This window comes from Prionailurus viverrinus, chromosome C1 (assembly GCF_022837055.1).
Source record: "Prionailurus viverrinus isolate Anna chromosome C1, UM_Priviv_1.0, whole genome shotgun sequence".
Taxonomy (NCBI): Eukaryota; Metazoa; Chordata; class Mammalia; order Carnivora; family Felidae; genus Prionailurus; species Prionailurus viverrinus.
Window position 1 is genome coordinate 121,539,976 of NC_062568.1, and position 261,660 is coordinate 121,801,635.

General features: G+C 38.8%; 3 protein-coding genes and 3 pseudogenes across 6 annotated transcripts; 3 read left to right on the forward strand and 3 right to left on the reverse strand.

Moving 5' to 3' along the window:
- Nucleotides 1–4,621: 4,621 nt before the first annotated feature.
- On the reverse strand, nucleotides 4,622–5,651 carry LOC125171696 (40S ribosomal protein S21-like; annotated as a pseudogene).
- A 7,048-nt stretch (nucleotides 5,652–12,699) lies between these two features.
- HENMT1 (HEN methyltransferase 1) lies at nucleotides 12,700–22,031 on the forward strand. Its single transcript, XM_047870946.1, has 8 exons — nucleotides 12,700–12,924; nucleotides 13,844–13,945; nucleotides 15,206–15,316; nucleotides 17,623–17,738; nucleotides 18,335–18,469; nucleotides 19,478–19,657; nucleotides 20,314–20,512; nucleotides 21,384–22,031. Exons 2-8 carry the CDS (start codon nucleotides 13,922–13,924, stop codon nucleotides 21,807–21,809), a joined length of 1,191 nt encoding a protein of 396 aa, XP_047726902.1. The 5' UTR covers nucleotides 12,700–12,924; nucleotides 13,844–13,921; the 3' UTR covers nucleotides 21,810–22,031.
- Nucleotides 22,032–29,710: 7,679 nt separating this feature from the next.
- Nucleotides 29,711–124,699, reverse strand: EEIG2 (EEIG family member 2). Of its 4 annotated transcripts, XM_047870693.1 has the most exons (13): nucleotides 124,431–124,699; nucleotides 75,593–75,713; nucleotides 64,655–64,684; nucleotides 59,013–59,129; nucleotides 54,797–54,843; nucleotides 45,672–45,775; nucleotides 42,662–42,757; nucleotides 42,332–42,521; nucleotides 42,104–42,231; nucleotides 40,622–40,691; nucleotides 33,526–33,944; nucleotides 32,208–32,294; nucleotides 29,711–30,477 (listed from the first exon to the last, which is right to left on the reverse strand). In XM_047870693.1, exons 1-11 carry the CDS (start codon nucleotides 124,565–124,567, stop codon nucleotides 33,902–33,904), a joined length of 1,083 nt encoding a protein of 360 aa, XP_047726649.1. In that variant the 5' UTR covers nucleotides 124,568–124,699; the 3' UTR covers nucleotides 29,711–30,477; nucleotides 32,208–32,294; nucleotides 33,526–33,901. The 4 variants fall into 4 exon arrangements, with proteins under 4 accessions (XP_047726649.1, XP_047726648.1, XP_047726651.1 ...); XM_047870692.1 differs by having other exon boundaries at nucleotides 32,208–33,944; XM_047870695.1 differs by lacking the exon at nucleotides 124,431–124,699 and adding an exon at nucleotides 123,595–123,619 and having other exon boundaries at nucleotides 32,208–33,944.
- On the forward strand, nucleotides 66,125–67,359 carry LOC125172502 (glyceraldehyde-3-phosphate dehydrogenase-like; annotated as a pseudogene).
- A 32,692-nt stretch (nucleotides 124,700–157,391) lies between the features above and the next one.
- On the forward strand, nucleotides 157,392–204,352 carry LOC125173126 (calcium-binding mitochondrial carrier protein SCaMC-1-like). The gene is made up of 6 exons (XM_047871993.1): nucleotides 157,392–157,463; nucleotides 167,536–167,737; nucleotides 181,700–181,823; nucleotides 182,828–182,915; nucleotides 190,755–190,910; nucleotides 204,269–204,352. The coding sequence occupies exons 2-5, from the start codon at nucleotides 167,558–167,560 to the stop codon at nucleotides 190,849–190,851; spliced, it is 489 nt and encodes a 162-aa protein (XP_047727949.1). The 5' UTR covers nucleotides 157,392–157,463; nucleotides 167,536–167,557; the 3' UTR covers nucleotides 190,852–190,910; nucleotides 204,269–204,352.
- A 47,141-nt stretch (nucleotides 204,353–251,493) lies between these two features.
- On the reverse strand, nucleotides 251,494–253,758 carry LOC125172768 (iron-sulfur cluster assembly 1 homolog, mitochondrial-like; annotated as a pseudogene).
- Between the last annotated feature and the right edge of the window lie 7,902 nt (nucleotides 253,759–261,660).

The window sequence follows — 261,660 nt, forward strand, 5'->3', positions numbered from 1 at the left end:
AGGAAACAATCAACAAAGCTAAAAGGCAACCAATGGAAAGGGAGAAGATATTTGTGAAAGACATATCTGATAAAGGGTTAGTATCCAAAATCTAGAAAGAATTTATCAAGCTGAACACCCAAAAAACAAATAACCCAGTTAAGAAATGGACAGAGACATGAATAGACACTTTTCCAAAGAAGATATACAGATGGCCTACAGACACCTGAAAAGATGCTCCATATCACTCATCATCAGGGAAATACAAATCAAAACCATGATGAGATACCACCTCACACCTGTCAGAATGGCTAAAATTAACAATACAAGAAACAGTAGGTGTTGGGGCCCCTGAGTGGCTCAGTCGGTTAAGTGTTCAACTCTTGGTTTTGGCTCAGGTCATGATCTCACATTTTGCGGGTTTGAGCCCTGAATTGGTCTCCACACTACTGGTGTGGAGCTTGCTTTGGATTCTCTCTCTCTCTCTGCCCCTCCCCATGTCCTGTGCACACTCTCTTTCAAAATAAATAAATAAACTTAAAAAAATTTTTTTTCTTAAAAAAAAAATTAGGTGTTGGTGAGGATGCAGAAAAAGGAGAACCTTCTTCCAGTGTTGGTGGAAATGCAAACTGGTGCAGCCACTCTGGAGAATAGCATGGAGATTCCTCAAGAAACGAAAAATAGAACTACCCTATGATCCAGCAATTCCACTATTAGGTATTTACCCAAAGCATATAAAAATACAGATTTGAAGGGATACATGCACCCCAATGTTTATAGCAGTGTTATCAACAATTGCCAAACTATGCAGAGAGCCCAACTGACCATCGATTGATGAATGGATAAAGATATGGTCGTATATATACACAATAGAATATTACTCAGCCATTAAAAAGAGTGAAATCTTGTCATTTGCAACAATGTGGATGGAGCTAGAATGTAATATGCTAAGCGAAACATGTCAATCAGAGAAAGACAAATACCATATGATTTCATTCATATGTGGAATTTAAGAAACAATACAGATGAACATATGGAAAGGTAGGGGGAAGAGAAGAGAGGGAAACAAACCACAAGAGACTCTTTTTTTTTATTAATTAAATGTTTTTATTTATTTTTGAGAGAGAGAGAGGGACAGAGACAGAGATGGAGTATGAGCAGGGGAGGGTCAGAGAAAGAGGGAGACAGAATCCGAAACAGGCTCCAGGTTCCTGCCTCCAGGCTCCTGGCTCCAGGCTCCAAGCTATCAGCACAGGGCCTCATGTGGGGCTCAAACTCATGAACCGTGAGGTCATGACCTGAGCTGAAGTCAGATGCTTAACCGACTGGGCCACCCAGGTGCCCCAAGAGACTCTTTTTTAAAATTAAAATAAATATTTAATGTTTAGTTTTGAGAGAGAGAAAGACAGAGTGGGAGTGGGGGAGGGACAGAGAGAGAGAGGGAGACACAGAAGCTGAAGCAGGCTCCAGGCTACGAGCTGTCAGCACAGAGCCCTATGAGAGGCTTGAAGTCACATACCATAAGATCATGACTTGAGTGGAATTCGGAAGCTTAACAGACTGAGCCACCCAGGTACCCCAAGAGACTTAATGATAAAGAACAAACTGAGGATTGGTAGAGGGAGGTAGATGGGTGATGGGTCTTAAGAAGGGCATTGGTGGGAATGCTAGCTGGTGCAGCCACTCTGGAAAACAGTATGGAGGTTCCCCCAAAAAACTAAAAATAGAACTACCTTACGACCCAGCAATTGCACTACTAGGCATTTACCCAAGGGATACAGGTGTGCTGTTTCGAAGGGACACATACACCCCCATGTTTATAGCAGCACTATCAACAATAGCCAAAGTATGGAAAAAGCCCAAATGTCCATCGATGGATGAATGGATAAAGAAGACGTGTGTATACACACACACACACACACACACACACACACACACACACTCACACACACTGGAGTATTACTCACCAATCAAAAAGAATGAAATCTTGCCATTTGCAACTATGTGGATGGAACTGGAGGGTATTATGCTAAGTGAAATTAGAGAAAGACAAAAGTCATATGACTTCACTCATATGAGGACTTTAAGAGACAAAACAGATGAACATAAGGGAAGGGAAACAAAAATAATATAAAAACAGGGAGGGGGACAAAACAGAAGAGATTCATAAATATGGAGAACAAACTGAGGGTTGTTGGAGGGGTTTTGGGAGGGGGTATGGGTTAAATGAATAAGGGCAGTAAGGAATCTACTCCTGAAATCATTGTTGCACTATATGCTAACTAATTTGGATGTAAATTTAAAAAAAAAATTAAAAAAAAAAAAGAAGGGCACTGGTTGTGATGAGCGCTGATTGTTGTATATAATTGATGAATCGCTGAATTCTCCCAAAACCAATATTGCACTGCATGTTAACTAAAATTTAAATTAAAAAAAAGGCATTCTTACTCATTTCTTTGTGACTTGATTTATTTCCTTTCCTTGGAACTCCCTTTTCACCATTTCACTGTATACAGCCCAGCTGAGAAGCCACTTCTCTGTATATTTCTCTGACCCACTCCTATCAAAGGCAGAATGAATTGTCCACTCATTTATGATCCCACTAGTTTTTACCTATCTCTCTCATAGTACTTATTTCACCCACTATAATTCATATTTTTGTCTCCAGCCAGGGTCAATGGAAACACTAGGGAGAACTTGTTCAATAATACCAAGAGATATCAGGGAATGCTTCATAGAGAAAGTATCCTCTGCAAATGCATAGCTCCTGAATACTTTCATTCTATAAATATTTTTAAAGTATTTATCATGTACTCCAGGAATATGTGGTTGAAGTAAGATATTATTCCCACCCTTAAAGCACTAGGTAGTACTTTAGGTAACATCGCTAATCAACACACATTTGTTGAAAAGTCATATTCAAAACATGAAAAAAGATGAATGGCAATGAGTACCTTATTTTCTTAAGTGGTGAGTAGACTGCTGAATAATTTTAGCTTGTCCCCCCCCCCCAATTTTTAAAAGTAATTCTACACCCAATGACCCTGATTCAAGAGTCATGTGCTCTATGGAGTGAGCCAGCTAGGCGCTCTAGCTTGCCCCTGCAACACAGCTTGTATTGGCTAGGTAGATTAGATGACTGTCCTGGCACAATTCTTTCTCATGCAATGTTTTCCTTACCTTGGACAATGTAGATAGCTAAAGATTAATGGTTTCTGACAGTACTGCTTTTGCAGCACTTTACACTTCTTTTAAATCCATTAACTTTTTTTTTTTTTAATATCATGGCAAAATGTGTGACAAGTGGTGTGATTTAATCAGGAGCCATCTAATGTCTGATATGAAGAGGGGCTGACAAATAAACAAAGATCTAATGAAGACACATTTAACTCCTCTGCTATTTTTCCACAACTTTTCCTTTTTGGCGGCTTTTATTTTTATATTTTTTAAAGGTTTATTTATTTTTGAGAAAGAGAGCGCATGCATGCGAGCAGGGCAGGGGCAGAGAGATGGGGGACAGAAGATCTGAAGCATGCTCTGGGCTGACAGCTGTGAGCCTGATGTAGGACTTGAAACCAAGAACTGTGAGATCATGACCTCAGCCGAAGTCAGACACTCAACCAACTGAGCCCTTTCTGGTGGCTTGTAAATGGCTTTTGTACCCAATTGGAACAGGGGAAAAAAACAGACTTTTGGTAACTTAAGGATCTAACCAACAATCATTTTTTTTTTCCAACAATAATTTCTTGAAGGCCAACGAAGTGGCCAACACTGTTAAGTGGGGTAACATTTATCAGAGTGGGTCATTAGTCAACATTTACTGAACACAATTTTTCTATTTTTTAATTAAGTTTTTTGTTTTTGTTTTTTTGTTTTTTGAGAGAGAGAGAGGGAGAGAGAGAGAGAGTGGGGGAGGGAAAGAGAGTGAGGGAGAGAGAATCCCAGGCAGGCTCAGTGCTGTAAGTGCAGAGCCCAACATGGGGTTCGAACTCATGTACTATAAGATCATGACCTGAGCTGAAGTTGGACGATTAACCAATTGAGCCACCCAGGTGCCCCTCTCTCTTCCTTTAAAGAGTTAAAAACTTTAAGGGGTGCCTGGGTGACTCAGTTAGTTAAATGTCCTACTCTTGATTTTGGATCAGCTCATGATCTCATGGTTCATGGTTTGTGAGATCGAGTCCAACATTAGGCTATGTGCAGACAGCATGGAGCCTGCTTGGGATTCTCTCTCTCCCTTTCTGTTTGCCCCTCCTCGGCTCCTGTGTGCATGTCCTCTTTCTCTCAAAATACATAAATAAATATTTAAAACAAATCTTGCAACATGAGCAGGGGAGGGGCAGAGAGAGGGGGACGGAGAATCCCAAGCAGTCTCTGACAGTAGTGAGCATGACCTGGGGCTTGAACTCACCCCAACTGTGAGATCATGACCTGAGTTGAAGTCGGATACTCATCCAACTAAGCCACTCAGATGCCCCAATGCTTGATTTTCAATGCTCTTTTCTCCATAGGTTTTTACATCTACTAAAGTTACCTCCATGTTTTTCAATTGATCACACCAGAAACTTGGTAAATATTTGGGGGGGAGGGGTGCGCCACAACTTGTTTATGACAAATATTCCACATCCATGACCTTCCCCAGTCAGAAGTTCTCTGAGATAATGCTGTCTTGGCCAGATCCAAAATGGAATCATCTGACTGGCCTCTCCTGAGAATGGCCCTACAGATAGTATAGATTTTAAAGGGCCCATTGACCTGCCTTTCACCATTTCAGCCTCAGCCATGTTCATCTGGTTGGACACAATGATGTAGTTGCTAGCAGAGTGTTTCTGCAGCTTGTGCAGGCCCAGGAACTTGCCTGCGTCCTTCTGCACATCCAGGTCGCACCTGGGGCTACCACAGCGAGCAGAGGTGCACAAGGCTGGGAAACATCCTTGAGTTTTTCACCCCTTACGATCCACCATATCATTATGAAATTGTTAGTTTCACTGTCAAGGTAGGTTCAGACTCTGTCCACACCATTAGACTTTCCCTGCTGTTACAAAGTCCAGGCCTTTCTTGTACCTCTTCTGACTTACTGAAATGGCCTTCTAAATGGTCAGGATGCTTCCACTCCTAGGGGCCTCCAATTCATTCTCCACAAAACAGCCAGAGGGGTTGCCTCTGGTCCAGTTCCCAGAGCCAGATCCTGAGATGGGAAGATTTATATGCAATTAATCTTCCCCGGGGAGAAGGTGTGAGGGAAATGGGGGAGCAGGACTGGGAGGAAAACAGGCAATATGCAATTTTGGGTCAAGTACTGTGGATAATAGCCTGATACCTCAGGGGAACTCTGGAGTATAAATTATACCCTATAGTTCCAACTTGAGGAAAGGAGCTGATTATTTATTTATTTATTTATTTATTTATTACAGATTGACTCTTTTTTTAGGTTTATTTTTTTTTATTAATCTCTATATACTAACACGGGCATCAAACTTATAACCCCACGATTAAGAGTCATATGCTCTTCTGGCTGAGCTAGCCAGGCACCCTGAGGAAGCCAACTTTTATATATCCACACTGCTTAGTTGTTGGCAAATGCTACCTAGGGGGATGTAAATTCGCAAGATACTTCCAGCTCTGTGTGTGTGGGCAAAGCTGCTCTCAGTCCTCAGGCATTTAGCTAACATGGCTCACCTGGGTCTGGAGGATTCTCCTCTAAGATAGTTCACCCACATGGCCAGCAAGACAGGTTGATGCTGTCAGCCAAAGGGGCAGGGAGGGGGCAAGTTTTGGCTTCTCTCCCTGTGGGCCTCTCCATGGGGCTGCTTGTTCTTCCTCATAGCATGGCACCTGGATTCCAAGAGACAAGAGGTTGTGAAAGGGTGGGCCTACGCCGGCCGCCTCCATCTTGTTCTGTGTCCTTCACCTTGACCCACCTCCTCCCCTTGAGTAACCCCCCCCCCCCCACCTGCCTAACAGGACTCGGACCCTTCCCCAGCCAATCGGCTGAGGCCATAGCCATTACCTCACCAACTGCCCCTAGGCCCCAATAAAACCTTTGTCCTTTTGAAACTCGCTCTCTCTCCCTGGTGTCTCACCACTGTGTCGGTGCAGGTAGGGGATTGAGCTCGAGCTAGCTCGAATAAAGGCTCTTTTGCTTTTGCATCAGACTCGGCTCCTTAGTGGTCTTTGGGGATCACGAATTCTGGGCATAACAGTTGAAGCTACCAGTTTCTTAAAAAAAATTGTTTTTTATATTAGAGAGAGAGAGAGAGAGAGAGAGAGAGAGAGAGAGAGAGAGAGGGTGAGTCGGGGAGGGGAGCAGAGGGAGAGAGACAAAAGAATCTTAATTAAGCAGGCTCCAGACTCAGCATGGAGCCTGATGCGGGGCTCCATCCCATGACCCTGGGAACACGACAAAATCAAGAGTCAGAAGGTCAACTGACTGAGCCACCCATGCTCTCCAAAGCTTCTAGTCTCTTAATACTTGGGCCCAAAACTGGCATTCTGGTATTATATTCATTGGTAAAAATCATAAAACTTATTCAGACTCAAAAGGAGAAGAACTAGACTCCACTTATCGATAGGAGTATCAAAGAATTTGGGTATCTTTTTTTTTTTTCCTTTAAAAAATTTGTGAGGTGCGCCTGGGTGGCTCAGTAGGTTAAGCATCTGACTTTGGCTCAGGTTGTGATCTCACGATTCCTGAGTTCAAGACCCACATTGGGCTCTCTGCCTTCGGCCTGGAGCCTGCTACAGGGGCTTCTGTCCCCCTCTCTCCCTCTGCCCTTCCCCTTCTTCTCTCTCTCTTAATAAGTAAACGTTAAAAAAAATAACAAATTTGAATTTGTGCATCTTAATTCCCCACCCCCATGCAAAAAAGGTGGTTTTATTAAAACACTGGGACAGGACCTGTGGGCAGGGAGAGCTGCCCTTCCATCTTAATCTGTCATAATCTTCCTTCTGGCCACAAGCTGCTTACATTCCTTTTATGTGCAAAATGAGATAATCTTCTCTTCAGACCTCTAAATATTTCAGCCTATTTTGAGTATCAGTTTCAATCTGGCATCCAGGATAACTTTTGGTCACTTATTGCAAGGCAGACTCATAAAAGAGGACTTCAACTACCTCCATTTTGACCTGTGAGTACATTCTAACTAAATTCTTCTCTCCAGCTTATCTCTTAACTCAGGCAAAAGACCCTGTAGGCAAAGCATCCCTTGGTGGGAAGCAAAACTACCCCTCAAGGAATAAAGACTGCTGGGAGCCAGCAAGACCCTGAGTGATTGACCCTAACACAGTGCTTGACCTGACCTTTATTGCCCACCTACTTGTACCACCGAGCTTTGTCCCACATTTTCCTTGCAGTAACCTAGAAGTATTTTCAGCACTTTGGAGATGAGAAGTTAGTTAGTCCTCTGTTTTCCCAGTGTTGGCCTCATTGACATGAATTCCTTTCTCGTTTTACCAATGCTTGTCTCTCTGCCTTTGGATTTTGTCAGCAGTGAGTGGCCAAGCCTGGTCTGATTGGAACCCTTGTAGCCCGGTGCTCTTGCACACCCAGTTACACACCAGCAGTTCCTGGACTTTTGTCTTCTTCACTCAAACCAGTACTTGGTCCATAATAGGTACACTCCACATAGTTATTGAATGCGTAATCTTATTTTTCACTTATCAACTGAAAAAATTTCCAAAGGTTAGAGTAATATTAAAAAAAACGGTTCATGGGTTCGAGCCCACATGGGGCTATCTGCTGTCGGCACAGAGCCTGCTTCAGATCCTCCGTCCCCCTCTCTTTCTGCCCCTCCCTGACTTGCACTCTCTCTCAAATATAAACACTTGAAAAAGATAAAAGCACACACACACACACACACTTATGTAGAATTTATTATTGAAACCCTTGTTATAGATGTGAATGCATTCACCCAGAGACCTCCTCTTAGTTGGCCAAAGTCCAAGACTTTATTTTATAATAATAATAAGTAGCAACAGACAAAAGGCATCAAATCTAATCATTCTTTAACTTATCCAAACACTGTTTACTGAGGACCTGCTATGTGCCAGGTAGACAGTGCTCTAGACACTGCAGATACAACAGCTAACAAAACCAAGTCCCTAGTAGCTAACATTCCAGGGGGAGGAAACAGATAATAAGCAAGTGAACAAATACTGGGCTATCAAATGGCAATTAAGTGCTGAGGCAAAAAACAATGCAGGGTAAAGAGAAAGGGAAGAGGGGTGGTGGAGAGAGATCTATTTGGCCTATTTGACTTAAACTCATTCTGAAAGCACAGAGCATGGTCTGTATCTCAGTGGGACTTAGAATCTGGGGGCAGAAGTTAAGATGAGGTACAGTGAAAAAAGAAGATGACAAAGAGTAAGCCAAGGTATTGGCCACAGGAAGGAACAGATGCAACTGACAGCTTGAAGAAGTCAAGATTTGGTGATTGTCCAAATGTGGGAGGGGTGGAAATGGACAGAGCCAAGGAGGATTTTCAGACTGAGAGTAGGGGACCAGGAAAATGATGAAATAGGCAAATTTGGAGAGGGAGCTGGACATGAGAATTCAAGTTCATAAATGAGCTGGCTAGCAGGTTAAGGCAAAAACTCTAGATCCAGGAATCCTGTATAGGCCATTAACTTAAATTCTTTAAATATTTTAAAATTGTGGTAAAATATAACACGGAAAAATTTTTTCCCAGTTTATATTGATTCAACAAGTCTGTTATGCTGAAACTTACCATCTTATTTAAAAAATTTTAAACATTTATTTACTTTTGAGAGAGAGAGAGAGAGACAGAAACAGAGAGGACACACAAGTGGGGGGGGGGGGCAGAGAGGAGAGACAGAATCAGAAGCCAGCTCCTCCCTGTGAGTGCTGAGCCCAATATGATCCTCGAACTCATGAACCATGAGATCATGACTTGAGTGGAAATCAAGAGTCAGCCACCCAACTGAATGAGCCACCCAGGTGCCCTAAAACTTACCATTTTAAATATATGGTTCAGTGGCATTAAGTATATTGATATTGTTGTGCAACCATCACTTCACCACCCATCTACAGAACTTTTCCACCATCCCAAACTGAACTCTGTATCCATTAAACAACAACACTCCATTCCTTCTTCCCCCCAGCCCCTGGCAACCACCATTCTACTTTTCTGTCTTTATGAGTTTGACTCCCTTAAGTGTCTTATATAAATGGGCTCATCTTGAAGGGGAGGAAAAATAATGTTCCCTCTATCCTTCTGAGTTTTTGGCTGAGACCCCTGTAATAAAAAACATATTAAGGGGCCCCTGGCTGGCTCAGTTAGTGAAGCATGTGGCTCTTGATCTTGGGGTTAGGAGTTCGAGCCCCACATAGGGTATAGAGATTACTTAAAAAATAGATTAAGAAGAGAAAAACAGACAAGTTTATTAACATGCATACCTCGTGTATACATGGGAGATACCTGGGAAGAATGAGTAACTCCCAGAGAAAGCCCAAACCAGGCCTTTAAATCCCATCTTCAATAAAGATAAAAGAAAGATGTTGGGGTAGGGGTATTGGGGGAGGCCAGTTATGGGAGGTTACCAGGAAAAGCACAGTAAACAAGGGTGATTTTTTTTTTTTTTTGCATTTTTTTAATGTTTATTTTTTAGACAGAGAGAGGCAGAGAGAGAGGGAGACACAGAATCCGAAGCAGTCCCTAGGCTCTGAGCTGTCAGCACAGCGTCTGATGCAGGGCTCAAACTCAAGGACCCGAGCCACCCAGGTCCTCCTTAAATGTTTATTTTTGAGAGAGGGAAGGGCACAGAGAAAGGAGGACAGAGGATCCCTTTTAAGGGCTTTGCGTTGACAGTAGTGAGTCTGATGTGGGGCTCAAACTCAAGAACCATGAGATCATAACCTGAGCTAAAGTTGGATGCTCAGCCGACTGAGCCACCCAGGCGCCCCTTATTGAGCCACTCTCTTAACCCTGAGAATAAGTCAGTTAAGTTAAAAAGTTGTGCCTCATTTCATGAAGTGGTGTTGCAGGTGAGATCCCAAAGTTAGGCCATATGGAACAAGCAATCAGGATTTAATAAGAGGCATTTATTAAAAAAATTTTTTCTTAATTTTTAAAAATATTTATTTTTGAGAGAGAGAGACAGAAACAGCACATGATCGGGGGAGGAGCAGATAACGAGGGAGACAGGCTCCAGGCTCTGAGCTGTCAGCACAGATCTCAACGTGGGGCTCTAACTCATGAACCGTGGGATCATGACCGAGCAGAAGTCAGAGTGCTTAACTGACTGAGCCACCCAGGTCCCCCAGTAAAATAAAAACAGAAGTTATGGGATAGACTACAAAGTGAGTTTTTGGGTGCAAAGGGGCAGTTAATTGAGAAGATTTCTAGATGCTGGACTTGAAGCATCTTCAGTCAGACTGAGGAGAGGCAGTGGTGACCATAGATTTTCCTGGGATGCAGTGTGAATGTCTCTGGTGATGTCACCAGGTGTTCTAGTGAACTTTCTGGTTTGGCCCATATAACAAGGCACAAAGGTTGTCCATACATGAAGTGTTGTGGTGACTTCCATGGAATTCATATCAAATTAACCAGCTTTGGCTTTCAGGGCTTTTGGAAAAGGACACTTTGTGTTATTACTGATTCCAAGTCAGAAGGATGGGAGAAAACTGATAATGTTAGAGAGTCAGATATTGGAGTAAACTAGAAAAATTCAAGATCCAGTCATTTGCAGGTAGATAACAAAACCTCAAAGACAATGAACAGGACTAAAATCTGATATCCATTAAAGTGTGCTACTGAAAATTATTTTTCCTTGTTCCCTTGCCCCCTTCCAGTATTTGTCCTTTTGTGACTTGCTTATTTCACTTAGCATAATGTCTTAAAGGTTCAACCATATTGTAGTAAGTTAGAATTTCCTTCCTTTTAAAGGCTGAACAATATCTCATTCCATATATATGCGACTTTTGTTTATTGATGGGCATTAGGGTTGTTTCTACCTTTTGCTACTCTAAATACTGCTGTGAATATTGGTGTAGAAATATCTGTTCAAGCCTCTGTTTTCAATTCTTTTGCATATACACTGTTAATAGGTAAACTGAAGCATATTGACATTTTTAGGAATTTGAAAAGATTAATTCAGATCAGGTAGGTCGTAACCACCGTCAGGAACTAGAGGAAAGACCTGTATAAGGAAGATGCCAAAGCAAAGCAGGGAAATTATTTGACTGGTTACAGCTTAACCAATTACCTTATTTGGGAAAGCCTAGAGATCTGTTTGCCCTTGGACATTCTTAGGTTTCCATGTTTTAACCTTGAGACACTTAAAGGTTTAGGTTTGCTTATGTCGGGCTGCCAAGGCACTAGAGTCATCTCAGTCTAACAGCCTCCTTGTTTAATTAATTTAAAAATACCCAGAAGTGGAATTCACTCATTAACTTGTAAGGTTCTGTTTAAAAAAAATTTTTTTTAATGTTTATTTATTTTTGAGACAGAGACAGAGACAGAGTGTGAACAGGGGAGGGGCAGAGACAGAAGGAGACACAGAATTGAAGCAGACTCCAGGCTCCAAGCCATCGGCACAGAGCCCTGCGGCGGGACTGGGGGTGGGGTGGGGGGTGGGGGAGTGCGGCAGGCAGGCTCGAACTCATGAGCTGTGAGATCATGACCTGTGCAGGAGTCAGCTGCCCAACCGACTGAGCCACCAGGAGCCCCTGTACGGTTCTGTTTAAATTATACATCCTGTAATAAGGAATATGCTCCTCTAATGAAGACAGTCTGTTCACATTGCAGTTTTAACCCCAGGACAATAGGAATCTCTCAAACAGTGAAGCTTGAGTTATATGCTTTTTACTATGAGACTAGACCCCTCAAAACACCAAAAACAAAGATTGTGTAATCTAACCTTGTGATATTCCAAAACCGTTAGCACCGTCCTTTGCATATTGTAGGTGTTGTTTGAAAGTACAGTTCTAATATATAATTTATGATATATCAGGGGATTATTAATTCATTGGTAAACACCAGCTTTTGAGTCTTGTAAAATGGAGAAAAATTTTTTTTTCCCAAAGGCGGCGGCTTCGCATCTCTCCCCTCCGCCTCCTTAAACCCTTCCATCACATACAATAAAGAAATAACCGATTATAAAGTGTCAGGTTAAATGTCTGGCAGGAGAAGGAGAGGATACAGTAACTTTTCTAGGAGATCATACAGTTGCATCCCCAGCATGCGTAAATTACCAGTTGGAGGTTTGGGGGCTGAAAGAACGTTCTTCTGGGCTTAGACGTTATTGGACCAACTTTACTCAGCCCAGAGTCCTCTCCAGGGCCCTGGGGATTGTTGTGAGGATCGGAGAGGCGGCTGAATCGGACACAAGCCGCTGGCCGGCTCGCGCTCCGCCTGGCCGCTCACCTTGCTGCCTTCCGCTGCCGGGGACCGTTTTCTGTTCTTTGCTGCGAACGGGGAGAGCCAGGAACCCAACAGCCGCCGGAGCCCGCCGCCCCGCTCGCGGCCCGCAGACGCGCCTGGGGCGCCGCCGCCTCGACTCAACAGTCTCGGCTCCTGGAGGGCCGGGGCTGGTCGAGGTCGCGCGCCAGTGCGGGGCGTGGCGGTAACAGTGGTCTCTACAGAGGTTCCGAGGGAAGGCTAGAAAATGGCCTCGGGACGAGCGCTACAGCGGCCGTTTAGAGACGCAAAACCAACGCTTTGGAACCTGGAGCCCGGAGAGGAACAGGGCAGGGCGCGGGGCCCGAGAGCGCCACCTACCCTGAAGACTAGGGAGTACCGCGGCAGAGCCGGCGGCGCAGGTGTGGGCGGTGCAGGTGTGGCCCCGGCGGGCAACGCCCCGCGGCGAGGCGGCGCTAGCGGAGGCTCGGGGCGGGGCCCGAAGTTAAATAAATACAGTGGCGGCGCGGCGGACCCACTCAGTGTTTTCTGCGCTTTGCTTTTCTGCGGTCGAACTCCTTACGCGGAGGTAGGACGTAGTGGGTATCGTGCCCTATGCAGACTTTGGCATTGGGTCGCGTGGGGTTGGGGGTGGCTTGAGATAGGACTTAGTGAATAACTGAAAAGTGAGGTGATTGACATGCTTACGTTTTAGGATGAGAACCAAAATTTAGTTTCAAGTCCATCTAAATTGGATAGATGTTGAAGCGTTTAGTTTATCAATTACTTGGGACATTCCCCCCCCCCCCCCCCCCCCCCCGCGCCCCAGTTTTGACTTTGGTCATGTGTGAGCAAGTGCTTGAAAGAAATTCAGGGGAGACGGGTGCCTGGCTGGCTCAGTTGGTGGAGCATGGGACTCTTGATCTTAGGGTCCGGAGTTCAAGCCCCATGTTGGTTGTGGAACCTACCTAAAAATTTTGAAGTTGAGGGCTTTAATGAAATAGTCACAACTGATAGGATTGTTCAGTTTGTATCAACTTTAACAGGAACTGGGAAGAATGGGTGTTACTGCATTTAGCCAGATTTGTCCTAGTGAAAAGTCACTTGGGCTTTCTGTGCTTGTTTCTTACCCGAAACCATACTCAGTAAATTCTGTGGATTAAATGGTAATATGTAAAGAGAAGGGAGGAAGCATGCTTTCCTGCTTTTTTTTTAAAACTTAGATTATTTTTTTAAAAAATGTTTATTTTTGAGAGACAGGATGTGAATGGGGGAAAGGCAGAGAGAGAGGGAGACACAGAATCTGAAGCAGGCTCCAGGCTCTGAACTGTCAGCACAGAGCCCAATGCCGGTCTTGAACTCAAAAACCACAAGATCATGATCTGAGCTGAAGTCAGACACTTAACTGACTGAGCCACCCAGGCACCCCACTCCCTGTCCTTGTCGATTAATACAGTTCTTTCTTGTCCAGGCTCCTCTTTATGAGAACTAATATTTTGTGTTTACAGAAGAGTCATTGCTGATTCATAGAACTTGAAGGAGAAATCTGCTTTTTGTCTCAACGAAGCTTCAAACTTGGAAACAAAATGGAAAAAAACAGCATGGAAGAGGTAATGCTGCTTTTCTCAACCTACTTGTATGAGTTATCTCCCTGAGAGGTATTGTGAGGTAGTTAGAAGTAAAATCCATCAGATTTAGTCCCTAACATTTCCCAGGGTGTTGGTTGGGATTGAATAAGAATCTACATAGATGAAATTTCACATTGGTGTATCTGAAGTGGAATAATTTCTGGTTGTTAAGTTAAAATCTACATTAGACACATCTTTTAAAAATGTATATTTTTGAGAGCTACTGGGAGAGAGGCAGAGAGAGGGAGACAGAATCCAGAGCAGGTTCCTCTCAGCGCAGAGCCCGATGAATTGAGGCATTTTTTTTGTCTGAAGAAATTTGATTTTGGCCACGTGTAAGCAAGTGATTGAAAGCAATTTGGGGGTGCCTGGCTGACTTAGTTGGTAGAACATGCCACCCTTGATCTCAGGACTGTGAGTTCAAACCGCACATTGGGCTCTGTGCTGGGCGTGAAGCCTACTTCAAAAATGTTTGCATTTATTCTGGATTAATCCAGATATTATGATTAATCATTCCTCATGTTAAAGAAATTCTGACACTTGTAGAAGTGATTAACACAACTCAATGAAAAAGGAAGGCTTTTCAAGGACTGAAATAAACATGACAGTAGGTAGGGAAGGTGGATTTGGGTTTAACTCCTATATTCAACAGTTTGTGATTTATAGCCTATGGGATTTATAGTCTATGAAGACCACAAGGGTGTCAGAGTCTTGCTAAGATTTAACAGGAATCGGGATTAAGGCAGCCCAGGGGGATCAGATTACAAAAGTGGTAGTGAGGAATTTGATCTGATAAGAGTTTAATGAGCTATTTAGGGTAGGGAATTTTTGTCTCAATTGACTTAGTAAAAACTGGGCTAATAAGCAAAGACTAGTCAAGGCCTAGTTAGAAGAGGTTTTAAGGAGCCTGACTTCAGTTGGGTCAAGAAGTCTTTGTCAGTCTCCTGTCTCCAGTCTTGGCAGTTCACTCCACTATAGGTCCCTTGTGGCTAGGAGACTTTATTGTTATTAAATGCATTCATTAGGAATTTTGCTTTCGGCAGACTAAACTCTAGGAAAGCATAAAGCCAGATTCTCAAAAAATAGGAGAAGGCTTAGATGAACTGGAGAGGAAATGCAGTATCACATAGTGGTTGAAAGGCCAAGGTATTCTACAAAGTGACTGGGGAAATTAAGCTGGTTTTTCCTTGTGGAGTCCCTGAAGTTGGGCATGATTGAGAACACTTTTTTTTTTGTTTAAAGTTTCAGCGCAGCACTGTTCCACGCAAGAACGTGATCGAGTTCAGACCTCCGTTATACAAACAAAGATACTTCTTTGTTAAAGATATAGTCAATCAATATAAACCAAAGAAGGTAGGTATTTTTCCTTTATTTTAAAATAAAAGTTTATCTATTTTGGGGTGCCTGAGTGGCTTAGTCATTTGGGTATCTGACTCTTGATTTCAGCTTAGGTCATGATCTCATGGTTTGTGAGTTCAAGCCCCACGTCAGGTTCTGTGCTGACTTGTGGAGCCTGCTTGGAATTCTTTCTCTCCCTCTCTTTGCTCCTCCCCTGCTCGCCCTCTATCTCTCTCTCAAAATAATCATTAAAAAATCTATTTTGAAAAGAGTGCGAGTGGGGGAAGGGCAGAGAATCCCAAGCACACTTTGTGCTGGAAGATCATGACTTGAGCCACCTAGGCGCCCCAGTATTTCTCTTTTCAAACACTGAAGAGGGTCTTATGTGTAGTCAAAAAATAGGAAAAAACTTAAGGATTTAGCAAGTGTGTTTAGAATATTCAAAGATTTGTTACAAGGGAAGGAAAGGGATTAGGGCAATAGGGAGAACCCTGACTGTAAGATCAACGGGTATCCCAGTAGTTGGGAAAAAAAGGTTTTTGTATAAAAACTGGGTGTGGGGAAGTGGGATAAAAGGGTGGGTACAATTTAATTCCCCTGAGGCTATCCTGTTTTCTAGGAGGGAATCCTTGAGTAGAGGCTGCCTTCAAGTTAAGGCGTGTGTGGGAAGAAAAGCTTTAGCTAGTTGGGCTAACAAGAAATTGGGTATACTATAGAAGCACAGTTTAAAGCTGCTAAGACTGTAATTTGCTCTCTGGGATTAGGTTTTTTAAGTGCTTGCTATGTAACCCTTCTCCCCCATAGGTGTGCCTGCTTCAGAAAAGAAAATTACTGATTGTGGCCAGGGCACAACATTGTGGTTTACCTAAAACATTGAAGGAAATGATTTTGCAGTCAAACACATTTGAGGACTGAGTATAGGTTGAATATGCCTTATTTTTTAAAGTTTATATTGAGAGAGGTGCCTGGAGGCTCAATAGGATAAGCATCTGACTCTTGATTTCAGCTCAGGTCATGATCTCACAAGGTTCCTGAGTTTGAGCCCCACACCAGGCTCTGTGCTGACGGCATAGAGCCTGCTTGGGATTCTCTCTCCCTCTTTCTGCAGATCCCCTGCTCACCTGCTCTCTCACCCTCAAGCATTAGAAAAATATTTTGAGAGTGAGCAGGGGAGGGGCAGGAGAGGGGGAGAGAGCCTGAGTGGGGTAGAGGCTGAGAGAGGGAGAGAATCCCAAGCAGTCTCTCCATTGTCAGCACAGAGCCTGCCACCCAGGCTCCCCTAAATGTGCCTTTATTACTAAAGTATAGTTGTATTCCCCTTTTCCAGAGGAGAATTAGTGGCTTTTTGTTTGTTTTTTAAGTATTTTTAACTTAATTTTTGAGAGAGTCCTGGAGAGCGGGAGAGGCCCAGGAGACAGGATCCAAAGCAGGCTCTGCACAGTGAGCACAGAGCCTGATGCTGGGCTTAAGAATGGAACTGTGACTGAGCCACCCAGGCACCCCCTTAGCAGTTTTTTTGAAAGCATCCTGGTAACTTCTGTAATGGAGAGTTTATGTAATCTTCGTTTTCTAACGGGATGAATTTTGAGGTAAACTTTAGTCTGTTTTTTAAACCCTTTGGAAACCTTTTTGTGCATCTTAAGATATATGGAATCTTTTCTGTCTGAGTATCCAGAAATAGTTCAAATCCCCAGATATCCCCTTTAGACTGGATTAGAGCCAATTAGCTACACTAGAAGCTGATTTGGGGTATCTTTGGTATTGGGTACCTTTAAATATCATTAAATTTTTATCTTAATTTCCTTTTCCTAAATTGGCAATCAGAAATTTAGGTGATACAGCTGTGGTAAATGAAGACTTTAGGGCATGATTAAAAAATCCATTTAAGAGTACGTAACATTCACAATAAGGGGAATAGGTTAACAAGACTGTGGATAAATTATAAAGCACTGGTAAAGATCAGGCTCTGTCCTGATGTTTGGTAGGCACCCTTTTTTTGTGTTAATTATGAAGCTCAGAGGTATAAAGTTTGTATAGGGTACCTGCTTGCCATGTGTGGTGTCCCTGTGCCAGGCCCCTAGGATGCTCTTGGTACTCAACCTGAATTAGAATTTACTTGTAACAATCCACAAATCTGCCTCACTGCCAACCCATCTAATATCTCAGATTAATTTCCTTTTTGTGTACCTTTTTTCTACCAAAAAAGATCTTGGCATAGTGGTTTATTATATTGTAATTTATTTCTAATACCCAGTTTCCTATAAAGGCTTTGGTCATATTTGACTTCTGGCTATGTCTTCAATGTTCTATTTCATCTGTAGGTTGCAGACTTGGGGTGTGGTAACGCCACACTCTTATGCATGCTGAAATTCCATAGTTGTGTTCAAGAACTTGTTGGAGTAGATCTCCTCATGGATCGTCTATTAGATTGGAACAGGTAATTCAAGTGGCAAAATCTTAAATTTCTTTCTTTTTTTAAAAAGTTTATTTTATTTTGAGAGAGTGGGAGTTGGGGAGGGGAAGAGGGGGAGAGGGTCCCGGGCAGGCTCTGAACTGTGTGGAGTCCCACACAGAGCTTGAACTCACAAACTGAGATCATGACCTGAGCCGAAACCAAGGGTGGGACGCTTTACCCAGCCTCCCATGTGCCCCTAAATCTAATTTCTTTAATGCTGGACCCCAAGGCAACTCATTACAGAGGATTTAAGTTGCCCCAGGTCTTTTAATTTAATTCAAGGCAGAGCAGCTCTCTGGTCTCTCTCTTGTACACATTTTTTCAGGAATGTTTTTCCTCTACAGAACAAAAATTTGAAATCACTGATCCAAAGGGAGTGGGAAGACCAAAAATATTGAGCAACAGCAATATTCAAAATCTTGTTCTCATTGGCCAATTTTGAGAGGAAGTTACCCCTATGCTTAATACATCAAGTCATGGAAAACTGATATAGGGAGATAATCATCAAAAGATCAGATTTATAGCTGGTGAGATATTCTAAATTAGAGTGTTCAAATGTTCCTTCTATATTTTTGCAGTGATAAGTTGTCTCCGTCAATAGGGGATCATTTAGGTCCTAGGGACCTAGATTTGAGTATTGTCTTGTATCGTGGCTCTGCTGTAGAGAAAGACTCCCGCTTGCTTGGATTTGACTTGATAACATGTATTGAATTGTAAGTATTCTTACTGTGTTGAAGTTATTAGAAAAATGTGAATTAATCTCCGTAAATTAGTGTCCTAACTAGATTTAAGTCCTCTTAATTCAGATTTGTAAAGTATATGCTTGACAGTTTGGACTGGCTTTTTACTAGCATGTTTTGGGGCTTTAATTCAGAAATTTCAAATTTACAGGTAAGCTGCAAGCAGTGCCAGGATCACCCTTTATGCAGATTCACGTGTCAATTTTCTCCCCTACCCTTTTCTGAATTATTTAAGGGTAGGTTTTACCCATCATAGCCTTTTGCCCCAAATTCAGAATGTATTTAAAAGCAGGGGTGTTAAATGAGTCCCCCTCACCTCACTTTTAATAAGAATACTCATGTTTTGGCTCTTGGTGATTATGCCTTCCTGGAATACTGTAGAAGGGTATTTGGGTCCTTCTCCAGGCTTCCATTCAGAGGCCCAACGTCCATTTGTCTCTCCTTAGTGATGCTAATTTTGATAACTCCCCCAGTCAAGGTATATGTTCCTACTGGCTGCCTGTATTGGCAGTTGATCTTGTCCTTGGGTGTGGGTAGACAACTCTACTGAGATCTGCTGCTGAAGCCCACAACTTATTTAAGACATTCTGGTTATGGCCCTGCAGGGCTCCTGGGGAGCTTGCCAGTCTCCCCTTGCATGCTTGAATCCATTGTTCATTGTTGGTGCTGCAGACTTCACATGTAGTCTCTGGCACTTGGCTATTCATCCCGGTGTCTGGGTTTGTCTGTTTTCTCATTACACATTCACTGTCCTGGTTGGTCTACCACAGAAGTGGTTGTATTTGCATCCTGCCAGGGAGCGGGCAACATGGGTGATGGGCAGAGTGAGAATATATGAATAGTTGAGTTTTAGGTCATGTAAGTACTATTATATATTCAGAGAGGGGATAAATCAGTGTAGAGATAGAAAGTGTTTGCTAAATCAACTAGGAAAATAATTGCAAGAGAACTTCATTCTGTCCTTCCCGTTAACCATTTCAGAATAGAACATTTGGATTCAGAAGATCTGGCCAAGTTTCCCGAAGTCGTATTTGGGTACTTTTCTCCAGGCATGGTTGTCATCAGCACACCAAACTCAGATTTCAATCCCCTGTTTCCAGCATCGACCTTTAGAAATTCAGATCACAAGTTTGAGTGGAACCAAACGCAGTTTCAACACTGGTGATTTCATAAAGTGCTTCTTTGTTTTTTTGGGGGGCGGGGGACCCCACAGGAGTTTAAAGTACTATGAAGTCAATCTTGACCCCTATACATTACTGAAATTATTTTATCATAATAAAATTCCCAGGATGCAGCTTAGCAATTAATAAGATCCTAAAGGGACCAGCATATTTCGGCAAAATAAATGGGGGAGTTTATTTTCTATGTCCCACAGGCAAGCGTGGAAAAATGGGGTGCACCAGGTGCTTTTTTATATGAGAACATTAGGAGTATCTGTGGAGGAAACAGAACAGGGTGTGGGGAGGTGAAGATGTGCTTCATGGCCTCATGTGCAGGGGTGTTTCCTCCCAGGAGCTTGAAGGGTGGTCATGTTTCCGGTATAACTGCAAACCCTAACAGGTGTTGGGACTGTAGTCATCATGGTCTTGTTTACTCCTAAATTCTCCGTAACTTTCCCTTTCTGTCATTGTGATCACTTGGAAACTGACACTCATTATCCTAAAGCCCCTCAGAAGTAAGCAAAACCTGTGATTTGGCACTATCTGGTGCTGTAAGAATTTGCAACAAAAGTATTTTAGTTGTATTTACGCTCTATTCTAGTGGAGATTCTTTAACAGAACCTCTAAGTTTCAGAAGATGGTTTCTTGTGATTTCAGGGCTTCAAATGTGGCAAAACTCTATAGTTACACTGTAGAGTTTACTGGTGTGGGTGCTCCACCACCATGGGCTAAGCATGTTGGATACTGTACCCAGATAGGGATCTTCAAGAAAAAGCAACCGGATCCTGGCAGCTGGATCCTGGCAAAACCAACTGGATCCCGAGTTTCAGAGCCAGAGGAACATGCTTATCAAGTTGTGAGTATTCTTTGTGAGGTAGCTACCGGGGCAAAAAGCACATAGATTAGGATAGTTAATTATAGTGGGTACAGAGTCCCCACTGTAGAGATAAGTGTAAATGACCTTATTTTGAGATTGACCCTAGGAAGATCCTTCATGCTCACAAATGGTGTCAGAGTTGGTCTACTGCAGTCCCGGAGACCACCTGGCCTTTTGCCATATCTCAATGCGCACCACAGAGAAAGATCTGGAATCCTAGAAAGCTTCCAAGCGGTTGGGCCAGCTACCCCCCCATTGTAATCTGTCAGGATCAGCAGCAGGAAAGAGGAATGCCAGCAGACTTCCTCCACAGCGTGGCTCAGGAAATGACTGTTGGCAGCTGAGCCTCTAAGCTTAAGCTTCTTAGACCCTTTTGGTTGAGTTCAGGAGGAATGGTGAAGAATAAACAACACATTTCCCTTTTTTTTTTAAATTTTTTTTAACGTTTATTTATTTTTGAGACAGAGAAAGACAGAGCATGAACAGGGGAGGGTCAGAGAGAGGGAGACACAGAATCCGAAACAGGCTCCAGGCTCCGAGCTGTCAGCACAGAGCCCGACGCGGGGCTCGAGCTCACAGACTGTGAGATCATGACCTGAGCCGAAGTCAGCCGCTCAACCGACTGAGCCACCCAGGCGCCCCAACACATTTCCCTTTTAACAATTTTTCTTTGCTTTTTTCCCTCTAATATCAAGTACAGGAACATTGGGTTAGTGTGAATTTATGAATAGTGTGACTTGGTGGTGGCTTTTGTGACTTTGATCTTGATAATTAGAATTTTTAAAAGCAGATCAGATGTCTGTCAGTAGTTTGATTCCCATAATACTGTGGCATTTTGATTTGCCTTCAGGTTTTTACAGCCTCATTCCCGAGTTTACAGCAAAAACACTTCCTCCTGTTTGTATTGTGTACGGAGGTGTTAAAAGAAGTCGAAGCCATAAGACAGAAGTATGTCTGGATTATGAAGAGAAAGGAATCCAGTGAACCCGAGTCAGAAGAAGACACTGACAGTGGCTTGGTCAGACGGCCCGGATTATTCCTCACCGATGCCCAAGTAGCCCAAATAGAGAAGTCCCCCAAACCCTACTCTGTGGGAAAGAGGTTTTATGTACCCCTGAAAAGACTTATTGGTTATCCGAAGGTGAACCGCTTGGTTGCTGATGTGTCCACGCTGAGAACACTCCTTGCTGAAGGAATTCCAATGCGACTGAACAGAGCTCATACTTCAGTGCAGATCGACTTGGACCCTTACGATTACCCTCACGATTACCGTTAGTGAGCGGGAGCTATCTTTATGTCCTAAAATTCATGATTTTAAGGATAGTTAGGCTCATTTAGAAAATTATAGTCATAACATAGGTAGCTTAATTTTGATATTAACCTCGTTACGTGTTTTTTTAAATGCTTTTTTGGGTGGATGGTGTAAGTTCACAGTGTGCGTGCTCAGGTTTTTTTGTTAGACCCATGTTGATGTGACATTAAAATTTTTAAAAATAAATTGAGTTATCAATGTTTAAAGCTTTTCCCAGGGAATAAGAGTAACTTTAAAATCTTCTTAGGATTCCCTACCTCCTTTGGCCTAAATTCTGACCTGTAATACTTAGATAAAACACAAGACAGGGTGGGGGTGGGGAGGGGAGTGGGTGTTTGAAGGTAAGAGAAGCCTCAGAAGCCCTGTCCAGTTTTAGAGCATCATCCTCTTCGGGTAGTTTTCTGGTTAGAATTGGGGTAGTGGTCTCCATTGGGAGAGAAATAGAGTTTCACACAATGGGGAGAACTGGTCTAAATGAGACACTACCTTCTGAAGTATAGGGAGGGGTGTAGGGTGTAAGTTGCCCACACAGGGCAGCTCTACCACCAAAGGGACTTAATTCATCCACCTTCCTGTTCTGATGCCCCTTGGGGATGTTTTAGCTTCCACTTGCATATTCCAAGTCGGGAGAAAAAGGAAAAGGGGCAAAGAGCATATGCCAGCTTTTGGGTAAAGTTCTACACTGTTAGGCTCTTGTTGAGCGGATTGAAGTCCTCCTTACCACCTGGGAAAGCTGGGAGGTGTAGTCTGATATTCTGGGAGGGCGTATGCCCACGTGACACTCCTGTGAAGGGACAAGGACAGAAAGGACATTGTGGCAACTTTGCCACAACGGGCATATCTTCACCTAACCTGGGAGAGACTGGCTGTGCAGTGTTGGTGCTGGGAATGGCATGCTGGGGCAGATTTTTCAAGCATTTTTGAAGGGTTAATAAGTAGATGGAAAGTAGATTTGGTGAAGGCAGGGAGGGAAAGAAGGGATTCTAGAAGAGAATCCGATCACTGTAACCACTCCTATTTTTTTAAAATTAAAACACTTAAAAAAAAATTATTCGGAGAGAGAATCCCAAGGAGGCTCCATACCACGGGTCTTGAACTCACAATACTGTGAAATGGTGACCCGAGCTGAAATTGGGTCAGATGCGCAACTGAGCCCCGCCCCCAGGCATCTGGTGATCACCGTAACCACTGTTAACCAGTTGTTCTTAAATGTAGACTGCTCCATCAGTCCCCTACCCCCTTTTTTTCTTACTGGTTTTTCCCTCTTGAATGCATAGTACCAATAGGTTTACCTTTGCTGCCCTCCCCTACCCACACAAAAGGCCCTGTCTGTCCTCCCCTTTCTAGGCCTCTGCCTTTCACCCTAGGGTTTCCTTCTCATCTGTGTTAGAGCCAACATCTTAACCCCAAGGCCAACGCTTTATCCTGTTGTCCTCCAGGCTAATTGATCACTGTTCAAGCTTCAGCACCTGAAAATTCATGGCTGCTATAGGTGATGGAGCTACAGTCTTCCCAGGGCTCCCCCATGTCTTGGTAACAGCAGCACCTACATTCTTCATGAAATTGGTCTTTACCTTCTATTTTGATAGGGGCCTTTCTCTGCACATGGAAAGCTTCTGTTAATGCTCTAAGCCAGGGGTCAGCAGATGTTCTTGCAGGGACAGCAAATCTTTGCAACCTTGCAACTACTGAGCTCTCCGGGAGTTGAAGTGGAATAGCAGCCAGACATAATATGCAAACAAGTGCATGTGGTGTTCCACTGAAATACTTCCTAAAAAGGCAGCTGCTTGATGTTGCCAATAGTTTGCAGTTTTTTGTTTTTGTTTTTTAAAACAAAGCTATCTACTCCAACCTTCAGCACAGAAATGAGATCTTTCTAAAGGGACAAAACCAAGTAGAGACCTGCTTTCGTACTGCTGTAAAAGCAGCCAAAGTCAGGTTTGCTAAGGGAATTTTTGGCCCACTTGTGTGTATGCCGGGAGCAACGAACTGCTTCACAGAGTTCTTGTAAGCACTAAGAAGACTGCGCCTGGCCCAGAGAAATGTTCCTTTATTAACACAGGCAGCTGTGTTAATCTTAGGGATGTTAGGTAACTTCAGTATCTGTTCAGTAATAAGGCTCATTCTTGTATCTGGCTAGTCAGTTCTCACATCAATGCATGTTGCAGGTCTAGAAGGTGAACAGTCCTTCTTTAAGGTTCTTTCTGAGACAACCATCAAATACCTGACTAAAAAACAGTGGTGGGGCACCTGGGTGGCTCAGGTCAGTTGAGCATCTGACTTCGGCTCAGGCCATGAGCTCATGTCCATCCGTGGTTTGAGCCCCACGTCAGGCTCTCTGCTGTCAGTGCAGAGCCAGCTTTGGATTCTCTGTCCCCTTCTCCCTGCACCTTCCCCATTCTAGCTCACTCTCAACCATTTTTAAAAAGTGGCAACCCTATTGACTTCTATGTAGAGAATTTGCTCCGTATACAGCATGAGTTGTATATACTTCAGGCCAGATTTGAGAGGACTCACAGGTAATTGAATGTGGGGAGCTGCTCAGATGAGAAGCCTAGTCCTCTCCAACCACTACCTCTGTTACACCTGCTCTCCCTTTACTACCCCATCCTAGGGTATTCCCTCGTTCTTGTAAAACCCACCACCCCGGGGGGGCAGGGGCAGTGCTGGATGGCCACCTCCCTTCATCCCTATTCTGTATTTCTGAAAATGGTTTTCTAGGAGCTTCCCAAGAAAAGGGGGGATGAAGGCAATTTTAAAATTTTTGTCTAAAAATGTCTCTTTACATAAGAATCATGTCTTGCTATGAATGGCTTTTTTCTCATTTGGTGAGCTGTGTATTAGCTGCCACCCCCCTCCCCTTTTTTAAGTTTATTGTGGGGGAGGGGCAGAGAGAGAGAGAGAAAGACAGAGAATCCCAAGTAGGGTGTGCACCATCAGCCTGGAGCCCAACTTGGGGCTCTGATCTCATGAACCATGAGATCTTGTCAGACGCATAACCAACTGAGCCACCCAGGTGCCCCCCCCCCGTATGTAAATGGTAATAACTATTTTTTTGATGCAGCTTCCTTTATCATTAGCAATGTATTTTATAAATTCATTAAAAAGAATGAATACACATAGATGGTACAAAACATGAACAGTAATGCAAGTTCATGCTAAAAAAATCTAGATTATTAGGACAAAAAAAATGTCAACAGTTTGCATACCCCCCATTTCACTCCCTAGGGACAACTATCATAAGTTCTTAGGTTTCTTCAATTAACTGAGAATACACACAGATTCCAGTGTTGCAAGAACCAGTGACTTTTTTTGTGGGAATGGTTGTTCCTTTTTCTAGGAAAACCCTTTGAATGGACCCCAGGTTTTGTAAATATAGAGGCCTCGAAACATTTCAGATGACTTTCCTCCAAGTTATTTCACTGCACTGAATGACAATAAAAAATGTGGTTCTGCTGGAGACCATTTTATCTGCAGATCTTTTTCTTAAGAGGGAGAGTTGTCAAGACCACAGTTCACCTCCCAGAGTAGGTGTGAAATGGGTTACAAAGTATTAGAACACCCTGGCCCTTGATCTGAGTGAAAGTTTGTCTCCAATTTTTCTTTTCATGGTCTAAAAGTGTAAGTTCTCACGGCACTCTCTCTTCAAGTTCGGTTTCCATGCATTCTGTTTCCATGCAGTTGAGATATAAAAGTGCGCTGACAGCTCCTTGAGGCTCAGCTCACATGCTGCCCCCCGCTGCTCCCCACCCTCCTCTGTTCTCTCACTTCCAGTTTCAGGTACATCATATCCTGCACTTGAGCTCTCTCTGAAGTACTTCTGTCAGCCCCTTGGGCTCTCAGTTCTGTTGCTGATTGTCAAGGAATAAATTCCTAGAGTTTGTTGTTGTTGTTATTTATTTATTTATTTTTGAGAGCAGAGAGAGAGAGGGAGGGAGGGAGAGAAGTGGGCTCACCCGATGCTGGACTTGAGCTTACCCAATTTGAGACTTGAACTCATGAACTGTGAGATCATGACCTGAGCAAAGTCAGATGCCTAACCTACTGAGCCACCCAGGTACCCCTACCAAGGAATAATTCCAAATGTAATTTCCTCAGCTAGATGACAACAAAAGCACCTTGTTACATGGGTCCTGTGCATTTAGCTGCTGACAGATCAGGGAGGAGCATGGTGCAAGGTACGATGTTCAAGGATGCCAGATGTTAACTATGACTGACATCCTTTATTATCTACAGGACACATATCTTTGGGGATATCCCAAAACAGGGAACACTTATGGGTATTGTTGATCTAGCAAAACAAGCTGGTAGGAGTCAAAAGTCTAAGTCTGTATGGTAAATGTTAGTTTCACCTCTTGTGCAACTAGTTTTTGAAGACTGTATGAAGCATGCAATATACTTTTTTAAATTTTTAAAAATTTATATTTTAATTTACATCCAAGTTAGTTAGCATGTAGTGCAACAATGATTTCAGGAGTAGATTCCTTAATGCCCCTTACCCATTTAGCCCATTCCCCCTCCCACAACCCCTCCAGCAACCCTCAGTTTGTTCTCCATTTTTATGAGTCTCTTTTGTTTTGTCCCCCTCCCTGTTTTTATATTATTTTTGTTTCCCTTCCCTCATGTTCATCTGTTTTGTCTCTTAAATTCCTCATACGAGTGAAGTCATACGATTTATGTCTTTCTCTGACTGACTAATTTCGCTTAGCATAATACCCTCCAGTTCCATCCACATAGTTGCAAATGGCAAGATTTCATTCTTTTTGATTGCCGATTAATACTCCATTGTATATATCTACCACATCTTCTTCATCTATTCATCCATCGATGGACATTTGGGCTCTTTCCATACTTTGGCTATTGTTGATAGTGCTGCTATAAACACTGGGGTGCATGTGTCCCTTCGAAACAGCACACCTGTATCCTGTGGATAAATGCCTAGTACTGCAACTGCTGGGTCGTAGGGTAGTTCCATTTTTAGTTTTTTGAGGAACCTCCATACTGTTTTCCAGAGTGGCTGCACCAGCTTGCATTCCCAAGTTAACACACCTTTTATACATGTTTTGAAAGTTACCTGTCAGCGCTCTATGCCCATTTGTTGGGTTCTCCCTGTGCCTGTGAAACTGTGCATATTACTGCATCACTGCAGTTCTCTCTGCTTCTCATCCTCCTGTCAGGACCCTAGCTGGAAGTAGTCAAATTAGGGTCTGATCCTTTTATTGGCTTTTCCAGAAACACTGAATTCCTACTTCCACACCTTGGCTTCGATCCAATCAGAAATTCTGCTTTTGTTGGATAGGCTGTTATTCCACTATCTTTGTCTAGCTTCATCCCTCTGGAAGCCATTTATCATGCTATGCTGACCATCCACTCCTTTTTGGTAGGAATCCTCATGAACTGAGCTGACAGAATCTTTTAATTCCAAACTGAAGGAAAGTAATTTTACCCAATTTAAGCAAAGTCTGTAATGCTTATTTTTTTGCAAGTATATCACATTATGTAAAATTCGTACTGAAAAGGGGCAGCTGCCTGGCTCAGTTGTTTGATCTCAGGGGTTGTAAGTTTAAGCCCCACGTTGAATGGAGAGAATACTTAAAAATTAGTAGTGGGGGCGCCTGGTGGCTCAGTTGGTTAAACATTCAACTTCAGCTTGGGTCATGATCACTTGGTTCATGAATTCAAGCCCCATGTTGGGCTCTGTGCTGACAGACAGCCTGGAGCCTGCTTCGGATTCTGTGTTTCCCTCTTTCTCTCCCCTTCCCCTGCTTGCGCTCTTTCTCAAAAAATAAACAAACATTAAAAAAAAGTTAGTAGTGGGGCGCCTGGGTGGCTTGGTCGGTTAAGCGTCCAACTTTGGCTCAGGTCATGATCTCACGGTCCATGAGTTCGAGCCCCGCGTCGGGCTCTGTGCTGATAGCTCAGAGCCTGAAGCCTGCTTCAGATTCTGTGTCTCCCTCTCTCTCTGCCCCTCCCCTGTTCATGCTCTGTCTCTGTCTGTATCAAAAATAAATAAACGTTAAAAAATTTTTTTAAAAAGTTAGTACTGAAAAAATTTAGTGTAGTTTTTCTTTGTCTTAATTCCATGTTGTATTGGGAAAGAAGGGCAGACACAGGGTCACTTTGGGAGAGTTAAACTGAATCACTGAATTTAAATACCACAAGGTGGCACACTTTTCCCATTTAAAAGTAACTGCACTCAAGAACTCCCCAATATAAATAAGCTATAAAATAACTTGAAGTTTTTTGCAATGCTACTTGGAAATCACTGCTAAATGGTTTAAAGATGTAGTGGTGAAGTCAGTTTAAGAAATGGTTAAGGAGAGGGGTGCCTGGGTGGCTCCACTCTGTGCTGACAGCTCAGAGTCTAAAGCCTGCTTTGGATTCTGTGTCTCCCTCTCTCTCTGCCCCTCCCCTGCTCATGCTCTGTCTCTCTCTCTCTCTCTCTCTCTCAAAAATAAACAAATATTTTAAAAAATTTAAAAAAATGGTTAAGGAGAACTAGGAGTTAAAAGTACATAGGAATGGGGTCTAAAGTAATTCATGCAGGAAGGTCTCTAACATTTCCTTGTCTGGTGGGCCCATATGGAGATGTCATTGATTTGAGGAATGTCCATAGTTAAATCTTTTATTTTTCCTGAATTTTTGTTACATTTTGTGTAATGTGGGATGGATTAACTCCACTAATGATTTCCTATCATGCAAATGTAAAATATTTCATTTCCTTACATGTGTCCACACCAGGTATGTGAGATGTAGGTACAGGAAGGAAGGAGTAAAATGTAATGAGGCGGAATGAGGGAGATAAAAACACTGGTGTTGAGGAAACGTGGGATAAGTCATAAGCAGGCTGGGCCTGGGAACTCCATGCTTCAGGTGTGGGCAAAGTAGTATGAGGGCAGAGCAGAGGGCCCTGCCAGGTTCTGCTGTGATCTGGCACAAAGTTATCCCCATCCCACTTAGGCCAGCAAGCAGGATCTTTCTCCTTAATGCACATTACCTCCCATAACCTGCACTGTCCAGGAAAGCCATGGCTATCTGCAGAGAGAGAGAGAGAGAGAGAGAGAGAGAGAGAGAGAGAGAGCATGCACACATGCACACAGGGGAGGGGCAAAGTGAGAGGGAGGGAATCCCAAGCAGGCTCCACTCTGTCAAAGCAGAGCCCCAGGTGGGGCTCAGTCTCATGAACTGAACCGTGAGATCATGACCTGAACAGAAACCAAGAGTTGGATGCTTAACCCACTGAGCTACCCAGGCGTTCCTGAACCATTGCTCTTTATTGAAATTGCTATTGTAATTTGAATGACAGCAAAGGGAATGTCATGGCATTGTTTTTCATCTGTGAGGACCTAGTCAAAGGGAGGAACAGTCTGTACAGTGGTGACACTGAGTATCATTTAAGTGAGGGTCTTAACCTAATAGTGGCACATTTATTGACCATCTATGTGTCTCACACTAGAATTAAGCTCTGTACGTAGCTGCTGCACAAAGGCAAATTTTGGCTTGATAATAGTGCTTATTGTGACATGTTCTTCACACTTCATGGGCTCTTGCTCACAACACAGAAGAGTTAGTGGTAGTATTATCTCCATCCTAGATTAGAAAACAGGTTCAGAAGGGGGCTTGGATTCAGTCTCAGGTCTGTCTTACTCTAGAGCCCATGTTCACACCACTGCAGGGTGAACCTCAGAGTTCAAAGAACGGTCTTTCACCAGAAGATTCAAGTCTGTGCTATACCATCTGCTAATAAATGAGGGGAATCTCTCAGGAAAAAGTTACACTGTTTTACTTCTGTTTTCTTACCTTGGCAAGGATCTGATGGATTTCTGGCAGAATCTTAACTGACATTTTAAAGTATAAACACTGTAAAGTTTAAGATGATTTTTATTGAAGATTCACCTTAACATTATTACAAATACAATAAAAGGGTTTTTTTTTTTTTTTTGGTAAAAAAATTTCCTGGAATTATAGTTGTACAGTAAAACAAAGAAATACATAAATATGAAGGTCATTTTCCAAGTATTAGAACAATACTAATGGAATCACTTCCATAACAATTTTTTTTTCGGTAAATATTTACATGATCACCCACAAGTATACCAACTTCCAGAATAAGACATATTTCCAAAAAACAATCAAACAATATATCCTAAGTCTTTCTCTGCATGGGATTTGGTCAATGAATATCAGCAAGAGAATTTTGTTATATATATATATATATATATATATATATATATATATATATATATAAGATGAACATAAACATTTGTAAATGCAGACTATGCTGTCTGTGTAAATAAAAAATTTTGCCAGCTTTGTCATATAGGGAGTAGCTAGAGACCACTCACATGATGAAAATATACTGTGTATATATTATCTTACGAAAAATCACATATAAGGTAATAATAAGGCCTTTGTTTCCAGAGTAGTCTTAAAATAAGGTTAACAGGCTTAATTTCATCCTTTATATTTTTAGAGTTCATATTCTTAAACATCTTGGCTATTAAAATTATGCATAGTACCTAAGCCAACACAGAAAGTGGCATAACAATTTCAGTTACAGTACTTGACTATATTCACATGACGTACCATCTAAGAATTGACCAAGTAAATTTCTGAACTGTCCCAGTTTGACCTGTTAAAACAAAATGCAACCCCATCATATGAGCCCAGTTTCTTTCAAGCATATTATAAAAGTCTTAGGAAGCCTAACAGTTCAGAGTACTTAAATGAAGTATTTTTTTAATTTTTAATTTTTTTAAATGAAGTATTTAATACTGTCAGCTTGAGCTTGCAAAGTGGTCTAGTTGGCATGGAAATCTCAGTCTAAAATTACTTCTGGATGTTTTATGTTTTGGTTGGTGGTTCGTTGAGAATTTGTTTTCTTTCTAGAAACAAATGGGCTAAGGTGGTGGATCTTGATGGCTCACAGTTTTCATGAAAAGCAAAACAAAACAGAAGAATCTAGTTTGGATAACATTACTCTCATGGTATTTCCTGGAATGGGATGATGGACTTCAGGATTTTTGGTCAAGACTTTCTCAGATTTTAAGTACTAATCCATATCGGTTGCTTGTATATGGAAGCCTTCAACACCACAAAGGGAGTCAACCATCAGAATGCAAACTGATGGCCCAGGGCTGCTCTGCCTGACCCCTTCACATCTGCTCTGGTCTCAGTTATCAGCTCAAGTCATGGGAAGTGGGCTCCTGACCAGCTTCCGTACTTCCCCCAAACAAGGTATTTAAGATTTCTGTATCTAACCACAAATATATAGCTTTAATATGCCATTATGTTTCTCCAAGATAGGATTAGAAAGACAAGGTTATATATCTGCAAATTCTCTAAGACTGGGTGATTTGAAATTTGATTTTAATATTAAAAATCAATTTATTAAAATCTATTTTTTCAAATCCAATTTTCTAAACTTCAAATGGAACCAAAAGTGCACTTGGTATTTAAAAGGCAATTTTTTTTCAGTAGTTACATGGTTACATGTTCTAAGAAAAACCAGAAAAGTAAGGCAGACACTTAAGTGAACTTTAACAAATATTTTCAGAGGACTGTAATGAAATGTGATTGCAAAGTATCCCAATGCAACACAAAATAATATGAATCCAGACTTGCACTGATTTTTCACTAATCAATTTTTCTATTTATTAAAATGATTTCTGGGGTGCCTGGGTGGCTCATTCAGTTAAGTGTCGGACTCTTGATTTCGGCTCAGGTCATCGTCTCACAGTTTGTGAGTTCGAGCCCCTATGAGTTTGAGCCCCTGCATCTGGCTGTGTGCTGACAGTGCAGAGCCTGCTTGGGATTCTCTTTCTCTCCCTTTCTTTCTGCCCCTCCCCTACTTGCGCAGTACATGTGTGTGCGCGAGTGCACACACTCTCTCTCAAAAATAAACATTAAAAAATAAAATGATTTTCTACTACATAAATCAAGATGTATCTGGTGGCTGCTAAAATTATAAAGCCATGATATTTATGCATTTCAAGATTTCCACATTTTGTTTTTAAAAAATAATTCTGTATCATTTTAAATACTGGGAGTCAGTCTTGTATAAAGGTATCAGGCTGAGCGCAGGCAAGATGGACAATGCCTGGATTACAGCATGTTTTACATATCTGAAGAATGTCTTCCCTGAACCTTGCTTACAATCTATAGTTATTTTCAAAACTGCAAAATTATTTGCATTAGTGCCAATGAAAAATATAGTCTAGAAATAATATTTTGAAAATAGAAAAATATGTTTTTAATACATCATAAATATCTCCAACACTACCTTCTTATCTCTGTTAAATACTTTGACACCCCCCCACCCCCGCAACACCCCCATAATATATAATGGACGGATCAACTCACTTGTTAATCACAGAGAGCAAGCAAGTCTTTACCACTTCAGCTAACATTTTCCTTGGTTAGACTAAAATGTTCAGGTCACATTTTTTCCTTTCAAAACAAAACAACAAAAGTATTAGTAACAACTCAGAAAACCTTATCTCTCAACATTCAAAATATTCTAAAATGGAATTTAACCTTTTAAAAAATATCTAGGTGCAACAGTACTGGATCAATTTGGAATACCTAATCCTTGAATTGTTAAAAAACCGAAAACTGTAACATGAACTACTCAAATTTTTCTAAACCTTTAAATTTGGGTATTGAAATATTTTAATATATTTTCCCTTTACTTTGCCAAAACAAAAATACCTAGACCAAAATTATTCAAACATACCACATTTTTTTTGACATGGTTTTGAAAGTAAGGACTGGGAATTACTGGTTCTAAAGAATCTACATTTTTCTGCAGTGACTGAATGATTCCAAGAAAATTAAAACTCGTCATGTAAGACCAGAAAAACTCTTCCCACCTGATAAAAAGATGATCTATCTTTTGAGCATGTTAAACTGGATCCAGATCAGATAATACTTGAAAAGCTGCATTGGATTATGTTATATTTTATTGTCTCAAAACAACAACTGTTATAGTAAAGGAAAAAACATACTATCCCATCGTGGGGAGTTAAAATAGAAAATCACGAGTCTATGTCAGTAATGTCAAGCAGCTGTCCCCTGTCTTATCTGCCACCTCCTTGGAACAATTTTCAGTTTCAGATAAGTCTGAACTTACACAAGAAAGGCTGCTTGGCTTTGATGCTAAGGTTTTTCTCCTGTTCTGAATTTTGACTCCTGAAACCAGCAGATATTATTCAGTGAATAATAGAACAGCTCTTAAGGTGCCTCATGGGAGCCTACCATATTGAATATTAAGCTTAGCTTGAATCTCATATATAGTGCTAGCGGGAGTTGTGCAGCTCATCTAACATTAACAAGTAACAATGCATGCTGCATAATAATGGCGTTACACTCATTCACACATCTCAGACTTAAACACGCTTATTCCACTTGTGACGGATACGTTTAGAATTAAGCATTCTCCACGCTTTGACTGTAGTATAGCATTTCCCCGAAGGATGAACACCCAAACTTTCTATCAATTATTTAACTAAGAAGAGTTAATAAACCTAGTACAATACCATAGGTAGTATATAATATTATGGAAGATACCCTTAAGAGATTGTAACTATCTTGACAGAATTTATAGGGTTCAAGACATTCACTTACTATCTCCCAAACATTAAAATTAAATAATTAGAGCCCAAACCTGTTGAGCACCTACCTCTACTACAGGTTTTACACTTCAGGACTGAGCTATACTCAGACGTATAATGTTGTTTTCCCCACCTGGCTGTTTCAAAAGAAAGAGCAGGCTTTCATTATCATGTGCAGTGACCACAGAAGCTGTGTGCCTCTAAACACACGTGGCACAGCACCTGGATACTACTGTTCTGATGTTCCCTTTTGGTGGGTGGGACAGGATGTGGCACACACTTTCACAGAAGGAATCAGTGTTGGCTTTCCTCTTGATAGAGGAACGCGCTTCATGTTTCAAATATGTTCATTTTCTCATAAATGCTTGAATGAAGTGCCTTGACAGCTTGATTGCCCATGTCTCAAACCCCCAGGGAAGAAGCTTCAGTTCACCAGCTTGACTTCTAGCGTTTGATCACAACTTGTTCATAAGCTCCAGACCCCACCCTACAACCAGAGGAAGAAAAAAAAAACCCTTCAAAATCTTGAACTGTAATGTTTGAAATTGTTCTAATTAACCTTGCACTCAAAGAGTTAGGTGCATTAGGCATTTTCTACTAGATTTGATTTCCACAAGGTTTAAAGATATCACAGATAGAAAACACTCAAAATATTAAATGTTTAGGATTAGTACACTGGATTAGTCTAGACACACTTATTCCTACAATAATCTAGTACTGTTCCTAAATCTTGACCTGTGGCAAGAAAACTTTTCTTTAAACATGTTTATACATAAATCCTAAAATCAGTCTTATCCTAGGGCATATACTGACTGGCAATTTACCCAGGCCTTGCAGAGTTATGGGTGATAGTTTTTAGTTGCAATTATAGTGTGATGTCTTTTTTGTTTGTTTTATTTATTTATTTTGTGAGAGACAGCACAAGTTTGGGAGGGGCAGAGAGAGAGAGAGAGAGGGAGAGGGAGAGAGAGAATCCCAAGCAGGCTCTACACTATCAGTGCAGAGCCCCATGTGGGGCTTGAACCCACGAACTGTGAGATCATGACCTGAGCTGACGCTTGGATGCGCAACTGAGCCACTCAGGCACCCCTACAGTGTGAGGTCTTAATGCATCTTCCTAGAAAGTGTGAGAATTTTTTTAGTCAACATGCCAATGTTTTTTTTTTTTTTTTTAATTTTTTTTTTCAACGTTTATTTATTTTTGGGACAGAGAGAGACAGAGCATGAACGGGGGAGGGGCAGAGAGAGAGGGAGACACAGAATCGGAAACAGGCTCCAGGCTCTGAGCCATCAGCCCAGAGCCCGACGCAGGGCTCGAACTCACGGACCGCGAGATCGTGACCTGGCTGAAGTCGGACGCTTAACTGACTGCGCCACCCAGGTGCCCCCAGCGTGCCAATGTTTTTATATGTAGTCAGTAATGTAAATTATACCCGTGTAATACAGATTTGAAGTGAAGTGATCTTGAAGAGAGGTTTATTTCTTCACTAGCTTGGTTTGGCAGGCTGCTGGTTGTCCCTCTGACTCTATCATCTCCTTCTTCACAGTTTCAGCTGGCAACAGGCTGTCCAGGCTGCTCAGCTAGAGGCCACATTTCCTAAATGCCTTGTTGATAGGTGTTGCCATGTGACTGTTTCATGCCATGGAACATGAATGGGGATGTGTCAACTTTGTCTCACTTGCTTAAAGAGCAATTGCTTGCCTTGGACTGGTAGCAATCCAAGTTTGACAACAGGTAGGGAGGATGGTGAAGGGCAAAATGGAGGGCACTTGCATCCATGAATCACCTTTTACGGCAAAACTCTCTGTCCTAACAGCCTGGCCACTGTATTTTCGTTATACGTATCTGTGATAGCAGCTTTGCCGCAAAGCTGCTCTGCCTTGATATTCCAGGTGCTAACTGACCTCTATCAATAAAATATGGAGAATACTAAAAATTTAAAATTAGCAAACTCTGTGAATAAAACAGGTGTTTAAATGAAGTAATGGCCTCATCAACAGAAGGTTTGTTACTGCTGATGTACTCAGAACCTTGGCCCTATGTTATAATGGAACACACATGTTCCCTCTATTGTTTCTTCATCTGGGAGGATACAGGTTTTCTACAAGTCTGTAAAAGCACAGTGTCTTTTTGATGGTAGCTGGATTTATTTTTAGATGAGGATTTTTGACCCCTCGAGCAATCAGGTGGGGAGCTGAGTGGTGGTGTCGCATGGAGGGGAGAGTATTACTGCTTTCAGTTTTCACCAGTACCTATCTCCTCATGTGTCAGGATGCCAGGGGCCACACAACCTGACATTTCACTCTGAGAATTCCAGAGACCAGTAAGACGAAAAGCAAACAACATGGTTGGTCTCTTCCCATAATGAAATTTTAAGAGGAAATCCTAAAAAAGTGGGAGTAATGCAGTGGTTACCAGGCCACTGTGTACTGACTTGGAATTCTCAGTTGACTGCTTAGAGGCTCCTGTTCTTACAGATTCATTCTGCAGAAGAAACAGGAACATCCTTAACGGAACACCAGTGAACACCCATTCACAATTACAGATATTGGAATTTGAAGGAGTCTTGGTGAGCCCCACTGCACCCTGGCTGTTAGATGCCCTAAAACTGTTCTACTCTGACAATAATGTAGTAATAGGAACCAGACTTTCCCTCCTGTTGTAAATAGCTATAATATTTTATAGAACGTATAAAACAACAGTTCATATCCTGGACAACAAGCAGCACAGGACTGGTCCTGAGAGAAGGGAAATCAACGAAGAAAAGTCTAAGACAGTTTCCTTCAGGGTCCTCCCAGCCTTCACTGCAGGAAGACAGAACCCAAACATAGCCAGGTGGTCTTTATTTATTTATTTATTTATTACTTTCTAAGCAGGCTCCATGCTCAGTGTAGAGCCCAATGTGGAGCTTGAACTCACAACCCTGAGTCAAGATCTGAGCTGAGATCGACAGTCGGACGCTTAACCAACTAAGCCATCCGGGTGCCCCAGCCAGGTGGTCTTTCTGAGTGTGGGAGTCACAGGTCAGAGCACAGGGAGGCTGCGGGCTGGAATTTGTGGGTTAGGATAACAGAAGGAGGGGTAGGGGAAAATAATGGCTGGAGAATTTCCAAATTTGATGACAACTGTAAACCCACAGACCCAAGAAGCTCAATGAACCCCAAGCGGAATAAACACAAAGAAAAACCCAGGCACACCATAACCAAATTGCTAAGAACCAGTGATAAAATCTTTAAAAAGTAGCCAGAGATGAAAAAAAAATCACATAGAAGAATAAAAACCGAAATGAAAGCAGACTTTTTTGTCAGAAACTATTGTCTCAAAGGCAAGCAAGGAGCAGCCTGTGCAAGCACTCCCAGGCCGGTTGGGCTGTGTCCACTAGACTTTAAGTGTATGACTGGGGATACTGCTCTTCCAAGTCTCTATTACTCTGCTCTGTTCTCTTCATTTTCATGGGTTCACTTTCTTAACCACATTTGGTTCTTGTGCCTCTTCAGTGCCTGAGTAAATGACTCTAGTTTCATCTTGTGCTGCCAGTTTCTCTCTCAGAATAGATCTAATGCTAACACATTAGTTTCTCTGAGACACACCAGCTAGTTATGGAGAGTGTATGTGCACAGGTATTGTGCTGGACACTGCAAATAGCTCGATCTCAATAATCCTGTGAGAGAGACCTTTAATTAGTGTATATGGAGTACTGCATGCCAGATTATGTTTTAGTCACTTACATGTCTTACCTCACTTAATTTAGGCCTTGTAACTCTTACGAGGTGGGTTCTGTTATTGTCACTATTTCGTAGGTGAGGAGACAGGCAGAGAAGTGAAGTAACTTATCAAAGATGCATGGCTGATACGCAGGAGGGCTTGGGACTGAACCCATGTAGCCCAACTCCAGAGCCTGTGTTGTTAACCCCACTGATAATGGTTGTCTTTTTGGTGGTAAGTAAGAGATGTAACTTGTCAGGATCATAGCTAAACTAAGCTAAGCTGGGTCATGATGGTTAAGCCAGGAATGAAATCCATGTCAGACTGCATGGCCCATTCTCTTCACCACGATACACTGTCTCTTAACATTCCTCAGGCTTTCAGTGGCATGTAACATTAATCATCTACTTCAACCCCTAATTATCATTTTAGGCTTTCATGCATTAGGTGATGATTATTCTTTTTTTTTAAATGTAGATTAAAAAAAATTTTTTTTTTTAATTTACACCCAAATTAGTTAGCATATAGGGCAACAGTGATTTCAGGAGTAGATTCCTTAATGCCCCTTACCCACTTAGCCCATCCCCCCTCCCACAACCTCTCTAGCAACCTTCTGTTTCTTCTCCATGTTTCAGAGTCTCTTATGTTTTGTTCCCCTCCCTGTTTTTATATTGTTTTTGTTTCCCTTCCCTTATGTTAGGTGATGATTATTCTAACATTCATTTGGAAAAGGAGTGGGAGCCAGAATTCTAAATGCCTTCAGAGCCTAGGTTCTAGATTATTTCTCAAATAGAAAATTAACCTTCTTTCCTCTTAATAACAACAATATAAACAGCTAGCAAATACTGAGAGCCTTCTGTGTATTAAGCACTACGCTAAGTATTTTACATAAGTTATCTAATTTAATCAGTAAAATCCTATCAACTAGGCATTATTGGTCACTCCCATTTTTCAGGTGAGGAGAGTAAGGCTGACAGAGGTTAACAGTATCAGTGAAGTCAATAGGGGAGGGACTCTGACTTGGACCCTGAGCAGTCTGAAATGAGAGTACAGATAGCTGTTGCTTTTGAACATTCACTATTTTGGTTCCTTTTGTTGGAACTTCTATTGTTTGCTGTTCCTGTACCTAAATTAATAAACACTAGAGCTTACTGAGTATATTAGGTCATTTGCTCTTTACAACAATCCCATGATTATCCCTGCTTTTCAATGGATAACAGAAGGAGGGGTAACTAAAGTTCCATTGAAGTTAAATGATTTACTGAGGCCCCAAGTAGTCTGGCTCAGATATGAACTCAAGTCTCTTTAACTCAAAACACATGGTCTCTCTACCATATAATATGTATTACTGTCTTCATAAATGTCATTTTCTACCTGTTCCTTGCTACTAGTCTCTCCTTGTTCCAACCTCCCCACCCCCATCAAATTATGGCCACTTAGTTTTCTAACATGCCAGTATCATAGATCATTTTCCTGCCAAAGAATGACCAAACTGTGCACATGACAGAAAAGGATACATTCTTTGTTATGGCAACAGAGGCTGTTTATAACCTGGCTTTGAGATTCCTACCAACTTCATGTCCCACAGGCAGCCTTCACATGCCCCCCTCCTCAGAGTACCTGTTCACTGGCAACTCCCAAAGTAGGTTATATTATTCATAAGCCAGTAAGGTATGGCGGTTAGGTACAACGAATGTGCTCTGGGCTCAAAGAAACAGGAGTCTGAATCTTGGTTTTATCAGTTATTAGTTTTAAGGCCTTGGGCAAATTATTTAACCTCTTTGTTTTGTCTTTTTAAAGACTAATAATAGTACATCATGAGTACTGAAAGAGATAATGTAAGAACTGAATGAAGCATATATATGTGCCTAGCACATATGAGTAAATGCTCAGTGTTATTAATAATTATTATATATTTACTATTATGTAATTAGATATTATAACCGTTATGCCTATACATTCATTCTCTTTGAATCTACTACCAGGAATATCTGTCTTCCTCACATCCACCTGTTAACCCCCCACACTTACTTTTAATTCTTCCCAACTCTCTCTTCAGGTGTCAAATTTCTAGTAAGTTTTCTCTGAGTGAGGTCCCATCTCTGTTCTCTCAGAATCTCCTCTACTTCTCTATATTATAGTACTTATTACACTACTATAAATTTTAGTTTGTCTATCTCACCTGCTAGAAAGAGTCAGATAATAAATATTTTAGGCTTGGTGAGCCATTATGGTCTCTATTATACTATTCAATTCTGCTGCTGTAGCATCAAGGCAGCCATAGATAATACATAAACAAGAGTTGCTGTATTCTAAAAAAAAATATGTTTTACAAAAACAGGTAGTGGGCCAATTTGGCTCACAGGCTGTAATTTCCCAACCCCATATGCTAGACACATAGGCTAGCTGAGGGTGAACTGGGTCTTTCTATCTTGCATCCTTACCCACGACTTGGCCCAACAAATAGCTACTGAATTTAATGAGTGGATAACTCAGTGAGAGTTAATGAAAACTATAAATTGCATTTACATCCTCTATAAACCCTAGTTCAAATTAACTACTTCCTCATGGCCTCTTTATATGTCTCTCTCTTACCTACCTATCACAACTGATTGCAGTTAGTTGCTGATGTAGGTTCTCTGCTATATCCTTTGTAACTTTTGGACTCTGCAACATGCTGGACATGGAGGAGGAACTCAATAAAAGCAGTATTGGTGGAACAAATGAATTAGAAATTCCTTCAGGTTTTGAGCATTAGAGAACAAAATAACTGTCTTGGACACAGGGGCTCCCCAGTACAACTGTGACTTATTCTGGAACTCTAAATAAATATTACATGGAAATACTGAGTATAAGGGATGCACATAAGGTCAGGGGTCAGAATTCCTTAACTGTCCCAAGCCATCTGTGCTCAGTACTATTTGCTGCAGTACTGGAAATCAGAAGTAAGTCTGGCAGGTGCCTTTTCTTCATCTGAATCTGAATAACTACCAGAATGATGCTTGGTATTCTGAACTTTTCTTAGTATGTATGTTAGACTCTTGTAGGGTGGAGAAAGGGGAGTACAAATAAGGTTAGTACCAAGTGTATGCTGGTGAGTGGTCATGTAACTGCTCATAACAGACAAGATCGCTGACTGAAATGTAATTTTGCTTTGCTCTTTTTAAAATATCAGACTAAGAACTCTTTTCTAAACATCCTTTTTCATTGCATCTTGCCCAATGCTCTTCTGGTCCTCTACTAATATGTTCTAAAAACACATTTAAGAAAACCAACAGATAAAACTTACTAAATATAATTTCAAACATACTCAAGATAAGGAAAGCTAAGAGCTGTAATTCTTCTCATGGATGCATTATATGTATTTTCTAGCCTCAGTCTAATACAAACTTTGTAACTTTCACCTTCTACTCAAGAACATATTCTTTATTTAATACAATGCTATCTGGACCACGTACCTATTTGGAAGATGATGGCTGCCGAAGGTCGTACTTCCCCCAGGACCCACAAATAACCTCAGTCCTTCTTCTGCAATTCACATTAAAATATTTGTTATAGGCACACGTATTACATTATTGTCAAATGATATTCCTATATTAAATTCATAATTTACATTTAAGTTTTATTAAATACATTTTTATTTTTTATTTTTAGATTTTATTTTTAAGTAATTTCTACACCCAACATGGGGTTTGAGCTCACAACTCAGAGAGCAAGAATTGCACACTGTACTGACTGAACCAGCCCCAAGAAATAAACTTTTAGAAAGCTACACATATATTTTAAAAACAGGCAATTTGGGGGCGCCTGGGTGGCGCAGTCGGTTAAGCGTCCGACTTCAGCCAGGTCACGATCTCGCGGTCCGTGAGTTCGAGCCCCGCGTCGGGCTCTGGGCTGATGGCTCAGAGCCTGGAGCCTGTTTCCAATTCTGTGTCTCCCTCTCTCTCTGCCCCTCCCCCGTTCATGCTCTGTCTCTCTCTGTCCCAAAAAAATAAATAAACGTTGAAAAAAAAATTAAAAAAAAAAAAAATAAATAAAAACAGGCAATTTAAAAGATATGCTTTTTTTTTTTTTTTTTTTTTTTAAGTAGGCTCCATGTCCAATGTGGGGCTTAAACTCACAACCCTGAGATCAAGAGTCACATGCTGTACTGAGTCAGCCAGGCGCCCCTAAAAGATATCCTAATAGTTATTTCTCATTAACTTCCCTAAAGTTGTTTTTCTTTAAAACTGAGTAAAAAAGATTTCTCTTCCTACAAATTTCCATAAGTAAGGTTTAATTACTTCTCTTTACAACCAGTTACACAATGAAACTAAGTCCATTGCTAACTGCTCTCTATTCATGCCGGCGTGAATAATTACACCTTTCAAATTGGTGGCATGTAAATTTTGCCTCAGTGAAAATGCTGAGGAGGGAATAAAGGATTCTGTGATTCACTATCATCTCAAGATCACTATCCAACCCTGCAAATTACACAGTTGTTGTGTCCAGTTATGATAAAGCAGATAGACATCTGCTGTAAGGTACATAAACACGGTAGACGTTGATGCATACACAATAAAAGGCTTCTTTAAAATTGGATGTTTTTAGGGGCATCTGAGGGGGGCGTTAAGTCAGTTCAGCATCTTTTTTTTTTTTTAATTTTTTTTAATGTATATTTATTTTTGAGAGAGAGACAGAATGCGAGTGGGTTAGGGGCAGAGAGAGAGGGAGACACAGAAGCAGAAGCAGGCTCCAGGCTCTGAGCTGTCAGCACAGAGCCTGACGTGGGGCTCGAACTCACGAGCTGTGAGATCATGACCTGAGCCGAAGTCGGACGCTCAACCGACTGAGCCACCCAGGCGCCCCAGCATCTGACTACTGATCTCAGTTCAGGTCTTGATCTCAGGGTGATGAGTTCAAGCCCCACGCTGGGCGTGCAGCCTACTTAATCCACACACCTTCTGCACTGGAATCTAGGCTGAAGTCTTGACTCTGCAGTATTTTCTCTACAATATCATCTGCATCCACTCTGGTGTCATCAACTCGCTTCAGCTGAGATTCTACAGAATCTTGCTTCACTGGGCATCTTTGAAAATAATTAAAAAAATTTTTTCCCTTGTTTTTATTATGTTATGAGAACAAAGTTGTTTTTTTCCTCTCCATTTAAACAGAGACTGGAAAAATACCTGTTGAATGGTTCTGAAGCGGTATCTTCTTTGCCAGATGTATCAAGATTTGGTTCAACTATTTTTTGCTCAATTTCATCACAGGGCTCTAGAATACTTTCAATTCCTGTTGATGTGCTTCCCACTGAGGTATTTCTCCTGTGGCAGAGGTCAGAGAAGCTAGATGACCGGGAGTGGCACGAGCTATACCCTGTTAGAGAAAAATTGCTTTGGGTAAAATACTAACAGCAAACACACTGCACGTAAACGTTCTCCCACACCCTGGAAGTTACAAGTAATACTTTAGAACAATAAATATCTAAGGAATTCAACTTCACTGTTAGCCTCTACCTGATACTTTTGACTGCTGGCTTGCATAGCTTGATGTTCTAGAATGTCCACAGGCACCAAGTTCATCTGGAACAGAGGCACTCTTTGCTGAAAGATCTGCAATAAGTCATAACATGATGTTACCATTACTGCCAAGAAGTCAATGGTCAATTTGTATTCTTGTCTGCAGATTTTATTAACTGCTAAGTTGATTATCAAGAAAAATTAGTTGCAAAGTGAAAAGAGACCCTTTTAAATTGGTACAAGGTAAACAATTGCATTGTAGTGAAATCTAAAAAACTTAAATACCATGGTTTATTGAAGAAATATAGTTTTGGGTGCCTGGGAGGCTCAGATAGTTAAGTATCTGACTCTGGACTTTGGCTCAGGTCATGATGTCATGGTTCATAGGACTGAGCCCTGTATTGGGCTCTGTGCTGACAGTGCAGAGCCTGCTTGGGATTCTCGCTCTCACTGCTCCGTCTCAATATAAATAAACTTAAAAAAATATTTTTTTCGTAAGATTTAACAGCACTCTTAAATAAAACCATTTCAGGGTGCCTGGGTGGCTGAGTTGGTTGAGTGTCCGACTGCGGACTTCGGCCCAGGTCATGATCTCACAGTGCGTTTGAGCCCCACCTTGGGCTTTGTGCTGACACGTCAGAGCCTGCTTGGGATTCTCTCTCTGTCTCTCTGTCTCTCTGTCTCTCTCTCTGTCTCTCTCTCTCTCTAAACAAATAAATAAATAAATAAATGTAAAAACAAAAAGCATTTCAGTTTTTATGTTCAGTATTTCTCTAATAAAAATGAGTCAGATGTATTCTTATAAATACTCACAAAATTGTGTGCTTTTTGAGAAAATCCTGCTCTCAAAAATCCATCACAGCAGTAAACTAAAGAGCACGTTGTTACTTTAATATTAGTGTTGCTAGTGTTAGGCTATAATTTGGGCAAATGTCTGTGGTTTAAATCAACACAGCATGCAATGTAGCAGTGAGAATGAAAGTTCTTAAGAATTGATTATAGTATTCAGTTTCCAAGTAAATGTACAAAAAAACAGTGTCAAAGCCATTTCTAGCAGTTCCCTGATAATGTGCATATTCCGGATGCCAATTATGTATTTCCAGAACCAGGTTTCACAGAATGCAAAACTGTGGCCATTTTCATTAGCATGAACTATTTGAAAACTAGAACTGCTTTTCACTTAGAGGCAAAAGGAAACCAACTGAGTAACACAGCAATTACAGCAGCAGTTCTATAAATGATACTGGATGTTGCTGGACCAAGCAATGCTGCCAAATGAGTAAGCTACTGGAGCAAAGGTTTCTCACTTCTGGGCAGGCTATAAGATACAAACTCCAAACCAGCATCCCTAGTCCATTTTATAGTGGTCCCAAATGCACAGCTGATCTATACGAAGATCTAAATCCAAAGAGGTGGTTCATATTATATAGGACCAGGGTGCTTGGATGGCTCAGTTGGTTGAGGTCTGACTTCAGCTTAGGTCATCATCCCACTGTTCTGTGCTGACACCTCAGAGCCTGGAGCCTGCTTTGGATTCTGTCTCCCTCTTTGTCTGTCCCTCCCCCACTTGTACTCTGTCTCAAAAATAAACAAACATTACAAACATAAAAAAATAAAATCTTAAAAAAATGATATAGGACTTTTTTTTCTTATTAAAATATTTTTTTAATGTTTATTTTTGAGAGAAAAAGAGAGACAGCATGCACAGGGGAAGGGCAGAGAGAGAGGGAGACACGGAATCCAAAGCAGGCTCCAGGCTCTGAGCCGTCAGCACAGAGCCCAACGTGAGGCTGGAATGCACGAACTGTGAGATCATGACCTGAGCCAAGGTTGGATGTTTAACCGACTGAGGCACCCAGGCGCCCCCTAGGACTAATTTGTTAATCGCATCACTACACCTTTCTTTTCATTCTTTCAAATAATAACCCTGCTCACAACACATGCGAGAAGAAAGAAAGCTCCTAACTCCTTTTTCTTCAGGCAACTGAACATTTTAGGCTTTTAACTATTGGAGCAGATCTGAGTGTGGCTGGGAATTTGCCTGGGGAGGTGGCTCTCAAGGTGTGGCCCGGGGCCCGGCAGCATCAGTGTCACCTTGGAACCCAGGAATGCAATTTTCAGGGCTCCAACCCCGATCTACCCAATCAAAAACCTCTGGCTGCAGTGTCAGCAACCTATGGTTTAACAAGCCCACCAGGGGACTCCGATGGACACTCATGTTTGGGACCACCAACAGAGGAGAGTGTTTGGTGGGGGAGAAGCAACACCTGACAGGTGGCTGGCAGAAGTTGCTAGCACACTCCTGTAGTGTCCTGTTCCATCTGTGGGGAGAAGTACACCAAGGGGGTGTGTGTCAATACAACATTGAGTTGTTAATCTACCAGAGCCTGACAGTTCAGACAAAACAAAGCATTGGCTCACCCCAAAATTGCATAATTAAAACTCTGCTGATAAATTCTTGGCCCATTTCAAGCCATGTACCCACAGAATTTTTTATTTTTCTTTCCAAGATCTTATTTAAAAATTTTTTTTAATGTTTATTTATTTTTGAGACAGAGAGAGACAGAGCATGAATGGGGGAGGGTCAGAGAGAGGGAGACACAGAATCTGAAACAGGCTCCAGGCTCTGAGCTGTCAGCACAGAGCCTGACGCGGGGCTCGAACTCACGGACCGCGAGATCATGACATGAGCCGAAGTAGGCCGCTTAACCAATTGAGCCACCCAGGCACCCCCCAAGATCTTATTTAAATTCCAGTTAGTTAACATACAGTATAGTATTGGTTTCAGGAGTAGAATTTAGTGATTCATCACTTACATATAACACCCAGTGCTCATCACAAGTGCCCTACTTAGTGCCCACCATGCTTCAGCCCATCCCTCTACTCACCTACCCACCTCCTTTACCCACAGAATTTGAAATCTGGGTGGGACTTTGGGAATCTTACATGATGTCAAGTGGTGCCATTTCTCACAGATTAAAAAAAACAGTAAGCTACACACCCATACCTGCTATTCCAAGATGGATTTTGAGAGTCTCTCCACCTTTTCTATCTTCTTCCAGAGATTCAGATTCACCAGCAATTGGTAGAGACATTGATGTAGAAGGAGGCCTGTAAATAAATATTTCAAAGGATCAGAACTTGATTAATGATGGGTGAATCAGAAAGCTTGAGATAGTGTTAAAGAATGGTTGTGGAGTCAGTGCACCACTTTAGTAAGGTGCCTGCTTAACGGTACCTCTTTGAGGGTGAATGTCATAAAAATCAACACATACTGTATGAGCTGCCTCAAAACTGGAATACACTTCATGGGGAAAACAAAAGATTTTTACTCAACAAAAAATGTTGAGACCAGAAAGGGGATTGCCTCCACAGAGTCTGGAAAAGAGGGGCTCTGGTTGTGTGTCCCCGGCACCATCTATGGAGGATGCTTCAACTGTCAACTCTCAGACAAGGCAGGGAGGTTACCTGAGGCAGAGAAGGTGGTATCAAGACCCTTTGTATCTGAGGTTGGAGGGGAATACGTCATGCCTTCCACTCCAGGGCCTGAGCTCTCTTGTTGGCCTACTAACTTCTTAAATGGTACCCACGTTTTTAACTTTTACCTTGTTCTCTGTCAACGGCTTACTTACCCTAGGGGGAATCTGTAAAGAGCCCCAGTTGTTTAGATTGTTTTTTGGGCTGGATTCTCTAGGGGTAGGTGATGGATAGCTTTTCATTGGCTAATTCAAGGCTCCTATCTCCATGTGGAAGATGTGTAGCAGGTTGGGGCAAATCTGAGTTCTAACAAGATTTTTTTTTTTTTTTAAATAAAACATCCCTAACTTCTGAGGTTGACAGTCTAGAGGAAAACCACATCTTCCTAGAGACTATCCCTTGGTGACCTGAGGTAAAATAGGGAGGTGGCTGAAGGGATAGTGGGTGAAGCTGACCCACTACGTGGCAATTCCTTTTTTGTTTTTGTCATTTTGTATTTACTGAAATTCAAAACATACTAGCAAAGTACCTCTAAAATAAAGATTGCTAAAATAAACTAGAAAAGTATTTCCAAGATACAGATGACCAAAAATTAGTTAGCCTGAGTATATTAGTTATGTTGTTGCTGGAACACATTACCACAAACTTAGAGACTTAACATAAATTCATTATCTTACAGTTTCTGTTAGAGGTCTGACATAGGTTCCACTGGACCAAAATCAAGGTGTTGGCAGGACCACATTCCTTCCTGGAGGCTTTAGGGGAGAACCTGTTTTCTTGCCTTTTCCAGCCTCCAGAGACTGCCAGCACTCCTTGGCTCAGGCTCCTTCCTCCATCTTCAAAGCCAGAAAGGCTGCATCTCTCTCTGACTGTTCTGTATTTCGCATTTCCCTCTAACCCTGACATGCTGCCAATTACCTTTTCTCTTGGATTATACCTCTTCCCTTTAAGGACCCTTGGGATTATAGTGGGTCCACGTGGAGAACCCAGAATAATTTCCCTATTTTGAAGTTAGATTACTACTTTAATTCCACCTGCCACCTCATTCTCCTTGGCCATTTAACTCAACATATTCACATGTTCTAAGGATTAGGTGTAGACATCTTTGGTGGTGCTGGGGACATTAGTCTACACTCATTAATATACTACAGTTTAATATTTTCATGACAGTTCAGTAATTGTCATTTAGTTGCCCTAATACAGAATTTATCTTTTTTATCTATGTAAAACATTAAACTGGCCAAATGCAATAGTAACAAAAAAAATGTAATGCAATATAAAACCCATTGTACAACAGTATAAGTAGTGGTTATTTGTATACATACGTTCATATATGTATATATAAAACTATACATGTGTACACATGTGTATGTGTATATATTGTGTGTGTACATATATTGTGTGGTAATTCTTAAATTCTTAATATTATGTCAGTAGAATCCTCTGGCTATTTAGGTCCTTGAAGATACAGACATTTAAGACTGTCATTAAACCTATTTCGAGATTCTTTCTTTCTTTTTTCTTTTTGTGTTTATTTTGAGAGAGAGAGAGAGAGAGAGAGAGAGAGAGAGAGAGAATGAATGAATGAATGAATGTGGGGAGGGGCAGAGAAGGAATCCCAAGCAGGGACATAAGACTTGATCTCACAAACCATGAGATCACAACCTGAGCCAAAATCAGGAGTCGGATGCTCAACTGACTCAGCCACCCTGGTGCCCTGAAACCTATTTATAAATTATTTTTATCATAAGGTCTCCTAAATTCCAAAATTGCATATCCTGCTGGGATATTTTCAAGTATTTGTCTTGCAAGTATATTGAAGTCAATATATGCCCAGCTAAGGCCATCTTCTCTTCCTAAATCTGCTTTCTTCTTGTATTCTCCAACTCTGTGAATGTCATCGTAGTCCACAAAGTCACTGAAACTACAGTCCTAGATACTGCCTCTGGGTCCTTCCTACTCACATTTCTCCATACCCAAACAGTTTCCAAATCCCACAGATTCTCCCATGTTCTTCCTATTTGTCATCTTTTCTCTGCCTCCAGTAATTACTTTAGTTTGGTCTTTGTACCTTAAGACCACAAGAGTCTCCTAGCTAGGAGCTTGTTATGAACATGTTATTCTCTGATTAAAAGCATGTCAATAGCTCCTTTCAGATAAAGCACAAACTCTTTATAAGGCCCTTTGTAGTCTGGCCTAGACCTACTTCTTCAGTTACCAAAGGCTGTGTTTTTAAATAGTGTGAAATAATAGTGGCCTAAAAAGCCCTGCATTCAATATTCCATAAGAAAAAGTAACATGCAAAACAAATACACTTACAAAGAATGGAGTCTACAGTCCCAGTCATTAATCACTGATGGTGACTCATGCCTGCCTGTCCTATTTTTTTAATGCCAAGTCCTTTGTTCTTCCTTTCACAGGTGGCCTGATTCCAGTGTCTCCATCCCTCTACCTCTTAGACCTGTTTTCCAACTTTCAGTGCTCCCAGCCTGTGGCCTCTTCCCTTTCTCCCTGTCTCCCTCTGGCTCCACTCTTTCCTGTTCAGCCTGACTTCAGGGCCACAATACTTTTAGCAATACCTTCAGTTTGGCATCCCTTGTTCTGAGGTCTCAAAACACTTGAAGAACCCCAACCCTTGATAATTTGAGCCTTCTTCACTAACTTAGTTAACTGGGGTAACTAAGCATTACAGAGAAAATTCAATAGTTTTGAATTATTGAATCAGTCCATGGGGACTGATATTAATTATGGTCTAAAATTTATAGTGGGGACTTGGCAGCTCTCCTAAGTCTCCCTACACAACTCAGTCATGTTGAATAATCACTGTGCTTAACGTGTGTCAGTTTTTATTCTATTACCCCTTTTTGTTCTGAAAATGTTTTTGTATCCCTTATAAGAACTTGTTTAATATAGCTCAATTACAGAACGAAGAGATGAGATTTTATTTTAATGTCATAGCAACGTTAAGAGTATGTGAAAAATGACCTGAAGTGACAATATTACGTACTTGATATTCATGCCCTGTAACAATGGCATAAACTCATGCAAGACGTTTTCTATTCCTGGAATGTCCTACCCACCTCCTCTGCTTGATAATTTCCTATTCATCCTCTAAAAATTAGCTCAGTATCACCCCCTCAGTGAACCCTTTCCTGCATTTCAAGAAAAAGTAGTTAGGGACTCTACCATCCATGCCTCAGTAGCATCATATGTTCCGTGTCTGTCTCCCACAGAAGGAGTAAATTTTTCAGAACAGGGGCTGGCCTTACTTAAGTTTGGTAAATGTTATTAGCACATGGCAGACAATCAATGCACACGTACAGAATAAATGAGTGAATCCTGGGACCCTGGACAAATTAGTTCCTTAACCTCGGAGCCTCAGGGTCCTCACTTAAAAAATATAGATACTGTATCAGAGTTGTTTCAACATTTAAATTGGAAGACAGTAACATTTACTAAATCATTTTGACAAATAGTACTCTCCTTCCTTCTAGAATATGAATGCTCCAGAACCCTAGCTATTCAAGAGGATTATCATCCCTAGATCTACTTTACCACCATATTGTCAGATGTCAGTGTAGCATGTATTTTTTCTCTCAAAATATCCTTTTTCTCTTAAAATTCTTAAAAAAAATTTTTTTTAATCTTTATTTTTGAGAGATAGAGAGAGACAGAGTGCGAGCGGGGGAGGAACAGAGAGAGAGGGAGACCAGAATCTGAAGCTGGTTCCAGGCTCTGAGCTGTCAGAAGAGAGACCAACATAGGGCTTGAACTCACATTCATGAGATCATGACCTAAGCTGAAGTCGGATGCCCAACCGGCTGAGCCACCCAGGAGCCCCTCTCTTAAAATTCTTAAAAAGATTTTTATTTTTGTAAGTAATCTCACCCAGTGTGGGGCTCGAACTCACAATCCTGAGATCAAGAGCTGCATGTTCCACCAATTGAGCCAGCCAGGGGCCCCTATCCTTTTTCTTTATTAGCACTAGTGGTTGGCTTTTTTTTTTTTTTTAGCCAGTTTCATTCTTTTACAAGAGTCGGATATTTGATGATTTGCAGAGAACTACAAAACAGAGTCCAGGGCAGGTAGGTAGAGGGTGACTTACCAGCTGTCTTATTCATAAATACAGGCCTTATGGTATGAAATTTATCTTTCAGAAAGTGATACAAATTATGGTACAGATCCTATGCTCATAAAATGTCAAAACTAGGGGCGCCTGGGTGGCTCAGTTGGTTAAGCGGCCGACTTCGGCTTAGGTCATGATCTCGCGGTCCGTGAGCCCCGCGTCGGGCTCTGTGCTGACAGCTCAGAGCCTGGAGCCTGTTTCAGATTCTGTGTCTCCCTCTCTCTGACCCTCCCCCGTTCATGCTTTGTCTCTGTCTCAAAAATAAATAAACATTAAAAAAAAAAGTCAAAACTAGAATTTAAAGCTGAGAATGCTGAAGGTCTGCTGTATTCTTGTTAGTTTCTCTAGGTTAAAAAAATTTTTTTTAAAATGTTTATTTATTTTTGAGACAGAGAGAGACAGAGCATGAATGGGGGAGGGTCAGAGAGAGGGAGACACAGAATCTGAAACAGGCTCCAGGCTCTGAGCTGTCAGCACAGAGCCCAATGCGGGGCTCGAACTCACGGACCGTGAGATCATGACCTGAGCCAAAGTCGGCCACTTAACCAACTGAGCCACCCAGGCGCCCCGAGGTTTTTAAAAACTTTATATCTTGAAAAATTCAAAGACAGACAAAAGCAGAAAGAATAGTAGGATGAACCTCTCCAGCAGTTACTTACATCTATGTCTTAGAAATATTCAGTCATGTGACTCAGTTGTTTTTGCCTTAGTTTCCCCATCTGTAAAATGAGAACTTGGATTTTATAATACTTTTAAACTGGCTTGATGAAGCTCCTCCCTTGGAGACTTTAGGGGTAGTAAGGTACTATATCTTTTTTCAACAGAAAAAACTTATATATTGAGATTTATAATACCTTTGAACACAAAGATTTTGTGGCTAAATATCTGGAAAAAAAATCACTGGACTGGACAAATTCCAACACTCTTTTCAGCTCTAAAGTATTGTGATTTTACATATTTGAGATATACTGAAATACAATATAATAAAAACAATTTACTTTTTATCTTAAAAAAAGTTTTTTTTAATGTTTATTTATTTTTGGGAGACAGAGAAACAAAGCAGGGGAGGGGCAGAGAGAGAGGGAGATACAGAATAGGAAGCAGGCTCTAGGTTCTGAGCTGTCAGTACAGAGCCTGATGTGGGGCTGGAACCCACGAAGTACGGGAACATGACCTGGGCCGAAGTCAGATGCTCAACCAACTGAGCCACCCAGGTCCCCCCAACCCCCCGCTTTTTTCTGTTTTAGAGAAAAAGTGCGAGCAGGGGAGAGGGGCAGAGGGAGAGACAGAATCTTATTTATTTTAGAGACAGAGAGCATGCATGCAAGCGAGTGGGGGAGAGGGGCAGCAGGAGAGAGAATCCTAATCCATGCTGAGCGTGGAGCCCAATGTGGGGCTCGATTCCATGACCCTGGGATCATGACTTGAGTTGAAATCAAGAGTTGGATGCTCAACTGACTGAGCCACTCAGGTGCCCTCCAAATAATTTACTTTTTACATCAGTAGTTTAAACACTTTTCTGTTTTTTTAAAGTTTATTTATTTTGAGAGAGAGGGAGAGAGCATGTGTGCACACATGTGCATAGGGGAGGGGCAGAGACAGAGAGGGAAGAGAGAATCCCAAGCAGAGCCCAACTCTGGGCTCGATATTATGAACTGTGAGATCAGCACCTGAGCTGAAAAACCAAGAGTCGGATGCTCAACCAACTGAGATACCCAGGCGCCCCTTACCATTTTTCTATTCAGTCCATACTCAGTATGCATAAGTGCATGGATGGGTCAGAGTTGCTCCTTTTCCACGGACAGTTGTACAATTTCAGATATTCAGAGAAAAGAGAAAGTAACTATTGGGAGTTTGGTTCTCCTGAGAAATATTTTTATGTATCTTGGGATTAGGTGAAGTCTGTTTATTCTAATGAGTTATAAACATCTTTCCTATAAATATAAATTCTAGACTCTCAGAATTACATTCCCAGAGATAATACAGAACATAAGGTGATATTTTTGAGCTCTTCAGTATTTGAGTTGCACAAGTGGAGAGAGAAAATGGTAGAGAAAGGGCCAGAAAGGGAATATTCTTAAGTTCACGAGAAGGAATGATGAATTCCTTTCCTTCCACTTTGTTTTGCTGCTCATTTTCTCATTTTGCCTTAAACTGATTCCACTAGAAAAACACTGTTACCTAAGAAGCCAAATGTAGCATAGCAAAAATTGTTTAGTCTCAACAGAGCAGGATATAAAGAAAGAAGCCAGGAAATTACGGTTCAAGAGATGACAACACAGGAAAGGTAAGTTATAGTAAAATGCATAGTTTAATCAATTGATTTTTTATTAAATATGTATTTTCAACTTTACAAAACACTGTAAATAGGGAACTATATGGATGTTACTATTAAAAACATGGAAGTTGGTGCACGGGGAAAAATTAAGATTTTCTTTCCTTTACTAAATATATTTTTTCTCAGATATTCAAGTGATATATAATTTTCTTTTGTAATTGAGTGTCTTCAGTATTGCTAACAAGCAAGCCTCTCCCCATTCAGCTCACTCTCCCACACTCTGACAGGACTCTTCCACATCTTTCCTCTTTCCTCAAACCCATCGCCATCTTTCCCGTCCGCACTCTTCAATGATCATCTCATTTCCTATTTCACTAGGAAATAAAGAGAAAATTGAAAATAACTTCTATATGCTTCCATTTCTCATATAACTGCATCTAAAGCTATATTCTCTGCATTCATTGCTCTTGACAATCGAAGGACACCGTCTAGCAACTGTCCTTTTTCTCTTCTGTGTCCCCTCTCTCCCTACCGAACCATTCAGATCTGTACACAAATACTATCTTCCATCTTAAAAAACAAACAAACAAACAAGTAAACCCAAAGACCTGCTCTTGACCCTGTATCCTCTTTTTATTTGTAACTTGATTTTCTGTTCCTTTTTTTGCAGCAAAATTGTTTATGCTGTCTCCAATTTTTCTCTTCTCAAGCCCTCTTTAACCCACTCCAGAAAGGTTACAGGCTCCCAGCAATCTATCAAAATGCTTGTCAAAGGCACTGGTGGTTTCTGGACAGCAAATCCAAAGGTCAGTTTCCAGTCCTCATCTTCCGTGATCTACTTCCACAGTGTGGGACACAGCCAATTACCCTTTCCTTTTCGAACTTGGTTTTTCAGGACAGTCTTCCCCTTTGGTTCATTCCTTTTCTTTTACAGGTTGTTCCTTTGCTGATTCTTCCCCATCTCCCCAACCTCCAACACTGGAGTGTCCCACCCTTCAGTCTGTGGTTCTTTTCTTTATTTATAGTCACTCCCTTTAGGTCATTTAACCAAATTGCATGGCTTTAACTGGTCTGTATGTGCTGATGACGTCATGATTTCCAAAATTATGTCTTCAGCTCGGGCCTCCCCACTGAACTCTTAGTGTTATGTCCAACTGCCCACATGATGTACCTGGCTGGATGTTAAATAGGGATCTCAAATCCTATTTGACATGCCTAACATCCAAGCTCCCAACCCCCAACCTGTTTTTCTTAGAGGCTCTGCTATTTCAGTAAGTGGAAAAACCATTTCTCTAGTTACTCAGGCCCTAAACCTTGGACTACTGAAACGGCTTCCTAACCCTTTACCTATTTCTGCCATTCCTCCTGTCGTTGCTCCCCCAAATTGTCTACTCTCTACCTAGCAGCCATAAGTCCGATGATTTTATTCCCTTGCTCTAAACCCTCCAGGAGCTTATTGTCTCACTCAGGTTATAAGTGGCTGACGAGACTCTTCATCACCTGATCCTATCTCCAATCCCCCTACTCCTCATTCTCTCTGTTCTAGACATACTGGTCTCCTGGCAGTTCCTGGGACATGACAAACACACTCCTCCCTCAAGACCTTTGTCCCTGTTCCTCTAACTCAAATGCTCTTTCCCCAAATGTCTGCATGGCGTGCTTTCCACCTCCTTTAGGTCTCTGCTCAAATATCAGCTTTGCCAGGGAGGACTTTCTTGACTATACTCTAAAACAGCAACGTTTCTCCCCACCATGCCTTCCTACCCTGCATTATTTTTCTCCAAAACCCTCATTGCTCTTTTTAAATTATACATGTATTTATTAGCTCGTTATTTGTTTTCCTCTTAGAATACATGCTCCAAGAGGTCGGGGACTTGGTCAATTTTTTTTCACTGTTGTTTCTCTAGTGTCTAGAATAGGGCCTAGCACATGGTAAGGCAGTTAAGAGGTATCTGTTGAAGAAATGAGTAAGTCTGCGGGGGTCAAATTAAAACATTTAATTTGTATAGTTTCACCCAAAACTTGAAGATGATAAAAGACCTATAGCTTAAATAATTTTAGACTGTGGGGAGCTTGTTTGGTAAAAGGTAATAGTAACTTCTATGTGGGTCAGGTCAGTCTCCTAGAAAAAGAACAGTCCCTTCACTAGTAAATATTATGAAATATGAATGCAAAAATTTAAACAGACAAACAAAAAGAAACCACTTTTATACTTTCAGATAAATAATTCATTTACGAAGCTTCAACTTACGTTTTAAAACATGGGTCTCCAGACATCAGCTGCATACTGATCAAAACCTGAATATTAGGAAAAGAAATGTGATTATAAAAGTTTCCTTGAGAAGAGAAGCCACATTCCGCTAATCTATGCATCCACCACAGAATCTAGGCCAATATTTTCTGTTTAGAAAGTATTAAATAAAATGATAGCTTAATTGGGTTACATCCAGTATTAAATTGCTGCTTTATACAGAGACAGATTTAAAACCACTTTTCAACATTCAAAACTCTGTAACTGCAAAAATCAGAGTGGAAAAGATGGAAACAAAAAGCAAGTGCTACCCTAATAACAGTTCTGTGGGTGTGTGCTGTGCTGGTCTAGTTTATCTGTCTTTCCTCCCCAATTCCTGTGGTGCCCAAGTGTCTGGAATGTTTCCCTCCAACTTGCCATGTTGTTGCCTCATGGGCTGCCTGAAGTGGCTTGCAAGAGCACAATGCTTCTGGCCCGTGTTCCAGCTTTAGATCAGAATTTAAACCTTTGCTAATGCTTTCTGAAATGCTGCTGTTCTCTAGTTGTGACTGTCTTTTAAGACTCAACCACAGTGGGCAGGGGGGGAGGAGGCGCCTGGGTGGCTCAGTTGGTTAAGTGTTGGACTCTTAATTTCAGCTCAGGTCATGATCTTGTGGTTGTGGTGAGATGGAGCCCCGAGTCAGTCTCTGTGCAGAGTGTGGAGCCTGATTGGGATTCATTCATTCTCTCTCTCTCCCCCTCTGCTCCTCCCCCGGACTCACTGGAGCTCTTTTTCAAGATAAATAAATAAACATTAAAAAAAACCCAAAAGACTCAGCCATAGGACCTTGTTTCCTTCTTCTGGGAGTAATAATGATAACGGTAGTAATAACAACAACATTAACAGCAATCATGATTTGAGAATTAATTATGTGCCATGCATAAGCTGTGTTTTATAATGCAAGATTTCACTGGATCTTCAACACTCCTATGAGAGATGGATATTTTCATTTTAAGCTCAGGAGATATATTAGTATTTTCAAGATCAGGTAGCTAATAAAGGGCAGAGCTGAGATCTGAAGCTAGGACTGCACAATACTAAAACCCACGGTCTTTACGAAGAGAAGATATAGTGGCTGACATGTATGCTAATATAACCAACCTCATTTCTCTCTTATTTCTTCACCCCAGTGCCTCCACTGCTGTTCTTTTCCCCTTTGAGCACTACACTTACTAAATGTGTGCGTCTGGGCCTGCTGCGCTGGTAGCGTTATCCCCTCCACCACAGTCTGGTTTCTAACTCCATCAAAACAGCACTCTTGAGTATCTTTAATGTCTGAGGAGGGAGGGAGATGGCACATGCAGCTCTTAAGAAATTGTGTGGGGAAGCAGAACAGAGAGAGTAGGATAATGGTTGGAGGAGGTGAGAAGCGGTTTTTGTTTTAAACACAGCAGATACTAGAGCTGTTTCTCCATATGTTAATGAGGATGATTCACTAGAGATAGAGAATATCAGGAGAAGGGATAGTCCAAATGGCACCGCTCTGGATTAGGCAAGCTCTGGATTCTTCAACCCAAGGGAAGCGATTGACTTCTGACAGGGAGAGGGGCATTTCCTTCATTGTAACCAGGGCAAAAAGGATAACAGGGCTGGACAGACAGGAAGAATCATAAATTCGGCAATGGGAATATGAGGGAATTTGATTTAATGGCTTCTGTTTTCTCAATAAAGGATAAAGAAAGACCATCAGTTGAGAGTAAGAGTGGTGCATAGAGATCCAAGAAGAAAGAAGGTATACAATAGAGTCTCTAGAAAAATGGGAAAGGATGCTTTCAAAGGAAGTACAGTTGCTTGATGGCAGGGAGCAAGACTGAAGGAATGGCCGCTGGATGGTTGTATGATGTTCTCCAGCAACATTCAGCAACTAGGATGCAAGTCCAGAGAGGACAGTTGAGTCTGACTGGGGTCGGGGATTACTCAGGGGAGAGCAATGAGGGAGACAGGGGCAAAGGAGCGAGGAATATTTTTGAGCATAGGATAATCATGGATCCCAGAATCAAAGCTGGATAAAGAGGGAAGTGGAAACAAGTGGAGGCTGGTAAACAATGAGAGCAGTCAGGTTAAGGATAGCCAAGTGAACAGGAGACCAAGAGGACTGGAAACATAATAGATGGGGGCAGGGGATACTTGGAACTAAAATTCTGGAGGTGGTGGAATTTCTAGAGGTAAGTCTAGACTGTGACCATGGGGTGTGGAATGGAGGTGAAGAAAAGGAAAAGGTTCCTGGAGAAGGGTAGTTTGAGGAAAGGAGAGGTCCCAGGTACATGAAAGATTAGCTAGAGGGAGAGAATGCACAGAAAAGACAGTCTGCAGGGACAGATCACCCACCAGATGGTGGAGCCATCAAAAAATGATGACAGAAGGGATGGAAAAAAAAACTGTGAGCCAGGAGCTAAGTCATCGTAAGTAGGAGAGAGAAGGTAACTAGGTGACCAGGAGATGACAGCTCAGGCAGGGAGACAGTGTGTGTGATACAGAGTGGTATGATCTATAAAAGACTAATTTCTTTGTAGGGCCAAGTGGGAGAAATGGTGTGAAAGGATCAATGGAGAGCCAAAAGGAAACTACTCCAGGAGCTGGCCCTAAGGAATAGCAGGGGATGGAATTTAAAATTAGAAGGTTATTTCAATTCCCAGAACACGTGGGTGGCTCAATCGGTTAAGTGTGGGACTCGATTTTGGCTCAGGTCATGATCTCACGGTTCAGTTCGTGAGATCAAACCCCATGTTGGGCTCCACACTGGGTGTGGAGCCTGCTTAAGATTCTCTCTCTTGGGGTGCCTGGGTGGCTCAGTAGGTTAAGAGCCTGACTCTTGATTTTGGCTTAGGTCATGATCTCATGATTTGTGAGATCAAGTCTTGCTTCAGGCTCTGTGCTGAACGTGTGGAGTCTGCTTGGGATTCTCTCTCTCCCTCTCTCTGCCCTTCCCCTGCTCATGCTCTCTCTCTCTCTCTCTCTATAGATAAATAAACATTAAAAAAAAAAAAAGATTCTCTCTTTTCCTCTGCTCCTCCCCTGCTTGAGTGCATGTGTGTACACATGCCTTCTATCTCTTTCTTAAAAAAAAAAAAGAAAGAAAGAAAAAAAAGAAAGTCATTTCAATTCCTAATGAAAACACTATTCAGAGAAGGATTATCTTTCTTCTTACACTGCAAATATGAAGAAACTTAGCGGCTTGTTCAGCTTGTTTGGGATCAGTCTAAGAAGGAATAGGGCAGCCTGTTTCTTCGGAGTCTGATGCTTAGACGGCATGGCAACATGAAAAGACCACTGACTACATAATGGTAGAGATGCATTCTGGTCTCTGCTCTGCTACTGATGACTGATGACTTTAGTGAGACACTTAACCTTCTGAGTCTCAGCTTCTTCATCTATAAAATGGAGAGAATCTATCCCCATCTGAAGAACACTGTTTACCCTACATGGGTATATGCAAGTACTTTGAAATTTTTTTCAGTTATATTTATTGAAAACAAAGTTTGAAAAGTGTAGGTATAGGGTAATTCTTTGCTCCACTAACTTCCGACCATACAGTTTTTACTAGGAATTATTTTCCTTTCTTATCATTAGATAACTTACCATCAAGGGGTAAACTAACTAAAATACAGCAAAAGGTCTGTCCGGTGAGGCTTAGTAGGTACAAGACACTTTACAAACATATTCTGAACTGGTCTCATTTAATACTCCCACCAACCGTATGTGTTCTCTGTGGCCACCACACTATGGGGCTGCTGATGCTACTTGGAAACAACATCGCAGATGCCCAAAGTGAGTTCCACCTGTCACTTAACTAGTTACCAGAGAACCCAGTGACTTCTATGTGCCCACCATAGCTGCTTGGGAAGTCACTTTTCGTGAGTGATACCTGTTTTAAGGTATTCATTCATCATGCTCCTTACTGTCAATGAGCCTGATGCTTTAGCAGTTGTATGTACTATTCCCTGAATGTTCACAGCCTCAGAAACACCTTAGGATCATGAAGGTGAACATTTGTTACTTTTTGCTGCTTCTGTGATATGGGTTGCCTTTTTCCCTTGAAGGTGAGTATTTCAGTGTGGTGTGGTCAGCTTATGATCTCAGTACTGATTCCCATCTTGCCCTTGACTGTGTATACCTATGCTTATTCAAAGGCAGAGATTCTCATTTGTTGACATGTAAATCTCAAAACATGCTTACTTTAAGAATGGAATTATCCTGTCTTGTATTTTTGGTATCATAGCCTTCCAGTAAACAGCGACGAGTGGTATTTCCTGATCCAGCAAACTCTGCCAGGTTTAGATCTGCAAAGCCCAGCTATGAAAAGAAAGGGAATTATATTAATAGAATATCTACTAGGCTTCTATCATATTCTCCTTAAAATAAACATTCAACCCATGCTCTAGACAAGTTTTCTCAAACAACGGTCATTTGCAAGTGTGGCCATCTTAACAATATCTGCCCCATTATTTGCTTAATGTGTATCTTAAGATTGGCTCACCTTTTTGTTAAAATATATCACCTTTTCAATTCTTAAGCAATATGATCTCTGAAATCACAGACTTGATGCACTAAATATGTATTTTTTCCTGTACACATTGAAATATATAACTGTTGAAGTAAAAATAATGTTTATAAAACAATTAAAATCATTCCAAGTAGCAGCAGTACTCATCCAACACTGTGGGAAACGGCAGCAGACCAGTCATGCATGATCATCTGCATATTCATATAGAAAACTGATCAGACTTTCTTCTCCCCATTCTGGTTCTGGCTCCTTTCCCAGTTAATCACTGGTGACTGCAGATAGTGGCAGGTTATTAAATTCTTACTTTAAGTGCAAGAAGTAGAATGATTTAAATGTATCAGACATTTTCTTTGGTATAAGCCCCTTCTCCTTCACCACCTTTCACATTTGCCTTGCTGATCTCTCTTTACCTTTCTTTTCCCCTTCCCCAAAGCTGCACCCCACAACAACGCTCTATGCTGCTATCCAGAAGTTCAGCTGAAAGCTGTTCCTCCCTCTCATTATGACCCAGGTTCTTCTCCATTTTCTGAAGTTACCAATGATTGTCCTGCACTCTTCCCTCTGATGTTGTTCAACTTCTATTTCCCATTTCCAAGCAGTAAAGAAATATGCCCCCCCCCTTTTTTTTTTATAAACTAAGTCTGTTCTACATGACTAAATGTATATGGAATCTTTTATTAAAAACAACAAAAAATGTTTTGAATTTGTAATTAAGCACATCTCCCTGAATACCTAATGAAGAGTATTAGCCATTTCAAGCACTGCTATGATTTTAAGCTGCCTGTTTTAAGATTTAAAAACACATACTGGACACATATGAATGGCATTCAAGATGAAGATTTTAACTACAGGCTGGAGCATTAATTTAGTAGCTTTTACTAATTTTTTTTAAATGTTTATTTATTTTTGAGAGTGAGACAAAGAGACAGAGCATGAGCTGAGAAGGGGCAGAGAGAGAGGAAGACCCAGATTTCGAAGCAGGCTACAGGTTCTGAGCTGTCAGCACAGAGCCCAATAAGGGGCTCAAACCCATGAACCGTGAAATCATGACCTGAGCCAGAGTCGGACGCTTAGGCGACTGAGCCACCCAGGTGCCCCTAGTAGCTTTTAACTGGTACAGAAAGAATGAAGAATAAGAACTTTGAGACTAATTAAAGGGCCACAATTTCCCAATGCAGTAAGTCAGAACACATCAGGCCACAGGTGACATCTACTTAATTTTCACATGGCTACTCCGGCCTTAGGGGAGTACCTTTTAGGGGTTCAGAAGAATAGCCTGGATGCATCCAGGGCAAAGCCACATCCAAATAAGCATGTGAAGATTCACGTGGCTATTTGATTGCACATCATCCAAAGGCTCTATTTCATACATTATCCTTTTTCTTTAAACCTCCAGCACCTCCTTTCCATCCAAACTCTGCTGATGCCTTACTTTTTAATTCACTCAGAAGATAAAAGCAATCAAAAAAGTGCTTAACTTCCACAAGCTCTTACTGCCAGCCACATCTACTCACCTGCCTGCAGCTAGGCCTGCTTATTTTAAGTGAACTGGCTGTGCTCCGATCTGAGGCCACCCACTGTCCTCCGGCCTACTCAAGTTCACTGCTTCAGGAATTCCTCCCTCTCTTCTGCATTCTCAAGTTTTCCTTCTCTACTGAACCATTCCCATTCCACCACGTGGACCCGCTGGAGTTTTTGCCATCTGAATGAACAAAAGAAAACCTCATCTCACATCTCTGTCTAGTCTGTTGGACTATTTTTCTGCTCCCTTTTATAGCAAAGCTCCTTGAAAGAGTCGTCTATGTTGACTGTCTCTGGTCCCTTCATCCTTGGCCACTACCTTGTCAGCTTCACTTCCCTGCTTTCTTATTTATTTATATTTATCTTATTTATTTCTTATTTCTTCTGGACACAATGTCCTTTTACTTGCAAATGCCAAGTCCACCTCAAGGCCTTTAACACTAACTGTTCTTTTGTCTGAAACATTCTTAGATCTTGTAGCTTTCTTCCTCACTCCATTCAGGTCTACGTTCAAATGTCATCTAAGGGGCTTTCCATGACCATTCTAAATGCCTTGCCTCCTTCCTCCCTCTCTAACCCTGTAGTTGTCTCTCTTTACCCCTTACCTGCCTTGTTCTTCACTTTAGTAGTTGTTACCATATCACATACATACATATTTCATATTTATTTTGTTTACTGTCCATCCCCTCCAACCTTCCATGAGAATATAAGCTCCATAAAGGCAGGAATTTGGGTCTGTTTTGTTTACTGCTATATCCACAGTACTCAGAATAGTGTCAAGAAAAACGCCTGCCATACGGTAGGAGTTAATACATATCTGTTGAACAAATACCAGCCCACTGGCCCACTATCCACTATTAGAATGCTGGTATTATAGTGTCATTATGCATAATTCAAGTTAAAAAAAAAGGTATCTGGTCTGTCATCACTAAGAAAGCATATTAAAAGGTGGGGTATGTCAACGTGATATTTTAGGCTGCAGGTCAACACTTACTGAGCATCTTTTATGTGCTAGGCCCTGTTGGGGACCCCACAAAACAGTGATGAACAGGACAGATAAGGACTGTCTTGAAAGAGCTTACATTCTAGTGAGGCACAAGATAGTCCACATTTCCTTAGGATTGTCTCTGGCTTCACTGAGATAACTGTCTCATTAAAATGGCAAGTGTACATAGACACTAGCTACATCTGTGGTAGATATTACTTCATTTGGCAAACAATTTTGAGCATCTACATTTCAGGTAACACCAGGCATCAGGAATGTAAATCACTCCTATCCTCAAGGAGCTCATGGTTTAGTGAGGGAAAAAAGAAAGAAAACAAATTCTTATAAAAAGCTTAAGTGCTGTGACAGAGGAAGACACAATTACAAGACAGAAAGGAAAAGAGAATTTCTCAGGGGAAAGGACAACGAAACTGAGTGTTTAATGTTCTAAGTGGTGACAGGACAAGGGAAAGGGGAAGCACATACATGGCAGGGAAAACATCAAGTCACAGGGCAAAGAGGCTAAAAGAGCATGGCACACTCCAGGAATTTTCTGAGCGCAGTATGTCTGAAGCATAAGAATAAGTAAGTGAGTGGGGCACCTTAGTGGCTCAGTTGGATAAGCGTCCGACTCTTGATCTTGGCTCAGGTCATGATCCCAGGTTCATGGGATTGAACCCAGTGTCAGGCTCTGTGCTGATGGCATGGAGCTTGCTTGGGATTCTTTCTTTCTCTCTGCCCCTCCCCCTTCCCTGCTCACACCCACATACCCTCTCTCTCTCTCTCTCTCTCTCAAAATAAATAAACTTAAAAAAAAGAAACTCTGGAAAATAATTTTTAAAAAAAGGAGTATATGCATGTACAGACAGATGATTTGTAAACCAAGATGGATCTAAATGTTGGGTTGAAGACTTTTCATTTCGTTTTCCCTTCCAGGCAATAGATAGCTGTTGAAGAATTAAAAGGGCGAGAATGATTGTGTTTGAATTTCAGAATGATCACTCTGGCAGTAATGTAGAGGATGGATAGAGGGAAACATCAGAGGCAGAGAACAAAAGATAGGAGGCCAGTGCAGGTTTTAAATGAGAAATAATGAAGGTATAACCTAAGGCACTGGCCTTCGGAGTGGAAAAAGGGATGGTTTTTAAATTAGAAGGGGGAAGTCACAGGATTTGTCAATCACAGCAGATCCTTTTTTTTTTGCTTACCCACCATTATTCAATGTTCTGATATTCCTTGTTAGCAGAACCCTGATTTTATTTAGTGTCCACTCTTAGCTCATCTATGTGGAAAAGAAAAGTAACCCAATCCCTAGCTCATTGTTAAACTGTGAGACTAATCACAAGCTAGCCATGGCAATCCATTCCTATTGTCCATGACTGGTTTAGGAGTGGGGATATCATCTAGTTGTGGCTAATGAAAGCTATGGGGGAAATTCTCTGAGGTCCAACTAGGAAAAGTTTTCTCACTCAAAGCCATACATAGAGAAACAGCTGGATTTTGTCATATGTGAACGTGTGGACTAAAACTCGAGCTACCTGGTGACCATGAGAACAGCTAGCCAAGGACAAAGTCATCACACAGAGAATGGAAGAATGAAAAGAGAAAAGTAACATGGGTTCTTGATGATGTTCTTCACTTAGTGTACTAACTAATCCTGAAGTAGCTCTATCTCCTATCTCAACTCTATTTCATACCTACTTGTTTTGTGACATTCAAATCTCTAGGTGAGAAGGGTATTCTGTTGCTTATAGCAAAGAGCATCCTAACTGACACTGCAACCAAGGAGTTTTAAGGAGTTAGGCAGATTTGATGGCTGAAGCTAGTGCCCCATCCTTGGCTCTGATGACTGAACTGATGGAGATACCATCAGAGACTGAAAATAAAAGAGGAGTATGTGGGTTTCTGGTAGTATTACTAACTCCTTCTCTTCAGCAAAGAGGTGAGCACACTCATTAGTAATTCCACTTACGTAGTGAAAGTATAAAGGAGATTAGTGAACATGTATATAGAGTGCTAAGAGAGCACAGAGGAGAGGTCCTAAAACCCTGGAGGTGGGATTGGGAATACTTTCCAGGACAGACTGAATTAATAGATCCTATTGCTTAATGGAAACCAGAGATCATCTTCTAGTAGGGAAGCTGAAATGTAAGAATAACATCCCATAATCAGCATTTAGAAAGAGTATATCTATAATTTATTGTTGGGTCCAGTTGTTCAATCTCCAAGTTCCTTTATTTTATCTATCTATCTATCTATCTATCTATCTATCTATCTATCTATCTAAGAGATCATGAGCTGGGGAGAGGGGCAGATGGAGAGTGAATCCCAAGCAGGCTCCACACTAAGCGTGGGTCTCAGTCCCACAAACCTGGGATCATGACCTGAACCGAAATCAAGAGTCAGATGTTCAACCAACTGAGCAATCCAGGTGTGCCTCCAATTTTTATTTCAATTTGAAATCTATATTTAAAAACAGCCAACTTGAACAGCAATAAGAAGAGAAAACCATTTGAGGGGCACCTGGGTGACTCAGTCGGTTAAATGTCCAACTCTTGGTAGTGGCTCAGGTTATGATCTTGCAGTTGTGATCTCATGGTCATGAGATTGGGCCCCATGTTGGGCTGTGTGTTGAGTGTGGAGCCTGCTTGGGATTCTCTCTTTCCCTCTCTCCCTGCGCCTACTCTGCTCGTGTGTGCATGCTCTGTGAAAATAAACATTAAAAAAAGAAGAGCAAACCATTTGATTTTTCAGCTTATAAACAGCAAGAGTCATAAGTTCTAAAAGAGTTAAAAAACATCCACTTACCTTTGCATAAGCTTTTCCACCTTTTAATTCCTGTCAAAGATAAAAAACACTATAAGGATATCATATGATTGAAGATAGAAAATTAAATATATGTCAAATAATCCTGAAGTAGATATTTACATATTTACATGCTGGAAAATATTGATAGTAAATTTCTGACCTTGAATTCAACTATTTGGATGACCATCCCACCCCACCCCCCAAATTACCAGAATTTTATTTTAGAATTTAACTTAAATCTGAAAGAGACAAATGGTAAGAAGACAAACTAATATTTAATCTACCCTGAAGAAAAAATCACTGAAGTGTCATAGACACACTGTAAGAAATTGAATCACCAAAGAAAAGTGAAATTAGTTATCAAAAAAATTACTTGGTAAGCACATTAGTAACACTGTAGATTTTCATAAGAGTTGAAGCCCCCACCCCAGAGATAACCATTATTACCAATTTTTAGGAACAGTCCAAAAGATGTTATGTATTCCCCTTTTATTCAAATATACCATACTACACACACTGTTCTAGACCTTACACACACACACACACACACACACACAACCCCATAACATAAATATTGTTCCATGTTCGTATAGAAGCCCTCTTAACTAATGTGACCAAGACTGGCAAAAGTGGAAAGTAACAAAAACCCAATATATAGATACCTTAACATTTTAATTTCAATTTGAAATCTATAACTACACTAATTCGCCAAATCTCTGGATTTAGGACACCACGCATATGTGTGAATTAAATGTAAAACACTTAGAACAAAGCCCTTATACTCTGTATCGTGTTTGCCATTACATGAGGGTGAACCCTCGATATACGAGAGTCAAACTCTCCTCTCCCGACCTACTTTTAAAAATGTGTTTGTTGAATGGAGTTATCTCATCTTTCTTGCATAAATGAGATATAATGAATTATATACCATTTCTATCTTTTTATTATTGAAGTATAGTTGACATACATTATATTAGTTTTAGGCACACAACACAGTGACTTGACAATTCTAAACATCACACAATGCTCACAATGGTAAGTGTCATCACCATCTGTCACCATACAGCACTATTATAATATTAGTAACTATATTCCCTTATGCTGTACTTTTCATGTCTGTGACTTATTTTATAATTGGAAGTTTGTACTTCTTAACCACTGATATCTGCCATCCCTTCATACCCCTCCCTCTGGCAAGCAGGAGTTTGTTCTCTGTACTTATGAGTCTGTTTCTGGGTTTTGATCATTTGTTTTGTGTTTTAGATTCCACCTATAAATGAAATCATATGGTATTTGTCTTTCTCTGACATTTCACTTAGCATAACAATACCCTTTAGGTCCACCCACGTTGTTCTGAATAGCAAGATTTCATTCTTTTTTATACCATTTCCATCCTTGAGGTGGTAAATTTAGGTTCTCTGCTCCTCCCCTTTCAATGGACAGCTGCGTCTTTTGGTGCAGTACCAGCCGCGTCCCTGAGACACGATGGTGAAGGTCAGAGGAAACAGATTTAGCCATACTGGGCACCTGGATATCAGGGCTGCCTTTAACTCCAGCAAAGTGGATATTGTCACCATCAATGATCCCTTCACTGACCTCAATTACATGATCTACATGTTCCATTATGAGTCCACCCATGGCACATTCAATGGCACGGTCAAATCTGAGAACAGGAAACTTTTCATCAACGGAAAGCCCATCTCCATCTTCCAGGAGTGAGATCCCACCACCAACAAATGGGTTGATGCTGGTGGTGGGTATGTTGTGGAGTCTTCTGGGGTCTTAATCACCATGGAGAAGGCTGGGGCTCACTTGAAGGGTGGGGCCAAAAGGGTCATCATCTCTGCCCCTTTTGCAGATGCCCATATGTTTGTGATGGGCATGAACCGTGAGAAGTATGACAACTCCCTCAGGATTGTCAGCAGTGAGTCCTGGACCACTAACTGCTTGGCCTCTCTGGCTAAGGTCATCCCTGACAACTTTGGCATCACGGATGGCCACTCATGATTCTGTGCCATCACTGCCACCCAGAAGACCATGGACAGTCCCCCTTAAAAGCTGTGGTGTGGTGGCCAAAAGGCTGCCCATAACATCATCTGTTCTTCTACTAGCACTGCCAAAGCTGTAGGAAAGGTCACCTCTGAACTGAGTGGGAAGCTCACTTGCATGGCCTTCTGTATCCCCACTCCTAACATGTCAGCTGTGGATCTGACCTGCCATCTGGAGAAAGCTACCAAATATGATGAATCAAGAAGGTGATGAAGCAGGCATCAGAGGGCCCCCTCAAGGGCATCTTGGGCTACACTGAGGACCAGGTTGTCTCCTGTGACTTTAACAGTGACACCCCACTCTTCCACCTTTAATGCTGGGGCTGGATTTGCTCTCAATGACCAGTCTTTCAAGCTCATTTCCTGGTATGGCAAATGAATTTGGCTACAGCAACTGGGTGGTGGACCTTATGGCCTTCAAGGAGTTAAGAGCCCCCTGAACCAGCAGCCCCAGAAAGAGAAAGAGAGAGGTCTTCAGCTGCTGGGGAGTCCTTGCCCCAACTCACTCCCTCACCTGACACTGAGAATTTCCCAACCTCTGCAGTTTCCACCCTAGACCTCCTGAAGAAGGGGGAACTTGTGGAGCCCTACCTTGTCATGTACCACCAATAAAGTATACCATAGGGCTCCTGGGTGGCTCAGTTGGTTAAGCATCTGACTTTGGCTCAGGTCAGGATCTCACAGTTTGTGAGACTGAGCCTCGCCTTGGGCTCTGTGCTGACAGCTGAGAGCCTTGGAGCCTGCTTCGGATTCTGTGTCTTCCTCTCTCTCTGCCCCTCCATTGCTCATGCTCTGTCTCTCAAAAAATGAATAAATTAAAAAAAAAATTAAAAAAAAAAGTATACCATATTCAGCCCCCACCCCCCCGCAAAAAGTGGTGAATTTAAATAATATGAGAAGCAATCTATGGTAAACTCTATTATCATGAATATTTGCTGCCCTTCCCCTTTCCTGTCCCATTGATGTCAGGCATGGCCATTCCCCTAGATCTACCCATTATGAATTATCAAATTATTCTTTTTTCTTAGGTTTTGTGATATCCCTTAATAGCACCTTGCACTAAATAAAACTTTACCTAGATGATCCCTGTCTCTTCTAGCTAATTCTTTGCTCCCCTCTACAGCCAAACTCCTCAAAAGACTTCTCAATTTGCTGTATCCCACTTAAATTCAGTCTATTTCAAATATGTTTTTGTCCTCATCTTCCTTCTGCAATTGCTCTTAATGTTATCAATGATACTCGTTTTTGTAAAAGCAAAGGCTCTGTCTTCATCTTACTTAACCCCTCATCTGACAAGATTGGCCTCTCCACTTCCTTTCCTAGAATGTCATTTTTTTCTCTAACCTTCTGCGGTGCTGCAATGGCCTGGTTTTACTCCTACCTCAATGGCTGCTTCTTCTCACTCTCCTTTGCTGGACGTACTCCTGTTTTAACCTCTGTAGAAAAAATGCTAGTTGTACTCCAATTATCCATTTCCCTGCTCTCCAAAGTAATAGAAACCTGCATTTTTAGATGGGTGTCTGGTTACCCAAAATAAAGTAATGACAACATTTTCTACCTTCCTTTTGTGCTGTGGCAGTATGATTAAGATCTGGCCAAAAGGATGTAATATGTGATATATAGGAATTCTTGCTCCTCTTCTGCTAACAGTAATTTATACTTCCTCTGAGTGTTAGACTGATCTAGGATTTGGTTCAGGGTCTCTTGTCTTCTGTCTATATTATCCCCCTGGGTGAGCCCATTCAGGTCTGTTGCTTTAAATAAAAACCATATGCTGGTAACTCTCATGTCTCTGTCTTTATTCTGACTTCTCCTGAGTACCAGATCAGTATCTTCAATTTTTTATTTTTTAAAGTTTATTTATTTTGAGAGAGAGAGTAAGTAAGCATGCATGAACTAGGAAGGGGCAGAGAGGGGGGGTGGAGAGAATACCAAGCAGGTTCCATGCTGTCAGCACAGAGCCTGATGCAGGGCTCAATCCCATGAATGATGAGATCATGACCTGAGCTGAAATCAAGAGTTGGACACTCAACCGACTGAGCCACCTAGGTACCCAGACCAGTATCTTTAAATGAGTACTGGACATCCTTGCTTGGAATCTCATAGACACCTCCAATTTAACACGGCCAAAACAGGCCTGCTGATCTCTGCTTATTGGTCCCCCAAATTATTTCACTGTGAGCCTTTACAGTTTTAATACATAGCACAATTACCTATCTATATGCTCAGGCAAAGGTCTAAGTTATCCTCAATTCTTTCCCCCTCATTTACCACACCCAATCCATTAGTGGAGGGGTCTACCTTGCAGAATCCATCCTGAATCATACCATCTCTGTATGGTATGCCATACCAATAATGCCATACCAATGCAAGCATTGCTCACCTGAACCATCCCCACTACCTGTGTGGTCTATCTGCAATGCATCCTTCACACAACAGAAAAGTCATCTTAGAAGATCATATATCTCTCCTTACTAAAATCCTCAAATGGATTCCAGTTATAATTAGAATAAAATCCAAACTCATTACCTAATCTACTGCCTCCAACCTCACTGACAAGAGCTTTCCCTCTCCGTGTTACCATCTTCCAGCCTGGCTGGTCTTCTGACATTTAAACATGCCCAGATTTGTTGTTTATCCTAAATGGGGTTCACAGTACTTTTGAATCTGTGGCCTAATATTTTTCAACAGTTTTAGAAGATTCTCCACCACAACTTCTTTCCTCTCTTTCTAGGGCTCCAATTATATATATATTAGACATTTATACTGTTTCCCATGTCTCATATTCTTTTCTGTATTTTCTACTCTTTTTTTGCTCTGTGATTTTGTCTATATATCTTCTTTTGTCTTATTTTCCAGTTTTACCAAACCTCTTTTCACTTCTGATAAACCTACTGTTAAATCCATCTGTTGAGATTTATTTTCATCTATTTAGCTTTAAATTTTAGTTATTTTTCAGTTCTAGAATTCAATTTGATTCTTTATGGTTTCTAGTTCTCTAATAAAATTCCCCATATCATTCACTCATCATAGTTACTGTAAAAGTTTGTCTCTGATCCTCCCAAGACCTGTATCTTCCATGGATCTGTTTATTTAAATTTTATTTTTATCTGTTTTTATTATCTATTTTCCTTTTGATTTTGGTCATGCAATCACATCTCTTGGTATGCTTGATAAGTCTTGTGCATGATCACTTGAAGAAGTAATGTGAGGTTTGGAGTAATGTTATTTTCCTTCAGAGAAGATACACATTTGCTTCTGGCAAGTTCTTATAAGGCAGATCACCTTCATCCAAGCAGGGATTAAGATGATTAGAAGCTGAGTTTCATTCTTTTTACAGGCTGATCTATATCCACTACACACCTTCTAGGTTGAAACTCATAGAGAATCCCAATGAAAAGCTCAGGGTATTTACCAAGGCCCTTCATGATAATGGGTCCTGGACTCCAGTTTTTGTCCCTTTAGTCCTGTAAAATTGCTGTGATCTCAGCTAGCTTCTTAGCCTCTAGATCGCTGCTTTCAGCTCAGCTTATTAACCACTGCTTACAACCTAAATGCTCTGAGGGAAAAAGCAATGCCAAATGTCAGGCTCATCTCTGTATGCTTCCCTTGTCTATGATTCTAAGCTTCTTTTTTTTTTAAATTTTTTTTTTTTTCAACGTTTATTTATTTTTGGGACAGAGAGAGACAGAGCATGAACGGGGCAGGGGCAGAGAGAGAGGGAGACACAGAATCGGAAACAGGCTCCAGGCTCTGAGCCATCAGCCCAGAGCCCGACGCGGGGCTCGAACTCACGGGCCGCGAGATCGTGACCTGGCTGAAGTCGGACGCTTAACCGACTGCGCCACCCAGGCGCCCCTGATTCTAAGCTTCTTAAGGCATTACTGCCATGGCAGCTTCTGATACCTTCAAGAAGCTGTTTTTTACATTCTGCCTCGTTTTTCTGGTTGTTCTCAGAGGGACAGGAGGGCTTTAATAAGCTGGTCCATTAATTTCAGAAGCGTAAGTCTCCAGTCTTATTATAATCTTAGGGCCTGTTACAGATCACATTGTGCGTTTCTCCCCCACACCCCCAAAAAATATTTTGAAGTTCTAACCCTCAATACCTTGGAATGTGATATTATTTGGAAATACACAGTATTCTGTGTAATCTAGTTAAAATGAGGTCCTAATCCAGTAAGACTGGTGCCCTTATAAAAAAAAAAGAGAGAGAGAGATTTGAATGTAGATATAGATACAGAGTAAAGATGATGTGGAGACACAAAGGGAGAAAGCAGCCACGTAACTGGAGTGATGCATCTACAAGCCAAGGAATGCCTGAGGCTACCAAAAGGTAGGAGAAAGACATGGAACAGTTTCTTTCCTGGAGGCTTTAGAGCAAGGCCCTACCGATTTTCACTTCTGACCTCCAGAACTATGAGAAGGTACACCTGTGTTGTTTTAAGGTACCCAATTTGTGGTATTTTGATATAGCAGCTCTAGGAAACTAACACAGGGCCTCTTTACTTGAAGGTATGGGATGGTTACTTTCATGTGACAACTTGCTGGGTCATGGGGTGCCCAGATATATGGTTAAACACTATTTCTGGCTATGTCTATGAGTGTTTCTGGATGAGATTAACATTTTAATCAGCCAACTGAAGAAAGCAATCTGCTTTCCTTAGTGTGGGTGGGCACCATCCAATCTGTTGAGGGCTTGAATAGAAGAAACAGGAAGAGGAAGGTTATAGTCTTTCTCTCTCTCTCTCTACCTGTCTGAATTGGGACACTGGTCTTCTCCTGCCCTCAGACTAGGACTTAACACCATTAGCACTCCTGGTTCTCAGGCTTTGACTTGAACTCACACCACTGGTTCCATGGTTCTGAGGGCTTTGGACTCAGACTGGAACTATGCCACCAACATTCTAGGGTCTCCAGCTTGCAGATGGCATATTGTGGGAGTTCTCAGCCTCCATAACTGTGTAAGCCAATTCCTTATAATAAATCTTTATCTATATACCTATATCTTGACTCTATTGATTCTGTTTCTCTGGAGAACCTTGACTAATACAAGGCTCTACTCCTCTATTTTTTAAAAAACGTTTTTTTGAGAGAGAGAGAGAGAGAGCGCGCATTAGCAAGGGATGGGCAGAGAGAGACAGAGAGAGAGAGACAGAGAGAGAGAGAGAGAGAATCCAAAGCAGACTCCATGCTGTCAGCACAGAGCCCAACGCTGGGTTTGATCCCATGAACCATGGGCTCGTGACCTGAGCTGAAATTAAGAGTTGGATGCTTAACCGACTGAGCTACCCAGTGCCCCCCAGGTCCTACTCCTTTAGACTGGTCTTTCCCTAAATCTTTACAAAGTTACCTCCTCTTCAAATGTTACCTTTCAGAGAAGTCTGCTGACCCTTCGCCTAATTTTCTAAAATGATCTTCTCTGAGTTATTCTCTATTATCTTATTGTATTTTATATACAACACTTATCACCATCTCAAACAATCTTATTTGGTTACATGTTTACTCTGTCTTTCCTACCACTCTTCCCCCCAGCTCCAACCAGAAAGTAGAGTCCTTGAGGGCAGGAACTCATTCCAGTTCACTACGGTCCTTTAAGTGCCTAGAATAGTACCTGACACTTTGTAGGAACTCACATATTTGTTGACAGGTGATGGACGGCTTCCCTGTGTCCTAGGCAGCAGAGAGCATTATCAACCTTTTGGGTTGTTGTTAAATTTATAGGTAAAAAAGGATGCTTTATTTGTAGCTTTACTATATGAGTGAGATTGAGTGATTTTTTATATGTTTGAAAGCTATTTATATTTTCCTTTTTTTTGTGAAATATATTTTCCTTCTCTTGCCTGTTTTTTCTAAAGGATTATTGATCTTTTCTTTTTGATTTATTTGAAGGAACTCTTTCCATACCAAGGAAATTAGTCCTCTGACATGGTTTGGATGTTTTCCCCTAATTTATGACTTTGCTTAAGGTATTTTTAAAATGTTTACTTATTTGAGAGAGAGAGAGGGAAAGAGAGCACATGAGCAGGGGAGGGGCAGAGAGAGAGGGAGAGAGAGAATCCCAGGCAGGCCTTGCATTGCCAGCATGGAGCCTGGCTAGGGGCTTGATCCCACGAACTGTGAGATCATGACCTGAGCCAAAACTAAAAGTTGGACACTTAACTGACTGAACCATCCAGGCGCCCCCTACTTAAGTATGTATTTTTTTTTTTAATGTTTATTTTTGAAGGAGAGAGACAGAGTGTGAGTGGGGGTGGGTCAGAGAGAGAAGGAGACACAGAATATTTAAAAAAGTTTTTTTTAATGTTTATTTCTGAGACAGAGAGAGGCACAGCATGAGTGGGAGAGGGGCAGAGAGAGAGAGGGAGACACAGAATCAGAAGCAGGCTCCAGGCTCTGAGCTGTCAGCACAGAGCTCAATGCAGGGCTCGAACTCACAAACCGTGAGATCATGACCTGAGCCACAGTAGCTCAACCGACTGAGCCACCCAGGCGCCCCAGGAGACACAGAATCGGAAGCAGGCTCCAGGCTCTGAGCTGTCAGCACAGCGCCCAACATGGGGCTCTAACCCACAAACAGCAGGATCATGACCTGAGCCAAAGTCGGATACTCAACTGACTGAGCCACCCAGACGCCCCTAAGTTTTTTTTTCCCCCCCTTAAGGTATTTTTTTGCAATGCAGAAAATGTTCATATAGATGAGTTTACTAATTTTTCTTTATGGGTTCTTACTTTAATTCTCATGTGGCTTCTTCTCTTTTTTTCACTGGATGAAAGACGAGACTGGAGTGATTCCCTTGGATCTAAAAATGGGCACCATGTGGTGAAGATGGCAGAGCTACTCTAGTAGTCCTGGACCCCTTGGCTATTACCCAAGACAGACATACATCTCTGTCTTGTCTAAGTTATTGTGTAGTTGGCTTTCTGCTTCAGCAGCTTAACATACGTACCGTGACACACTAAACATCATTAAAAAAATATTTGAGAGAGAGCAAGTGCATGCCAGTGGAAGAGGGGCAGAGAAAGAGGAAGAGACAGAACCCCAAGCAGGCTTCATGCTCAGCGCAGAGCCCAACACCCTGCTCGAACCCATGAGTGGTGAGATCACGACCTGAGCCAAAATCAAGAGTCAGACACTTAACCGACTGAGCCACTCAGGCACCCCTACACCAAACCATCATAATCTGAGGAACTGATTTCAGATGAACAAGTCTTACCTCAAATTACCCCCCCCCCCCAAAAAAAAGTGTTTTGGTAATAGACTTTAAGTGTTTTTAACTAGCAGTTATGCTTTACTCTAAACTGGTTATATGTTTTCTTTTTATTAAAATTGAAAGATTAACTAGTCACCTTTCAAAAATCATGACTACAACCCATTTAGTAAAGGTTTCAATATAAGAGCCACAGCAATAATTAAAGTAGAAAGAGAAGATGGTAGGATGCTTAATTACACCTTGGTTAACCCCTGTAACTTCTAGACAAAGAAATTATCATACCCTTAATTTGCATGAGGAAAATGATTTTTAGTAAGTCAGGAAAACTGCCTAAGGTCTCACAGTGAGTAAGTGGCATATCTGGGATTCAAACCCAGATCACTATGATGACACACATCCTGTCACTGAACTATACTTCCTTTAGGGAAGCCTCTGTGCAATTATTGTGCTCCAAGTCAGACTGTTTAGAGATCTGTTTTCAGTAAAGGCTTAAAATCTACAAATGTATACATGTATTTTTGTTATATCATAAATGAGTAGATTAAGCAATATAAGAATTTAAAACATAGCCACACAAAACATAGTGCTATCAGTTCATTCAAAAAGCAGAATAAGGTTAAAAGTACAACTTTTTATTTGATAAAGGAGGACACAAGACTGGGGTGGAAAAGAACAAGGCAAGGGACTCTTGCTTTTCATTACAAGGCCTTCTCTAATTTTTGAACATGTATATGTATTATTTTGGTAATTTAAACAATTTATATAAAGTGGAACATAAAGGTTATTATTATTTTTTAATGTTTACTTATTTTTGAAAAAGAGAGAGCGCTCGCGTGCGAACAGGGGAGGGGCAGAGAAAAAGAGGAAGACACAGAATCTGAAGCAGGTTCCAGGCTCTGAGCTGTCAGCACAGAGCCTGACGCGGGGCTCAAACTCACAGACTGTGAGGTCATGACCTGAGCCGAAGTCGGACGCTTAACTGACTGAGCCACCCAGGTGCCCCATAAAGGTTATGTTTTAAAGCCAGCAGTTTAATTCACCCGTAGTGGTGACAAATGGATTCCCTCTTTCCACCACAAAAAAGTAGGATCACATGTTTTTATATATATTAGGTTGAACCATTTGAGATTATCATCTTTGTAGATTATTTGTAACATGTCTGAACCTAATATGTGGAAAGGAAATGATGTAAAAAATAAAACATGGCCTTGGAATTAGAAAGATGTGTGTTTGAGTCCTCAGTTTGCCATTTACTAGCTGTGTGAATTTGGGCAATTGACAGCCTTTCTGAACCTGTTTTCCTGAAAGTGGGAAAAAATGACACCCATTTTCAGGGTTATTCTTAGACATAATATATGTAAAGTCCCTAAAAACAATGCCTAACAAAGAGAAATACAATGAATGGGAATATAAATATATATATAGCCACCCCCTGCAAATATTCAAATAGGGTTAACACTTAAATGTATAATGATGGTGAGATAAGGTTCCTGTATAATAATTTATAACTTCAGATTTTAAAAATCGTATTTGTCACACTAATTTAAATTACTGCTGCAAGTGTGAAGTGAAATTACATAGAGCAGTTCCAACAATAAAGTAGAGCTGAATAAAGTAGAGCTGACTATGGAACTAATTATGGTTTCTGAAAGGGGAGACGTAATAGGCTATTTTTATACCTTCCTCACAGATACTCTGTAGATACAAGGATCCAGGATGCCTGTGGTGGCACTTGCACTCATTTTGCACATAAATGAGAACTTCTTTCTCCAGTGAACACAGTTTGCCTGCACCACTTCCCTGAGGGAACAAAAAAAAAAAAACAACACACAAGAAATTACTATTGATGACAGATTAAAAAAAGCGCACACACTCTTTCACTCAGGTCTGTAATGCAGAACTGGTAAAGTAAAAGACCGTATTTGGAAACATGAAGAAAACAAATCTTAACAATGTGATCTGAAAATCTCTAGTTTTAATTATCCACAGAAACTTAAAAGTGAAATTACTTATCAATTTAATCAATATAAATTGAAACTTCACTCTTCATTCATTCAGCACATAATAGAGCCTATTTTAGGTGTGCTGGCCATGTGCTAGGTGTTTGAAATATGAAGATGAGAATGACCACATTCCTAACCTTGGAGGGCTTATAGTTGACAGTACAAGAGACAGAAATATAAACAAATAGTTATTCTGAAATAAACTGCTGTTACAGTTTTACTCCTGTAAAGGAATATGTTGTGCTTCAAGGAACTTGGTTGTTTCTGTCACTGAGATCATTAACATATCAGGAATCAGAGGCAATATTAAAAAAAAAAAATCCCTGTATTTTACTTAAAAAAAAATTACATAAAAACTTTTACAGATTTCAAGTTGAGGGCATGTATTAACCTCTGTTCCCTCTCCAAAACATTCTATGTTAATTTTTAAGGCATCATTTAGCAAGGACAAAGAGAATCAGAAAGGAGACAAAAATAAACGACCAGGGATGAGGAAGTGATAGTGATTTAGCAAATCCAAGAAAGCTGAACATTAAGCTAGTTACTAGTGAAGCCAAGAGCAGGTATCTTAGGCTTGTGATGAAGTAGAATGAAGGAGAGACAAATGGCAGAAGAACTGACTGAAAGGTGTTTTAGAAAGAGACCCTCAGATCTTCCTGACTCCTACAGAAGACAGATTTATTTTCCTGATGAGGTAAAACAGGGAGATCTCTGTACTACCTGACTTGAGGGCAGGTATTAAAAATGGCACCACAACATGATCATATTGAGTGGGGGGTTGGTGGGGGGGTACACAGGATGGAAGATAACTTACTGAATGCTGAGACTTCCAACCTTTGTCCCCTAACCTGGCTCCTCAGCATATATTCTTTAACAAGATATAGGAAGAACAATCTCTGGGGAATTACAACCAGCCCCAAAGAAAAGCTCTAATGAGATGTATGTTGACGGTGACAAAATTGCTCTGCCTGCTCAATCTACAGTAAATACCTGAGTCAATGAACACTCTCCACATATACAAAGCTGCTGAGCAACTTTTGCTGCCTCATAGTTAAATATGAGCAAGCACTTGAGGAAAGACTCTTAATATGAACAGAGACCAAAATGAATAGCAAAAAGGCAACCAAATCTATGCTGGAAGAAAAAAGAGTCTCAGAGAGACAGAAACTGCATCTACCATAAAAGAATAGGATGCTATAAAGCAGGGTATATAGAGAGCTAAAAAGTACTCATGGAAATCAAAACTATTGTGCTTAATATTCTATTTGTCATTCCATATCCACTCTACTCTTCTCTGTGGCCCAGGAGCCTAGTCTTTAGGGACTACATCAACCAGGCTCACTTGCACTCTGTCACTGAATGTAGTGAAGGGACAAACACCAGGATAGAGGGTAGGAGAGAGAAGGTGGCATGTTTATTCCACTGGCTCTTTCCCTGTCAGACCATGTGGGAAATGGGTAAATGATTAGGGATTGCAGTTTTCCACAGTATGTCCACAGAAGTTAGACTCTAAACTATATGCATTTATAACTTTGTTAAAATAAAAACCAAATCAACAAATTAAGAAACACTGTCAATCGAGTGCCTGGGTGGTTCAGTTGTTTAAGTGTCTGACTCTTGATTTTGTCTCTGGCCATGATCTCACAGTTCATGAGTTGGAGCCCCACATCAGGCTTCACGTTGACAGTACGGAGCCTGCTTGGGATTCTCTCTCTCTATCTCTCTCTGCCTCTCTCTCTGTCCCTCCCCCACTTGTGCACAAGCGCACTCTCTCTCTCAAAATAAACAAACTTAAAAAAACCCACAGTGTCAAGTACTGGAAAATCTGAAAATGCGAACAAGAGTATGTAACACTGCAAGCTATTTTTCCCCTAACTGCCTAAAAAAACCAAAACTGAAGGTATCTTAAGGTGTTATTCAGACAGTTATTCTAGAAATTATGTCATATGTACAAAAAGTCCATTAATACTAACTGCAAAACTCTAAAACTTTGTTTATGTTCTACTTTTCATTTGTTTATGAAGTAATAATAATTCCTCAACAATACTAATTACAGAAACACATCTTTAGATTTTTATCTAGTTTAAAACACCTTATAAGGCAGCAGACTTTATATACCAAATAGTATATGCTACCAGTTACACAAATGGGCAGTTTTAGCCTGAGTAATAAAAATAAAGGAAGTCAGGGCACCTGGGTGGCTCAGTCAGTTAAGTGTCTGACTCTTGGTGTTGGCTCAGGTCATGATCTCATGGTTTGTGAGTTCGATCCCCACATTGGACTCTGTGCTGGCAGTATGGTGTCTGCTTGAGAGGGAGTCTCTCTCCTCTCTCTCTGCCCCTCCTACACACACTTGCTCACTCTCTCTCTCAAAAATAAATAAATAAATAATAAATAAAAGAAGTCAAGTGAACTCTGTGAGTGTTTGTCTTAAAAAACAAACAAGCAGGAAGGGAATATTTACAAGAAATACAGATCTAGTTTATCTAGAGATTAGAGGAAGGCCACATGAAGTCTTGTGGGTCTGGGGAGAGATTTAAAAATAGCAGAGCATCATAAATTTGGGCAGATAACTGAAGTTATGGTGTAGAACAGAGATGGAGAATATGTTTTCATAAAATATGTGACATTGAATCTTAAAGGAAAAAATACACCTCCATAACCCTCTGTTCCCACCTACTTACTACCACTCTTTCCCTTCAGGTCCAAGCTCCTTGAAGATGATACTAATGACGATGATGACAACAATGACAACATTTATGAGTGCTTGTTACACACCAGGCATTGTTGCAAATACCTCACATGTATTAAGTCATTTAATCCTCAAAACAACTTATGAGGAAGGTACCGTAAGGTCCATTTTACAGATAAAAGAATGAGGATAAGGGGTAATTAAATGATTGTCCAAGGTCACTCAGCTAAAAAGGGTTGGAACTAGAATTTGAAGAACTGCCTATAGTGTAGACATTTTCCATTTCGTCATTTCTCAGTTACTTTTCAATCTCCCTTAAGAAGGCCTCTATCCTCCAGAACTCTACTGAAACTGCTTACTAGTGAGCAGCTAGTTGCTAAATCTAATTGGCTCTTGTTTTTAGCATAGTAGTTGACTCCTCTTATACATTCTTGAAATACTATAGTCCCTTTCTATTTCTGTGACTATTTCTTTTCATTTTCTACTTCTGCCTCCTTAAAATATTGATGTTCACTAAGGTTCTACATTCTTAGCTTTCTTTTCTTTTCACTCTTATGGCCTTAATTACTATGTGTATACTAAGAACATACAAACCTAAAGTCTTTGCCTTTAGTCCTTGGATTCATATATCTACCTACTCACTGGCAATTTCCACCTAGTACTTCTAATCTCTAGGTAAAGCTTTAGGCCTTTGACCTTTGTCCAACAGGATGGTTGTCCATCAGTATGACTAGTTAAACTAGTAAAATGGTTTGCCCAGGTACATATGTGACAGGGACTGCCAGTTGCTTATTCAATATGCAGTCTCTTCTCTTCCTTAAAAACAGAAACTTGATTTTATTTAGAATGGCAATGTGTCCATTTAAAAGACTGCACCTTCCCATTTGTCTTACAGCTAGAGATGTGCTTATTACAAGCCAATAAGATATAATTGAAGGTTATCTGATATGACTTCTGTAAAGGCACAGGAAAGGTAATTGCTTTGTGTCTTTTTACGCCTCTTTCCTTCCTCTGCCTGGAAAATGTCATGATGATGGTAAGAATGTCAATAGCCATATTGGGCCACAAGGCTACCTGAAGGAAAAGCCATGTGACAGTGGTACACAGAGACAAAGGAAAATGGGTCCAAATAATCATGTACCCTGGATGGTCTCCCTTCAAGGTTCTTAAGTTTTATTATTTAAAGTGCTTACTTTGGACTTTGTTATATACGGCTAACTAAATCCTAACTAATAGAGCCTACGACCAACCATGTCCAAAGAACAGAATCTGCAGAGTTCAAATGTCACACATTGTGGTAGGTGCTCAGGAATCCCAGAGTCCTGTTCTCTTCATTTAATGTTTACTTATTTATTTAGAGAGAACAAGTAGGGGAGGGGCAGAGAGAGAGGGAGGGAGAGAGAATCCCAAGCAGGATCCAGCTATCAACACAGAGCTTGAGGTGGGCTTGATTCCATGAACTATAATCAGAGATCAAGAGCTAGACACTTAACTGACTGAGCCACCCAGACACCCTTGCCCCTCATTTAAAATTACTCTGGGGGCACCTGGGTGGCTCAGTCGGTTAAGCATCTGACTCTTGCTTTTGGCTCAGGTCATGATCTTGTGGCTTTGTGGGTTTGAGCCCCACAGTGGGCTCTGCATTGGCAGCACAGAGCCTGCTTGAGATTTTTTCTCTTTCCCTCTCTCCCTGCCCCTCCTGCACTTGCACTGTTTGTCTCTCTCAAAGTAAACTTAAAAAAAAAAAAAACTCTTAAAAAAATAAAATTATTCTGTAGAGTGAGACAGTGGAAAATGAGGTACCCAGACTATATCCTCTCAAAAACAATGGAAACTAATATAATTGGTTTCATTTCTCCAAAGGAAACTAATTAATAAAGCTCCAGTAACCAAATCTGAAGAAATGGAGACCCACAGACTGCTTGACAAAGAATTCAAAATAATCATCTTAAAGCAGTTCAATGAGCTGCAAGACAACACTGACAGACAATGAAAACAAAATCAGGAAAGTAATACATGAACAAAAGGAGAAGTTCAATGAAGAGAAACTATAAAAAAGAAAAAGTCTAGAGCTGAAGCACATAAGGTCTGAACTGAAAAATTCAACAGTGAGCTTCAATAGTATATTTGATCAAGCAAAAGAAAGAATCACTGAGCTTGAAAACAGGTCCGTTGAAATTACCTATTTGGAGGAACAAAAAGAAAAGAACAAGAAAGTGAAGAGAACCTCTGAGACTTACAGGAAAGCATCAAAAGAACCAACATAAGCATTAAGGGAGTTCTAGAAGGAGAAGAGAAAGACAAAGGGGCAGAAAACTTATTTAAAGAAATAATGAGCGGGGCGCCTGGGTGGCGCAGTCGGTTAAGCGTCCGACTTCAGCCAGGTCACGATCTCGCGGTCCGTGAGTTCGAGCCCCGCGTCGGGCTCTGGGCTGATGGCTCAGAGCCTGGAGCCTGTTTCCGATTCTGTGTCTCCCTCTCTCTCTGCCCCTCCCCCGTTCATGCTCTGTCTCTCTCTGTCCCAAAAATAAAAATAAACGTTGAAAAAAAAAAAAAAAGAAATAATGAGGGCGCCTGGGTGGCTCAGTCGGTTGGGCATCCGACTTCAGCTCAGGTCATGCTCTCACAGTCTGTGAGTTCAAGCCCTGCGTCGGGCTCTGTGCTGACAGCTCAGAGCCTGGAGCCTGCTTTGGATTCTGTGTCTCCCTCTCTCTCTGCCCCTCCTCCATTCACACTCTGTCTCTCTCTCTCTCTCTCAAACATAAACATTAAAAAGAATTTTAAAAAATAAATAATGGCTGAAAATTCCCTAAATCTGGGTAAATAAATATCCAGATTCATGAAGCCTAAAAGACCTCAAATAGGTTGAACATGAAGAGTTCTACAGCAAGACACATGACAATTAAATTATCAAAAGTTAAAGACAGAGAGAATTTTGGAGGCAGCAAGAAAAAAGCAACTTGTTATATACAAGGGAATCCCCATAAAACTAAGGAGGATTTCTCAACAGAAACTTTGCAGGTCAGGAAAGAGTGAGATGATATAGTCAAAGGACTGAAATACAAAACTGCCGACCAAGAATACTATACCTGGAAAAACTGTCCTTTAAAAATGAAAGAGAAATAAAGACCTTCTTATATAAAACTGAGTAAGTTTGTCACCATTAGACTTGCCTTACAATAAGCGCAAAACAGTTTTTCAAATTGAAATGAAATGACACTAAACAACAACAAGAAACTATATGGAAGTATAAATCTCACTGGTAAAGGTAAATATCAACAAATTCAGAATAATATAATATTGTAATAATGGTGCATAAGTCACTTTTAATACCAGTATAAAAATTAAATGATGAAAAATATTAACAATAACTACAACAACAAAAATTTGTTAATAGATACATACGGTAAAAAAAAGTAAATTCTGACATCAATAACAAAATCTGTTGGGGGGGACATAGAAGTGTCAAGTTTTGGTAGGCAATTGAACTTAAAGAACAGACTGTTATGAGAAGTTTTATGCAAGCCTCATGGTAACCACAAAGAAAAAAATCTACAGCAAATACAAAAAAGATAAAGAATCAAAGTATATCACTACCAAAAAATCAGCAAGTCATATAGGAAGACAGCAAGAGAGAAGAGAACCATAAAAACAGAAAACAATGAACAAAATGGCCATATTAAGTCTTTACTTATTAATAATTACTTTAAATGTAAGTGAACTAAACTCCCCAAAAGGTACAGAATGGCTGCATAGGTAATACAAAAACAAAACCCCAAACAAGACCCAACTGTATACTGGCTATAAGAGACTCACTTTAGATTTAAGTACACACATGGACTGAAAGTGAAAAGGTAGAGAAAGATATCCTATGCAAATGGTAGCCAAAAGACAGCAGAGGTGGCTATATTTATATCAGACAAAATAGACTTTAAGTCAAAAACAAAGATGAGGTCATTATTTAATGATAACAGAGTCAATTCAGCAGGAAGATATAACAATTATAAATGTAAATGCATCCAACATCAAAGCACCTCAATATATAAAGTAAATATTGACATATCTGAAGGGAAAAATAGACAACAATATAATAATAGTAGATTTCAATACTCCACTCTATATGGGGACCTATAATAAATAGATCATCCAGACAGAAAATCAGTAAGGAAACAGCAGAACTGAACAATACCATAGACCAAATGGACCTTAAAGACATATACAGAACTTTTTACCCATCAGCAGAAGAATATATTTTTTTTCCTCAAGTGTACATGGAACATTCTTTAGAGAGGATTACGTTAGGTCACAAAATAAGTAACCAAATTTTAAGAAGATCTAAATCATTACAAATATCTTTTCCAGGGGCGCCTAGGTGTCTCGGTCAGTTAAGCATCCAACTTCAGTTCAGGACATGATCTTGCAGTCTGTGCGTTTGAGCCCCACATCGACCTCTGTGCTGACAGCTCAGAGCCTGGAGCCTGCTTCGGATTCTGTGTCTCCCTCTCTCTCTGCCCCTCCCTCACTTGCACTCTGTCTCTCAAAAATAAATAACCATTAAAAAAAATCTTTTCCAACCATAAGGAATGAAACTAGAAATCCGTAACAATAAGATGGGAAAATTCATTAATACATGAAAATTAAACATAGACACTTTTCCAAAGAAAACATGCAGATGGCTAACACACACATGAAAAGATGCTCAACATCACTCATCATCAGAGAAATACAAATCAAAACCACAATGAGATACTACCTCACACCTGTCAGAATGGCTAAAATTAAAATTCAGGAGACAACAGATGTTGGCAAGGATGAGAAAGGGGAACGCTTTTGCACTGTTGGTGTGAATGCACACTTGCGCAGTCACTCTGGAAAATAGTATGGAGGTTCTTCAAAAGATTAAAAATAGAATTACCCTACTACCCAGCAATTGCAATACTAGGTATTTATTCAAAGGATGCAAAAATGCTGACTCAAAGGGACACATGCACCCCAATGTTTATAGCAGTGCTAGCAACAATAGCCAAATTATGGAAAGAGCCCAAATGTCCATTAACAGATGAATTGATAAAGAAGATGTGGTATATGTATACACAATGGAATACTACGTGGTGATCAAAAAGAATGAAATTTTGCCATGTATAACAACGTGTGTGAAACTAGAGTGTGTTATGCTAAGTAAAATAAGTCAGTCAGAGAAAGACATAATATTATTTCACTCATATGTGGAATTTAACAAACAAAACAGATGAAGGACACTTGGGTGGCTCAGTTAAGCGTCCAACTCTTGATTTCTGCTCAGGTCATGATCTCACAATCATGGAATCAAGCCCCACACTGGGTTCTGTGCTGGGTGTGGGGCTTGCTTGGGATTCTCTCTCTCTCTCTCTCTCTCTCTGCCCCTCCCCTAATCACACTCTCTCTCTCAAAATTAACAAACAAACAAAAACAAAAACAAAACAAAACAAAACAGATGAACACATGGGGAAGGGAAGGAAAAATAAAAACAGAGAGGGAGGCAAACCATAAAAGACTCTTAAAAAATTTTTTTTAATGTTTATTTACTTTTGAGACACACACACAACACATGAGCAGGGGAGAGGCAGAGAGAGAGAGGGAGACACAGAATGTGAGGCAGGTTCCAGGCTCTGAGTTGTTAGCACAGAGCCTGATATGGGGCTTGAACTCATGAACTGTGAGATCATGACCTGAGATGAAGTCAGACACTTAACCAACTGAGCCACCCAGGCGCCCCAAACCATAAAATATTCTTAAATACAGAGAACAAACTGAGGGTTGCTGGAGAGAAGGTGGGTGGGGGAATGGGCTAAATGGGTGACGGGCATTAAGGAGGGCACTTGTTGGGATGAGCACTGGGTGTTATATGTAAATGATGAATCACTGGGTTCTACTTGTGAAACCAATACTATACTATATGTTAACCAACTTGAATTTAAATAAATAAACTAAAAGAAAAAAAAAAGGTGGGAAAATTAATTCATACATGAAAACTAAACAATGACCGTGAGTCAAAGAGGAAATTGAAAGAGAATTTAAAAACAATCTCAAGACAAATGTAAACTGAAACACAACATATCATAACTTATGGATTGTAGCAATCCATGCAGTACTAATAGGAAGGTTTATAGCAATAAATACTTTAAGAAAGATCTTAAGCAACCTAACTTTACACCTCCAAACTAGAAAAAAGAACAAGCTAAGCCCAAAGTTAGTAGAAAGGAGAAAATAATAACGATAAATATAACATAAATCAAACATAAATCAAATAAAGAACAGAAAAAAAAATCAACAAAAGTAAGAGGTGACTTTTTGAAAAAAGTAAACAAAATCAAAGAACCCATAGCTAGACTAAGAAAAAAAAAAAGAAAAGTCAAATAAAATCAGAAACGAAAAAGGAGACATTACAACAGATATTTCAGAAATAAAAAGAAACAAGGGACTATAATGAACAATTATATGCTAACAAGCTGGGTAACCTAGAAATCAATAAAGTCCTGAAAGCATACAATTTACTAACCCTGAATCAAGAAGAAACAGAAAACTTGAACAGACCAATAATAAATAAGGAGATTGAATCATGAATCAAAAGCTTTTGAACACAACAACAAAAAGACCAGGACCAGACAGCTTCTTGGGTGAATTCTACCAAACTTTCAAAGGAGAATTAATACAATCCTTCTTAAACTCTTCCAAAAAAATAGAAGAGAGATCACTTTGAAATTCATTTTGAAGCCAGCATCACTCTGATACCAAAGCCAAAGACACCACAAAAAGAGAAAGCTAAAGGCCAATATCCCTGATGAATACAGATGCAAAAATTCCCAATAAAATACTAGCAAACTGAATTAACAACACATTACAAGGATCAATCTATGCAAATCACTGTGATAAACAACAGTAAAAGAGTGAAAGATGAAAAAACCACATGATCATCTGAGTAGATGCAGAGAAACCATCACAAAATTCAACATCCACTCATGATAAAGACTTTCAACAAAATTAGTAGAGTAGGAACTTACCTCAATAAAGACCATATAAAGGGATGACTGGGAGGTTCAGTCATTTAAGTGTCTGACTTTGGCTCAGGTCATGATCTCATGATTCGAGGGTTTGAGCCCCAAGCTCATAGCCTGGAGCCTGCTTCAGATCTGTGTCTTCCTCTCTCTCTGCCCTCCCCCACTCAGGCTCTGTCTCCCACTCTTTCTCTCTCTCCAAAATAAACATTAAGAAAAAAAAAAGAGGGGCGCCTGGGTGGCGCAGTCGGTTAAGCGTCCGACTTCAGCCAGGTCTTGCGGTCCGTGGGTTCGAGCCCCGCGTCAGGCTCTGGGCTGATGGCTCGGAGCCTGGAGCCTGTTTCTGATTCTGTGTCTTCCTCTCTCTCTGCCCCTCCCCCGTTCATGCTCTGTCTCTCTCTGTCCCAAAAATAAATAAACGTTGAAAAAAAAATTAAAAAAAAAAAAAAGAAAAAAAAAGACCATATATGAAAAGCCCACAGCTAACATCGTAATCAATGAGGAAAAACTGAAAGCTCTTACTCTCAGATCTAGTAGGATACAAGGATGCCCTCTCTCACCACTTCTATTCAATGTAGTACTGGAAATCCTAGCCAGAGCAACTAGTGAAGAAAAGAAATAAAAGGCATCCAAATCAGAAAGAAAGAAGTAACATCAGCTCTATTTGCAGATGGCATGATCATGTATAGAGAATACCCTAAAGACTCAAGAAAAAAACTGTTAGAAGAAATAAACAGATTTAGTAAATTTGCAGGATACAAAATCTAAATAAGAAAAAAAAAATCTGTGGTGTTTCTATACACAAACAGCAAACTACTTGAAAAGGAAATTAAGGAAATAATCCTATTCACAATAGCAACAAAAAGAATAAAATATCCAGAAATAAATTTAACCAAAGTGGTAAAAGACTTGTACACTGAAAATTATAAAACACTGATGAAGAAAATTAATGAAGACACAAATAAATAGAAAGACATCCTGTGTTCCTAGATGAGAAGAATTAATATTGTTAAAAGGTCCATTCTACCCAAAGTGATTTACAGATTCAACGTATCCTATTCAAGAATCTCAATGGGATTCCTTACTGAAGTAGAAAAAAACAACCCTAAAATTCCTATGTAACCATAAGAGACCCCCAAATAGCCAAAGCAATCTTGAAGAAGAACAAGGCTGGAGGTATCAAACTTCCTGATTTCAAAATGTATTATAAAGCCACAGCAATCAACAGTATGGTATTATGAAAATAAAACAAAACTAGAAATATAGACCAGTGGAACAAAATAGACATCCCAGGAATAAATCCACCCACTAACACTCAACTGATCTTTGACAAGGGTGTCAAGGAAACACAATGGAAAAAGGCCAGTAATATTGGGAAAACTGATTATTCACATTAGAAGAATGAAATTGGAACGTTATCTCACACCATATACAAAAATCAACTGAAAATGGATTCTTAGGTCTTTAACATAAGACACGAAATAGTAAAACTATCAGAATAAAAAGCAGAGAAAAAGCCTTAGATCTTTTTTTTTAAATGTTTATTTTTGACAGAGACAGAGCGCACACGCGCACACACACCCATGGGGGAGGGGAAGAAAGAGGGAGATACAGAATCTGAAGCAGGCTCCAGGCTCCAAGCTGTCAGCACAGAGCCAGATGCAGGGCTTGAACCCATGGAGCACGAGATCATGACCTGAGCCGAAGTCAGATGGCCAAATGAGCCACCTAAGCGCCCCCAAGCCTTTTTCCTTTTTTTTTAATTAAAAAAAATTTTTTAAGTATTTATTTAAAAAATTTTTTTAATGTTTATTTATTTTTGAGAGTGAGAGACAGAGACAGAGCACGAGTGGAGGAAGGGCAGAGAGAGAGACACACACACACAGAATCCTAAGCAGGCTCCAAGCTGTCAGCACAGAGCTCGATGTGGGGCCCGAACTCACGAACTGTAAGATCATGACCTGAGCCGAAGTTGGCCGTTTAACCGACTGAGCCACCCAGGTGCCCCAAAAATATTTATTTATTTTTGAGAGAGAGAGAGAGACAGAGCACAAGAGGGGTAGGGGCATAGAGAGAAGGAGACAGAATCTGAAGCAGGCTCCAGGCTCTGAGCTGTCAGCACAGAAACTGAGGCTGGGCTCGAACCCACGAACCATGAGATCATGACCTGAGCCGAACTTGGATGCTCAAAACTGACTGAACCACCCAGGTGCCCCCCAAGCTTTTTTTTTTTTTTAAATGTTTATTTACTTTTGAGAGAGAGAGAGAGGGAGAGCGAGTGGGGAAGGGGCAGAGAGAGAGGGATACAGAATCTGAAGCAGGCTGGGAGCTGTCAGTGCACACAGCCCAACATGGGGCTTGAACCCATGAACTGTGCCACCCAGGCACCCCGAGAAAAAGCATTTTGACATTGGTCTGGGCAATGAGTTTTGGGGTATGACACCAAAAGCACAGGCAACAAAAGCAAAAATAGACAAGTGTGATTGCATCAAGCTAAAAAGTATCTGCAGAGCAAAGGAAATATCAATAGAATGAAAAGGAAACTTAGGGAATGGAGAAAATATTTTCCAACCATGTATCTGATAAGAGGTTAATATCTAAAATATATCAGAAACTCCAACTCAGTGGCAAAAATAAACACACACCCATACAGCACAATTAATAAATGAGCAAAAGATGTGAATAGACATTTCTTTTTTTTAAATGTTTATTTATTTTTGAGAGAGAGAGTCAGAGTATGAGCAGGGGAAGGGCAGAGAGAGAGGGAGACATAGAATCTAAAGCAGGCTAGGAGCCTTAAGGTTTTTTTTTTAATGTTTATTTATTTTTGACAGGGGTTGGGGGGTGAGGGGGAGGGACAAAGAGAGAGGGAGACACAGAATCTGCAGCAGGCACCAGGCTCCAAGCTGTCAGCACAGAGCCTGATGCGGGGCTTGAACTCATGAACTGTGGGATCACGACCTGAGCCAAAGCCAGATGCTTAACCAACTCAGCCACCCAGGCGCCCCCTGAATAGACATTTCTTAAGTGAAGATATGATATATGAGAAGGTGCTTGTAATCACTAATCATCAGGGAAATGCAAATCAAAACCACAATTAGATATCACCTCATGTCTGTTAGAGTGGCTATTATCTAAAAGACAAAAAATAAGTGTTGGTGAGAATGTGGAGAAAAAAGACTCCTCCTACATGGTTGATGGGAATATAAGTTGGTATAGCAATTATGAAAAATGGTATGGAGTTTCCTTAAAAATTAAATATAGAATTACCATCAGATCCAGCAATCCCACTTCTGGGTATATATATCCAAAGGAAATGAAATTGGCATCTTGAGATATCTGTGCTTCCATGTTCATTGCAGCACTGTTCACAATAGCTTAGGCATGGAAACAACCGAAGTGTCTGTTGAGGTATGAATAAATATAACACACACACACACACACACACACACACACACACACACACCTACACACCCATGCACAAATATTCAGCCGTAAAAAAGAAGTAAATGTAGTCACATAGGGGAGGGTAGAGGACATGTTGCTAAATGAAATAAGTCAGACATAGACAAATACTACCTGACCTCACTTATATATGTAATCTAAAATAGTGGAACTCATAGGAACTCAGAATAGGATGGTGGTATCCAGGAGTTGGAAAGTGGGGAAATGGGGACGATGTTGGTCAAAGCGTACAAAATTCAGTTAGGCAAGATGAATAAGTTCTGGAGATCTAATGTACAGCATGGTGACCACAGTTAACAATGCTGTACTGCATACTTCAAATTTGCTAAACGAGTACATCTTAAATGTTCTCACCAGAAAAAAACAGGCACTTATGTGAGGTGATGGATATGCTAATTAGCTTGTTTGTGGTGGTCATTTTATAATGTATACATAAATCAAAACATCAAGTTGTACCTCTTAAGCATATGTAATTAATTTGTCAATTACACTTCAATAAAGATAAAAATTAAAATTATGGATGAAATGCTTTTATATTTTTACACATATTGTACATATTTTTCATTACCTGTGTAGCCCTACCCAATGAAGCCACAAACAAGCTCAGATCCACAATTCACTTGCTGGGAATTAAGGCACTATCCAGACATGTGAATACTGTCTCCCAAGTAGTAGACTGATATATATGTTAGGACTCTGGAATAGGTTCTTATGTGAAAGTAAGAAAGTTTAGTGAGCTAAGAGATCAGGTTTGCACGAATGAGGGCTATGAAAAGTGTGCCTGATCATTAATTAACTCATAATGTCACACAATAAAGAATCCTTATTGGAGGAGAAATCCAGAAAGCTGAAGACAGAAAATAAGAGCCCAGCCTAACTATACTCTTGACAATACACTGCCAACCACAGTAAACGCTCGATAAATATTGACTAAATGAGTAAATGTCATGAATCAGTCACAAATAAACACACAATTACTTCACAGTTATTCTTAAACCAACCCCTTTCCTGAATCTAGCACAACTACCCTAATTCAGTCCCTCAACAGCTCTTTCTTGAAATATGGCAACAGCCTCCTACATGGTCCTTACTCAAATCTACCTTCCTCATTGCTACCAGAGAGCTCCTTCTAAAACACAAATTTGATAATGTCATTCCTGTTTAAAATCCTTCACCGCTTTGCCGTATCTTAGAGGATCAGCTCCAATCTCCTTAACATGGCCATGAGGAGGTCCTTGCTTATCTTTAGTCTCTTGACCCTTTCTGTCTCCTACTACTTATTGTTCCCCATTTGCTTCACACTATTTCTCATTTGTATGCCTTGTTCATGTTTCCTTTCCTTTGTATGCCATCCACTCTCCCTTTCAACTCTGACATTTACCAGTTTAATTCTTACTCACGCAGTCATTACCTGCTCTAGGAATCCTTCCCCAACTCAGCCTTCAGGTGAAAGCTCAGTGTCATGTATGGCGTGGTTCGCCCTAGTTCCCTGTATACCTCAGGGAACCATTGGGTGTCCTAGAGGACTGCCACCCAGGGGAGGAGTGGGCAAGAACTGGCAGAGTTGGCTTTCTCCATCATTCCATTCAGTCCTCATCTCCCAGGACATGGTCCTTTCCTTTCCTTTTTTCTCTGCCTTGTTTCTGGCAGATGCTCCCATGATTACATACATTTCAAATGAACCAATATTTTAAATTAATTTTAAAAATTTGTAAGCTTAAAAAATAGCTGTCTTTGCCCTTTCTTAATAGGAATTCAAGTAGAAATAGATATGACAACTTAATCTTTTTTGATTTTATAACATCAGAGTAATAGCCCTGGAGTATTAAACAATTTCTCTAAATTAAAAAAAAATTGTGTGCCCAAGAAAATTATTCAGAATTTTTTGTGATAATCTTCAGTGTGTATACACACATACGAATATACATGCACATACACACAGCTGCCAGAAAGCTGTCCAAACTATACAAACAAAAAATAAGTGGCAAAGCTAGTTCGTGACAGTTTGTTATACTGATGGGTTACCATGGAAACAAACTCAGACTACTTGGCAACTGAGACAAAAGTCACATTAGTAATGTTTTCCGTTATGTGAGTCATTAACTTCCTATGAGTTTTATATGGTTGCTTACCCACTTTCAAGAAACAAAGAAAGAGAATAGGATTTGTGTTGAAACTGTGGAGAGTCAAGTATTTCCAAGATAAATGATAAAGTTGCTGATTGTGAAATACACAAGGACTTAAAAGAAGATAAATGTTGCTATGGACATTGTTTATGCTTCAATAGTCAAAAAAATCTAAAAATTCTTTTAAAAATTAACATAAAATAAAGTGAACATTATGGATCCTTGTGACTTTGTTACTATACCAGCAAACTGCATTACTTAATATTCTAAGAATAACTTGCATATGTATACTCTACACTTATATTTAAAATTATGCCATGTCCTGATAATTCGAAGTATTTTTAACTTTTTAGAAGCAGTGATAAAAAAAAAAACTGCTATGAGGAATGCAAGCTGTTTTTCCAGACAACGTTATTGCCGGGAGGTTAAGAGCTTGTATCCAGAGCCAATCTGCTTGGGTTCAAATCCTGCCTCTGCTACTTGCCAGGTGTCACACTGGACATTAACCTCTCGGCATTTTCCTTAACCTCTCTGCATTTTCCATTTTCTCCTCCATGAAACAGGGGTGGTAACAATTCCCACACCTCAAGGGAATTTTTGGAAACTCAGTGAATGTGAATTATTACACACAGTGTTTGAACAATGCCTGGCTTATAGTGGATCTCAATAATAAATATTAGAAGTTGTTATTATTAAGGATTTAAGTAGTACGTTCGTTCATTCATTCATTCATTCATTCATTCATTCATTCATTCTGATGGTAGTGTTAGAAAATGATGATCCAGTTTGGACATTTTGAGGTTGAGGAGCCTGAGAGTCCCTCATTTGGAAATGTTCAGTAGGTGGGTAGATATAGAGACCTAGAACTCCAAAAAGAGGACAGAGCTGAAAACACAAATGTTAAGTCGTCAGCATGTGAATGGTCACTGAAATCATGGGAATGGATAAGGTCATTGAAGGAGAGTGGGTAGAGTAGGAAAGGAAGAGAACGGAGGCTGGAACTCTAGGGAACACAGATACATAAGGTATAGGAGTAGAAGGGGGCAGGTAAAGGAAACCATAGGGTAAATGGAGAAGCAAAGGAAATCATGTCACTGAAACCAAGAGAAAAATTTTTAATAAGGAACTGCTCAAGAATATCCAATGTGGCAGACAGTTCAGGTAACAGTATGATGAAAAAGAAGCAACAATGAAGTCACTGATAACACTGGAGAGTGTGGTTTCAGTGCAAAGGTGAGGGTGAAAGGCAGAAAACCATAGGAAGTAGAGACCGTAGTAATAAAGTAGAGAAATGAGGGTGGGGGTAGAAAGAAGATTTCAGTTAACATGTAAGAGACTTAGGCAAACATGTTTTAGTACTGATAGGAAAGAACTAGTAAAGAGAAAAGGTCAAAGATTTGAGGGTGTATGAATGACAGCACCAGGGAGGAACCATCCCTGAAAATGTCACAGGGGATGGGAACCAGGCAATAACTGGAGGAACTGGCCCTTGACGAAAGAAGGGGCTCCTCTTTCATCATGAGGAGGGAAAAAGAAAAGAACAAGCTCTAATGCAGGCAGGTTTGTCAGCAGATCACTGTTCACTTCCCAGAACTGTTCTGATGAGAAATTTCATATAAACACGCACACTACTACTTGGCATATAGTAGGTCACCAGATAAATGTTTGTTGAATACTTGTTTATTAATAATCTGCTGAATACATGAAAACAAATCTTTGTAGCCTCATACAAGAAAGACTGTGACTTAGCAGTGACTTAGCAGATATCCTAACGAGCAATGTCATTAAAAAAAAAAAAAAGTATGCAGGGGCACCTTGGTGGCTCAGTTGGTTGAGTGTCTGACTTTGGCTCAGGTCACGATCTCATGGTTCATGAGTTTGAGCCCTGCATCGGGCTTGTTGCTGTCAGTGCAGAGCCCACTTAGGATCCTCTGTTCTCTCCTTCTCTCTGCCCCTGCCCAGCTCATGCTCTCACTCTCAAAAATAAATAAACATGAAAAAAACAAGTATGCAGTGGGGCACCTGAGGGGCTCAGTCAGTTAAGTGTCTGACTTCGACTCAGGTCATGATCTCATGGTTCATGGGCTCGAGCCCCACTTTGGGCTCTGTGCTGACAGCCCAGAGCCTGGAGCTGCTTTGGATTCTGTGTCTCCCTCCCTCTCTGCCCACCCCCCCTCAAAAAATAAACATATAAAAATATTTTAAAAAGTATGGAAAATTATGTCAATTTTATACTATAATAATTGGGTAGTTGTTTTTATGAGTAGAATACAAATTTTATGTTCACTTAAAGAGACATATTTTTTAAGTTCCCTCATATCTAGTTACAGATTCTTTCTACATACTTTTGATCACATTTAATAGAAACAATCAGAGTAATATAAAAAAGGAGGACCAGCACCCAGTTCACCTGCCAGTGAACATATAGTTTTTCTATTCACAACTTTTCAGCTTAACAGCCAAAGAAAAGTAGGATAATGGAAAGAGCAAAGGACAGAGAACAAACATGTTTTCTTTTCTTTTTTTTTTTTTTTTAACAAAGATGTTTTCTATTATAAACTAGGTAAGTGACTAGTCATTTAACCTGATGGGGCCTCAACTTCTTCATTTAGAAACAAGTGTTAAACTAGAAGCTAAAATTTCATGATTCCATGTATCAAAATAAATATTTTTGACAAGAATATTTTATCATCCAAGAAAATTAATAATATATTTTGCTGTAAATATAGACATTCTAAATAGCATTGCTTCCCTACTTTCTAGAAAGGACAGTACAGATGAAAACACAATAAAAAATGAAATAAGAGAAAAAACCCATGCCAATCTAAGGAAAGACTTTATACTACAAATTTAAGAATACACAGGATAATCTAGGAAAATTTAATGAAAACTACACAAAACTTCCCAATTTTAATAAGGTAAAATCCTTCATGAATATATGTACTTAAAATCACGTTATGTGAGGGGTGCCTGGGTGGCTCAGTCGGTTAAGTGTCCAACTTTTGGTTTCAACTCAGGTCATGATCTCACGGTTTCTTGAGTTCAAGCCCGGCATCGGGCTCTGTGCTGACAGCTCAGAGCCTGCTTGGGATTCTCTCTCTCCCCCTCTCTCTGACCCTCCCCCACTCATGCTGTCTCTTTCTCTTTCTCAAAATAACTAAATAAACTTAAAAAATTTTTACATATCAGGTTATGTGCATAGGAATGAAAGTATGTTCTCCACAACTCTTAAAAGCAAAGGGACAAGGGATTGATTTCTCAGAACTCATAAGCAGATGTGAATTGTGGAATCTATACCTAGCCCAAACTATGCATTGTGTACGAAGGAAGAAGAAGGATACTCTGTCAGACATGCAAGGATTAAAAAACCCCAAAACAATAACAAAGCAAAGCAAAAAAGCTATCACCCAGGTACCCTTTCTAAATACAACACTTGAAGAGTTGTGTAAGAATAAGAAAAATGAATTAAAAGTTAGATTATAAGAATCAAAAAAAGGCAAGAAACCAAGTCAGTAAGTTACCTGTTCTTTCAAAAGTACCTTACTTTTGAACAAAAGGACTTTTTGTTCTTTCTGAGTAGTCTAAAAACATGTTTAACAGCTGTAAACAGCTTCTTCCATCACGTAGTCAATTAGCCAGTTTCTAGATCAAGAAATGTATGGCTCCATTTTGTCTATAAACACCAAACTCTTCAACTACATATTCATCCCTCCATGGCTGCCCTTAAACTCTCAAATATGATCCCCTATGGTTTACCTTCACTGACTCTTCACTAAACTGAATATCCGTTATTCTCTAGGCGGGCTCCTTGTCTCTGCCTTCATGCTGCTCTTTCCCTTGGGGTGCCTCCCCAATGCACACTGTTCTTTGCCTACCATCCAACCTCAGGCACACAGTCTAATGGAAAGGGAGCAAAGTTCAGACTCAGAAGATCTGGGCTCAAGTCTAATTTGAACATTGAAAGATGTGGAACAATTTACTTTCCTCTATATCCCAAGTTTCCCCCTTTTATGAAATGTTTTGTAATTAGCTACAAATTGGTAAACATATGTTGCCTAAATCTATAAAATGGTATAAAAACTTACTTCACAGGGTAGTTTGAAAAATTATACACACACACACACACACACACCACTGTGTAAATAACAAAATGTTATGAATCCAGAATTCACTCAAAAGCTTTTTCTTTTTCTTTTAGAGAAAGAGAGAGCACATGCAACGGAGGAGAGGGGCAGAAGGAGAATCTCAAGCAGGCTCCACGCTCAGCACGGAGCACAGTGCAGAACTTGATCCCACAGCCCTGGGATGACCTGAGGCAAAATCAAGAGTCGGACGCTCAGGCGCCCCAAAAGCTTTTTCTATAATACACTTCCCGAGTCCCTGAGTAAAATTATTCTCTTGTTTTGATAAATTCCTGGGACAGTTTATTTTTAAAATTTATTTCATTTTATTTTTAAAATATTTTTGAGAGAGAGAGAGACAGAGAGAACATGTTGGCATGCATACAAATGGGGGAGGGGCAGAGAAAAGGAGAGAGCGAATCCCAAGCAGGCTTTATGCTGCCAGCACAGAGCTGGACATGGGGCTCGAACTCACAAACTGCAGGATCATGACCTGAGCCAAAATCAAGAGTCAGATGCTTAACCAACTGAGCCACCAACACGCCCATCCTGGGACATTGTACAAGTGTGTCTGGAGCTGCCTTGCAAATGAAAGATACTGAGAACAAGGAAAATGGGACTTCAGTGAAGTTTTGCTGCATGTTATGAGAGTACTCCCCCTTTGGTATTTTCACAAGCACAATTATTGAAAGGGAACTCTATAGTATGAGAGGAGGTTTTCTGAAACAGTGATATTAAGTAGTGAATTCAAAAGAACATGCACAGGCCATGAGGACTGATTTGGAGATACAGATAAGAAAAAGAAGAATGCAGAATGCTTACATTCTTGAGATCGGGAGTGAAATGAGCCAGTGACACAGTTGGAATGTGACAAAATAGCAGGAAAACTATAAAGGCTCTACTCTGGCTGTCTTGGTAATTCTTAAAATAATGATAATGATACAATAGTGAGGAAAAACTCATGCAAAATAAGTAAATTAAAATCAAAGTCACAGCAGGACAGTCTAGTGAGTGGTTTCTGTTTTTGTTTTTGTTTTTATTGGAGTGCTACTTTGAAGGGAGGTCTGGGTACTAGACAGAAGAGGGAAGAGATCTGGGCAGTGCTGAAAAGATAAGGTTACAGGGGTTGTACAGAAAAGGCCTATCCTGGGTATGTGGGTTGGGATATTTCTTTTTTTTTTTAAATTTTTTTAATGTTTATTTATTTTTTAGAGAGAGAAAGAGTGTGAGCAGGGGAGGGGCGCAGAGAGAGGGAAACACACAATCCGAAGCAAGCTTCGGGCCCAGAGTGCCCAATGTGGGGCTGGAATTCACGAATTGTGAGATCATGACCTCAGCTGAAGTTGGATGCTTAACCGACTGAACCACCCAGGCACCCCAAGGGTTGGGATATTTCTTAAGTGGCAGAGACCCACTGTGGTATCTCCTGCTGACTGTGAGAACAGTCAGTGTAAGCTTTGTGCTTAGGCATCACACTGCATTGCCTGACACATCTGATACCATTCCTCACATAGAAGGAAACTCCAGGGGGAGCAGAGCAGGTGAGTTAAGAAAACTGCAATGAATACTTAAAATAGCTTCTCAACTTTTTGTGTGTGTGTGTGTGTGTGTTGGTTTTATATAGATGACCTTAGTAAAAATAACTGTCAGATTCATTTTGGCTTACTATCACAGTTGGCACTAACATACAGTCTCTCAAATGAGGAAACGGCAAGTGTTGATATGGCAGTTACTACCTAATTCCTGGTAGCTTCAGGAAGGCTTATACTTTATTAGTATAATGAAAGAGTTTACAGTTCTCAGTTGTATATAATTACAAATGTTTATCATCTGTATTACTAATTTAATGACTGAATTAACTTTTCCATGAATAGAAATGCATTAATAGATATTATAAAGGTAATTTATGGCTGCTTATAAAATGTTCTTTATTAATTTAGACTACAAGCAAAAGTTTGGAACCAATTATTTTCTTTTGCAGGAACTATAAACAATCTTTCGAACTATGTTCCTGGGGTTATTTCTGTAGCTGTCTCTGCCTCGGAAACAGAGAAAATAGTGATGTCTACAGAACACTCCAAGGAAGATATTCATTTGAGCTTTCTGAAGTCATTCCTTAAAGAAATGACCAAAATGTGGAGACCTTCAAGATGGTACACAGAGGTGATACTTAAACAAAACAAAACAAAAAGCTTTACGGGACCCTGAAATGGCCTCAAAATGTTAACAACTTAATGTTTAGACACCAGCACTAGAGAATTCTCAGGAATTGCTATTGAAATGTGGTTGCAGTCTGTGAACAAGGAAATAAATAAAATTTTAACTAGAGAGAAAATGTCACCAAATGAGTTTATTCCAATGCTATGCTAATGATGACTCACTAAAATGAAATGAAGCAAACATGTAACATCCAAAATCAATACTCTGGGTACTTCCTCATTTCATTAAGATAAAATAAGACTTGGGTGTAAGCTAGTATCTAAGTCACAATGTTTGAAAATAGCATTTGACTAGGAAAAGCCTGAGAATTTCTTCTGAAACCAATGTCAGGGCAGGAAATTCTTTTTTCTTTGAGATTATGGAAAGGTGTTCAATCATGGGTTTGTTTAAAATATCTGTATGCCTATTTCCTCTTACATTGTTTCTTCAGGTGTCTATCTTAAACATAAATACGTAAAACTGTTGTTTTTTTCCTGTGTTTCCCTCCTTTACCAAATTCCACTTTTCTCCTTCTCTTCATTAACAAACTTCCCCAAAGAACAATTACACTCAATGCTTCTGCTGCTTTACCACCTGTTCACTCCTTAACCCCTTGAAACCTGGTTTCTGCTCCTATGATTCTAATGAAACTACTCTCTGAAGTTCACCAGTGGGCAACAACATGCAAAAGAATGAAACTAGACCACTATCTAACACCATACACAAAAATTAACTCAAATTGGATTAAAGACTTGAACATAAGACCTGAAAACATAAACCTCCCAGAAGAAAACATAAGTGGTAAGCTCCTTGACATAGGTTTTGACAACGATTTTTGGGGCTTGACACCAAAAGCAAAAACAACAAAAGCAAAAATAAGCAAGTGGGACTACATCAAACCAAGAAACTTCTGCATAGCAAAGGAAACCATCAACCTACTGAAAAGGAGAAATATTTGCAACTTATATATCTAATAAGGGGTCGATATCCAAAATATATAAAGAACCCATACAACTCAATAGCAAAAAAATCTGATTAAAAAAAATGAGCAGAGGAAATGAGTAGAGATTTTTCCAAAGAAGACATACAGATTGCTAACAGGTATAGGAAAACGTATTCAACATCAGTAATCATCAGGACAATGCAAATCAAAGCCACAATATCACTTCACATCTGTAAGAAAGGATAGAATCAAAAAGACAAGAAATAACAAGTATTGGTAAGGATGTGGAAAAAAGGGGGAACCCTCATACACTGTTGGGAATGTAAACTGGTGTAGCCACTATGGAAAACAGTATGGAGGACCCTCAAAAAATTAAAAATAAAACTACCATACGATCCAGCAATTTCATTGTTGGGTATTTATCAAAAACACAACAAAAGACAACAAAATAAAACCAAATGAAAACACTAACTTCACTATTAATGTACTGCTCCTTAAAATGGTTTTTAATTATAAACACAATTCAAAAAGTTATTAGAATCAAAATGTCTGACATTCTACCATCCCATTTACCCCTACTGGATAAATCCTACTAATCTTTCAAAGTGTAGCTCACATACCACCTTTTCTAAGGAGTCTTTCCTATTTTCTCAGTCAGGATTAACAGCTCTGTTCCCCCTCTGAACTGCGAATTTGTACATATACTGTAGACTTGGTCACTCTGCCCTATATTGCATTTAACAATATATGTGTCAGTATCTCTCATGAAACTGCAGGTTTCTTGATGATGAAAATTGTTTTATACCTATGTTTACAGTAATTATTACTATATTATGCTATTATATATTATATTAATATATATTATTTTAATATATTTATAATATTGTTATTATGAAGGATATACCATTTGAGGTGATGAAAAAGACTCATGCAAAAGACAAAAATAAATGTCATATACAGTAATTTCACGTAACAAATTTATTAAGATAATACATTTAATAAAAGATAAACCTGAAATATTATCAATAAATGCTATTTGTTGGTGAATGACAAATATCTTAAGACTTATGGCACAAGCAAAAACAGCTTATATACCCCGCTTTGTGCTCACTCTCTCTCTCTCAAATAAATAAACACTAAAAAAAAAATCAGTGACTGATACTGTTAAAAAAAAATAGCTTACATAAGCACAAATACAAGTAGGAAAAAGAGGGACCTGCCTAAAATTGTTATACAAAAATTACTACATAAACTGATACATCTTAGTTTTATTAAATCATATTGTTTGTAGAATGACTGAATGGACTCATCAATGCTATTTCAGAAAATTCATGGCAAAATATTCCTTTTTTATGAAGTTTTAAAAGGAGAAAACTTTCTTCTTGATACTAATCAACTTTACTTACATATACTAATATGTAAACAATTGGCTTGACCTAATAAAAATTGGGGGAGGAGGAATGAAAACTGTGGTAAAATACACATAGCAGAAAACTTACTATCTTAACCATTTTTAACTGTACAGTTCAGGAGTCTTAAATACATTCATATTGTACCAAATCTTTAAGAAGTCTTTCCATCTTGTAAAAGTGAAACTTTGTACCCATTAAATAACTTCCCATTCCTCTTTCTCCCCAGGTCCTGGCAACAACCATTCTCCTTCCTGTCTCTATGAATTTGACTACCCTAGGTAACTCACATAAGTGGAATTTACACACACACACACACACACACACACACACGCACAGTGAATGGTAGGTGAACATATTATTTGTGGTAATTCAGACTATAGAATACAGCTATCAAGCTGTGAAGACATGGAAGAAACTTAAATGCGTTATTACTGAGTGAAAGAAGCCAATCTGAATAAGGTTAGCTACTGTATAATTCCAACTATATGACATTCTGGAAAAGGCAATCTATGGAGCCTGGGATTAGGGAAAAGAAGGGATAAATAGGTAATACAGAAGATTCTTAGGGCACTGAAACTATTCTGTATGATACTATGAAGATGGATACGTGTCAGAACACATCTGTCACAAAAAGCCCATGGGACACCAAGAGTGAACCTGAATGACAACCATGGACTTTGGGTGATAATGATGTGTGAATGTAGGTTCATCAGTTGTAACAAATGTACCCTCTGGTGGGTGATGCTGATAGTCCAGGAAGCTGTGCATGTGTGGGGCAAGGGGTACATGGGAACTCTCAATTTTTCCCGGAACATAATAATGCTCTAAAAGTTAAGTCTGTAAACAAACAAACAAACAAACCAAAAACAAAGAAGGTGAGCAGAAGTGACCTCAGAAGAATCAGAAGTGGGAGGTTAAAGTGGAGAATAAAATTCATGAAAGCCAAGATAGTCAAGTTTCAAGAAAGAGGTAAATTTACCAGATAATTTTGAATAGAGCACAAATGAAGGAATAAGAAAATATTGACTAGATGTGGTAGAGATGGCTGATGATGTAAGGACAGTCTCCACTGAGTGGTGGGGTGGAAATCAGAGTATAGGGCTGAGCAGGGAGGAGGAACACCTAAGAGGCAGCAAATGTGGATTATTGTTTCATGAAGTTTGGATCAGAATTGTGCAGAGGGAGAGGGAAGTTAGATGCAGGTGGCGTCAAAGATACTCAAAAAAATGAGCACTTAACAGAAGGAAGAACATTTATCCTCTGAAACAGGGTGACAAGGTTAGTAGGGTGAAGATCACGTCTGTAGGTAGGGGACTGAGAGACACAGACAATCAAGGAGAAGGCCTCCTAGGAAGTGGAAGGAAAGATGCGCGTGACCTTGTTTTTGTACTCCAAGAAGTGTAGTAGTAGAGACAGCTGGAGCAAATGTCTTGTATTACCTGGGCCTTAGAACGCTAAATTATTTCATGTCCATATTGGAAGTCTTCAGGCCATTCATTTCTCTATATACCTCTCGTCCCTGTAATTCACAGGAAAAGACTATGACGCAGATCCTAGTCGCCCAGCCTGCCTGAATCCCCAGCTGGCTCTTTCCCACTGTTCTATCCCTCCTAGCTCTGATTCATTCTCCTGTTGCTGCTCTCCTTCTCAACTCATTTGACCATGTTGCCTGAAACCCTGGTTCCGGAGGGGTAAGTAAACTGATACAGCCTGAACCTCTTCATATAAGAACACTCTGCTCACTGCCTGACTGAAACCAACTATCTCAGGGGGACACTACTTGTACTGAAGCCCTGTGGAATAGGTGTTTATTCTCCACCCCCATCTTCCACAGAAGGCGGCACTAGAATTTCCCTAACTCCTCAATGTCATTTGTAGGCTGTAGTTCTACTTCTAAGTTTGAGGTACACAATGTCAGGCTATAGTATCAGCCTACACTCTTCTTCTCCTAGTTAATGTCACACTGAAGCACGTCTTTTTTGATCTTTCCCTCTTCACCCCCACACCTGCAATCATTGTCACTATTTAACACCATGCACATGACCTAACACCCTAGACCCAGAGTTCTTTGCCCTATGCCTATCCTTACATCACTTTAGTAACACCTGCACCCTGGACCTTGCCAACCCTCCTGACTGCTCTAGAAGGAAGGAACCTCAAGCTTCCGTACCCCACTCTCTGAGCACATCTCTTATTCCACCAAATCTGTCACAGCCTCATTTCTTCCATTCATACAATCATCCAGGCCTGCATCTTCTAACCATTTAATGTTTTCCTGATTTATCTTTCTGGCCTGGTTTCTCTCCTTATGAAGTGCAGATCCCATGAGTGACTGCTTAAATTCCTTTCTCACCAACACTCTTAATTCCCTTGCCTCCTTGGTCTTTCCACATACCTAACAAACATCTAAACCTGAATCAAACCTTCTAAACATTTCTTCCTATCTCACTATCTCAAACCTATGAGCACTGCTGAAGAAAAATGCATTAACATGTACATTGCCATCACTAAAATTCATGTTTTAAATTCCACTTGGGCCTTTTGGATTTGTCTTTGGTCAGCTTCCTCTCCCATCACTTACAAAAGCTTTTCTGATCTTTTACATTATCCTCATGTTCCTTATTCATCCTTTCTCAGTTGCTACTGAGAAAGCTAAGGTCGTCAGATGAGAATTCTCTTAAATGCCAGCCTTAAGCCAACCTACTAACTTGGCATAAATCACACACTCCTCTGCTTTTGGCTCCATAGACCCTACAGTATCAAAGTTAAGTCCAAAATCCTTATAGAGACCACTCTCTCTCCCTTTCTTTATGTGTCAGCAGTAATACACAATTATAGTAGTGCCCCCATGACCGGTGGGGGGGGGGGTATGTTCCAAGACTCCCAGTGGATGCCTGAAACCATGGATGGTATTGAACTCTATGCGAACGTTTTTTCCTATCTATACATACGTACCTGTGATAAAGTCTAATTTATAAATTAAGCACTGTAAGATTACAGATTAGCAACAATAAGTATAACGATAAAACAGAACAGCTACAATATACAGTAACAAAAGTTATGTGAATGTGGTCTCTCCCTCAAAATATCTTACTGTACTGTACTTACCCTTCCTCTTATGAGGATATGAGATGATAAAAGGTCTGTGATGAGTGAGGTGAATAATGTAGGCGCTGTGACACAGCCTTAGGCTACTGCTGACCTTCTGACCATTCATTAGGAGCATCATCTGCTTCCTGACCACAGTTGACCTCTGGTAACTGAAGTCTCAGAAACCGAAACCACAAATAAGGGAGGGGAATACCACACACAGGTATCCCTCACTTTCTGAAAGTTTGTGTCACTCCACTTCACGTTTAGGAAAGACCTACATTAGCGCCCAGTTTTGCTAACTGAAAGAAATCTGAAGAGGATTTCTGCTTTTATGAGAAAAGTTGTTACCACACGAAAGGAGATCTTTCCTAAATGTGAAGTGGTGTAATGTGAACGTTTGGAAAGGGGCGGGGGTTACTCTCTCCTTCAAAGAGTTCACAATCTCTTGGATAGTGTGATAAACCCGTCTTCACAGTGTTCCCTGCACATACCATGCTGCTGTTCCTTGCCATTGTGTATATACACTGCTCCTTCAGCTAGACTTTTTTCAAAATCTTGCTAAGGAATTCTCTTCCATGACACTTTCCCTGTTCTACTCTCCTCCCCCAAACAGTTAAACACTTCTTTCTACTTTTTCCTTTATTTATTATTACTACTGTAAATTTTATACTATGTGGAAATTTTTCTTTTTTTTTTTTTTTTTTTTTTTTTTTTTTTTCAACGTTTATTTATTTTTGGGACAGAGAGAGACAGAGCATGAACGGTGGAGGGGCAGAGAGAGAGGGAGACACAGAGTTGGAAACAGGCTCCAGGCTCTGAGCCATCAGCCCAGAGCCCGACGCGGGGCTCGAACTCACGGACCGCGAGATCGTGACCTGGCTGAAGTCGGACGCTTAACCGACTGCGCCACCCAGGCGCCCCTGGAAATTTTTCATAAAGGCAATTAAAAGAACAAGTTTGGGGTAGAAACAAGAACTATAGGAAGTGAGTGTGAGGTAAAACTGGAGTGGGACAGTGAGGTAAGATTTCATTCATTCAACAGACAACCACCATTAATTAAGGACACAGTATGTGTAGTAAACATTACAGGAAAGCAGTGGGTGGACTGTAGGTTGGGACAGGTATGGGCATAAAGGTGATGAGACATTTGACTTAGCTCTTGAAGAATGGTTGGAATGTGAATCAACTGAAAGAATGGTGAAGAGGTGGGCAAAGGAGAGAGTACCAAGGAGACAGAAACCCACACACATTTGGCTAATATAAGCTGAACAGTCTTGGCTAAAATGGGAGACTTGTGAAGAGCAGTATCAGGAAATACTGATAAAAAACCAGAAATCAGAAAGCCCTGTCACACAATCCTGGAGTTAGAAAGGGCTGTGAGAACCGTCTAGGTCACCAATCCTTCTAATGAAGGACAATATCCCTGACAAATGGACCAGAGACTGAGGTAGCCTATTTACTACTATATTCTTCTAAATGTTAGAGATTACTTTTCTAATATCATACTGGATAGAGACATGCCTTCTTTAACACGTCTCCATTGGTCCTATGTTCTGTCCTCTGATGCACCCAGCATAAGTCTATTCCCTCTTTATGAGATAGTCTTTCAAATGTCTCTCATTTAAGTGATTTGTGACCTTGAACAAATTATGTTGCTTTTTCTGAGGATCAACTTTCTCATTTCTAAAAAAGTGGTGTGACAGAGGCTAGCTGTACCCTGATATCTGTCCTCCCTTTTCTTTACCATAATTGAATCTTTTTCTGAGTACACGGACACCCAAGAAAGACTATATTTCTCAACCTTTCTTGGGGCTAGGTGTGGCTTTCTGCTTAAGTTCTGGTCAATGGGCTATTTGCAACAGGGACCTCCTCTTCCCCTTTCCTTTTTCCTAGTGGCTAGAATTCGGATGTGGGGTGAACCAACTTAGACCCTGTGGATGAGAACAATACCCTGGGTATGACAGAGCAACAAGATAAAGTCAGGGCCCCTGACAACTTGACAGAGCAGAGCCACCACATCAGCTTGGAATTTATATGAGAGAAAAACAAACGTCTATATGTTTTAAACCACTTATTATTTTTCAATATACATGTTATAGCATCTAATGTATATCCAAACCCAATAGGAGGCAGCATCTCTATAAAAGGGATTTTATCAGAATTAAATAAAATTAAGAATGTAAAATACACACACACATACACACACTCACATACACACTTTTTTTGTTTTAGTATTTGAAGACTATCATTTTCTCTCGAGTCTCACCCTAGTCCCCCATTGTTAACATAATTCAAGATTCCTCAGAATCTTAACAAATTTCTTTGGATCTCACATAGTATCCCTCAAAGGCTGACACCCCAAACTGAACACTAGTTTTTTATAAGCCATGTACATAGGACAGCATATACTTCCCTAAATGACTTCCCTATATATTTAATTTGGGGGTCTCTGTGTATTTGTCATCCTTAGCAAAGATATGACAGATGCTTTCTCTAAATATATGCATTCTCTTGATAAATATTTATGAACTGTTTACTGTGCAAGACTTAGAGATGCAACAGTGAATATCAACTTACTGGTTAAAATGATATTAATAATGTTGTTATAAGGCACAACTATCCAGTAATGAGACTGAATTTTGAGGACTTCGTACTAGAAAACCACACCTTGAAAAAAGAAACACATGTATTAGTACTATGTTTCTTACATCTGATATACAATAATCTTAGGGCAAATTTAGAGGGGCCAGGTCCAGTGACCTGTTTAGTGGTGTCACATATTGGAACCAGTTTTCTGAGACTAGCATTCAGAAAAAGTCATACTATATATATTTACCTACAATTTTGTTAGAATATAAAAATGAGAAAACATAAAACTTGAAAGGCAGCAAAATTTAGTGATCAAGAGTGTACCCTAGAACCAAACTGCCTCCTAGCTCTATTGCTTATTAACTATAACTTCCAGTGCCTCTTTGCAGTTCTGTTTTCTCAGGTATAAGCAAAAGTAACAACAGTAATAATGTAATAATAGTACCTTCCTACTAGGGGTATTTTGAGGATATAAAGGCTTAGAAAAGTTTCTGGCACATGGGAAAAGCACTAAAAAATGTTAGCTATCATTATTACAATATAGCATTGTAATAATGTGAGATATTCTAATAATGTGAATAGATGACCCCATTTCTGGTCAGGGTATAAAGAATTTTGTGACACATACTCAATGGTGAAAAGTGGAAAGCTTTCCTAAGATCAGCAACAAGACAAGGATGTCCACTTTCACCACTTTTATTCAACATAGTACTGAAAGTCCTAGCCATAGCAGTGCGGCAAGAAAAAGAAATAAAAGGCATCTAAATTGGTAACGAAGAAGTAAAATGTCACCATTTGCAGATGACATGATACTTTACATAGAAAATCCTAAAGATTCCACCAAAAACTACTAGAACTGATAAATGAATTCACTAAAGTTGCAGGATATAAAATCAATACACAGAAATCTGTTGCATTTTTATACACTGATAATGAACCAGAAAAGAAATTAAGAAAACAATCACATTTACAATTGTACCCAACAAAATAAAGTACCTAGTAATAAACTTAACTAAGGACTTGTACTTTAAAAGACTTGTACTTTAAAAATTATAAAACACAGATGGAAGAAATTGAAAATGACACAAATGGAAAGATATTCCATGCTCATTGATCAGGAGAAAAAACATTGTTAAAATGTCCCAGCTATACAAAGCAATCTACAGATTTAATGCAATCCCTACCAAAATACCAACAACATTTTTCACAGAACTAGAAAAAATAATCCTAAAATTTGTATGGAACCACAAAATACTGTGAGTAGCCAAAGTAATCTGGAAAGGAAGAACAAAACTGGAGGAATCACAATCCCAGATATCAAGATATACTATAAAGCAGTAGTAATCAAAACAGTATGGTATTGGCACAAAAACAGACAAATCAATGGAACAGAATAGAGGACCCAAAAGTAAACCCATGATTAATTAATTAATGTCAATTAATCTTTGACAGAGACAAGAACATGCAATGGGAAAAACACTCTTCAACTAATGGTGTTGGGAAACCTGGACAGCTACATGCAAAAGAATGAAATTGAACTACTTCCTTACATCATACACAAAAATAAACTCAAAATGGATTAAAAACCCAAATGTGAGACCTGAAACCATAAAACTCCTAGAAGAGAGCACAGGCAGTAATTTTCCTGACATTGATTGTAGCAACATTTTTCTAGACATGTCTCCTAAGGCAAAGGAAACAAAACCAAAAATAAACTATTGGCATTATATCAAAATAAAACTTCTTCACAGCAAAGGAAAAAAATCAACCAAACAAAAGACAGTGTACTGAATGGAAGAAGATATTTGCAAATGATGTATCTGATAAGGGGCTAGTATCCAGAATGTATAAATAACTTATACAACTCAATACCCCTTCCCCAAATAATCCAATAAAAATAGGCAGAAGACATGAAAAGACATTTTTCCAAAGAAGACACACAGATGGCCAAGAGACGCATGAAAAGATGCTCAGTATCACTTATCAGGGAAATGCAAATCAAAATCACAATGAGAGATCACCTCACACCTGTCAGAATGGCTAAAATAAAAAAACACAAGAAATAAATATTGGTAAGGATATGGATAAAAAGGAACCCTAGTGTTTGCATTGCTGGTGAGAATGCAAACTGATACAGCCACTACCGAAAACAACATAGAGGTTCCTCAAAAAATTAAAAATAGAACTATGTCCAGTTATTGCTCTACTGGGTATCTACCCAAAGAATATGAGAACACTAATTCAAAAAGATACGTGCACCATTAGGTTTACTGCAGCATTATTTACAATAGCCAAATTACAGAAGCAGCTCAAGGGTCCACTGATTGACAAAAGAAGACGTGGGGGATAAAGATGTGATGAAATGCATAAAGAAGATGGAATATTATTCAGCTATAAAAAAGAATGAAATCATGGATGGTTCTAGAGAGTATAATGTGAAATAAGGGAAATAAGTCAGTGAATGACTGGAGGAATACTGTATGATTTAACTATGTGGAATTTAAGAAACAAAACGAAGAAAAAAAGACAAAAAAAACAGTCTTAACTATAGAGAACATACTGGTGGTTACGAGAGGGGAGGTGGGTGGGGGGCACAAGTGAAACAGGTGAAGGGGATGAAGAGTACACTTATAATGAGCACTGAGCTGCGTATAGAATGGATGAATCACTATATTGTACACATAAAACTAACACTGTATGTTAATTATACTGGAATTAAAAAATAAATTAAAAAAAAAACCCTCTGTGATGGGGGGGGGTTGTCCAAGATGTCAGCATAGGAAGATCCCAAACTCACCTCTTCCCACAGAAACATCACATCTATAGCTACATATGGATCATTTCTGATAAAGATCTGAAAACAAGATGAAGTACTCTCCACAACAAAGGAAAAGAGGACCACATCAAGATGGGTAGGGGAGGCAGAGACACAGTCTCACAAAAAAACCCACCCCTGGTGTGGTGACACATAAGAGAGAGGGATCTCACCAGATAGGCACTCTTCTGGAGGTGTCAGGGGTTGGTACTCCACAATGGGCTCTGCAGCCCCTGGAATATGAACCATGAAGACAAGACCCAAAATGTCTGGCTTGTAAAACCAACAGGACTGATGTCTGGGGGTCCCAAAGTGCTGTAGGATACTATGACTCCCCTCTTGGAGAGCTCATGTACATCCTTACTCACCCTGAGACGCAGTGAAAAACAGCAGTTTGAAAAGACATGAGGTTTTGTGTGAAGGAGATTCATTTGCTGACCTGGGGGCACTGGGTGGAGGAACGGAGGCTAGTTTAGATGCTTCCTAGATATGAAGGCACTGGCAGAAACCACTGTGGCACTCTTCACATAGACTACTAGCACAGGTGGGTGACCTTAGATATAGAACTGCTTTGCTAGGATGGGTTGGGTAAGCAGTCATGCTTACCTCTCACCTGCTTAGACCAGAGAGCACATACAGTTGTGGAGTTCTTTCACTCCCTAGCTACAGTATGCCAGCACCGGCTGTTCCAACCCCCCGCCTCCCAGCTGGGGCTGGAAAGTGTGAGTAGCTGGGGCATCCTCCTACTCCCAAGCCTAAAGCCTGTGTATGTGCATGGACCAGGCACTCACTCACTTGCTACACTGCTGAATCATATGAATACATGAGGTTAAGACATTTTCCTGTTGCTTTTCTAACACTGGGGAGCATGTCCTACCCCCTAGATTTTCCAGCTCCTTTACTAAAGCCAGGGGGCACGTGCAATCCATATAGGGGATGTCTGTTGATTATCTGACCCTGCTGGTCAAGAGGACTGGTGTTCCAGAGCTCCATGGGGCTGTAACAGTCCAAAAGACAGCTCTTGGCAGGCCATCATGACCTGGGGACTACAAAGACAGCAGACTGAAACACAACTCTAGTCTTCCTGTGAAAAAGGCCTATTTACTTAGCCTGGAGCTTCAGCTCAAGGCATAGGCTTCAGGTTTCCCATACATCTAGAGGCTAACGAGGCCTATCAGGGAATGTAAGCAGGGAAATACCATCCTTGTGCATGCCACTCACCTTGCTACGGCTCAACGAGCCTTCCCAGGTTTTTGCAACTGTTGCCCAGGGAATACCTCAAGATCTCCTGGTCTGGAGGCTAATATAGATTATGACTGTGGCTCCATAAGATTGTATATATTTGCAAACTTTAAAAGCTTCTGCCTGAGGGTCTGGCTTCCAGTCTGAAACTAGATGCTAAATGAGATTCCTCCCCTTGGATCACTAACAGGTATTGGCACAACCTCAACATGGGAATATCAAGAATAATAAACCAGGTGGCTTAGACAATCACAAAGGTTTGAGAGATAGTCAAGAGTTAGGGCAAAGCTGAATGACAAGGATTATCACCTACACAAGGCCATTCCTTCAAGACAGAGAGGGAGCTGTGTCACCTAATACACATAAACAAACACAGAGTCAAGTAAAATAAGGAGTCAAAGAAACACGTTCCAAATACAAAAACAAGGCAAAACCTCAGAAAAAGGCTAAATGATACAGGGATAAGTAATGTACCTGATAAAAAAATTCAGAGTAACCGTCATAAAGACACTCACCAAACTCAGAAGAATGAACACAGTGAGAACTTCAACAAAGAAATAGAAAATATATTTAAAAAGTACCAAACAGAAGTCACAGAGGTGGAGAATACAACAGCTGAACTGAAAAATATACAAGAGGAATTCAACAGTAGACTTGGTGAAGTAGAACTATTGATCAGTGAGGAGGAAGATAAAGCAATGAAACTCACCAAAACAGAAGAGCAAACAGAAAAAAGAATTTAAAAAATAAAGATAATTTAAGGAACATCTAGGACAACATCAAGTGGAATAACATTTGCATTTCTGGGGTCTTATAGAGAGAAGAAAGAGAGTAAGGGGCAGAAAACTTACCTGAAGAAATATGGCTGAAAAATTCCCTAACCTAGGAAAGGAAACCGATGTCCAGGTCCAGGATGCCCAGACAGTTCCAAATAAAATGAACCCAAAGATGCTACCAAGACACATTATGATTAAAATGTCAAAAGTTAAAGAGAGAATCTTAAAAGCAGGAAGAGAAAAACAAATTGTTATGTACAAAGGAAACCCCATGAGGCTATCAGCAGAAACTCTGCAGGTCAAAAGGGAGTAGCATAAAGTATCAAAGTGCTGAAAGGGAAAAACTTCAAACCAAGAATACTCTACCCAGCAAGGTTATCATTTAGATTTGAAGGAGAGAGAAAGAGTTTTCCAGACAAGCAAAAGCTATAGAAGTCCATCTCTATTAAAATGGCCTTATAAGAAATATTAAAGAGACTTCTTTAAGCTGAAAAGAAATGGCATTAATTAATAACAATAAAACATATGAAAGTAAAAATCTCACTGGAAAAGGTAAATATATAGTAAAGGTAGTGGACTAATAACTTATAAGGCTACTAAAAGGCTAAAAGACAAAAGTAGTAAAATTAAAAGCTATAATAATTAGCTAAGGGATACATAAAACAAAAAGATGTAAAAAATGACACCAAAAGCATAAAATGTGTCAGGGGAGAATAAAAAATGTAGAGTTTTGGAATGTGTTCACATTTAAGTTGCTTTCAACTTAAAGTAGACTGCTATATACATAGGATGATATATGTGAGCCTCATGGTAACCACAAAGCAAGAACTTACAGCAAATACACAAAAGAAAAGGAGGAAGGAATCTAAACACAACACTTGAAAGTCATCAAGCCACAAGGGAAAAGAGAAAGAACAAGAAAGGAAGAGAGGAACTACAAAAACAACCAGAAAACACTTAACAAAATTGCAACAAGTACATATCTACCAATAATTGCTTTAAATGTAAATTGGACTAAGTTGTCCAATCAAGAGATGTAGATTAGATGAATGGATTAAGAAACAAGACACATCTATATACCACCTACAAGAGACTCACTTTAGAAGGGCACACACAGACTGAAAGCAAAGGGATGAAAAAAGATGTTCCATGCAAATGAAAACAAAAAGAAAGCTGTTGTAGTTATACTCATATTGGACAAAATAGACTTCAGAATAGTCTGTTTAAAGCAAAAATGATTAAGATCACAAACCAGCAAAAAGATAACAACATTTATAAATATAAATACACCCAACATAAAAGCACCAAAATATCTAAAGCAAATATTAAAAGACCTAAAGGGCCAATTGATAGCAACATAATAATAATATGGAATTTTAACACCCCAATTACATCAATGGATAGATTACCTATGTAGAAAACCATAAGGAAATATTAGCTTTAAATGACATGTTAGACCAGATGGACTTAATAGATATATATAGAATATTCCATCCAAAAGCATCTGAATACACATTCTTCTCAAGTACCTAGGAAACATTCTCCGGGATCAAATCACATTCTAGGCCACATAACAAATCTCAATAAAGTCAAGAGGACTGAAATAATATCACTCATCTTTCCTGACCACAATGGTATAAAACTAGAAATCACAAGAAGAAAACTGGAACAACTACAGGTACATGGAGATTAAACAACATATTACTGAACAACTACTAAGTCACTGAGGAAATCAAAGGAGAAATAACAAAATATCTAAAGACTAATGAGAGCAGAAATATAACATACCAAAATCTGTGTGATACAGTAAAAGAGGTTCTAAGAGACAAATTTCATAGCAATACCTCAAGAAATAAGAGAAATATCAAATAAACACTTTAACTTTACACCTAAAGAAACAAGACAAAGAAGAACACATGAAGCCCAAAGTTAGGAGAAAGAAGGAAATAATAAAGATCAGACTGGATAAATAAAACAGAGACTTAAAAAGACAAATGGTCAATGAAACTAAGAGCTGGTTCTTTGAAAAGGTAAATAAAATTGACAAACCTTTAGCTAGATTCCCCAAGAGAAAAAAGAAAGATGGCTCAAATAAATTCAGAAATTAAAAGGGAGAAGTTACAACTTCTCAGAAATATGAAGGATCACAAGAGGATACTAAGAACAATTATATGACAAACTGGACAGCGCAGAAGAAATGGATAAATTCCTAGAAGTTTACAATCTTCCAAGACTGAATCATGAAGAAATAGAAACTCTGAACATACTGATTACTACTAAAGAGATCAAATCAATAATCAAAAATCTCTCAACAAACAGAAGTCCAGGACCAGATGGTTTCACTGGTGAATTCTACCAAAAATTCAAAGATTGAATACCTATCTTTCCCAGACTCTTTAAACACTATTTTTTAAAAGTTTATTTATTTTTGGAGAAGGGCGGGGGGAGAGCACGCAAGCAGGGGAAGGGCAGAGAGAGGGAGAGAGAGAATCCCAAGCAGGCTTCTCGCTATCAGCAAGGAACCCAATGCGGGGCTTGATCCCATGAACCATGAGATCATGACCTGAGCTGAAATCAAGAGTGGGATGCTTAACCAACTGAGCCACTCAGGTGCCCCCTTCCCAAACTCTTAAAAACAAAACAAACAAAAAACACTGAAGAGGGAAAGCTCCTAAACTCATTTTATGAGGCCAGCACTACCCTGATATCAAAGTGACATAATGATACTGCACACAAAAATAGAATTACAGGCCAATATTCCTGATGATCATAGCTGCAGTATACTCACAAAATACTAGCAAACTGAATTCAACAATACATTAAACGGATCATATACCAAGATCAAATAAATGGGATTTATTTCAGGGATGCATGGATGGTTAAATACCTGTAAATCAGTCAACATTATGTACCACATTAACAAAATAAAAGATAAAAAGCATACAATCATCTCAATAAATGCAGAGAAAGCATTTGACAAAATGCAACATTCACTCAAGATAAAAACTCTCAACAAATTGGGTATAAAGGGAATGTACCTCAACATAATAAAGACCATAACTGACAAAATCACAGCTAATGTCATACTAAACAGTGAAAATCTAAAAGCTTTTCCTTTAGGATCAGGAACAAGACAAGGATGCCCACTATCCCTACTTTTATTCAACACAGCATTGGAAGGCTTAGCCACAAAAATTATGCAAGAAAATGAAATAAAAGGCATATAATTTGGAAATGAAGTGAAATTGTCACATTTGCAGATGACACTATTTGCGGATGACATGATACTACATATAGAAAGCATTAAAGATTGTACCAAAAGACAGTACTAATAAATGAATTCAGTAAAGCTGCAGGATGCAAAATTAATACACAAAAATCTGTTGCATTTCCATACACCAACAACAAAGTAGCAGAAAGAGAAATCAAGAGAATAATCCCATTTACAATTCTATAAAAAAGAATAAAATAGGGGCGCCTAGCTAGCTCAGTTAGTTGAGTGTACAACTCTTGATTTCAGCTCAGGTCATGATCCCAGGGTTGTGGGATGGAGCCCCACGCTGGACTCCATGCTGAGCGTGGGGCTTTCTTGGGATTCTCCTTCTCTCTCCCTCTCTGCTGCCCCCATCCCCCTTTATGCACGCTCTCTCTCTCTCTCTCTCTCTCTAAAAAAAATAAATTTTAGGAAAAAGAGTAAGTTACCTAGAAATAAGCAAGAGACCTAAAAACTGAAAAGTATAAGACATTGATGAAAGAAACTGAAGATGACATAAAAAAGTGTAAAGATATTCTAGGCTCATGGACTAGATTAATATTGTTTAAATTAAAAAAAAATTTTTTTTACATTTATTTTATTATTTTTGAGAGAGTGAGACAGAGTGCAAGTGGGGAGGAACAGAGAGAGTAGGAGACACAGAATCTGAAGCAGCCTCCAGGCTCGGAGCAAGCAGTCAGCACAGAGCCTGATGCGGGGCTCAAATCCACGAACTGTGAGATCATGACCTGAGCTGAAGTTGGATGCTTAACTGAGCCACCCAGGCACCTCTGGATTAATACTGTTTAAATGTCCATACTACTCAAAGCAATCTACAGATTCAATGTAATCCCTATTAAATTCCAAATACATTTTTCACAGAACTGAAACCAATAATTCTAAAATTTGTATGGAACCACAAAAGATCCTGAATAGCAAAAATAACATTGACAAAGAAGAACAAAGCCAAAGGTATCACACTACTTGATTTCAAACTATACTACAAAGCTATGGTAATCAGAACACTATGACACTGATATAAAACTGACACACAGATGAGTGAAAAAGAATAGAGAGCCCAGAAATAAACCCATGCATATATATTCAATTAATTTAGAACAAAGGAGGACTACCTGGATGGTTCAGTCAGTTAAGCGTCTTGATTTTGGCTCAGGTCATGATCTCCCGGTTTGTGAGTTCAAGCCCCATATTGGGCTCTGCGCTGACAGTGCAGAGCCTGCTTGGGATTCTCTCTCCCTCTCTCTCTGTCCCTCCCCCAAATGCATTCTCTAAATAAATAAATAAAAAATATTAGGACAAAGGAGGCAAGAATATACAATGGGGAAAGGACAGTCACTTCAATAAATGGTGTTTGGAAAACTGGACAGCCACCTGCAAAAAAATGAACTGAACCACTATCTTATACCATACATAAAAATCAACTCAAAATGGACTAAAGACTTGAATGTTAAACCTAAAATCATAAAACTCCTAGAAGAAAACATAAGTGGTAAACTTCTTTACATTGGTCCAAGTGATGTTTTTTGATCTGACTCCAAAAGCAAAAGAAACAAAGCAAAAATAAACAAATGGGACAATCTTAACTAAAAAGCTTCTGCACAGCAAAGGAAACCAACAAAATGAAAATGCAACCTACTGAATGGGAAAAGATATTTGCAAGTCATATATCCAATAAGGAGATTAATATCCCATATATAAAGGATTCATACAACTCAATAATAAATAGACAAACAATCAAATTAAAAATAGACAGAGAGGGGTGCCTGGGTGGCTCAGTTGATTAAGTGTTTGACTTTGGCTCAGGTTCATGATTTCAAGCCCCATATCAGGCTCTCTGCTGTTAGCACAGAGCTGGCTTAGATCCTCTGTCCCCCTCTCTCTCTCTCTCTGCCCCTCCCTGTGCTCTCTCTCTCTCAAAAATAAACATTAAAATTTTTTTAAAGATTAAAAAAATAGGCACATATTTTATTTTATTCATGGCTGAGTAATATTCCTGTGTGTGTGTGTGTGTGTGTGTGTGTGTGTAGACACACATCTTTTTTTATCCATTCATCAGTCAATGGACACTTGGGCTGTTTCCATAATTTGGCTATTATAGACAATGCTGCTATAAACATCAGGGTGCATGTACCCCTTTGAATTGGTATTTTTGTATTCCTTGGGTAAATACCTGATAGTTCAACTGCTGGATCGTAGGGTAGTTCTGTTTTTAATTTTTTGAGGAACCTCCATACTGTTTCCACAATGGCCATACCTGTTTGCATTCCCACCAACAGTGCAAGAAGGTTCCCCATTCACCACATCCTCACCACCGCCTGTTGTTTCTTGTGTTGTTGATTTAAGCCATTCTTATAGGTGTGTGGTGATATCTTATTGTAGTTTTGATTTGTATATCCCTGATGATTAGTGATGTTGAGCATCTTTTCATGTGTCTGTTAGCCATCTGCATGTCTTCTTTGGAGAAATGTCTGTTCATGTCTTCTGCCCATTTTTTAATTGGATTATTTGTCTTTCGGGGGTTGAGTTTCGTAAGTTCTTTATATATTCTGGACACTAGCCCTTCATCAGATATGTCATTTGCATATATCTTCTCCCATTCTGTAGGCTGCCTTTTAGTCTTGCTGATTGTTTCCTTCGCTGTGCAGAAGCTTTTTATCTTGATGACGTCCCAATAGTTTATTTTTGCTTTTGTTTCCTTTGCTTCAAGAGACATATCTACAATGAAATCTTGTCATTTGTGAGGACATGGATGGAGCTAGAGAGTATTGTGCTAAGCAAAGTAAGTCAGAGAAAGACAAATTACCATATGATTTCACTCATATGTGTAATTTAAGAAACAAAATAAATGAGCAAAGAGAAAAAGAAAAGAGAGGCAAACCAAGAACAGACTCTTAATACAGAGAACCAACTGATGGTTACCAGAGGGAAGGTGGGTGGGGGGATGTGTTTAATAGGTGATGGGGATTAAGAAGCACACTTGTTTTGATAAGCACCAAGTGTTGTATGGAAGTGCAGAATCACTTTGTTGTATACCTGAAACCAATAATACACTATATGTTATCTAACTGGAATTCAAATAAAAACTAAAAAAAAATAGGCAGAGGATTTAAATAGATGTTTTTCTAAAGAAGACATACAGATAGCTAACAGGCACATGAAAAGATGCTCAACATCACGAATCATCAAGGAAATGCAAATCAAAACCACAATGAAATACGTTACACCTTTAAGAATAACTATTATCACAAAGACAAGAAATAACAAGTATTAGGGAGGATGTGAAGAAAAGGGAACCCTACTGGTGGGAACGTAAATTGGTGCGGCCACTATGGAAATCAGTATGGAGATTCCTCAAAAAATTAAAAATAGAGCTACCATACGATCCAGCAATTTCACTACTGGCTATCTATCTGAAGAAAAAAATATTAATTCAAAAAGATATACTCACCCTATGTTCACTACAGCATTATTTACTATAGCCAAGATAATAGAAACATGTGTCTATTGATGTGTCCATTGATGGATGAATGGATAGAGATATGGTATATGTATATAATGGAATATTATTCAGTCATAAAGAAGAACGATTTCTTGCCATTTGTGGCAATGGCACAATGGATGGATCTTGTATTATAATAAAAGAAATAAATCTGACAAAGAAAGACAAATACTGTATGATTTAACTTACATATTGAAACTAAAAAACAAAACAAGGGGCACCTGGGTGGCTTAGTTGGTTGCGCATCCAACTTCAGCTCAGGTCATGATCTCATGGTTCGTGGGGTCCAGCCTTGTGTCGGGCTCTATGCTGACAGCTCAGAGCCTGGAACCTGCTTCGGATTCTATGTATCCCTCTCTCTCTCTGCCCCTCCCCTGCTCACACTCTGTCTCTGTCTCTCAAAAATAAATGAAAATGGTAAAAAAAATTTTTTTTAAATAAAACCCAGACTCATAGATATAGGGAACAGACTGGTGGTTGTTAGAGAGAAAGGGTTGGGAGGATGCGAAATGAGTGAAGGGTATTCAGAAGTACAAACTTCCAGTTATAAAATAAATAAATCATGGGGATGTAGTATACAGCATGGGAAATATAGTCAATAATAGAGTATTAACTTTGTAAGGTGACAAATGGTAATTAGACTTATTGTCGTGACCACTTTGCAATGTATACAAATGTCAAATCCCTATGTGGTACACCTGAAACTAATATGATATATATATGAATTATATATGAAAAAATAGAATTCTGTGCCATATGGCCAAACAGCATTTCTAATACTGGTTATTTTTCATATTTGCTAATCATTAGTATTTTTTACCTTAAAAAGTCAACTTAATGTACTGAAGGGCAAGTTGATAATTCATCAAGGGCATTAGAAATCTGCATTTCCTTTGATTCAGTAATTCCATTTCTAAGTATTAGTCCTAAAAAATAATGATGAATGTGCACAAAAATTCGTTTTAATGATGCTCACTGTAGTGTGTTCACAAAAGTATTAATTAAAAAGATAGCAGAGAGGGGCACCTGGGTGGCTCAGTCGGTTAAGCATCTGACTCTTGGTTTCAGCTCAGGTAATGATCTCACGGTTTGTGGTTCTGAGCCCCATAAGGGGCTCTGTGCTAATGGTGCAGAGCCTGCCTGGGATTTTCTCTCTGCGCCCCTCACCCCCCCAAGCCCCGCCCCACTCCTGGGCACTCTCTCAAGATAAATAAATAAACTTAAAAAAAAAAAGGTAGCATAGAATAAAGACTACTTCAAAAGAGGCATGGTTCAATTAACCATGGAGATCCATACAATGGAATGAATGATATACAACCTATTAAAAAATATTTTGTAATTGAATATGTAATGATATGGGAAGATACATTAAGGGAAAAACATATTAAGTACATTATGATACTATTTTGGATTTTAAAAAAGTATGTGATGTGATGTGATCTGTGGGTGTGTATCAATAAAGACTCCCATGTTATATACCAAAATATAATAGCGATACTTTCTAGTTGGTCCTTTATATGCAACTTCTGTTCTTTCTTTTTGCTTTTCTATTTCCTAAATTTTTTAAAACAATTTTTAATTGTTTGTTTATTTTTTTAGAGGGAGATAGAATCCAAAGCAGGTTCTGCACTGTCGTTGCAAAACCCCATGTGGGGCTTGAATCCACAAACCCAACCGTGAGATCACGACCTGAGCTGAAGTCGGACATTCAACCTACTGAGCCACCCAGGCACCCGTCTATTTTCTAAATTTTTCATAAGAATCTCTCACTTTTGCAATACGGAAAAAAATTACTAAAAATAAGTACACAATGCACAGTGAACTAAAATCTTGAAAACATGAAGACATACTCTGGCCAAAGAGAAGAAATCCCTTCAGCTTGTTTACAGAGTAAAAGATCCAACACACAGATGTGCTCATTAGCTTCCCAGACACTCCCTGAATTCACATGGTTTTTGCCACAGGCTCATGTGAAACTTAGAGAAGTATTTAGCGATGAGCACAGAAAAAGCTGAACAAAATATGGCAAACTTGGGAATCCTAAAAATGCAGGAAAATTTTCTTCTTATTCCTTTATTAAAGCAGACCAGAAATGAAACTTGTTCTCACAGTCTTAAGAAACCTCAAGAGATTTAAATGCTTTTACAAAGGAAGCATGCTCTTAAAAGATTTAAATAATGTAATTTTCTGTCTTTTTGAAAGGTTCAAAAATATTTTATTAGGCAATAATTGGGTTTCAGTTTATTAGATTACTGTAATCATACAAAGTGTTATCTGAATGTTTTATTTATTATGATATGTAAAATCTGACAATTTTAATAACATTTATCACAAATAAACACATTCTGGTCTTTATATTATTTTTTTTTTTTTTAATTTTTTTTTTTTCAACTTTTATTTATTTTTGGGACAGAGAGAGACAGAGCATGAACGGGGGAGGGGCAGAGAGAGAGGGAGACACAGAATCGGAAACAGGCTCCAGGCTCTGAGCCATCAGCCCAGAGCCCGACGCGGGGCTCGAACTCCCGGACCACGAGATCGTGACCTGGCTGAAGTCGGACGCTTAACCGACTGCGCCACCCAGGCGCCCCTCTTTATATTATTTCTAACCCCTTCACTAAGCACACTTTCCCAGGAGAAACTGGATCCTTCTAAAATTAATTTTCACTACTAATCTTTAAAAAGGCAAACAGTGTAAGGAAATTCTAGATGAAAAGTTTAGTAAGCAGCCTTATTTGCAATAGAACAGAACCTAAGAAATCTACAATAAATTTCTCTAAGTGCTTATCAGGCTCACTGTCACCTCAATGTTGTGTGTTAAACATAAAACCTACCTCTTCATATCCTCCCCCCACAGTATTCTATCAACAAATACACCTCAAATACACCACGATATACCTCAACAAAACAAAATGAAACAAAGATTCTTCTGGACTTCTTTGTCATGTCGTAAGGGCATTTGTCATAAGGGCATTATCATTTTATCAGTTACTTATATAGAACAACCTCCAAGTTCAGGTTCTTATTAGCTCCTTCCTGGGTTATTTTAACAGACTCCTACTTTGTCTTCCCACTACTAGTCTATCCCCACTTGAATCTGACAAACATCAGCCCGCTAGCCATCTTCAATACCATTTTAATCACATTACACCTTAGTGCAAGAATCTCAAATTGACTTTTATCCAATGAGCAGTGGAAAGCAAACTCTTTGTAATGGTTTCAAAGTCTTTATCTTTGCTTCTGTTTGGTGTGAACTCTCTCTGCAATCAAGCTGATCTGTCACCAGCTCCTACTGATAACCTGCTCAAGCTGCCCTCTCACCCTCACTTCCTTGTCAATGCAAATTCATCCTCCTGGCATGCTCAGCTGAAAAGCCAATATGGTTTTCAGGAACCATTTCAGCTGCAAATAAATCCTCTACCTACAGAATTTCAACAACACTCATATACTGTCTCACCCATTGATTAGCCACTAAATTATACTGTCTCCTACTGGTGAGAAATTATACATCTATGATCTAATTTCATTAAGTAGAGCTAATTCATTTATGGGCATTTTTATTTGTTGTCCTTCTCAGAGCCCCTGATACACAGTTAGAAACCTGGTAAATGCTCAATTAATATTTGGTGAGCAATGAATGATCTGCATCTTTAATTTCTGTATAAAGCTAAATATATTTATAATTTGATATGTACCTCTAAGGCTTTTCTCTAAAAAAATGAATTATTATTTTATGTACATTCATGCATCAGGGGTCTCCAAGAATATCCCCAGGTTGAGTGATCCACTGGGAAGACTCATAAGACTCAGCATATAGTCATGCTCATTTCTAAGATTTATTATAGTGAAAGGACACAAAGCAGAATCAGTAAAGGGAAAAGGTTCATGGACCAAAGTCCTTGGAAACCATGGGCAAGTTTCTAAGTCTTCCCAGTAGAGTCACCCAGAACACAGTTTCTCTGGCATCAAACTGTGCCAACACCTGTCATCTACCAAGGAAGCTCATTTGGTGACTGGTCATATAGCCACCCTTCCCCTGGCACAGACCAAAATTCCAGACTCCTAGAAAGTATTCAGCATAAATCACATTGTTTGTAGTCTAGGCACAGTGAGACACTCTAAAGTTTTACATCAGTGTAGGGAACTGATGACCATTCAAGTTCCCTGATGCCAGCAAAAACATTGTAAGCAGGTCTTTTTAAGAAATTAGTCTTGGGCCTGCTATGTTAACCCTTTTCTATGAAGTTAATTTCATATATTTTTAAAAAATGTTTATTTCTGAGAGAGTGAGACAGAGCGTGAACAGGGGAGGGCCAGAGAGAGGGAGACACAGAATTGGAAGCAGACTCCAGGCTCCGAGCTGTCAGCACAGAGCCCAATCAGGGCTCGAACTCAGGAACTATGAATCATGACCTGAGCTGAAGTTGGATGCCCAACCGACTGAGCCACCCAGGTCCCCCAATTTCATATTTTTTATGCGAGAAATGTTATAGTGTTAGCCATATTTGATTTATAGGAGGCACATAAAGTTATTTAAAAAAAATTAAATTCTAGCATTTAATTACAGATGCAATGCCTAGCCTGGTACCCAATAATTAAAAATTAGGTAATTTAAAAATAATTCACATCCTTTAGATATTTCAGGTTTTTTTCTCCCCTTGTAGAATAAGGTAAATTTTTCAATTTTTTTAAATGTTTATTTATTTTTGAGAGAGACAGAGCGTGAGTGGGGGAAGGGCAGAGAGATAGAGGGAGACACAGAATCTGAAGCAGGCTCCAGGCTCTGAGCTGTCAGCACAGAGCCTGATGCAGGGCTTGAACTCACAGACCGCGAAATCATGACCTGAGCCGAAGTCCGACACTTAACTATTTGAGCCACCCAGGCGCCCCTAAGGTATCGTTTTCAAACCAACACTTTTGTAATTGTCAGGATAAAGGAGTTAAGTATCAACATCTAAAGGAAGCAAACCCTCTCAGACAAGCTCCTCGTCTTCTCTTTAAATGTCAATTGGGTGCTAGAGCACTGTGATATCTGTTTTTGGTACATCAACTTACAAAATCCTCACAACCCCACATGCCAGTGATGGTTTCTATTTTGTAGATGCAATCTTTGAGAGGCTGAGTAACCTACCCAGGTTTACCACGGTGGAGCCAGGATTTAGGCTCAGATCTGCCTTATCCTAAATCCTTGCTCTTAGCTTTACACAAACTACCTCCCCTAACAAGGCACAGGCTCCTTATGAATCATTTCCCTCCAAACTACAGGGGCTTTTATTTGGCCACATAGAGCACTATTCTCAACCCTACTGATTTTCATTAAGGTCACATTTTTGTTGGAAGAGAAGGGGGAAATTTAACCCAGGATACTCTGCTTTTTTCTTTCCAACTCTTGCAAATTAGAAATCAAATTATACCCCTTGCTTGTTAAAACCATTAGGAAGCTCCCTACTCAGCACAGCACACTTTTCTCCTTCATCTGGCATCAATCTGAAATCAGACAGACCCATATCAAGATCTTGGCATTTCACTTACCACATGTGGATGCCTTGGGAAAGTTAACCTGAGTCTCGGTTTATTCATTCATAAAATGTGAATCCCTACCTCACAGGTTTTCTGTGAGAATGAAATAAGGTAATAAGCTTAAAGGACCCAATTTACATGTATTCGATGAATAAATGATTACCTGCAACACTGAAATAACGGATTTGTCAGTAGCAAGCCAAATCAATAATCTGAGGGAGGAAAGAGTTAAGAGAGAAGTAGTACCCTGACCACCAGGTGTCATCACTGGCCCAGAAGAGCTGGTCTAACAGCCATTAGTGGGGCATGTGACCCTGCAGCAAACAGGGTAAGATCCAGGATAAGACAGTCATTTGTACCTACAGGACATTCAAGAATTGGCTTTGGTTTTTCAACACTTTAGGAGCTGGTACAATAGTTGGTGCACCATTTTAAGTTACACTGTTCTTCTACCAGTGTGTTAAAATGATTGCAGTGTAATTAATTAGCTGAATAGCCACAAAAGATTTGTCATCACAGTTTAATTTTTAAAAGTATCCTTGGCTAACTGTTTTTTTAATTCTGAGAGTCAATAATGTTTTATAAATCCTTGGCTTTGGCCAACTAGCCATTACATTTTCTGGCTTCTACAGGCTTCAGTGTTGCCACTGTAGACAATCTTCTGGCCCCAATTTCACAACCTATTTATCTTATTCTCTTTACATTAATAGGGATGACAGATCAAAAGAAAGCAGAATATTTTTTAAGGTAAAAATAAAGTTCATGAACAGTAAATTTAGGCAAAATAAGTATTGTTAATCTCTTTTCTTGATCTCAGGAACTTAAAAGTTCATTTTTAAAAATTATGTAAATTTCCTATTTTCTTAAAGAACACTTACCTTAGGGTAAATCTGTCAACCTACCCAATAGACCTTAAATTACTTAAGGAACACTATCACCCTTGACTTCAGTCCGCAATCTGCCAACGACTCTCCCTGAGAGTGCCTTGGGGTTCGTTTCAAAATGAACGCAGGTCTGGGCTCTCCTTCTGGTTCCAAGTCCTTTACACTGAGAGCCACTAGTGGCCACCTCAAGGTTGGTAATTCAGTGAGTGTTGAGCGCGTAACTAGAGACGGAGCTCTCCGATGAGGCACAGACTGTTGTCTCATCTGCCAGGGAACACTTGACTGAAGTCAAGACAAGCCTGATCAGGCCTACCCTGGCCACATCCTGGGCTTCTGAGTACCCCCCCCCCCCCCCCCCCCCACTAAGAAACAAAAGAAAAGGAGTTAATGCTAAGCACAGGTTTCTGTTCAGAGCGAGGGCTCTTGGAACGCAAGCGGTTTGGGTTATTTTTGTTTCTGTTTCAATAACAGTTCAATTTCCACTTTGCATTTCACAAATACGTAAATGTCTTAAGAGAAACCAGAAGCATTCTCTCCCTTCTGGCCACTGCACCCATTCCTAGAGAATTTAGGAGGGAAGAGTAGATACCAGGAACCATCTGGAATCAGGAGAGCAGGAGCCAAGCCCAGCTGGGATGGACCCATTTGCGAAGCACTTTGTGCAGATCAATAAACTCCTGACTGATTTCAGACTGGGTCCCTAGAGGACGAGGAGCTCACGAGGCTGGCTTTCCCCTTGAAGTAAACGGGCCAAGGAAAGACAAGCTGCCCATGAAACAAACCCCTTCGGGGCAGGCGGAACGGCTCGGGAGGCGCCGAGGGCGAGTTACCTGGGGGACTCCGCGGTGAAGCTGCCGCCGTCCAGCAGCCGCATCTTGCAGAAGAGGACCCCATTGACGAAGGGCACCGAGGAGAGCTCCTCGAGCTCAAAGTCCACCTTAAACTTAAACTTCTTCTTCTTCATCATCGTGAGAGCCAGACGCCGGCGAGCGGGATGCGGGGGCGGCCCCAAGGGGCGCGCGGGCCGGCGCCGCCGCCTCAGCTCGCCGGAGACCCGGGTCCGCGCAGCCCCAGGGCCAGGGCCAGGGCCGCGAGCTGCGCGCGGGGGCGCGGCCGGGGGGCGCCGCGGGCCGGCTGGAGCCGGGGCAGGGGCCGCCGCCGCCTCCGCCGCCGCCTCTCGCGGCAGCCCGGGCCGGAGCGCGGCGGCGCGGACCCCGCCCGCCCGCGAGGAGTGGTCGTGCTGCAGCTCGCCTGGGCGGTGGGCGCCTTTTCGGTGTGCAGCTCGCCGCCGCCGCCGCGCGTCTGAGAGCCCAGAGAGGCGAAGACTTGAAGACTGCCGTTGCCGCCGCCGCCTCAGCGCCAACCGGGCCAGAGGCGCCCCCAGCGGCGGCGGCCAGCAGCGCACCGCGGGCGGAAGCGGGAGGGCGGGCGAGGAAATTCTGGGCGGGCGGGCGCTTCGCCGGGAAATTGACCCACGACGGCAGTTAGAGCGTCACGCCTCTCTGGGGTTAAAAAAAGACAAAACCCAACCAAAATGGAGCTTCCTTCTACAGCTTCCCCCCAGCCTTCTTTCAGTTTTTGCTTCGCCTCCTTTCTCCCTTCCCCCTCCAGTGATTTTTTTCCACCCCTCTTGAGTTTGAGAGTCATGGGTTAATAGGGTTAATCAGAATCTCCACGACGTTACTTTCGTCAAATTGAAATCCTATAACTAAGATTTCCTTTACGTATTCTGAAGTCAGGAGGCTTCTAATATTAGGACGAGGTAGGAAAAAGGAAAGGGATTAAAATGTGTGGAGGGCCTACCAAGTGCCCAGGCACTCAACTGCTGTGGACTCATTTTCTCCTTTATGTGTATGTATGTATGTATGTGAAGTTATTTATTTATTTTTGAGAGAGAGACAGAGAACACAAGGGGGGTGGGGGGCGGGGGGGGGGGGGACGGGTGGAGGAAGAGGGAGAGACACAGAATCAGAAGCAGGCTCCAGGCTCCAAGCTGTCAGCACAGCCAGACATGGGGCTGGAACTCAGGAACTGTTAGATCATGACGTTAGGGGAAGTCAGACAGACGTTCAACCAACTGAGCCACCCAGGTGCCCTGTCTTATTTATACTTTAATTCCTATCCCTAGAATAAAAGACTATAGGAAGGGTTAAAAGAATACCTTCCCTTTTAAATTGTGGCTGTTGATAACAAAGAACTGAAAAGCCTGAAAATAAAGCCTCCTTAGATGCATAGCAATTACCTTCTTTCCATAGGCATGCATATGTTATTACAATATATTTGCCTGCTTGGATACATAAAGTTAGTGTTTTCAAACTGAATTGTCCTTTCAACTCAAATATTCCCTCCCACTAATCTCTGAAAGCTGTAATTGAAGAGCTTCTCATTCTCAGTTCACTCTTTTATTCATGCATTCATTTATGTAAAATAGTTTTTAATTTCCTAAAATGTCAGTCATTGGCTAGACCCAGTGATCAAAAAACCAAAAACCTGCCCTCAAGAATTTTACAACTTAGTGAGAGACATATATAAAGCAGTCATTAAAAACTAAATCTAGCATCAAGTTGTGTTTGTTCAGAATGAAGAAGCAATTTGTCTAGAACTCAGAAGAGGAAACAATTAAGTGAAGTTGACACTTTCTGGATAAGGATGAATAGGATTTTCCCGTGTTCAGGGTGGAAGAAATAGAAGACCCAGAGGCAGAGTACAGGAGTTTGGGGCTGGGGGTTTGGTAGTGGATAAAGTTGGCTGCCCAACAGGACAGGGAGGAAAGGCAGTGGGAAGAGTTAAGGGGACTTTGGGGTATGTAATTTGGACAATTAGATGCATGTTAATTCCATTGGTTGAGTTTTGGAAGCAGGAGGAGGGCAGGCTGGGAATGGAAGAGATAATGAGTCTTTATTTGAATTGCCTGTGAGATATACAGGGTGAGGAGGGCGGCCTTAGCTCAGGTGAAAGGTTAAGATTGAAAACATGTGGAATTTAGAGTATTTTTTCTGATGGCTGAAGCCCCAGAGGTGGATAAAAATGAGTTACTTTGAACAACATTTCATGGGTAGATGGGAGAAGAGGAGCCTATGAAGGTGCCTGAGACAGTCAAAGAAAGAGGAGATCAAGAGAGATGACCTGAAAACCAAGAGTTTTAATCATTTGAAATTTATAGTTATTAAGACCTACTGTGTGCCAGGCACTATGCTCAGTACTAGAGATAGGAATGAACAAGACAAACAGGGGCTTATAAATGAATGGAGGATAGCATAGATACGCAAACAGAACATTGAGAGAGAGAGAGAGAGAGTGCGAGCCGGTGCGTGCACGCGCGCCATGGTCCCTGGAGAACAGAGGAGGGAGTTTCCAGAAAGCCTGCAGAGCATTCCTGGAGGATTTAGACTAAAAAGAATCTATATGAAGATCTAGGAGGTCATTGGTACCATTGGCAAGAGAAGTCCCCTTAAAAGGTGGTGGCCAATTAAGATTCAAATGGTCCGGGAAGTAAATTAAAGGTAGTAATGAGAACTGGGTGACTAAAATTTTTTTAGGATTTTTGTCAGTGAATGAGAAGAGATAGGACAGTAGGTAGAGGAGGAGGCTTCAGGCTTTTTCAATAACATTTGGGTACTATCTAAGATTTGTTGAGAGCCTGTTATATACCAAGCACCTTAATAGGCCCTAGAGATCTGAGTTGCTGTCCCAGTTTTATATGCTACAGTCTACCAGAGGACACAGGTAAGTCCCCAGGCAGTTGCAGTACGTTGTAACTTTGAGTTCTATCTATATGTGCTGGTAAATAGAGGTTTCCTTGGGAACACATAATAACCTCTAACTCTTATGGAAGAGTTTCTGGGGTAAGTGACATTTACGCTGATGTCTGAATGATGAGAGTGGGGGGTAGGGAGCAGTTTCCAGGAAGAAGGTACTGCATGTGCAAAGGCTCAGAGGAAGAGAGACCATGTTGCAAGAGGAACTGAAAGTAGTTTAGTCTGGCCACAACTTAGAGTGGGGTGTGGTGACAAGGATATAATAGCCAGCCTTAGACATTTTAACACAGAGGAATGATATATTTTGATTTGCATTTTATAAAGACCTTCAGCTGGAGGAGGGAGAGAATTAGTAGCACTCTCTTTTTGATCCATGGTGTGATTATTAAACACCTTTTATGAATCAAAGTCCAGGCAAGAAACAGATATCACACTCAAAATTTTTACATGAGGAAAGTTTAATAAAAGAACTCTTTACTGAGGGCAGGGTAAGAGACCCACAGTTTGGTGGGGAGTTGAAATGAGGGGGGTAAATATCCTGACCTCTCTCACTTCCTGCCTCTGAGCTCCTGCTGGTACCTCCCATGATCCAAAGGCAGAGGGCAAAGGAACCTGGAAGATGCAGTTCATAGAGGATGGCCTTCTGGAACCCAGAGTAAGGCACAGAGGGGTAGAGAGAAGTTAAAGGTAAGGAGACAGAAAGCTACCAGCCCATACCCGATTCAGTCAGGTTCACCATCAGGACCTGAAACCACTCTACATATTTCAAAAAACAAAACTGTATCAGGCAATTCAGTGCTTCAAACCCTTGAGAGGGCTGGAGGAATGGAAGTCAACAGACTATTGAATTCAAGGTCACATCATTTATAGTAAACATTACTAGTGTTCATTAATATTTGATTCTCCTTTGTTGCCTGGGCCTATGGAAGATTACCTTTCCTGATCCTCTTGCAGTTAGGTGGGGCCACGTGACTAGCTCTAGCCAATCAAACGTGAGAAGTAATGTGTCAGTTCAAGAATGAGGCAGTGAAAAGCCTTTGAAAAGTTTTCTAGACGTTCTCTTCCTTGCCACAATAGTCATAGAGGAAATATTGGGTTAAAATGTAGTAGCCACAAGATCGAAGCAGCCCAGACCACTGAGTCAGCACATGAAGAACAACTAACCACACCCATAGTAAAGTTCTGACCCCCCAGTTTTGTTGAGATATAATTGACATATAACATTAGATTAGTCCAAGATGTACAATATAATGATGTGATATAGGTATATATTATGAAGTGATTACTTTAAGTTTAGTTAATATCAATCACCTCACATAGTTACAAATTTGTTTTCTTGTGATGAGAACTTCAAGATCTACTCTCTTAGCAACTTTCAAATACACAGTACAGTATTAACTACAGTCACTATGGTATATATTACATCTCAGAACTTATTTATCTTATAACTTTGACCCCCTACACCTGTTTTGCCTTCCCTTCTCCCCACACTTCTGGCAGTCTGTTCTCTGTGTCTATGAATTTGGTTTTGCTGTTGTTGTTGTTTGTTTTTTAGATTCCATATATAAGTGAGATCATGCAGCATTTGTCTTCCTGTGTCTGACTTATTTCACTTAGCATAGTGTCCTCAAGGTCCATCCATATTGTTCCAAGTGGCAGGGTGTCTTTCTTTTTTATGGCTAAATAAGACGTCATTGTATAAACATACCACATTTTTTTTTATATTTTCAGCTATTGATGGACACTTAAATTTATTTCCATGAGTTGGTTATTATAAATAATTATTATGAACATGGGAGGGCAGATATATATTTTAATGTTTATCTATTGAGAGAGATTGAGAGAGAGAGAGAGAGAGAGAGAGAAGGAGAGACAGAGCACACGCCAGCAGGGGTGGGACAAAGAGGTAGTGAGAGAGAATCCCAAGCAGGCTCTACCCTGTCAGCATGCAGCCTGACATGAGGCTCCATCTCATGAAATGTGAGATTTTGACCTGAACCAAAATCAAGAGATGCTTAACTGACTGAGCCACCCAGGCACCCCAGGAGTGTAGATATTTTGGGGGGACTGTGATTTTTGTTTCCTTCAGATATATACCCAGAAATGGAATTTCTGGATCATATAGTAGCTCAACATTTAATTTTTTGAGGAACCTCCATACTGTTTTCCATAGTGGCAGCACCAATTTTCATTTCACCAACAAGTGAACAGGTGTTTCCTCTTCTTCACATCCTTCCAAGCACTTGTTATTTCCGATGTTTTTGATAATAGCCATTCTAACAGGTGTGAGGTGATATCTCATTGTGGTTTGGTTTGTATTTCCCTGATCATTAGTAACGTTGAGCATTTATGTACTCATTGGTCATCTGTATGTCTTCTCTGGAAAAAATGTCTATTCATTTCCTCTGCCCATTTTTTAATTGGATTTTTTGGGGGTTCTTTTGCTATGAGTTGTATGATTCTTTTTTTTTTATTTTTTATTTATTTTATTTTATTTTATTTTTTTTAACGTTTATTTATTTTTGAGACAGAGAGAGACAAAGCATGAACGGGGGAGGGTCAGAGAGAGGGAGACACAGAATCTGAAACAGGCTCCAGGCTCTGAGCTGTCAGTGCAGAGCCAGACGCGGGGCTCGAACTCATGGACCGCGAGATCATGACCTGAGACCAAGTCGGCCGCTTAACCGACTGAGCCACCCAGGCGCCCCTGTATGATTCTTTATATGTTGCTTTTTTCATTTTGTCGATGGTCTCCTTTGCTGTGCATGCAGTAAACTTTTTTTTTTTTTTTTGTCACTGAGAAAGAAAATTTGTGGCATTAAGCCACTGTGATTTTGGGGATTGCTTGTTACTACAGCATGTTACTAGCCTATTCTGACTATAGGCTATATCTCGTACACTATACAATGTAGCTGGGCTGGGAAGCTGACAATGGGACCCTGTTTCTGCTGCCACCACCACCATGAAGCCCATGTGAAGAGGCTGGATGCTGTAAACACATTGTCACGCCTTGCTTGTATATGGCTACTGCAGCAGGAACATTTCACTTCATTTTACTTGCACCTGTTATTTTTTTTCCCCCATAAGTGCATCTATTTGGCAGACCTTATTTGTACCTAGAATTTGGGTAGCAAGGGAGTCTGAGAAATATAATTTTTAGCTTTCCAAGTTCTTCAAATAGAGTGATCGACTGGAAGTTGAGGCAGCAGATCTAAGTATTTACCCTACAGCCTATAATAAAGTTCCCAAAGGCAGGGATGGTTTGTAATCACCTTTGTATCTCTTGTATCTCACCCAGTATCTGACATTAGTGGTATTCAATAGTGTTTCTTGAAATGATCTGAATTTATGGGCCAATCCTAAGTGTTTTACCTCTCAGGTGAAACAATAAAGATGCTCTCGACATGAGCTGAGACTACTTGTGTCAGAGATTTGGTAGTTCTTATGGTCCCCTCTACCATGAGAAGAAAGTATTAAAGGTCTTCAACCAAAAGGAGTGGGCAAAAGAAAAAGTAACCATAGCAAACAATTAGAGAATAACTATATAAGTTAAAGTCAGAGTAAGCCACAACTTAAAACAAAAAACAAAAAACTCAAAACAACAGTGGCTTAAATATGACAGAAGTTTATTTCTCTCTTAATTAAGGTCAGGAGGTAAAGAGTCCAAAACTTGAATGAGAGCTCTATGATTACCAGGGACCCAAACTCTGTTTCTCCATCATCCTTAACATGTGCTTTTCATCCTGTGGTCTAAGATGGTTGCTTAAGCTTTAGCGCCATTTGTCCATTCCAGCCAGCAAGAAGCTTGAAGGAACAAAGATATGTTCCTTCCTTCAAGAATACTTCCTGAAAGATGCACACTCTACTTTTGCTTCAATTCTAACGTCCAGTGCAATGTGAACAGAAATAATGGCACCAATTCCAGGCCTGGCTCACAGAAACCTCCTACACATAATCCTCCCTCTCTTCTGGCATCTGCTGGTTGGAATTTGGTGTAAAGGGAAAAATTTGAAGTTACTTGCTGAAGATGATAGAGCCTCCATACGCCCGGGGCCCTAGGTGACTGTGTGGCAAAGGGTTATTCTTTTGTTCCTCCAACCCTGACCAGGAACACTTATACTGAACTGTTATGGGAGCAAGAAACAGATTTTACTGTGACTTTTTGAGGTATGTTTTCCTCAACAGCTAACATTACCTTAATACAGAAATTGTTACAGAAGTAGAGTGCAAATCTAAGATTAGGCAGGCAGTAGACAACAAGAAAACTATTATTAGGAGCTTGAAAATGGAAACCCATGGCAAGACATTGGGTAAAAAAAGTTCCGTGCAGTATTTGAGAAGGCTAATAAGGTGACTACAAAGTCCATAGCTCTAGAAGAGGTTGGAAAATGAAATGTTAGTAGGTTAAGTTTAATGCTGCATTTAGCAAGATATTAGAAAAATGAAGGGTGCCTGGGTTGCTCAATCGGTTGAGCGTCCAACTCTTAATTTCAGTTTGCGTCATAATCCCAGGGTTGTAGGATTGAGGCCTGTGTTGGGTTCCGTGCTGAGTGTGGAGCCTGCTTGAGATTCTCTCACTCTTTCCCTCTGCCCCTCTCCCCTGCTCACACACTCTCTCTCTCTTTCTCTAGAATAAAAAAGATAGAAAAAATAGAAAAATGAGATGAGCTCATGCAATAATAAGCAGGTTTGCAAGCATAAATGAAAAGGAATATAGAAAGTACAGAAATTTGGAGCCTCAAGGGATTGGAAAAACTGCTCTGTACTTCAAAGAATAGGAAATAGGATTGAAAAAGCTTTTGAGCAACAAAGGTCCATTAAAATTCAGCCCTGCAGCAAAGATTAGATTTAGGGTGTGGCCTTCATATTTAAATCTGATAGCCCTTTGGGAAGAAGAGAAGCATAGGGGTGAAAAAGCAAAGAAATAAATTAGGTTGAGAATTATTTCTAGGAAAGAACTTTAGTGTTACTGGCAAATGGAAATGACTGGATGCAAATAGATCAGAAGTCTTTCAGTTTTTGAGGGAATATATTGCTAAAGAAACCATTTGCCTATATTAAAAGCTGTACTTTTTACAAGGAATTCACATTTCTCCACACCTCTTTCACATGTGGGCTTAGAGGAAAAGCTTTCAGAGGGTAGAGCCGTGACCACAGAGAACAATAAACAACAGGGGTCATTGCAGAATGTAGAAGCAAGGAACCTCTCTCACTTCAGGGTCATCATGATGCCTCCATACAGAATTTCATCTTTGCAGTGGGTCAGTCTTTCCCTTTCTCCTCTTTCCCACCTGGAAGTATTTGCTGCAATACATTTGCTTCATAATTATATATTGGATGTGATTGGGGAAGATACCTTATTAGATTATATAGGTCACAACGAGCTTCTCACCCTTGGCACTATTTACACATTGAACCAGACAGTTCTGTGTTGTGTGGGGCTGTTCTGTGCATTATACAATGTTTGGCAGCATCCCTGGCCTCTACTCCCTAGATGACCCTGCTTCCTAGTTGTGACAGTAAAAAATGTCTCCACACCTCCCGCATGCGATTCTTTTACTCTTTCCCCATCTAATGTCTGCATGTTGATGCCAAGCTGGCCTTGGAAGCCAGGTGCTAAAGATGAGAAAGCCTCCATCAGCCTAGGTCTTTCTCATTTTTAAATTTTTTTAAGATTTTATATTTTTAAGTAATGTCTACACCCAATGTGGGGCTCAAACTCACAACCCCAAGATCAAGAGTCAAACACTCTACTGACTGAGCCAGCCAGGCTCCCCAGCCTGGGTCTTTCTATCAGCAACTTATAGCAGAGCCCCTCACTCACTCTCCCAAACCCTTGACCAGAATACTGGTTTGTGAGGTGACTGAGAAATTAGCATTTAATTTTGTGTGTGATTTTTATTTTTTTATGAAATTATTTTTAAGTTTATTTATTTATTTTGAGAGAGAGAGACAGAGAGAGAAAGGGAGAGAATCCCAAGCAGGCTCCACACTGTTAATGCAGAACCCAGTGCAAGGCTTGATCTCACAAACCACTGTGAGATTGTGACCTGAGCCAAAGCAAGAGTCAGACGCTCGACTGAGCCACGCAGGTGCCCCCCGATTTTATGTTGAATGTAATTTAGGAAACCTTATAATTACAATAATTTAAATTAACATTGTGAGTCCATAACATATTTTTCCCCTGTACATTGTTCATTTCATGGGAAATACTGCTATATTGAGTTTGGAAAAAGCATATATTCTAAAAGTGTTAATTCAAATACTTGACTTAATTTTCCATTGCCTGAAACCAAACTAGAGTTATTCAGGAATGATTGTAGGAGAATGAAATAGAAGTTTGAATAAAACATTCCTAGCCAAGCAAAAGCTTTTTAATTTCACATCAAAGGAAACATGGCAGTAAAAATACTCCTTCTTTCTTGGGTCCTGTGGTTAAATAGGGATATTACTGATACCTAAATACTGATATTTAGGTGTCTTAAATATCAGTTTGCCTGATAGAAGAGTAAAAGCTTTCAAAGAAAGAACTAGGTTACTTTCTGAGGTGTCTCCAGTAATTTGAAAACTTGATTTCTTTCATCACTAATTCTTTTTAACTTTTTTCAAATTTCTGTGGAAAGATGGCAAATTGCCTTTGCAGCTCTTAAAAAAACAAACACTGGATTGTACACTTTTCTATCAGAAACCACCATGTTTAGTTAACAACTCTTTCCAGTCAGGGAATAATTACAGTGGATTACAGTGGGTTCTTTAGCTGTTCAAGTGTGATAACCTAAGAAACCCTAGGCTGAAACCTTTTCTGGGATCCTTAAACCCTGATTTGGTCCTTTCTTCTCTTGCCTCCTTCATGGTCTAATATTAAGGTAGCTATGGGAATGATCACTTCTTCATTTCTTTATAATTATTCATATCAGGCAGAACTAGATTTCTCTTTCTAGAGAATAGTAAATAATAAATTCATAAGCAAATACATTATGGAAATCATAGAAAATATGGCTATTTCTCTAAAAGTATTTTAGAAATTACAGATGCTCTCAAAAAAAAAAAAAACTGAAAAAATCTTTTAAGAATTCACACCAGGGGTGCCTGGGTGGCTCAGTTAGGTGAGTGTTTGAGTTCGGCTCAGGTCATGATCTCAGTGTTTGTGAGTTGGAGCCCCACGTCAGGCTCTGTGCTGACAGCTCGGAGCCTGGAGCCTGCTTCACATTCTGTGTCTCTCTCTCTCTCTCTCTGCTCCTCCCCTGTTCACGTGCTGTCTCTCTCTCAAAAATAAATAAAGATTAAAAAAATTAAAAAAAAAAAGAATTCACACCAAATCAATCTTGAGTCCCAAATCTGAATAAACCTGATTAAGTTGTTGACTTTGATCCAAATATTCTTTTTTCAATTAGTAAACCAAAGAGGAATCTTTAAAGAAACCAAACTAAAAAAGCAACCATTAAACCAGAACCTATTCTATGCATTTTCTAATTAAATTGGCAGAAGGCCAGAATAGTATTTTGTTTAGCTAGGCAGCTGGAAGGCATTTTTAAAAATAGCATTATTTTCTACTTTTACACCAGAAGTACAGAACTTCTAGGTACATTTTTTATCTGTCATATATTTCCTGTTTCTAAAATATGTACATTGATCAATTACAATACAAAAATAAAATATCCTCTATGGCAATCCTAAGACAAATACCATGCCTCTCATAATATCACCAGCTCTAAGTTATGGCTACATACAATTGGAGCTCTGAAATGAGTTATGTTAAATTGGTTATGATTTAACAATGACGGACATTGATTTAGAAGTTCCAAGTTTTAATCCTAGTTCTGCTTTTGAGGTTTGATTTGGAGCAAGCAACACTCTCCTTGAGCTCATTTTGTTCTGCACAATGAGGGAAATAGTCTAGACCAGCACTGTCCAATAGAACTTTCTACACTGATGGAAATAGTCTCTACTCTGTTCAGTATGGTAGATGTTAGCCGCATGTGGTTGTCAAACACATCAGATGTGGCTGGTGTGACTAAAGAATTAAATTTTAAATTATATTTAATTCTAATTAACTTAAATAGGCACATGTGGTTAATGGCTACCATGTTGCACAGCAGTGTTCTAGTCTCACTCTCACTCAGAAAACATTTGAATGCCTTTACTTTGCCAAGCATCAGGCTTCCCTGGGGGTCATCATAGTATCTTTGCATTCAAGGAGTTAACATGGGGAAAAGTGAAATAAATACTTGCTAATACTTGTGCCTCAGTAAACATATGCAAAAAACATAGAAGAGAAAGCAATTACCAGAAGGCAAATCATCTCTAACATCCTCTCCAGTTCTAAAATTATATAAACGAAACTCAAGAAATATTTACTGAGCACCTATTTTCTGTCCAGCTCATTCTTGGCTTGATTTCTGAGTACAGCATTATCACTCACAGATAGTAGTTAATGAATATTATCAAAACTCTTATTTTGTAGATTAATTCACTCAATATTTAGTATTTCTTTATGTACCAAGCACTTTGCTAGACATCTGTGAAAAAAATGAATTCGATGATGTTTTAAAGGTGATCTCAAATCACCTCTCAGATCATAGTTTGAATTGATAGTGTTTCACTTGATCTTAGCCAAAAGGCCAAGAAGCAATGAATTGATAGTGTTTCAAATGTTATTTCAACTACTTAGAGATAGGTCAGCAGCATTGACTAGTGTTAATAACAAAAAAGGTGGAAATGAAAGGATTAGGCATGTTTGTCTATTAAAAAGTACTCATACGTTTTGCAGTAGAATATAGCAAAATAAATAATTTGAGGACATATTCCTTAGAAGAGAGTATTTTACTTTGTTATATAAATATAAGTACTCATTCCTTATCGTAATGTTCTTTCTTCTTTTTTACTGCTGTCTAGCTATATTATCAAGTCCAGTATTTTTATTTTTATTTTTTTAAGTTTTATTTAATTTTGAGAGAGAGAGAGAAATCATGAGTGGGGTAGGAGCAGAGAGAGAGGGGGACAGAGGATCTGAAGTGGGCTCTTTTGATGACAACAGAGAGCCTAATGCAGGGCTCGAACTCATGAACAATGAGGTCATGATCTGAGCCGAAGTTGGATGCCTAACTGACTGGGCCACCCAGGTGCCCTAAGTCCAATATTTTTTTATGCATTAGATTATGTCTTCTTTGATATAAAATATTTACTTGCCTTAAATCCCTATTATTTTGTATTCAATTAAAGAATACAAAAGCATATAAGAGTTGAAACTTCTAGAAAAGTTGAGGATGGGGGAAAAAACAGAAGAAAGTTGAGAAAGACGTATTTACATAACTACCAGAATACTTCAGGGGAGGAAGCAATTACTTCCAGATGAGACATTAAGAGAAGGTTTTGTGGAGGATGTGGCATTGAGCTAGACCTTGAGCCTTGAAGGAAGCATAGGTTCTGCCAATGTAGAGAAGGAAGGAAAGGTCACTTCCGTCTTGAGCCAGGGCAGAGAGGCAGGAAAGCATGAAGTTAGGGAGGAAAAGAGTCTGAGTTGAAACAAAGGAAAAAATAGCTATGAAAAGAAGTAGAGGAAAACCAGGTTTGGAAACATAGATTGTGGCCAGAACCTGGTTTTAAATGTTAGGCTGGGTAGTCTCGACCTTATTTTGTAGATTGTGAGGCATTTGAGCAAGGGAATGAAAAATCAGAGATGTTCATTAGGAACATTGCTCTGACAGTATTTAAGATAAGTTAGTCTAGGGAGAGGCTAATGCAGGGGCCAGTCAGAAGGCTAGTTATTACAAGAGTGCAGAAATAGGCTCTGAATTGGGATACTAGCAGGAGAATTAGAGACAGAGGACGCATGAGAGGTTACTGTAAAAGTAGCATCCATAGGTCCTGGCAACCTATTGCATATAGTGATGGAATAAGGGGAACAAGTAAAAAAAAAAAAAAAATGACTTCAATATTATGAGTCTCCATGACGAAAAGGGTGGTGGTACTTCAAGCTAATTTAAGGAATGCAGGAGGAGAAATGGATTAAGGTTGATATGCAAAATACGCTCTTGTAAGGAAGAAATATGTTCATATTCTATGCTGGAAATATATATATTCAATTGAAGATTGAACTGATATCAGTGATAAAAGTATGAAATGCATTGGGGGACATCTTAAATTTTGCACTGTGATAATGAGTGTCCACGTTACTTGTACTCAGTGTTGTCCCCTTCATTACTTAAGTATATTTATGTTCTCAGACTGATAAATTGGAGAACCGCCTCTTGTAACCTTAGCCTGACCTTCTTGGTTAGCCAAGTGTCTGAGGTATATAGATTTTTTTTTAACTGCATTCAAAATCTTTAACCAAGGAGATTCTTAAAATAGCACAGATCTTTATCTTTAACAACAGCAACAACAACAGAAGTGCCCATCCATGGATGGACTTGATTTAAGCTTTTAGCTTACATGGTCTTTGAACACTTAAACTCGGGCTTTCTAGATTAAATCTGGTGTGGTTAATGTAGTTCAAATAAACAGCCTAGAGACAGGTTACTGTCGTTATCATGACCAACGCAATCAAATATAATTTCCCAGTTGGAAAGCATAATTTTCATTTGTATGATCTGAGAGAGAATATTCAGGTTTCTGTAGAATTGGTCAAGATAAAAAAATATTTTTTAAGGGTTTAGTGATTATTTTACTAGAGTACTTTCTAACTAGGTAGATAGGGATGAATCTGTTAAAGTGAGCCCATTTATAACACAAAACGTTCTGAGTAGGACCTTACTTAGAAAATCTGTGGTTTTTAATTTTCAATATGAAAAGAATTACAGTAGGAATGTACAATAAAGCTACTATTTATTCTGATACCTTTAATGCCATATTTAACTTTACTCATTTTAAGTTCTCCTTTGACTCTTAAGACCTATCTTTATAAAATGCTATTGTTGTTGTTGTTGTTGTTTGAGGGAGAGGAGGGCCAAGACTTAAGGTATGTTGAGATACCCTGTATCATTTCCTCTCTTTGGCATGCTTCAGAATCCCAGCTAAGAAAAGATGGGTGGTTGCTTTGTGGGAATAAGAAGATTGCCACATGCTTGGCAGGTCAGTTTGGCTAAGGGAGGCTGTAGCCTAATCTCATCCTGATGGTTTTACTATGAAGCAAGAAAAAAAAACAAAATAATAATGTGGATGATAAAAAACACTAAAAGAAAAAAATTTTTTCCAGTGACATGTAGGAAAGAAAACTGAGATAAATTCATAAACTAATTTAAAAGCAAGTTTTATTGAAATTATCCAGTGGTTTGTCAATTTTTGGCTTTATTTTCAGTGTAGGCTTGATTGCTTAGCACGTATTTTAGTTAATCAAATATATTCATTTATGGAAATCTTTTCTGGGGCCTTGAACTAGTGTGATAAACCTGAGCTAGAACAAGGGTGATGTTGCTGTCTCCCAGATAGAAGTTGTTAGTAAAAGGAGGATACAGTGGTTATGTGGTACAAAAGGGATAATAGCACAAGGAAAGGGTTCCCATCTGTCTTTGTTGATTAGAGTGACATTTGGTATTGAAGGATACAGATGTGCTTTGACTTAACACTGTAGACGTGTTCCTGAAAAGTTGTGTCTAAACTGATTCTTTTGTTGTTGTTAATCAAATCTGAACGTCTATGCCTTATTTCCGGAATTCCTTTATTTTCATTTCTGATTGATCTTTAATTGGCAGAGGTTTCTAAGACTTTAATTCTAAATTTCTCTGCTATTTCTTACCTCTCATTTAGTTAAGCCCTGCTTTGTCAATCTGAACACATGTTTATTGGTTATTACTTTTATTTTTATTTTTTATTTTTCAAAGTTTATTTATTTGTTTTGAGAGAAAGAGAGAGAGAGAGCAAGTGAGAAAGGGGTAGAGAGAGGGAAAGATGGAATCTCAAGCAGTCTCCACACTGTCAGTGCAGAGCCGAATGTGGGGCTCGAACTCACGAACCCTGAGATCACGACCTGAGCCGAGATCAAGAGTCCGAAGCTTAGGCTGAGCCACCCAGGTGCCCCTATTGGTTATGATTTTTAAATTCCTTTGTAAGTGAAAAATGTCTGTTTCTTCTACCATATTAATTTAAACTTTGCAAATCTGTATTTCTGTTATTCCATATATTTGCTGGTATTATTATTCCATAATAACAGGAATAATATCAGCGTTCATTGAGCACTTACTGTGTTGTAGGCATTGTTTTAGTCAAAGCACCTTCATGTATTCATTTGTTCAAATCTCACCATTCAGTGAGGTAAATATTATTCTTTCCTTTTACAGGTAAAGGAACTGAAGCATATAGAGATTAAGTCACTCTCTCAAGGTTACAGAATCAGTGTAGAACCCCCCTATATCTGGGTTTCCTAAATGAGGTCCACAACTGTAATTGAGTCAAATTTAGAAGGCTTTATATCTGGGAGTGGTCTTTTTCTGCCTCTATTCCAGTAGCTAGAACTTAGTTATATGGCTGCACTAACTGCAAGGGCGGCTGGGAAATGTAGTCCAATTGTGTACCTAGGAGGAAAATGGAAATGCTTTGGTAAATAGTTAAGCAGTTTCTGCCATATGACTACAAACTAGTAAACATAAGATTACATAACTTGTGATAAATTCTATAAAATAAAATAGCATGTATGAGTGAGAATAATGGAGTGGAGGTGGGGAGATATTTTAGGAAATTTCTTTGTAATAATAAGATAATATTTAAATTGAGACCTGAGAAATGAGAAGAAAAAGAGCGGTACAAGAAAGAACATTCTAGGCATGTATGAAGGCTCTGAGGTCAGAAGGAGCTTAGATACCTAAGGAGTTGCAAGACCAGCACGGCTGAGCCCAGGAAAGAGTCGCACGAGACAAAGCTGGAGATGTAGGCAAGGGCCACATCATTCAGCACTCCATAGAACATATTAAAGAGTTCCCATTTGGGGCGCCTGTGTGGCCTGTTGGGTTGAGCATCCAACCTTGTCTCAGTTTGTGATCTTACAGTTCATGGGTTTGAGCCCTGTGTTGGGCTCTGTGCTGGTGATGCAGAGCCTGCTTAGGATTCTCTCTCTCTCTCCCTCTCTCTCTCTCTCTCTCTCTGTCTCTCCCCTACTTGCTTTCTTTCTCTCTCAGAATAAATAAATAAACTTTAAAAAAATAAAGAGTTTGCATTAAATCCTAATAGCAGTGGAAAGACATCATATTTTAGTATTTCTAACAGGATGTTAAAATGGGATTCTTTCTGACTCACTGACTCAGCTGACTCTTTCAATTACCCCCACGTTCCCAAGTGAAGTGTTAGAGTCAGATCATTAATGGCAGAATTACAGAGAAGGTGCTAAAAGCCAGTTCTGTGGATCCTTACTCCCCTGTCTATCTTAAGGCTATAAAAGGGCTAAAACTGAAGGAGCTGAGAAACTAGTCAAGATTTAGAAGCTTCCCTTGGAAAAAATTTTCAGTGCGTTGTGAGTCTTCCCTATACCCATGGGGACTGGTGGTACGGGTGTTTTTACTTCACCTCAGGCCTGGTGAGGAAGGTTTAAGGTGACAAGGTGGAGAGTTTGACTTGCATCCCCTGGATTCCATGGAACACAGAAATACGTGGAAAATAGTTTACTGGCATGAGACCAAAGAAATGCCTTTGGGAAGTAACTATGATCCCTCCATTAGCATCTTAAAGGTATGAAATCTTTGGTAGGACTATGTACCTGGGTTACTGAAAATGGGATCATGCCAAGAGGTCTTCTGCCTAAACCAGACAACCTTATCAGAAAGAGGCTGCAGATGCACCATCAGAGGCTGAAGGTGAGGCTGGGGCTTGGGTTCCTGCATGAGTGTTTGGTTCAGGTAGAGATTTTGCCTACTTCAAGGAAGCTCTAGACAAGGGAACTCACAGCAGAATATCCAAGGTGCTCATAAAACCAACCCTGAGAACAGGAGTCAATTTTAAATACCTGCCACGGCCAGAGTATACCAGTGCTAGATTACATTTGTGCCTGTCAAACAAGACCCAGCCCTTACTGCTCTTCCTGCTCTGGCCCCTCCACCCTTGATTGGCCAAAGGCCAGCTGAGAGAATGAAAATTTGTTGATCCTCACTGCAAAGGCTCTAGCATTAACTAGCAGTAGGAAGCATTAACTGCAATAAAGTTCAGAATTTTGACCAACACGCTGTATTGGGCATTTTTATTATTGAACTGGAACTACTTTGTGATTAACGGGAAAAATTTTGATTAACTGAGAGTACCAAAAAAGTCAAGGGACTTTTTGGCATTAGGAAAGAGCCTTTCTGCAGAGCTGATTTTATCAGGCTTTGGGGGAAAAAAGAATAAATCTGTTTTATGTTCTCACCTTAAGAGAGTTTCTGGGTCTGGGTAAAGGATACTTGCTTTAAAGAATCACACTGGCTGCTGAGTGGATATCAGATCAGAGGATGATGGGTGTGAATGCAGAGGAGCGTAAGGAGGTGATTGCTGGCTTCTCCACCTCCTTAGTTGTGTGACTTTGAACAAGTCACCGAACTCCTCTGTGCATCAGTTTCCTTGTCTTAGTGCAGAAATGTACTAAAAAACCTTAACAGGGTTGTTGAGAGGAATAAATGAGCTAGCATGTAAAGTACTTAAAGCAGTGCCTGACCCAAAGTAAATATTATGAAGTATTTGTTGCTGTTTTTACTTTAAACATTATTATTGTAGCAGCCCAAATGAAAGACAGTGGTGACTTGGAATATCTGTAACTAGAGAGCATGAAAAAGTTCATGCTGTATTTTAAAATTATAGACAATAGGAGTTTGTAGGGGATGATCAGATATGAGGAGAACAAGGTAGAGGGAGAGGGCAAGAATGGCTCCCAGATTTCTAGCTTGGACATCTGGGTGGAATTGAGATTATTGAGATTTAGGAAGGCAGGGATTGTGTTCAGGCTTAATAAAGATTCATGGGTGCTGATGCTTTTAAAGTATTCATTTTAATAGCATTGAAAGATTTGGGCACCACAGGAGTAGTTTTTCTGAAATTGAAAGTGCTCTAAAACAAAATCACCTTCTGACCCTTTGCCCTCATCATTTTAAAAAATGAGGGCATGGTGAGTAGGTGATTGTGTGATAACACAGTTTTTCTTTCAAGAACCAAGAATGACCTCAACGGGTAATCAATCTTTGTAAAATAAACGTCAGAAAAAAATGGCATAATATTAACAATTCTAAAACTAACATTGTTATCTTTGATTGGTGTCCTCCAAAATTTAGTTGTCCTTTGTTTAATACACTCAATAAACTACAAAATAAACTTATCCAGTGGGGGCTTCAATATAGCATTCAGATCTTTTTTTTTTTTTCAAAAGCACACACACATAAATGCACAGATAAAATTTTAGCACTTATTAGTTTAAATGCCTTTAATGGTGTGTCACCTTATCTTTGCTTTAGTTAAGTTGATCTTTGTAAATAAAGTAATGGCTTTCCCATACTATAGATATGCTGTGGAGATAAAGGAAACTTTTGTTCTTTGGTATTAACTGGTACTGTGTTCTTCTCCACCCTTTGGTGGTGCAGTCAGTGTTGAGAACCAGAATTTTTCTTCTGCTTGAAGTCTTGCTGATAGCTGTCTTTATCAACCCCTTCAGACTTGCTAGGGATTAGAAGAACATTGGTATAAAATGCTAGGGCTGACCAATGAATAAGTGGTTAAGGGCTTTTAGTCTGAGCCCTCGCATTTTGTAGAACCCTGTGTAGATATGCATAGCCTCTCATTATCAGAACTTTCCTCCCAGTTCTTAACAGTATTGCAGAAGAAGATGCTCTGTCCTTCAGGACTCTGTAAGAGTCAGAAGAAGCAGGTTGTTCCCTAAGCCTTTGGTGTCTAAGGTTATACTATCTGCCAGGGCTGGGGCCTCATCTTGGTTTAATGATTATGGTATTCCTGTTATAACAAACATTCCTATGGGTAAAAGTACTAAATCTCCTGTTTAGTGACAGATGTTTAGTTTGGCATTTTACTTTTGCTTTTGGCAAATTCATAAAGAGGTAAAGCTGACTCACATGATCTAGAAAGGAGAAAATAAAGTCAAATGTTAAAATACTAGACTAATTCTCTAGCAGGTGGATATGAGGGGAGTCCTTTGCTTTCAAATAGAGACTATTTTAGATAATAAAGGAACATTTTGAAATCCATACCAGGAATATACCAGGAAGTTAAAGTAAAACCAAATGTTAATGTTATTTCATCTCATTTTATTTTTTATAGTCATGGTGATCAACTGGAAACACCTGCTCTGAAAATTCCCAAGGTTGGCATGATATTGGTCTTAATGATATGGTGCTTTGGGAACCTATGGGATATTTGTTTCTGTGCTAGAGTAAAACTAGATCTGTTTATGCTTTTTATTCTTTCAAATTTATTTTCCTTCGGGGAGCCTGGGTGGCTCAGTCGGTTAAGCTTCTGATTTCAGCTCAAGTCATGATCTCACAGTTACTGAGTTTGAGCCCCGCATCGGGCTCTGTGCTGACAGCTCAGAGCCCAGAGCCTGTTTCAGATTCTGTGTCTCCCTCTCTCTCTGCCCCTCCCCTGCTCACGCTCTGTCTCTCTCTCAAAAATAAACATTAATTTTTTTTTCAAAATTTGTTTCCCTTCTTCAATTTTTGTCAAAGTAATACAGGCACATGGCAAAAATAAAACAGAACTGGGGAATTTATACTGAAAAACAACATCTCTCTCAGTACCATTACCATCTACTACTCAGTACCACTTTCCGCAGGCAAACAACCTTCCTTTATTTGGTATAAAGATTAAAATTATTTTTAATAATTACTGATTTTTACTCTTTTATTCCTGTAAACTATCTAAGAAGTTACAACTGGCAGTAATCTGGTCTGTATCCTTCAAGTCTTTGTTTCTATGCTTATAACAAACATATACACACATAGTAGTAGCAGTTAATTTTAATAACTTTTTATTTTTAGTAGTCCATTAATTACCTCTCAACTTTCTTTTCTTTTTCAACTTTCAATTATGTGATGTTGGTGCCATTTCTTGACTTTTCAATTTAAAAGACATTATTCACTGCCTATAAGAAAAATAAGGATTTAGCTATACTTTCTTGAATTTTGATAGATATTATAGATATTATAGTTTTATTATCAGTTGCTTTTATGTTTCTAAATAATATGCTTCAGCCTCTAGGTTTTGTCCCAACAGCCTTATATAATATTTCTTGATTCTTAAGCTATATTTATTCATTTAACAATTATTTATTATGTACTATGATGATAGACACTATTCTACATGTTCAGTCATTAACAGAAAGATCCTAGCCTCACTGGCCTATACATTCTAGTTGGGGAGGGGGTGTTGAGACACATAAATTATATAGTAGACATTGACAAGTTTAATGGGGAAAAAAAAGGAGAATAAGGTAAGAGGAATCAGGAGGTAGGGAGGTGGGAGTAACAATTTTAGGCTGGATGGTCAGATTTGGCCTCAATGAGAAGTGATGTTTGAGCAAAGACTTAAAGGCAGGCAGGGAGTTATCCATGTGAATATCTTAGGGAAGAGAGTGCAGGCAGAGGAAACCAGCAAAGGCCTCAAAGCAGGAGTGTGCTTGGCACGTTCAAGGATTGGCAAGGAGGCTAGTATGGCTGGAATGGAGTGAGCAAAGAGCCCTGTGGTGGACGCTGAGGTGAGAGAGATAACAGAAGGTGACATGACATTGTGCCATATGGACCAACAGAAGGACTTTTCACTTTTACTCTGGGTGCACTGGAAAGCCATTGGAAGGTTTTGAGCAGAGAAGTGACATAGTCTGACTTGTATTTAGAAGGATTTGTATAGCTTCCATGTTGAGAATAAGTATAGGAAGGTGTTGGTGGAAACGGGTTAGTTGGGAGGCTACTGCAGTAATCCAGATAGAGATAAAGGTGGTTCTGAGTAGGGAGTGCTTGTGGAGTTGGTGAGAAGTAGTCACATTCTGGATATACTTTGATGAGACTATCAGCTCTTTTCCCCTTTCTTCCATTTTATATACTCTTCTATCTACCATATTCTGTCAATCATACTTTTGTTTTTACATTTTCAAGGTTAATGCCAAGTTCATTCGTTATTGTAATCTTTCATGTGTTGTTTATAGGTTGATCCTGAAAGTTAACAATCAATCCTTTCCTATTTAATTATTGTTTATTGCATAGCCAAATAATATGGAAAAATTACATTTAAACACAAATACATCCTTGGGGCGCCTGGGTGGCGCAGTCGGTTAAGCGTCCGACTTCAGCCAGGTCACGATCTCGCGGTCCGTGAGTTCGAGCCCCGCGTCAGGCTCTGGGCTGATGGCTCAGAGCCTGGAGCCTGTTTCCGATTCTGTGTCTCCCTCTCTCTCTGCCCCTCCCCCGTTCATGCTCTGTCTCTCTTTGTCCCAAAAATAAATAAACGTTGGAAAAAAACACGTTGAATTAAAAAACAAAACAACAACAACAACAACAAAAAAACATAAATGCATCCAAGATCATGGCTGGCCTCTGGGCTCCTTGAAGAAGAATGTTCCAGTGTCCAAATTAAATAAATTTTCTTTTATAATTTCAAAAGTTGCTTAAAATTATCCTACATTTTAGCTGCCTTCCTTTTTTTTTTAAATCATGAATCATTTAAAAATGTAATTCTTATTGTCTCCCCCTAGAATTTCCAATTGTCTTTTTTGTATCTTATTGAGAAAAAAAATATGTTTTATTTACCATATAGCTGATACCATCCATTTCTATAGTCATTATATCTTCTGCATAGACTACATTTCTTTTTTCTTCTTGAAGACATTCTAGTCGCGGCCCACTGACTTCCTCTTCTGATTTAGATTGTAAACCCTGTGCACAGCTTCACTCTGGAATTGTTTTTCATTAGACTCTTGGGTTAGTTTCACCTTTTTTATATTCCATATCTTCCTTTTCGTTGGTTTCTACCTCATTTGTCTGGAATATATTAAACAAATTTTCATCAGAAAACACAAATAGATGACATTTCTGAGTACCTGTAAATCTGAACATGTTTTTAGTATGCTCTTCCATTGATTTATAGTTTGGCAAAGCACAGAATTCTGTATTCAAACATTTTATTCCTCTCAGAACTGTGAAGGTTTTGTTCTACTATCTTCTAGCATGAGAATTGCTGATGAGAAGTTTGATGTTAGTTTATTATTGTTCCTTGGTAAGTGACCTTTTTTGCTCTTCTTATCTAAAGGCTTTAAAAGATTTTCTCTTCTCATTTTCATTGCAGCATTATTCACAATAGCCAAGATGTGGAAACAACCTAAATGTCCACTAATGAATGGATGAATGGATTCAAAAACCCTAAAAAAACCAAAAGACATACAATGGAACATTATTCAGCCATTAAAAAAAAAAAAACGGAAATCCTGACATATGTGACAAGATGGATGAATACTGAGGATATTATGTTAAGGGAAGTAAGTCAGTCATAGAAGGACAGATACTGCATGATTTTACTTCTATTAGGTATCTAAAATAGTCAAATTCATAGAAGCAGAGAGAATGGTGGTTACCAGAGGCTGGAAGGAGAGAAAAATTGGGAGTTGATTTCCAACAAATATAAGGTTTCAATTATGCAAGATGAACAAACTCTAGAGATCTGTTTTAAAACATTGTGCCTAGGGGCGCCTGGGTGGCGCAGTTGGTTAAGCGTCCGACTTCAGCCAGGTCACGATCTCGTGGTCCGTGAGTTCGAGCCCTGCGTCAGGCTCTGGGCTGATGGCTTGGAGCCTGTTTCCGATTCTGTGTCTCCCTCTCTCTCTGCCCCTCCCCCGTTCATGCTCTGTCTCTCTCTGTCCCAAAAATAAATAAAAAACATTAAAAAAAATTAAAAAAAAATAAAATAAAACATTGTGCCTATAGTTAACAATATTCCATTGTACATTAAAATTTTTGCTAAGAGATCTCATGTTATATGTTCTTACCATGATAAAAAAGTTAATTTAAAAAATCTCTTGGGATGCTTGTGTGGCTCAGTTGGTTGAATGTCTAGCTCTTGATTTTGACTCAGGGCATGATCTCAGGGTCATGAGATGAAGGCCCTTGACAGGCTCTGCACTGGGCAGTGTGGCCAGCTTAAGATTCTCTCTCCTTTTCTCTCTGCCCTTCCCCTGTGCATCTTCTCTTTCTCTTTCTTTTTAAAAAAAAATTTTTTTTTTCAACGTTTATTTATTTTTGGGACAGAGAGAGACAGAGCATGAACGGGGGAGGGGCAGAGAGAGAGGGAGACACAGAATCAGAAACAGGCTCCAGGCTCTGAGCCATCAGCCCAGAGCCCGACGCGGGGCTCGAGCTCACGGACCGCGAGATCATGACCTGGCTGAAGTCGGACGCTTAACCGACTGCGCCACCCAGGCACCCCTTTTTCTTTTTTAATTTTTAAAAATGTTTATTTATTTTTGAGAGAGAGTGATAGAGCATGAGCAGGGGAGGGGCAGAGAGAGAGGGAGACACAGAATCTGAAGCAGGCTCCAGTTCTGAGCTGTCAGCACAGAGCCCGAGGCGGGGCTTGAACTCATGAGCCATGAGATCATGACCTGAGCCAAAGTTGGAAGCTTAACCAACTCAACCATGCAGGCGCCCCCCTCCCTTTCAAATAAAAAAGAAAGAAAGAAAAGAAAATTTCTTAATATGCGGTATTTAAAATTTTTCTGAAGTTATGTCTAGATGATCTTTTTCCATTCATTTTGCTTGGCACTCCTTTTATCTCCTTTATTGGGAATACTTATGTCTTTCCTCAAGGGATATATGTGTGTGTGTGTGTGTGTGTGTGTGTGTGTGTGTGTGTGTGTGTGTATATAAAACTCAAGGTCAGGATGTGAGAAAGGAGCATCTAGTTTGAACTGTGTGGAAGTAATATGTTTTTATATTTCTTTGAAAATGCTAATTTAAAAATTTTAAAGCTTATTTTTCTCTTCCAATAATCTTTCCCTAGGATCAGTACATGTACTATTTATCTCAGTCTTTCTCTTTTATTGTTTTATTGTTTTCTCTCTTGGCATCTTGAGTTGCCCATCAGGTTTAAGAATGGGACTGTTCTAGATAGCTTTTAGGAGTTTACTGCTGTAGTATATATAGGTCTGTCTTCCTGTGGGATGGCTCTGTGTACATGGGAGGGATCATTGATTATGGGAATTCCAGTCACCCAGGTAAACCTCCAAATTACAATGGCTTTACACGATAGGTTTGTTTCTCATCTGTGTCACAGTACAAAGCAAATGTCTCTGACTGGTAGGTGGCTATCTTGCATGTGATAATTCCGAGGCCCCGAATCTTTCCACTAGCATCTCCTTGAGCCTTGGTGCCTTTTGTTCCAGCTGTCAGAGGGGTTAATAAGAAAGCAAAAAGTATCATACATCCCTTCTACTTACATTTTACTAGTTAGAGAACTACACCTGGGTATAAGAAAACTGAAAAATGAAGTCCCTGGCTGGGTACCTATTTCCCAGAAGAAGTATGTCACATTAAGAAATGAGGAGCACAAATTTTTGGTGCAGAGTCAGCCATTGCTTCTATAAATAGACTTAACCACTGGTTGTCTTCATTTTAGGGTAAGAGTTCTGGAGTCTTTTTGTTTTAGGGGGGATATTTGGCACTCCAAAATGCAAGACTAGAGAGAGCTTTACCTGGCACACTGGCATCCAGCTTTAGCATTCCTGTTTCTCCTCAGTTTATTCAGCTTTTTAATGGCAACTTTTGGCAGGGGCGATGGGTAGGAGTAGATGCTAGTTAGTATTCCGTGTATTTAGAAATGGGAAAGGAGGGTGGGGAATGTTAGTTGGTGTCTGATGCAGTCATGTATTAGACACAATTTCAAATAATCACTCTGTTTTAGCCTCCCCTGTGCCTCCTGCCCTCTGAGGCACCTGCCAACTCTGTCTGAAGCTTCTGTGGGTTTCTGCCATGGAGATTCATCCTCTCCTACTCTGAATGTCCTTCCTACATATTCTGGACTGCCTGTTCTCTCTTATCTAACCACAGGTTTTTAGTCTTTTTCCATTTTCCACATATTGGCTTTAGTCTCTCACACACTGACAACTCTCCTTGTGTTCTCTTTACTGTTCTGCATTTGTTCCTGTGTTATCATTAGGTCTCAGAAGGTAGGAAGGTAGGGAAGATAGACCTTTTTTTTTCTTGAAATATAGTGTATTGAACTGAGGCCCCAGAACTGTTTCTTGAGGAAAGTCCTGAGTTTTCTTGCAGGAACCATTTGAGTATTTGTCCACAGTTCTATTTAGATTCTTTAACTTTCTTAAGAATATAACTTTACTATCTGCTTACTTGTTTTTTTTTTAAATTCCAGGATAGTTAACATACAATATTGTATTAGTTTCAATATAATGATTCAATGTACAATATAGTGATTCAACAATTTCATACATCATCCAGTGCTTATCACAATAAGTGTACTCTTTAATCCCTTTCACCTATTTCCCCCATTCTCCCACCCACCTTCCCTCTGGTAACCATCAGTTTGTTCTCTACAGTTAAGAGTCTGTTTTTTGGTTTGTCTCTTTTTTTTCCTTTGTTTGTTTGGTTTCTTAGATTCCACTTATGAGTTAAATCATATGGTGTTTGTCTTTCTCTGATTTATTTCACTTAGCATTATACCCTCTAGATCAATCCATATTATTGCAAAATGGCAAGATTTCATTCTTTTTTTATGGCTGAGTAACATTCATATACACCACTTCTTTATCCATTAATCTGTCTTTGGATACTTGGGTTGCTTCCATAATTTGGCTATTGTAATGCTGCAAACACATAGGAGTGCATATATCTTTTCAAATTAGTGTTTTTGTATTCTTTAGGTAAATACCCAGTAGTGGAATTACCGTGTCATATAGTAGTTCTTTTTTTAATTTTTTTGAGGAGACTCCATACTCCATACTTACACAGTGGCTATACAAGTTTTGCATTCTTGCCAATAGCACATGAGGGTTTTTTTTCTCCATATCCTCATCAACACTTGTTTCTTGTGTTTTTGATTTTAGCCATTCTGACAGATGTAGTTTAAAAAAAATATTTATTTAAATATTCTCTACCCCCAATGTGGGGCTTGAACTCATGACCACAAGATCAGGAGTTGCATATTTTTCTGACTGAGCCAACCAGGCACACTTTCATTGTAGTTTTGATTTGCATTTCCTTGATGATGAGTGATTTGAGCATCTTTTCATGTGTCTGTTGGCCATCTGTATGTCTTCTTTGGAGGAATGCGTGTTCATGTCTTCTGCCCAGTTTTTAATTGGATTTTTTTGTGTTGTGTTGTGTTGATTTGTATATGTTCTTTATATATTTTGACTACTAACCTTTAATTGGATATATCATGTGCAAATATCTTCTCCCATTCAGTAGGCTGTCTTTTCATTTTGTTGATTGTTTCCTTTGCTGTGCAGAAGATTTTTTTTAATTTTTAATTTTTTTTTTTTTAGAGAGACAGAGTGAGCTGGGGAGAAGGGCAGAGGGAGAGAGGGAGAGAATCCCAATCAGTCGACATGCTCAGTGTGGAGTTCAATTTGGAACTTGATCCCACAACCCTGGGATCATGACCTGGCCAAAATCAAGAGTTGAAACTCAACCGACTGAGTCACCCAGGCACCCCATGCAGAAGATTTTTATTTTTATTTAGTCCCAATAGTTTATATTTGCTTTTGTTTCTCTTGCTTCAGGAGACCTATCTAGAAAAATGTTGTTGCAGTTGATGTCAGAGAAATTACTGTCTATGCTTTCTTGTAGGATTTTTATGGTTCAGGTCTCACATTCAGATCTTTAATCCATTTTGAGTTTATTTTTTGAATGGTGTAAGAAAGTGATCCAGTTTCATTCTTTCTGTGTAGCTCTCCAATTTTCCCAACACCATTTGTTGAAGAGACTGTCTTTTTCTCTTTGCATATTCTTGCCTCCTTTGTTGAAGATTAATTGACCATATAATTGTGGGTTTATTTCTGGGCTCTGTATTCTATTCTATTGATCTATGTGTCTATTTTTGTGCTAGTATCATACTATTCTGATTATTATTGCTTTGTAGTATATCTTGATATCTGGGACTATAACACCTCTAGTTTTGTTCTTCCTTTCAAGATTACTTTGTCTAGTTACAGTGTTCTGTGGTTCCATACAAATTTTAGGATTATTTGTTCTAGGTCTATGAAAAATGCTGTTGGTATTTTGACAGGGATTGTATTAAATCTGTTAACTGCTTTGGGTGGCGTGGGCATTTTAATAATATTTTTTTCTCCAATCCATGAGCGCAGAATATCTTTCCATTTGTTTGTATCATTTTCAATTTCTTTCATCAATGTTTTATAGTTTTCAGAGTACAGCTCTTTCTTTTTTTTTTTTTTTTCAACATTTATTTATTTTTGGGACAGAGAGAGACAGAGCATGAACGCGGGAGGGGCAGAGAGAGAGGGAGACACAGAATCGGAAGCAGGCTCCAGGCTCCGAGCCATCAGCCCAGAGCCTGACGCAGGGCTCGAACTCACGGACCGCGAGATCGTGACCTGGCTGAAGTCGGACGCTTAACCGACTGCGCCACCCAGGCGCCCCATTTTTTTTTTTTTTTTTAAATTTTTTTTCAACGTTTATTTATTTTGGGGACAGAGAGAGACAGAGCATGAGCAGGGGAGGGGCAGAGAGAGAGGGAGACACAGAATCGGAAACAGGCTCCAGGCTCTGAGCCATCAGCCCAGAGCCTGACGCGGGGCTCGAACTCACAGACCCCGAGATGGTGACCTGGCTGAAGTCGGACGCTTAACCGACTGCGCCACCCAGGCGCCCCGCTCTTTCTTTTTTTAAAAAAATGTTTATTTACTTATTTTGAGAGAGTGCAAGCAAGTGGGGGAGGGGCAGAGAGAAAGAGGGATAGAGAGAATCTCAAGCAGGCTCCGTAACGTCAGCACAGAGCTAGATGCAGGGCTCAGTCCCATGAACCGTGAGATCATGATCTGAGCTGAAATCAAGTCAAGCACTTAAATGGCTGAGCCACCCAGGGGCCCCAGAGTACAGGTCTTTCCTCTTCTTGGTTAAGTTTATTCCTAGGTATTTTATTATTCTTGGTGCAATTGTAAATGGGATTGTTTTCTTAATTCCTCTTTCTGCTGCTTCATTATTAGTGTGTAGAAAAGCAACAGATTTCTGTATATTGATTTTGTATCTTGAGATGTTACTGAATTCATTTATCAGTTCTAGCAGTTTTTTGGTGGCATTTTTATGGTTTCTACACATGGTACCTTCTCATCTGCAAATAGTGTCAGTTTTACTCTTCCTTAACAATTTTGATGCCTTTTATTTCTTTTTCTTATTTGATTGCTGTGGCTAGGACTTCCAAGACTATGTTGAGTAAAAGTGGTGAGAGTGGGCATCCTTGTGTTGTTCCTGACCTTAGAAGAAAAGCCCTCAGTTTTTCACCATTGAGTATAATTTTAGTGTAATTTTCACATATGGCCTTTATTATTTTGAGGTATATTCCCTCTAAACCTACTTTGTTGAGAGCTTTTATCATGAATGGATGTTGTACTTTGTAGAATACTTCTGCGTCTATTGAAATGATCATACGGTTTTTATCCTTTCCCTTGTTGATGTGATGTCACATTGATTTATGAATATTGAATCATGTTTACATCCCAGGAATAAATCCCACTTGATCATCGTGAATGATTTTTTTTATGTATTGTTGGATTCAGGTTGCTAATATTTAGTTGAGGAATTTGCGTCTATGTTCATTAGAGATATTGGCCTATAGTTCTCTTTTATAGTATTTTTGTCTGGTTTTGGTAACATGGTAATGTAGGCCCACATAATTAATTTTGAAGTTTTCTTTAATATTATTTGGAATAGTTTGAGAAGAATAGATAGTAATTCTTTAAATGTTTGGTAGAATTCATGTGTGAAGCCCTCTGGTCCTGGACTTCTGTTAGTTAGGACTTTTTGGATTACTGATTCAATTTCCTTGCTGATAATTAGTCTGTTCAATTTTCTATTTTCTGCTGATTCAGTTTTGGGAGGTTATATGTTTCTAGGAATTTATACATTTCTTCTAGTTGTCTAATTTTTTGGCATATATTTTTTATAATATTCTCTTATAATCCTTTGTATTTCTGTGGTGTTGGTTGTTATTTCTTTTTCATTTCTGATTTATTTTAACAATTATTCATTTTTGAGAGACAGAGACAGAGTTCATGTGTGGGGAGGGGCAGAGAAAGAGGGAGACACAGAATCTGAAGCAGGCACCAGGCTCTGAGCTATCAACACAGAGCCCAATGTGGGGCTTGAACCCACGAACTGTGAGATCATGACCTGAGCTGAAGTCGAATGCTCAACCGACTGAGCCACCCAGGTGCCCCCTGATTTTTTTATTTGAGCTCTCCTTCCATTTTTTTTTCTGAATCTGGGTAAAGGTTTCATCAATTCTGCTCATTTTTTCAAAGGACCAGCTCCTGGTTTCATTGATTTGTTCCATTATTTCTTTAGTTTCTATTTTGTTTATTTCTGTTCTAATCTGTATTATTTCCTTCTTTCTACAGGTTTTGGGTTTTATTTGTTGTTCTTTTTCTAGCTCCCATAGGTATAAGTTTAGGTTGTTTATTTGAAATTTTTCTTGCCTCTTGAAGTAGGCCTGTATATTTATAAAATTCCCTCTTAGAACAGCTTTTGCTGCATCCCAAAGATTTTGGATGTTGTGTTTTCATTTTCATTTGTCTCCATGTATTTTTTGATTTTCTCTAGATTTCTTGGTTGACCCACTCATTGTTTAGTACCATGTTATTTAACCTCCATATATTTGCGTTCTGTCCAGATTTTTTTCTTGTGATTGATTTCTAGTTTCATAGTGTTGTGGTTAAAAAAATATGTATGGTATGTCTTCGATCATTTTGAATTTGTTGAGCCTTGTTTGGGGCTTAATCTGTTTTGGAGAATGTTTTTATGTGCACTTGAAAAGAATGTGTATTCTGCTGTTTTAGAATGGAATGTTCTGAATATATCTGTTAGATCCATCTGGTCCAATGTGTTGTTCAAAGCCACTATTTCCTTGTTGATTTTCTGTTCAGATGATCTATCCATTGATGTAAGTGGGTGCTAAAGTCCCCTGTATTATTGTATTACTATTTATTACTTCATTTATGTTTGTTATTAGCTGCTTTATGTATTTGGGTTCTCCCATGTTGGGTACATAAACAGGTACAATTTTGCACGTATTTGGATGTTTCCAAACATCTTGTTGGATTTTCCCCTTATTATTATATAGTGTCCTTTTTTAAAATGTTTATTTTTGAGAGAGAGAGAGAGACAGAGACAGAGACAGAGCAGGAGCGGGGAGGGGAAGAGAGAGACAGAGACAGAATCTGAGGCTCCGGGCTCTGAGCTGTCAGCACAGAGCCCAGTGCGGGGCTTGAACTCGAGAGCTGTGAGATCATGACCTGAGCTGAAGTTGGACACTTAACTGATTGAGCCACAGAGGTGCCTCTATAGTATGCTTCTTTGTCCCTTGTTATAGTCTTTGTTTTAATGTCTATTTTGTCCAATATAAGTATTGCTACCCTGGCTTTCTTTTACTTCCATTTGCATGGTAAATGTTTTCTCATCCCTTTACTTTCAATCTGCATGTGTCTTTAGGTCTAAAATGAGTCTCTTGTAAGCAGCATATAGATGAGTCTTCCTTTTTAAAAAATCTATTCCATCATCCTATGTCTTTTAATTAGAGTGTTTAGTCCATTTACATTCGAATTAATTATTGATAGGAAAGAATTTATTGTCATTTTGTTACCTGTTCTATGCTTGTTTTTGCAGTTCTTCTCTGTTCCTTCTTGTGGTCTCTTCTCTCATAGTTTTGTTTGGTTTCTTTAGTGATATACTTAGATTCCTTTCTTTTTATTTGTTGCATATCTATTACTGGCTTTTGATTTGTGGTTACCATTAGGTCTGTATGTAACATCTTCTGCATATGGTAGTCTATACTAAATTGATGGTTGCTTAAGTTTGAATTCATTCTTTACTCTTCTCCCTGCATGTTTTAGATACATGGTGTCATAGTTTACATCCTCTTATTCTTATTACATCCTCTTATGTGAATCCCTTGACTGGTTTTTATAGCTATACTTAATTTTACTGCTTCTGTGCTTCCTATTTTTCTTACTCCTACTTATGGTCTTTCCTTTCCACTCAAAGAGTCCACTTTAACATTTCTTGTAAGGCTGCATTAGTGGTGATAAATTCCTTAACTTTTGTTTGTCTGGGAAACTATCTCTCCTCCTATTTTGCACCTTGCTGGAGAGAGCATTCTTATTTGCAGGTTTTTTCTTTCAGCACTTTGAATGTATCATGCCACTCCCTTCTGCCTGCAGAATCAGTTTCTGATTTCTGAAAAATCAGGGGATAGAGTTATGGGGTTTATTTTGTATGTAACTATTTTCTATTCTCTTGTTACTCAATTTTTTTTTAATGTTTATTTGAAAGAAAGACAGAGACAGAGTGTGAGCAGGGGAGGGGCAGAGAGAGAGAGAGAGAGAGAGAGAGAGAGAATCTGAAGCAGGTTCCAGGCTCTGAGCTGTCATCACAGAGTCTGATGTGGGGCCCAAACCCACAAACCACAAGATCATGACCAGAGCTGAAGTCGGACGCTAACTGACTGAGTCACCCAGATGCCCCTCTCTTGTTGCTTTTAAAATCCCTTATCACTACTTTTGGCTGTTTTAATTACTGTGTGTCTTTATGTGGACCTCCTTGGATGATTTTTTGAGGGGCTCCTGCCTCCTGGTTCTGGATTTCTGTTTCCTTCCCCAGATTCAGGAAGTTTTCAGCTATTAGTTCTTCAAGTAAATTTTCTGCCCCCTTTTCTCTCTCTTCTGTGTATCCCTATAATGTGAATGTTATTATGCTTGATAGTGTTGCTAAGTTCTCTTAGTCTGTTTTTGTTTTTTGTTATTATTCTCTCTCCTGTCCAGCATGATTGCTTTCTATTACTTTGTCCTTCAGGTTGCTGATCTGTTCTTCTGCTTCCTCTAGTCTACTGTTTATTCTATCCAGTATAGTTTTAACTGATTTCTTGATCTCTGATTGGTTCTTTTTTGTTTTCTATCTCTTTGTTGTGTTTTCTATCTCTTTGTCAATGGTCTCACTGATGTCCTCCACTCTTTTCTCCAGTTCATGGAGTATCTCTATGAACATTACTTTACATTCTCTATCGGGCATATTACTTTTCTCTGTTTCATTTAGCTCTTTTGCTATGATTTTTTTCCATTTTTTCATTTGCAACATGTTTCTCTGTTTCCTCATTTTGTCTACCTCTGTGTTTGTATGTGTTAGGAATGTTAGCTACATTGGGAGCACCTGGGTGGTGGAATCAGTTAAGCATCTGACTCTTGATTTTGGCTCAAGTCAGGATCTCATTGTTCATGGGATTGAGTCCCACATCAGGCTCTGTGCTGACAGTACAGAGCCTACTTGGGAGTCTCTATCTCCCTCTTTCTCTCTGTCCCTCCCGTGCCTGTGTTCTCTCTTTCTCTCCCCAAAACAAATAAACATTAAAAAAAGAGGAGTGTCAGCTACATCTCCTGCTCTTGAAAATAGTGGCCTTATGAAGAAAAGGAGCTATAGTGCCCTGCAGTGCAATGTCTCCTGTTTGTCAGAGCCTGGTGCTCCAGGTGTATCTTCCATATGTGTTGTGTGTGACTTGCTATTGTGGCTGAGCCACCTTTCCTTTCAGTCCAGTCATCTGTAATAGTTCACTTTGCCTCTTGTGGTTAGGGTTTGGTCTTTGTGTTGTTAGTGGGCCAGTCTGGTGCCACCTTGTACTTGAGTTGAGTCATACCTGGTATTTGCCAGAGATGTAGTAGCACTGAATTCCAGGGTGCTTTCCCTGTATTTTCCCCTGAAAAGCTTTTGTTTGTGGGCAGGGCCTGTAGTCAGACCAGATGCCTGCCCCCAGCTCACTGGTGGGGCCATAGTTGAACTAGTATGTATGGTTACTTTCCCCTATCCCTGGGACAGTAGTCATTGTGAAGTAGTGCTGGACCCTGTCAGGACTGCTTTCACACGGCCAGGCTTGTGGCATCACTTTGGATGGGCTCAGACCAAGAAAATATTGGTGGGGCAGGTCTGTAGAGAGGTCTGTGGGGGGTGGGGCACAAGGTGCTAAGGTCTGCACTGGTCCACTGCAGAAAGTGACATGCAGCTGCCTGGGAAAATCCCTGCTCAGGCATGGATGGAGGGGACAGATCACTGAAGCTCGTGGGGGCAGGGCTCATTGTTATTTAGCAAGCTAGGTGGAGAGTGTTGGTGCTACACTGGTTCCTGCACATGTCCATGTATCTATGCTGGGAGGCAGAGGAGGGGAGTGGTGCCTGTCAGCTTTTATTCTTGGAGAAGTCTCCCAAAGATCTCTGTCCCTCCAGCACATGCTCTGAGATTAGTAAGTAAGTCTTCTATGTATCTCACGCTTTTTTCAAACTGCTGCTTCTATGCTGTATCTCAGAAGGGCTGTTTATTATGCTGTCTCTTTATGGGTGGGAACTTTACCCTCTTGGCTCTCCAAGAAATTTCCAGGTATTAAGCTGCACTGATTGTTAGGCCCCTCTGTTTTTCAGAGCCAGATGTTACAGGGTTTTTTCTTCCCTCTGCAGATACCCTGTACCTGGGATGCCTTTTTTGGGGTCTGGTCCTCTCCCTTTTCTGTGCCTGCCATGTCCCTCTCCCCCATGGGCAGTCCCACATGTTTGTTTGACTCCCAAACATGTCTCTGCCCTTCCTACCCTGTTCACTGTGGCTTCTTGTCTATATTTAGCTGTGGAAAGCCTGTTCTGCCAGTGTTTGGGTCATTTTCTGGGTTATTTATGTGGATGTGGTGTTATCTAGTTGTATCTGTGGCAGTAGGTGAGCTTAGAATTCTCCAACTCTGCCATCTTTCCCGGAAGTTCTCTGCTTACTTGTTTTTAAAGAATGTCTAGATCTAGCATCTCAGAATATTAGCTTTCTGGATTCTCATCAGTGAGCACAAGGTGGCAGAGTCTTCCACTCAACACCTCCCCAAGGCCAGGTTGGAGAGTAATATTTGGGGAGGTGTGTTTGAAGGATATTTGTTTCAGTTACTCTTCCAGTTACTTTAATTTTTTAAAAATGTTTATTTATTTTTGAGAGAGAGAGAGAGAGACAGAGAATGAGTGGGGAGGGGCAGAGAGAGAAGGGGGAGACACAGAATCCAAGCAGGCTCCAGGCTCTGAGCTGTCAGTACAGAGCCTGATGCGGGGCTTGAACTCATGAACGTGAGATTATGACCTGATCAGAAGCTCGACCAACTGAGCCACCCAGGCACCTCATTCTTCCAGTTACTTTAATTTCTGTCCTTGGAATAAGCTGACAAAATTACTGGAATTGTGTTATCTTAGCCATTCTCAAAACTGCCTTTGCTAAGTGTGTTTTAGCATTATGGCTTCCACTTTAGCAAACTGCTGATGAGAATCAGCATCTCTTATTGCAATTACTTTAGGAATTTCTAAAGGACCTTATCTTTTCCTTTCATCACTCAGTGAGACATTTTTTGAACAACGCATTGCTACATAAAACTTTAGTTCCATGTCTCTCCCATGGAGCTGATGTGTTCTTTCCTGTCTGATAATGAGAATTGTGGAACAGGTTGTGTTTCCCCTTATCTGTGTTTTTATCATTCTCTGGTCTTGACTTTCCACTGTATCTTAAAATTGTGATAATGTCTTTGACAAAATGTGAATTCAGATAGAACTCAATTGGCAAGTGGCTCCCATCCTTCACCTGGCCACAATTTTTAACCAGGAACCAGTTAATGGTATTATCTCCTGCAGGGTAAAGTGTCAGAAAATGACTTTGTGATTATTTGGGGCCTTCTCAATTCAGTGTATGATGCACATTTTGTAATAATTGGTCTGTTTCTTACACATCTCATAAATGAAAACAAATAAATTAAACACATGGTAATTGGAAGATTAATTGAAAAGGGTTGTTTCCTTTTACATTGCAATAATGTGACTATGAATTTTATGTGATGGAATTTTAGGGATTGCATTTATAGAGAGGATTTTTATCTTCCTTTATTACTAAATCTCTAATTCTATTGGGTCTCAACAAAAAGTATATACTATTTATTAGTGAGCTACACACATTTTATATTGTGCACTGTACTAAGTGTTTTTATTATAAGATACCTCAAAGCTATTATAGAACAAGGCAAGTTATATACACATGAATGTGAAAATAAAGTAAAATAAAAAGACTTATTTGAATGGGATTTGTCTATTCTGAATATAATATATTCAGTTTCCATGTTATTTCCATAAAGGAGAACCATCTTATTTTTTCTCTTTTAAGATTTCTTTGAAGATATATGAAATAGCATTACTACATGTACTGGGTAGTACTCTGAAATTTATGGCTACCTAGAACCTCAGAAGATGGTCTTATTTGGAAGTAGGGTCTTTACACATGTAATTAGTTAAGATGAGGGCATACTAGGGCCCATACTAGTTGGCCAATAACTGGTATCTTTTTAAGAAAGCCAATAGGGGTTCCTGGGTGGCTCCATTGGATGAGTGTCTGACGCTTGATTTTGGTGCAGGTCATGATCCCAGGGTTGTGGGACCAGGCCTTGTGTAGGGCTCCATGCAGAGCGTGGAATCTGTTTAGGATACTCTGTCTCTGTTTCTGTCTCTGTTTCTCTCCCCCACTGCCCATGTCCCCTGCTTGCTCTCTCTCTCTAAAAATAAAATAAATCTTAAAAAAAAAACCTGTAAAGACACAGACAGACACATAGAAAGCCATGTGATGATGGAGGCAGAGATCGAAATGGTGCAGCTAGAAGCCAAGGATTGCTAGATACTACTAGAAACTGAGAAAGAGACAAGGAAAAGATTCCCTTTCAGAACCTCCAGAAGAAGCTGACCCTCTTTACATCTTGACTTCAGACTCTGTCTTGAATTGTGTAAATTCACAGTATTTTTAAATGATTTTAAAAAGTGATACTGAAAATAAGTATGTACAAATGATATGTAAATAAACATATCATTTGTACAATCACAGGATGTGTAAATCCTGTGAATTTCTGTTGTATTAAGCCACCCAGATTTTGGTAATTTGTTAATTATTGAAAACATAAATTGAGCATCTAGTTGGTACTCCATAAATAACTGCCAGTTGATATCCTTCATAAGGGAAAATTAATTAAGACTATAATAACTGAACAAGAGAGGCACTTGTACAAAATTTTAAACAAAACACTTTATGATGCAGAAAAGCCTCTTTTTCTCTTTCTTTCTTTCAAAAACACTATAGTTTAATATAAAATGCCTACTACAATTTCATTTTGAAAAATTTGATCTCATTAATATTATATAATATGAATTATAGTCAAAGAAACAGACATAAAGGAAGGGGATCAAATTTCATGCTTCAGAATGATGTTACCCACAGATAACATAAAGATTTTATCATTTACCTTCTGTTACCAGCCACAGGTGGCTCAGTTCACCCATCACATTGGGTTTCATTAATTTGACCACTCTTGGAAAGATATTGATAAGACAAACTATATTTGCAACACTTATGAGAAAAAAAATGATGTGATATATTTCCTTGATTGATGAACTTTTTATTGTAGGACATAGAGAAAAAATGTAAAAAGGAATGATAAATAAAAGAGGAATGGTGAAAATTGTTTGTTTTTCTCACCCAAGTGTTTCCAGGTGATGAATGCATTTTATCCAGAATGGATTTATATACTTTGTATATTCACAGTTAAATATGTCACTGAGTCTGGGGGAAAATATTAATTGAATGAACTATAGAAAAATGCTTACAACATGGTTCATAAAGGCATTCTTAAGCTATCATTCTGATGTTCTATCACCCTCTACTGATCAGTGAGCCAAATTACATTCAGCTGTTTTCCTTGGCCAAAGAGGATTCTTGTTTGAAGACCAAAAAACGTATTTTTGTTTATTTGCTAAATCTACAAAATCTGATGATGAATTTTAAAAAATCATACTGAAAATAAGTATGTGCAAATGATATGTTTATGTTTCTCTCTACTATTAGTCAGCAAGCTCCTCAGTAAAAGTTAGACACTTATATTTGTTTCTCTAGCAGCCAGCCTACTGCTTAGCACAGTAGGATAAATAAAATGTTGAGGCAATTTTTGCAATTATAGTAGTCTTTATTTTTCATTACTTTATAAAGTTCTTTGTCTCTTAAATATAATTACTATGTGGATTTATGTAACAGTGAAACATATTTTGAATATATTGGTTTCATATAAAATGCTGAAGCTACTTTAACTTCTGTATGTTTTTAACAGTTTCAATCCCATGTTCATAGTCATCTTGATTGTTATTTAATCTGGGCATTTTTCTGGTTACATGTTATTCTGATTATCTCTACATTATTAATTGAGGATTTTTATTGTTTATATTTAGGATCAGCTGGAGGGTGAGAGATGCAGGAGACCAGAAATAATTGTCACTTATGGTCTGTGTTTATTTCTGTTTCATATAAGCATGGTCCAGAGGCTGACATGGTGGCTCTGTAGTCATCAGGATCCTGGTTCTTTCTGTCTTACTGCTCCATTATGCATGTGCTGCATGTGCTGAGTGGAATAAATAGATGCAGAGCCTTTGAGAGAGTAGACCAGAATAAAATCCATGTCACAGCACAGTGGAAGTTGGTGAATTGGTAGTTCTCACCAAAGGTGCTGATGTAACGGGCTTGGTCCATTACAACTATACGAGATTGGTGTGCTCAATTCTGGGTTACGTGATGTACAGTAAGTTTCACAAATTGACATTCTATAAATTCATGACCACAAATTGGTACTCATGGTGCTCAAAAATCTTACCCAGTTTCTTTTATAGCATAGCCTTCTCACTCTCCACAGTAACTATGCTATACCTTCTACTATTTCTTCAAATTTTTGGCTTTCACATCCTCTTTTTTCGACTTTCTCTCCTTCATATTTAACATCCCATTTCCATTAGTTCTTCATTTATTATTGAAGAAATGGAAGCCATTGCATGGGCCCCCTTCATTTTTCCACCACTGTACTTAGAAACTCTCAACAGACTTTGCATCTATTTTTTTCGCTGCATTGGAGAAAGGGCATCCATAGCTGTAGTCAGCCAGTGCAGTGAGATCCATTAGGAAATTCTTAGAGTGGAAAGCCTGAACTAGACTGGTGGCAGTGGAGGAGAAGAGAAGCAGACAGGTCATGATATATTTTATAGATAGAACTGAAAGAATGTTATGAAGGATTGGATAAGGGATATGAGGGAGACGGAGAAGTGAAGTTGCAGAGAATGTGGAGAGTTGGATTTACTCAAGGTTATGGTTTTGCAAAATGAATAAGGCAAAGAAAGCAGGAGCAAATGTGTAAAGGAGTATGGAAGGTAGTGATTAAGATGATGGATTATGGAATCTAAGTGGAAGGAAAGAGAAAAATGAGGGCACAATGAAATAAGAACAGTGACAATGCAGAAACATTATTAGATTAAAGGTCCTGGTAAGATCTCTGCTCACATTATTTGCCTGTTTCTTAGGTCAATTGTCTTTCTCTTATTGATTTAGGATTCCTAATATATTCTGAATACTATTTTATGGAAGCCGTAATGTTGGATTTTCTATCTGTGACTCTTTTTCACCTTTTAAATGATGTATCTTCATGCACAGATATTTTCAATGTTATCAAACTTGTATTCTATGGTTTATGCTTTCTAATGTCTTATTTTGGAATTCCTATGCACTGAGATCACAAAGATATTCTCTTACATTTTATTAATAATATTTTAAGGTTTCACATTTTACTTTTAGGTCTTTACTTCACTTAGAATTTATCTTTATGCATGGTATGAGGTATGATCTACTCAGTATTTAACTCTCTCCAATCTGGTTTCTGTTCCACCAATTCACCAAAATTCCTATGCATTTCTTGCCAAATCCAAAAGACCCTTTTTGGCCCTAGGTTTTAATTTTACTCAGCATTTGACACTTTTAGTAGCACTGGACTCTCTTTTTCTAAAAATAGCCTCTTCTCATGCTTTCTTTAATAATACATTTTCCTGTTTCCTCCTACTTCTGTGAAGGCTCTTTCTCAGTCTCCTTTTTTTTTTTTAATGTTTACTTTTATTTTTGAGAAAGAGAGAGAGAGAGAGCATGTGAGTAGGGGAGGGGCAGAGAGAGGGACAGAGGATCCAAAATGGGCTCTGAGCCACCCAGATGCCCTTCTCAGTTCTCCTTTAATAAAAATGACATTAACAATAATTACCATTTATGAAATGCTTTCTATGTGCCAGGGCTTGTGTTAAGTATTTTTTTCTATTTAATGCTCACAACAGAATGTTGAGACAGAATTGGTACTGATGAGGAAGCTGAGGTTCAGAGAAAATACGTAATGTGCCCAAGATTATTTGGTTGCAGGCAGTTTGCATTTGATGGCTCTGTTGCCTGCATCTGAGATGTACATTGTAGGGTTTTTCAGAACTTGGTCTAGGGCCCTCTTCCTACTCCATACTTTTTAAGTGATATTCTTCTCTCCTACAGTGTTAAAAGCTTTCTGTATGCCAATAAGTTACAAATTTATATTTCCATCTTGGACCTCTTTCCTGAGATAGGCATGCAATTTTGCCACTTGTATGACTCACTGGCATCTTAAACTTAATACATCTAAATTTGAACTCTTGATCTTAATCCCAATTGATCTCCTGCACCTCAGAGATTGACATCTTCATCTACATGGTGTCTCATTCTAGAAACCTAAAAGTTATTTTTGATACTGCCTTAGTCCCTTCATGCTGCTCTAACAGAATACCATAGACTGGGTGGCTTATAAACCACAGAAATTTATTTTTCTCAGTTCTAAAGGCTGGAAGTCCATGAAAAAGGAACCAACAGATTCAGTGTCTGGTGAGGGTCTGCTTCCTCGTGCATAGATGCCTTCTTGCTGTGCCCTCACATGGTGGAAGGGGCAAGAGAACTCTTTGGGGTGTCTTTTATCAGGGCTCTTAATCTCAGTCAGGAGGCATAATCACCTCCCCAAAGCTTCACCTTCTAATACCTTCACCTTGGGGGTTAGGATTTCAACATAGGTAATTTTGGGAGGACATAAACATTTAGTCTATAGCAGGTATCATTTTCTTCCTCATATCTTTCATCTAATCCTTCATAAAATTCTTTCAATTCTATCTCTAAAATATATCATGATCTGTCTGATTCTCTTCCCCTCCACTGCTACCACTCTAGTTCAAGCTGACTACTCTGAGAATCTCCTAACCGATCTCACTGCACTGGCTCCTGCCTTTTCCCCCCATTCTCCACACAATAGCTAGCAGGATCTTTACACTGTGCATTAAGCCATGTTATTCTGCTGCTAAAAATGCATAAATGCCTCCTGGTGTAGGCTGTAATATTTTTCATCAAAGGAGGTGAAGGAGGAATTGAAGTCAGGAGAGCATGTCACTTGTTTTGGCCAATAAAATATAAAAAGAAATGAAATATGTCACCTACAGGCAGAGTTTTTAAGATCCACAGCCTGCTTTTCCATGCTCTTTTTTTCCCTTTGCCATGGCTACCAATGATGTTCCAGGAAGTGGCTGCCTCAGTCCCAGGGTAGGGACAATGACATCCCAGGAGCAGAACCTATTGCTGACCTATAATGGGTATATGTACAAATGAGATATTCCCCCTGTAGGTCACCAAGATTCTGGAGTTGTTTCTTATCACAGCATAACCTGGTTTGTCCTGGCTGATATAACTCTATATTGTTCTTGGGATAAAAGCCAGTATCTTTAATTGAGCCTGTGTTTTTAATCTCAGTTTGGGCCATTCTTTCTGTTGTTCATTATTGTCCAGTGACAGTGACCTTCTTTTAGTTCCTTGAACTTCCCAAGTTCTTTTCTTCTCAGGAATGTTAAAGATACAAAAAATGCTATTTTCGTTACTCTTCACAGGCCAACCCCTACTTATCTTTCAAGCCTTAGCTTAAATATCACCTAAACTTCAGGAAGCCTTCCTTCATTACCCAATATATCATGGCCCCTGTTACATCTTCCTAGAATAATTACAAACTGAGGTGAGCGTAATGAAGGAAAATTGGATTCATCTCAGTTTGTAATTATTTTGTGAGTTATGATTTTCTATGAGCTATGCTTTCAGCTGTGACAGAATACCCAGAAGAAAGTGCCTTAAATAACAGAGGTTGAATTTGTTGCCTGTCCAAACAGGTCCAGTGGAAACTGGTTTCCAGAGTTGGTTCACTGGCTCAGTGATGCAATCAAGAACTTGGGCCCTTTCCATCCTTCTGCTCTGCCATCCTTAGGTTTTGACTTTCACCTTGTCTTGTTGACCCAACATCAATAGAGATTATAAGGAAACAATCAGCAGTATCAGTTCACACAGAGAGGACTTAAAAGCATGGATCCAAAATAATATTAATGAGTTAAAGTGTCCCTAAATTTCAGCTCATACTAAAATTCAGGTATGTGCATAATATGAACTTTGCCTAACCTGGTTTTGCCGGTCTTTATCCTGAGTCCCACCTGCTGCATAATAATAATAATAATAATGATAATAATAATAATAATAAAATTAAGCAAATATCTAATTTGTTTTAATGCTTAGTTTGTCTGGTAACTGATTAAACCCTTTTATATAGCATTTACTTTCTTTTAGATAAAATGTGTTTGTTCACTAATTTTCTCCCTAGGAGAGAATCTGGATGTCTGAAATCATAATGTGGTTTACTTGTGACTTCTGTGACATTGGGGCTAAGGGTCAAACTTCCTGTGCAGCTCCTTAGAGCATGCTGGTTGGTATTAGCTGGCCCTTCATCTATGTATTCAGTGCTGGTCTCTATTGCTCCACTGCTGTGGCTGGTCTGTTCGCTTGACTTGAGCAGTGCTTCTGATGGCTCTCAGTGGCAGGTGCTGATTGCAGACTCCTGAATTTCTTTCTTTTTTTCTTTTTAAAGTTTATTTATTTATTTTGAGAGAGAGAGTAAGTGGGGGAGAGTCAGAGAGAGGGGAAAAGAGAGAGAATCTCAAGAAGGCTCTGCACTGTTAACACAGAGCCCAATGTGGGGCTCTAAACTCATGCATGAACTGTGAGATCATGACCTGAGCCCAAATCAAGAGTCAGATGTTTAGCCAACTGAGACACCTGGGTACCCCCAGACTCCTGAATTTCTTATCAAATTGACCACTGACCAGGTGATCACTCCCATTACACAAGAGCAATGGGCTCCAAATTTGTTTATCCACCCATTATTTGTGTACATTTATTTAAATATTACATATGTGCAGTTGTCAGTTCATGCTAAATATTAGAAAGCCTATTTTCCTCTTTAACTTTTATAAATATAAAAAGAAGTCTTAACATTTACTCCCTTGGTTACTAAGGTTTGGATTTCAACTAGCCTATGGGAATGACAGATGAAGTCTTGGTCTAATAAAAGGGAGAGAGAATTGGCCCAGGATGGCCCCATGGAGGCTGATCTATATCAATCTTGGCTCTGAGCACAAAACTGAAAAAGAAACAAACAAACAAAAAACCAAAAACACCACCAACAAAAAAACCTCCTCTGAAAACTCATAACCATGGGACTACCCTCACTCAGTTTGGAGTTTGAATTGAGAATATGCTGTCTGGGGGGACACCTGGGTGGCTCAGTACTGTTAAGCAACCCACTTCAGTTCAGGTTATGATCTCATGGCTCCTGGCTTAGAGACCCACATTGGGCTCCCTGCGGTCAGCGCAGAGCCCCCTTTCCATCCTCTCTCTCTCTCTCTTTCTCTCTCTCTCTCTCTCTGCCCCTCCCCTGCTCGGGCTCTCTCTTGGTCTCTCTCAAAAACAAATAAAACATAAAACAAAAATACTGTCTGGGAATCCCTGGCCAAACATTAATCTAGGGGGGAAAAGGGGGGGGGCGGAAAAGGGGGGGGAAGGGGGGCTGCTTTCCCCCAGCCAAGACTGGCAAAATCAGATCCAGAACCAGGGCTGTTGCCGGACAGGCGGGAACCGTCCTGGCCCACTTGCTCCAAACCCAGAGACTTTGGGAGTCCACGCGTTCCAGGGTCCGTTGCTGCGCGCTGCCTCTGAGGCTCCCTGACGCCAGTACCGGTGGCAGCTCAGCCTGAGGGTGGGGCTTTCCTACTTTTCAGGGTACCCTTAGCGCTGTTCAGCATGCTGCGCCGAGTACGGGGCTTCCTGTTGCCCACCGTGGCTGGCCAGGAGGAGGAACCCGACCGCCTTTTTGAAGAGCTCTTCCACAAACTGAACCATCACGGGGACGGGATGGTGGACACCACAGAACTGCAAAAAGAACTGGAAGCTATCGGCATCCCTGTGGGCCAGGACGAGGAGGTGGGCCATGATGCGTTCAGGCCACATATTGTACAGGGCTGCAGGTCCTCTGGAGCCATTAGGAGGTGTCGGTGGGGCTGGGACTGGGGGTGGGGACGGAGAAGACCCCCTCACCCCTTCCCGAACTCCTCTCTGGGCTCAGAAATTCTTTCCGTGTGAGCTGCTTTGCTTAAAACTGCCCAGCTGTTGGAACACTTGTCACAAGTTTGTCCTAATAATGACCTGCCATGGTAAAACATATTGAAGACTTTACCATCTTGCCTAAGTGGGGGCCAAGCCATCAAAACTCTTAAAAGGCCTGCTTGCATCATCACAACATTAACCAAAAACCCTCATTGAGCCAAATGCCGATGGTGTGTGTTCAAATCTGGTTAGCTTTTGGGAACTCTAAGGATCTGCCTTGATGGCCTGTGATGGCTCATCCTACAAGGGCACCCCATAGGTTGGGCTATGCAGCCTGCAGGGCAGTTTGCTCCAGAATGCCCCTGCCTCAGGGCTGCATCATGCCCTTCTGGGACATTCCTGGGTGTGCACTGGCTCCCCTGCAGGCTGTAGCTGGAGATGTTCTGATACTAACACATGAATTACAACCATGTATTTTCAGTTTACTCTAGCACTACCAAAGAATCTATACCGAAGAATCTACAACAATATACCATTCACTAGAGTGTGGACTTATCATTAAGCTTAACAAATGACAGCATCCATACTGATTGCTGTGTTTTCAAAGAAGCCTCACTTCCACAGCTGTACATTTAACCAGTTGACCAACTAGAGTTAAAAAAAAAAAGCTGCTTTAATTTAAGCTTCCCTAAGACACAATGAGGCCCAGCAGCAGCATAAGAATATGTGTGCACATGCATTTGAAAAGGGGAAGGGGACACGGTTTTGTCCTTTTTTTGTCCTTTTTGTCTTTTTCTTGTGAGGAGGCTTAATTAAATTCAGTAAGAGGAAATGACAATATTTAATAAGTTTCCATCTGGTAGGCTTGAATTGAATAATGGATGTGAGGTCACACAACATGGAGTCCAGAAAAACATACAATCAGGACGGTAACATTTATTCTTAAGTCCATAATCCTCGGGGTTTATAAAATGCATGCCAGAGAAATGAGGGGATAACTACATACCCTTGATTATGGTATGTCACATTTTGTCATAGAAATTGATGATTTGTTCCCTGGGGCTTACCCAACCACAGATGATGGTTTTGATTATATATACCTATTGTATTGATTTCACTGCGTTCTCTGTGTCCAAGGCTTTTTGCTGCATTCACTTTGCATTATCCAGAAAAGAAACTCATGACATTATGCTTTTCTTCTAATATAGACCCAGAATCTTAATATTCTATTTCCCTTCTCAATGAAGATCTGGGTCCTCTGTTTTGTCAGACTGACCAGTGTCAGCTCTATCTTCATTCAATTTATCCCAGTGGTTGTCAACTAGAAGTGATTTTGCCCCTCAAGGACATCTGGCAATTTTTACTTTTCTGATGGTCATGGCAGTGGGGGATGTGTGTGTGTGTGTGTGTGTGTGTGTGTGTGTGTGTGAGATACTAGCATCTAGTGAATGAAGTCCAGGGATGTTGCTAAATATCCTATAATGCACAGGACAACAAAAGATGATCTGGTCCCGAATATCAATAGTGTCGAGTTTGAGAAACCCTGACTTACCCCAGCCACAGCCCCTGTCATTCCTTGCTCCCATCTTCCAGTAGCTGTACATGCCTTGTATGTCAATGAGTAAATAGAAGTTCCTTCGGGTTTCTGGCTCTCCTGTAAAATTACCTCAGCTGTAAAATGAGGATAATAATAGTACCTAGCTCATAGGGTTGTTATGATGATTAATGAGCAAACAGATGAAAAATGCTTAAACTTCTTTCCTGAGCTTAAAGCTGCTAGTAAGCCTCTATAAATCTGATACACAGACTATAATCTTACCTTTATTTACATTCCTGATCACTTCATTTCCATAGTCCCAAGGAATGAGGTATTTCTTCTTTTCAAAGTTGGTTCTTCCAGTACATTGTCGACTTCATGTCCTCTCCATCTCCTTTCAAATAGGAAAAGTACAGCTTCTGTAATTCCTTTTCTTTGTCCCGTATTTTCAAACTCTTCCTCTCTAATAACAATGATCCTCCCATGGCCCTGCCCCCCTACCCAGACATTGTCCTATCATTCTCCTCTGTGTGTAGTCTGGCTCTTTGACAAAGCTATGTCTATGCTTTCTGCCTTCTCTTGTCTGTGGTGAGGTTTCTGCTTCCATTCTTTCCCTCTGTGAAAGGTCACTAAGGACTTCTGCATTACGCACCCATGGGATCTTTCTAGTTATTTGTTTGGCCTTTCTTCAGCATGGAACACTGGTGATGGCTCCTATATTTCCTCCTTTGGCACTATGTCTCAGCTCTCAGGCTGTTGCTTTTCAGATCCCTTTATAGACTCTTTTTTGACTCAACCCTCAAATGTGGGTGAGCTTCAAGATTACTTTTCAAGGCTCCAACTATCATCCTAGTGTGGGTGACTCAGAAATGGATAGCTATCCCCAGCTTCTGAGTCTCTCCATTTCCCTCTATGATCATAGCTTTGGTTAAGTGTTCCACCACCAAATCATTCTATATTCCTTTTTCTTTATTCCAACATGCAGTTAATCATAGCGTCCTATGTAATTCCTTAGTATATCTCATAACAAGTTCTTTTCTTCTCCATACCTATTGCTCCTGGTAAGCCCAGGCTCCCACCATCTCTCACCTAAGTTGCTGTAACCAGTTTTATAATCAGTCTTCTTGCCCTTTCCTCTCACCATTTCTTCCTCCACATTGCCACCCTGTGACCCTTCTAAAAGGTACATCTGATTGTTTGGGGGCTTACAATGTCAGTGGGAAAGTCCAAGCCTCTTAGCATGGTATGTAAGACGATTTCTTCCTTCCTTCCCTCCCTTCCTTCCTTCCTTCCTTCCTTCCTTCCTTCCTTCCTTTTTTTAAAAGTAGGTTCCATACCCAGTATGGGGCTTGAACTAATGACCCTGAGATTGAGAGTTGCATGGTCTACCGACTGAGCCAGCCAAGCACCCCTATAAGATGATTTCTTGGTAGGTGTTGAGGTTCATGGTGCAGTTCTCCAGTTTTCCACCTTGCAGTTATTCAAAGATCTGGATTCCTTTCTTCTTGTGGCATATATATATATATATATATATATATATATATATATGCACACACACACATATATACACACATATATATACATATATACACACAGACTATAATCTTAGCTTTTTTATTATATATCTATATCTATATCTATATCTATCTATATCTATATCTATATCTATCTAGATCTATATATATCTATATGAGGATTTTGTTAGCTAGGCCTAGAAGTGGTACACATTACTTTCACTCTTATTGTATTGGTGAAATCTTGCTCATATGACCATGTTTAACTTCAAGGGAGACTAAGAAATGTAATCTAGCTGTGTGCCCAAATAGGCAAGAAAGAATTCTGGTGGAATTCTAGTGGTCTCTGCTACATCCCTCGCACTTTTGTATCTTTGTTCACCTTTTGCTAGACATTTTTAAAATATTCAAGTGGAGTCACTTCTATGAAGATTTCTCTCATATCTTTATTCTCCACTGAACCTTGAACATTCTTTTTCTTTTGATATATTTTATGATGTAATTAGTATTTCTGTTCTTTAATAAAACATTTATTGTAATAAGAATTTTAGGGGGCACCTGGGTGACTCAGTCAGTTAAGTGACCGACTTCGGCTCAGGTCATGATCTCGCAGTTTGTGAGTTCGAGCTCTGCATCAGGCTCTGAGCAGTCAGCACAGATCTGAAGCCTTCAGATTCTGTGTCTCCCCCTCTCTCTACCCCTCCCCTTCTCATGCTCTGTCTCTCTGTCTCTCAATAATAAATAAATGTTAAAGAAAAAAAATTAAAAAAAAAAGAATTTTAGTGGTGCCTGGGTGGCTTAGTAGGTTAAGTGACTTCAGCTCAGGTCATGATCTTGTGGTTTGTGGGTTCAAGCCCTGCATCAGGCTCTATGCTGACAGCTCAGATTCTGTGTCTCCCCATTTCTCTGCCCCTCCCCTATTCACATTCTGTATCTTTCTCTCTCAAAAATAAACATAAAAAAAGAATTTTATAAAATATGTAGACATATTTCCTAAGAGTTCTAGTTTTTTTAAAAAAATGTTTATTCATTTTTGAGAGAGAGAAAGCATGATTGGGAGAAGGACAGAGAGAGAAGGGGGGAGAGAGGTTCCAAAGCAGGCTCTGCTCTGACAGTAGTGAGCCCCATGTGGGGCTCGAACTCACAAACCGTGAAATCATCACCTGAGCTAAAGTTGGATGCTCAATTGACTGAGTCACTCAGGTGCCCCGACATAAAATTAATTTTATTTTATTTTTATTTTTAAACTTTATTTTTTAACATTTACATCCAAATTAGTTAGTATATAGTGAAGCAATGATTTCAGTAGGTTCCTTAATGCCCCTTACCCATTTAGCCCATCCCCCCTCCCACACCCCCTCCAGCAACCCTCTGTTCTCCATATTTATGAGTCTCTTTTGTTTTTTCCCCCTCCCTGTTTTTATATGATTTTTGTTTCCCTTCCTTTATGTTCATCTGTTTTGTCTCTTAAAGTCCTCATATGAGTGAAGTCATATGATTTTTGTCTTTCTCTGACTGACTAATTTCACTTAGCATAATACCCTCTAGTTCCATCCACGTAGTTGCAAATGGCAAGATTTCATTCTTTTTGATTGCCGAGCAATATTCCATTGTATATACATACCACAGCTTCCTTATCCATTCGTCCATTGATGGACATTGGGGCTTTTTCCATACTTTGGCTATTGTTGATAGTGCTGCTATAAACATGGGGGTGCATGTGTCCCTTTGAAACAGCACACCTGTATTCCTTGGGTAAATGCCTAGTAGTGCAATGGCTGGGTCATAGGGTAGTTCTATTTTTAGTTTTTTGAGAAACCTCCATACTGTTTTCCAGAGTGGCTGCACCAGCTTGCATTCCCACCAACAATGCAAAAGAGATCCTCTCTCTCTGCATCCTCACCAACATCTGTTGTTGCCTGAGTTGTTAATGTTAGCCATTCTGACAGGTGTAAGGTGGTATCTCCATGTGGTTTTGATTTGTATTTCCCTGATAATGAGTGATGTAAGCATTTTTTCATGTGTCGGTTGTCCATCTGGATGTCTTCTTTGGAAAAGTGTCTATTCATGTCTTTTGCCCATTTATTCACTGGATTATTTGTTTTTTGGGTGTTGAGTTTCATATGTTCTTTGTAGATTTTGGATACTAACCCTTTATCTGATATGTCATTTGCAAATATCTTCTCCTATTCTGTCAGTTGCCTTTTAGTTTTGCTGATTGTTTCCTTCACTGTGCAGAAGCTTTTTATTTTGATGAGGTCCCAGTAGTTCATTTTTGCTTTTGTTTCCCTTGCCTCCAGAAATGTGTTGAGTAAGAAATTGCTGCAGGCAAGGTCAAAGAGGTTTTTGCCTGCTTTCTCCTTGAGGATTTTGATGACTTCCTGTCTTACATTGAGGTCTTTCATCCATTTTGAGTTTATTTTTGTGTATGGTGTCAGAAAGTGGTCCAGGTTCATTCTTCTGCATGTCGCTGTCCAGTTTTCCCAGCCCCATTTGCTGAAGAGACTGTCTTTATTCCATTGGATATTCTTTCCTGCTTTGTCAAAGATTAGTTGCCCATATGTTTGTGGGTCCATTTCTGGGTTCTCTATCCTATTCCATTGATCTGAGTGTCTGTTCTTGTGCCAGTTCCATACTGTCTTGATGATTATAGCTTTGTAGTATAGCTTGAAGTCTGTAGTTTTTTTTTAATATACAACATTGTATTAGTTACAAGTGTATAATATAGCGCTTTGACAATTCTATAATTACCCAGTGCTCATCAAGATAACTCTTAATTCCCTTCAGCTATTTCACCCATTCCCCACCCACCTCCCCTCCATTCTCTATAATTAAGAGTCTGTTTTTTTTATTTGTCTCCTTTTTTTGTTTGTTTCCTAAATTTTACATATGAGTGAAATCCTATAGTACTTGTCTTTCTCCAACTGACTTATTTCACTTAGCATAATACTCCCTGGATCCACCCATGTTGTTGCAAATGGCAAGATTTCATTCTTTTTTATGGCCAAGTAATATTTAGATAGATAGATAGATAGATAGATAGATAGATAGATAGATAGATTAGTATACCACTTCTTCTTTATTCATCTATCGATGGAAACTTGGGTTGCTTCTATAATTGGGCTATTGACCCTTGAACATTTTCTATCATAGTGGCTTTGGTGTCTTCCCTGTTAGCCTATAAACTTTTTGAGGGCAGAGGCTATTTTATTAACTGCTAAATGAATATTTAGCAACATTCTGTGAGGATTCAAAGATAATTTTTTTTTCAGGAAGACAGTTTAGTGATTTATTACTTACATTTAACACCCAGTGCTCATCCTATCCAGTGTCCTTCTTAATGCTCCTCACCCCTTCAGCCTTTTGAAACTCCACCCAACACCCTGCCAGCAACCCTCAGTTTGTTCTCTGTGTTTAAGAGTCTCTTATGATTTATCTCCCTCTCTGTTTTTATATTATTTTTGCTTCCCTTCCCTTATATTCAACTGTTTTGTATGTTAAATTCCATATATGAGTGAAATCATACGATATTTGTCTTTCTCTGACTTAGTTCACATAGCATAATGCACTCTAGTTCTATGCATGTTGTTGCAAAGGGCAAGATTTCATTCCTTTTTATTGCCGAGTAATATTCCATTGAGTGTGTGTGTGTGTGTGTGTGTGTGTGTGTGTGTGTGTGTATACACCACATCATCTTTATCCATTCATCATCGATGGACATTTGGACATTTGGGCTCTTTCCATACTTCAGCTATTGTTAATAGTGCTGCTATAAACATTGGGGTGCATGTGCCCCTTTGAATCAGCATTTTTATATCCTTTGGATAAATACCTAGTAGTGCAATTGCTGAGCCATAGGGTAATTCTATTTTTAATTTTTTGAGGATACTCCATCCTGTTTTCCAGAGTGGCTGCACCAGTTTGCATTTCCACCAGCAGTGCAAAAGGGTTCCCCTTTCTACACATCCTTGCCAACATCTGTTGTTGCCTGAGTTGTTAATTTCAGCCATTTTGACAGGTGTGAGTTGGTATCTCATTGTGGTTTTGACTTATATTTTCTTTTTTTTCTTTTTTTCTTTTTTTATTTAAAAAAAATTTTTTTTTCAACGTTTATTTATTTTTGGGACAGAGAGAGACAGAGCATGAACGGGCGAGGGGCAGAGAGAGAGGGAGACACAGAATCGGAAACAGGCTCCAGGCTCTGAGCCATCAGCCCAGAGCCCGACGCGGGGCTCGAACTCCCGGACCGCGAGATCGTGACCTGGCTGAAGTCGGACGCTTAACCGACTGCGCCACCCAGGCGCCCCATGACTTGTATTTTCTGATGATGAGTGATGTTAAGCATTTTTTCATGTGTCGGTTAGCCATCTGGATATCTTCTTTGGAAAAGTGTCTATTCATGTCTTTTGCCCATTTCTTCACTGGATTATTTGTTTTTTGGGTGTTGAGTTTGATAAGTTCTTTATAGATTTTGGATACTAACCCTTTATCAGATATGTCTTTCACAAATATCTTCTCCCATTCTGTTGGTTACCTTTTAGTTTTGCTGATTGTTTCTTTTGCTGTGCAGAAGCTTTTTATTTTGATGAGGTCCCAGTAGTTCATTTTTGCTTTTGTTTCCCTTGCCTCTGGAGACATGTTGAGTAAGAAGTTGCTGCAGCCAACGTGAAAGAGGTTTTTGCCTGTTTTGTCCTCTAGGACTTTGATGGCTTCCTGTCTTATGTTTAGGTCTTTCATCCATTTTGAGGTTGCTTTTGTGTGTGGTATAATAAAGTGGTCCAGGTTCATTTTTCTGCATGTCGCTATCCAGTTTTCCAACACCATTTGCTGAAGAGACTGTCTTTATTCCATTGGATATTCTTTCCAACTTTGTCAAAGATTAGTTGCCCATATGTTTGTGGGTCCATTTATGAGTTTTCTATTCTGTTCCATTGATCTGAGTGTCTGTTTTGGTGCCAGTACCATACTGTCTTGATGATTACAGCTTTGTAATACAGCTTGAAGTTTGGGATTGTGATGTCTCCAGCCTCAGTTTTCTTTTTCAGGATTGCTTTTGTTATTTGGGGGTCTTTTTTGGTTCCATACAAATTTTAGGATTGTTTGTTCTAGCTCTGTGAAGAATGGTTGTGTTATTTTGATAGGGATTGCATTAAATATGTAGATTGCTTCGGGAAGTATCGACATTTTAACAATATTTGTTCTTCCAATCCATTAGCATGGACTGTTTTTCCACTATTTTGTGTCTTCTTCAGTTTCTTTCATAGGCTCTCTACAGCTTTTAATGTATAGACTTTTCACCTCTTGGGTTAGGTTTATTCCTAGGTATTTTATGGGTTTTTGTGCAATTGTGAATGGGATTGATTCCTTGATTTCTCTTTCTGCTGCTTCATTATCAGTGTATAGAAATGCAACTGATTTCTGCACATTGATTTTATATCCTGCAACTTTGCTGTATTCATCTATCAGTTCTAGCAGTTTTTTTGGTGGAGTCTTTTGGGTTTTCCACATAGAGTATCATGTCATCTGCGAAGAGTGAAAGTTTGACTTCTCCTTGCCAATTTGGATGCCTTTTATTTCTTTGTGTTGTCTGATTGCTGAGGCTAGGACTTCCAACACTATGCTGAATAACAGTGGTGAGAGTGGACATCCTTGTTGTGTTCCTGACCTTAGAGGGAAAGCTCTCAATTTTTCCACATTGAGGATGATATTAGCATTGGGTCTTTCGTATATGGCTTTTATGATCTTGAGGTATGATCCTTCTATCCCTACTTTCTTGAGTGTATTTTATCAAGAATGGATGATGGGGGCGCCTGGGTGGCGCAGTCGGTTAAGCGTCCGACTTCAGCCAGGTCACGATCTCGCGGTCCGGGAGTTCGAGCCCCGCGTCGGGCTCTGGGCTGATGGCTCAGAGCCTGGAGCCTGTTTCCGATTCTGTGTCTCCCTCTCTCTCTGCCCCTCGCCCGTTCATGCTCTGTCTCTCTCTGTCCCAAAAAAAAAAAAAAAAAAAAAAAAAAGAATGGATGATGTATTTTGTCAAAACCTTTTTCAGCATCTATTGGGAGGATCATGTGGGCCTTGCCCTTTCTTCTATTGATGTGAGGTATCACACTGATTGACTTGCAGATATTGAACCAGCCCTGTATCCCAGGAATACATCTCACTTGATCGTGATGAATGATTCTTTTAATGTATTTTTTGATCAGGTTGGCTAGTGTGTTATTGAGAATTTTTGCATCCATGTTCATCAGGAAAATGGGTCTGTAGTTCTTTTAAGTGGGGTGTTTGTCTGGTTTTGTAATCAAGGTGATGGTGGCCTCATAGGATGAGTTTGGAAGTTTTCTTTCCCTTTGTATTTTTTGAAACAGCTTCAAAATAATAGGTGTTAAGTCTTCTTTAAATGTTTGGTAGAATTGCCCTGGAAAGCCAACTGGCCCTGGATTCTTGTTTGTTGGAAGATTTTTGGTTACTGATTCAATTTCTTTACTAGTTACAGGTTTGTTCATATTTTCTATTTTGTCCTGTTTCAGTTTTGGTAGTTTATATGTTTCTAGGAATTTGTCCATTTCTTCCAGATTGCCCAATTTGTTGGCATGTAATTGCTCATAGCATTCTTTTATTACTGTTTGTATTTCTGCAGTGTTGATTGTGATCTCTCTTCTTTAATTTTTTTGATTTTATTTATTTGGGTCCTTTCCTTTTTCTTTTTGATCAGTCTGGCTAGGGGTTTATAATTCTTTCATAGAAACAGCTCCTGATTTCATTGATCTGTTCTACTGTTTTAATAGATTTTGAATTCATTGGTTTCTGCTCTAATTCTTATTATTTCCCTTCTTCTGCTTGTCTTGGGCTTTATTTGCTGTTTTTTTCCAGCTCTTTGAAGTGTATGGTTAGGTTGTGTATTTGAGACTTTTATTCCTTCTTTAGGAAGGCCTAGATTGCTGTATACTTCCCTTTTATGACTGCCTTTGCTGCATCAGAGAAGTTTTTGGGTTGCTATGATTTTATTTTCATTGGTTTCCATGTACTTTGAAATTTCCTCTTTAATGTTTTTATTAACCCATTCATTCTTCAGTAGGATGTTCTTTAATCTCCAAGTATTCATGGTCTTTCCAAATTTTTTCTTATGGTTGATTTTGAGTTTCATAGTGTGTTCCAAAAATATGAATTTTTTTTTTGTATTTATTGATGGCTGATTTGTGACCCAGTATGTGATCTATTCTGAAGAATGTTCCATGTGCACTCAAGAAGAATGTGTATTCTGCTGCTTTAGGATGAAATGTTCTGAATATATCTGTTAAGTCCATTTGGTCCAGTGGGTCCTTCAAAGCCATTGTTTACTTGTTGCTTTTCTGCTTATACAATCTGTCCATTGCTGTGAGTGGGGGTGTTGAAGTTCTCTACTATTATGGTATTATTAGCAATGAGATTCTTTATGTGTGTGATTAGTTGATTTATATATTTCGGTTCTTCCATGTTGGTGGCATTAATATTTATAATTGTTAGATCTTCTTGTTGGATAGACCCCTTAATGATGATATAATGCCCTTATTCATCTCTTGTTATAGTCTTTAGTTTAAAATATAGTCTGTCTGATGTAAGTATGGGTACACAGCTTTCTTTTGATGACCATTACTATGATAGATTGTTCTCCATTCCATTACTTTCAATCTACAGGTGTCTTTAGATCTAACATGAATCTCTTGTAAGTAGCATATAGATGGGTCTTGTTTTCCTATCCATTCTGATACCCTATGTCTTTTGATTGGAGCATTAAGTCCATTGACATTTAGAGTGAGTACTGAAAGATGAATTTAGTGCCATCGTGTTGCCTGTAGATTGGTGTGTCTGATGGTGCTCTCTGGTCCTTCCTAGTCTTTGTTGCTTTTGGTCTTTTTTGTTTTGTTTTGACTTTTCTCCACTCAAAGAGTTCCCCTTAAAATTTCTTCCAGGGCTGGTTTAGTGGTCACAAATTCCTTTAATTTTTCTTTGTCTGGGAAATTCTTTATCTCTTCTTCTATTTTGAATCACACCCTTGCTGGATAAAGAATTCTTGGCTGCATATTTTTCTGATTCAGCACTGAATGATTGAATATATCCTGCTACTCCTTTCTGGCCTGCTAAGTTTCTGTGGATAGGTCTGCCGCAAATCTGTTTTGTCTTTCCCTACAGGTTAAGGACTTTTTTCCCCTTTTCTGCTTTCATAATTCTTTCCTTGTCTGTTTATTTTGTGAAGGTGTCTATGATATGCCTTGGTGATAGTCGATTTTTGTTTAATCTAATGGGAGTTCTCTGTGCTTCTTGGATTTTAGTATCTGTATTCTTCCCCAGATTAGAAACATTTTCCACTATAATTTGCTCACATAAACCTTCTGCCTCTTTTTCTCTCTTCCTTCTCTGGGACTCCTATGATTCAGATGTTATTGCTTTTTAATAAGTCACTGAGTTCTCTAAGTATTGTATCATGCTTTTTTGCCTTTCTTCCCCCCCCCCCTTTTTTTTCCAGCTTCATTATTCTCCATAATTTTGTCTTCTAAATTGCTGACTCATTGCTCTTCTTCATCCATCCTTGCTGTCACGGCATTCATTTGAGATTGCATCTCAGTTATAGCATTTTTAATTTTGTCCTCACTAGATATTATTTCTCTTATCTCCACAGAAAGGGATTCTATGCTTTTTCAACCCCAGTTAGTATTCTTATTATCATGGTTCTAAACTATAGTTCAGACATCTTATATCTGTGTTGATTAAGTCCATGGTTGTCATTACTTCCTTTTCTTTCTTTTGGGGTGAATTCCTTCATTTTGTCATTTTGGAGGAAGAAAAAAATTGATAAAGTAAAAAATTAAAAATTAAAAATAAGATGAAAGATCAAATAAAGGAAGCTAGATCCTGGGTGTGTTTTGGTCTGCTTGTTGAAAGAAGCTTGATAGAATAGAGAAAAAAGGGAAAGAAAAAAAAGAAAGAAAAAAAAGAAGGTAAGAAAAAAACTTTTTAATTAAAAAAATTATATAATAGAAAAGAATAAAATGAAATAGAGTAAAAAAGTGTAAAAAATAAAAAATAAAGTAAAAAAATAAAATTTTCTTCTTCTGTATCAAAGAATGAAGAAGAAAAGAAAAAAAGAAAACAATTTAAGCAAAAACGGAAGCAAATAAAATGAATAAATAAATGAACAAGTGAACAGAATGAAACCTGAATGAAGTTACATCCAGTTTCCCCTAGAACTGAAACTATGAAGCCTTCTATAGTCCATATACTAAGCAGGTGGAGTGACTTGTGTTGGTTTTGTATGGGATGTGTTTGGAGGGTGCAGTTGGGTGGGACTTGGAGTAATGGCTCTGTTCTTCACTAGGTGGCACTGTTTAGTTTACTGGGGTGGACCAATAAGGAGGGGTCTGTGTGCCACATGGGGAGAAGTGGTTCCCCTGCTTGGAGTGCAGGTGTGTGCATATGCACACATGGTTGTGGTGAGAATGGCTTTACCTAGCTCCCTAGTCTGTGACACAGGAATTTTGTACTCACACTGACCTGCCATCAAGCACTCCCCCTTTGTCTTCGTTCTCCATATGCTCCTCACCTCTACTCTGTCTATGTCCAAGCTGTTTGCCTACCAGGCAGCACCTCCCTCCAGAGTCTTATCTGAAATGGGGTTGTGTTTCAAAACCCCACATTTTATAGACCCTTGTGGCTAGGACCCATGCCAACTTTCTGGGGAAGGGTCTCATTGAGCAATGGCTGGTGCTGGCTTCCCCCAGAAGATGTTTGTGGGATTGTGCAGTGGCAGAGGTTCATAGATTATAGCCAATGACAACACACAGCCAGTGCCAGATTTCACTGCACTCTAGTGTCTTTGTCTCAATACCAGCAAATGTGGCTGCTTTCCAGGGTCTGCTGGGACCTTTGCCTATGGGGAGGCTGTATGGCCTCCACTAAATGCACTCCAAGCAGGGGAACTGCTTCTCCTGTGTGGCATATGGACCCCTTAGACACTGCTGCCTGCTCCTGGAGATTTGTCCTACCTCCTCACCAGACCACCACCAGGCACTGAGCTCTGAAACTTCAGGCTCTGTATGCCACTGTTTATAGAATCCTGGTGGTACTGAAACCCTCTTCTTTCTTCCTATCAATGGTTTTGGGGAACAGATTTCTTGTTCAGTCCCCTGCGAGTGTTTTCACTCTTTCTTTCTTTCCAGCTACTTTTGGGAGAGTGGTTTTCTTGCACTCTCATGGTGCACTGCACTCTCCCCCTTTCCCTTTCTTTGTCCTCTCTCTACAAAAACAGCTCCCTACCCTCCGTGGCTTTTCTCTCCCCCACTTCACCTCTCTGCACCACATACCTGACAAGTTTTGTGGCTCAAGTTATGCATATTGTTGTGTTAATCCTCAGATCAATTTCCTAGGTGTTCAAAATGGTTCTGTGCTGATCTGGTTGCATTTCAGGGATGAGACAAGCTCAGGGTCTCCATGCTGCTCTTGGAAACATCTTGGAAACTCCCAGAAGCTATATCTGATTCATTTCTTTTTCTTAAGCATTTACTGAGTAAATGAATACATATAGGACTGTTGAGTAGAAGAGTAGACTAGTCAGTTGCTAAACCACTTTAAATTTCCAATACCAAAAGATTCTATGTTTTCAGTGTTAGAAATTTTATTCTAAAACTTATGTACCAATAATCTATGGTAGAATTCTAATTTACCTAAGATAAATGTACAAATGTTTAAGCACTACAATTTGTAATGTAACTTGTCTGAATCCATGTCTCTAAGAACATTTATTTTCTCTTACAGATATTAAAATCTGTTGATATTAACACATGCAATCTGCTGAACCTTGGCACATTTATGCAGTACCTTAAAGATAATGAGAAGACAATGAAGATGAACTTTAAGAATTTAGATGAAAATAATGATGGTTTGTTCTTATACAGTGAGCAAACGTGTAGCCAAGAATTAACTACAGTTTAGTAAAGGTTTATTCCTTGATATTTGGATTCTGTGAAAGGTTATTAAAAAGTCATTTATTTAATTCATCATTTGTTTGACTGTTATTACTTCTAAGGAATATTTTTAAATGATATAATTTTTATTTGCATACTATCTTTCAAAAATAACAACCACCAACAAAAAAGCTTACCCTTTGAACAATATGCTTTTTACCTTTGAACAATATAAATATATAAGAGATATTTATAACATTTTGATAATTTTTACACAAAGGTCAATGTAGCAATGGTAGTTAAGCTGAATCTGGAAAGATGAGCAAAAATTAGCTTAGTGAAGAGTGGGGAAGTGTTCCAGGCAGAGGAAATGGCTTCCTGGGAGACTGGTCACACAGGAGAGCAGGTCATGTCCTAGCAACTGGAGGAAGACCATCGAGGCTGAAGCTGAGAGCAAGGGGAAATGTCAGAGATAAGGCTGAGAGGCAGTTCACAGGTCCGGATCATGGAGGTGTTTGAGACCTGTGAAGCTTTCTGGACTTGATCCCCAGGGGGAATGAAGTGGGAAGGCACTTAAGAGTTTTTAGTAGGAGGAGTAGCACCACCATATTTGTGTGGAGCATGGATTGGCATCTGAGCTAAGATGATATTGTGGTGATGAGAATAAATAATTTGGCAGATGTTTAGTCATAGAACAGATCATATTTGGTGACTGAAATTGCAGGATGAAGGTAAGGAAAGAGGCAAGAACAATTGGTTTGAGCAACATTGGAGGCTGTTAATATTATTATTGGTATAGGAAATATCATATGGACTCTCCAGTCTCTTCTTTTTAGCTTGGCAGGTAAAAGAAATAATTGGAATATTAATGTCTTAATGAAATGTTGCAACAATGTAGTGAATATTGCTTAACTCTTTGCCTTTGTATCTTGTCATGTCTTCCAATTAATCTTTCTTTATTTTCTTTGTTCCTTTAAAGGAGTGATTGATACTTCGGAAATCATCAATACTCTCAACTTAATCAGTACACGTATTTTGGAAAAAGAGGCAGTGAAGATTCTTGAAAGGTCAGCCCTTACATGTGTGCATAGATTTTAAAATTATTTTTTATTTGCTTTAAAACCCTTTTCATTACAAAAGTGACAACTATGGAAACTTAGGGAAGCATGAGTAAGAGGGAGAGAGTATAGTACTCTGAGTCCTGGTATTCTTTAATGTTAAGAGGCCAGGGGTTGAGGGGAAACCAGTAAAGGGGAGTAAAAAGGAGAAACTAGAGAAAAAGGACAAGAACCAGGAGAACTCTGTTTTGGAAGCCAAATGGAGAAAATTTTTAAAGAAGGAGGCACTGTCTTTGTCAAATGATGCTGATAGGCTAAATAAAATGAGGACAGAGACCAGACTACTGATTTTACACTGCTGAAGCCATTGGTGGGGTAATTGTGGTGAGAGCCTGATGGGACTGGGTTCAAGAGAGAATAAGAAGAAATTGGAGACAGAAGATAGACAATTCTTTAAGGAGGGTTACTGCAAAGGCAAAGAGAGATAAAGGTGATAGTGGGGGAAAATAAAGTCAACATATTTTTTTTTAAGATGAGAATGCATGAGGGGCACCTGGGTGGCTCAGCTTGTTAGTGTCCAACTCTTGATTTTGGCTTATGTTGTGATCCCAGGTTGTGGGGAACCCCTGCATCGGGTTCCATGCTGAGCATGGAGCCTGCTTAGGATTCTCTCTCCTTCTCTCTCTCTCTCTCTCTCTCTCTCTCTCTCTCTCTCTCCCTCTGCCCCTCTCCCCTGCTTGAACTCTCTCTCTCTAAAATAAAATAAAATAAAATAAAATAAAATAAAATAAAATAAAATAATGAGAATGCTTGAACACTCATGTTTTGGGGAGAAATAGGGGATTACAATGGCCTGAGTGTAAGTGTCTGTAATTGATTTGGTGGCTTAAGGAGATGTATGAAGTTTAGCAGTAGAGGAAGACGAAAAAGGGAGCAAACTGAGACAAGAAGTTTAGCAATATATTTCACTATATTTCTTCAAATTCTTAATTTCATTCAAGGATTTGAGAAATTCTCTGATGGGAACTCTTTAAAATTCTTTTTTTTTTAATTTTTTTTTTTTTAACGTTTATTTATTTTTGAGACAGAGAGAGACAGAGCATGAATAGGGGAGGGGCAGAGAGAGAGGGAGACACAGAATCTGAAACAGGCTCCAGGCTCTGAGCTGTCAGCACAGAGCCCGACGCGGGGCTCAAACTCACCGACTGTGAGATCATGACCTGAGCTGAGTCGAACGCTTAACCGACTGAGCCACCCAGGCGCCCCTCTTTAAAATTCTTAAAATTGTCCCAAATATATTAATGGTATTAATGGAAGTTATATTTCCATGGGTATTTGGGTTTCTTATTATATATATATATATATATATATATATATATATATATACACACACACACACACACACACATATATATAATGTATATAATGTAATATAATATATATGTATATATATGTATAATTTGGATTCCTTATTTTATATATAATATATAAATTATATATATTACATATATGTTATATATATATGTATATATAACATATATATATATATTTTAAGAGTCATATTCTAAGAAGGTAATTTTCAGCCATCATTCTGTTGCTAGAGAAGTTACAAGATGAGGTTACCAGACGGAAAGAAAGGGACATGTTTAAGAAATGTGAGAAGATTGGGATGCAGGAACACTGGCTTACAGTTCTGTAGTTCTTTATAGTTTATAAGGCCATAGTATATATAATTCCATTTAATACTCTAGTAGCTCTATATTGTAGGACTTATTCCCATAGAAGCTGAAGTTTAGAGATGTAAGATGCACTCTCTACATCATGAAAGTAACAATGGACAGACCTCAACTATAACCCAAATATTCTGACTTTAAGAAATAAGATGTTATTTTGATAATGCTTTTTGAAATTTATGTTTCATAATTTATATTTGAGCATATTCTTTTAAAAAATATACCCATCAGATGGATACCGATGGGTCAATGACAGTGGACTGGGATGAATGGAGGAAGTATTTTTTATTTAAACCTGCAAGAAATGTTGAGGAAATTGCCCATCACTGGAACCATTTTATCGTAAGTGGTCTCTTCTTTAGTATATGTATATTTTATACCACAAGTCATGGGCATAAAATGTAATGCATCATAAACTGTTAGAAAATTAGGGGGCCAGAATATTAGCAAGTAAGGTTTCGTTTTTTTAACAAAGAATGATATAGAATGTTGTTTTCTCACAAGTTGTATAGTGCCAAATATCTGAAGTGACATATAATGTCACCTTCAATCAAAGTTTTGACTTGCAAAAAGCACCCATTTGTTGGGAATAATTAACAACTTAACAGTTGATTACTCCTACACAGCACCACTATTCTGTATTATGGTTGCTTATTTTCTTGTCTGAAAGTAGGGACTGTGAATTGCTGATTGCTGTGTCATACAGTACATTCCCAATAAATATTTGTTGGATAAATGAATAAATTATAACTGGAATTCTTTTGAAAGAGCACTAAGGTTCTAGTTTTTTCATATTAATATTTATCTCATAGTCTGCATGGCTCTTGTTTCCCTGAGCACTCAGAGATCTGTGCTTCATAATTTCTTAAAATTCTCAAAAATTAAAAAAAATTTTGCCTAGTAAATCCAAATTAAAATATGTACTGTTTTTCTATAACTCTTTGAGGTAGAGATTATTATTCTTGTGTTAGGATAAGGAAATCAAGGCAGAAGGAGGTTAAGTAACTGGCTTTCTTGTAGGTAAGGAGTTTAGTATAACATTAAAAATCATGAACTCCAGAATCGTATTGCCCAAGTGTGCTTCCTAAGTGCCCCTAACTTATTAGGCCTGTGAGTTAAGGGACATCATTTAACCTTGCTAGGCTGAACTTTTTCAGTTATAAAGTCAAGACGGTAATATTACCTATCACATAGGGTTGATATGAGGATTAATGAGACGATCCATGTAAAATATTTAGTGCAATGCTTAGTAAACAGAAGTCACCAATAAATGGTGTAGATGGTCAAGGACAAGGACTCTGGAGCTACTTGACTTGGCTTCAGGTGCTGGCTCCACTTTTATAAGCAAGGTGACCTCTCTCTAAGTCAAGTTTTCCAATGTTTGTAAAATGAGGTTAAGAATAGTACCCACCTGGGGCACCCCAGTGGCTCAGTCAGTTAAGCATCAGACTTTGGCTCAGGTCATGACCTCAGTTTGTGGGGTCGAGCGTCACGATGGGCTCTGTGCTGAGAGCTTAGAGCCTGGAGCCTGCTTCGGATTCTGTGTCTCCCTCTTCCCCTGTTCCTCCCCCACTCAAGCTCTGTTTCTCTGTCTCTCAAAAATAAAAATAAACATTTAAAAAATAAAAAAAAAAGAATTGTACCCACTTATTAGGTTGTTGTGAGGCTTAAACTAGTTAATTTACACACAGCACTTAGAACAACATCAGACACTTGTTAAGCACCATATGCATCAACTGTTACCATTTTTATTGGTAGAAAATAAAGGACTTTGAACTTGTATTTCAAAACTTGTGACTTGCATTGTTTCTTTATGAAACCTATATTTTTTCTTTCATTTTTCTTTAACATTTGGACTTTCTTCTAATAGTCTGTGTATTTAAGGAGAAGTTACAGTAAATAGCAATCTGCCCCATCCTGTCTCCCACAACTCCCTCAATCTTAAGATGCCAAAATTAAATATACAAAAGTTAATTCTAACCTAACTGCTTTTAATTGTCTTCTGGAGAAGGAGAAGTGAAAAGGAGTTTTGTATGATACATTACAGCTTTTCCTATATCTAGAAAAGATTCCTCTGAGAAAGGGAGATGACCAGCAGGATCCATTACTACTGACATTCCACTATCACCTTAGCTGTAATGGTGTTCCTTCCTTACTTTTACCATGCTGTTTATATGAAATGCTTTAGTTACCAACATTCTCTTAACAAATATGTAATCATTAAGAGAATATTTTATTTTTTTGTTGTTGTTTACTTTTGCCTTTTTAAAAAATTAATTAATTAACTAATTATTAAATTTACATCCAAGTTAGTTAGCATATAGTGCAATAATGATTTCAGGAATATATTCCTTAATTCCCCTCCCATTTAGCACATCCCCCCTCCCACAACCCCTCCAGCAACCCTCTGTTTGTTCTCTATATTTAAGAGTCCCTTATGTTTTGTCCCCCTCCCTGTTTTTATATTATTTTTGCTTCCCTTCCTTTATGTTCATCTGCTTTGTATCTTAAATTCCTCATATGAGTGAAGTCATATGATATTTGTCTTTCTCTGATTGACTAATTTCACTTAGCATAATACCCACTGGTTCCATCCATGTAGTTGCAAGTGGCAAGATTTTATTCTTTTTGATTGCTGAGTAATACTCCATTGTGTGTGTGTGTGTGTGTGTGTGTGTGTGTGTGTGTATAAATATATATATACCATTGTGTAATACTCCATTGTGTGTATATATATATACCACATCTTTATCCATTCATCAGTCGATGGACATTTGGGCTCCTTCCATACTTTGGCTATTGTCGATAGCACTGCTATAAGCATTGGGGGTGCATGTACCCCTTTGAAACAGCACACCTGTATTCCTTGGGTAAATGCCTAGTAGTGCAATGGCTGGGTCATAGGGTAGTTCTGTTTTTAACTTTTTGAGGAACCTCCATAGTGTTTTGCAGAGTGGCTGCCCCAGTTTGCATTTCCACCAACACTGCAAAAGAGATCCTCTTTCTCTGCATCCTCGCCAACATCTGTTGTTGCCTGAGTTGTTAATGTTAGCCATTCTGACAGGTGTAAGGTGGTATCTCATTGTGGTTTTGATTTGTATTTCCCTGATGATGAGTGATGTGGAGCATTTTTTCATGTGTTGGTTGGCCATCTGAAGATCTTCTTTGGAAAAGTGTGTATTCATGTCTTTTGCCCATTTCTTCACTGGATTATTTGTTTTTTGGGTGTTGAGTTTCATAAGTTCTTTATAGAGTTTGGATACTAACCCTTTATTTGATATGTCATTTGCAAATATCTTCTCCTATTCTGTCAGTTGCCTTTTAGTTTTGCTGATTGTTTCCTTCACTGTGCAGAAGCTTTTTATTTTGATGAGGTCCCAGTAGTTCATTTTTGCTTTTGTTTCTCTTGCCTCCACAGATGTGTTGTGTAAGAAGTTGCTGCAGATGAGATCAAAGAGGTTTTTGCTGGCTTTGTCCTCTAGGATTTTGATGGCTTCCTGTCTTATGTTTAGGCCTTTCATCCATTTTGAGGTTGCTTTTGTGTATGGTGTAATAAAGTGGTCCAGGTTCATTTTTCTGCATGCCACTGTCCAGTTTTCTCAGCACCATTTACTGAAGAGACTGTCTTTATTCCATTATATATTCTTTCCTGCTTTGTCAAGGATTAGTTGGCCCTATGTTTGTGGGTTCTCTATTCTGTTCCATTGGTCTGTCTGTTTTTGTGCCAGTTCCATACTGTCTTCATGATTATAGCTTTGTAATACAGCTTGAAGTCTGGAATTGTGATGCTTCCAGCTTTGGTTTTCTTTTTCAAGATTGCTTTGGCTATTCAAGGTCTTTTCTGGTTCCATAAAAATTTTAGGATTGATTCTTCTAGCTCTGTGAAGAATGCTGGTGTTATTTTGACAGGGATTGCTTAACCCTTCCTTTTAGAGATGATTAAAGGAAATTCAAGTCAACGAAAAATACATTTACTGTATGCCTATTGTAAGATAAGTTTTCTGGTTCATAATAAAGATAAAGAGAAAACAGGCATGGAAAAATAGCTCTTTTGAAACTTGAATGACAGTGTCTGTGATAACCTAATAAAATAATATAAATTGAACTTAACTTTTTGGATATAGTGCTAACAAAGACTGCTTCATTTGTTCCAGAGGCAAGTCTACTGTTTGGCTTATAGTAATTTCATAAGAAACAAATATACGTGGCACTGTAACTGTACACCACATAGGTAGAAAGTAGCCAGGTTTTCAGGGTGGAACACAGAGAGCAGGTTCTAGATTCAGGCTGCATTGGTTCAAATCCTAGCTCTGCCACTTATTATCTGGGTGAGTTTGGGTAAATTATTTTGTCTCTCTGAGTCTCAGTTTTCTTTAAAAAATTTTTTTAAAATGTTTATTTACTTTTGAGAGAGAGAGAGAGAGGCAGGCAGAGAAAGAGGGAGACACAGAATCCAAAGCAGGCTCCAGGCTTTGAGCTGTCAGCACAGAGCCCTACACGGGGCCCGAACAGTGAGATCATGACCTGAGCCGAAGTGAGACACTCAACTGACTGAGCCACCCAGGTGCCCCTAGGCCTAGTTTCTTAACTGTAAAAGTGGGATAATAATACCTACTTCTATTAGGGTTATTATGAAAATTAAAGATGACACACATAACTGTTCAATACCTTTCTGGCTTTGCTCTGTAAATGTTAGTTTTTATTTATTAAACAGGTATTGAGCTATTTCCTAGTCACATTATTGCTAGTGACTATGACAGCCAAGCACTTGGAGGCCTAAATTTCTATTAAACAGCCTTAGTTTTATGATTAATAATATCAGTAACTAATATTTACTGACTGTTTTTTAGTATCAAGCATTGTGCCAAGTGCTTTATATATTTTAAGGTATTTAATCTTAATTGTCTCCATTTTATTTATTTGTTTGTTTGTTTTAACGTTTATTTATTTATTTTTGAGAAAGAGAGAGAGATCGTGAGACAGAGAATCCAAAGCAGGCTCCAGACTCTGAGCTGTCAGCAGAGAGCCCAATGTGGCACTAGGACTCACGAGCTGTGAGATGATAACCTGAGCCAAAGTCGGATGCTTAACTGACTGAGCCACCCAGGTGCCCCAGTATTGTCTCTTTTTTACATTTGAGGAAACTAAGTCCCAGAAAGTTAATTCACTTAGGAGTTAGGGACATCAGGATTTGAATCCCATCTGATTCCTGAGCTCGGGTCCTTAATCATGACATGGGTGATCAGCCTTCTAAACCCTCAGAAAACTCCTACTTATGATACATGTAAAGCAGAGCTTTTTACCTGCCCTAGGCACTATATGGGAAGGCTCAGGTTTTCATCAATTCTGCTATAGAGAAAGATATAAAGGAAACTGCTTCCAAATGTATGCTATATATTTTTTATTTGTTTTGTTAGAGGTAAGGAGTGTCTGAAGATAATGTAGGAATCCACTAGATCTTGAAAACTGAATATACTTTTACATTATTGCCAGTTAAATAGTTATCTCACTAGTAGTTGATGTAGCCTGTATTTCACCATAGCTATTAATATTTGTTAGAACTTGACAGATGTTATTTTTGTATTAAATCTTAAGACAAATAGTTTTGAATTGGAAAGGTATAGATTTAAAACTGGGAAATGTAAAGATTACCTTAAACATGCTAAAAATATTTATTTATTTATTTAAAAAGTTTATTTATTTTGAGACAGAGACAGCACAAGTGGGGGAGTGGCAGAGAGAGAGAGAGAGAGAGAGAGAGAGAGGGAGACAGAATCCCAAGCAGGCTCCATGCTGTCAGCACGGAGCCCAATGTGGAGCTTGAACTCACAAAATGGTGAAATCATGACCTGAGCTGAAACCAAGAGCCGGACGCTTAACTGACTGAGCCACCCAGGTGCCTGGCTAAAAATGTTACTTCTAATTGATAGTATTTCAAGCTAACTTGTGAGTTACTTAAAATTATACTGGTTGGTAAAGTCAAAATTCTAGGAAAGGCTGATATTAATTTGCTGTGGAGCTGACATATATAAAACATTATTTGCATCTTATAAGAAGAGAACATTACTCATCTGAGATCTAATTATAGTGTTATTTATTTATTTTGTTTTAATAGGGAATTGATATGGGAGAAAGATGGACTTTTCCTCATTTACTTGATGAAAAAAGAAGTTCTGGCCTGTTATGGAAATATCTGTTGGCTGGAGGCATAGCTGGTACTTGTGCTCAAACATGCACAGCACCATTAGAATGTCTAAAAACCCTAATGCAGGTGTGTTGCATAGTTCATGTGCATATTTTTGAGTAATGTGAATAATATTTGATGCTTTTCAAAAGAAGGGTTTCAGAGGTCTTAACACTATTCCTGTATATTCTCATGCACAAATTACTTCATTGCCAGTAATCTAGACTCATTTTATTCCATAAGCTGCCAGGCAGGCAACTCAACTTAACAGTGAAAAAAAATAATACACCATTCTCATCCATATGTATTTTAGAGTTTAGTGATGGAGGCAGATATGTAAAGAAATAACTAAATGCAATCTAATAATCTAGCACTAGTATTGTAGGGAGGGCAAAGATTAGGGCAGTCTCTTTTTTTGTGAGGTGGGGGAAGATGATAGACAATACTCGAATTCTCTCCATGGGTTGGAAATTATGACACCAAGAATCAGAGGCTGGTCAAAGAGTTGCTCTCCCTCTTTATTCTTTATCAAATACAGAGCTCTGTACATGGAATTCTTCAATTGTCTGAAAAGTTTGGGGTTCTAGAGCTGTTGTGGTCCCTTTGAAGACAGTGTAGGCAATGTGGGTATTATCTAAGCCTGGTGGCCAAGTCTTTGTAGTTTTGGCTGAACAACTGAAACAAAGAGGAAAAGGGTTTCCATTCTATTTGTTGTTCTACTCAAGACAGAAATTATGAGCCTATGACAACACTCAGTCAATATCTCCTTTTATCTCTTTTGGGTCACTAAGCAACAAATTTCTCTATAATTTTTATATAAAATATAAAAAGTAAAGAAGCATGTCTGGCTGCCAGTGTTCTAGATTTCAAGGGGAAGGGGGCAGAAGGCCTACTGTCCATTGTACGTATTTTTTTTTTTTTTTTTTTTTACTAAATCCATCTGTTTTCAGTCCTATGCCTCTCTTTGCCTTCCAAAGAAAGTCCTATGCCTTCAAAAGAAAGCTTCCTTGCTTTCTCCAGAGAATAAAGCCTCACGTTTTTAAAAAAGTTTATTTATTTATTTTGGAGAGAGACAGAGAGAGAGAGAGAGAGAGAGAGAATGTGTGTGTGTGCTTGAGCAGGGGAAGGACAGAAAGAGGGAGAGAGAATCCCAAGCAGGCTCTGCACTGTCAGCTCGTAGCCCAACGTGGGGCTTGACTCACAAACTACAAGATCACAACCTGAGCCGAAACCAAGAGTCAGATGCTTAACGTACTGAGCCTCCCACGTGCCCCAAGCCTCAGGGGTTTTTAAGGGTAAATTGCCTTCTTTGTGCATTCTCTTCCACAGACACTTAAATTGTAACTTTTACTCTGCTAAATCAGTTATCACCTTTCCCTTTATTTTCCACCACCCCTACATGTGTTGAAATCCCTAGTACACTTTTCCCTTGCAAATTAGTGGTGGGGTGACCATAAAATTTTCATCTGGACCAAGACACTTTTAAAAGTGAAAGGGAGGGGCACCTGGGTGGCTCAGTGGGTTGAGCATCCAACTCTTGATTTGGGCTCGGGTCACCATCCCAAGGTCTTGGGATCGAGCCTCGCATTAAGCTCTGCACTGAGTGTGTGAGATTCTCTTTCTGTCTCCCTCTGCCTTTCTACCCTGATTGCATGCTCTCTCGCTATCTCTCTCCTCTTTCTCAAAAAAAGGGAATCTAGGGGCGCCTGGGTGGCGCAGTCGGTTAAGCGTCCGACTTCAGCCAGGTCACGATCTCGAGGTCCGGGAGTTCGAGCCCCGCGTCGGGCTCTGGGCTGATGGCTCAGAGCCTGGAGCCTGTTTCCGATTCTGTGTCTCCCTCTCTCTCTGCCCCTCCCCCGTTCATGCTCTGTCTCTCTCTGTCCCAAAAATAAATAAACGTTGAAAAAAAAATATTTAAAATAAAAAAAAAAAAAGGGAATCTAAATAATCATGGAAGGACAAGTTTTGGGCAAACTATGATATACAGCCATCCTAGTTATTGCCTTCTTTTTTACTTTACTATCATTTACTTTACTATCATTTTGATTTTGGTGGAGGAAGAATAAACATGTGTGGCCAATCTCTCATTTTTACTAAAATTCAATTTCTTGCACGTCCAAAAATTATTTTTATTTTGCTTTTCCCCTTTATTGGCAATTGGCTGAGCACGGACACCAAGGTCAAAAATGCTTTCCCTCAGAACTTTTAAGGCATTACCCTATTACTGTCTAACATCTAGTGTACTTGAGAAGTCTGATGCCACTCTGAAATTTTGGTAGATGATCTGGGTTTTCTCTCTGGAAGCTTTTAGTCAGTCATGCCTCTATCCCGGTGTTCTGAAATTGTACAGTGTGAGTTTAAGTAGGTTCTTTTATCATCCATTGTTCTTGATACTTGGTGGGCTCTTTCTAAACGTAAACTTAAGTCTTTCCTCTGTATTAGTATATTTTATTTCTTAATTTTCTATCCTCAATTTTCTCTCTCTGGAATTCTTAGTAGTTGGATATTGTATCTCTTGGATTGGACTACTATACCTCTTACCTTTTCATAAATATTTTCTTTTTTTTTTTTTTAATTTTTTTTCAACGTTTTTATTTTTATTTTTGGGACAGAGAGAGACAGAGCATGAACGGGGGAGGGGCAGAGAGAGAGGGAGACACAGAATCGGAAACAGGCTCCAGGCTCCGAGCCATCAGCCCAGAACCTGACGCGGGGCTCGAACTCACAGACTGCAAGATCGTGACCTGGCCGAAGTCGGACGCTCAACCGACTGCGCCACCCAGGCGCCCCTACCTTTTCATAAATATTTTCTATCACTATGTCATTTTACTCAGAATTCTGGGGAATTTCTTCAGTCTTGTTTTTCAACACATCTATTGAACTTTTTATTTTAGCAATCACATTTTAGATTTCCAAGAGTTCTTTTTAACCCTTTGACTATTCCTTTACAGCATATTTTTCCTGTTTGGTTTTATTTATTGCTTTATTATCAGATGATTTTTTCTGAGGATATTAGAGGTCCCTTATATTGTTTATTTTATTTAGCTGTAGTTTCCTGAATTGTCACTATTTTCTGTGGAATTAGTTTGCTTAATCTTAGCTTTAGATTTTTATGCTGCCATTCCTTCCCTCATATATGTGGTGTTCCTTTATTGTTCTTTCATATTCAAAATGAAGGACTGGATATTTTAAGTAGCTGGTATATATTTCTTCTGCAGTTAGTTGTGTTTTCCAGTTATGTGTGTTCCAGTTGTGATTTCCAGTTTCTCCCACAGAATTTTTTTTTTTTTATTTCAAGTTTTTATATAAATTCTAGCTAGTTAACATAGATGGCAAAATTGGTTTCAGGTGTAGAATTTTATGAGTCATCATTTACATATGACATCCAGTGTTCATTATAACAAGTGCCCATCTTAATACCCACTACCCATTTAGTCCAGCCCCCACCGACCTCCCTTCATCAACCCTGTTTGTTCTCTATCATTAAGAGTTTCTTATGATTTGCTTCCCTCTCTCTCTCTTTTTTCCCTTCCCCTATGTTTATCTGTTTTGTTTTGTTTCTTTGTTTCTAGCGTAATATACTCTAGTTCCATCCATGTTGCTACAAATGGTAAGATTTCATTCATTTTGATGGTCGAGTAATATTCCATTGCATATACATACCACATCTTTATCTGTTCATCAGTTGATGAACATTTGGGCCCTTCCCATAATTTGGCTATTATTGATAATGATCCTGTAAACATAGTGGTGCTTGTACCCCTTTGAATCAGTATTTTTGTATCCTTTTGGTAAATACCTAGTAGTGCAATTGCTAGGTTTTAGGGCAGTTCTATTTTTAACTTTTTGAGGAAACTCCATACTGTTTTCCAGAGTGGCTGCATCAGTTTGCATTCCCACCAACAGTATAAGAGGGTTCCTTTTTTCCCACATACTCACCTATGTTCTTTCCTATGTTGTTAATTTTAGCCATTCTGACAGGTGTAAGGTGTTATCTCATCATAGTTTTGATTTGCATTTCCCTGATGATGAGTGATATTGAGGATCTTTTCACCATGTCTGTTAGCCATCTGTATGTCTTCTTTGGAAAAATGTTCCTGTCTTCTGCCAATTACTTAATTGGGTTATTTACTTTTTGGGTGTTGAGTTTGATAAGTTCTTTATAGATTTTGGATACAAACCCTTTATCAGATATGTCATTTGCAAACATCTTCTCCCATTCCATAGATTGTGTCTTAGTTTTGTTGATTGTTTCCTTTGCTGTGCAGAAGCTTTTTATCTTGACAAAGTCTCAATAGTTCATTTTTGCTTTTTTTATCCTTGCCTCTGGAGGCATGTTTAGTAAGAAGTTGCTCCAGATCAAGTTGCTCCAGAGGTCAAAGATTTGTTGCCTGTGTTTTCCTTCAGGATTTTGGGGGAGAGAGAGAGAGAGAGAGAGAGAGAGAGAGAGAGAGAGAGAGAGAGAATGCAAGCAGGGTAGAAAGGCAGAGGGAGACAGAGAGAGAATCTCACACACTCAGTGCAGAGCTCAATGCAGGGCTCGATCCCAAGACCTTGGGGTCTCAATTTGCTAGTATCTTGTTTAGAATTTCATCCCTGATCATCAGGGATATTGGCCTGTAATGCTTTTGTAGTGGGATCTTTGTCTGGTTTTGGAATCAAGGTAATGCTGGCCTTGTAGAATAAGTTTGGAAGTTTTTCTTCCATTTCCATTTTTTGGAACAGTTAGAGATGAATAGGTATTAACTCCTCTTTAAATGTCTGGTAGAATTCCTCTGGGAAACCATCTGATCCTGGACTTTTGTTTGTTGGGAGATTTTTGACTCCTGTTTTTTTTCCTGGTTATGGGTCTGTTCAAATTTTCTATTTCTTCCTATTTCAGTTTTGGTAGTTTTTATGTTTCTAGGAATTTATTCATTTCTTCCAGATTGCCCAGTTTGCTAGCATATGATTTTTCATAATATTCTTTTCTGTTTGTATTTCTTTGGTGTTGGTTGTGGTCTTTCCTCTTTCATTCATGATTTTATTTATTTGAGTCCTTTCTCTCTTCTTTTTGGTAAGTCTGGTTAGGGGTTTATCAATTTTATTAATTCTTTCAAAGAACTAGCTCTTAGTTTCTATAATCTGTTCTACCTTTTTTTTTTTGCTTGTTTCTATATCATTTATTTTTAAAAAATTTTTTTAATGGTTATTTTTGAGAGAGAAAGAGAGGCAGAGTATGAGCGGGGGAGGGACAGAGGGAGAGGGAGACACAGAATCCAAAACAGGCTCCAGGCTCTGAGCTGTTAGCACAGAACCTGACATGGGCTCGAATCCCTGGACCCTGAGATAATGAACTGAGCCAAAGTTGGATGCTTAACCGACCAAGCCAGCCATGTGCCCCATCTATATCATTTATTTCTACTCTAATCTTTATTCCCTTCTTCTGCTGGCTTTATGCTTTATTTGCTGTCTCTTTTCTAGCTCCTTTAGGTGTAAGGTTAGGTTGTGTATTTGAGACTTTTCTTGCTTCTTGAGGTACGGCTGTATCACTATATGCTTCTCTCTTATGACTGCCTTTGTTGAATCCCAAAGATTTTGGACTGTCAGGCTTCATTTTCATTTGCTTCCATGTATTTTGAAAAAAAAATGTTTATTTATTTATTTTTGAGAGAGAGAGCAAGCAAGCGAGCAGGGGAGGGGCAGAGAGAGAGAGAGAGAGAGAGAGAGAGAGAGAGAGAGAGAGAGGATCTTAAGCAGACTCTATGCTGTAAGCTCAGAGCCTGATGTGGGGCTCAAACTCAAACTATGAGATCATAACCTGAGTCAAAACCAAGAGTCAGACACTTAACTGACTGATCCACCCAGGTGCCCCAGCTTCCATGTATTTTTAAATTTCTTCTTTAGTTTCCTGGTTAACTCATTCATTGTTTAGTAGGGTGTTCCTTAACCTCCATGTATTTGTGGTCTTTCCAAATTTTTTCTTGTGGTTGACTTCAAGTTTCATAGCGTTGTGGTCTGAAAATATGCATGGTATGATCTCAATATTTTTGTGCTTGTTGAGGCCTGATTTGTGACCCAGTATGTGATCTATACTGGGGAATGTTCCATGTGTACTCAAAAAGAATGTGCATTCTGCTGCTTTTGAATGAAAAGTTCTGAATATATCTGTTAAGTCCATCTGGTCCAATGTGTCATTCTCAGCCATTGTTTCCTTATTGATTTTCCACCTAGATAATATGTCCATTGCTGTTAGTTCAATGTTAAAGTCCCCTAGTATTACTGTATTATTATCAATGAGTTTCTTTACATTTGTTATAAATTGATTTATATATTTGGGTTCTTTCACATTGGGGACATAAATATTTATAATTGTTAGATCTTGTTGGATAGGCCCCTTAATTATGATATAGTGTTCTTCTTCATCTTTTGTTACAGTCTGGTTTAAAATCTAGTTTGTCTGATATAATAAGTATGGGTACTCCAGCTATTTTTGATGTCCATTAGTATGATATATGGCTCTCCATCCCCTCACTTTCAATCTGAAGGTGCTGTTAGGTCTACCATGAGTCTCTTGTAAGCAGCATATAGATGGGTCTTGTGTGTTTTTTTTAATCTATTCTGATACCCTATATCTTTTGATTGGATTGTTTAGTCCATTTATATTCAGACTAATTATTGGTATATCAATATTTAGTGTAATTTTATTACCTGTAAAGTATGTTTCTGGAGATTTTCTTTGTTCCTTTCTAGTCTTTTTTGCTTTTTGTCTTTCTTTCCCACTCAAATGGTCACCTTTAATATCTCTTGAAGGCCTGGGTTAGTAGTCACAAACTCCTTTAGTTTTTGTTTGTCTGGAAAACTTTTTATCTCTCCTTCTATTCTGAATCACAGCCTTGCTGGATAAAGTATTATTGGTTGCATAGTTTTCCCCTTCAGCCTGTTAAATATATCATGCCAGTCCCTTCTGGCCTGTCTGGTCTTTGTGGAGAGATCTACCGATAACCTGATTTGTCTTCCTTTGTAGGTTAGGGATTTCTTTTTCTTCGCTAATTTCAGGATTCTTATCTCTATATTTTGAAATTTTTACTATGGTATGTTTTGGTGTTAGCTGGCTTTTGTTGAATTTGATTGGGGTTCTCTGTGTTTCCTGGATTTGGATGAATGTTTCCTTCCCCAGATTATGGAAGTTTTCAGCTATAATTTGCTCAAATAAACCTTCTGCCTCATTTCCCCTCTCTTCTTCTTCTGGGGCTCCTCTGGTAAGAATGTTATTATGCTTTATGAAGTTACCGAGTTCCCTAAGTCTACATTTGTGATCCAATACTTTTCTTTGCCTCTTCTTTTCAGCATTTTTTCTGTAATTTTATCTTCTATATCACTGATTTGTTCCTCTGCATTGTCCTTTCTTGTTGTCATTGTATCCACTTGGTTTTGTATCTCAATTATAACATTTTTTATTTCAGCCTAACTAGGTTTTAGTTCTTTTATCTCTGAAAAAAGGACTCTCTAGTGTCTTCTATGCTTTTCTCAAGCTCAGCTAGTATCCTTATGATTGTTGTTTTAAATACTGGTTCAGGCATATTACTCATATATGTTTTGATTAATCCCTGGACATAGCCTCTTCCTGTTCTTTCTTATGGGGTGAATTCCTCCATCTTGTCATTTTGTCTAGGTCACTTGTTATATTTGCTGCTCCTGAGAGTAATGACTACATTAAGAAGAGCTTCTATACTGTCCAGAGCCTTGTGCTTCAGGAAGTGTTTCAGGGTGTACTCTGTTGTTGTGTTTTGGCTTCTCTTTAGACCCTCAGATCAGTCCTCTGTGGCATTTCTCCCTGCCTGCAGTGGGGAGTGTTTGGATCTTGTCCACTGTGTGGTAAGTTTTAAATTGGTGTGTTTTGGTCTGCTTGTTAAGAGGCTAGATCCTATTTACCCTAGAGCTGAAGCTTTGCAGCACTCTATGATCAGTAGGCTTGGTGTGTGTGAGGAGTTTGTGCTGGTCTTTTGAGGGAGGGGCCTGCTGCACTGGTTCTCAGGCTGATTTGCCCTAGTAAAATGCACCTGCTTGGTGTCTTGCTGTAAGTGGCTCCAGCCTCTACTGGGGGCACTGTGTTGCTCACTGAACTCTATCTGTGTTGATGAGCGAAGGTGAAAATGGCACTGCCTTGCTCTCTTGTCCCTGGAGCAGGAAGAGGAGTTCATGCCCACCACCATTCAGGAAGCCCTCACAGAAGAGTGAACAATCTCTCTTCTTGTGTCCCTCACTTCCATCAGATTCCTGCCTTCAACTTTTCTGTGTCCAAGCTGTCTGCCTGCCAGGTGGCACAGTACTCCTGTGTTTTATCTCAGGTGCACAGCTAGGTTTCAAAACTCCCAATTTTAGGGACCCAGTACAGCTTGAACCCACACTGATACTTTGGGGGAGGGTCCCACCATGCTGTGCCTGGTGCTGGTTAGTCCCAGAAAAGCATGACCACTCAGGGGCTTTTAGTTGCAGCAAAAAGCTGGCACCAAGTTTTGTATCTCTCAGCAGGTGTCTCTGTTCCTCTGCTAATGAATGGGGCAAGATGTTGGCACCCACCGTCTCTTTTGTCCCCTGAGAGACAGTGCCAGCCCTCCCAAATGCACTCCAAGAAGATGAACTATCTCTCTCAATGTGACCCTGGGGGTCCTCGGAGCACACTGTTTGCTCCCAGGCCTCTGCCCTCCTTCCCTACAGGAGCATCACTATGCCTGCCAAGCTCCACTTGATGGTGTCAAGGACTTCTAAAACTTCAGACTTTCAGCTCTACTGCTTATAAAAACTCGAGATAATCATCTGCTCTAGTTTTCTCAATGATTTTGGGGAAGTGTTTCTCCTGTGCAATCCCCTGCATGCTATGTCTCCCTGTTTCTCTCTCTGTTTCTCTCTCTCTCTATTCTCTAAGATCAAGGCTTCCTCCCCTCTGAAGCACCTATGATTCTTTTCTCCCCAGAATCACATCTCTGCACCTCCTACCTTGCATGATGTGGCTACTTTTCTCTCTCTAGTTCTGCAGTTTGTTCTCTCAGCATTCAGAACAATTTCTTAGATGTTTGGAATTGATTATTTAACTGTGCTTGAGAGATGAGGCAAGCATAGGGTTCCTCTACTGCTCTACCATCTTAACTCATATTGCCCCACAAAATTTTTTTAAAATTAGATATAATTGACAGATTATATTAGTTTCAGGTGTACAACATAATGATTCAATATACATATATATTGAAAAAGAATTATCATTGTACATCTAACTAACATCCATCACCACACAGTTACAATTTTTTTTTTTTTGTGTTGAGAACATTGAAGATCTAGTTCCTCAGCAACTGAGAATTTTTTTTATAAAAGGAGTTTACACATCCTGTTTATTTGCATTCTTTCCCTGTTACCAAGAGAACCAAGGAATGATCACAAGAAGTTCCCTGTAAATCAATTTCTTGAAAACTTCACAAGTTTTCTGTAGCCTTGCTGTTTCTTTTGCCAGTTGCTCTTTCCCTCTATGTATGGCAGGCTCAAGCTTCTACACTGCATCACATTTCCTCAGACATCTCTCACCAAGGCTGGGGTACCAGGACCGGGGTGCAGGAGCCCCTCCCAGGCTTTGCCCTCCCCTTGTAGGCCTATCACTTTTTCCTTTACATATCCTGAGGCCAAAAGTTTGTATATTCTTGGTGAATGGAAGCTTTTATCACTGTGAAGGACCCTCTTGATCTCTATACATGCTTTTAGTCCTATTTTGTCTGACATTAAGATAGCCATACTTCCTTCTCCTGTTTAGGATTTGCGTGATATATCTATTATCATCCTTTTACTTTTTTTTTTTTCCAACGTTTATTTATTTTTGGGACAGAGAGAGATAGAGCATGAACGGGGGAGGGGCAGAAAGAGAGGGAGACACAGAATCGGAAACAGGCTCCAGGCTCTGAGCTATCAGCCCAGAGCCCGACGTGGGGCTCGAACTCCCGAACCGCGAGATCGTGACCTGGCTGAAGTCGGACGCTTAACTGACTGCGCCACCCAGGCGCCCCTCATCCTTTTACTTTTAAACTTTCAGTATTTGTATGTTTTAGATAAGTCACGTAAAGCAGTATATGGTTGGGTTTTATTATATTTGTACCTGGAAGATTTATTCCATTTATAGTTAATGTATTTATTGATATTTTTGTTTAAAGCTACCATCTTATTTTATGCTTTATATTTGTCCTGTCAGTTCTAAGATCCTCTCTTTTTCTTTTCTTGCCTTCTGTTGTATTTTAAATAATCATTCTGTTCTTCCCCCCTCCATTAGTTTTGTTGTTGTTTTTAAAAACATTACTTATAGCAGTAATTTGAGGACAAGGATGATGATATCCAACTTCAGATTAGATTTTTGTTTGTTCTGTCAGGTGCCTGGGAGTGCTGTCAACCTGGGATCACTTTAATTCAAATTCGAGTCTTTAAGTTCCCTGAACCGCCCAGGTGATACAAAGCCATGCTTCAAGTTCTTGCAGAGGCTGGTTTCTTCTGGTTTACTCTTACAATGAGGGGATATCCCTGCAAACTCCCAATTTGAAGTGGAGGTGGTATGTGAGAGACCTATACCTTTGGTGGGCCCTGGGGGATTTGTCTTTTGTTCTTTGTTAATCCTGTGAGGCCACCAAAACAACTTAATTTCACAACTGTTTTTTTCTGGGTCCAGAAATACACTTGAATGCTAATCGTATCTTTCTGTATTTTCTCCTACATAGTGGCCTGTAATATGTCTCTGTCTTGTTAGCTCATGGATACCTTTAAGAAAACCTTAAGAAATAAATATTTCATCAGCCTTTTCAGTGTTCTTATTAGGAAGTTCATTCCTAATTGCTAGTTTGTCATTACCACAAGTGGCATTCTAAACATATTTTAAGATTTTTGATATATTGTCATACTTCCTTCCAGAAAGATAATACCAATTTTCACTTTTTCTAGCAATGTGTGATATTACCTGTTTCCCTGTGTCTTCACCAACATCAGGTAATATTATTTTATAGAAGAATTTGCTGCAAGAGACAATAATCAGTGCACCAGAATTTCCAGAAGGATCTAAACACTGGAACAAATGCTGTCACTTATATTTTCACCTTACTGATGACTTTTCTGCCAACATAGGAGAGAGTTGAAGTATAACCTTTTCAAAACTATCAAGGTTGTTAATATTACATTCTGTTCTACAGTCATATCTATATCCTCAAAATTTTGTCAATAGGGTGGTTTTAAATGTTTAAAATTAATAAATAGCATTTACATTTTTATTATAATATAAATATTATTTATTGTAAAGTCAACTGGTGTGGTAGAACTATATTTCTTTCTCTATGGATCTAGTGCCATACTTCCTTGTGGTAGATTGTTTGCAAAGACAGACTCCATAATTCTTCCCATCCTTATAAGCATACTCCTTTGCAATATGACTTTGCTACTACTACTCAGAGGTGGAATCTGTTTCACCATCCCTTGAATCTGGGCTAGCTTTGTCCAGAGATGTTGTGGGGATTGGAAACCTCGACTTCAAGAGGTCTCGCAGCTTTTGCTCATGCCTTTTTAGTGCCCTAAGACCATGAGGTAAAGAAGCTGGGACTAACTTACTTGAAAATAAGAAACCACATGGAGAGAGAGGCTCAGCCAACAACACCAACCATCAGCCATATGTCTGAAGCCATCTTGGACCATCCGGCCCCTGTCAAACTGCCAGATGAGTACAGCTACACAAGTAACCACAGGGAAGAATAGCAGAAGAACCACTAGCTGAGCCCAATCCAAATTGCTAATCCATAGAATCACAAGCAAATTTTTGTTGTTTTAAGCCATTGAGTTGTTCAGGGTGTTTTGTTATATTCCAATAGTTATATACTAATAGTTAAATTAAATGATACACCATTTTATGATACTTAAAGGAGAATATTTGAGAAAACCCAAATTACCTTATGACTTAACGTATAGGAGGAGTGATTTTAAAAATATTTGACTAAAAAAAAACTTGACTATCAGTGTAGATGAAATAATGTTGTCACAGAGGCTGCAGTACCAATAAAGATGAAGGTATATGAGGGTAACTTTTGGAGTACACTGGCTGATGGTGGGCTCATATCCTCTGGGGTCAATTGGATACCTAGTGTTTGTCTGTCACGGTGCAAATGCCATCAACAGTGGTTCTGTCTCTCCTGTCTTGGTCTAGACTTGCTCTTAATAAAGAGGTCCAGATAGGTATATAGAGAAGGCAGGTATATAGACTGGTTAGTGGTCACCTGGGCAGGTACCTCTTCAGAGTGGAGCCCACCTGAGACTCCCTGGAGCCAGAGTGGCTGGTGTGGGAGGAGGTAGGTACACAAGGGTTTAGCTCAGTGACTTTGAACTAGCCAGTGCAGAATTATTTCCTTATTTTATATAGTGGCTGACTTCAGCCCTCTGTACAATTGAGGCAAACATATTTATTATTGTGGCTGCATACTACAAGTATAATTTTGAGTTTAAATGTCTTTCCTTCCTCAATAGAGACTTGGTAATTGTCTTCTAGCTGCCACTGACTTGATGATTATCCTCTTTCTGGTTTTTCTTTTTTAAAATTAAAAAATTTAGTTTTTCCTCCTTTCTTCTGCATATATGCATTGCGGAGAGCCTGCTGATCCCTTCCATATTTATTAAATATCCAACTATCATATTACAAGGGCTGTTTGTCCAGGTCCTTTAAAAACAAATAGCTCTTTAATACCACTTATTATAAAACCACTTTTGACTCTTCTCTTACTGGACTATATTTGTTAAATTTGTCTTTTTTCTTCTTCTCTCTTTACTCACATGCTGAATCACGTTGTTCTGGGCTTCATCTTTCTTATGCTATATGCAATATATTCAGTGTAGTGCATATATTCTCTGATGCTGTCTCAAGGCTAAATTGAATATTTGTTTTCCAGTGTGCCCTGGAGAAAGGTCTCAGGTCTTTTGGCCATGAACTTGGTTGGATTACATTTTTCCTCTGCTCACAATGACCATATTGATCATACTTGTTAGAGGCCTCACATCCCTTTGTTAGCAATAAGTTCTCTGAGTTTCAGCGGTCTTGATTTCTCAGAAATGTTGGTTCCCTGATTCTTCTTTACATCTGATTCACTCTTTTCATGATGGAAGAGCAATTTGTTTATCTCCTTGCAGAGTAGGAAACAAAGCAACCATGTTTCTGGCATGTTTATCTATGTCCCATGTGTAAAGTGTCCCCCTTCATAAGCTATAGTGGAAGGATCAAAATAAACATGCTTCCAAAGCTGTCTGATCACCAGAACAACTACTGTTTCCCCAGTAGGAAAAACTTTCCATATCTGGGGAACTTGAACTTTTTCCTGCCCACCACATGAAAATTACAATATGCAGTTTTCAAAGTTTTTCAAAGCATACTGTCTGTTTTTTAAATTTTTTTCTTTCCTTTTAAGGCTCAGAGTTTAGAAACAAAGAATGTGAAGATAATAAGCCCTTTAATGGAGATGGTCAAAGAAGGTGGAGTCATTTCTTTGTGGAGAGGAAACGGTGTTAATGTTCTCAAGATTGCTCCTGAAACAGCTGTTAAGGTCTGGTCATATGAACAGGTAAAGCCATACTGCCTATGACATTAATTAACAAGGGAAAGTTATTCAATTTTATTTTTTTAAAAACTGCTTCAGATTATCACAAAACAAAGAGGAACATTTGTTTATATTGAAACATTATTTTAATGTTATATTATTATTTTATGATTATAATGCTCTTATTTTAATGCTGTTTTTAAAAGAAATTCCTTCTTTTAAGTATTTCCTCAATAAAAGCTATTTTTGTTTGCACTTCTACATGGAAAGTTCACAATATTATACTAAGTTCACTGAATTCCAACAGGAATATAGTTGAATCAAGGGAGACAAAATGAAGCAATGGCCAGAGCAGGGCTTTAGAGACCACAGACTTGTATTTGGCACATTCTAGCTGTGTAGATTTGGATAAGTTCCCATAATATCTCTGAATTTCAGTTGGTTCATCTGTAAAATGTGGAAAATAATATGCACCTTGCAAACAGGTTGGCACATCATAAGCATTCAAGAAACAGTGGTCCCAAGTATTACATAAAGCATTATATGGGATATTGTGGGAAAGTTCTACAGGGGGATTCAAACTAGATTGTGGGGTTGGGGACAGCCTCCTTAAGGAGTAACATTTAGGTTGAAACCCAAAGGGTAAGTGGAAAATTTCCAGTTTAAAGACAGAGAAAAGAATATTTCAGGCAGAGGAAACAACATGTTTAGAGCCCTGGAGGCAAAAGAGCAAGATGTGTTTGAGGTGCTAAAAAAAGTTCCATATGGCTATAGTAGAGATCCTGGTTAAAGATAAGGCTGGAGAGGCAGGAGGGCAAAGGGAGGAGAGGAGAGGCAAAAGCATATGAAGGGGAGAATGGTTGGGATAGTATGCGGTAACCCAGGGGAGAGAGGAGAGTGAGGTCAGTGGAGAGAGACAAATGGACAGATTTCAGAGATATTTAAGAAGTGGGTAAGATTTTGTTATAATTGTTTGCGGAATGTAAGAGAGAGAAGGGTGTCACAGATGATACTGAGATTTCTAGTTTGTTCAACTGGAGCCATTTATTGTAATGGGGAAAACCTGGGCAGGACTACCATGTCACAGATCCTCAAGGGCACCATTCACAGTATACTTTTTTTGGTACATGACATTTGTTATTTAGGAGGATCACAAGATTTTTGGGTGTGGTGTGTGTGTTTACATTTAGTTCTGGGCATGTGGAATTTGAGGTGTCCGTATCGGTTAAGAATCTTTAGGTCATAAGTAACACTAAGCAAGCTGGCTTACACAATAAACAGAATTTATTTTTTCACATTCAGAAATAGGGTGGACTTCTGATGAAACTTCATTTATCTGCTCAACAGTGTCACCAAAGACTCCACCTGCCCTCCCCGCCCCCTCCCCCCCATCTTTTCTCTCTGACTTCCACTGAGTTCTTTATCCTAAGACTTCCTCTTTTTGTGATTCAAAGATGACTGCCAGAGGCTTCCAGGGGTTCATGTTTCTTTGTGTGTAGCAGGAAGAGACCTGGCTCTCCTAGTAGTTCACTCAGAAGAGCAAGGAAGCCTTCCTAAAACATTTCCTTGGGTCTCACTGGTCCAGGTTGTACCACTTATCAACCCTTGAACTAATCAATATTGCAGAGTGATAGGATGTACTGATTGGCTTGGAACAAGAAGCTAAAATAAAGACCAAAATAAAGACCAAGGAAATATTCTGCTGAAAATCCATTCCTTAAGGAAAATTTTATTATCATCAATACATGCAGTAATTATGACCACTTCCTCAATTTCAATGTGGCAAGAATGCCACATGTCTGTATTATTGTGTTTAATCTTCACAACAATCCTGCAAAGTAGGGACTGCAGATATAATGGTGACCAGTATGGACAAGGCACTTACCTTCATTTTCCAGATGAAAAAACTGAGTTATAGAGAAGTTAAATAACTTATCCCAGATTACTCAGTAAGTGACCTAGCCGAGATCAAGTCCTAAGTTTGTTTGTGATGTCACGTTGCTTCATCGAAATTGGATGAGGTGCTGCCAGAACTTACTACATAAGGTGCTCAGTCATTTCCATCTCAATGGTTTCCATTCCATTAATTCCTTATTATAATCAACATTTGTTGGATATCTGCTATATACCAGATCTTATTCTAAGCACAAAGACTTACAAGATGAAGTCTCTATTATTAGTGTTGGGACCTCCTGTCTAATGGGCATGACTATATTTAGGTGCTTGGTAACGTGCATTATGGTTTTTAACTGTGGATTACATGCCCAGGTGTTCATTGATACTAAATAAGTTTGTATGCCCTCTGGGATTTCTGAGTAGTAACATACCTTTGAACTCTTATTAATACAGTATAAGACGTTTCTTTCTTCTGGAGGAGTCACTTTAAAAGCTTTTGAGCAATTTGCTTCTGCTTCTTTGGCTGGTGCTACGGCACAATCCCTTATTTACCCCTTGGAGGTAAGTTCTGTTGAAAGAAGATGATTTAATTGCTAACTTTAATGAAAATTATGGCTCTTTGTTTTTCAAATGAGCCACAATCCTCTTACAATTAGTAGTGATTATATTGAGTAGGGAAAACCTATTTCCAGGGCAGTATCACTAGAGCTGTAACATCTAAGCTTGTGTTTCTATTGCTGTTCTTTATTTTGCATTTTCCCTCCCATATGAACATTAAAATTGGCTTACTAAGTTTCTTTTAAACAAAACCCAAAAACCAAAACCAATTGAGATTTTTGACTCAAACTGTACTGAATGAATTTTGGGAAGAAAGGACAATTGCAGTGCTGAATCTTTTTGTTCAGGAATGAGGTATCTGTATTTAGATCTTCTGTTATATCCTTTGATAAAGTTTATAATAATTTTCATATACAGGTTTTACACATTATGAGACTTCTGTATTACTAGGCACTTTGTGATATTTGTTGCTCTTAATGTATTCCATTACATTCTGCTAATGTTTATTGCTAGTACATATGAAAACTCTTGGATTTTAACTTCTATCCAACCACTTTAAATCACTCATTAATTCTAATAATCTGGAAGGTTTTAAGATTTTTCTCTTAATCATTGTTCTTCTGAAATTTCACCATGAGATGTACAGATTTGGATTATTTTTTTCATACTAGTTAATTTTGTTTTTTTCAATGAAAATGTCAGCATATTCCTGGTCCTGGGAAATTTTTCACTATTAAATTTTCTATTATGTTTTTCTTTTTGATCTTTCTATATTCTCCTTCTGTAATTCTTTTTAATTAATTAATTATTTAAAAATATTTATTTATTTATTTTTAAAAGTTTATTTATTTTTGAGAGAGAGAGAGAGAGACAGAATGTGAGTGGGGGGAGGGGCAGAGAGAGAGGGAGACACAGAATCTGAAGCAGGCTCCAGTTCTGAGCTGTCAGCACAGAGCCCAATGCAGGGCTCAAACTCAGGGACCGCAAGATCATGATCTAAGCCAAAGTCAGATGCTCAACCGACTAGCCACCCAGTCACCCCTATTTATTTATTTTTGAGAGAAAGAGAGATGGAGAGCATGAGTGGGGTAGGGGCAGAGAGACAGGGAGAGAGAGAGTGTTCTGTCAGCACAGAGGTCGAAGTGGGGCTTGAACCAGGAACCATGAGATCATGACCTGAGCTGATATCAAGAGTCGGTCACTTAACTGACTGAGTCACCCAGGTGCCTCTAATTAGTTAATTTTTATTCCAGTATAATTAATGTACGGTGTTATATTAATTTCATGTGTTCAATATAGTGATTCAACAGTTCTACACCTTGTGGTGTTCATCATAATAAGTGTACTCTTAAATCACCTTCAACTATTTCACCCATCCCCCCATCCACTTCCCTTCTGATAACCATTAGTTTGTTCTCTATATTTAAGACTCTTTTTTGGTTTGTCTCTTTTTTCCCTTTGTTCATTTTGTTTCTTCAGTTCCACATATGAGCAAAATCATATGGTATTTGTCTTTCTCTAATTTATTTCATTTAGCATTATACCCTAAATATGTTGTTGCAAATGGCAGGATTTCATTCTTTTCTATGGTGGAAAATGTAATAATATAATAAATATAATAAATATAATATAATATAATATAATATAATATATATAGTAATATATTATCAATATCTGCATCTATCTATATCTATCTATCTACATCTACATTATATCTTCCTCTTTATCCATTCATCTATCTATGGATACTTGGACTGCTTCCATAATTTGGTTATTGTAAATAATACCTCAATAAACATAGGGGTGCATATATCTTTCCAAATTAGTGTTTTTGTGTTCTTTGGGTAAATAACAGTAGTGGAATTATTGGATCATATGGTTGTTCTATTTTGAATTTTTTGAGGAACCTCCATTCTGTTTTGCACAGTGGCTATACCAGTTTGCATTCTTGTCAACAGCGCATGAGGATTCCTTTTTCTCTACGTCCTCACCAATACTTGTTTGTTTGTTTGTTTGTTTCTTTTTTTTTTTTGAAAGTTTATTTATTTTGAGAGAGACAGAAAGAGAGCAAGCGGCGGGGGAGGGGGCAGAGAGAAGGAGACAGAATCCCAAGCAGGCTCCATACTGACAGCACAAAGCCCTATGTGGGTCTCCAACCCACAAACCATGAGATTATGACCTGAGCCGAGATCAAGAGTTGGGCGCTTATCTAATGAGCCACCCAAGCATCCCTAATTCTTGTTTCTTGTGTTTTTTATTTTATTCATTCTGACAGGTGTGAGGTGATATCTCATTGTGGTTTTGATTTGCATTTCCTTTATGATTAGTGATATTGAACATCTTTTCATGTGTTTTTTGGCCATGTGTATGTCTTCTTTGGAAAAATGTCTGTTCATATCTTCTGTCCATTTTTAAATTGGATTGTGGTTTTTTGGTATTGATTTGTATATGTTCTTTATATATTAACCCCTTATTGGATACATCATGTGCAAAAACATCTTCTTTCATTCAGAAGGTTGTCTTTTAGTTTGGTTTATTTCTTTTCTGTGCAGAAGCCTTTTATCTGATGTGGTCCCAATAGTTTATTTTTGCTTTTGTTTCCCTTGCTTCAGGAGACATATCTAGAAAAATGTGCTATGGCCAATGTCAGAAAAATTATTGCCTATGCTCTGTTCTAGGATTCTTATTGTTTCAGGCCTCATATTTAGATCCTTAATATGTTACAAGTTTATTTTTGTGTATGGTGTAAGAAAGTGGTCTAATTTCATTCTTTTCATGTAGCTGTCCAGTTCTCCCAACACCATTAGTTGAAGAGGCTGTCTTTTTCCCATTGCACATTCTCACCTCCTTTGTTGGAGATTAATTGACCATATAATTGTGGGTTTATTTCTGGGGTTTCTATTCTATTCTTTTGATCTATGTGTCTATTTTTGTGTCAGTACCATACTGTTTTGATTACTATAGCTTTTTAACACATCTTGAAATCTGGGATTGTGATATGTCCAGTTTTGTTCTTCCTTTTCAAGATTGCTTCAGCTATTTGAGGTCTTTTGTGCTTCCATACAAATTTTAAGATTATTTTTTCTAGTTCTGTGAAAAATGCTGTTGGTATTTTGATAGGGATTGTATTAAATCTGTAGACTGCTTTGTGTAGTATGGACATTTTAACAATATTTTTCCTCCTAATCCATGAGCGTGGAATATCTTTCCATTTGTTTGTGTCATCTTCAATTTCTTTCATCAGTATTTTATGGTTTTCAGAGTACAGGTCTTTCACTTCCTTGGGTAAGTGTATTCCTAGGTATTTTATTATTTTTGGTGCAATTGTAAATGGGATTGTTTCTTAATTTCTCTTTCTGTTTCTTCATTATTAGTGCAAAGAAATGCAACAGATTTCTGTATAATGTTGTATCTTGCAACTTTACTAAATTCATTTATCAGTTCTAGTAGCTTTTGATGATGTCTTTAAGGGTTGGTTTTATGTATATAGTTCATGTAATCTGCAAATAGTGAAAGTTTTACTTCTTCCTAACCAGTTTGGAGACCTTTTATATCTTTTTTTAAAAATCTGATTGCTGTGGATTTCCAATACTGTGTTGAATAAAAGTGATGAGAGTGGACATCCTTGTCTTGTTCCTGATTTCAGGGGTAAAGCTTCCAATTTTCATCATTGAGTATTATGTTAGTTGTGGGTTTTTCATATATGGCCTTTATTATGTTGAGGTATGTTCCCTTTAAACATACTGTGTTAAGGGTTTTTATCATGAATGGATGTTATACTGCCAAATGCTTTTTCTGCATATATATTAAAATGCACATATGGTTTTTATCCTTTCTCTTGTTGATGTGATATATCATGTTGATTCATTTACAAATATTGAACCACTGCAGCATCCCAGGAATAAATCTCACTTGATCATGGTGAATAATTTTTTTAATGTATTGTTGGATTCAGTTGGATTGCTAATATTTTGTTGAGGATTTTGCATCTATGCTCATCAGTGTGTTGGTCTGTAGTTTTCTTTTTTGTAGTGTCTTTATCTGCTTTTGGTAACAGGGTAATGCTGGCCTCATAAAATTAATTTGGAAGGTTTCCTTTGTCTTCCAGTTTTTGGAATGGTTTGAGAAATATAGATATTAACTCTTTACATGTTTGGTAGAATTCACCTGTGAAGCTGCCTGGTCCTGGACTTTTGTTTTTTGGGAGTTTTTTTTTTTATTAGTGATTCAATTTCATTGCTGGTAATGATCTGTTCAAATTTTCTATTTCTTCCTGATTCAGTTTTGGCATGTTATGTGTTTCTAGGAATTTATCCACTTCTTCTAGGTTGTCTAATTTGTTGGCATATAATTTTTCAGAATATTCTCTTACAATCCTTTGTATTTCTGTGGTGTTGGTTAGTTCTCTCTCATTTCTGATTTTTAAATTTCAGCTCTCTCTGTCTCTCTCTATCTCTCTCTCTTTTCTGAGTCTGGCTAAAGGTTTATCCATTTGGTCAATCTTTTCAAAGAACCAGCTCCTGGTTTCATGGATCTGTTCTATTGTTTTTTTAGTTTCTATTTTGTTTATTTCTGTTCTAATCTTTATTATTTACTTCTACTGGTTTGGGGTTTTGTTTCTTGTTCTTTTTCTAGCTCCTGTAGGTGTAAGGTTAGGTTTTTTTTGTTTTTGTTTTTTTTGTTTTTTTAATTTTTTTCCTTGGTTCTGAAGGTAGGCCTGTATTGCTATAAACTTCCCTCTTAGAACAGTTTTTGCTATGCCCCCAAAGGTTTTGGAATGTTGTGTTTGCATTTTCATTTGTTTCCATGTAGTTTTTTTTTCCCTTGATTTCTCGGTTCACCCATTCCTTGCTTGGCAGCATGTTATTTAACTTCCATATATTTGTGCTCTTTCCAGATTTTTTCTTGTGACTGATTTCTAGTTTCATATCATTGTGGGCAGAAAAGATGTATGGTATGACTTCAATCTTTCTGAATTTGCTGAGACTTGTTTTATGGCCTAATATGTGATCTATTCTGGAGAATGTTCTATGTGCACTTGAAAAAAATGTTTATTTTGCTGTTTCAGGATTGAATGTTAAGAATACATCTGTTAGATCCACCTGGTCTAATGTGTCATTCAAAGCTACTATTTCCTTGTTGATTTTCTGTTTGGATGATTTATCCATTGATGTAAGTTGGGCGTTATAGTCCCCTACTATTGTATTACTATCAATTACTTCCTTTATGTTTGCTATTAGCTGTTTTATGTATTTGGGTGCATAAGTATGTATAGTTGTTATAGCTTCTTGTAGAATTGTTTGCCTTATTATTATATAGTGTCTTTCTTTGTTCTTTGTTACAGTCTTTGTTTTAACATCTATTTTTCCAATATAAGTATTGCTACCCCAGATTTCTCTTCAATTCCATAAATGTTTTTCCATCCCTTCACTTTCAATCTACAAGTGTCTTAAGGTCTGAAATGAGTCTCTTGTAAGCAGCATATAGATGGGTCTTGATTTTTTATCTATTCCATCATCCTATGTCTTTTTATTGGACTGTTTAGTTCATTTACATTCAAAGTAATTATTGATAGGTAAGGATTTATTGTCATTTTGTTACTTGTTTTATTATTATTTTTGTAGTTGTTCTCTGTCCCTTTCTTCTCTTGCTCTCTTCTCTCATGGCTTTGTTTGCTTTCTTTAGTGAGCTACTTGGATTCCTTTCTTTCTTTCTTTTTTTTTTTTTTTTAAGATCTATTATTGGCCTTTGATTTGTGGTTATTATTTAGGTTTTTATTTAACATCTTCTTCATATAGCAGTTTGTATTAAGTTGATGGTCCCTTAATTTGAATCCTTTCTTTACTCCTCTCCCCTCCATGTTTTAGGTATATGGTATCATACTTAACATTCTTTTATTTTGTGAATCAAATGACTGATTTTTATAGACATACTTATTTTTACTGCTTTTTCCATCCTGATTTTCGTATTCCTGGTCTTTCCGCTCAAAGAGTCCCCTTTAACATTTCTTGCAAAGCTGGTTTAGTTGTGATGAATTCCTTTAACTTTTGTTTACCTAGGAAACTCTTTTTTTTTTTTTTTAAATGGGAGAGAGTATGCACAGGGTAGGGGCAGAGGGAAAGGGAGATAGAGAGAGAATCTTAAGCAGGCTCCACACTCAACACAGAGCCTGATGCAGGGCTCAATCTCCAGACTGTGAGATCATGACCTGAGCTGAAATCAAGGGTCAAATGTTTAACAAACTGAGCCACTCACGTGCCCCTGTCTGAGAAACTCTTAATCTCTTCTTTCTTCTTAATGTAGCCTTGCTGGATAGAGTATTCTTGGTTGCAGGTTTTTTCTTTCAGCACTTTGAATATATCATGCCACTCCCTTCTGGCTTGCAAAGTTTCTGCTGAAAAATCAGCTGATAGCCTTATGTGGTATCCCTTGTATTTTTTTTTCCTCTTGCTGCTTTTAAAATTCTCTCTGTATAACTACTTTTGCTATTTTAATTACTATGTGTCTTGGTGTAGACCTCCTTTGGTTGATTTTGTTGGGTCTCTCTCTGGGCCTCCTGGATCTGGATTCTTGTTTCCTTCCCCAGATTTGGAAAGTTTTCAGCTATTATTTCTTCAAAATTTTCTGCCCCTCTTTTTCTCTCTTCTCCTTCTGGGATCCCTATAATGTGAATGTTACTATGCTTGGTGTTTGCTGAGTATCTTAAGTCTACTTTCATTTATTATTATTATTTTTTCTCTCTCCTTTTCAGCTTGATTGCTTTCCATTACTCTGTGCTCCAGGTCACTGATCCAGTATTCTGCTTCCTCTAGTCTACTATTTATTCCATCTAGTGTGTTTTTAATTTCAGTTATTAAGTTCTTCATCTCTAATAGTTTTTTTTTCCATTTTATATCTCTTTGTTAATGGTGTCACTGAGGTCTTCTACTCTTTTCTCAAGTCCAGTGAGTATCTTTATGACCATTTCTTTAAGTTCTCTATCAGGCATATTACTTATCTCTGTCTCGTTTAGCTTTTTTTTGCTGTGATGTTGTCCTGTTCTTTCATTTGGGGCATATTCCTCTGTCTCCTCATTTTGACTAACTCTCTATGTCTGTTTCTGTATGTTAAGACAGTCAGGGGGCTCCTGGATAGCTTAGCTGGAAAACATCTGACTCTTGATTTCATCTCAGGTCATGATCTCATGGCCATGGGATTGAGCTCTGCGTCCATCTCTGAGCTGAGCATGGGGCCTGCTTAAGATTCTCTCTCTCTCTCTCTCTCTCTGAAAAGAAAAGAAGAAAAAAGAAAAGAAAAGAAAAGAAAAGAAAAGAAAAGAAAAGTAAAGAAAAGAAGAGAAAAAAATAACATCAGCTGTATCTTCTGCTCTTGAAAGTAGTGTCCTTCTGAAGAAGAGGTCCTGTAGTGCCCTCCAGCGCAATGTCCTTTATTTGCCAGAACCTGGCACCTCAGCGGTGTCTCCTATGTGTATTGCATGCACCCTGCTATTATGGATGAGCCACTTTTTTCCTTCAATTTAGTCATCTACAATGGCTCTCTTTTTCCATTGTGGGCAAGGTTTGGTTCTGTATTGTTGGTGGGCCAGTCTGGGCCATGTACTTAAGTTGAGTCAGATAAAGTGTTTTCTAGAGATGCAGTAAAGGAAATGCACTGCTGAGGCCATAGTTGGACTGCTGTGTGTGGTTATCTTCCCCTCTTCCCAGAACATGAGTCACTTTGGAGTTGTGCTGGCCTCTGTTGAGGTTGCTTGCACACTGTCAGATTTAAAGCACTGCTTTAGATGGGCTCCAATCAAGGGACTATTGGAGCGGGCAAGTCTGCAGAAGAATGTGGTGGTGGGGGCCTGTGGTTCCAGCAAAGTCTGGGACTTGCAGCCTTGAGGGATTGAGGCAGGCCTGGTTGTGTGGGCAGATATGCAGAAACCCATGGGAGGTGGGATGCATGGTGTTAGCAAGGGTTTTGCAGATATGCTCTGGTAGGGGACCTAGAGCTGAAGTCTGGTTGGAAGGGGCATGTCTGCAAGAGAATGAAGGGGTGGAGTGCTCTGTTAGCAAGTTAGGTAGCTGTTTTTGATGCTGTGCTGGTTTCCACCTGTGTCTGTGTGTCTAGACTGGGGTGGTGTTGGAGGGAAATGGCACCCACCAGCTCCTTTGCTCCTTGAGAAGTCTCCCAACATCACATGCCCCTCTATCACATACTCTCAGATTAGTAAACAAATCTCCCTCCTGTGTGCCCCAGGCATTTTTCAAACTGCTGCTTCTATGTTGTATCTCCACTTGGTTGTCTGCTATGTTGTCTCTGTAAGGGCGGGGTCTCAGTTTCCTTTAGCCATCCTAGATCTCCTAGAGCTGAGCCCACTGGTTTTTGAAGTCCCACGTGTTAGACCCCACTGATTATAAGAACTCATGAAATTTGGCCCTTCTGATTTTTAAGGTCAAATGTTACAGAGATTTGTCTTCCTTGTGTGGGATCCCCATTTCTGGGGTGCCTGGTGTGAGGGTCTGTTTGTATTTCCCCTCTCCTACCTGCATTGCCCCTTTTGGCCCCTAGACAGTCCCATAGTCCATTTAGTTCCAGACCATATCTCCACCCTTCTTACTCTCTTTGATGTGGCCTCTTCTGTTTATCTGTGGAGAGTCTGTTCTGCCAGTCTTCTGGTGTTTTCTGGGTTATTTATACTGATATGGATGTTTTCCGGTTGTATCTTGGGACAAAGTGAGCTTAGGATACTCCTATTCTGTCATCTTCTCTGGAAGTCTCCCTCCTGTAACTCTTACTTGATAGATATTGGAATTCCTTGTGATATCATCCAAAATTCCATCAACCTTTTTTCTTATACTTTCCCTTTCTTTACCCTTCTGAATTATATTCTGGGAGAATTTGTTGACTTGATATGCCACTCATGAATTTATTCTCTAGCTATTTCCATGTTGTTCTTCAGCTCATCTAATGAATTATTTTTTAATGATAAAATTTTTAATTAGAAATTAGTTTTTTTCTAAACCTAGATGTAATATACTTTTGAATTCCTCTAAAAATTTTAATTATACTTATTTTACAGTCTTCAGTTTGTTCTGTTAGCTTTATTTTTTCTAAATTCTAAATTAATGGATACTAGGAACACACAGGGGCCCTGAATTAAACATGAAAGTGGTTAATTTTAGAGCTAGAAATCATACTAGCTGTAGGTAATTTAAAAATATTTTGGGGGCGCCTGGGTGGCTCAGTCGGTTAAGCGGCCGACTTCGGCTCAGGTCATGATCTCGCGGTCCGTGAGTTCGAGCCCCGCGTCGGGCTCTGTGCTGACAGCTCAGAGCCTGGAGTCTGTTTCAGATTCTGTGTCTCCCTCTCTCTGACCCTCCCCCATTCATGCTCTGTCTCTCTCTGTCTCAAAAATAAATAAACGTTAAAAAAAAAAAAACTAAAAATATTTTGAATTATTATCTGTAACGCTGATCCTTTTCTACTCCTTTGTAATCACAAGGATGAAATGTCCAGTTTTTAAGAATATAGATTTTGCATATAGTTTTAAATTAAAATTCTTTTTATTACTTCAAAGCCTAAACTTGTCTGTGTATTTGTGTGACAGGATTTATATAAAACCTAAGACAAGCAGTACTTTCTTCCTATTATGTAGCTTCAAATTTTCATAGTAAAGAAGCAGTTGATTTAGCAGGGGATAAGGAGATTCCTATAAAGGCATTTCTATCATAGTATCTGAAAATGGGATAGTAAAAATTGAGAACTACTTACTTGATAAAGAGTTATTGCTCTTGTCTCATGTTGAATTTCAGCATCACCAGGGTTTTCTTTCTTTTTTTTCATGAGTGTTTTCTGTATGTTTTCTGCATTTTATATATTCCTCTTAGCCTTTCCATTTTATTCTGTTATCTCTCCAAGGGTTCCAGACCCTTGTTACAAATGTTGTATTAGTTTTTGTACATGTCAGGATTAGTGGAGAAGTTGCAGTTTGGGAAAGGAAAATCTAAGAACAAAAATGTATAAGAAAATCAATCACTGTGGGGCAGAGACTTTGGCTATTTTGTGGTGGCTATTTTGTGGGGAAGATAAATTTTTATTTTGTTTTAATTTCAAACTAAACTTACTGAATAATTTAAGGAAATACTGGATACCCTTTACACAAATTCTCCATATACATTTTACCCCACTTGTTCACTCTCTCTCTCCACACATATGTGTGTGTGTGTGTGTGTGTGTGTATGTAGACAGAGAGAGAAAGTTGGAAAGATTATGCCCCTTTAACCCTAAATATTTCAATGTGACTTCCTTAAGAATAAGAACTGTTTTATGTATTATCAAAATCAGTAAATTTAACAATGATAGAATACTATTGTCTAATCCATAGTCCTTATTTAAATGACATTAATTGTTCATTGTTCTAATAATGTTCTTTATGGTAATTTTTAAAAAGTGGTCTGAGATCCCATCCAGGATCATGTGTCAGGTCTCTTTAATATCTTTTTTCTAGATCAGATCAGAATCAGATCATATCAGAAAAGATCTCCATCTTTTCTTCTTATTTTTAAATCTTTCTTTACCTTGGTAGTTTTGTGTGTGTATTTGGGGGGCTTTCATTTAAACACACATATAATATATGTATATATAACTTATATACTATATAATACATATATAAAATTTATTTATTTATTTATTTATTTATTTATTTATTTATTTAGAAGCAACAACAACAAGAATAATTACTATGTTCTGAAAAAGAAAGGCATTTTAATTTTGAGGACAGTAGACTAGTTTTTGAGGTTTTTTTTTACAGTTTATTTATTTATTTTGAGAGAGACAGAGACAGTGCAAGTGGGGGAGGGGCAAAAAGAGGGGGAGAAGAGTTCACAAAATTGTGATAATGATTTAGATACCTAACTAAATGACTGTTAAAAGTCTTTTGCAAGATGAGATGCAGTGATTCTATTTCACTTAAAAATAACTCAATAAGGTACCTGCTGATTATTAGGAGAAATTATTTATTGAATTCAGAAAAGAAAGATTCTTTTAAATAAATTAAAAGTAACTTGTTATGCAAGTGTTCTTCAAGATGGGCAAGGATTTCTAATAAATTTTAACTTGATAAATGAGTGATGTTTTGCAATACAAGTAGTACACGATGCTGAACATCATATGATCACAACTGAGGCAATGGTTCTTCAAATCCACTTTGATATACTAGTGCTTTGGATTGCAAGCATGTTTGCAGAACGAATTATGCTTGCAAACCAAGGTTTTACTGTATATGCACCCATGAAACTACCAACTAGATCAAGGCAGTACATTTCCAGCACCCCAGAAGGGTTCTTTATGCTCTACCCAATCAATAAACACCCCCGCCTGAGGTAATTATTATTCTGACTTTGATCACCGTTGATTAGTTTGCCTGTTCTTGAAAACTATGTACTGTCTTGGAGAGTCAACTATGTTGTTGCGTGTAATTGTTTTCTCTTGTGTGTAGTATTTCATTACATGAATACCACACTTTATCCATTGTAGTATTTTAAATTTTATTTTAATTTATTTTTTAAATTGAAGTATAGTTGACATACAATATTTCAATAATTCTGCATGTACAACACAGTGATTTGACATTTATATCCATTATGAAGTGCTCACCACAATAAGGTTAGTTCTTCATTATACTATGGAAAACATAAGAACTTATCCCTCTCTGATGTGTATATGCACAGCAGGAGAAGAAATGTTGAGTTATAGGGTAACGTATATTTAGTTTTAGTAGATACTGCCAAATTAGTTTTCCAATTTATACTATAATAGCAATGTGTGAGTTCCATTTGCTCTACATCTTTGTTAATACTGGTTATTGTCAGTCTTTTAATTTAGACATTCTGATAGTTGTGCAATAAAATCTCACTGGCTTTAATTTACATTTCTCAATGATTAATAATGTTGAACACCTTTAATACTTATTTTACCATTTGGGTATGTCCTTCCGAAAAGTGTTTGATCAAGAGTTTTGTCCACTGAAAAATTAGTTTTTTCCCCCTGATTTGTAGGATTTCTTAACATATTCTAGATGCAAGTCCTTTGTCAAATTTGTATATTGCAAACAATACAAGTTTGTGCCTTGTATTGTCACTCTTTTAATGGATCTTTTGATGAACAGAAGTTCTAATTTTAATGAAGTCCAAATAACCAATCTTGTCTTTTGGTGTTCTGCTTAAAAATCTTTGCCCACCCCGATCACAAAATGTTTCTCTTTCCTTTGAGAAAATTTATTGTCTCATTTTTTCATATTTAGATCTACAACCTACTTAGGATAGTTTGTGTGTATTTATAGTTACAGGTAGGGGTCAAAATTCATTTATTTTTTCTCATATAGATATGAATTCAGCACAGTTCATTGGACTACTTGTTAGTCCTTATACTAGTAAGTATACTGTCTTAATTATTGTAGCTTTGTAAGAAGTCTTCATATCAAGTATTCTAAGTCCTTCAAGTCTTGTTGCTCTTTAATATTGTTTTGGTAATTCTTGGCTCTTTGAATTTTTACATGAATTTTAAAACCATCTTGTTAATTACCACACAAAAAGTCCTGCTGAGATTTTGATTAAGATTATTTTGAACCTATATATCAAATTGGAATAATTTACATCTTAGAAAACCATGAACAGAGTATGTCCCTTCATTTATGTAGGTCTTATTTAATTTCTTGTAGTAATATATTTTTCAGTGTAGAGGTCAAGTATATCATTTGTTAGGTGTATTCCTAGGTATTTGATACTTTTTTTGTGGTATTGTAAGTGGAACATTATACAAAATTCATTTGCTAAGTGTTTGTTTTTGTCAGCTTTTAGAAATACAGTTGGTTCTAGATTGGTCTTATATCCAGGAACCTTGCTAAATGTATGCAATATTAATTTATCTGCCAATTTTTTTCTTTTTGATTTTATATATACACAGCCATGGCTTCTGAGAATAGCAATAGTTTGGTTTCTTCCTTTCCAGCTTTTATACCTTTTACCCCTTTTTCTTGCCTCATGGCACTGGTTAGGACCTTCACTACAATGCTTTAATGATAATGGTAAGAGTAGACATCTTTATTTCATTCCTACTCAGATTGTTCCAGTATTTTAACATTGACTATGATGTTGCTGTAGATTTTTGGAATCTCACCCTTTGTGATATTAAGGAAGTTCTCTTATATTCCTTGTTTGCTGAAAGTATTTTTTAAATCATGGATAGGTATTGGATTTTTTTTATTTTATTTTTTATTTTAAAAAATTTACATTCCAAATTAGTTAGCATGGTTTCAGGAGTAGATTCCTTAATTCCCCTTACTCATTTAGCCCATCCCCCCTCCCACAACCCCTCCAGTAACCCTCAGTTTGTTCTCCATATTATGAATCTCTTTTGTTTTGTCCCCCTCCCTGTTTTTATATTATTTTTGTTTCCCTTCCCTTATGTTCATCTGTTTTGTCTCTTAAAGTCCTCATAAGAGTGAAGTCATATGATATTTGTCTTTCTCTGACTAATTTCACTTAGCATAATACCCTCCAGTTCCATCCACAGAGTTGCAAATGGCAAGATTTCATTCTTTTTGATTGCCGAACAATACTCCATTGTGTGTGTGTGTGTGTATATATATATATATAATATATATATATATTATATATATATATATATATTATATATATATATATATTATATATATATACCACAGCTTCTTTATCCATTCATCCATCGATGGACATTTGGGCTTTTTCCATACTTTGGCTATTGTTGATAGTGCTGCTATAAACATGGAGGTGTATGGGTCCCTTCGAAACAGCACACCTGTATCCTGTGGGTAAATGCCTAGTAGTGCAAGTGCTGGGTCTTAGGGTAGTTCTATTTTTAGTTTTTTGAGGAACCTCCATACTGTTTTCCAGAGTCGCTGTACCAGCTTGCATTGCCACCAACAATGCAAAAGAGATCCTCTTTCTCTGCATCCTTGCCAACATCTGTTGTTGCCTGAGTTGTTAATGTTAGCCATTCTGACAGGTGTAAGGTGGTATCTCATTGTGGTTTTGACTTGTATTTCCCTGATGATGAGTGATGTGGAGCATTTTTTCATGTGTCGGTTGACCATGTGGATGTCTTTCTTGGAGAAGTGTCTATTCATGTCTTTTGCCCATTTATTCACTGGATTATTTGTTTTTTGGGTGTTGAGTTTGATAAGTTTTTTGTAAACTTTGGATATTAACCCTTTATCTGATATGTCATTTGCAAATATCTTCTATTCTGTCGGTTGCCTTTTAGTTTTGCTGATTGTTTTCTTCACTGTACAGATTTTTATTTTGATGAGGTCCCAATAGTTTATTTTTGCTTTTGTTTCCCTTGCCTCTGGAGATGTGTTGAGTAAGAAATTGTTGTGGGTATTGGATTTTTATTAAATGCTTTTTCTGCATCAAAATATTACTATGATTTTTCTTTTTTTTCTGTGAATGAATGATTTTCAAATGTTAAAACAACCTTGAAATCATGGGACAAACTTAACTTGATCATGTTGCATTACCACTTTGTATAATGTTATATTTGATTGATAATATTTTGATTGGATTTTTATATTCATGAGAACTTTTGGTTGTAATTTTCTTTCCTGCAATGTTCTTGTCAGGCTTTGGTATTAAGGTTACATTGGCTCCATAAAGATACTTAGAAAATGTTCCCTCTTTTCCTAGTCTTTGGAAGAATTTGTGTACAACTAGAATTATTTTTTCCTGAAATATTTAGGAGAATTTATTAGAGAAACCAATTTTGCTTGGATAGTTTTGATGGAAGGTTTTTTTCTTTCTTTCTATATTTTAGTAACAGATTTGAGTTCTTTATAAGGTGTGGAATCTTCAGGTTTCCTATTTCTTCTTCTGTCAGGTTTGGAGTATTGTGTTTTTAAAAGCATCTGTCCATTTCATTTACATGTTTAAACTTTATAGCTTTTTAAATTTTTTAATGTTTTTATTTGTTTTTGAGACAGAGAGAGACAGAGCATGAGCAGGGTAGGTGCAGAGAGAGAGGGAGACACAGAATCTGAAGCAGGCTCTAGGCTCTGAGCTGTCAGCACAGAGCCTGACGTGGGGCTCGAACTCACAGAGTGTGAGATCATGACCTGAGCTGAAGTTGGACGCTTAACCGACTGAGCCACCCAGGTGCCCCTAAACTTTATAGCTTAAAGTCATTAATAGTGTCCTTTTAATATGCCTTTAATAATGACTGTAGGTTTCACAATGATGTCTCTTTTTTATTTTCTGATATTAGCAATTTGTTATTTTTCTTTTCTTTTTCTTAATCAGTTTCTTGGGGGTTTAATAATTTTGTTAATCTTTTGATTTGTTGATTTTTCTCTATTTTACATTTGTTTTCTATTTCTTTGGTTTCTGTTCTTTATTATTTTTATCTTCTTATTTTGTTGTTGTTTAGTTTCTTGGGTTCAAAGTTTAGATTAGGAGTTGGTAAACTGGCTTGCAGGCCAAATCTTACCCACCACCCATGTGTGTAAGTAAAATATATTTGGAACAGAGTCACTTCTATTTATGTATTGACTATGGCTACTTTCATGCTACAATGGTAGAGCTGAGTAGTTGCTAGAGACCATATAGCCTTCAAAGCCTAAAATATTTACTTTCTGGCCCATTACAGCAAAAGTTTGCTGACCTCTGGTTAAGAGAATCTATTTTAAATATTTTTTCTTTTTTAATATACCAACTCAGTTTCTGAATATTTCTCTAAGTAATGCTTTATTTATATCCCATAAATTCATAATATTTTCATTATTATTCATTTCAAAATATCATCCAAATTTCCATTGTGATTTCTTTTTGACTCATTGGTTACTTAGAAATATATTGCTTAATTTACACACATTTGTGGATTTTCCAGTGATCTTTCTGATATTGAACTTCTAATTGCACTGCAGAAAAAGAATGTACTTTATATGATTCTATTATGTGAAATTTATTGAGGCCTGTCTTACTGGCCCAGATATGGTCAATTTTGATAACTGTTCACTGTATACTTGACAACAAAGCGAATTTCGAAATTGTATTTAGTATTCTATATATGTGTTCTTTAAAGTAAATTAGTTAAATGTTGTTCAAGTATTTTATATACTTATTGATTTTTTTGTCTGTTTTTTCTATTGGTTATTGACAGAGCTGTGTTTAAATCTCTAACCAGGATTGTGGATTTCTCCATCTGTCCTTTAATTTGGTCAACTTTTGTTTAATATATTTGAAGCTATATTGTTATGTGTATTAAAATTTAGTATTGACCCTTTTCTTATTATGAAATATAGCCTCTTTATTGCTAGTAATTTTTTTTTTTTTTTTTTTGCCTTAAAATGTCCACTTTGTCTGGGGTGCTTGGTTGCTCAGTTGGTTAAGCATATGCTTCTTGATTTCGGCTCAGGTGATGATCTCATGGTTTGTGGAATGGAGCCCTGGATCAGGCTCCTCACTGACAGCATAGAGCCTGCTTGGGATTCTCTCTCTCCCTCCCTCTCTGCTCCTCCCCTGCTTGTACTCTCTCTATCAAAAAGAACTTAAAAAAAAAAAAGAAAATGAAAAAAAATGTCTACTTTGTCTAATATTAATGTAGTTACAATAGCTTTCTTTTGGTTCATGTTTGCTAGATATAATTTTTTAAAGCATCTTTTTACTTTCAATCTTTATGTGTCCTTATATATAGTGTGTCCATTCTGAAAAGCATATAGTTGGATCTTTTTTAAAAAATCTAGTGTGATTATGTTGTCTTTTAATTAACATTTTGCATGTTTATATTTTTAAATTTTTAAAAATGTTTATTCACTTTTGAGAGACAGAGAGACACAGTGTGAGCAGGAGAGGGGTAGGGAGAGAGGGAGACACATAATTTGAAGCAGGCTCCAGGCTCTGAGTTCTTAGTACAGAGCCTGATGTGGGGCTCGAACCCACGAACCATGAGATCATGACCTGAGGCTGAAGTTGGATGCTTAATCAACTTGAGCCACCCAGGTGCCCCTAGTACATTTATATTTTAAAGTACTGTTACAGTTGCATTTTTAAATTTATTTGGAGAGGGAGTGCAAGCAGGGGAGGGACAGAGACAGAGGGAGAGAGAGAATCCCAAGCAAGCTGGGTGCTGTCAGCATGGAGCCCAACGCGGGGCTTGAACACATGAACTGTGAGATCATAACTTGAGCTGATCAAGAGTCAGACGCTGAAGTGAGCCAGCCAGGCATCCTGACCTACAATTGCATTTAAGTGGAGACCACTTTTTTTTTTTTTAATTTTCTTTTTTTCAACGTTTATTTATTTTTGGGACAGAGAGAGACAGAGCATGAACGGGGGAGGGGCAGAGAGAGAGGGAGACACAGAATCGGAAACAGGCTCCAGGCTCTGAGCCATCAGCCCAGAGCCTGACGCGGGGCTCGAACTCCCGGACCGCGAGATCGTGACCTGGCTGAAGTCGGACGCTCAACCGACTGCGCCACCCAGGCGCCCCGGAGACCACTTATTAAAGTGCTACTTGCTATTACATTTTTTTTTTTTTAGAACAAGAGATTTTTTTTTTAACGTTTATTTATTTTTGAGAGACACAGAGACAGAGCGTGAGCAGGGGAGGGGCAGAGAGAGAGGGAGACACAGAATCAGAAGCAGGCTCTAGGCTCTGAGCTGTCAGCACAGTGCCCGACGCGGGGCTCAAACTCACAGACAGCAAGATCATGACCCAAGGTGAAGTCGGACACTTAACTGACTGAGCCACCCAGGTGCCCCCCTATTACATTTTTAATTTTCCTTTCTGTCTCTCTTTTTTGGGGGAGTCTACTTTTGAATTAATTAGGTATATTCATTATTTCATTATTTCTCCTCTATTAGCTCAATAGTTTTATATTTTTTTCTTTTGTTACCCTTTAGATTCCAATGTGAATCCTTTGTTAATTACAGCCTACCTTAAATTAGTATTTTTACCAATTTCTTTCTTTCTTTCCCAATTTTTTTTAATTTATTTTTTCAAGTTTATTTATTTACTTTGAGAGTGGGAAGGAGTAGACAGAGACAGAGAGAGAGAGAGAATCCCAAGCAGGTTCCACACTCAGTGCAGAGCCTGATGCGGGATTCAAACTCATGAACTGTGAAATCATGACCTGAGCTGAAATCAAGAGTCAGATGCCTAACTAACTGACAGAGCCACCCAGATGCCCCTCTTTACTAGTTTCTAATATAATAGTTTTACTTCATTCACATTGCACCCCCTTTTGTGCTACTATTGCCATATATTTTTTTTTAGCATGTATTTTATTTAAAAAAAGATTTTTTTTTCAACGTTTATTTATTTTTGGGACAGAGAGAGACAGAGCATGAACGGGGGAGGGGCAGAGAGAGAGGGAGACACAGAATCGGAAACAGGCTCCAGGCTCTGAGCCATCAGCCCAGAGCCTGACGCGGGGCTCGAACTCACGGACCGTGAGATCGTGACCTGGCTGAAGTCAGACGCTTAACCGACTGCGCCACCCAGGTGCCCCTTAGCATGTATTTTAAACCCCACAAGATATTATTGTTTTTAAAATCAATGTTAAATTATATTTTATTCTTTTTGTCTGTTTTACTTCCAGAATTTCCTTGCTTTCAACTTGGGATCATTGTTTCTCTAGTTAAATAATTCCCTTTAGGATTCTTTCTTCAGTGGAAGGTCTATTAGCAACAGATTCTCTCAGCTTTTGTTTCTTTTTATGGCACATTAAAAGCTATTATTTCAGTATCCTATGAGTTATACAATTTTTGTTGAAAAGTTAGCCAACAGTTTTATTGTGCTGTCTTAAGGTATTGTCTCCCCCTCCCCCGCCAAACCCCCATGCTTTTTAAGATTTTTAATTCTGTCTTTGAATTTAGGCAGTTTGAATATACCTAAAAGGTTTGCTTTCTGCTTTTCCTTCTCCTGGTTTTAAAATCTGTGGTTTGATGGCTTTTGTCATTTTTGGGAAACTTCCCAGCCAAAATTTCTTCAAATACTGCTGTGTCCCATTGTTTCTCTCTTCTTCTCACATTCCATTTACATGTATGTTAGATCTTTTCTTCATGTCCTATTTACCTATTATGTTGTTTTCTCTATTTTATGTTCCTTCCCCCCTGCCACCCCCATGCTTCAATCTGGATGGTTTTTTTTCTTACTGCATCTGCCTTCTAGAGTTCACTAATCATATGTTTTATCTAACTTGCTGTTGAACCCATACATTGATGTCTTTAGTATTTTTTTCAGTTTGACTTTACATTTTTATTCTTAGAAAAAAAACAGATTCTAGGTGTCTTGTGAAAGTCTCCATATTTTTCTCTAATTTCTTTAAACATATTAATCACAATTATTTTAAATTTAATGTATGAATACCTGTTTTGTTGTCTATTTTTCTCTCTAGGTTTCAGTTATTTGATCCTGGTTTTTTTTTCACCATGCTTCATTATTTTAGATGGAAAGATGAGCATTTTGTATGAAAAACTGTAGACTCTGGATGATGTTATTTTTATACAAACAGGGCTAACCTTTCTTCTGGTAGGTAGTTACTCTATAGGCAGAGCAACCTAAATCTATTGAAGGTTGGTTTTAGATTTGTTAAGAATGATGTATTTCAGCTTTGGCCTCTATCCAAGGTACTTACTCTTAGAGTATGGTCCTTACCCCTAGACAGTAAGCTTTTATGAGTATTCTCTGAAAGCCTAAGCTTTTGTATTATCTGAAAGCTTAAGTGGTTACCTCACCTTCTTGGGCTTGAACTCCAACCTTGATGATCAAGCATTGTGTTATTGCTAAAATCTTTTCTAGATTGTTAGTCTTCCACCTGCTCTTTTCTTCTGGTGTTCTTGAAATCTCATTTGGTGTAGTTTTAGAGATGGCAATGCCTCAAGGGAAAATTTCACAGAGACTTTTGGACTCACTTCACTAATATTACCTCTATTTCAGGATTTTGCTCAAGTATCCAGCAAATTGGCATCTTTAAATTCCAATGTCTGTCCTCAGTTCAGTAACACTCCTCTTTTCTGCTTGGATCCTATTCTCTCATGCTGAAAATTGTCAAATGGCCTAAGGTAAAAAAAACAAAACAAAACAAAAACAATAAACAGTGAAATGTAGTGCTTACCTCTGTACTTTCTTTCTCTCAGAGATCCTAGTTTTGCTTGCATTGATTACTCTCAAACAATAGCTTCATATACTTTTTTTTCATATTTTAATATTTTTATTTGTAGGATTAGTGTGACACAAACTACTCTGCCATAACATAAAATGAAAATCCTCTTTTGTTCTTTTGGCATCTCCACATTTATTTCTGAACTCTTCTTTTGTTTTTTTAAAATGATGTCTCATGGTCACTTATCCTTCCCTTGCCTTCAAATCTGTAGTCAACTATTTTTCCTTTAAAATTTTTTAATGTTTATTTTTGAGAGAGAGAGAAAGAGAGCAAGTGGGGAAAGGACAGAGAGAGAGGGAGACACAGAATCAGAAGCAGGCTCCAGGCTCTGAGTTGTCAGCACAGAGCCTGATGCGGGGCTTGAATCCATGAACTGTGAGATCATGACCTGAGCTGATGTAGGATGCTTAACAGACTGAGCCACTTAGGTACCCCTATTTCTCCTTTTAGTACATAGGATAGTGATATTTCAAAATCAGTTATCTGAGCCCTAGGATCATCAGCAGATATTGAAGCTATTGAGTTAAAGGGAGTCGGGAAATAAGAGGGTCACATGATGCCAAAGTATCATCCATCAGATTTCTCGCTAACTGCAAAGAGGAAAACATACAATTACGATGGAGAGAATGGGTGGTCACTATTGCAACCAATTGACCAAATTCAGTATTAGTAACAGTAAAATAAAGTTAAAAAAAAAACTTCAGACGTAATGTGCCTCTTGATGTAATGTAAAATGAAGTGCATAGCATCTGCTATGAAGTACTCTTGCCCAAAATGTTTTAGTGGCATCTGGGAATGCTTTTAGACCTAAAGGAAATATAGGGGATCAAGGGAGACGTTTAATGATACTATTAAGAATCAACCAGACAAATATAGAATGTAGGCTATTCTATAAGACAATTGGCCTGGGCTATTCAAACAGCCATTGTCACAGAAAAAATGGTGGTTGTGGGGGAATGACTGGTAGTAGTCCTGATTAGGAAACTAAAGTAACAAAACTAGTACAATGAGTAAATTTTGTTTAGATTTTACTTTGTAAAAAAAAAAAACCAACTCTAAGTGACATTTTTGGGACAACTGGGGCAATTTTAATTTTAATAAGGAGGTATGTGGTAAGATAGAGAATTATTTTTAATTTTGTAAGGCATAATTATGATTTGCATTACATAGATTAATCTCCTTATTTTTAGGATATGTTGACATATTTAAGGCTGCAAGGTTCATGGTGTTTGTAATTACCTTTAGAGTGCATACATTCACACACATATATAAACACATAATTATATGTAAGTATAGAGAAAAGAGGAAAAAAACAAAAACTAAGTATAGCAAAATGTCAAAATTTGAAACCAGGTAGTGAGTATAAAAATGTTCATTGTACTATTCTTTTTGTAGTTTACAATTTTCACAATAATGAGGTGGGGGCAATCAATGGGGAATGTAGGTTCAACATTAGAAAAAAAAAGTAAGCATGTTCCACATTCTTTTATAAAATTATAGAAATTAAGAGCAATGTTATTAGCTTCTACCAAAAAATAAAAGGCAAAAAAAAAAAAAAATGAACGTAGTAATAGAACATTCTCCAAGAGGTTGCATGGTGAGTAAATATTTTCTAAAATTTCAAGGGAATTTATCTAAATTTCAAAGGAATTATTTTATTTTGAATGGGGAAGGGTGGAGGGAGGAAATGTTTAGATTAAAATAAATAGCAACAGAAACTTTTCAATTCTCTACTGCTTTGTACTAAGTTTAGCTATGTCAATTTTGGGAACATGATATAGTGATTAGGGATTAGCTTAAGAATTTGAGAATGTTGCCAGGCACTACGCAATGATCCGAGCATGTGGGGTTTGAGTAAGCAAAAAGACATTGGTCCCTGCTCTCATGGGACTGGTAGTCCAGTAGGGAAGATAGTTATTAATTAAATATTTACACAAATTTACATAAACTGTGATGAGAGGTACAAAGGAAAAGTGGACTTCTCTAAATACTATATCACAGGAGTTGCTTAGGCAGTTCTGGAAGACTTTCTTGGGGAAGTGTTGCTTGAACTGAGAACTGAAGGCTGAGATGGGGTTAAATAGCCAAGGTTGGGAGGAGTGACTTTCAGGCAAAGGGAAAAACATATCAACTAGCTTAAGAGGGAAGAAGTTTGGGGACATCTGAGAAACTGAAAAGTAGCTCATATGACTACAGTGCAGAAAGCAGGGGAATAGTACAAGTGAGGTGGCAGGAGGAAACAGAGGCCAGACCATACTGTATTTAAGTCTAATGGGGAATTATTGAAACAGAAGAGTAACATAATCAGAGTTGCATTATTAAAAGTTCTCTCTGGTTAAAGTTATGGAGAAGAAAATGAAAGTGGTGATTATGGCAAAAGGCTGTTACACAGTCTAGGTAGTTTGGAGAATGGAGGCATGGCAGTGGACTTGTAGGTAAATGCATGGATTTGAGAGATATCGGTAAAACTGATGGGTAATGGTTTGGATATGTAAGATGAAGGAAATATTATGGATGCCTTTCAGGTTTCCAGTTTCAACAGCTAGGTGAATGGTGGAGCCATTCCCTGAGAAAAGAAATAGTGAATGAAACATATTTGAATTTGTTTCTGAGTTTGAGTTTTTTAAGACATAAGATGTTGCATAAAGGTATCTATGTATGTTTAAATAGTTTTAAAAATTATGTTTACAATAATTATAAAGAAATTCACCACTAGTGGACAGAATTTGTTCCTAAAGTAAAGAAAATTAAATAGAGATGAACATCAAATAGTTCCAATAGAGTCCCTGATTATATACTATGATGAACCAGAGATGTTCCCTTGGGACTGCTTGTGAAAGAATTTAAGTAATTATATTTTACTATCTGTTTTAACATGTTTTACTTAGTTACTGTTTGAAAAAAGCCAAATATCAAATGAATTAGGCTTTTTCCTTCTCTTTCATTTTCTAGGCATAATGGGAGTCCCACAGCTAAATATGATTGGTGTCTTTAATCAAATTTATAAAAGCAGTGGAGAGACAATATTTTTCAGAGGCATGACTCCAAATTTCTTAAAGCTGCTTCCTTCAGTATGCATAAACTGTATGGTTTATGAAACAATAAAACCACTCTTGAAAATAGAGTAGAAATGAAATCATGAACTGCCACTTTATGTACATTTATTTATAAGCATGGAAATGTCTTGGCTTTCTTCTTAAATTGCTAGAGGTCTGCATGAAAAGATGCTATACCCATCCTCCAAATAGATAAACATACAAATCAGACTTACTGAATTCTAATTTTTTTTTGTAAGCCAGAATTACAGTTTAAGTTCTTTATGAACCAAACTCTTTAATATTCATAAAATCTATTTAAGCTTCTCTAAATTTTAATGAAACTCACCAGGAATTTGTATTAAAGTGGGTTAAAATGCAATTTCTATTAGCTAATATAACCTAATTATATTATTAACCTAATAAATTGTTATGTTAGAGAACAAAATTGGAATATTTTGAAGTTTTTCAGCATTTTCTATTTTAAAAACCTAATGTTGCCTTGCATACATATTTTAAATCTGAAAGCATTAAAAGAAAACCTACGCATTTAAAATTATAAATATAAGAGCGAAACAGTGGTGTTTGAACCCCTTTTGTCTAAATAAACACAACAGTTACATCTTAAGCAGAATTACATGGCATCAGAACACTGCAGTCTCCTACCAGTGTTGTTAATGGAATACTGGTGACTTATTGTTCACTTCCTGAGCACTCTCATTTGTGGATACAGAACTTTTTAACTTACTCTTAGTTCTTAACATTGCCAAAAATTGCAAGAAAGTCACTAATGTGAACAAAGACAAAAAATTGAGAACCCTTGTTTTTAAATCTGTTAAAACAAAGTGTTCCTATATTTTTCTATCTTTTATACTAATGAATTTATATATATATTTTTCTATCCTTTATAACTATGCTTTTAAACTCCATTCTTTAAGAATAAATAAAGGCTGATTAGAACTTTGCTTTGAAATCTTAAACTTATATGAAGGATGAATAGTATTCTTATTTTCCCTTTGGAAATTTTTATATTTTGCCTCTTTTTAAAAAATTAAGGAGTGCCTGGGTGGCTCAGATGGTTGAACATCGGACTCTTAAATTGGGCTCAGGTCATGATCTCAGGGTTGTGGGATGGAGCCCCACATTGGGCTGAGCATAGAGACTGCTTGAGACTCTCTCTCTTCCCCTCCCTCTCTCTGCCTCTCTCCCCTGCTCATGCACATGAGCACTCTCTCTCTCTCTCTCAAAAATTAATTCATTATTTAAAATTTTATTTTTAATTAAAAACTTTTAAATGTTTATTTATATTTGAGAGAGAGAGAGAGAGAGAGAGAGAGCTCACATGCATGCAAGTGGGGGAAGGGCAGAGACAGCCAGAGACAGACTCTGAAGCAGGCTCCAGGCTCCAAGCTGCCAGCACAGAGCCCCACATGGGGCTTGAACTCATAAGCCTCGAGATCATGACCTGAGCCAAAGTCCGATGCTTAACCGACTGAGCCACCCAGTCGTCCCCCAAAATTAATTTTTAATTCTTAATTTTTGAGAAAAAGAAAGCGTGAGTAGGAGAGGAGTAGAGGGAGAGGGAGAGAGAATCATAAGCAGGCTCCACGCTCAGTGCAGAGCCTGACATGGGCCTAGATCTCATCATCCTAATTTATTTTTTGTTGATGTATAGTTGACATACACGGTTATATTCTGCTTACCACAAGTGTAGCTACCATCTATTACCACATGATGCTATTACAATATCGTTGACTATATTCCCTATACTGTACCTTTTATTCCTGTGACTTATTCATTCCATAACTGGAAGCCTATATCTACTGCTCCCTACCAACCATTTTGCTCATCCACTCACCATCTCCCCACTGGCTGCCATCAGTTTATTCTCTGTATTTATGGGTCTGTTTCTGCTTTTTGTTTATTTGCCTATTCATTTGTTTTCCAGATTCCACATATAGAGAAATCAGATGGTATTTGTCTTTCTCTATCTGACTTATTTCACTTAGCATAATACACATGGGTCCACCCATGTTGCAAATTTGCCTCTATCTTTTCAATCTATGTTGAGAGACAATAGGTCAAAGATATTTAAGATTGTATATACATACATATATATATATGTATATATATGTATATATATAAAACTACATTTTAAAAATTGTATGGGTATCTGGATGGCTCAGTCAGACATCTGACTTTTAATTTCGGCTCAGGTCACGATCTCATGGTCATGAGATCGAGCCCCATCATTCTCTGTGCTGAACTGGAACCTGCTTGGGATTCTCTCTCTCTCCCTCTCTCTCTGCCCCTCCTCCCCCACCCCTCTCAAAATAAATAAATAAGCATTTAAAAATTGTATTGGCTCTAAAATTGTGATTTAATGAGATATAAATTATATAATTTATCCTGAAGACTCAATCTCTTACAGAGATTATAGTCAACAATGTTGTATTATAAACTTCAAAGTTTCTAAGAGACTAGATCTTACTTGTACTCATCACAAAAAAAGAAGTGATAATTATATGATGTGATAGAGGTGTTAGGTAATAATACAGTGGTAATCATATTGCAATATATAAATGTATCAAATCAACATGTTGTATCCCTTTAACTCATACAATGTTACATGTAAATTATACTTCAATAAAAATTTATGAATTCTTTAATTCAAAAAAGGAGAGAGATGATAAACCAGTCTGAAAACCTAAAAATAAAATAAATAAAATAAAATAAAACAAATTATATAATTTATATTATAGACAACAACGAGTAACTGGATTGGACCAGCTTTCTTTTCAAGTGTTTTTTAGGACACAGATATTTCTGCCATTTTATAAATTATGGAGTTTTCAGTTACTCTACTATTTGGAGTTATGTCTTACTTACCAAGTTTTTTTAGTGAAAATTTGAGCTCACTGTAAAAAATGTTGAAACTCAAAAGAATAATTCATCTAGTCTTTTTCTCTCTTGTTAAATGGCATGATTTAATTCACTGTGAAATTAGCTGAATTTAATTTCCTTAAGATAGGATAAGGATAGGATCCTTAGGGTAGGGTACTTAAACTATTAATGATGGAATTAAATTGTTAAGTTAAATTTCCTAAAATTCAAAATAATATGAATATACAACTAACATAAGTTTGAGTGACAAAACCAAGCCAAATTTCTAGTTGGAGTCCCATTTTTTTCTTAGTAGCATTCATTAATAGAAGGATTCTAATTAATTTATAACTCAACTTCTAAAGATCACATAAAAAGAGATTAAAATAAAGCAAATGCCTCATGTAAAATTAGTATGTTACCATTCTTTGTTATTAAAAACAATTAGAAATTAATTTTTTTACATAAACTTTTATTCCAAAATAGAGAGGGAAAAATAAATGGCAAGCTAGAACCCTCAATAATTCTATAGATTATAAAGATCAGGTATTGATTTAGAATAACTACATACTGGCAAAATACTTTAAATGCTTCAGTGGATCAGATCCATTGAACCCATTTAAAGTCTTCTGCCATTTATTTTTTTCTCTATGTTTTAGAAGACAATTTATGAATAGCAGTGTGGTATGTAAATTGGAATTGTTTTTATGTGCTTTGAATACTCCTAGATTTGGAGAAATGTTGTGACTCTAACCTGTGAGTTTATGTATTTTCCATTTATTTTGTTTGTTAATAAAGACAGAACTATTTATATATACAATTCAATTAATATATCAAAGTTTATATACGGACATGAAAAGTCTAATCCAAATAGGTTTGATCCTACGGGCCAAGTTGTCTGTGGAGGGAAGAAGCAGTAATGGAGAAAAGGGCCTGTGAATTAGATGTGTGGCTCTACCTTTCCTAGGATTCAACAAATCCTTGAATAAGCTTCTAATAAGCTAAGGGAGTAAGGAGAAACAATTTTAAACTCTCCTCTCTGCACAATAAATGCTCCACAGGCAGTCATGTGTTTTATTCCACTCAATCATAAAGACAATATTTAAATATATATATGTATTTATATACCAACCTGCCATACACACACACACACACACACACACACGCATAAACATGATACACACACATACATATATACACACGTATAATCACAATTTTTTTAAGCATCAGAGTTGTAGGAGAGGTGTAGATAGAGATGTAAAATGTTAATTGTAGTTAAATATTCAAGTACCCACAATGTGACAGGTGTTACATAACACACGTGCTGTCTTCCTAATTAATATATAGAAGATAACTCCTCTTTCTCTTATTCCTAATAAGATAAATTAGAAACACCTCCAAACCTGTCAATTAATTAAAGAATACCATAGCTACAAAGCCCTCAGAAATCTTGACTTGCGTCTATGAATTTCCTTGAATTTTAGGACTAGGTCTCTGTTAAATAGTAGAATTTTGGCTTACTTTCTTTGTCCTGGACACTTGTACCCAAACATCATTTTATGTTTGTTTTTTTTTTAAGTTTTTAAAAATTTATTTATTTTGAGAAAGAGAGAGCAAGTGTGCCAGCAGGGAAGGGGCAAACAGAGAGGGAAAGAGAGAGAATCCCAAGCAGGCCCCTCAGCATCAGCACAGAGCCCAACACGGGCTCAAACCCACAAACTGAGATCATGACCTGAGCTGAAATCAAGATTCCGATGCTTAATTAGCTGAGCCACCCAGGAACCCCTCAAACATCATTTTAAATTGTGGACCATTTCTGAAAGTAATATAAAAACATGGATATTTGGGAAGGGAACAATTAAAACTGAATTAATCTCTATCATTTATTAAATGCTTCCATGACCAGTTTTTGTCAGTTTGACTAAAAAAAGAGTAAACTGGTTCTGTCTTTATATATGTCATTAAACATATATACATATACAGATATATAAATATATTTAAAAATTAAATATGTAGCATTTCACAAAGAAATAAATCAGGTATGCACTCCCATACCGTTTGACTTCAGATACTACCTTTGTGTTTCAAACACTACCTTTCCTTTTTTCCCTACTGAGAAGTAATCTTTATCCTGAAGTTGGTATGTTTCATTGTTAATTTTTTTTAATGTTTATTTATTTTTGGGAGACAGAGGATGAGTGGGGGAGGAGCATAGAAAGAAGGAAACAACGAATCTGAAGCAGGCTCCAGGCTCTGATTGTCAGCACAGAACCAGACAAACTCACGTACCGAATTGTAAGATCATGACCTGAGCTGAAGTCAGACGCTTAACCAACCAAGCCACCCAGGCACCACTGGTGTGTTTCATTCTTATGCACATTTAAAATTTTTTCTATGTAAGTATATTCATAAATATTTTTCATAACTATATTTTGTATATATCTTCTAAAGCTTGCTTTTAATTTAACACTGTTACATTTATTGACATAACTATTTCATTCATGTTTACTCCTATGTGGTATTCCATCACATACATAAATGTAAGTAAGTATATTTATTTAATCTTCTGGTGGGCAGTTAATTCAAATGGGAAATAGATTCTTAAACTTATTTTAATAAATATTCTATCATGTTAGAGATTTTTATATCTTTATGAAGAAAGGATGGAGGAACTTCCAAAGGTCTCTTCTGAATTATTAAAGAAACAAAGAAGCTTGAACAAGTACTTTACATTTCAGAAAACAGAGAAGTCAATCTGTTATTAGGGCAATAAATTACTATTTAAGATTTATCATAACCACAGACTTTCAAGAGTTAAAAACATAGCAAAAGCCTGGATTTAAGGAATCCAGTTAAAAAAACCCCACCATTGTTAACACATAAATTAAGAAGCCATCGGATATTCTTTCTTGTGAAATGCCTGTCCAAGTCTTTTTCTAATTGCTAAACTTTTAATTTGATTGTTTCCCTTTTTCTTACTGATTTGTAGGAGTTCTTAAAAATTCTGTATAGGAGTCATTTGTTAGCTATATGTATTACAAATAACTTTTTCAGTCTGGGAATTGAATATCAAGTATCTTAATTGTGTCTTTTGATGAACAGATGTTTTAAAGGTTGATGAGGCCCAATTTCTCAGTTTCCTTTCATGGTTAGTGAAGTAAAAACAAACAAAAAATAATGAACAGAGACCATATGTGGTCTATAAAGCCTCAAATATTTACTATCTAGTCCTATGTAGAAAAAATAAAGATGATCCCTGAACTAGACTAATGAATTGAACATAGCTGCAATTCAGAGATCAGAAAGTGGGTATAGCTACCATCACCATCAAATCGGCTCCAAGACATGAGTGAAATTAGTAAGTATTGGAATGCTGAGTCCAGGCACAAAAACTGGTCTAACCCATATTATTCATAACCCTGCGTGGCAGCTGAAACAGCAAAAGGAAGCTGTCTTACTTCCTCTTTTTATATTGACCTTGTATCTGGCAACCTTGCTAAATTCACTTATCAATACAAGTAGCTTTTTTTGTAGATTCCTTAGGATTTTTTATGTAAATGATCATGTCATCTGAGAACAAATGAAGTTTGACTTGCCTCTTTCCAATATGTATGCTTTTCCTTTTTCTTTTCTTATTGCACTCGCTAAGACATCTAGTACAATACTGACTAGAAGGGGTAAAAATGGTCATTCTTGCCTTATTTCCCATCTTAGTGGGAGAAAATATTTAGTCTTTCACCATTAAGTACGAATGTTCATGTTAGTTTTATGTAGATGGCTATTCAGATTTACTATTTATTCTTTTGTCAACTTTCATAATATGTTTTTGAAGGAATGTTCTCGTTTTATCTAGGCTGTCAAATCTGTTGACATATGGTCTTTGTTAGCAAACTCTACACGTGCAGGTAAAAATAATGGGTATTCTGCTGTTGCTGGGTATATTGCTCTATTAATATCAATTAGTCAATCATGTTATTGAAGTCTTTATACCATTATTGACTTTGTTTCCTATTTTATCAATGGCTGTGAGAAGGCTATTGACATTTCTGACTCCAATTGTGGATCTATTTCTCTTTGCACTCTATCCATTTTTGCTTCATATATTTTAAAGGTTTGTTATTAGGTGCATACACATTATGGTTGTTATGCCATCTTGAAACAATCCTCCTAACATTATAAAATATCTTCCTTGTCTTGAAGTCTTCCTTGGCTGATATTAATATAGCTATGCCAGCTTCCTCATAATTAATGTTTACATGGGATTTCCTTATCTACCCTTTTACTTTAAGCCTATATGTATATTATATTTCACTTTTGTAAAAAGTGTATATACAGGTCTTGCTTGTTCTGCCTTTTACTTGGAGTGTATAGAATATTATGTTTAATGTAATTATATATCAGTTAACTTTAAGGGTATCTTATTTGTTTTGTTTGTACCAACTGTTCTTTTTTCTCTTTTCCTCTTACATTCTTTTGGACTAATACAGTACTTTTTAGTTCTATTTTATCTCTTTTTATTGTTTTATTAGCTACAATTCCATGTTTGTTTGTTTTTTTTAATGGTTGCCTTGGGGTTTCCTGCATACATTTTTATACTATTTTATTTTACTTTTTAAAGTTAAAAAAAAGCATTCTGAGGGAGAGAGAGAGAGAGAGAGAGAGAGAGAGAGAGAAAGAGAGAGAGAGAGAGAGTGGGGGAGGGACAGAGAGAGGGAGCAAGAGAGAATTCCAAGCAGGCCATGCATGGATATGGTGCTCCAATCCAGGAACCGTGAGATCATGACCTGAGCCTAAAACAAGAGCTGGATGCTTAACTGACTGAGCCACTCAGGTCCCCCTTCCCACATACATTTTTAAATTTATACTACTTCACATATAATGCAAGCACTTATTAGCAGTAGACTTCCATGTCCTCTCTCCCATCCTTTTTACAATTGCTGTCATACATTTTACTTTTACATGTTATTAGCTTCTCAATATATTAGTATATTTGCTTTTGACAGTTAATGATCTTTTAAAGAAGTCTTTTATATTTATAAATGTCAGCACTTACAATATTTTGTATAAGTTGTATAAATAGCTTTCTGTTTATTATTAATTCCTAAAACCCATTCATTTAAATAATACATATTTCATGACATTTGGTCACATTTTTATTATAGCACTTAAGTTGACTTTATTTGTTTACAGACCCAGAGCACACTAGATGGTGAGCTTCTATGTTAGTAGGTCCAATATTGTTGTGTTTTTTTTTTTTAATTTTTTTTAATGTCTTATTTATTTTTAAGACAGAGAGAGACAGAGCATGAGTGGGGATGGGGCAGAGAGAGAGAGAGACAGAGGCACAGAATCTGAAGCAGGCCCCAGGGTCCGAGCTGTCAGCACAGAGCCCCACACGGGGCTTGAGAACCGTGAGATCATGACCTGAGCCAAAGTTGGACGCTCAACCCATTGAGCCCCCCGGGGGCCCCAATGTTCTTATTTTTATCTAGCATTTAACAAAATAGTATGAAATTTATACGAAATAAATGACATCGTAAAGTATATCTAATAGCATTATTTAAAGAAATAAGTGAACTTTATTCTGTGGTCCAAGATTTAGGATTTTACATGAAAAATTACGTTTTAAAACACTGGTCTGGGCCTGTCGTTAGACTGTACCACTGACTTTCAAAAGATGTGACCAGAGATTGAGGACACAAAGCTTCAATGCAATGAATTGTGCAATGCACAATGCAATGAACTCGGTTTTTACATAATCCCTCAACCCTGTCTACTGCCATTGTCTAGTGCCTCAATTTTAGAAGATCTCAGGCTCCTTTTTGGGAGCCTGTGAAAGAGGCTGAGGAGGGGCAGAAATGTGTGGCGTCCCACAAGACAAAGGAAAAGGGTGTGGTCAGCAGTGTCTGAACAGGACCAGCATTAAATAGGACAAGGATTTGAAAGTGTCCTTCGGCTTCTGTGAGAAGGGAGTTCTGTAGAGGTAGGTGGTGGGGACTGCGGCGAGGCTGCAAGGCTGCCGGGGGTGGGGGTGTCTAGGAGAAAATTGGAGGTGAGGAAGAGGGGGCTCCCGGAAGCAACCCCAAGATCCCTGGGAGAGGGTTGGGAGGAGGGAGACTGGAACCAAGGGTGGAGGCCCCTCTGGGAGGGCTGCCCTCTTCAGACGCCCCCAGAAGGAGGGGTGGCGCGGGGGCACGAGATGCTCCCGTCAGAGGCGAGGCGCAGGTGGGAGCACTCACCTGAGGAGCCGCTCAGTTTGCGCAGGGAAACACCCGGAAGCTCTTTCGACGCCGCCAGGGGAACGCGCGCCCTCTCTGCTTCTGCTTAAACTTTCCTGGGCTCCCAGGTCGCTCGTGGGCCCGGGGAAGTCCTGGGTGCAGGTTGCCGCCACGTTTGGTGCCTCAACCTGCAACTTTTGGGGCGTAGCGACCCTCGCGAGGCGCCTGGGTCCGGTTTCCCACGAGGCGGTCCTCCGAACTTGCTCCCAGCGGCGCCCGAGAGCCCAGCGGTGTGGATAGGCTCGCCCTGGAGGCCCCGTCGAGCCGTTGTCTCCGAGGCCCCACGCAGGCGGCGTCGTCGAGGCGGCGGCAGGTGGCGCAGCCGGAAGCGGGGGTGGGGGCGGGGCGGGGCGGGCGGGTCGCCCTCATCCGGCCGGGAGGAGAGGCGGCCTAATGGCCCCCGCCTTCCCGCCCGGGCCGTGCTGCGCTGGCTTCGGGGCTTCGTGCTGCCGGGGGTGGCCTGCCAGAAAGACGAAGATGACTTAAGGTACGAGATGCTTTTCCAAGACCTGGACAGCGACGGGGACGGGTTGGTGGACATCGTCGAGCTCCGGGAGGGGCTGAAAAACTGGGGCTTATCGTCCGGCCAGAACTCGGAGGAGGTGAGTGACCAAGGGAACGTGGCACCGGGAGTGTGGGAGACGTTGGGCGGAGGTTAAAGCCACACTTGCTCTTTGCAAAGCTTCTTTCCAAGAACCATGTTGGAAGGGTGGGATTGTCTTCCGTGAGCGCCCCCTCTCACCCGCAACGCAGAATAACGGAGCCCAGCCCAGCTAAACACGTTCTCGGCCTCCTTACAACAGTCACTTTCCACAATGACCAGAGCCTTCTCCTGGACTTTTTGGGAGATGCTGAGTGGGTGTCTAGTGACTCAACATTTACTGAACCCGCACAGAATTTCAGGGGCTGTGTTAGCCTTTGTGAATTCGTAGAAGAGACTTTCTCCTTTCCCAGGATGTTCACAGCCTAGGTTCACGCTTCAGGGTCTTGCATAAAAGACAAGAGCAGATAGGTCCCCAGAGCTGCTCTCTCTTTGTCTTAAAGTTTATTTATTTTGCGAGGCCGGGGCAGAGAGAGAGGGAGAGAGAGAATCCCAGCGTTGCGTTGCTTAACCGACTGAACCATCCGGGCGTCCCTCTTCTCATTCTTAAATCGACACCAAATGTCTTGGGGGGAAATCACACCTACATCCGTGGGTTTATGCTTCAGCTGACTGATTTAGTGCCTTGCCTAGATTAGAGATGTCTTCCTTCTCTGGACCAGTCTTGATTATTTAAATACTGGTTAGGTGAAAGTTTCAAAATACCAAGAGAAAACAATCATGTTTCCCCTCTATTAGTGCTAACCAGTCCTCAGATTATCTCCCCACTTGTTTCAGCTCTCTGGTGAGATGTGTGTTAGAAGTCCAGAATATTCCCATGGGTCAGGAAATTCCTTAAGGGTCTGTGCTCCAGAACCAATTGCTCTGATTTGATTATCTCTTTATCTCATACCTCTGTCTTCCTGCTCTGCTTTACTTCCTTCTACTTAGTCCAGAACTCCACGACACTGGACCTCAGCCTATCAAGTATCTCTGGCTCCTGCTTACTTGAGAAGGGATATCAGAGAAGAAACCTGAGAGAGTAGGGTAGGAATCAGAGAGGAATGGTAGGGATATAGGTATATTAGCATGAGTACTGATTTAAGGTATACACTATGTCTTAGAGAATGGTATCTCATTCTCAAAAGGTATCATCTCCAACCTGTCACTTGGAAGAAAACCACTTATTTTCTGTCACTATATCAGGATTGGACAGCAGGATTGGACAGAGGGGGAAGTTGAGCTGTGATAGAATTGCAACAGAAGCTTCAGACAATTCAAAAGGAGCTTTGCGTCTGGGGTAGTTCTTTAAGAGTTGTCCTTCCTTGAGGCAAGAGCGCCAGGGCTTTATTACCTACCCCTGTCTCTTATGCCCCCTCCCCTACTTATTGAACATTGGCTGCCTCCAGGGAGTGACTTTAGGCAAGGTGAGTGTTTTCAGCCTAGAGAAGCATGAAGGAGGAGCTCAACTGAGAACTGTCAGTCACCAGCACTCCCAGCTACTGTCAGTCCTGAGAATGTGGGCAATGCACCACAGCATCTACTGCAGAGAAACATTTGGAAAATAGTGCTGACAGGACAAATTGATTAATTCGATCTGGAGTGTGAGGTAAAGGAAGAATTCAAGAATGATTCCAGGAATTTTGGTTTGAACAACTGGTTGGTTGGTGGTGCCATTTGCTAAGATCAGGCAGAATTGGAGAGTAGTGAAGTGGGGTGAGTGATTATCGAAGAGTTCTTGGTTTGGACATTTGAGGTTCCTTAGAGACATCCAGGTGGATATAGCAAGTAGTAGTTTTGTATTTGAGTCTAAATCTCAAGGAGATAATCTAAATCTAATTTAGATAAATCTAAATCTCAAGGGTTAGAGATGTACATCATCAGCATTGTATTGGTAAAATTTTATTTTTATTGGGTGAAATCCCCTAGGTAGAGGGGTCTGAGGACTGAGTTGGTCTGAGGACTGAGTTGTGAATCATTGCAACATTCTGAGGTCAGGAAAGAGCCAACATAGGAGACTAAAAGGAAGCAGTTAATGAAGTAGAAGGGAAATCAGAAGAGTGAGGTCTCGTGGGAGCCAATTTGAGTCAAGTATTTCAAGGAGGTAGTTATTATATAGAACTGAGATATCTGCTGAGAGATCTTGTAAGATGAAGACTGAATTTAACTGTGGGGTTTGTCACAATGGAGGAAATTTCTAACCTTGAGAAATTCCATGTATGCATGTACCTTGTTGTTGGTTGTGTCTCTGAGGAAGATGAGAGGGCTCAATGCTTTACCACCTTCCTCTGCTAGTGATACATGTTATAGAGGTAGAAGGTATACAACACAGATTACACTTGACCTGGGGCTTTGGTCCTAAATCCCCATCTTATTCCCTTCTGTGATGAGGGAAGTTGTGCTGAACTACAGGTGAGTCTTGGTCTTGTTGCCTTGAACACAATCCAGACTAGTGGATCTCAAAACTTGAAAATATAGGCCTATATATTATCTTTTAAAGAAAAACAATTCTTGTACTCCTAAGGATTGAGTTAAATCATTTTTGTCATGTTACTTAGATATATTTATAAATATAAAGAAAGTATAAAATCATTATGCTTATAGCTCTTATACAACCATAGATCCTAATAGGTATGTAAATTAAAGATTATAAAAACCACCAAAATTCTAATTAATAACATTTATTTAATGAGACAACTAATAGTGTTTGGCTAAAACTAAATTTCCATTTTCTTATGAATATTCTACTGATAGGTACATTTGTGTGAGTTAAACATTCTGAAATTATCACGTGTTTGCCCAGTTCTCCCCCACTTTCTTTTTTTGTATGAATACTGTGAAAACTGTTATATATATGTGGGCTCTGATGTCACTGGATTTTACTTAACAAAAAATACATTATTGCCTATGAGGTGAACCTCTGTTTTTTGTTTTTTGTTTTTCATTAGCCTTCAACAAAGTGGTATCATTTTGATGCTTGATTACTGGATTACACAGGGGCAATGAAATAAATATTAGGCCTTAGTTATAAGGCGGCTGTCTGGTTGCTTATGCTATTTGTCTTCAGATTATCTTTAAAAGGAAAACACAAAATTAGGAAATTCTCACAAAAGATACTCAGACCTGTAGGAGTTTATGGATTTCAGGATAAGAAATACTTACCTAGATTATAGGCAGATTTAAGCTGCCACAGCCCTGTCTCTTTTCCTCTGGACTCCACCCTGTTTCCTACAGGACCTTCTAAGGGGAAGGGTGGGGGACAGGGCCTAGCAAACCGGTTTGGAGTTTACCAAGCAGAAAGAAATGTGCATTTGTTGGAGTTATAATCCTTTTACTCCTCCCAGCAAAACTCCCCTGTTTTAGCACTGGGCCTAATTGTTTTTGATCTATATCAGTGCTCTTATTCTTTAAGGAAGAATAGTAAAGTAGCAGGAAGAAAGCTTTCCTTCTCCCTGAACCCTCTGTCACCTCTGGAACTTTTATTCTGTGGTTAACAACCTTTCTCAGCACTTAAACCTCTTCGTAGAGCCTTGCTTCTTATTGAAGCAGCTCTCCTCTGAGGAGCCTCCTTGCAGCCCTCTCAGGGCTGAAGTCCCTCCTCTTTCTCCTTTCTAATTACCCGCTTCATTGAGGTCCATGCCATCTACCCTCTGACCTAACCATTTTATTCTTTGCTACTCACTGAACTTCTGTATAAACCTCTTGGTCACTGAAGACTTACCACCTGCTCGTGGTCTCCATCTCTACTGCAGATCTTTATATCATCCTGAGTGACTTCCTCATCCACTTCTGCATATGATCCATACAACATCCAGGCGTCCTACTTCCTTGGCTATATATGTCCAGTGACCTTCACCTCACAACACTTCAGCATCTCACTCTCTGGGCCCCACTTGGGTAAATTTTCCTAATAGGACTAGAACTCACCTTATAGGGTAGCTGTTAGGATTAAATTGGGTAAGGCTTTATTTTAGCACAGCGAGGACACATAATTGTCATTTAGCAGATGTTAGCTGTTTTTGCACTAATTTATATCCATAGGGTTGGAGGGTGGTGAAAACGAGCAAAAAAGATTTCCATTTCTACAGATTTAACTAGGAATGTGGGAGATTCTGAAACACTAGAATGAGAGTATGGCTGGGAGTGTCTGAGAAGGCCCAATGATATGAGCGGCTCTCTCCCAGGCAGTGGTCCCGACTGAGCCCACAGGGCATATACATACACACTGACTTTAATTAAAAATAGGTGAATTGAAAAGTTTACCCACAACTTTGTGAAATGGCATACTTGATATAAAATATTGAATTAGGCTACCTCTTGTCCAGTAATGTTACAAACCATACAGATAAGCCACTGGCTAGTCATTTGACCATTGACAAGGCAAGCAGAAGAGTGACAGAACTATTTATTGCTTATTTACCATGTGTTAAGTACTGCCTTAGGTAGTTTACATTTTCCATTTCATTTTAAACTTGTGTTTTCTCATGTATAAAAAACAAGAGAGTTCTAAGTTTCAAAATTCTGATTCTAGGGACATCTGTGTGGCTCACTGGGTTAAATGTTCCGACTCTTGATCTCAGCTCAGGTCTTGATCTCAGGGTCGAGAGTTCAAGCCCTGTGTTTAAAAAAAAAAAAAGCAAAATTCTGATTCTCATTTGAATTCTCAGGATTTACATAAGCAAATCACCTGGAGAAATGAACCTCATTGACCCTTGGGAAAATGAGCAAACTCTTATTTTTAAAAACAACATATTTCTGCATTTTTATATGCTTTATAAAAATAAAACTGTTGTCCTTCACTGTGGGCTTTCCTTGTACTACTTCAAAAACTTTCTTCATTTTAGCCTCCAGTTGTTTTGTGACTTACTAGCAAATGTCATGCATAGGAAAGCATATGGTTCCTACATTTTTTCTTGAAATTGGCATATGACTTTAAATTTATTTTAATGTACAATTAAAATGTATTGAGTGAGCAGGTGTGATTAATGATGGAATGCAAATGAAGTATGGCAAAAAACTTATGCAATAATTGGAATAATTTCTATAAATTTAACTGTAGTAGGAAAAAATGTCTTTATTGGCAAAAGAGGAAAAATTAGTCTTTGAAGCCAGTTGGTAGAAAATGCTATGTAATGATTCTGATATAAAAGTGTTTAAAAGGTTCTGAAGGAGAAGAAGTTATTTTCTGATATGTCTACCAATAACCTCAATGCCTGTTTGAATTCCGTGCTGTACACACAATATAACATCTTAGGAATACTACAAGTTGTCTTGCTTTCCAAAGGAGCAAAATATATACATCTTGGAGCTTCATTAAACAAACGTTCCAATAAGAAATTGTAAATTGCTTTGGAAGACTTGTCCTGCAAAGGGAATGGAAGAGGAATAAGTGAAATTGGTAGAGAAGGACTAAAAATTTCAGGAAAGTGAATAGATGGAAGAGATTTTTTCAATCTTATATAGTATTGTTTTCTTTCAGTATTATAAATATATCAAGCATACATTTATAAAGTATGGAAAAATTTAGGGAGGAACTTTAAAATTTGGCTGTGATATCCTAGGTTTTATTATGAAATTTAAAAATTAGAGAACTTTATAATGATAAATAATGGTAACTTTGCCAATTTATATTCACATTTCTAGATGTTTTGGATTTCTAGTAGGTTTTCCAATATTAAATAAAGTAGAGGAAAAATCTAGTTGAAATGTGTTTTGTTTCACTTAGCAGTGCATAGATGTTATGCCATATGATGATAAGAGAGTATTTCACCTCTTTAAAATCAATGTCAGTATTATATAGATAAGGAATCAAAGAAAGACATAAATTATAACTACCCCCCATCACTTCTTAAAGGTATAAAGACTTAGCTATCCTCTTATGAGAACAAAGCATCATTTTAGCAAACTTTCCTACAATGTAAATGATGTGTGCAATTTTTTTCCCCTTATATTTTCATCTTCCTTAGAATAAAATTCTAGGTGAGTAATTTCAGGGTCAAAAGGTATGAATAAGGATCTTTTTAAAAAAATTTTTTTTAATGTTTATTTATTTTTGAGACAGAGAGAGACAGAGCATGAATGGGGGAGGGGCAGAGAGAGAGGGAGACACAGAATCGGAAGCAGGCTCCAGGCTCTGAGCCATCAGCCCAGAGCCTGACGCGGGGCTTGAACTTACGAACCGTGAGATCGTGACCTGAGCTGAAGTTGGACACTCAACTGACTGAGCCACCCAGGCGCCCCTGAATAAGGATCTTAATACATACTGCAAAATTATTATGTAGTTAGATTGTACTATTATCTAAGTAGATTGTCTCATTTACTGCCATAAATGAGAGTGCTTGTTTCCCTACATGGTCAGCAACAATAGGTAAGTAAAAAAAAATTATTTCCAATTCAGTGAGACAACCAGCATGTTAATAATTTAAAATGATAAATTATTTTATCATGCCATCTGGTCTCAATAGCAGAGGTTAATTTTTACTTGCAATGTTTTTTGACCTGTACTTTTTTTCCCTTTTCTTTTATATGTAATAAGTCTTCTGTTTTTTTGGTTTCTTTTGTCTGAGTTTGATTCTAAATAGTTAATGTAATGTCAGTAGTAATTTTTAATCTTCTTGTGTGCTTTAGTGATTTGTATCCAATTTCTACCAGCACAGATTGTTAGGTTCAGATATGGGAAATAATATTTAAGCCAACAAACTTGGTGTTTAATTTCATTAATAATGCAAATTGAAACAAAAATATAATTTAATATTTCTTTCCTTCCTTTTTCCCTTATTTTTTTTTAAAGATTTATTTTTTAATTTTAGAGAGAGAGTATGAGCAGGGAGGAGGGGCAGAGGGAGAGAAAGAGAGTCTCGAGAGAGAATCCCAACGTGGGGCCTGATCCCATGACTCTGGGATATTACCTGAGCTGAAATCAGTGTTGACTGTTCAACTGACTGAGCCACCCAGGTGCCCTTTCTCTCTCCCTTCTTTTCTTTTTCCCTTCCTTCCTTATCAGTGAGATTGGCAAACATTTGAAAAGTTTGGTGGTATTTAGTATTTGTCATAATGTGGGGAAGTAGGCACACTGTAATATTTTTGATGAGAATATAAATTGACATTCCCCTTAAAAAATATTTATTTATTTTGAGAGAGAGAGCACAGATGACCCGGGGAAGGGCAGAGAGAGAGGGAGAGAGAATCCTAAGCAGACTCTGTGCTGATGACAGTGTAGATCCCAACACGGGGCTCCATCTCACAAACTGTGAGATTATGACCTGAGCAGAAATCAAGAGTTGGACACTTAAACGACTCAGCCACCCAGGTGTCCCTGACATTCCCTTTTAAAAAATTATTTATTTTAGTATAGTTGACATACGATGTTACATTAGTTTCAGGTGTACAACATATGATTCAACTTCTGTATATGTTATGCTATGCTCACCACAAGTGTAGCTACCATCTATTACCATACAATGCTATTATTACAGTACCATTGACAATATTCCCTATGCTGTACCTTTTATTCCTGTGACTTATTTATTTCATCACTAGAAGCCTTTATCTTTCACTCTCCTTCACCCATTTTGTCCATCTTCCTACCTCTGTCCCCTCTGGCAACCATCAGTTCTCTGTATTTGTAGGTCTGATTCTGCTTTTTGTTTGTTTGGTTGGTTTCTTAGATTCCACTTATAAGTGGAAATCGAATGGTATTATTCATTCCCTGTCTGACTTATTTCACTTAGCATAATACCCTCTAGGGTCATCCATGTTGTCACAGATGGCATGATCTCATCCTTTTTTATGACAGTAATGTTGATTGTCTGTATCTACCACATCTTTACCCATTCATCTGTCAGTGCACACTTGGATTGTTTCTGTATCATGGCTATTGTAAATAATGCTGCAGTAGACATAGGGAGGTGTATATCTTTTCAAATGAGTGTTTTCATTTGAGGGAAGGCAAATACCCAGTAGTTCAGTTATTGGATCATATGGTATGTTCTATTTGTAATTTTTGAGGAAATTCCATACTGTTTTCCATAGCATCTGCACCAATTTACATTTCCATCAACAGTGCACAAAAGTTCCTTTTTCTCTACATCCATCCCAACACTTGTTATTTCTGTCTTTTTTGCTTCTATCCATTTTGGCAGGTGTAAGGTGGTATCTCATTGTGGTTTTGATTTGCATTTCCCTGAGGATTAATGATGTTGAGCACCTTTTCATGTGTCTGTTGGCCATCTCTGTGTCTTCTTTGGAAAAATGTCTATTTGGGTCCTCTGCCCATTTTTTAATTATACTTTTTGTTTGCTGGTATTGAGTTGTATTAGTTCTATGTATATTTTGGATGTTAACACCTTTTTGTATCATTTGCAAATATCTTCTCCCATTCAGTAGGTTGCCTTTTTGTTTTGTTGATGGTTTTCTTCACTGTGCAAAAAGCTTTTTATTTTGGTGTAGTCCCAATAGTTTATTTTTGGTTTGTTTCCCTTGCCTCTGGAGATAAATCTAGAAAAATATGGCTATCGTAATGTCATAGAAATTGCTGCCTATGTTCTAGGAGTTTTATAGTTTTAGGTCTCACATTTGGATCTTTACCCCATTTTGAGTTTGTTTTTGTGTATAGTGTAAAAAAGTGGTCCACTTTCATTCTTTTGCATGTAGCTGTCCGGTTTTCCCAGGGGGTATTTATTGAAGATAGTGTCTTTTCTCCACTGTACATTCTTGCTCCCTTTTTCATAGATTAATTGACCACATAAGTGTGTGTTTATTTCTGGACTCTCTGTTTTGTTCCATTGATCTATGTGTCTGTTTTTTCTGCCAGTACCATAGTGTTTTAATGACTACAGCTTTGTAGTATATCTTGAAATCTGGTATTGTGACACCACCAGCTTTATTTTTTCTCGGGATTGCTTTGACTATTCAGGGTCCTTTGTAGTTCCACAGAAATTTTAGAATTATTTGTTCTAGTTCTGTGAAAAATACTGTTGTTATTTTGGTAGGGATTGCAATGAGTCTGTAGATTACTTTGGGTAGTATGGATGTTTTAACAATATTAATTTTTCCAAGAATATTAATATTCCATGGGATACCTTTTCATTTGTGTTGCCTTCAATTTCTTTTGTCGTTATTTTATAGTGTTCAGAGTATAGGTCTTTCACCTCCTTAGGTAAGTTTACTCCTAGGTATTTTATTCTTTTTGGTGCAGTTGTAAATGGAATTGTTTTCTTAATTTCTCTTTCTGTTACTTTGTTATTGGTGTATAGAAAAACAACCAATTTCTGGGTGTTAATTTTATATCGTGCAACTTTACTGAATTCATTTATTACTTCTAATAGTTTTTTGGTGGAGCTTTTAGAATTTTCTATGTATAGTATCATGTCATCTGACAGTTTAATTTCTAACTTACCAATACGTATGCCTTTTATTTCTTTTTCTTGTCTGATTGCCATGGATCGGACTTTCCAGTAATATATTGAATAAAAGTGGCTTGAGTGGACATCCTTGTCTTGTTCTTGATCTTAGAAGAAAAGCTATCAGTTTTTGACATTACTTCTCCTACCCCCCCTTTTTTGACAATCTTAGTTTTTTGACATTCCCTTTTTGGAAGATAATTTGGCGGTATATAAAATTTAGAAAATCTACATGTCCTTTAATTCAGCAATTCTCTCTCTAGGAATCTATGTTACAAACAATTGTGATTCAAAAATTATAATTTTACAAGATTATTCATTGTAGCATGTCTTGTAAATAGTTAAAACTTGGGACCAACTTAAGTTGAAACTATAAAACTTCTAGGTGAACTTATATTCTTAAGTAGGCCATAGAATGATTAAATAAAATCCACAGAATATGTTTTCTTTATATTATGTCATTTTTAAGCTTTATTCAACAAGTGTTAATTGATTACCCATTGTATGTCAGAAGCTGTTCTATGTGCTTGGGGTGTAGTGATGAACTAGACAAAGTCCTTATTTCTTGGAGCTTATGTTTTAGTAGCAGAGGCAGGCAGTAAAAAGACAAACAAGATAATTTTATGATATTCCCTGACTACATACACCTCTCTGGCCTTGTCTCTTGTTTTCTTCCATTTCTCACTCCCTCTCTCCTTTGCTCATTGTATTACAGTGAGCTATAATTGCTCCAGCATTGTTGCCATTCTTGCCATTTCCAAACACATCCTAGGCAGGCTCTCATGAACATTTACATAAAGCTGTGGCTCTAGGTTCTGGTGAATTTTGTGTCAGGTACTTTGGTAAGGATGACAGACATCAAGGACCTCAGCTACTTCAATTCATGAGACTCAGCTTTCATAAAAAGGTGTATATCACTCATAGAACACTTAAAATATCAAACGCAGGAAAATCAGTAACTAAGTGACAAAAAGAATACTGCTAAAGAAAAGTTGGTAATAAAAATACTAGGTTAAAATATCAGATTTCACAATTTTAGCAATTTGACTTTGGCTCCAAAAAGTGTGTGTAAATTAGGAATTCTAAGAAAAGACCCCCATGGTCTGCTTCGTGATTACTACCACAAACCAAAAAAATAATTCTGCGTTGCCGCAATGTCTTCCCTGCTAATATAAACCACTCTTTCATAGTTCTAAAGAAACTAGATGGTAATTCACATAAAAGGGGGTTATAAGATCCTTCTTACTCAAAATAAAATGAAACTAAATATGATGTGTATCAGGTCAGAAAGAAATCTTATCAAAATGTTGACCAGCAAAGAAACCAGTTACCTTCACTGGCTGCCTCAGAGTGAAGAGCTAGCATGAACAGAGTCCTGGCTCTATCTCTGCATCCCCATAGTGTGAGGGTGGACAAAAAAGCCCTTCAGCTTTCCTGAGGTTTTGTTTCCTCAGGTGTAGGATTGAGGGGAGCAGACTAGGTGGCTTTTAAGAGACTTTTCAACTAAAAGGATCCAGGTCAGTTCGAGATCCCTGTCTTTGAGCAGACATTTAGAGTGGCAAAAGAAATAGATTAAAAATGGTGGGTGAAGTATTTTTTGCCTTTTGATCCCATCATTCAGAACTATTCTACATTACAGTTCAAGGAATCTGTGTCAGATACTTTCATCTAATGGCTGGTACTGCTAAAGGGTAAACAAATAAATGAAGCATCTGACAATGAAATTTTTAAAAAAAATATAGAGGCTGTGCCAAGTTTGGTTAGAAAAATGACACACCACCACATCACACCAGCAGTTAGGACTTCCTGCCTCTGAATTTTAAGAGCCATCAACTTGGTCAGGAGACGTGCATTCAAGCCATTCACCAAGATCAAACGAGTGCACATCGATTAAAAATATGCTTCCTGGTGCTTGCTTCGGCAGCACATAAACTAAAATTGGGAAGAATACGTTTCCTGAAATCTTCCCAGGAAGGGAACTTGAAAGAAACTGTTTTTAACAGAAAGGATGCAAGAGAGTTAAGTGCAGGGTAGGATATTTTTTCTTTACAGAGCAGAAAAATGTCCCAAAGAATAGTAGTTTCTCATTTTTGTGCCCTAAAAAGAGTACACATATCACCTCTTTTGGAATCTAAAAGGCTTCATTTTCAAAGTGAATCATTTTATTTTCCTCAAATGCAGCCATAAATTATAAACTTGAAGCATGTGATAGTTACATGATTTCTTCAGTAAGCCTAGGGCTTCCACAAGCTTTTCTGGAGCTTAGAGCCAGAGTAGTCCAGGGAGTCAAAGATTAAAACTTTCTTCACAGCCATACATTCCTTTGATGTTTGGGTTATTGAACACAAACTCACTGGATAACTTGTCTTCTGCATTGTGCATTAAAGTGTTAGCTATGTTTTCTTCCTTTTTCTTCCTTTTCTTTTATTGTTTTATTTCATCTTCATCATAAGTGACTCTTTAATCCTCATCCCCCCACCCTTCTCCCCTCTGGTAACCATCAGTTTATTCTCTATAGTTAAAAATCTATTCTTGGTTTGTCTCTCTCTTTTTTCTTTGCTCATTTGTTTTGTTTCTTAAATTCCACATATGAGTGAGATCATAGGGTATTTGTCTGTCTCTGACTGACTTATTTTGCTTAGCATTATAGTGTCTGGTTCTATCCATGTTGTTGCAAATGGCAAGATTTCATTCTTTTTTCCCCCACAAACTAAAGTTATTTTAAATAGCATGTGGGAACGTAAGTTGTTCATTTCATCCTGAGCATGATTGACTGATTCATACTCTGAATGGATACGGAACAGGATATTATGAATTTCCTTGTCTTTCATTGAGCTATGATTTATATTTTCTTTATAAATTTATTTGAAAACTTATTGGATAATTTCATCTTATATTTAAGCATTATTGGAGGTAATAAATCATACTTTGAAAGACACTTAGGGTACTGAAGAACTTGTCTTCACAAGGTGACAAAATTCACTTTTAAGTAGCTTTATCCAGCACAGTGGTGATCCTGAAGAAGAAGGGACTAATCTCTACTCACTCATAGAGGGTTTTCTCCCTTTTTTAAGAAGCTTTTTAAAAATAATTTTAATTGATCATCCAATGTCACATTTCAAATCACACAAGTGATTGTAACTATAGAAGGATCTCATCTTCTTCATTCTCTAATTCTTGGTTTGCTGGTTTCTATTGTTTTGTTTTGTTTTGCCTTTTTAAGCTTTTATTTAAATTTCAGTTAGTTAACATACAGTGTAATATTAGTTTCAGGTATACAATACAGTGTTTCAACACTTCCTTGTAACACCTGGTGCTTATCCCTACATGAGCACTCCTTAATCCCCATCACCTATTTCATCCATCCCCTTCCCTGGCAACCATTAGTTTGTTCTCTGTATTTAAGAGTCTGTTTTTTGGTTCATCTCTTTTTTTGTTATGTTTTGTTTCTTAAATTCTACATATGAGTGAAATCATCTGGTATTTGTCTTTCTCTGACTGACTTATTTTGCTTAGCATAATAGCCTCTAGCTCTATCCACATCATTGCAGATGGCAAGATTTCATTCTTTTTAATGGATGAATAATATTCCATTGCAAAAAGTACTACATCTTCCTTATCCATTTTTCTATTGATAGATACTTGCTTCCATAGTTTGGCTATTGTAAATAATGCTGCAATAAACACAGGGGTACATGTGTCCCTTTGAATTAGTGTTTGTGTATTCTTTGGGTAAATACCTGGTAGTCTGATTCCTGGATCATAAGATAGTTCTATTTTTAATTTTTTTGAGGAACCTCCATATAATTTTTTTGAGGAGCCTCTATGAGGCTAATCGTTCCTTCTTGTTCTGGCCATGGTACACAGTGGCTGCACCAATTTGCATTCCTACCAACAGTGCAAGAGGGTTTCTTTTTCACCACATCCTCGCCAACACTTGTTGTTTCTTGTGTTGTTGATTTTAGCCATTCTGACAGGTGTGAGGTGATATCTCCTTGTAGTTCTGATTTGCATTTCCCTGATGATCAGTGATATTGAGCATCTTTTCATGTGTCTATTGGCCATCTGTTATGTCTTTTTTAGAGAAATGTCTGTTCATGTCTTCTGCCCATTTTTAAATTGGATTATTTGTTTTTGTGTATGTGTGTATTTTCTTTTCAGGGAACACTCTGACTCCATGAGGAACTCCTCCATCAGAATTTCCTTTTGTTTTTGTGTGTTCTAAAAGTATAAGAAAGGCCATTACAACCCTTGGTTTGGACATGATGTTCAGGCTTATCTTTAAGAATTTGTTTTATCTTGGGGTGCCTGAGTGGCTCAGTTGGTTAAACGTCCAACTCTTGGTTTTGGCTCAGGTCATGATCTTCGGTCATGGGGCCTGCTTAAGATTCTCTCTCCCTATGCCCCTCCCCTGTGTGCCTGTGCTCTCTCTCAAAAAAAGAAAAAATTGCTTTATTTCATTTACTGCTGAAGGTGCCAGGGCAAGGGTACCTGGATGTGCTTTCTCTTGCTCACAGCCTGGAAGGTGACCTAGGATAATGAAGCCAACATCCTCCCCGTCCTGGCGCCAGGGTTCCTGGGGCTAAAATTCAGTTACCTCAGCCTCTCTCCATGGGCACATGTTGACCAGGATTTACAGCTGAATTGAATTCTTAACATTAGCATTAAGTTTTCTGGCCATGTTATAAACAGTTGCTTACCTTTAAATTATATGCTATACTCTTCCATTTCTCATCAAGTTCCTTTTATCCCATGTTTTCCTCTTTCTTGGATTTTTTTTTTCATTTTACTGCAACTGCATCCTCAAGAAGCCTCTCCAGAGTTTAAGGGTAACAAACGGAGTATATCCCAAACTGGGTTTACTTTGATCATATTTGAATGCTAGTGTGGCTAGGTATCAGCTTTTAGCTTCTGAATCATTTTCCAAGAGAACTTTGAAGATATTGCTCAGGTTTTTTTTTTTTTTTAATTAAGGTACAGTTGACACACACAGTGTTATATTAGCTTCAGTGTATAACATAATGATTTGACAAGTGTATAAGTTATGTTATGCTTGCTCAATTGTTAATATTCAGTGTTGCAGATAATTAAGTTTGATGCTAATCATTCCTTCTTCTCTCTCTCTCAGGCCTTAGGGTTTTTCTCTTTACTCAGATATGTCTAGATCATAATACAACTTCTGTTTGAAGACTTTTGTCTTTCTTCTAATCATTTTCTTTCAAGCTCTTTATAGAACTTCAAATAAATGAATATTATATCTCTTGGATCTTTCTCCCAATTCTACTTTTTTTATCCTTTTCACCTCTCTCTTTTTGCATTGCATTCTAGGAGACCTTCTTGGCTTAGTCTTCAGCTGTTCAGCTATGTGCATTTTGTTAATAAAACATTGCTGAATAATTTATTACTATAATTTTTTACTTATAAGAACTGTTGGTTTTTGTTTTTCCTAATGGATATAATATTCCCTCAAATCTTGTACATATCTCCACTACTAAGGGTTTTCTTAGAAGTAGTTCTTCCACTTACAGAGTATGGTGCTTTTTCCATGCTGGTGGTGATTCTTGGTTGTCTGATTTTGTTGATGGGCATTTGGATTGTATCCAGTTTTTAGCTATTGGGAATTATACTGCCATGAATATATGTGCTTAAGTTTTTGTATAGCTGCTTTAATCTCTCTTGGTTAGATGCCTAGGAGTGGAATTGCTGGGTCATTTGCTAAGTATATGTTTAACTTTTTGAGAAACTGCCACGGTTTTGCAAAGTGGCTATACCATTTTATATTCCCACCATCAGTGATGATTCCAATTTCTCTACATCCTTGTCAGTACTTGACTTTTTTGACTATAGCCATTCTAGTGGATGAGTGGTGCTGTCTCACTGTGTTTTTAATTTGCATTTCATTAATGACTGATGTTTCTGAGCATCTTTTTATGTGGTTATAACCTTTATTTCATATTCTTTGCTGAATTGTCTGTTTAAATCTTTTGTCCATTTTTTTGGTTGGGTGATTTTTTATTTGTAGTTACTTTTAATTTCTGGCAACTTAAACTGCTTTTCTAGTTATGGTAGTGATACAAAGTTTATTTTAAAAATAGTTGGTTTTTAAAAAGTATATCAATTAAATGAAATATATTAAGGAAAAGATTATCACTTATCATTTTGTTGTGGCAAAATTTTTGAAGATGACATAAATGTCTAAAAAAACCACTTCCTCAAGGGTAGGTATTACCAGGGTCAACACCAGCCCTTTTCTCATTCTTGATATCTCTCAGTGATTTTATCTACTCCCATAGCTTCTGCCCTGTTCCTCTACTGATGTTGTTGAAGTTCACATCTCCAAGACCTGTATGTGAGGATCTGCAAATACTGTCTACTGTCTGCTAGAAGTTTTGAAGATACCTCACTAGCACTTCGAAGTCAATATGTTTTCCTGACTGCCCCCTCATCACAGTGTTCTTCCAACTTCCTATTTTGGGGTTCTCACCATTTTATAGTCACTGAAGCTTAAACTCTAGAACTCAGTCTTGCGTTATCTCTTTGCTTCTTTGCCTATTCCTTAACGCAGAATGCCCCAAACTCTTTTTCCTCGCAAACCTAATGACTGTTAGAGTAAGACCCTCCCTATATACATGGCAACCCAAATAACACCTTCAGAGTTCTAGATTCCTCTCTTTCCCTTACCTTCTATATTGTGTCAGTGATCAAGTTACCTCCCACTTGCTAAAGATCTTTTGTATTTTGCTCCGCATTGCCATTCCTACCACCTTCCCCCTAGTTCGGAGATTCATTTCTCTTCTGGATTTTTGGAATAACCCTCTTATTGTTCTTTCTATTTTTAATATTTTCTCTCTCCTTCTCACCAAAGTTTATCACTGGAGTAACCTTTTTCAAATACTTTTTTTTTTTTCCAACGTTTATTTATTTTTGGGACAGAGAGAGACAGAGCATGAACGGGGGACGGGCAGAGAGAGAGGGAGACACAGAATCGGAAACAGACTCCAGGCTCTGAGCCATCAGCCCAGAGCCCGACGCGGGGCTCGAACTCACGGGCCGCGAGATCGTGACCTGGCTGAAGTCGGACGCTTAACCCACTGCGCCACCCAGGCGCCCCTGGAGTAACCTTTTTCTAACACCGATCATGTCACTTCTTTGCTCAAAATTCATCAGTAGGAAAAAAAAAAGGAGTGGGAGATACAGGCTTCTAGTTATGGAATGAAGAAGTCTTGGGAATAAAAGGCACAACGTAGAGAATATAGTCAATTGTATTGTACTAGCATTGTGTGGCAATAGATGGTAGCTAGTCTTTGGTGAGTACAGCATAACATATAAAGTTATCAAATCACTATGTTGTATACCTGCAACTGATGTAATGTTGTGTGTCAACTACACTCAAAATTTTTTTAAAAAACCCCCAAATTTGTCAGCAGAGAACCATTATTTATATCAGTATTTCCCAACTTCATGAGTTTGCTATAATCAAGAACTGACTGTACTCTAATTATTTTAAGAGTGGATTCATTTATATGTCAAGAAATTTACTTTAAAATAAAATTTTGTAATACTACCATAAACAGAAAGCTAGTTGATTAAAAGTAAGCATAAAATACAGGTCGCCCGGGTGGCTCAGTTGGTTAAGCATCCACTCTTAATTTTAGCCCAGGTCATGATCTCATGGTTTGTGGGATCAAGTCCTATGTGCTCCGTGCTAATAGCACAGATCCTGCTTGGGATTCTCTCTCTCCCCCTCTCTCTGTCTGCCCCTCCCCAGTGTGTGCTTTCTTTTTTTCTCAAAATAAATAAATAAACATTAAAAAAAATAAAAAATAAAATTAAGCCTAAAATAAAAACAAATTAGTGTTGTGAATTGCTGGCTAAATATTGTATTATTTGATAAAATTATCCTGTTACTTATCCTCCCTTTTTTTTAAGTTGGCAAGTATTCAGGAATATTAGCACAAAACTGAAATGTTGCCCATGATGTTACCAGAAGGACTGAAAGATAATTGAAATGAGAATAATTTTCTCACACTGTGATTTAGTGTTATTTAATACTACTTCAACATAAGCACCACATGTATTCCATTCATTTGGAAATACTAACTATAGAATTCATTTGAAATCCTTTTTGTGGCACGTAAGTTCTCTTACGATCTCCCTGTGCTTATGGTGTCTCCTACTTTTCTCCCTTGCATTTTATCCTTAGCACATTGGAACAATGTAGGGTTGTTATGAAGATTAAATGAGTTTATATGTATAAGGTGCTTAGAAGTAAGTGCTCCATAAATATTAGCTGTTGTTATCACTATCGTTATTAATGTGTTTTTTTTAATTAACATGTGTTCTGCCTGTTTGCAGACACTGTGACGTATTCTTGGGATGTTTTTTCACATTTGTCTGCTCAGCTAATGCCTGTTGTTTTTTTTTTCTGCAAGTCTCAGCTCATACAGTCTTCCTCTCCTGAATCCCTGCCCCCCCCCCCAACTCTACTATACCTTGAATACATTCCCAGTATAACACCTGAAATATTCTCTTTGGTTATGTGAGTGGTCTGTAACTTTCTTCAGGGAAGGCACTGCATCTTCTTATCTTTTAACCCTAGCACCTAGACCAGTGTCCAGCTCACAGTATTTAAAAAAAAATTTTTTTTTAACGTTTATTTATTTTTGAGACAGGGAGAGATAGCATGAACGGGGGAGGGTCAGAGAGAGAGGGAGACACAGAATCTGAAACAGGCTCCAGGCTCTGAGCTGTCAGCACAGAGCCCGACGCGGAGCTCGAACTCACGCACCGCGAGATCATGACCTGAGCCAAAGTCGGATGCTTAACCGACTGAGCCACCCAGGCACCCCTCACAGTATTTTTTAATTCAATAAATATGGATTAAGAGCCTTAGTATGCCATACCTTATGCTAGGCATGGATGGTACAAAGATGAACAAGACATGGCCAATCTCTTTGAGGTAGGAGTCTGTTGGAAATACGTATGATGTATATTTAAGAATTATGATTATTAATTTTTTATTAAAAAAACTGTAACAACCTAGTGAGATTTGAACATACACTCTTACTCCATAAGGCTGAGTCTCAAACCATTAAGCTGTGAGTCATACTAAAATTTTAAGTATTTTATCTCATCTGGTTAATAGAGTGTGAGGTCTCTGATGGCAAAGACTATGTATCTCAGTACCTTTCTTCCCTCAAGGTACTTGGCATTCATTGTTTACCTCTGGTAAATACTTACCAACTTATAAGATTCAGAATTATTTGGAATGACATGGTGGCTGTTGACTCTAGTATTGCACAAGTTTAAAAATCACAAATGTACTTAGCCTTGTAGCTGTGACTGAAAAACTAGGACAATGGATGCTGATGAAAATGATAATTAGTATGAGATGTGTCAATGTTAGCATGCTACAGTGGCTTTATTTGTAATACATCTCTGAAATGAGTTTCTACTTTTTTGTAGCACATTAAGACCATGAGATAAAAATGAGGCTGGCATTTAATAGTCTGGACAAAAATAATGATGGTGTGTGTGTTTGTGTTTTATTTACAATTAGCTTAACATGAATAATAATTGTCAATATTAAAGGGGTTTTTTTACTAGCTTTTACTTACTCCTGTCATCAAAGATTCAGTTATTTCTATTACTTGTCTAGCAGTAATTTTTTATTTCTAAAAATAATATATAAACTATATTTATTAGTGTTATAATTTTTGTGTGATTTTGAAAATATTTTGGTTGCAGGAAAGTTAGATAACACAGAAAAGAGCCTAAAATAAAGTAACAGTTACTTGTAACTCTGCTGTGTAGATGTCAGGTTTAACACACACACACACACACACACACACACACACACACACACACACAAATATGTAGTTGTTTGTTTTTACCTGAGAGAGAGAGCATGCTCATGTGTGTGCAAGCAATGGGGAGGGGCATAGGGAGAGGGAGAGAGAGAATCTCAAGCAGGCTCTACACACAGCACAGAGCCTGGTGTGGGGTTCGATCCTGAGACTGTGGGATTGTGACCTGAGTTGAAATGAGGAGTTGGACACAGCTGACTGAGCCACCCAGGTGTCTCTTGATATATTTTTATATTTCCCTCTAGACTTTTTATTTCTGTTTCTTTCTTTGTTTCTCTTTCTTTCTTTAAATGAAATTGTAGTCACGCTGTATATATAGTTTGGTGTCCTATTTTTTTCTCTGAATGTTACAATGTAAGCGTTTTCATTTCATTTAGTATTCTTCACATAGTTTTTAATGACTCTGAAATATTCTATTTATGAGTAGATGAATCATTCCTATATTGTTAGACATTTAGAATGTTTCCAATCTTTTATTCATAGTGCTGCAATCAATATCCATGCTGATTTACAGAGAAAAGGTATATTTTGTTACAAACGTTTAAATCAGAAAGACTATAGGTAAAAGTAGAGTACCATTTCTGCATCCATATGTGGCTAATCCACCACAGGTAATTAGAACCTAATTATATGCTATTTAAGAAACATATGTGTTGATTTTTTAAGTTTTGTGAAATCTATTTTTTGTTAATTGAAAAATTCTAACTGTACCAGAAAAGCTATTTAAAGGATTGTACTGAAAGATTCTTGGGTAAAACAAAATGTAACCTGAATGTCACAGGCTTTAGTGACCTGTGATATCCATACTGCAGTGCTCTATGCTTCCATTCACTTTCCAGAAAGAAGTTTAGGCCTTTCTGGGTTCTGCTACTGAAATAGTACCCAGAAGCTTTAAAGGTACCACTTACTAATTTATGTAAATTAGACCTGGTCATCGGTTGCTGCTGATCTTGGACCAGTAGTTCTGTTCTTATGCTATTCTGGAATTTCACTCTCTTACTACTGCTTACCGCCATGATCATCATTTGTAAGCTGAAAATCCACCATGTCAAATAATCAGCAAAATTAGAATGCCATTAGTAAAATATAATGCTATCACTATCTCTGGTAAAGCTGTAAATCACTGCTTGTAGCTCTTGGTAATAATAGAGAATACTTTTTCTGAGGAAAGATGGCTATCCGAAAGTAATATAGTGATTGGCAATATAGATCTTTTAATTTCTGCCTTGTCTAGTCAAACTGCCAGGACTCAGCCCCCGAAGTCCTGAGAGCCACAGTCCCAGTTCTCACGGGCTTCACGTGTCTCGAACACCTGAGCTGCAACAGTTGGTGTGAGGCTCTGCTGTGGGCACCAGGGCTACTGCCCACCTGGCCTGCAGAGCTCAGGCCCCAGGAGCCCTGCAGGAGCACCAGGTCTGGCGGAGCTGCCTGCTCCCTGTGTCATCATTGTTGCCGCTTCAGTGACCACCTTGCAGAGCTTAGCCAGTTTACTTTGGCCAGCATGCTTTTTGTGTGTGAAAAAGGGAGCACATCCTCTGTTATGGGTTGACGGGTGTGCAGCTTAAAAAAGATACGTTGAAGTCCTAGCCTCCTGTACCTCAGACTGTGACCTTATTTGGAAACAGTTCTTTACAGAAGTAATCAAGTTAAAATTATGTCATTAGGGTAATGCCCAATATCTAATATGACTGGTGTCACATCAAGGGGAATCGTGGACACAAAGGCACATGTGCACAGAGGAAGATGATGTGAAACGACCGGACTTCTGGCCTCCAGAATTGTGAAACAGTAAATTCCTATTGTTCTAAACTACCCAGATTGTGGTACTTTGTTACGGCAGCCCCAGGAAACTCCTCCCTTCTGTTATGCTTTATCAAGTGTCTGACAATACCAGAATGTTTTGGGCCTCAAAGTACAGCTTTCTCGATTCATGTGAATATGCAGTCACTTTCTTCCAGAGTGTACAAATGCTTCCAGATTGGCTGGGATAGGGTAGTTTCTGCTGTCAGGTGTGTATCATTGACCCTGGAGCTGACATTTCCTTCTGAATTCTATTACTGGATCTGGCTCACTGCATCATACCTTCCCACACTTTTCCTTCCTGACATCATTGTTCCTGATGGGACTCTCCCAGCTCATCACACATTATATTTGTTAAACATTAATAGTATACCGGATTCAATGTTTACCACCTGCTTTCTGTCCCCCAGGAGGCTTTCCAGGCCTTATGCCAATCAGTGGAGGCAAGAGGATGCATGTGGGCTGCTGTACTATCAAACTCATTAGCAGGAAGTGCTCAAATCCCAGTGTAATCTCACCTATTTAACTTCGTTCACCAAGTAGTATCTGAGCTCCTGCTCCGTTGTTCAACCAAAATGTCTATGGAATGCTGTTGTAAAAATGTGAATGAAGTAATTATTGAACATAATTTTATCATTAAGATTATTTTTTAGATGGAGTTTTTTGGAGGCTGAGGAAATGGTGGGAAAGAAATTAACATTTATTGGACTTTATCTTCTATATCTTATTTTTGTCTTACACAAGTCTTCGTAGCAGCTGTTTTTCACAGATGAGAACACTGAGGCTA

Excerpts from the sequence above, each read along its gene's own strand:
- LOC125173126 (XM_047871993.1), top strand. The coding sequence starts at position 167,558 with ATGCTGCGCCGAGTACGGGGCTTCCTGTTGCCCACCGTGGCTGGCCAG. Across the intron at positions 167,738-181,699 it reads CTGTGGGCCAGGACGAGGAG|ATATTAAAATCTGTTGATAT; the intron begins GTGGGCCATGAT and ends TTTCTCTTACAG. Across the intron at positions 181,824-182,827 it reads TTTAGATGAAAATAATGATG|GAGTGATTGATACTTCGGAA; the intron begins GTTTGTTCTTAT and ends GTTCCTTTAAAG.
- EEIG2 (XM_047870693.1), bottom strand. The coding sequence starts at position 124,567 with ATGATGAAGAAGAAGAAGTTTAAGTTTAAGGTGGACTTTGAGCTCGAG. Across the intron at positions 59,130-64,654 it reads GTGGAAAAGCTTATGCAAAG|CTGGGCTTTGCAGATCTAAA; the intron begins GTAAGTGGATGT and ends TTCTTTTCATAG. Across the intron at positions 54,844-59,012 it reads AGGATAATTCCATTCTTAAA|GTTTTGATCAGTATGCAGCT; the intron begins GTAAGCATGTTT and ends CCTAATATTCAG.
- HENMT1 (XM_047870946.1), top strand. The coding sequence starts at position 13,922 with ATGGAAAAAAACAGCATGGAAGAG. Across the intron at positions 19,658-20,313 it reads CAAACGCAGTTTCAACACTG|GGCTTCAAATGTGGCAAAAC; the intron begins GTGATTTCATAA and ends TTGTGATTTCAG. Across the intron at positions 20,513-21,383 it reads AGGAACATGCTTATCAAGTT|GTTTTTACAGCCTCATTCCC; the intron begins GTGAGTATTCTT and ends ATTTGCCTTCAG.